This window comes from Rhinolophus ferrumequinum, chromosome 19 (assembly GCF_004115265.2).
Source record: "Rhinolophus ferrumequinum isolate MPI-CBG mRhiFer1 chromosome 19, mRhiFer1_v1.p, whole genome shotgun sequence".
Classification (NCBI taxonomy): domain Eukaryota; kingdom Metazoa; phylum Chordata; class Mammalia; order Chiroptera; family Rhinolophidae; genus Rhinolophus; species Rhinolophus ferrumequinum.
Genome location: NC_046302.1, coordinates 47,834,784 through 48,123,141, shown reverse-complemented (window position 1 = coordinate 48,123,141; position 288,358 = coordinate 47,834,784). Strand labels below are relative to the sequence as shown.

The 288,358-nt window shown below is 43.0% G+C and overlaps 1 protein-coding gene across 1 annotated transcript; it reads left to right on the top strand.

Annotated features, from left to right (window-relative positions):
* Positions 1 to 73,064: 73,064 nt before the first annotated feature.
* CCBE1 (collagen and calcium binding EGF domains 1) lies at positions 73,065 to 268,702 on the top strand. The gene is made up of 11 exons (XM_033135576.1): positions 73,065 to 73,560; positions 73,998 to 74,078; positions 235,176 to 235,228; positions 239,632 to 239,766; positions 242,259 to 242,411; positions 253,009 to 253,112; positions 259,154 to 259,274; positions 262,198 to 262,337; positions 262,436 to 262,471; positions 263,179 to 263,214; positions 264,616 to 268,702. The coding sequence occupies exons 1-11, from the start codon at positions 73,430 to 73,432 to the stop codon at positions 264,847 to 264,849; spliced, it is 1,224 nt and encodes a 407-aa protein (XP_032991467.1). The 5' UTR covers positions 73,065 to 73,429; the 3' UTR covers positions 264,850 to 268,702.
* Positions 268,703 to 288,358: the final 19,656 nt, after the last annotated feature.

Below are 288,358 nucleotides of genomic sequence, written 5' to 3'. Positions count from 1 at the left end.
CAGTCAAGTGGTCCATCTGAGTAACAGGATTTGGGTCTAAACCTTGTTTGGATTCATGGGATGGATTTTCTTGCGTGGTTTAGGGGTGGGGGGGGCAATTCTGAAAGCAACCCCTGAGGAGTTTCATACATGTTCTAAGCAAAGCAAAGGTCATAGGCAAGAAGTATAGCTTTCCAAAGCGGCTGGTTAGAAATCACAATGCATTTTAAAATAAATTAGTGTGAATTTATAGTCATGGCACACACACACACACACACACACACACACACACACACTTTTTTAAAATTTATTTTTCAATCATAGGTGACATAACAATATTATATTAGGTTCAGGAAACACTTTTCTGAAGGTGAAAATGCTTTAGGGTAAGATAAAGAAAACTTTAAAATTTTTACTTTTACACTACATGCATAGGGACAAAATAATTCCACTGCCTTCCCCACCTCACCCAGGACAATGAGATGAAAACTCGCTCGTGGCCTCCCATGCTGCTGTTTTGCAGAGAGACACAGAGCGAGCAGGACAGAAATAGGGAGAAAAACAGGTCTGTAGGGAGTAGGCAGCGTGGCGACCCAGTTCATGCTTCTGGAACCAGGTTTTTCCCCTTCATCATTTACGCCTGCAAAAGCAATCAAGTTAACAACCCGCCACAGCCAGCACTTACAAATGTGACGTCACGAACAGTCCAGACACCAAATCCCACTCCGAATGGTTTGTATTTATATGTCGCTTGATGTTGTTGGTAGGACTTTCTTGCATGAGCCTCCCGAGAGGTGGGCAGAACAGGGGGCTTCTTCCTATTAAAGGTGGGCTCTTGAAGCACAGAGGACTTTGCGCGTAATTGCTGGACTAGTGAGCAGCTGGACTAGTGAGCAGCTGCTCCAGATTGCCGATTCCGGATGTAACTCACGCCTAAAACAGGGTTCTTCCCTGGCAATATGCTTGCGCGGGTGAACTGAAACCAGGACAGCAGTATGCCTTCCAAAGCTTGCACTCAAGTAATGTGTGAGCTCTACTTAAAACATGGTTTATTGTGAAGTGTTTTAGGCAAACCAATAACCTAGGCATTGGCGCAATGGAGAGTGCAAAGCGTCGTCCAGCCGAACGATTACACGGTTTCCACTAGAATGTAATACTCCTTCCCCCTCCTCCCCAGCGTCCTCCCTTCTCCTTCCCCAGGAGCAGCCACTCGGCTGGTAGAGGCGGAAACGTTTGCGGTGCACTCGCTGCTTAAAGATAACTCTCCTGGGCCTTGGCGGAATGGTCTCCAGGTGTAACGGGCCTTCTCTGACTCTTTAACTCTTCCCCACCCTCCTCCTTGGGAAGTGACTGGGTCTGCGGGCTGGCGGGGACAGAGCTGCGGCTCGAGCTCGAACACAGAGCATCCCCCAACCAGGGCGCCAGGAGCTAAGTTAGCGGGTCTCAGAGCTGCTCAGGTTAGAGGGCACAGGGAAGAGGGGAAATTCTGCCTTCCCTTGTATTAAAATTGGGGTCTCCCCGCCCCCCTTCCAAGTACTTCCATTCCTTCCCAAAAGGCACCTGGAATAGTCAGGTAGGTGTACTGGGGAAGGGGGGCCCTTCTCACTTTTCCCTTCTTATTCCCTTGTCTTGGGGCTCCCCTCCTACTCTGGTGTCACTGCTCCACCTCGGATCCCAGATGCGTCACAGGGAGCCCGAGCACCCCAGCTGCTTGATCCCTGCAAGCCTGTGAGGCTCCATCCCCAGGAACCATCCCGCTCGGGCTTTCAGTTTCCTGCGTCCACGTGACGCATTACCGGCCCAGACTCTTTCCTGCTGTGTCTTTCAAAGTGTTAATTTTGTAAACTAAGCAGTGGGGAAGGGAAAGGATTAAGGAGACACCGTAAACGGGATGTTTGTGCATTTGAACGGTCGTTCAATGCTTTGGGAGGGAATTTCCCAGCCCCCAGTGGAGCCGAGCTCGCGGGGCTGGGTGTGGGGGGCTGGGGGAGGCCTTTGTACACAGTGACTCAGGATCTAGGTCTGCGCTGGCAGGGCGTGTGGCTCAGGCTTCACTCTCATCCCGAGAGCCTCAAGTTTGGATCCTTGATGTTTTCCCTAAAGAACCATCCCCCCCATAATCTCATGCTGTGGATGAAAAAAGGGGTCCTGTGGAAAGTATTCTCACTGAGTGATCTGATCATTAATTCCTAACTGGACAGGTCACGGTGGGAAGTCACTCCCCACGCCCCAGGCATATAATTTATTTTCTTTTTTTTTTTTAAGTAAATACTGAAATCTTTGCCTTAAGCCAGCCCTGTCCATTGTTTCTATTCATCTAGGTTAACAAGACTTTGAAATAAGGCATAACCACCCTCAAGAGAGCACATAGCTATAACCATCCTGTACTCCAACTCCCCCTTGCTTTCTCCCACCTCCATGTAAGCTTCCTTAAATTCCCTCCTTAATTTCAAATGCTTAAGAGAAGCAGCAAAATTGTTCCTTTCCGGAGCATTTGAGATCTTGCTCCTCAGCGTATGTTGTCAGTTTGGCTCAAATAAACTCATAAACATTTTCTACAGGTTTGGATATTTCTTACATTGGCAATGGTAATAAAAGATGGTTTTCTTATAACTTTAAACCTGTGTCTGTTAGCAGACCACAGAGCCTTTGGGGCACCATGGACCAACTGTTTGTATGGATTTTGTAATTACTGTTTGATTCTGAAATCCTAATTTAGCATAATTACGTTCTATTGCGTTTTCCTTTAAAAAGCAGTCCTTTGTTAAATGTGTGCATTCAAAATACTTTGTTTTTGAAATGTATTTTTCCCAACTTTTTATTTTGAAAAATTGAGATTCTTCAGAAGAGTTGAAAGATAATACAATGAATGCATCCTTCACCAAATTCAGTGACTGTTATTGTTTTGCCAATTTTCTTTATTTCTGTTCCTATTTCTATATACAAGTATATATGGAAGCACACGTACACATACTGCACACACACACACACACACACACACATACATATATTCTTTTTCTTGCTAAATTATAAATTAACTTGCAGAACTCATGGCACGTCAGTATGTGTCTCCTGAGGATAAGAACATTTTCCTAATAATGACAATGCTATTATCACAGATTATTATCACATCACATCAAAGGTACATACTATCAGCAAATGGGAGTTATGATCCATCAATAAAGCACTTCCAGCCACTTCAGGTTTAGTGCTGCCTGATTCAAACTGATATTAACTGAAATAAACTCTTAAAGTTTTTGCTCAGTTCCTCTTTTAACAGTTCTCCATCACTTATTCATATCAGTGTGGACTCACAGATATGTATGTTATACTCCAGGTTACAATCTGATACTGTTTTATTAATTTTATTGCTCAAATTATTCCAGCTTGGGCCATTGAAGGGAACTCTTTCGGTTGTCTCCTGTGTCCCTATGATACACTTCCATCATTGTCGATGTTTTGGTTAGGTTTTGTTTGCAGCACTTTCTTACTTTCTGGCTCACCTGGTATATTTTCTGCCTCGGTCCTAGAGCCAGACATTTCTCCAAGGAGTCCTGCTTCCTTCTATTGGAGAATGAGATGAGAAACGAAGATCTGGGTGCTAGGTAGGCCTGTTGCTACTGGGGTGTCATTACTTCTAAACCCTCTCAGCTGACAGAGCATGACACCTATGTTTGTATACCAACCTGTGCATACCATGTTTCCCTGAAAATAAGACCGGGTCTTATATTAATTTTTGCTCCAAAAGACACATTAGGGCTTATGTTCAGGGGCTGTCCTCCTGAAAGATCAAGCTAGGGCTTGTTTTCCGGTCTTATTCTTGGGGTATTCACCTATCTCCAAATATTTCTATGTGAGATCATCTGTGTCTGCATTACGCTAAATGTTGAGTTAATGCTGTTTAGAGTCTCCAGCTCTATTCCATTACCACATGCTAGCCTCCGCCCCTTGCGTATCTGTAACTTCCTGTTCCAATAGTGAGAAACCTGGCTTCTGCCATCTGCATTTACTTACTTAATTGTTCATTCACTTAAAAAAAAATTCTAAGTGTTAGTATTCTTTACGTCTGCCATTATTCTTATTAATACTCTAGTTGTCCCAAATGTGGCCAGTGGGTTCCCTTCCATGCTGGGTCCTTTCACACATCTTCACCTCATTGCTTTTAGTACAAGAAGATATTCTAGACTCACCTGTGCTTTGTTTCAGATATAAAATCAACCAGATCTTCAAGGATCCCTAATTCCATTTAATAGGGAAGTTGTATTTGGAGAACAAGATCAGGATGCCTAGTTTGCTAATTACTACTGGGTTTTTATTGCTTCACAGCACAACACTTTCGGTGAACAGAACTTATAGCTACATAATGAATTTTTAGTGATACCTCCAATTCAAATCCAAATCCAACACTATAGGATTTTTCTTTATTTTCCATTATTATATATTTCTATATTCCTTCTCCCACAGCAAGAGCCCTAGTTCCCAGCAATTTCGGAATATTTCCTCATTTGCTCTATCCTACAGCACACAAATATTCTCAAAGTGTCCTCATTTTTTAATATACCTAAACCTCAAAAAAATGGAAGTGACCTAAGTTCCTGTCAGTGTCCCAGAGGCCCTTGAGACCCCTCTCATATCAGACAGGGAAGGCCAACCCAATTTCATCTCTGTGAGGGCGGGTCCCAAACCACCAGGGCAAAAGAAAATAAAGGGGAAACCAGCAAATGTCAGAGAAACCATCCTCCCTCAATTCTGAAGTCTTTTGATACTATTATGTCCTATTTATTCATGACACATTTATTTTCTTCAATTCGTTTACATTCCAACTTGAAGGGAGAAGGACAGCCGCTACTTTGGCAGCGAATTCAAATTGTGCCACTTATTTCCGCTCTCTCTGGAGACCGGACTGAGAACTGGGGAGACCTCTGAGTCAAAGCAGCCTCATGCAGTGAGAGGGTGGCACTGGCTGATCCTTAAGAGCCTCAGAGCTGCAAACATTTAACGACTAGGATGCCCCTGAGAAACTGAAAACCATGGACCACTGAGGCACACTGGAGAACTTACTGGAAACAGTTTAGCATAGGGGGATGAGCAGGATTATGAAGGGTTTGGGAAAGTCATAGAGAAAGCATGAAAACGATTTCATGGGATTGAAAAGTAGGCGTCAGAATACGTTTTGTTTCTGGTTTTTCTGTCCTTTCCTTCCCTCCTTCTCGCCCTCCCTCCCTCCCGTCCTGGATGCCAAGTACAGACTTGAGTTAATCATACTCCTCATTCACCGAGTGTCATCCGCCTGAGTTATACCACACAATTTCTGGTTATTTGTCTCCTCCATACCACACAACCGCCCGGTGCTCTTTCATAACATAAGTTAGATCATGCCGCTTCCTCACTCTCAACCCTCCCGTGACTTCCCATCACACATGCCATAAAATGCAAAATTCCTGCCATGGCCGGTGAAGCCCTGCGAAGCCTTCCCCCTGGTCTCTTCAACATGGGCCTCCCCTCTCTCTTTGCTCGCCCGCCACTCTGGTCTTCTCGTTCTTCCACTTGCCAGGGAGGTTCCAACCTCAAGGCCTTGGCCCTTGCTGTTCCTTCTGCCTAGAACAGGGGTGTCCAAACTGCGGCCTGTGGGCCAACTGCGGCCCGCGATCCGTTTGTTATTGGCCCGCAGCAAATTCCAAAAATATGTTTAGTTTACTTAAATAGACCAGGTGAGGCAATACGTACTTCACCTCGAGTGAGTGGCCCGGCTGTTTGTGTCTTTTACTGCATGTGGCCCTTGGTGAAAACCGTTGAAAAGGGTTTGGACACCCCTGCTCTAAAATGTGCTTCCTTATAGCTTCACAGAGCACACTCCCTCTCTTCCTTCAGATCCGGCTCACATCTGCCTGACCCTCCCCACCCCTCTCTCTCTGCTCCGGTGTTTGATTCGACCCCCCTGTGTGGTCGCTCCCTAAGGGTACATTAGTTAACTCTTTATTGTCTGTGTTCCACACTGGTCTGTAAGCAACGTGAGGGCAAAAGCCAGGATGAACTTCCCACTGGATTCCCAGCTCCTAGAACAGTGCCTGGCACACAACTGGCTCCATCACTATTTATGAAGCAAATCCCCACTTTTTACTCTCCTTTCCCCCGTTTTAGGCCCCTTCTAATGCGGTTGCCATATGTTCTCACAAATAAGCTTGTAGAATGCTCCGTACTGTATTGATTACCCCTATGTGGCTTTCTTCAGGAGGATACTGGCGAGTTTGGGAAAACCTCATCTCTGCCTACTTGTGGACAGAATGGCACTCCCCAGCAGGTGAAGGGTGGGGATTGGGCTCCACCAAGGTTGGCTAATTCACTGAGAAGTTGGTTTCATGGGGAAAGAGGAAAAGAGTGTGAACAGAAGTGTTGGAGAGTTTGGAGGGGGCCTCACTGGCAGTCCAAAGTTCTGGGAGAAAAGCCAGAAAAGACACTTATTCAGAGCCTATTGGGAGGAGGTGTGAATACAGGGTAGATGCGTAACAGAAGCAACAGATGTTGACTCAGGCAGAGAGGAGACATCTTCATGGAGAAAGATGCCACTTACCGCTGCTCTACTGATGCGGCAGCTTCATGACCTCAGTATTCCAAGTAATATAGGAATTAAGGCCCCAGCTACTGGTTAAAAAGCCCCAACTCCATACACATTTTTAAAATTTTATTTATTTTTAAATGTGTTTTTCCAGGACCCACCAGCTCCAAGTCAAGTAGTTGTTTTGGTCTAGTTGTGGAGGGTGCAGCTCACACTGGTTCATGCGCTGGGATCAAACCGGCAACCCTGGTGTTACCAGCATCACTCTCTAACCATTGGGCTAACCGGCCGCCCTCGTTTTCTCATCATAGGGGTAGTAGAGTTTCTTTCATATTGAGTTTCTGTCTCTTAGGTTGCATATCTGGGGTGTTTAAAATGTTAACTTAGACTTGATGTAGGAATAATATGTTATATACAGTATACCTAATGAAATGAAATTTAAAAACACGGTTTTGAAAAATTTTTTGAGGTTATTAGAGCAACTCTAAACATAACGCAGGTATCATAAATCTAGACATAGTTATCACTGGTTGTTATTCTAAATGACATTTCAAAGCAAGACAACTGTACTGGGCTAATTATGTCGGGGGATTCGCACGGCCTTCCTGGATGAGGCCTGTTGTCCCCGCCTAAGTGTTAGCAGTGCCTCCTTGCCGCTCTCGGTTGTGGCCCAGTTTAAGATTATGTTTCTGCAGCGTCTTCGCCCTCTAGTGGCAAAATAGTGCTAGTGGGAAAGTGGAGAAAAATAGGCCTCAGGATCCATTAGAGTGTACAATTACAGCTCCAAAAACAGGTATAGTCTCCTAATCATCTCATAGAAATGATTAGATTATTCAGTCAACAGTACCAAACAAGATGGAAACCTTACAAGTGGCGAGGGCTCTTGTTTGTTATTTTTACTCACTGGCACATTTTAAAATACGTATTGCAAAAACCCAAGAAATCCATGAAAAATGAACATGTGAGCACCACTGCTGGGAGTATAAATGGTTTAACCTTTCAGGGAGGCCCTTTGGTGATAGGTTTCAAAAATCAGTGTGTTAATATTGTTTGACCTGGGGAGTTTATGAAGGATATACTTACACAGGAGCCCAAAAGTGTATCTAGGAGAATATTCATAGTTTAAGAGTAAAAATTTGAAAACCACAAATGTTCCCAAATAAATAATCAATTAAATAAATATGGTTCATACATGCAATGGAATATTGCAGATCTGCACTTGACAATAAATTGCTGAGTGAAAATAAAAGATTATGGGACAGAATAAATATTAGAATTCCATTTATTATAAAATGTGTGTCTGGGTATGCTTGTGTGTGTACACACACACACAGGAAGGTGCCTGAAAGGATGAATACTAGAACTTTCACGGTGGCTATCTCTAGATGTTTGAATTGCAGGGTATTTTTACCATCTTCTTTGTATTTTTTATATCTTTTGAATAAATAAACAAATGAGTATCCTTTCATTAAAAAAATAATGTTCTATTCAAAATCAAGCCAAATAAATAAAATTGGTTGCTTAAACTGTAAAATAAACAAAAGCACAGTTTTTATCCTTAAACAAAAGCCATGTTGAAATACTACTCAGCAATAAACTCCTAGTTCATGGAACAATTTCCTGAGTCTCAAAAATAGGTTGTGTGAAATAAGCCATTTATGTGACCTTAAAAAAGAGGTGAAGCCAACCTATATGGATAGTAAGCAGATCAGTGGTCCCCGGGAGCCCAGGGTTGGGGATTAACTTCCAAGGAATATGTGGGAATTATTTTGGAGTGATGGAAATGAGCTCTATCTTGAGGAGGGTGGCCGCACAGGTGTATATGTTTTTACAGTCATGCTTTACAGTGTATACTGGAGGTGGATCAATTTAATGACATCCTAAAGCCGAGCTGCCCACCTATGTGTAAAGTCGAGGTGGCCATTTGGGGCGAGGCAGGCCCTAGACACACTTGCAAAATCAGCAAGATTTGCTCTTCCGTCTCCCTGGAATCAAATCAGTCCCCCTCACCTCATTCCATCGTGCCCTTAGGCAAGCAACACTACATTTCACCCTTCCTAATAAAAAATGCCTTCAGGGCTCTTATTCAGGGAAATTTGAAGATTATTATAACGAGCTTAATGGTTTATACTGCCCGGGAGTGTTTCTATTTTAATTACAATCTAAATCTGAGGCTCGTGAAGGGGAACCCAATGAAAGACAGTAAGGAGAGGTATCTGTGTGCTAAGGTCTCAGGAAAACCAACTTGAGGCCCACCACCTGTCACGGTTTCCATCTTTCGATCTTTAGAGCTGCCAAGGGCTTTACAAGTCATTGGTATATTCATTCACTCGTTTGTAACATTAGTCACTGAATGCCTTCTGAGTTCCCCTGTACCGAGTACTTACGGGTACTGAAGGGAACTAAGCAAACAGGTCCCCATCCACATGGAACTGCCTGTCACCTGGGAGGTGCCAAGATGGCAAGTGAGTATGGGATGTCAGCACCTAAATTCTCCAGGCCCTTGAGGCCAGGGTCACTGGGAGGCATGGGTGAGAGATTATCCGTCTTCCCTCAATACAATGATTCAGGCAGCACTACCAGCTATTGGGGTTGCACAAATAAGGTTAGTGTCGTCCGCCCTACATTTTATAGCTAAAAAACCTGAAAACAGAAAAGATAAGTAATTGTCTTATTATTTTAGAGCTAGGCCACTCTCAGGAATTTGTTCAGAGATGTGCTAGATAAAGTAAATTGTTCTAAGAAACCATCATGTTTTCAGACAGTGAAGATCCCTCTTAACCTCTTCTTTTGGATTCATGATACAGCAGTTTTTAAAATAAAGAAGAAAATGTTCATTTCATAATGATTCCATACTGAATTCAAGTTTGTATCACCTGAAATAGTATTTCCTGGAAGAGAATTGGGAGACAAAATAGAAGAGAGGTAAATAAAACATTAAAGAAAACCCTTAACACCCTTGTAGGAGGTAGCAAAATATTACTTTAACTGGCGGGATGTGGGCATGTGAAATAACAAGTGCTATATTTTCCTTTTAATTGTAAATTGGGTTTAAAATATACACTTAATAAAGTTCGCTCTTTTTATGTGTACAGTACTATGACTTTGGACAAATGAATATGGTCAGATGGGCGCCACCAGAAACAAGGTTATCAAATACTTCCTCGCACCCTTTTTAAGTCCCCAAGATACAACATATTGGAGGTGAACTAAAATTCCATTTGCGGTATCCCAGTTGGAAAGCTTTATTTTTTGTCTGGGAAGATGCCATATGCAAAAATAAAAATCAAGTGTGCACCAAGCAACTAGCTTGTTTTTGTTGATTCTGCCCCTCTCAATTCCCTGCTGTTTTTCTCAAGTGTCTGATTGGGCTAAAGGATTTTAGCTGGATGCCACTGTCCTTTTTGCTTTGCAAATTCACTTCGGATTTGAATAAGAATTACATTGAGTTACAATGAGCACAAAAAACCCCCACCTTGTTGTCTTGTTTAATCAAGAGTCTAAAACAACACAACATTATTATTATTATTTTTTGAATGGTAGGGAGTGGCCAGATGGCTCAGGTGGTTACAGCGCGAGCTCTTTTTTTTCCAACACAACATTATTGATCAAGGAAGAGAAAAATTAAGATGGATGGGTAACTAACTTGCAGTCAGGCTGCTAGAGTTTGCTTAAGTCTTGCTACCAGAGGCCAGTCACCACCAGCCCCCCAGAAATCCCCAGACACAACATATTGGATCACACAGAACGAGGGAGAATGTAAATGTATTGTTACAAATACTATCACCTGGAGTAACATTTCCACCCCAGTCATGTTGGTGAGGGTGCAAATTCTCCTGGAATTTTCATTGCTTTAAAGAGTGTTCATTTTAGAATAGTGTCAACAATCACTAGTAGTTGCTAGGGTGTTTTGTAACACTAAATACAATACTCTTTTACTTTTGTGAAAAAGGCTAGTTTGATCTTCCATTTGGGGATGTGTGAAGTTCGGAGGTGTGGTGAGATAGCTAGTCAAAACAGTCCCTCAGTTTTTCACATTCTGTTGTCTCTAGAGGCGTAATTGGCACAGACGCTGGGGAAGGGGGGCGCTGCCTGTCTAGACCACCTGGGTCTTTTTTTTTCAATTAGCAGGATGCCCGGAAGTGGTTCATCCTGTGTGATCAGTGAAAATCAAGGTGAAGAAAGGCAGTTAACATTACCAAGTTCTTACAGGGACTTTTGCAAAATGGTTTTGTACCAGAGTGGTTCGATAGCAAGCATCAGAACACCCAACTGAAAATGGTGTAAACTCTGGGGGTTTATTATCTCCCATGATAAGAGCCCCATGGGTAGTGGAGCCCAGGATTGCTTCACACAGCAGCTTCGTGATGTCTTCCAGGACACGGGGTCTTTCATCTTTTTACTCTGCCTTTGTCAGCATTAGGGGAACCCCTGAGGATTTTAAGAGGGCCGCCACACTTCCACACACCCAAGGGGCCAGGGGCAGAAAAGCAGTATCCCCACCTCCAACCCCAGTTTCTCCTTTCTTTGATTGGAAACTTTTCAATTGTAGCATCTGCATGGAAAGTAGGCTGTGTTATAAGAAAGAAGGGGAGGGGAATGGCTCTTGGACAGACATACAAGGGTATCTGCCACAACTTGACACCAATTTTTCACTGACATATTCACCAGAGCCTGATCGGATGCCATCAATGCCCTCTTTCACAGTTTGGACACAGGTGCTCTGAGGGTCTCGGTCACATGCTCCAGACAAGATTGGAGTTGAGACTTGAACTCAGGTCTGTCTGGCTCTGCATTCCAGACATGCGTCCACTATACTACAAGTGAAGTGGTGATGTCCACACCAATTAGAAGACAATATCATAAATTGAACTTCTAATAAGTTGATGCCCAAGGTGAGATCGAACAGGTAGCTTTCATGCCTAGAAAGGCCTGGGACACCTCTGCAAGAATTAGTCTTTGAATTAGGACTTGTCTCTGAGACACCACTGGGAAAAATGCAAATATATGATCTATTTGCATACACCAACATATCGGCTGTAATTCAGATACCGGGGCATCAAAAAAATGTACACATTCTAAGAGATGTTATCTATTACTTTTCAAAGTTGAATTGAATTACGGTAGCATGACGTGCGCGCAAAAGATGGCGTTAATCAAATGAATGCTAGCTTCGTTCATTGTATTGCAATTTTAATACAGTTTTTTCCTTTCTTAAAGTGTGTATACATTTTTTGGCACGCTCTGTATGTGTCTGATATTCTGGTAAAGAATACAGAATAGGTAAATTCAGACAAGTGAAGGGAGAGGAAATTGGAGGTCAAGTTGGTATTAGGGATGGGTAGTGGCTGTGGTAGAACAGGGAGAGAGAGAGGTGGAGATGCCCAGAGACCAGGGAGGAAAGCTCCCTGGAAGGGAACCCTGAGGGAGGGGGTCCAAGGCCTGGGCACATCTGCCCGCCCACTTCTTCATCTCATCTCTCCTCTCGCCTGCCTTCTGCACCCCTCCTGTGCATTAAACGCCACCCCCAGGATCTGTGGTTCCCTGAAGTTCAAGTTGCTTGAATTATTCCACTGACATCCCTCCTTATCCAGAGGAGAGTGAAATCAAACTCTCAGATTCGAGCAGGTAATGCCAAGTTATCTTTAGGAATTTTTGAAACCTTATGTCTTATTTCAAAAGCGAGTGTGATTTTTGCATTTCTACTGCAAACTATAGCTCTGTCATGTACTTTTGGGCGTAATGCAACCAATTGGCCCCAGGTGTCACCAGACACAGAGAGCTGAAGTCGTATTTGCAGAAATGATCAGAGTTCAGACTGCCAACCACCCCCCGCCCCGCCCCCCATCTGCTGTCCCATCTTTTCCAGGGCTTTATTGCCCTATGTTATTCTGGGAAAACCCTGGGATGCTACGTGAGTACCCTAATGCTCTAGTCTCACAAGCTCACAACCTCTGGCAGTTTGTTCCTAAGTTCACTGAATCAATGGCCCCGCCCAGGGGAGGGTTCCAGACAGCATGACTTTCTCTAGTGTTTCTTCAGGAGCCAGGAAGGAGCAGAGGGTCTCCCTTAGATTATATCGATGTCTGGCAGCTCTGTAAACCCTGTGTTCTGCCATCTCCGGTCACTCTACTAGGCTTGGGCCCCTTTCTGCCTCGCTGACCATTCTGTTTTGGAGCCTTGGGGAAAAAGGCCTTCCCTTTGTTGTGTCCCTGTGTCACAGGACAGCCGTCCTAGGAGCACATAACTTTCACATCTTTCCTTAATCTCCCAGTCCTCATTTTAGAGCAAGCAGGCTCTCCTGGGCTCCTGAGGGAGCACAGCCCCACACTATCTGGCTTAAACACCTCCTGCTGAGTTTGGCCAGCCCAGCCAGAGCTGCTCACTGAAGAGCTTTTTTTTTTTTTTTTTTAAATCTCAGGGGCTCCACTGTCCTTCTCTATAGCCTTGCTGTCACCAGGGTCTCAGACCCTTAGATATGTTCGTAATGAACTCTGTGAACAGGGTTCAAATTCTTTCCCGTGGGGTCCCTGGGTCCCACCCAAATTTAAACCTCTGTTAACATCTCCCACACACTCAGTGGCCATTCAGAAAGTGTTGTGCAGAATACAGGGACAAAGCTGGTCGGTATTTCGGCGTGGAAGAGAGTCAGCTAACTAACAGATCTCAGCTCTGACCTAGCCAAGACCCCTTGTATTATGAAAGGTATATTTTAAATTGCTTATTAATGAGTAAAATCGCCAGTTCCAAAGATGTGCTATGTTTCTTCCTGAAATTACCCCTGGGGACACACGTGCTCCTCACTGAGAAGTGAACTGCCCTAGGGACATTTGTTCCCTCACCAGGGGCCTGGGCACCTGTCTCTCTACTTGCTCTCTCTTCCTACCTTCCTCTGGTCAAAACCTTCTCTCTTCAAGGTTGGATTGGGCACCGTCTTATCCAGAAAGCCTTCCCTGGCCATCTTTTACCCACATGTTCAGTCTCACCTTCACTCTGGACAAGCCACAGCATGACAGCCATTGTCGTCCTTTAAATCTTTTGACCCTGTTTCCAGCCCCCATGTTATCATCTGTGCCTAGTTGATGGAGCTTGTGTCTTTCATCTCTGTACTGCAAATATAGTCCCTGCAGGAAGTACTCAATAGGATTAAAAATAGAATAACAGAGTGGCTGAACGGAGAGCCTCTACATGGAAAAATAGATACATGGATAATAATAAAAAATAATTTTCACTTTTAAATCATTGTGAAGGATCATATTTGATTTCTACTATGAACTTGTTTTGGGCTAACTCCTAATTAAAGTAGCTGGTAACAATCTACTTGCCCAGAATATCCAGATTGCCATGTGGGTTGTTTTCTCTTGTGGATTGAAAAGATAAATCTATGGGGTGAAGGACATAGAATTTTTATTTTATAATTAGTGAAACAATGGCTTTCTTTCATTAAAACATCTATTATAAATGTTATGGGCTGAATTGTGACACCTCACCTCCCACCACTCACATATTGAAGTCCTAACCCCCCAGTACTTCAGAATGTGACTGTATTTAAAGATTGGGGCAGTAAAGAGATAAGCAAGGTAAATGAGGTCATTTGGGTGGGCCCTAATCTAATATGACTGGTGTCCTTGGAAGAGATTGGGATGCAGACACACGTGCAGAGGAAACACCATGTGAGAATACAGCTAGAAAGTGCTCATCTGCAAACCAAGGAGAGCGACTTCAGAAGAAAAGTGACCTTGTCGTGTGGGGATCCTGCCGACTACGCCATGTGTCGTGCGGGGCGTCCGGCGGGGTCTCTGGTCCCACTCCCCACATAAGAACGCAGGATATGGCTAGGCCAAAAAGGAACACCCACGGAGCCATAGGTAGGGGAGTCACACCACTATACTCTCACTGGCAGCTGGGTTGGAGACACAGGAACCAGGAGCAACACAATTCTCAACCCTCACTGTGCCGCTTGCAGACTCAGCCACCATCTTCTTGCTAGCTCCCCCTTTTTTTTTGCTAGCCTAGCCACGGCAGTTATATTAGTGCCCAATGGCTCACTGGTTACAGCTGACGGCCAACTAGCCACAGGTGATGGCCATTTGATCACAGTTGACAGCCATTTACTACCTGAGCCAGCACCTTTCTATGTGAGGCCGAGAGCCTGGAAACTGCTTTTTGGGGCTCTGTCCCCACAGACCTGCCAACACCAACACTTATCTTGGACTTCCAGCCTCCAGAACTGGGAGAAAATAAATTTCTGTTGTTTAAGCCAGTTAGTCTGTGGTATTTTGTTACAGCAGTTCTAGCAGACCAATACAATCAATATTAACAGGTCCTCACCTTTCTAGCCTTCTCTTGATATATAGAGTTTCTACTCATTTGGGATTCACAGGGGCCTGCTGAAACCTCAGATCTTGTTAGTTACCTACTCCCCTGGGAGCCCACACCCCACAACCCCTATTACTCTGTCTGAGTGTCCAGAGGGAAGGGAAGCAGAGAAGGAGTGAATTGTCTGTTGTTGTTGTTTTTAATTTTATTGGGGAATATTGGGGAACAGTGTGTTTCTCCAGGGCCCATCAGCTCCAGGTCGTTGTCCTTCAATCTAGTTGTGGAGGGCGCAGCTCAGCTCCAAGTCCAGTCACTGTTTTCAATCTTTAGTTGCAGGGGGCGCAGCCCACCATCCCATGTGGGAATTGAACTGGTAACCTTGTTGTTGAGAGCTTGCGCGCTAACCAACTGAGCCATCCAGCCGCCCCCTCCAGCAGCTCAGCAGCAGCTCAGTGACAGCTTGTTGTCTTCAATCTAGTTGTAGAGGGCACAGCTCACTGGACCCTGTGAGAATCAAACTAGCAGCCCTGTTGTTCAGAGCTTGCGCTCTAACCAACTGAGCCACCCGGGTGCCCCTAATTGTTGTTGTTAAGATAAAGTTTAACCCGGGATGGATGGTGAGGGATCACTTCACATATAGGAGAGCAAACAACTGAAACACGAGGGTGAGAAGACATTAAATGGCCACCACGACAAGAAATAGAATCCCCGATTTTGGGGTAATAGTAGTAATAGCGCTACTTTATAAGGTGCTCACTTACTACGTGCCAGGCACTGTTCCATGCCTTTTACCTTTATTATTTAGTCTTTGAACAACGCTCTGAGGTGGGTTCTAGTGTTAGCATCCCCATTAGACAGATGAGGGAATAAGACAGAAAACCTAAGGCACCTGTGCAAAGTCACAGACTATTCCAGGGTCTGTGCTGTCAACCTGAATGCGTTAGGGTGAAGGCCCTGGAACGAGACCTGGGCACAGTAGTGTGCCAAGCACCCTCCTCTCCAAAGCCAGGCTCTTTATATTACGGAGAGAAAACGTCAGCAGAAATAAGACCACTGTTTTCTTATGCTTACTATATCCAATTAATTCTCAATCCCTTTCTAATTCTAAAAGTGTGTTTGTGTGTGTGTGTGTGTGTGTGTGTGTGTGTGTGTGTGTGTGTGTATTAGGAGTAGTGGCTAATTGGGAAGGGATTCCTGTTTTTTAATAGAATTGTGTTCATTTATCCAGGTATAAACGTATGTCATTGGTTGATTTAGACACACACGACACCAGACCCCCAAGGGACTCAAACTCATTTTTATTTTCCTCTTTATGAAATTAAATAGTTGCTTTCTGGTCTGGTTGCTGTGCATTTATTTTTTTCTGCAGAGCATTATTTATTCCCAAATAAGCAGCAAAGGAAACAATAAACAAACATATGCTTTAGAAAAATGGGAGTTGCTTTTTTTGGGGGTAACATTACCCATTTTCTTTTCAATTTCCCTCCTGCTCACTTTATCTTTCCCAGTCTTGCTGTTTTGTTGGTCTCTGAAGTGTCAGAACAAATGTCAGAATTCTGAGACTGCTAAAGAGTCTCTGTTAAAAACCAATTTTTGTGTACTTGGTTTGTTGATATTTGGAGTTCACCCCAAAATGACCATGCTGTGCCTCAAAGTTACCTGCGTGTGCAGGAACTAAAATGACGACTTTTAAGTGATATTTTGGAACACGTCATTTTCTGAGATGTCTGGAAAGACAGCCATTAACTGGAGCAAGGCAGATACAGGTGGTGTAAGGATGAAGAACTCTAACCTCTGTGGCTTGCGGGGATCTCCTATTGGTGTCAAGATCCGAAAGTCAACCTCAGATGAGGAGGATTGCTTCTTTAAAGATTTGCTATCAGGATATCCTCTACAGGTGGCAATGGCTTTCATAGCAGGCCAAGGTAATACACATGCATTGCATTCTAGATCTCTTCCCTCTTCTGGAGTCAAGAGCATTGTTAGCTGGAGGCCGCGAGATGGCACTGTGAGCCCAGCAGAAGGAGTCGTTTGCCAGAAGACGAAGGGCCTCAAAATGCAAGGCCCGGGACTTTTCAGATTTGCTTTCTCATGGCCTTAGTAGCTTCCTCAAACCCAACATAAATGCACATGCCGGCATATATAAGACTCTTTTTCTCCTCATCCTCTACGAGGGCTCAGCTCCCAGCCGCGAAGGATATAAAAATGTAAGGGAAGACTCAGCCAATCCTGTGAGTTTCTAGTTTTGTTGACAAGGGAATCTTGCAAGGGGTTGGGAGGGCGGGAAAGGTAACTAATGAATGTTCTTTGGAAAGATGTGACTGTCATAGAGATAGCCTGGCCCAAATGACCGAGTTGGGTATGGGTGAACGAGAGAAAAACAGTTGAACCAAAGCAAAAAGCAAACAAAAGTAATTGGCATCGTAAATCACAGCTGAGCTCTTGGGATGATGTTAGTCTTTTGCTTTCATGCGATGAACACATTTGGTCCCACTTTGTCCAGTTGTTCATAGAAAGTTAAACCACTTTGACGGCAGGATCATTCCTTTTAAAACTCTTCTGACAAAATCGGCCTCCATCTTTTTCATTGTTTTCTTTTCCTCACATTATTTTTCTCGCATGTAACCTGCCATGTTAAGACCAGTATGCTCCCTTACAAAAAGAAAGAGAGAACTTTCTGAGACAGTTTATACTAGAGAGCACAGTAATTAAAAAGGAACGGAGCTAACTTCAGACCTGACATGGTGCCAACTCCTGATTAGCTCCATGGACATGTCAAACTTGGTGAATTGTGTGTGTGGAAGATGTTTACTCGAAAGAGACTTAGACAGTTAGCATATTTTAACTATTGTCCTCATTTCCACCTTCATCCTTGTGGGGACAGAGCCAGGAGTGCAGTTTCCAGGCTCTCGGCCTCACGTGGAAAGGTGCTGGCTCAGCTAGTAAATGGCCATCAACTGTGAGTGGATGGCCATCAGCTGTGACTAGTTGGCCGTCAGCTGTAACCAGTGAGCCATTGGCCACTAATATAAGTGCCATGGCTACACTAGGAGAAAGTGGGGGCTAGCAAGAAGATGGTGGCTGGCAAGCGCAGGTTGCTGTTAGCACAGTGGAGTGCGGGTTGCAGATTGCAGAGAAGTGGACGGCAGGTTGCAGACAGTGTGGCTCCTGCTTCCTGTGTCTCCAACCCAGCCTCTATCTATGGCTCTGTGGGTGTTCCTTTTAGGCCTCACCATGTCCTACGTTCTTATGTGGGGAGCGGGAGCTGAGATCCCGCAGGCCACCCCATACGACAATCCTCTTACCCAGACCAATTAGTGTGCTTATCAAAATAAACGTAATTTGAAAGATAGAGTCAAAGTGAAAAACACATTCAATAATGTATTGATATAATTTAGAGCTTGAAGGGTACTTAGCACGCCTTTGCCGGAAGGTGACAGAGTGCTACTTAAAAATAGAGATGGCTGGACCCAACTCCAAATCTACTAAATCAGAATTTCCAGGGCGAGGCCTGGCAATATGTATTTTTAATAAATCCCCCACCCCCACTTACCTCCCAGGGGATTCGTATCACGAAACTTAGGAAAAAGTGCCTAAAAAAATTCTCTAGTCCAAGAGTCAGTAAACTGCAAATAAAGGGCCAGGTAGCAAATGTTTGCGGTTTTGCGAATCATACAATCTGTGGTACACCCACTCTGTTACAGTGCAAAAGTGGTCATCGGCAACATGTAAATGATGGCATGGCTGTGTTCCAATAAAACTTTATTTATACAAACAAGCTTAGGGCTGAAATTTGCTGACTGCTGGGCTAGTCCACTTTCATTTTACAGGTGAAGACACTGAAGACCAGAGGAGTCAGGTGACTCACCGAATCTGCAGTTAGTCAGTCGTTCAGCCAAGCCCAGGCCCCTGGGCCCCCTAGCACAATGCTCCTTTTACCACCAACCACAGGCTCCCATGACCAAATCTGGATTCACTATGGCTGATTGACCGCTTTGGAATAAACTTTCTGTCATGCCACTTATGGTCAGAGACTCTCACAATGAGGACATGTTTACATCCCCCTACTGAAGACCTTGCCATCTCATTTCCCCGGTAGGCGGGTTAAAAAAAAAAAAGAAAGAAAAAGAAAGAAAATAGAAGAATAAAGCATCTACTGGTTAAGTTGAACAAAGCTAGAAATTTGGGGGTGAACGAGATTTTTCACAGTTCGAATTGCTTTAAAAAATGTTCTTTTAAACATATTTGTGACCGAGTCTTGAATCACCTGGAGAGCATAGCTAGTTCTCCTTCTGGTAATGCCCAACCCCTTTTTAACAACCTTCCAAGAAACCCATTCCTGCATTGTGGCAAACCAGTTTCCTCTCTTTCTGTTCTCGTGGCAGCGGGGAGCATCTGGTTGCCATTTTCTTTGTACATCTGAAGACCCATCATTAAATTGCCACATAGTTGCTCTTCTCCTGGCAAAGCAGCAGATTCTCTTAGAACTTCCTCACAAAATTTGTCCTCTGGGCTTTTAGTCCTGAAGTCAGTTTTATGGGGTTGGAGCCTTCTCCAAGTTGTCTACACCCTCTTCAGCTGCATGGCTTGGTACTCGGCTCAGAGTGCTGGCGAGTGTTGAGTTCTAAAGGAAGAGCTGTAGAAGAGAAAGTTGCTTTCCTCTGTTTGGCTTCCAGGATCTCCAGTTACTTAATGGTTGGTACTTTCTGGCGTGAGCCACGTTCTGAGTTTATCTTGGAGGAAACCAGAGAGCTGGGGTGCTGGTTACTTCTGGGAGGAGAGTCCTCCCTCCCTCTCACTCAACCATCAATCAGCAGCTCATGTCTTCCTTCTCTCCATGGGGCAGGGGATATTTGGTATTTTGTTGTTTTGGGTTTTGTTTTGTTTTGTTTTGTTTTGTTTTTGTACCCAGAAAATATTTGCCCAGAATGTGCAAACAGTCAGGCATTTTTGGAACTCCTGTAGAATTATTTGTCGTGCTGGAATTTAGGAAACTTTTAGGCATGGAAAACAATGTAGCAATCACTGTTTTTAAAAAAAAACACAGAGAACATTTGGCATCCAATGACTGGTCTCCTGTCCCTTTCACCATTTATGTATTCAGGATACTTTCAGCAGTTAGGGCTCTTTTTTTTCATGTAACTTTTATTTGGAAAAATTTCAAATCAGCAGTGAAGTTAAACACACATAGAGTGTCCATCCGGATTCACCAGTTGTTAATATTTCCCTGCATTTGCGTCATTGTTCACGCTCTTCACACACCCCCACAGTGACCCCCCCCACATTCTTGTTTTGGCTGAAACATTTGAAAATAAGTTAGTTGCTAACATCATAAAACTTCACCTCTAAAAACTTCAGCCTACATCTCCTGAGAATAAAAATGTCTCCTACATAAACATATGAATATCACTCCCAAGAAAATCAATATTAGTCCCATAACATCATCTAACATACATTCCATATTCAGATTTCCTCAGCTCTCTCCAAAACGTCTTTTCATGGCTATTCTATTTTCTGATCCAGGATCCGATGTGGGTTCACATTGCAGTGATTTCTGTAGTCTCCGGAGTCACTTGCTAATTAAGAGCAGTCTTCTCACTTTCTATCTTCTTTTATGACATTGACTTTTTTGAAGGATCCAGGACAATTGGTCTTATCCCACACTGTCTGATTGTTTCCTTATGATTAAGGTTTGAGTTAAACGTTTTTGCCAGGAATGCCACACTGGTGATACTGCATGCTTTCTACATCACATCAGGACGGCCACAAGGTTGACACTAATGGGATCACTTTCCTAAGGTGATGTCCACCAAATCTCTCCAAGGTAAAGATGTATTTTCCCTTATATTAAGCAGTGTGTGAGTGGTACTTTGAGCCTGTGTGGATATCATGTTCTCCAATCATATTACACCTGGGGGTCTTGTTGTCTGTTGTTGATCTTTTCCTGAATCAATAGGGCTGCAAACTGGTGCTTTTCCTATTTTATTATTCCTTCCAATTATTAGCTGGCATCATTCTGGAAAGAACAGTTTTTGCTCTTCCTCCCTTCTATTCTGTCTCTGCCTCTCTCTCTCTCTCTCCCCCGCTCCCTGTCTCCAGTTAGTGCTCTTGACTAAAAGAATTCACAACGCTTCACTGAGTTGCACCCTTGCTTCCTTTATGACAAATGAAGTGGGTGGTAGCGAAGGTGTCCCCATTCTATTGTTTCTCATAATAAAATAGATATTTGGGCACTGCTTCAAACTGAATTCAGTTTTTTCCTCCTGTTGGACTAGAGCTTCCTTGTTGACACTTACAGCAGGTCACAAATGTACGAAGCGGTGTTTGACAGAGGGGAAGGACAATGACCCCAAACTTCACCGGGCCTTGCATGCCAACCACCAGTTATACTGTCTTCCCTCGTCTACTCCCACTCTCCCCCTCCTGGTGACTACTTCACACCTTCCACTCTCTCTTCCAACCTTCACCCCACCTCAGCTATCTTCACTCTTAGCTAACAACCTTGTTTCCTAATTCTTGAATCAGAAGAAAGCAATTAGAAGAGACTCCATGTTTGCCTGGTACTGGAGGTCCCTGCTGCCAGGGTCTCCACCATGTCCTCTGCTTTTCCCTGCCGTGAGCACAGGTAAGCTCTCCGTGCTGCTCCCCCAGATCCGTCTGCTAGACCCCATCCTTCTCAGTCACTCCGGAAATGATCTTTCTCTCCTGCATCATCACGTACATTATTTTAATTCTATACTCATACATTGCCATCAGCAAACAACCATTTTTATTTCTCCCAAGTAAAGAAAACTCTCCTCTTGACACTTTTTTCCTGGCCAGCAACCAGCCGTTTCTCTGAGGCAAAACTCCTCAAAACAGTGATCTATATATGTCTCCACATTTTCTCTTCCCTTTCCCTCTTAAATTCGTTGTAATTTGGGTTTTCCTCCCTCATTCCTCTATGGAAACTGCTCTTGTAAGGTCACCAATGACCTCCCCATGTCTAAATCGAATAGTTTCAAGCCTCTCACTTGATCTGTCAGCAACCTTTGACACAGTTGACCACTCCCTTTTCCCCATTTTGCTTCTTCACTTGGTTTTCAGAACACCTCACACTCTCTCGACTAATCTTGGCTATATAAACTTTATATAACTGAACCTGAGTGCCTGATTTTCTCCCCAATCTCCTTCACCTGTTCTTTCCCTTCTCAGGTAATCGAACTTTATTTTTCAGTACAAAAACTTTGGAGTCTTCCATGACTCTTTTTCCTCTTACTTCATATCTGATCCAAAGGTAAATTGTGTCTGCCCTACCTTTAAGATATATCCAGACTCTAACTACTTCTCAGAAATTCCATTGCTACCTGGTGTAGGCCATCTTCTACATGGTTGCCTAACTGGTTTCGCTATGCCCCCTAGTCCTCCTCCTGTCTATTCTCAGGGTTTGCTGCATCCTGAATCCAATCCACCGCCTTCCCCTCTCCTGCCTTTTCCTCTCCCACCTTCATTTCTCTTTGACCACCTTCCATCATCTTGACCTTGGTGTTTCTTGAACATGTGGCATGCTCCCACCTCTGGCCTTTGTACTGTCTCGTTCATCTGTTAGAATAGTCATCTCCTCTAAATTAACTTCCTTACTTCTTTCTCATCTTTCTCATTTATCACCTTCAGTGGGACTTCTTCTGACTATTCTATTTTGAATTGCCATCCTTCCATCTCACTTGCACTCCCGATTGCCTTTACTCAGTTCTACTTTATAAAATACTACATAATGTGTCTGTGTTTTACATTAATGGTTTATTGCGTATTTCCTCCACGAGAATAGAAGCTCTACAGGAATGGGCCCTTTTTCAGTTTTGTTCACCGATGTGAGCCAGGTGACCAGAACAGCAAACTCTCCACAAATATTTGAGTTACATAACTGAATAAACGAAATTAGCCCTCCTCCTCCCCCCATTTCTCATTAAGCATTTTTGATCAATTTTAGAAGGAGTAGTGTTTAGGAAACTCGTACTTGATAAATTGGATGAAAACCAATCTCTTTAAAACAATTTATACTTTAAATGTTCCGGGAAAGCGAACTTTTCATGTAATTTATATTTTTTTAAAAATCTAAGCACATGCACAATTTTGCAAGTCAAATAGTTACATTGCTTAAAATGAAAACCAGCATACCTCTCTGCCTTTCCCCTTCCCGATGTTGACATGTCCGTCGTAAGACAAAAGAATTTTCACCTATTTTAGCTGATTGGGAGAACTATTAATAATTACTCCAGGACTACAGCATAAATTAGAACCATCCAGGGCAACCAGGATGAAAAGTCATCTTACTTATAGTAACCTATACACATTCCCAGTGGATTTCTGCTACCTGGATTGTGACATTCCTCTATTTTCTCAAGTGTCACTAATGGATAGTCACACTTCTATGACCCTTTATTCCTTAGTCATTTCATAAGGAGTACAGAAAAAGAGAAAAATGTGTTTGTCATTTAAAATATAATAGGCATTTTAAAATAAATATTTGTTGAGTGAATAATGCATAAACAAATAAAATATAATTGACAAAGTTTTTTCCTGTGGAGACAGAGATGATCTCTATTAATTTACAGAGAATGACAAAAGAAAGTAAGGAAGAAAGAAAGAGAACTATTATTACTCATTGGGAAAATGTGGCTCATTTAACTTTGTTCTAAATTTGTGTGGATCTTAGTCTTGTATCTCATAAAAAATAATGCTCAACTAGCCAAGAAGTCACCAAGAGTCTATTTCTGGATGTTTAAAGAGAAACAATCTCTAGAAAGTTATTGACCGTTAATACACTTTACAATTGGGGGAGATTTTTATTTTCTTTTTTCATTTCCTGTCTTTTACGTTCTCAAATTGAGGCCATTTCTTGGCCAGAATAACACGTTTCTGCACGATCTGCCTCCTGCCATTTGTCAAAACTTTGTCTTGACCCTTTTCAGTTAATCAAAACCAGGAGGCAAAATTTCAGAAAAGGACAGAGTTGTATTTTTCACATCAAGAGTAGTGACTCCGTGTGTGTGTGTGTGTGTGTGTGTGTGTGTGTGTGTGTGAAATAGAGGTGGTATTGGTGTTAAGACACAAAGAAAAGCATAGGCTTTGACCAGTGAGGTGAGGAGTCAAAGACTTTTAAAGAAATGCCAGTGTAGGCGTCACCTGATACTCTTGAAAGTATAATATGATGGAGTGGACTTATTCTAGGATCCTTGATAACAATAACAAAGTTGGTCAACCACAAACAATTGTTTGATTATTGAACTTTTGTTTTTCACTGAACATGAGGAGATGCACTGAAGGTTTCCATTTGTGGTTTCCAAAAAGAAAGCAATTTGGTATTGATAGTTTCCCCTAAAGGCAGATAAATCATGCTGTGACACGAACCTGGTTTCCTTCGTGTCAATAGTGATTACTGTCTGTCAGCCAGATCAGCCTGATTTATCTGCATGAGAAGTTTCATAACCAGCAGCTGTAACCATGGTAACCACTGAAATATACTGTTGCATTCTTTTGGCTTGGATTATTTGGAGAACCAATGGTCATTTTACCATGGGAAAATGGAGCACCGTCTTCCTTCTGGAGAATCTTTGAGGGGTAGGTGGAACAGAGGGAAAATGATGATAGCTAACTTTTATTGAACATGTATTTTTCTACTAAGCACCACTGCAAGAATTTTACATGCATTGTTTATTTATTTCTCATAACTGTTATTTTACAGAAGAAGAAATTAGGCTTAGAAAGATTAAATATCTTTCCCAAGGTCATATAGCTAGTAAGTAATAAATGTGGGATTCAAATTTTGGTTTGTTTGAATTTATTTATTTATTTGCCCCCCCCCATTGTTCTGCCTCCCCCCTCAACTCAACCTGAGACGTTTCCTGTGACTAATTACCCCCATAGTCTTCTTTTTCTTTTTTGGTTTCTTATTGCTATTAGAATTTGTAGATTTGAGGACACTTTCAGCCTGCAGAAACAAAACAAAGTTTTTCTTTACCAAACCTTAAATAAATGTTTTACAGAAGATTAAAAAACAAAAACAAAAACAACCCCCACAGGCTTATCAACGTGATGGCTATATAACTATTGAGGAATTCAAGTTACAGCCTCAGTTCTGTCCCCATCTTGCTACCTTCTCTCTCCTGTAGCAATTTTGGTCTAAAATCTCCTGTCTTCTTGCCCTTCTTTTGGTCACAGTTTTCCCAACATTCTTCAGAAGTTTTAACAAATTTTTGCCACACGATATAACGAAAATAAAGTCTGAGTGAATAAGAAACAAAGGAGGGGGCTGTGGACTGGGAGAGGGGAGAGGGAAAAGGAGGATGCCTCCAGTCTTTAATGGGGAGCAGGAGGAATAGAATAGGAACAATTCATTTTCTTTTTCCAGGATCCATTCATAATCCACAGCTTTGGGATTAAAAACATAACAATAAGATAAAGTACAAACCAAGTATACTCACCATCAGTTTGTGTCATATTAATTTAAACAGCTTGATTTATCTTTTGAATTTGAAAATGTTTTGGGTATCTGCATTTCAAATTTTAAGAAGTTAACAGGGAGCACTATTTAGTAATTATAAATGCAATAGGAAAATGTGAATTGCACTTTTATTCTATATTGTGGACAGTGAAAGGAGCTAGAGGACGGAGGCAGGAAGAGAGAAGTGCACACAAAGGGATGAAACAAAAGCTAAATGAGAGTCTAAGCAGGGCAAACCATTCACAGAAAGATGGTACCATGGGACTCAGACCAGCAGATTAAGAGGCACAGTGGCACAGACACAGCTCACTACTTAGCACACCTATGTGTTGACAGCATGTCTGTATGAACGGGGCTACCTTAAACAGAAGTGTACACCTCCCATTCCGCAGATTGAAAGTGGGCCAACATGGCTGCTGACACATTTTCCTCTTTTAGAACAAAACAATGAGAGACAAGAGCTTCATATGAGCAAAAGTTTATCCAATTCGCAATCAAATAAGCATGCTATGGGTCCCGAGCCAACTAATAGTGTGTGCGCCGACACTTGTCAGTGCCCTTCTTCATAAAACCAGCTGGAACGTTTTATAAGCACCATCCCTTCAATCCTTTAAAATAAAGGATTTGTCTCTTGTTGGAAAATATGTGTCTCATCATAAAAATGGAACACAGTGTCCTTGGTTTAGTTATTCTCTAGAGAAGTGGACTTTATTGCACTAGATGCCAGGACTATAGTGAAGGGCGGGGGTGGGGAGCTGATTACAGTAAATTTATTTCAGGCACGAGAGACTAGGAGACTTTTATGTAGATAGATGGATAGATTAGGAATATAAAAACTGCAGGCTCCACTCCCAGGGTACCAATATTCATGGAACAAAACCTAGGAAGGAAATCAATTACTAATTCTTATTTTTTCTTTCACGGCCAGGAATTCATGAAGACAGAAAAAGCAAGAGCAAAGGACCAACTTCAGAAGAAGCATGACAGATTCAAGGTTTTTAGAAAACAAAAGGTCAGTTATAAAGGAACTGGAATTAGTCTAGATATGAAACAACATTCCTAGAGCTTTTTCTCAAACGTACACTTTTTATTCTTTAACTATTGAAAAAAAGTAAAGATTGATACCTCTCTTGTACCACACACCTTATACTAAAGTAAATCCCAGACCAATTTGAGATTTTAATGTAAAAAGTAAAACCGTATAAAAAAATGCAGGAAAGGAAAAAAAACCACAGGTGAATATATAATCTGGAGATACAAATGGCTATTTAAAAAATAAAAACAACAGCAAAATTTATAAAGGAAATAAGAGCTAGATTTGACTTTATTCAAGTTAAAAAAACATTTATTCAGGTTAAAACTACCATGAGCAAAGGCATACCAACTTTGAAAGGATGTGTACAAAATTCTCAAGTTTTCTTTCGGTTGCACATAATCCACCCAAACTAGTTTATTACAAAAGGAAAAGAACAAAAGATAAAAATATAGGAGTATCTCACAGACTCCAAAGACAGGAGCTTAGTTGGACCACGGCAGAAATTGGGAAGCAGGGGCTGAGAAGCCGTTGGAAATGACGGAATGAGGTGGCCCCTCTCAGAGTTGTCCTGGGACCAGAGTCTCCTGTCACTCATTTCTTGGGGTACACCATTACACCATTACATCCTTCTTGTCTCTCTCAGGCTGACCGCCCCCATCTCTATGCGCCTCACTGCTCCTGACCTTGTAGGTCCTCACTTCTTCCCACATCCAGAAGTTGCCTCTTCATTGCCATCCCTTGTCCCCATAACAAAATCTTAGTGAGCCATTTTTCCAGTTGTAAACTCCTAATCCAGATGCCTGGGGCCAGGGGGCCATGGTCACATGAAACACACACAGCTGAGGGTACGTGTAGGGCTGTTAGTAGAGAAAAGGGGTCACCACGGGTGGATCAGACACCAGAAATGGTGACTCCTATGACCACATGGAGATACTATCTGCTCTTGACCTTGTATAAATTAGTTTTTAAAAAATCAGTAGAGAAATAAGAAGAATGTGAAAGACAGATCATCTTACAGAAATTTTAGACCTTACTTGCAAGCAAAACAATGACAATTAGGATTCAAAAATTCTTTTTTTAATACAAGATTTTTATATAAAATCGGTGAATATTAAAATATAATAAATTATAATAAAATAATTATTATAAGTACTGGAGTGCCAAAAAAATGTATACACATGAACTTATATTCATCTTTTGTTATCAGTATTACAGTTTTAATACAGTTTTTCCCTTTTTAAAAATGTGTATATATTTTTTGACACCCTCTGTATATGTGGTTACACTAATTATTATAATAAAATTATACTTACAATAAAACGTTTTTTAAATATTATAACAGCCAGGATCTGCAGAAATATGGAGAATTGGACATTTGCATGTGCTACACATATGACCTTTATTATGTTATGGTTCATTCCTTTTTTTTTTTGACCTTTATTATGTTATGGTTCATTCCTTTTTTTTTTTTTAATGATTTTATTGGGGAAGGGGAACAGGACTTTATTGGGGAACAGTGTGTACTTCCAGGACTTTTTTCCAAGTCAAGTTGTTGTCCTTTCAATCTTAGTTGTGGAGGGCACAGCTCAGATCCAGGTCCAGTTGCCAGTTGCTAGTTGCAGGGGGCGCAGCCCACCATCCCTGCGGAAGTCGAACCGGCAACCTTGTGGTTGAGAGCCCACTGGCCCATGTGGGAATCGAACAGGCAGCCTTTGGAGTTAGGAACACGGAGCTCCAACCGCCTGAGCCACCGGGCCGGCCCGTCATTCCTTCTATGTCTAATTTGTTGAGAGTCTCTATCATGGAAGGATGTTGTATTTTGTCAAATGCTTTTTCTACATCTATTGAGATGATCACATGATTTTCAGCTTTTGTTCTGTTCAGTACAAGCGTTATTACTAAAGCATGCAGGAATCTTTATCTGAATTCAATACTTCCAAAATGAAAAAGGGCTACATGTTAGCGACATTTATAAAACAATAGTTACAGAAGCTATTTCATTAGTACAGTTTACTATAAAATGTAGTCCTGTCTTCATGTATGTGCTGTTATGCCCAAGAAATATAACTGATATACTGTATTTTGCCAAGTATGATGCACACCCACGTTTTTGGCCCAAACTTTCAGGGGAAAAAAAATCTTTTGTTTTAATTTTTAGTACTACCCATGGATAATGTGCATCCTTGTTTTCCCCTCACAAATTTGGGCAAAGAAAGTGTGCATTATACCCGGTAAAATACGGTAGTTTTCCTACTATTCATTTTGACTTTCTAGATGCAACACTATTTCTTTAGCACAAGGAGAACTGTCCACTGCAGGGAAAATAATATTCCAAGTTAATGCATGTAATGCATTAAAATAATGCAAACTCTTATATGGTTTATGTGATTTATATAATCTGTTGTAGTGTGGCATGATAGACAGGAACACACACATTCAGTATGAGTAACACTCTCTTTAGTCAGAAAAATAAAAGAAATAAAGAACAGAATGTCTACTGACATCAGCTTTGGAATTTGAATTCTAAGAAGATTGTTCTTTACCCAATACTACTTAGACTGGTGCTCTAAAGTTTATGAGAAATCAATTCACATCTTCTTAAAGTCTTGCTGAAATTTCTTTAATTCTATTTTTAAAATTCTATTATAAGCCTAGTACAAACATTTTTGAGAAGCTAATTCTGTATCAGAGAACAGTGATTATGTTTTGGAGGTAGAGAAAAAAACTGAATATAAATCTATGTCAAATCATACATATTGCCACCATGTGTTGGCATTTTGGTAGGGGAGTGATCTGGAGTTGAAACTGGTGCTGTGACTCACTCTATTTTGAAGTCAGCCATGCTATTAGATATATTCACTCATGTATCAAACATTTTTTGAGTGCCTGCTGTTAATCTCGTGGGGAAAAAAAACACGAACAGGTGTGGGAGTGTCAGAGAGACTTAGCAAGGCTGGCACACAGGACAGAGGTCCATCCCAATTCCATCCCAAGGTGGGTGGGTGGGTGGATGGATGGAAAGGCAGGAAGGAGGATGAAGAGGAGGAGTCAGAACATATACCTGAGAAAATGTCCAACTAGTTCCTGCTCCCAGCTGGACCGGTGGGGGAGAAAGGCGTCTTGGAGAGTGTAGAAAACATTAAACTGTCTGGGGCATCCAGGAAAATGCCAGTGGAGACTCATGGGTAGTTTCTCCATCCTTCGGTCAATACGTAGAATAACAAGTGCACCAGAGGAAAGAGCACTAACCTGAGTTAATGATCCGGGCCGCCAAGGCTGTGGGCGTGTGTCACTGCCGTGTGAGTCTCTAAGTACACAGGGCCAGTGTGGCAGCCCTGACCCTCAAAGCTTGTGTTTGATGGGGTTGCCTGGATTCCAGTGCCAGGTACTTGTACAAGAGGCTTAGCGACTTTCGGTCCAGAAAGCAGTAAACACGCATTTGGGAATGATTTCACCCTTCTCCCCTCCCATGGGTTCAGATGCCTTTTGATCCACAAGTGGGAACACATGAGGACTGTTTGTTTGGAGAGATGGCTTCTCGTACGCCAGTGCAGACCCAAATGGTGTGCTGTGTTCTGGGTTTTCTGCCTTGGTTCAGAAGATCCCAGGGACAGACTGATGTGTCCCTCCTCTCCTAATCGTAGTTAGAGGGAGGGGAGACAGATTCCTCAGGACTGAACTCTGGGCAAATTTATACATCACATTTACAGGCAGGACTGGAATCTAACTGTCCCTGATATCTCTCTTCCCAGGAGAAATTAGGTTGCGAGTGCCCAGTGGTCAACTTTAAAACCGGACCTTTAAAATGCAAGCCATTTTTTTTTTTTTCCAGAGGCTGGTTTTATTCAAGCTCAGGAGAGAAGGATAGCTAGACCTTCGCAGTAATTTTGTTTACACTGTATCCTCGGTGCCTGGCGCAAAGCCCATAGAGTAAGCACTCAGTAAAAATGTGTGGAATGAAGTAATTGGAATCATTAGGAATTAGAGAGGAAAATGTCAGTGGTAAATATTTGTGTCTAATCTTTTATGTGTTTCTATATATCATTCAGACTGTTATTTCTCATACTAATGTGATTTTAATATTTTCAGCACAATCCTATTGCATTAAACTTTATTTTGGAAAAAATAAGTACAGAATCAACCAGCTAAGTAAGTTGAGCTTTCTGAGTTAAACACACCTACAGGGAATTTTCTTTCTTTTCTTTTTTTTTTTTTTAATGAAAGGGCTATATAGGAGGCTGCAACGGCCAATATGTGGCCTCACAAATTAATTGCACCCCAAGTACTTAGGAAACAATAGCAATATTCTCCAATCCCATCGTCAATGTGACAGAACAAACAATAGGCTCTCCAGAATAAAGAAAAGTTAATAAATGATGACGGGGTGAATCAATGAGTATACGTGTCTACACGGCAAAAGTCCCATGTGCTGTGTTTCTAAGGCTACGCTGCTGCAGGTGGTGGTGGTGTGGAAGTCTCCGAGACGACGGCTTTGTCTTCAATGTGCTGTTTGCTCCAGGCTTCAGAGTCCTAGGGAACAAAAGGGGCTAAGTCATCAGTTTAAATCTGTGCAGTACATGAAGAATAGCTTTCCCCTTTGGGAAATTAAATGACACGCACGTGTATTCAAGGCATGTTGAGAACCGGGGACCATACCTCTAATATCTAGTGCAGAGCAGTAGGTAATTGCAGAAATAATTGCAAAAGGCAGACGGGAAGAGAAAGAAGGAGAGGATGGGGGTGGTGGTGGTGGTGAGAAGAATGTGAAGAAGATACGAGAAGCCAACCCACATGCTCAGAGCTTTGTCATGTGAACCCCTGAGGTTGCTAACAGTGGCAACCCCCCTGGACTTTTGCTCCCCAGGAAAATTCTCACATTTCCCCAGGCCTTTCTTTACCATCAACACCTACTTGTTCTATCCATATTTTCCCAGGTCCTAGAGTTTTCCCAAGTCCTCTATTATCAAAACTTACTTGTTTTGTCCCTTATTGCTAAGGGTCCCCATAGGTGACTCACTAACTTGAGCACTTAATGAGATGAGGTGTTAATGTCCGATAATAGCAGATGTGTCATCCCTAGTAGGTCTCATTCACATTTTAATTGAGGCCCTAAATGCCTTACTCAGAAAGAAAAAAGTGGTTACTGTGAGAACCTCAGGCTCCATAGGAGGACCAGTGGGGAAAGCTACTTGGGGTGTGGGTAATGACTTTCCATTTTAGGTATTTATTTGTTATTTATTTATTCACTTACAGGTGACAGTCAATATTACTCTATATTAGTTTCAGGTGTACAGCATAATGGTTAGACATTTATATAATTTATGCACTGATCTCTCCCCCTGCCCGTTAGTCTAGTACCCACCTGGCACTATACATAGATGTTACAACGTTATTGACTATATTCTCTATACGGTACTTTACGTCCCTGTGACAATTTTGTAACTACCAATTTGTATTTCTTAATTCCTTCACCCTTTTCACCCTGCCCCTAAGCCCCCTTCCCCTCTGGAACAAACAACCATTTGTTCTCTGTATCTGTAAGTCTGTTTGTTCACATATTTGGTTCTTTAGATTCCACATATAAATGAGATCACATGGTATTTGTCTTTCTCAGTCTGACTTATTTCACTCAGTCTAATGCCCTCTAGGTCCATCCGTGCTGTCACAAATGGTAAGATTTCATTCTTTTTTCTGGCCATTTCATTGTATATATGTACCACTTCTTTATTCAATTGCCTAGTGATAGGCACGTGGGTTGTTTCCATATCTTGGTGCATATGAACATAGGGGTGCATATATCTTTTTGAATTAGTGTTTTAGATTTCTTCAGATCAATAACGAAAAGTGGAATTGCTGGGTCATAAGGTAGTTCTATCTTTAATTTTTTTGAGGAACCTCCAAACCATTTTCCATAGTGCCTGTACCAATTTGTAATCCCACAAATGGTGTAATTATGAGGGTTCCCTTTTCTCCACATCCTCGCCAGCACTTGTTGTTTGTTTATTTATTGATGGTAGCCATTGTGACAGGAGTGAGGTGATATCTCGCTGTGGTTTTAATTTGTGTTTCTCTGATGATTAGTGACGTTGAGCATCTGTTCATATGTCTGTTGGCCATCTGTATGTCCTCTTTGTAGAAATGTCTGTTCAGATCCTCTGCCCACTTTTTAATTGAATTGTTTGTTTTTTTGGTGTTGAGTTATATGAGTTCTTTATAAATTTTGGATATTAAGCCCTTATCAGGTGTATGCCTGGCAAATATTTTCTCCCAATCAGTAAGATGCCTTTTCGTTTTGTTGATAGTTTCCTTTTCTGTGAAAAAGCCTTTCAGTTTTTTTCCACATCAAAGGGTGGCTGTCATGCACTCAGGTGAGAAGCCTTCCCAAGTAGGGAGGTGGTTATATATTCTTCCGAAGGTCCTTGCTTTGGGGTTTGATTTTCCAAACTCCATAAATCCAAATGTTGAATTAAAAAAGACTTCTTTTAAAATTTGAACTTGTTTTCTCCTGTTTTTATCTCTGTGAAGATGGAGAGCAAGTGGGCTATAACTCCTCTCATTAAGCTTTCTTTTATGTCTGTGAACAAAGTAATTAAGTATCATCCTCTCTGGGCAAAATAACCTCAATTTCTCTAGACTTTTCTTAAAAACAACCCCCTTTGCACTGCTTTAGCACTATCCTAACCTTTTTCCAGACTTGCTCCATATTTTTTCCAGACTTGCTCCAATTCCTAAAATGCAAGAGTTGTACCTCATTGTGTTTCATTTGGAAAGCCAACGGCCGGTATAGCCGCATCCATGGTCAACAGAGCAGCTCCTTCCTGAGGCACTGTCAGTCAGCCGCCATGCCTCCACCACGTTCACCTTTTCAATAAAATGACTGAATCACAGCCTCTCTCTCTTGAGCTTCACCAAATCTCGCCCAAGTCCTCCAGTATGCAGATACAAAATCGGGGGTTGGGGGAGCAGATTTCATGTTTAAATTATCTGTACGTTGTTCGTAGCCCTTATCACGACATCTTGACTGTTAGGTACTCCTAAAATGCTTGGCGCTGAAGAATGGCCATTTCAGCCCAAACCATCTTTTTACTTGGTATAGTTCCCATGTCTTCCAACATTCATATTTAGCAAACAGACAAAACGTGGACTCTAAACAAAGGCAATTTATGCCCACTGATGACTCAGGGCTTAAGTTTTTTTGTCACATTTTTGAGTTGGCTTTTAAAGCACAAGGATTAAATGTTAAGGATTATGTTCTTGGATGAAAATCAGTGCTGTCAGGAATTTCAGTTCTGGACAAATCTGAGACTGTTGCCTACTTGAGCAAAGTTTTTTTTATCATATCATCAAAGAATGGCTGTCATCTACTCATGGGAAAAGCAGGCATCTTAAGTCTTCCCAAGTGGATAGCTGTGTATTCTTTGGAAGGTCTCTAGGAATATAGACACCCAGAAACTGCTTTGGGGATGGGGTAAAAAAATTAACAGAAATATAACAATGTTGTATAAAAATAAGAGTTGTGAGGATCATGATTTTAGATTTGCAGCCTTCTTACTGAGGACCTAATTTCCTTTGGGGCGTGGTTCAGTAGTCAAAGCACTGTAAACTTACATATGCTCTTACTTCTGAGGGTTCTCCACTATCTAACAGGGATTAAACCCCTAAGCCATACCACTTTACCTGTTAATGCTTTACTGTGTTTATTTTAAAAACAAGATGCTACTTTACATAATCACAGCACAGGTATCAACTTCAGGACATTTAATATTAATACCATAATTTTATCTACTCTAGAATCTATAGGCCAATATTGTTCATTGTCCCAATAAGGTCCTTCAGGAGGCAGCCCAGGATTACAGTTTGTATTTAGTCTCTTTTACTCTGGAAGTTTCCCAACGTCTCCTTGTCTTTTACGACACTGAATTTTTAAAGAATACAAGCCACTTATTTTATAGAAACTTTCTCAAGATGGGTAGGTCTGGTATTTCCTTGTCATTACATTCAAGTAGATTTTGAGGGCTCTTCCATGGAAAGTTCAAAAATCATGGGCTCTTCCAGGGGCTTCCCATCTCATTGATAATGGAATTTACACACTTGACCAAGCCCTACAAAGCTCTGCTTTCTCTGCCTTAGGCCCTTTGCACTTGCTGTGCCCACTCCCTGGTATGGTCTTCCCTAGGTCTTTTTTTCTCTTGCTCGCCCACTTCATTCAAGTACATTTAGCCACAGACTCAAGCAATAATCTCAGGTTCCAATCCATAGCATTCTTTCATTGTTTGCAGCCCTCCCTTCCCAAAATTCTGAAACCCTGCCTCCTACCCCCAGAGTATACATGTGTGTGTGTAACGCCAATGAATAGTTTGTTCTTTGCAACTAACCTGGTGTACCTTCAGTGTCAAGTCCTCCAGAGGGAGTTCATATTTAGAGCACTATTAATTTAGGTGACAGTGACATCTAGTGGACCAATAATGACAGTCTTTGAGTTAACCGCTATTAGTCCTAAAGATTTAAGGGGCAAAACAACAACAAAAATCACAAAAACCTCACCCTGCTTCCTAGTGGAAGCTGCAGAATTCAGTGAGATTCTTGTTGACGTTTGATGCGGCCATTAATGGGTTAAAGCTGTCTGAAGATTTCGGTTTCTGTGATGTGTGTTTGGGAGGGAATGCAGAGGACAGGCCTAACATGAGAGAAACAAGAGAGCCTTTGGTGTGTGAGACAGTGTAAGCTGCTATAAATACACTTTTCAAGAGGTTGATTGATTACCCAAAAGATACGAACGTGAAATTAGTGTATGCTATCACCAAGTGGTGCCGAGGATTCAAAATTAGAAGACTTTACTCATTAGGTAACACTCAGCTGAGGAAGAACTTAGCAAATTCCCCTACTTATTACACTTTAAAATGTAAATATACTAAATGCCCCAGCATTGAAGCTTTATATAAATAAATATTTTAATCATTATTTTAAGTTTGAATGATTTACATGAGCAGTGAGTAACGTACAAGAGTGCATTTTTCCTTACTTGCCCAACAAAGTGTGTTATAAGTCTTCTTGTTACTGCTAAACTGATAGGTAAGAGAAATAAAACAAAACATAACTCCTGCCATTTTTATTTTGTACATCTCTTTTCATGGGTGAGATTGAGTAAGTTTTCCTCTGATTTTCTTTCCTCTGCATTGTTTCCTTATTCTTTGCCCATTTTCCTATGGGGTTAGTGGTTTTTTCAAAATTGATTTGTAGAGACTCTTTGTATATTAGGTTCATTAGCCCTTTATCTGAGATATGAGTTGCAAATAGTTTTTCCAATGTGTTACTCTAGGTGCCTCCAAGGACACATGAATCATCTGTGGGGAAACATGGCTCTTAGGAGCTATTGGTGCCTCTCTCTTTAAGGCTTCGATAAATCGCTATTTTCCCAAGTCCTGCTAAGGGGAATCTTGGACCAAAAGGCATGATGCTATTTCCTCAACTGAACGAGAACTCCGTCAACTGAATGAGAGCCCTAAACTATTTGTGCCCCATTAAGATTAGAGAAAGACCTCTTCCAGCCAGGCTTCCCAGGGCCCCAGAGGAGCTCTGGTACGCGTAGCCTTTGACCACAAGCCCCTGTTGCTGTACGTGGCCTCAATGGAAGAAATCGTGGCAGGGCTCTCTCACTGTGAACGGGTCCCTATATGGTTTCCACTCAGCTTTGCTTGTTTGGAGCCTGCTGCTTCTTCTCGCTATCTGTCTGTCCCAAAGGAATCCTCACCTGTACTCCCCGGGACACCCACCAGCCCACACTTGCCTCCCACTTATTCTTTATCGCTAAAGCTACTTCAACCTGGCAGGGAGATGCCCTGCCCTGCTCTGGCACATCCCTACTCACTGGAGCTCTGACTCAGCAGAAGGTCTCACCATGGGAGATTCTGGGAAGACTGAAAGATAATGCTGAGTTTCCTGGGAACATCCTTCCTTCCTCACAATCCTGAGTCAGGCAGGCTCTGCTACGATTAGCAAAGCTTTGTTTTATGCATCCACATGAGGCAGACATTTTTGGCAATACCTTTGTTCTAGAGAACGCTAGGCTTAGGGCTAAGGGAGATACCATTTTGTATGTCCACAAAGTCTCTCAGTCATGAGCAAATTATTTGCTGCTCACCATGTGAAAAAATGAACTTTCTCTTTTGAAATTTTTGGGAAAATCACAGAAAAGTGAAATGAATAGATCAAAGAGAGCTCCGACAACAAACTAAACAAAGACATTTGCTTTCCAAAAGCATGTTTAAACGTTTTATCTAGAAAATCTTCCCAAAGTTTATAAATGGCGCCTAGCTATCAGTTTCAGCATCAACCTTGGAGAAGTACTTCCAGCTTTATGATGAGTTTGTGTGCCTGTGGCCAAATGGGATTGGAATGGAAACTTTTTTTCTTGTCATCTGGCTTATTGTTGTTCCTTTCTGTGGCCACAATATTTGTCTGGGGCATGGGATTACTCAAGTAATTAAATATTTATTGAGTAACCAGACAACCAATGGAAAGATGACACTTGGATCATATTGTGTCCCATACTCTCTGCCTTAAAGCCTCAGGCAGTTGAAATTACCAATGCTCATATTTTGCTTTGGAGCTTAGAAAAGAATCTACTTGGTTAGAAAAGGAGAAGACGTACATTCAGAAGCAAATACATTCTTATGGCATTCAGCAAATAAAATATTCGCATTCAGTTGCCTTATTCCAACATCTACTTATGAATGTTTCTCTCCATTTTAGCTGTTTTTCTGTAATATGTCAACCATGCTCATGACATCCACCTGAAACCGGAAGCTGTGGGAATTCCGTTTTGGTCTCCTTAGTTTACTGTAGGAGCAGGTCCCTCGAGGCGGTAAGTCCAACATAAATATTAAGTTGGTGCAAAAGCAATCGCAGGTTTTGCAATTATTTTTAACTTTTTAAACCACAGTTACTTTTGCACCAACCTAATAGCATGTGTGTTTGGGGGAGGGTATATACACACTTCTAATTTTACTAAATGTGTGTGGAGAGTCACTGCCGCTATTTACTAATATTTCTGCTTTTCCTCTTTCTGGGGACATGGAAAGATTTCACTTATCTGCCCACTTGAAGTTAGGGTTGGCCATCTGAATCGCTTCAGCCACTGAAACTATGAGCGGAAATGACATGTGCCACTTTGGGGCAGATGCACAATTTTCAGTGTTCCCTTCCATCTTCCATGGCAACTGGTAAGATGCCAGTTGGTAGAGCTTCCACCAGTCTGGGTCCAGGAGTGAGGATAATATAAAGAAGTGTCCCACACTCACCTGAAATGGACATGTAGCAGGAGAGGGAATTAATAATTTATTCTAGGCCCCTGAAGGATCAAGGTTGTTTTTTCCTGCAGCATAAACTTGCATGTAGGCTGACTAATGCAAAGATTGGTACATAGAAGAGGGCTATAGCTACCGTGTTTCCCCCAAAATAAGACCGGGTCTTATATTAAGTTTTGCTTCAAAAGACGCATTAGGACTTATGTTCAGGGGATGCCATCCTGAAAAATCATGCTAGGGCTTATTTTCTGGTTAGGTCTTATTTTTGGGGAAACACAGTATAGCAAAGACCTGAAATAAGAGATATTGATTTAAGGTCCACGTAGTGGGTGGCATGGACACTGTACCTGCAGTAATTGGGGATGTAGATTTCATTCCTGATGAGCTTATGACTCTAGGGGGAAAGATTAGGGAAAAAAACATTATTGTTAGTAGCACATATTGTTTGCTAAAGAGTGTTTTTTGGCAAGATGTTACAAGAAAATGGAGAGCTCTAAAAAGAAATTGGCTCATTTTCAAGCAGGAATGTGGAAAAAAAAAAGAGTTCAGAGACTTAAAAGATTGAAAGAAGACTCAATTCTAAATAGCAAGTGATAAAATGAAGAAAATTTGAAGTGGCAAAGATGAATTAAAACTCGACCTTGCATCAAGAGGCAAATTAAGGCTATGGTCTTCACACTCGCTGTTAAAACCTGTGAATGAATTAAAACATCTCTGAGTAAAATTCCCATTCATGGTGTGGTGTCCAAAAAAATCTTTCTACTTGTACAAACTGGCTCAGGAAAAGAGATGAAGTATGTATGTGGCTCTCTCATGGAAACCTGATGGCACCAGAGATTTGAAATTAAATTGATAAAGAGAGGTATGGGAGCAAGAAAGCAAAAAATATAGTAAATGTAACAATTGTGTCTCAAAAGGAGCCATGGCTACTGGCACATGGAACTGACTAGAAGAAAATACACAAGAAGCTGTGTTTTTCACAAAGTTGTATTGACAAAAGAAATATTAACCAGCCTGGACAAAAGACATGGTACTTATTTAAGTCTTAACATGGCTTTGGGACTTCAGTCATCTAAGAGCAGAAAGTGGGCTGAGAAAACTGCTCATCCCACAGAGAGTATATTTTCATTGCCCACTTCAAATGTGGCCACAGAGGATAATGAAAAAGAAGATGCTTTCAGAAATGGAGCCAGGATGCTTGGATAAGAGAGCTTTTCCCAGGAAGCAGGACCAGAACATAATCAAGGAACTCTCTCTACCCCACCTAAGAACCCTCCACATGTCTGCCCAGTGGGATTTAGAATTGCTACGGACTGGTCCTGCCACGTGTCTCTTATTGTCTCCATTTCTGAATGGGGGTACTTAGTGTCATTATCTTGTCCTGGTTCCACTGGTGGAGGGTGGTTCTGTGGAGGGCAGATAATTTGACTTTGTCGCTCATGGTTCCCTAAACACTCCACATTTTCTGTGAATTAGGATTACTGTCTTAATCACAGAGCTCCACTGCCTCAGTGAGAGCTGAGTGTAAAAACGGCTGTGAATCGCCCCAAATCCTGGGTTTGGAACTAAAACCCATGTTGGGATGAAAATTGCAGGCAGTCTTTCTTGGAGGAAGAGATGAGTATGTTTTGCATGCAGAAAAGAAAGTGAACTGAATATTCAGTAGCCAAAAGGGCACACTCTAGTGGTCACTGGGGCTGTTCACCAATATTTCCAGGTCTTCTCTTCCCAAGCATGAAAGGAATATAACGTCTTGCCACCTTGATGTTGAGCTGGCCATGTGATATTCTCTGGTCAATAAAATATGAATGAAAATGACATGCACCACTTTTAGGCAAAAGGCAGAAGATTTTTAGATGAAGTACTTGATTTGCCATTTCTCCTTTCCCCTGCCTTGGCAACCAATAAATTTTCAGAAGGTGGAGGCTCTGGCAGCCTAGTCCCAAGTGAGGACAACATAGAGTAGAAAGCCCTGCTCACACAAGATGGATATGTAACATCAATGAGAAATAAACCCTTGTTGTTTTAAACCTCTAGGAGATTGGGGTTGTTTGTTACTGCAGCAGAACGTAGCTAAGGCTGATTAATGTAGGTGAAAATGTTAAACTGGATATTAAAATCTTAAAAAGTTTTCTTTGTGGATACAAGGCTATGTCCCCTAAGGGACAACTTGCTTTTACTGAGCATTTCTGTTAGTTGGTTCTCATATTTTTGTTGAAATTTTAGTGAAACAAATGATCTATTGTTTTAAATCACTTCCTTACAGGGACACCATAAATTCAGTTACATACATCCTTCAGTCACATTATCAGGTAACATGTTTCTCTTAACTTCCTGACCTTTGCATTATATGAGGATTCAACAATATATTGAATTTTATTGGTTTAAAACTCACCTGTGCCAAGATAGTACCAATATTTTTAGATATATGTAAGAAGACATACAAATACACTTATCTTTATAGATTTATAGGAAAAAGAGAGCTGTCCTAAAGCATTTGGTGTGAATTAAATCACTGCTTTTGAGCATTAAATCAGCTCCTGGCATTGGGTTATGAAGTTGTCATTGCTCAATAACAGCAAGTACAGAAATTTATCCAGGGAAGAAGCCTTTTTTAGATTTCTTTAAGGATGCACAACATGGTACGCAGTGTCTACAGTGTGTGTGACTTCACAAAAGATATGAAAATATTCTTCAGATTAATGCTTTATTCCTCTTCTCTGAAGTTCAAGGACATAACATTAATCTCAATTCTATGAAAATGAATTTGTAGGGTGTGAAGATAATAGAGATCGGGTTTGTGGCTTTCTGATGATCTAATTTACTTCAGGGATTGGTTTACAGAATCTAGGGAAATGGAGAATTAACATATGCATTTCCTTCAAAGCCCTGACTTTTTTTCCCCCTAAATCAATAAAGAAATTATCTAAAAACATCTTTGAGTTTACAGTTAATAAAATGTTTATAATTATAGTGGGCATTGTAATAGCAGTATTTAATTTTGAAGTATATTTATTTGGGAGTTTACAGTGAAAAATATTTTAGGTTTATAAAAAAGAAACTAAGGGTATTATAAACTTGAACTTGACAGCATTTTTTATTAGTTGCAGGTGTACAAAATAATGTAATGATTAGACATTTACACCCCTTACAAAGTGATGACCCCACCAAGTCTACTACCCATCTGACACTGTACGTAAGTATTACAGTACCACTGACTATATTCCCTATGTTGCACTTTAAATCCCAGACATTTTATGCAATTTGGCAAGTGCTGAATTTCAGTTAATTTGTGATGGGTTCTTTGACAGACACCTGAAATGTATGCATCCTCATTGTTGTCTCTTCCTTTGTTAATATTGTCTCCAACTTGAATGTCCCCTTCTTCTCCGATCATCAAAATCCTTCTTGACTTTCCAGGTCCAGTTAAAATGCTAATCTTTCATGCAACATTTGATAGAGGCAATAATGATAATAATAGATTATGTTTTTAACTGAAAGTAAGACAGTAATATTTAGGTCCCCATGTGCCAGACATTCAGTACACACTTTGGGTGATTATCTCATTTAATTCTTTTATTTTTTTAAGTTTTTATTGAGGAATATTGGGGAACAGTGTGTTTCTCCATGGCCCATCAGCTCCAAGTCATTGTACTTCAATCAATCTAGTTGTGGAGAGCGCAGCTCTGCTCCAAGTCCAGTGGCCGTTTTCAATCTTTCGTTGTAGGGGGCGCAGCCCACCATCCCATGCAGGAATTGAACCAGCAACTTTGTTGTGAAGAGCTCACGCTCTAACCAACTGAGCCAGCCAGCCACCCCTTTGGAAACTCAGCAGCAGCTTGTCTTCAGTCTAGTTGTGGAGGGCGCAGCTCACTGGCCAATGTAGGAATCGAACTGGCAACCATGTTGTTCAGAGCTTGCGCTCTAATCAACAAAGCCACCCAGCCGCCCCTCATTTAATTCTTGTTGTAAGCTTATGTTTTAGAATGGTTACTAATCCACTGTAGGCATTCCTTGGTTCAGAATTCCATAATCATAGAAATGCCCTATCATGCATTTGCAGCAGACGTACCTGGGTTTGATTTCTAGCTCTAAACTCACTAGACAAGCTGTGTGACATTGATCAAATTATTTTAGTTTTCTAAACCTACATGCAAAGGATTCCAAGAACTAAAAAGTCATGAGCATAGATAGCTGTTGCTCTGGGATAGTGCTTTATCAACAACCCAGGACACCCTGTGCCTCCCTTTTGAGTTAAATTCCATGTCATCTTGGATCTTGGCTTACTCTTTTTTTATTTTGGTAGAACACATCTTCCAGATGCTTTCCGAGAAAGTAAACATGAGCAGAGGCTATGTTTGTGAGACCTCACATGTCTGAAATTTTATTTATTTGATTGCTTTTTTAAGAGGTGCCTGGAGCCTCCTCTTCCTGACCTCTTCTAGGGTTAGTCCATGTCCATCAGCTTGTTTCTGGGTTTTTCCTTCTGCCAACTTAGGCTCTGATTTTCTTCAGTTTGCCAAGTCAGTTACCATTTATCCATGTGCTTTTCCACCTTCTGAGATTGTGTAGCTGTCCTTTCTTCACAGTCTCATTATTTTTGTGGGTTTATTCTTCTTTTTAGATCCTTTTATCATAATGCAATTCTGTTGAGGTTTTAGTAGGAACACAAGTATAACTATTCAATCCACTATATCTAACCAGACATGAGGACTGTTGTGATTTTAGCATGAAAATGTACAAGAATTCTAGGGTTCTCTTTCCTATATAAGATCACACCTCTTTTACATAAATGTTGGACTACCGTAGGGGGAGTTAAGGTGGGGAGATAAAGATTTTCTTTTGGGATAAATGGATATTGAAGTTCCTAAGGGACATTCAAACAGAGATTTCTTGGAGACCTTTGAATAGAAGATCCCGGAGCTTACGAAATAATTCTGGGTTAGGTAAAGATTTACACTAGTTATCAGTAGGGAGGAGACAGCCAAGGAGAGCAAAGAATGGAGGACAGAATATCAGTAAGGATCAGATAGAACAGAGCATTTTATCAAGGAGACTAGACTATTTCCCAGGGTTTGGTTTGGTTTTGCTACTCTCCCAATTTCTGGGATTAAAAAAAATTTTAAAGCAAAGGCTCAAACTCTTTTCTTTTTCAAATAGACGTTATTTTGGGGTGGAGGGAGGCATTTAACATTTAGCAGAAAGTATGGAGTTCTCATATACCACCCTGCCCTCACACATACACAACCCCCCACCAGAGTGGTGCATTTGTTATAATCAGTGAACTACATTGACACATCATTATCACCCAAAGTCCATTGTGTACATTAGGGTTCACTCTCGGTGGTGTACATTCTATGGGTTTTGACCAATCTATAATGACGTGTACCTACCATTGCAGCATTATACAGAGTAGTTTCACTGCCTGAAGTATCTTCTGTGCTTAAGTCTTTTCTTTTTAGGGGAGTTCAACAATCACTTTGATCTCCAGTTCTGCTCTCTGAATCTCAGCCTACATGAAACCAGAACAGTGAGATAATGGGGATAAGAAAGCTAAAATAGGTGGAGGGTTGCTCCAAAAACTGTGGATTACCTTAAATGGTCTCAGGGATTTATAGCATGCTACCAAAAGCTGCCTTATCTCCTTAAACACCCACAGACAGGTTAGAACCGGCCTCGCCACCATAGCAATGGGTCATCCCAGCTCATGATCCAATAAATGCTTCTAGGAAGCCAAACATCCTGACGTTAGCAAGGCAGGGCCTGAGTTACTAGGCAAAGTCACACACACACTTACCACATTCAAACATAGGGTAAGTAACATCCTTTGAGGGGAAACCGGTTAATCACTTATAAAGGGAGGATTTGCCTCTGACTGTCACAGGAGTTGGGAATCATTGCCATGGCTTGTCCCCTACAGAAGGAATTAAGGATGATGATGATGATGATGAGAGTTTCTCTGGCAGGGTCGAAGTACTTCTCAAGAAAGACCTTTGAATCTGCACAGGTGTGTGGGCAGGTATTTGGTTAACAGCTTTTAACAGCTTAGGGTTCTGTGGCCTCTGTCTGGTTCCATGAGTGTGTCTTAGGGGCTTATTTCATGCAGAGATCGCTTGGGATGAGCAGAGATGGAAGGAAGGAAGGACCAGGACAGAGTGGATGCCCCACTCTTCCTTCCCTCAGAGCAACTCCAGTTTCACCTGTTTTATCTTTTGGTCTCCTGTAGGAAGACATTTTTTGAAGGAAAGTGTCCACTGCTAAGAAACAGAAAAGGAGGATTTAAATTAATGGTTTAGTCCAGTTAATCCTCTAGTGCTATATACAAGAGAAAACAAGGCTGAGGAGCTGGAAAACATATCCAAGACCTAGGCAGATGATGGCCCAGTTGAAAGTAGCCTCTCACTCTCTCTATAATTTCATAGTTATAATCATGGGCCATGTAGTAACGAAAACTTCCAGAATGATGTCAAATAACAATGCTATTGAGCATTCTTGTATTATTTCTGATTTTATTAAAAATGCCTACAGTGTTTGAGTGTTAAGCCTCTTTGTTATCTAGATGGATCTTTTTGGTGATAGTAAGAAAAAAATCTATTATAAGAAAATTCATTAGAATTAATGAGAGCATTATAAGCATCTGAAACGATCATATGATTTCTGTTATTTCAGCCATAGGTGTGAAATTTTAATAGAGTTTCAATTATCAATCCTCTTTGTATTTCCAGGTAAGTACTTCTTGGTCATAGTGGTTTATTCTTTTAATGTTCTCTTTTTGTTTTAACTTCTATTTTGAAATAATTATAGATCCACAGGAATTTGCAAAAATAGTGTAAAATGGTCCCAAGTTCAACCTCACCCAGTTTCTCCCAATGGTTACATCTTATGGTAACCATTATTCTATTTTCTGTATTGATGAATTTGCCTATTCTAGGTCTTTTAATGTATTCTTGATTTTAATTTACAGCGTTGCATGAATGTTCCTACTTGTGTAGTTTTATCATTTTGGTGCTTTACTAGCTGCTCTCTGCACAGATTGGGGAAAATGAGAAGACGTTGGTCAAAGGGTACAAACTTCTAATTATAAGACGAATGCTTTCTGGGGATCTAATGTACAGCCTGGTGATTCTATTAACAATACTGTATTGTATACGTGAAAGTTGCTAAGAGAATAGATCTTAAATGTTTTCCTCACCATCACAACAACAACAAAACAGGTAATTATGTGAGGTGATGGATGTGTTGATTAATCTTATCACAGTAATCATTTTGCAATGTATATGTGTATCAAATCATCACATTATATACCTTAAATCATGTAATGTTATATATCATTTATATTTCAATAAAGCTGGGGGAAAAAGAGCAGCATTTAAGGCCCAAACTAAGCAACTGACTTTATTCCTCCTCTCTTGGAAGATATGGACTACTCCCTTCTCATTCAGGTGGCCCAATTTCATTTATTATTATTAGACATTTCTAAAATGACTTGAAATCCAATATAACTACTTAGCTTTACAAAGGAAATGACTGTCCTTTTAGCCAGCCCTGGTAATGGTTTAAAGATGAGACATTATATTTAAATACAAACAACTAATATATAATAAAGGGTAGTTTATTTACCTGACTGCTGTCTTTATCAGGGATCATTATTACCTTGATTGTTTAGTATGTTTTATAAAATAATTTGTGCTTTTCTTTATTCTTTGCCTAAGGCAATATTCTTTCCAGCATTTTTATGTCCCCCTACCGAGGACAGTAAGTTACAACATAAGACTATCATTTTCCAAGATGTGTTCTAACAGATGGTACAGGAAAAAAAAAACAAAGGAAAAAGAAAGAAATTTTCTGTGGTTAAATATATTTGGGAAACATTAAATTAAACAGATTTTTTTAGTACAGGACTTCTTGAACACTTAATATGCTGTGTGTATTACAAAACTCCGTAAGTGGCTTACAGCATATAGTGCTTCCAAAATTGATTTTTCTGTAGAATTCCTTTTTCAGAGTCTAGCTTATAAGCAAAGAGGCTAGGTGCCAACAGAACGCACATTAATAAAATCAAAATTGGGCTTAGAACAAAACAAGCAACCCAGGCATATTATTTAATTGGTTGAACATTAATGGGCTGAAGTTGCTAAACTCCAGCTGTAACTTTTAAATCTGGCATATTAAAGAATGTGTTGATTTTCAAAATACAGTAGAAAGCTAGGGCACAGTGCCAACAGAAAGTTGGCAGTGCCGAGTGGCAGTGGTTAGTAATGAGGTAAAGAATGAGCCCACGCATTGCTCATACAGATGTAAAAGCAATTTTGAATTTGCTTAGGAATATAATAAAGCTGCATTATTACTTTGAACTCGTGAAAAGATTTAACATAAAAGAAATTGTCCTGGACCTCAATAAAAGGACTCAAGGAGCAATGTCACCAATTATTGAAGTACAAAATTTCGTATTAAGAGAATGATTGTGCGGTTATCAAAAAACATTCCTGAAAGATCACAAAAGGTGGAATAGTAACAATATTTGTCAAGGTTCTCCAGAGAAACAGAATCAATTGAGAAAGAGAAAGAGAGAGAGATTGATTTTAAGGAATCGGCTCACACAATTGTGGAGGCTGGCAAATCCAAAATCTGCAGGGCAGGCCAGCAGGCTGAAGATCCAGGGGAGGGAGGCAGAGGAAGGAGAGATGGACAGAGGCAGGGACACTCAAATCCATGCAACCAACTTTAAGACTGTTGTCTCAGGTTGATTAACCAACTGACATTTCCAGAAAGTCTTTTGGCTCAGCCCCTTTGCACCATTTCATTGGCATGGAAACGAGTAGATTCCCAGGTTGTCCTACATCAGTGTAAAACGGGGTCCCTAGCCAGATTTTCATGTTATGTCGGGAAATACAGACCAGAATTAAATCACAGGAGATTCCTTGTCTCTACTAAGGAGAATAGAGATCCAAGCGCAAGGTCTAGTTTATGACCTCGGTGAACTCATTTATCAGGTAGTCTCAGTTTTCTCATCTGGGAAACGGAAATGATAAGGGTGGGGTGACAATCTTAGTACAGTTGAAGCATCATCAGCTTTTTGCATGACACTTTAAGAGATACCTGGACAGGGGAGGCCGGTTACCTCAATTGGTTGGAGCATGGTATTAGTAGCACAAAGGTTAGTGGTTCGATCCCCGCATGGGCCACTGTGAGCTGCGCCCTCCTAAAAAAATAAAATTAAAAAAAAAGAGAGAGAGAGAGAGAGACACACCTGGACAAACTCAACTGCATTGAGTAGAGTGACCAGATGGTGAAGTGGATGTAAATCCACACATTTTTGACAAAAATGGGCTTGTTTAACCTGAATACAAAATCACTTTGGAAGATAATTGTCTTTAATTATTTTAAGAGTTATTATCTGGAAAAAAAAAAGGTATTAAGTTCTAAAATGTGAGCCAAGAGGTAGAAATGACAAGATTCATATCGAGGAAGATTTTTTTTTCAGTGGTCTGAGGTATTTTTTTAAATGCTGTGCTCTGACTGTGTGATGGCGAATTTCCTACCACTAGAGGTATCCAAATAGAGGATGGATGACCCCCTGTATTACGAGTGCATTCGGGCTTCAAAGGGGAGGTGCAATCGGAAAACATCAAGGTGGTCTTCAACTTGGAAATTCTAATTCTCTCTCCCTGTCCCGGTGATTGTATGTAAAAATGAACAACTGCGTGAGAAAAAAAAGTGGAAGAGACTTAGCTCATGGGTGTCAGGTGATGTCACAAATACGACGCCAATGTGAACAAAGCTCAAGTTCATCTGTAGAGCTGGCATGCAGTGAGAGGAGAGGCACACGAGCAAAAGTATCCCCTGTTCAACCCGAGAAATGGAGCTAAGCTTTTAACCACAAGAAGGAGATTGCTCCAACTTTTCCTTCACCCTTCATCTATCTGTATTGTAGGATTTTTGTTGGAGGAAAAAAAAGGGAGGTGAAGATGGGATACAGGAAAGGAAAGAACAATCAGCATTCGCTTAAATCAAGGACTCATATTAGAGCTGCCCTGTAGAGAGAAAGGTATTGTGGCTTTGTCCTCTCGGCCTGTGGTGAGCAGTTCTGAGACACGCATATGTGTCCCACAGAGGGTGACTGCATGATGGGGAAGAAAGCTGCAGATCACCTGTGTCCGAGGAACACTCATTCAGAGCTTCCTGCTCAGAGCCAATGAAATGGAGACCAAGAAAGCATCCTGCAGAAAGCTCAGTACATGACAATTCTTAGATTATCCTACCTTGAGTTATGCAGCCTGGCACATGTTAGTTTTCAAGTAAATAGCATGTACTTTATGCGTACGGTACAAAATGTGAACACACACTTTAGAGCTGGAAGCATTTTTTTAACAGATTTATTCCCCATTAAGTAACCTATGTGTCACCAGCATTGTCTTGCAAACAGTTCCCATTCACCACAAAATGGTGAGTACACTCAGAATTACTCAAATGGAGGCATTCTTGGAGAACTGACATCTCATTTATATTAAGTCAGGCTTTTTTTATTTAAATTTGCCAACTATCCTTCCTCAGTGGTTTGCTGGAGTACTGCACTTATTTGGTGTACCTGGAAGAGTAATCTTTCTTGGCAAGACAACAGAGTCGGTGGGGGTCTCCATTGAATCTTCAACAGCTTTTTATTCTGATGATGACTAAGAGAGTGACCTAACATCCTGTCTGACCACTTGAGTATGAGGCCAAACTGTTAACTAGGATTCCTGAGAGCTCCTTAGAGGCACCAGCTTTCAATACTTAGAGAGCAGGAAGCAAAGGAACCCCAGAGACATATCACAAATCTGTTCTCCTCAGGAGATGATGATGACAAATCCGAGAAAAAGCCTCAGGACTGAACCAGAGATGAGTGAAAAGAGTTGGTAAACAAGGCACAGGGTTAAAGCAGCTTCGTTACTATTTTTCCGGAGGAGGAAATGTGTGGTCAGGAATTGGTTCAAGACTGTTCAAGGAACCCAAAGCTAGGAAAAACCAGAGTGAGGAAATAGGGACCACTCATTTAATTAAAGTAACCCATGAAGGGGGAACTCTAACTTCCCTGCGATGTGACCACTCCTTCTCCCTAAGCGGGGACGTAAATACTACATTATCTAATAGAGAGGCAGACGAGCAAAGAAAATTTATTGTGAAGCCCTTCCCAATGGCATGGAGATACACTTTATCATCTACTTGCATGAAAATGGAGGATAAAGTGTCGTGCGGGGGGTATTGATTTTACATCATCCCTAAAGCAGTCTGCACGAGACATGGGACAGCCTTGGCAGAGGTGAGAGGGAGGCAAAAATATCAGCATATGACAAGCTTTGAGCTCCCATTTGGTCTCCCAGTGGAAAACGGCTCCCAGAGGTCACCTAAGGAGGGACTCTCTGGAAGAACTGCTTTGGTCTACAGGCCACGGTCCAGCTCTCCCCCAGGGTAGCAAGTCATCCTGTAACCCCCTGTCCTTCCTCCTCCCCAGAAGGAAGAGAAAGGCAAGCTCTTCAAGCTGAGGTTAAGACATGGTGAGTAATATAGAGATGGGTTGAGAATGCATGAGATCCCATACAATTTTTTCTCTTTCTCAAGGTTTTTCTCCTCCCATGAGCTGGCGATGTCATGACTACAGATGCACAGCATTTGATAACTCCCAAAGGGAAGCAACGGGAAAGGGGGAGCATGGAAGTCAAGAGCTCAGACAAAGCACCCAAACCTGAGAAACACGTCCTGGCTCTCCGGAACCACTTTGAAGAGCCCCTGGTTGTCAATACTGCTGACACTGTAGCAGCTCCCATACTAGAGGTCCCAGTAAATCCCCTCTGTAGACCCAGGGCCAGTCAACAGGCACTCAGAGGGCACTTGTTCCAAGTTGCTGGGCTCGGCCATACCACTGCTCAGGAGCTTACAGAATACGCAGTTATTACAAATGACCTCTCAAGGCTGTAAGTGTTAAGTGACAAAGGGATAATGCATAGGTCTGTGAGTTTTCCAGCAGGAGACGCCAATGACAGACTTGTAAGTTTCTGTCCTTGAATTTCGGGCTAAGTGGGTGCTCCAGTGACCTCTAGCTTTGGCCTTGGCCCACAGACTTCCGGTGGAGACACAAGCCCAATGTATGTTATGGAAACCAGGACCGTGCGGTCATTGCAACACCACCGATGACAAGTCTACAGTTGTAGGATGTAGGCAGTCTGACAATGGCAGTGAGTAACGGAAGAAGAGGAGACTCAGCCAAGCAAGCACATGCTATTTACTGATTCTTAAATCACCCACCTTTCCCCTCCTATGAATCTATGTTTTTAGGACCCTAGAACAAATTTAGCAGGGGAAAAGGCAATTGTAACTTATTGAACACCTCACTCTCTGCCTAAGTTCTGTGGCTAAGATAAGACGAAGGGAAATATGTGCCTTTGGGGAACTTTATAATCTAGTTTGGAATTTATGGCCTGTTTGGAACATCAGAGGAACAGACCAAATGAGCTGGTGCTCAGGGTGGGGAGGTGGGGGGTGTGATGTAGGGTTCAAGGCTAAGAAGTGAGATGGGTTAGGGAGCCAGGAGCGCCCATAGAGGAGGGTTTGGCTTAGACACACAACATTGGGTTGTATTTGGGAATCTGGCTGCCAGGCAAGAGCAAAGGCAGGGAGGTTTTGAGTGTGGAGGACGGAGAGAGCCACGTAACAAGAATAGCAGGTTGGGTATTGAGGAGTAATTGGGAAAAAGAGATGGCAAGTACTGCTGTGAGGAACATGGGTTTGAAGTCAGATTTGAATCCCAGCTCTAGTTCCTGCAGCTGTGTGACCTTGAGCAAGGCACTTAATTCAGAGTCTCAGTTTCCTCATCTGTAAAATGGAGCTGTATTCTCTATCAGTTGTGAGGATTAACAGAGACAGCCCATGTGAAGTACCTAACACAGTGCCTGGACTCATAAATGTGCAAGAAATATTAGCTCTGTTATTGTTTTAGTCTCTGTGAGGGTAGGGACTGTCTGTCTTGTCTGTGATTTCCTAACACAGAACATAGCAAACTGTCAATACATGATTTTGCATAAAAGAATGAGTGAATGAAGAGAGAAAGTGAAGGAGTAAAGAAACCCCTGTGAGCACACTTGTAATAATATTATCCGCAAGAGTACCAAGTTTCTTTAGACCCATTGCCGCATTTATTTAGATAGAGTTTCTTCCTCGGGAGTATGCCTTCCCTGGATCATGGGAAAAGCACAAGAAACTGACAAAGAACCAGATATCTCATTGATGGCATTACCGTTAGAAAGAGGACTAGCCAAAGGAATTAGGGACGGTAACATTGTCAGGTTAAAATCCATCCAACTATTTATTTGTAAAAGTTCAATGAGTGTTCAGCTTTCTCTACAGAAAAACATCAAATATCTCTGTCCATTATTAAAAAACTCTAGTTCATTTGTTCAGGCACACAATAGAGAGAGCTATGACACAATGTTAAGAGCAGTATTTTTTTTAACTGATAAATGACACCCCATACAATTGTGATGAGTTACAATAGACAAAAAAAAAAATGAATTTGATATTCAATTCAGTAGGCTAGTTAATTGTAACATAAGTTAATTGGAATTTGAAATCTGATTCTGGGCATGCACCCAGAATATTTTATGTGGTGTCTGACTGGCTAGTAGGCCAAGAGAACAATTAATAATATTACCCTGGGGCAGCCGGTTGGCTCAGTTGGTTAGAGGGTGGTGCTCTTAACAACAAGGTTGCCGGTTCGATCCCCACATGGGCCACTGTGAGCTGCGCCCTCCACAACCAAATTGAAACAACTACTTGACTTGGAGCTGATGGGTCCTGGAAAAACACACTTAAATAAAATAAAAGTTTAAAAACAACAACAACAAAACAAATAATAATAACATTACCCTCACACTGAGGGCTTCTGATGTGTCAGGCCCTTGAAAACACTTCCATCATATTCACTCATTTAATCCTTATGACAACTCTATAAGGTAGGTGATTTTGTCATCCTCATTCTACAGATGGAAAGAAATATTAAGGCACAGAGAGTTTCGGTAACTTGCCCAAGATCACCCCACTCACTCAGCTGCAGAGCTGGGTTGCAAAGCGAGGCGTTCAGACCCCTGGGTCCACGCTCAACGACTCACCAGTGCTGCCCTGACCCAGTTCTGATTCTGTGCACTGCGACCTGCTCCCCTCTCTCTGTGGAGGATTGTGGACACAAGAGGCGGGGGAGGGACCAGCGAGTAGATCCTCACCCACCTGGATATGAGGAGTGAGGGTGTTTTGGGAGAAGACAGAGCTGCTGGGGAGTGACAGTTTCAAGTCCCCTTAGGTTTGTCACCAAATCCCGGGGACTTCGTTTTAAAATACTTATTCCAGCTTTAATGAGATATACTTGACATATAAAATTGTGTACATTTAAGGTGTACAACGTGATGGTTTGATACCTGCGTATATATTGAAATGACTATCACAGCAGGTTCATTAATACACCCATCACCTCACATGGCTGCCATTTTTGTGTGTAGGTGGTAAGAACATTTAAGATTTACTCTCAGCATCTTTTAAGTATACAGTACAGCATTGTCAACTGTAGTCATAATGTTGCACATTAGATCCCCAGAATCTATACATTTTATCACTGGAAGTTTGTAACCTTTGACTAACATCTCCCCATTTCCCCCACCCCGCAGCCCCTGGCAACCATCAATCTGTCTCTGGATCTGTGAGTTTGGCTTTCTGAGATTCTACATATAAGTGAGATCACACAATATTTGTCTTTCTCTGTCTGACTTATTTTGCTGAGCATAATTCAAGGTTCATCCTGGGGACTTTTAAATGATGCCATAGAGTTTGACTCAATAGGTCGGGTAGTGGGACTGAAATCTAGAAAGTTTCCCAGGTGATGCTGACACAGATCTTGTCCCAGCCACAATTTAAGAAATTCCTTTCTGATTTGCTTTAAGTTCCTCTCTCTCTCTCTCTCTCTCTCTCTCTCTCTCTCTCTCTCTCCCCCACACACACAAACCCACACAAAGGGGTAATAAATAAATGTGTGGTTTGAAAATGTCCATGATAAAAAAGTTTTAAATAACAATGACCCTTGTTCTATGTGATACAGACAGCAGCACATGACAAAATTTTAGATCTTGTACCCAAACTTTGCGGAAAATCCTGTATGAGTCTTCTATTGCTGTGGAACAAATTGCCATGAATTTAGCAGCTAAAGACAACATCCATTTATTCTTACAGTTTCGTAGGTCAAAAGTGTGAGTGCGCTCAACTGGGCTCTTTGCTTAGGTCCCAACACCAAACTCAAGATGTTGGCAAGACTGGGCTACAATCTGGGAGCTCTGCGAAGAATCTCTTTCCAAGCTCGTTCCAGTTGCTGGCATTTAGTTCCTTGCACTTGTAGAACTAAGTCCGTTTCCCTGCTGACTATCGACTGGGTCACTATCGACTTCTATGGGCTGGTCTCTGTACCCTTGTTCACAGATCCCCTCCACCTTCGAGCCAGCAGGCAGTAGGTCTAATTCTTCTGGTGTTTCCAATCTGACCTTCCCCTCTGCCATCAGCTAGAGAAAACTCTCTGCGTTTAAAAAACTCACATGATTAGATTGGGCACATCCAGATAATCTCTGTCTTGATTAGCTCAAAGTCAACTGATTAGAAACCTTAATTGCATCTGCAAAATCTCTTTTGCCCCATAACTTAACAGGAGCATGAGTGTGCTATTTCACCATAGTCACAGTTAAGGGTCAGGGCAGGAAACCTTGGAAGACCGTTTTAGAATTGTACCTACAATAAGTCCTCCTTATTATCCACGTGTTTTATTCATTCGTATCGCCCGGAGAGCCTAGTTCAGTATCTTTCACGGAGAATCCTCTGCTAAGAGTAATTTCTCCTTGCTTGCATTGTTCAGACGATTGCTTGGCTCGATTCTTTTCTTTACTTGGCCTGGACGGACATAGCTAAAGTCTATTTAAGTCAAGGGAATCTTTAAAATATGCCCTAGACCCACTGCTAAAAGAACTGCAATCATGATTACATTTCGAATTCTTGCTATTTTATCTGATCTCATTGCTAATTACAGAATTATGCAGAATGACTCTTTCAACTTATAATGATGTAAGCTTACTTCCATCTAATGCTGCTCCAAGGGCCCAAAATATTTCAATAGATACAAATTGGAATTGGAATCGGAAAAAACTTTTGTCCAATTTGTAGCAGGTTTTCCAGAGAAGGGTTTTTTCCTGACATTGTGGAAACCAAAATAGGCTTCTCCCTCAGGATCATCAGAAGCGTCTGAAAAATATCAATCAGCCCCAACTAAACACAGTCCAAGATTTTATGTTTTCTGGTTTTTCACAATGTCAGGTTTGATTTTTATTGAGCAACAAGAAGTTTAGTTGTTTATTGGAACAAATAAGCCTCGTATAATTCTTTCCAAGTGCTGGATCTTTCCATTCACTTATATTGAAGAAAGTATCTCTGGTATGCCCATGCAGGATATGAATGTAGAGCTATAGAGCTTGCGTTAGAAAGGATCTGCAATGCCTCCCTCAGGTCATTTCCACAGGATCCGTCTCTTTGCTTTTTTTTTTTTTTTTTTTTGTACATCTTTAGCAACACAAATTGGATACAAATTCGAATTCCCTTGTGTTAGAATTGGAAGAAACTTAAAAAAAAAAAAAAGAATAAATTAGGAATGGAAATTCCATGGCTACGTCTTAATTTTAAACCAAACAAACCTAGCATTATGTCCTAGGAGCAAAGGGCTGACAAATAGTGAGCCTGGATCCTCCCATCCTGAAGAGCTGAGGCACGGCTGGGGGTGGGTGGGGTGTGGGTTGGTGGGCGCCTCTGTGGTGTGGGCCGTCAGTAGTGGATGGTGATGAGGAATCAGTGACTGACACCCAGAATGGGGGTGTCATGCAGGACAGCCTGCAGGGTCTCTGGTCCCACTCCCCACACAAGAACGCAGGATATGGCTAGGCCAAAAAGGAACACCCACGGAGCCATAAGTAGGGGAGTCACACCACTATACTCTCGCTGGCGGCTGGGTTGGAGACACAGGAACCAGGAGCAACACAATTCTCAACCCTCACTGCGCCGCTTGCAGGCTCAGCCACCATCTTCTTGCTAGCGCCCCTTTTTCTGCTAGCCTAGCCACGGCAGTTATATTAGTGGCCAATGGCTCACTGGTTACAGCTGATGGCCAACTAGCCACAGCTGATGGCCATTTGATCACAGTCGATGGCCATTTACTACCTGAGCCAGCACCTTTCTATGTGAGGCCGAGAGCCTGGAAACTGCTTTTTGGGGCTCTGTCCCCACAGGGGGCGTGAGGATAGTTGAGACTGTCAGCTTAGGCCTTTGCCTCATGCAATTGAAGGGCTCTTTTCACTCCCTTCTCTCAAGAGAACCGTTTTAAAGGCTCCCTGGGGGCTCCCTTGCTTTTAGCTGGTGAACCGCCACAGAGGAAGAGATTTTCTTCCCCTCTTTATGCTTCTGGAGGCTCCTCTCCTCCCAGCATATATTAGAACCAATAAAGAATGCCTCCGAGTAGAAATGTATTTTTTCCACCATTTTTCTGTACTACATGTTAACAAAATCCTTGCTTTAGCCTGATCACAAATATTCACTTCCAGTACATTCAATGGATGGGTTGGTAGTTTGTGAAATCAGTCCCGTCACCCACCATAATTCCCTGGGATATCTTTCTCATTTTACTTGGTGACTTAGGGCCATTCATACATGTGCAGCCCTCCTCTACTCTATCTTAAAGGGACCAGTCTTTTTTGGCATAGTTTTCTTAGCTCTGTTGAGTTTGCAGTGAGAAATCAATGAATCTTTTTCTCTCTTCTCATATTGATCTAAACTGGATCTCTCAATAGACCTCAAATGAGAATAGAAGGATTCGCTCTATTGGGTTTGAATATGTTTTGCTGCTTTGTGTAAAAATCTTCTTGGGCAAATTCCTTGAAGCATATAAGTCAACTCTTATGATAAGAAACTTCCCAGGGTGGCCGGTTAGCTCAGTTTGGTGAGAGCGCGGTGCTCTTAACAACAAGGTTGCCGGTTCGATCCCCGCATGGGCCACTGTGAGCTGTGCCCTCCACAACTAGATTAAAAACAATTACTTGACTTGGAGCTGATGGGTCCTGGAAAAACACACTTAAATAAATAAAAATAGAAAAGAAAAGAAACTCCCCAGTACCGCCCCATTCATTTGGATGATCACACTGCCAAATGAACGATTCCGTCACTCAGAGAACGTTTTAGCTGAAAAGCAGTCACAGACCCTATCGAATCCAACTGCGGCATTCCACAGACAAGGAAACCGAGATTCACAAAGCTTTAATGAATGACCCACAGTCAAATGGAGTGGAGAGTTTGAAGATCTTATACCAGCATTCCCAATGCTACGGTGTAGTTCAAACTCATCTCAGTGCCACTGAAAAGGATATAATCATGACTACAAGCTCCGTTTTCATGTTAACTTGAACCTCCTGTCCCATAGTCCGGTTTATCCTGTAACGGTTCCTTGCCCACATTCCCGCGGAAGCATATAAACTGTCAGGAAATTAAATTTTGCATCATCCTTTGTCTGATAGAAATGGAATCTCTGAGTCAGGTGATATTTGAAACTCCTCATTTGGAGTTAGAATTTCGTTATTCCCTGTTCAGTTTTATCAGCTGTTCATCTGGCCATGGTGATGTTCCCTTAAAAAACAATGCCCAGGGTATTGAGTGTCCCATCAAGCTGCCTGTTAGTGTGCGTGACAGGGACATTTTCGCCTGACTTCAGAGGAGGTGCAGAGAGGTTCAGAAAACCTACCAGTCAGGCCATTAAGACGTTTTTGGTTTCCCCCCCACTCATCAATAACAATAGACTCACGATGACCACAAGACTCAGGTTCTAAGGCTTTGGATTGTATTTAAGATCTTGCTCTATTTTTTATTACAGTCTGAATTATTATAAACCTAGACTTTAAAAGAATGGCCGGTGATGTCTCCCACTGTAAATTTGACGTCACCAAACTGAATCTCAATTTTCTCTGAAAGAGTGGTTCTCCATTAAGGTTTATTTTGCCACCCCTGAGGACATTCAGAAAGGTCTGGAGACATTTTGATTGTCACAGTTGGGGGGGCGGGGTCCGTCCTATTGTCATTTAGTGGGTAGAGACCAGGAATGCTGCTAAACATCTTCCACTGCACAGGGCAACCCTTACAACAAAAAATTATCTGGCTTAAAATGCCAATAATGCCAAGATGGAGAAAACTTGCTGTAAAATGAGGGATAATTCCAGTCTGCACACCAAAGATTAGTGTAATGGTTAATACTCTTAGAACTTGTAGAGTGTATCAGCCTATATAAGAATTTCTCATCCTGATTTTCCTCACCAAAATATATATTAAACTTTCCACATGTCATTAAATACGCTTTGCCAATGAAATATTATCAGCAGTCAAATATTCCAGCACGCAGAGGTCCTCTCTCCAATCACCTGTTTAAACTATTTTTATCTTCATCTGTCAATCCTATTAAGATAGTGCTTTCCCCACTATCTGTAAAGCACATCTTTAAAAAACAACTAAAGACAAAGGGAGCGTGTCCTAGATATTGATCGAATTCTGGTTTTATACAACATTCACTAGTAGACTTAGTGATTAAAAAAAGTCGACTATTTCTAGCAAGGCTAACCAGGATGGGAGCCACAAGTCACCAGTATCAATAAAAGTCACAGTCATTCTTTAGAAGTTTACACCTGGCTTATGTATTATCCTGGAACTAATAGTACCATCTGCTTTCCTGGTGATACTTCCTTCTAAGGACTGACAGTTTGATAAATATATTCCATGTGGTGATTAGATAACTAGACAAAGAGACATATTAAGGCTTTAAATCATAGAATTTTGACGGTTTACAATGTCAATTGCTTTTCATTATGAGGATTTCTGGGGCTGCATGTAGCGTTCTAGTGAGTCATGTGTGGCCCTCTGCTGCAACACTTAGGGTGTAGCAATATTTATTGATGAGGCTTGAAGTGTTAGCAGATGCAAGTGGTTTAAGGATTAAGCTCTGCATATTTAACCTAACTATCCCTTTATGTCCTACACATTGACATCAATTAGGTTAAAAGAAGTGTACAAACCAGGTGTATTAGTTTCCTAGCGCTGCCTGAACAAAGTATCACAAAGTGGGTGGCTTAAAACAACAGAAATGTATCGTCTCACAGTTCTGGGTGCCGGAAGTCCAAATTCAAGGTGTCAGCAGGGCCACGTTCTTTCGGAAACCTGTAGGGGAGAGTCCTCCTGGCTTCTTCTAGCTTCTGGGGCTTCCCAGCCATCTTTGGCATTCCTTGACTTGTAGAGGCATCACTACAATTTCTGCCTCTGTCACATGTCACATGACCCTCTCTCCTTGTCTGTCTTCTCTCCGCTTTATAAAGACATTAGTGATATTGCATTTAGTATTAAGGACCCATCCTATTCTAATACGACTTCAGCTCAGCCAATTCCATCTGCAAAATCCCCATTTCCAAATAAGGTCACATTCTGAGGTCCTGGGGTTAGGACTTCAACAGATCTTTTTGAAGGACACCATTCAATCCATATAACAGCAGGAAATGGAATGTTAAAACCCCAAGTAACTGAAATACCCCATATGAGTATTTGTTCCTATTGCTTAGCTGGAAAGAATGACTAAATAATAAAAGCATGTTTCTGCAATTGTGGGATGGCTTTAATAGAATAATGGAAAGTTCCCCTTTGGTAACTTACCAATCCATATTCTGTTTCAATTCCAAATCTCAAGAGTATCATGTGAGCATGGGAGCATATAGCATCTGTATGCATAATATTCACAACGTTAGTAAGGGAAACTTCTGAGTTAACTACTGTTTTCTGGGAATTCTCCAGATTTCTCTGAATTTCAACATGAGTGATATAATCCAGGGTACTAGCACTGTGTGATAAAGTACGATATGGCTGGAAAGGACAAATTTTTCTGGCTCTTCATATGATCCACGATTTGGCTAATTGAGTCCATCTCTGCTGTAGAGGAGCCAAAGGAGAAGAAGATATTTCCCAGAATGAGTCTTGATTAGAAAAGTCTGCCCCAGTCTATTCGTGCTGCAGGCCAACTGACAATATCCTGAATCACCAAAGAAAGTATTGCAATGTGGGTTTCCTTATATGCGACCTCCTCATTATTTTTGATAACTAATTGCTGGTCACTAGGATTTTTCAGAAAGCACTCATTTAAACCCCAAAGCTCATTGATTACCTGCTTGTCATGCAATAAATTAATTACACATGGACATTGTGTGTGGCCAGATTGTGCATGCTTTATTCAACCAACTGTGCTTATAGAATACCCGTGGTGGTATGAAGAATCTGCAGTGTATAAAACAAGCTCGCTGGTGGAATGCTTTAGAAAATACTCCTACAAGTTCAACAAAGATATTTACAAAGGTTAAGATAATCTCTCTTGACGTCAGAACTGATGAAGGATAGCAGAATGACATTTTGTATTGATAATATGCCTCTCAGAATTTAAAGCACCATCTACATATTATTTAATTAATTGCCCCATCCTTGAGCTAGGTACATCAGTTTATAGGAGGAAAATCTGAGACAAAGACCTAATGAAGTGATTTTCTTATGATCCTGAGTGTTGGAGAAAATTAGGATGCTTATTTATGATTGCTGTAGTCACTAAGTGCACACTCACAGAAACATGTATGCAATGTGCTTACTAAGCACATTTTATATGCCCAGTACTGTGCTCTGTGTAGGACTTTCATGTATTAGCAAACCCCATAGTAACCTATGTAATGGGAATTATCACCTCCATTTTAAGATGAGGAAACTGAGGACTAAAAAGGTTAAGTAACTTGATTATGGCCCCAAGCTAGTGAGGTACAGCACGCTTATGAACCCGTGGAGGTAATTCCAAAATCTGTCCTCTTCCTTAGCCTGGTTTGTTCCCACTCCTCTAAATAGCATCCTTAAGTTATCTCTTCTGTCTCTTCTGAAGACATCCTGTAGCTGTTTCCAGCCAGAATTTATCATCGAGCAGTAAAGTTAAGGCTCAAAAATGCAACAAATGGTGCCACGTCTGATCAGAACCAGCATCCTTGTGACTGTCATTGCCATGGAGTGCCCATGATTTCACAGCTGAAGCTCAGGCATGCAGCAAAGCATGGGCCAGGGAAGCCTGTGTCAGGGGCCATCCTCAGAAGGCCAAGACTCTTCTAAATTGGATGCAGGTTGGAGGTGTCAGGAGAGCCAAGTACCTCCCTTGCATTCCTCCCAACTCACATGAGCTGATCTTCTTGCCGTGGAAAGCAACCCCTGGATGTGTTCAGTATGAGAATGAAGATTATGTGAGATTATAAATAACACCCCACCCTCCACCCCCCATCAGGAGCATATTCCAGGAAAACATTGTGGGAGCCTGGAGGAAGATGAGTAAGTAGAAACAACCTTGGCCAGCTGTGACTATGTGCCAAAACATGCGTTTTGAGGTTAGAGCACTGCGATTTAACTCTGCAACAGTCAGCTGCTGTGAGGACCACTGTTTCTCTCTGATTTGTTTTTAAAATGTGTCATTTATGTACAGAAACACTTCCCCCAAAAGCAAAGTAAACCCAAACAAAATAACCCAACAGCTGACTCTCGTGAATGAATTACGTGAGGTGTTAGAAAACTTAGGATAGCATTCCTTGAGGGGGATGCAAGAGAGATGGGGAAGAATAGCTTACTAACACCATCACCGTTTAATTGTTTTACAAGACTTTTCCCTAATATTTCATGGAGGAAAATGACAAAGCTGTTTGCATTCAGTCTCAGTGGTTCTTCTAGCTTCTGATACTCATACAATGTTGATGTTAACTTTGATCCTTAAAAGTGAGGCCATAGACTCCTAAAGAAGTGGCGCTGCCCACGAGGGGGCGTATTCAGCGTGACGCACACAGATGTCGCCTTCCCAACCCCATTCCGTGCTGTCTGCTCACCGTTGCCTCTGGCAGACCCTTCCATGATTACGGTAATCTCCCACCAGGGGCCACCAGGCCACCTCTAACAATCACAACACCTCATTAAACCTTAACTTCCAACCTCTCCCACTCAGCCTCCTAGCAGAACTGTGCCAATAGGGACAGCTTCTGATGGAATTTTAATTCTATTTCCTTTTCCTCTCTCAGACTGTGAGGGTCTGGTGAAGTGGCTAAGCAGTGAAGAACTTCAGGGAAAACTGGAATCCAGAGGTCTAGAAACCTTCACTGTCTGTTAATTAAGTGACAAATAATTGACCGAGCCCTGAGCAACAACCCAGATTCACAGAGAGGGGAATGAAGTCCTGATCCTGGATCTCATCCTTAACACTGGCTGCAGACAGAGCCCAGGACCCTCATCTCAGGTGCCCCTTTCAGCTCCGTGCTCACCCAATGAGCCAGCTCTCAGCCCCTCTGCTGAGGTGGGTGTTCGCTTCCCATCCAGCCTACCATCCATTTCTATCCCTGAAGTTCTGCTAAGTTCTCTGTCTTAGGGCACCTACCTACGCCAGTCATACCTCTGCTACTTGTGTTAGTTTTTCCTCAGGAAAGCCAGCTAGAGCTGGAAATCCTCAGAAACTAAGTTGATGGAAAAGAACCAGAAAATCAAATAACAGAGGACCAGGCAAGGCAGCCAAGCTATCCTACAGCCTCCAGCCCAGCTGAGGGAGAGGTTAACGTGGTCACATGAGACAGGCTGATCTGGACACTGGCTACCAGCTCTCAGTTTTCACGCCCAGAGCATCATCACAACTACGATGATGACGGTAAAACTTTGCAAATGGCTTCATAACTGTCATGTGAAATGAAGATAATCTGATCTTCTTCGACTATGGTGGAATCATTTAACAAATGAGATATCCATCCTACATGAAGAATGCCATGATGCACTAAATAAATCTTTTTTTCTTCTTTATTCAACAATCCGTTGTAAGGAACATACCATACATAAAGCCTAAATAAAATATCCAAAGCTGTGTAAAGTTCCTTGTCTTAAATCCTAAACTTGGGCTTCAGGCTCTAGACAAACCCTAAGTGACCCTGAATTTTTCTTGTAAATAATGTAGTAACATGTCCTCCTTTTGTTTGCATGTACGTTTTCACCCCCATGCATGCTTGGATGTGGTAACATTTGTAGTCATCCATTTTCATTTGCGCACCATGATCCCTCTTGACTCTTTATGAATTTACAGATGGCTGCCTGGAAATACGCACACAGCCTGTGGCCGTGGAACCCAGCCGAGCTGTCTGCCTCACACAGGAACTGTTCTAAGAAACCTGGGGCTGTGAATCACCCAATCTGACCAGCTAATCGTGAATGGCAAGAACTTGCCACAGGATACTGTGTGGAATGAACTTAGAATTCACTTCCTCTTTTCTTAAGGGAACCCTAGACCTTGTCTGCAGGCAAAGCCTGGGCTACCTGGACTGGTGACTCAGGCCACTAAGGGTCTCCAAGGGCTCAATGGAGATCGGACGTGTCAGGAAACAATGCAGACAGACCAAAATGAGGTTTTGTTGGGGGTGGGGTGGGGTGGTAGCTTAGACAGTGACTCCTTACGCAAAACAGCCTTTTTGTCTGGAGCCAGAATTAGACAGGGTGGTAGCTAAGCATGTGCTGTCCCAGATCAGATAAATAAAACTTACCTGCAGGCTTGCTGTAAGGACTGGATAACATGACATCACTAAATCACCTAGAAGAGCCCTTGGGATGTAGTGAACAGTCGATGAAGAATGGCTAGAATTGTTGAGGCAAGACAGGGCACAAGCTTAACCTTGACAGGGACACCAGGAGGCCGTGTTCTCAGTACAAACACTTTAATTGCACAGAGCTGGGAAGAATGTGCATATAATCCCCAGTCTGGCACCAGCACCTCAGCCTGGCACCCGATAGTGATATCACAAACAGGGTTATGGTCCTTTCAGGGATACTCACACAGCCACAGGGAAAAGGCCCGTCCCATGGGAAAACATACGGTGATAATGCTTAGTGAAAGGACTTGCCAGGGTGTTTTGGTCTCAGATTGACCTCAGGGGAAAAAAATCTCTTCCTTAACCTAGTCTTTGCTGTACCAAAGTCCCGCCGCAGCCCTCTAGAAATGGCAGCATTTTGAAGGCTTATGCTAAATCTGTTTTCCTTCAATCCCCTAAACTGCTGCTCTAAGTTTTCTTAACCTTGACCTTATATTTCAGGGAATTCAGTCCAGAAGAAAAATAAAGCTGGCCTCAAAATAGTTACTGTTGGCTACAAGTTCCCGGAGTTTGGGAAGGCATCCTATCACTGAGCTGGAGCAATTGTCACGCTTTTCAAAACTGCCTTGATTTCCAGAGAGGACGTCTCATGTCTCCAGATGGGTAGAGTAATGACACAACTCAGCCCGCTTTGATTTACTAATTGCTCCCAGTTTGGAGAACAAGTCCGGCCTTACAAGAAGGAAACTAGTTTTTGTATGAAGGAGCTGTTAAGTGTAGGTAGTTTAAACCACTTGCCTTCTGACCCCTTTCTCTGGCACTCAATTGAACGTTGATAGTGTTTTTGCAAGGAGTGAGAACTAAATAAATACGGAGCCACGAAGCTGTTACAAGTGGCACAGGAGCTCCTTCAAGAGTCAAGGGTGTTTTATGCTTTGAGGTTAAACACAGGACTCTCCAGTTACAGTGCTGGTACCGTGTTTCTCCGAAAACAAGACCTAATCGGAAAATAAGCCCTAGCATGATTTTTCAGGATGACATCCCCTGAACGTAAATACTAATGCATCTTTTGGAGCAAAAATTAATATAAAACCCGGTCTTATTTTCGGGGAAACATGATAGAAGGGAAGGGGGAAGATGGTGGCATGCCTGAATTCTTGTGGCCATTCCACTAAGCTACATTTGTGCCCAACTGGATGGCTGCACTCCATTTATCTGTAAAAGAGGGATTTTAGATACCAGGACAGCTGGAAGGCAACTGGTGCTTGGTGGCCTCTGACTCCTCGGTCCTTGCTATGCTGTACCCTCTTCGTGAAGGGCTGCGCACCATTCCTTCGTTGACACATTCATTCGGTGTTCATTGCCTGGAAACATTTCATCAACACGCTCCGTGCTAGAGTCTTGAAAGAAAATGAGTGAGCTCTCTGGTTCTTTCCTCACATGGCCCAAAGCTGCTCCTAGATCCTGCAGAAGGCATGAAGCCTTGCAAACACCCTGATATTAGCCCAGTGAGACTGATTTTGGACCTCTGACTTCTAGAACTATCAGATAATAAATTTGTGTTGTTTTAAGCCACTAAGTTGCGGTGACTTCTTATAACAGCTATAGGGAACTAAAGCTATAGGGAACTAATTCAAGGTGCTTTTCCCTTTCTGCTCCGAGAGCCCTTACTTCTTGCCTGTACAACTCTGCCATGGCACTCAGCACCCAGTGTGTGTGTGTGTGTGTGTGTGTGTGTGTGTGTGTGTTGGGGGGTTAGTTGTCTCGCTTGTCTCCCCGTTAGAGTCGGAACTCTTGGAGACAGCTGTTCTCTTATTTAGTTACTAACACACCCAGCATTGCCTGCCATACAGCAAATAGTCATTTGATTCTTTTTTTCCAACAATGAATGAAGGTAGGGGAAGGTATTTTCTCCCGTCTCTAACAGTGGGAGAAGAGCTGGTACAGGCATGCCACGCCGATGCAAGCAGCACATAAGCATCAACACAATGAAGAAATGACAGGGGCAGCCGCTGTGGCCAGCCCCGGGGGAGGAGAAGGAAGCATGGCGGGAAGGAGCGAGAATGCTCAGAGCAGAGGGTCGGGGGCTGCGCCTTCCGGCACCAGTGACACGTGACATGCTCGAGAGACTTTGAAACCAGAAGCTTCAGGGCTGCATTGGATTTGTGAAACCTTGGAAAATAAACAGAATTCTAAGAAAAATATTTTCACAGCTCCTCCAGTCACTGCAGGACAGCTGAGAGATAAGGTAACTGGCTGACCTAAGATGTGAACAAACAGAAGAGAGTCTAGGAGGTGAGATCCCGCCAAGTAAAGGTATAAAGGACATTCAGCCCGGAGAAGGATGCCATGGCCAGCAAGACGCCTTAACAAGTAGACGGGGGATAAACTGAAGGGGAGGTTTGGGGAGGAGGGGGTTAAGCAACTGGGATTTGAAAACAGAAGATAAAAAATTAGTGGAGAGATGGATCATTGTCTGTTTAGGGCAGGATTTCTCGGCCTCGGCACGATTCACATCGTGAGCTTGACAATCGTTGTTGTGAGACGGTGGGGTGGGGGCTGCCCCGTGCGTTATGGGGGCTGGAGCAGCTTCCTGGCCTCTACCCATCAGGTGCCAGTAGCGTCACCGCCCCCCGCCCCCCCGCACCGTTGTGACAACTAAAATGTCTCTGGCCATTGCCAAATTTCTGCTGGGTGACAAACTGCTCCCCAGTTGAGAACCCATGATTCTGAGGAAGAAATGGGATTGGGGAAGGATTACACTTTCCACGTGGATGCCTGCGGAAGGATATGCTTTAAAGAAGAGCAAGAGTAGCAGAAGGAAAATGACAGAGAAGAGACAATCAAGCCAGAGGGTAGAAAGTGAAAGTTGGTGGGTGAAAGGACAGACTCTGCCACAGGAGGAGTTACAGTAAAATGATTGATGGAGGAAAGCAATGGACAACAAGGCAAGCAAAGAGCAGAAACAGGAGAGAAAAAGACCCAAAAGGAAACCGCCAAAAAGGACGGACGCATCCCGAGAGGGAATTGACTTCAAAGCAGGTCACTCGTGGGGTTTAAAGCTGGGGTTTAAAGCTGAGTTTCTGACACGAGGGTCAGGGCCCATTAATCTTCTATCAGAAGGTGAAGATTCGAGGGCCAAATACATGTCAAACTGCGTGCATATAACTTTCAGGCTCATTCTAATTACAACACAGATAAATACTGGAACTGAGGGAAGATTTGAAAGGTCCCAACTCCCTCTCCCATGAAGTAGCAGGAGGCTAGTCAGTGATCAAACTAAATAAACCACACGGAAAAGATACACTGAGGTCTAAACATCACCGATCAAGCATAAAGAAGGTAAACAGTAGCCCAGATAGGCCCTAAACAAAAAGTGAACGTAAAGCAAGGCAGCTTTTTTATCTGGCATTCCTTGGGGATTCTGCATTGTTGGTAAAGATTAGGACTGAAGAATGCAAACCCATGCTGATCTTAAACATTTCCTGCAGACTAGCCAAAAACCCCTGAGAGCTTTTTTTTTTTTTTTTTTTTTTTTTTTTTTGGTGTGGTGGGGGAGGAGGTGGTGGAGAGGGAAGGAGGAAGAGAGAGAGAGATCCAAAACTCTCTCAACCTTCTTGAGCAAATCTTGGTTGCAACTACTTACCCTCCTCTATTCTTTTTGGCTCTTTGAAGACTCAGTTTCCAATTGGAAGGATATAGCATGGTGCTATGCTGGACTCTGAAATTTTCAAAACTTTTTGCCTAGGTATTTCTTTGTAGTGACTACAAAAATGGCACCCCACCGTACCCCCAGCCCACAGCTTTCCTAATCTCCTGAGTTCTGAGTTCCACGAAGGTTCTAGGTCTGAGAAAGGCCCTTCTCAGGTGCAGGGATAGAACTGGAAAGATGGTTTGCAAATGTGCCAGGGCTCCAGGAGTTTTGAAAGCCGATCTCATTCTTCTCATGCTGCATTTCCACACCAATCAGCAGACTGTCTGGCTCCATGAGGACAGGTCCAGGGGATATAACTTGGCTTTGCTACAGAGAAAGAAGTCAGCTCATACTCCACGGTGAGAACTTATGGCCAGCTGGTTGGCATAGAGAAAGGATCATGCCTAAGCACGAGCCATTAAAGATTCTCAGGCTTACTGGTTATGGTGGTGGACCTTGGGCCTTTCCTGGTTCTCATTACATCCCTGGGCAAACTTCCTGGATGTAGTCTGTCTCTTAGGAGACCACTGCCCTGATGCTTACTTCTCCAAAGGGCAGATTAGTGTAGTGTTGAGAGCGTGGTCCCTGGGGCCCAAAATGCCCCAATTCAAACCTAGCTCAGTTACTCATAACTCTGGACCTTAGGCAAGTTAATTAAAATCTCTACCTCAGTTTCCTCATCTGTGAAACGCAGATAGTAATAGCGTCAGTGACAGAGGACCATAGTAAGGATTAAATGAAACAATACTTTGTGTTTTAGAAAATGTCTGCGTGTACCAAGTGCTCAATAAGTATTTGTTGTCATTCTTTGTGTCAACCTTGGAAAATTATCATCATCCATTAGAAGTTTACAGGATTGTCACTTTCTTGGTATTATATCACGAATAGGCCACCATTTAGGTTAAAAAAAAAACGTATCCCATGTTCTATTAGAATCTAACAACCTTTATCTTGAACGCTAAGATTTTTCTACATAATAGGGACTGCCACATTTTCTTAACATAACTGTCCTACTGGAAGATTGTGCCTCCTCAGGCAGGGGCCCTTTACACGGTTGCAAAATTTCCAGGCCTGATCCGATTAGAAAAGCTCAACAGAAAATCACACAATTTCGCCAATAGATAGCTTTGAAGAGAGTAGTAGCACCACTTTAGAACTGACCACAGCTGGGTTTTAACTAGCCAGGTCCTTAGACACATTCAAGCCATGATTTGATTTAAAATATATAAATGTCAGATAGGCATAGTACTTAGAACTTAGACATAGAACTAGTCGGAAGCATGGAAATAGTCAGAAGCATGACTATTCCCCATGGGGAAGTATGTGCATTCTAATTTCTAGCAACTGTTATAGGTTTGACTTACCCAGAGCCTTAGTCACTCCCAAACGTCTAGTTAAAGCACATGGTAGTACACCAATATCCATTCTGCTACTTAGTCTGTTCTGGGACAGGGTATCTCTGTTCTTAGTCATCCATTTCACAAAGTACCTCTTATGGAAAGCAAATTAGATGAGACAGACTGGATAGTCCAGCCTAATTGCATCCAAATTATTGAAGAAAAGCAATTAGAATTTTAGCTATCATTTATTATCTCTGATGTGACATCACGCATGTTATAATCTTATTTACTCTTTTTGACAATCCTATGAGTTGGAGATTATTGCTTCTATATTTTTTATGGATAAACCAAGTCCCAGGAAGATTAAGCAATTTGATCAGGGTCATAGAGGTGTCAGGTGGTAGAACTGGCTTTCAAACCTAGGTAATCTGATTTTTAAGTCTAATTCCTTCCCACTTCCCAGTGCTGTTTCTCTAAGTCCATTTTTTAAAAGGAGGGAGGTATGGTTAACTTCTTATCCAGAGGAGAACATTATTTTTAATTATAGTAAGTACCCATGCTAACAGAGCATGGGTAATAAAAATACAGTTATTCCACCATAAAAGATACCTTGGCTCAGATCAGAAAACTTTTCAAGTCAACGTTCTTATTATTTGTGACATTGGCTTGATACCATGTAACAAGGCTGAGTATCTCCCAGTTCCTCAGTAAATGTTAAATAAGAACTTGTACCCTCGTGGGGTGAAAGCATGTACACCGAGTTAGCGCTACCAAAATAAAGCTGAGAAGTCATGATATTGGAGTGGGTGACACTCAGAGGAGCCAGCTCATAAATCCTAGGGGAATTCTAACACCATTTTCTCTACTCAAGGCTTCCCACCATGGGCCAGTGGCCCTACTTTTAGTGCTGGCCCCTTATCTTCCCTTGTTCATGCTGTGGGGACCACAAGAGAGAGGGACATCCCAGCTACTTACATGTCCTGCAGTCTCCACTTGTGCCAGAAGGCACTGCAGAAGTGAGTGGTGTTAGAACTCCTCCCAGAAACCCTGGGTTTGGTCCTCTAGTTCTGACTGGTCAAGGAGATTGCTGACACCTACTGTCTCAATGAGCTCTTCCTTTGGGTGACACTCTAGGCAGGGAAACCCCACTCAGTGTGTGTGTATTAGAACTTTCAAGAATAGGACACTCAAAGCACATGAATAACTTTTCTTGATTTTTTTTTGAGACATTCAACCAAGTAAGAAGAAGGTTCTCTTCTTTGTATTGTTTGTACATTTTTCTTTTAACAGCCCATATGCACATAAGCCTAACAAATCTTTTAAAATTGCTTTTATTTTAAAGTTTGGCAAAAATTGTGGGATTCTGCCATACGCATAGAAATCAGATGTTTTTTCCTGTCTTGGGAGAAAATTCCAAAGACCCACAACTTCAATATACTGCAAGTTAAAAGGAAGCTAAGACTAGGTGCAAAGATAATGTGCACACCCCAAAGCCAGGGCTTTAAAACCCTTTTACTGTACTAACGTGTTTCATTCTCCTGGCCTCAAGCATTTCCTCACAATGGTTTGGAGATTGGCTCACTTTAACACTTTCCAAGGCGTAATCCTAATTCTCCAAACCGATCTGGCCATGTGTCAATCAAAAGTGAAACTGAAGGAAGGTTTCAGGGCAACTTGTTTATTTTAGAGATATTATTAATATGTGCATCACTCACAATTCAGTATGAACTCTGCCTACACTTGTTGAGTCTTGTTTCTGTGAAAAGACCTTTTTATCTGATAGTAAATGACTGTTGCAATATTTCAGGGAGACCGACAGGAAAATTCTCTGATTTTTTTTGAGCAATTTATAGGCTTTTTCCTTATGGCTACCTTCAATCTTGTAACTGATCATGTAATTATCCTGATTGACTTCTGAAAATCTGAGAACTGATTTGTGATCTGCTTTAAACATAGAACAGGACTTTCTGTTTATACAATCCTGCCAACGGACTTCATTTCAGTTTCATTTTATTATTCGATCCTGATTTTGCCTTAGTATTAGGTTGGTACAAAAGTAATTGCAGTTTTTGCGATTATTTTTAACCTTTTAAACCACAATTACTTTGCACCAACCTAATAGCTTTATCTAATCTGTACTATATATAACATATACTGTGCATAATGCATAAATATATAAAGAAATATACACTGTAAAATAGTATGTATTTTTGTCAGTCATCATAAATCATTCTTATAAGGAAAATTTTAAACAAATAGTGAAATTAATCGTGCCCCCATTTGGTGGTTTTCTTTTTTATAGTAATTTAGCTTTTTTATTGACCTCTCATTTCTAATACTATGTTGATTCCCCCAAATGAGATGTTGGAATGAGTGGACAAAATGGGTGAAGGCGATAAAAAGATACAAATGTCCAGTTATAAATAAATCAGATGTACAGTACAGCCTGGTAATGATAGTTAATGATACTGTATTGTTGCATATTTGAAGATTGCTAAAAGAATAGATCTTAAATGTTCTCATCACAAGAAAATAACCATAAGTTTGGTGATGGATGTTAACTGGACTTATTGTGGTGATCACCTCTCGATATACTTGTATATATATATTGAATTATTACATTGTACACCTGAAACTAATATGTTATAACACATTAGTACATTTTGCCTCAGTTAAAAAAATAAATAAAAGCTAAATAATAATGAGTGGAAGAGGCCATCGGTCTTATTTAGAAGGGTACTCTTTGCCCTATAGCCTAGTTTTTTCTTTTCTTTTTTCCTTTCGCTTTGCTTTTGTATGCTGGCCTCTGTATTCTCCAGCCAGTCGCCCTGCTTCCCCCTCTCAACTCCACCCCCCTCCCCACCGCACTCCCACTGCCCCCAGAAAACACTCAGCAGTCCTTAACAGTACCTGGGCCACCAGGGAGACTAACCTAGAGCACAGTTTGCATCTAAAGCCCTTAGCACAGCCCCAAAGCCCTAGGACATGGCTAACTGCATAACTATCCTCTCTCTGGTTTGTTTCAGGAAAGCTGACAGGTCTATATGGAAAACATCGCAGAGTGGTATGCTGAAAAGAAATAATCATACAGGGCCTCCCCCGAGGAGCGTTTGGGTCCATATCATTAATCTTCGTAACACTCCCGATGAAAGAGGCAGGAGGTGAGTCCTCTCATCCAGTGTTTCATAAACGCGGAATGGGCCCATCAGTGGGGGCAAGCTGGTGGAGGGAAGCTTGTGTGTGGTGGCGGAGAGAGAGGATAGGGGAGAAAACATAAGACCCTGGAGACCCCTACCCCACTCAGCCTCATTCTGACATGTCCCATGCAAGCGGCAGCCGGAGCAAATGCAGTTTTTGTCTTTTACAGGAGTGTTTCACTTCTCAGGGGACCAGTGTCCATCCAGGGCCATCCGTATCTCCTCGCGCTTGGCTCTGCTCTCTAGCTCAGCCCTTCAAGACCCACACTGAATGTCATGCTGTCAGTAGCTGCCAATTAGTTTAAGTTCCAGGCCTCCAGGCAAAGGTTTTCAAAAGGTCTCTGCTCCAGCTCACCTCTTCCATAAATGCTCTGGCCACCCACCCTCGAGAATGCCTCCCGAGGCAAACCTGGGCGGTTTGCTTGGCTCCAGCACCTTCTCTGACACCTCATTCTTATCTATGCTCAGTAGGGGGCTGAAAATCAGGAGGCAGCAAACTTGGCTCTGTCCCCAATCTTCTGCCACACAGCTGTGCTAATGGACATGTTTTTGCTTTTATCATTTTGCAGCCTGAATTACTTTCTCTGCAACGCTGCATGTCCCTATACGTGGCTTATTAACTATTTAATGAAGCTGATAACTAATCTCCAACATTCTCTATTATTTATCCAATTAACATCCATAATGCAACAGTAGGAAAAAAAAAGTGTGAGTAAAGATGAGAAAAAGATAGCAAGATATCAAAACAGAGTAATTAGTAAGAAAATAAAAAGAGAACCTGCTACAGTATGACCTCTTCCTTGCAAGATGGAGATTAAACACTTTTGTGATTCAATCTAAAGTGATACAATCTTTATAAGCTCCAGGATGAGTTTATTTTTTATGTGCTTACACAGGTATCTCTTTAAGAAGCCAAATAACTGTTGTGAAATAAACTCCTATACAGCTAGAAAGCAAAAAGCTTGAAAGTTAAAACTGAAAATTCTGTGCAATACAATAATTCATATTAAAATAATAGTTAATGTCTACTGAGCACTTAATATGCGCCTGGCACAGTGAAACTTGCTATTACATGCATATTACCTCATTTAACACTCGCCAACATTTATGAGGGAGATTCCCCATTTTGCAGATGAGAAAACTGCGTGTCAGAAAAGCTTAAGTAACTTGTCCAAGGTCACACACGTAGGAAGCCACACAGCCTGGGTTTGTATCTAGGATTTTATTTTTCTGACTCCATAATAGTCACTCAGGTTTCGAAAGCCTCTGAAGTGTTTTCTGAGTTGCCATGTGAAAACTCATTTATTTTGTGTAAGACCGTCTTTTAACATCAAGTCTGTTTTAGGGTCTTCCATGTATATGCAAGATTTGCAGGAAAAAGCCACCTCACTGAACTGGGAAGTTAGATTCCTAGTTTCAAGAGATATTGTATCAAATAAAGTCATAAATGTGAAAAATCTTTGGAAAATACAGACGCATTGTACAAGGAATGAGGATTCTATTGCTATTAACATGTCAAGGTGTATGTGATATACATGGTCATTCTCAGTTGATCAGAATATTTTGAAGGAAAACCTGCCTCCCTAACCAGTTAGCACACAAGTAACTTGTGAACGAGCTACCTTTTCACGTCATCGTCCTGGGAGCTGCAGAACCGCGTTTGTTAGAGGTTAGGCATTACAACCTCGTGCTCTTCCAACTTACTTCTGGGTCACAACCACTTGCTTGGCTCTGCGGGGCACGTTTATGTCACAAGTTTCTCTTCAACAGGCGCAGGAACTCCTAATGTGCAATAAAGTGTTAAGATGCAGACATAGACGAACGCGGCCCCCACCGAATGAGCTGATACACCGCCCCCAGCCCGGGTTTTCACCCTACCCATAAACACCACTGTGTTAACTAGCAAGGGGTAGGGGGTGATTAAGGGCCCCTTTCAGCGTCTCACCTCATCTTCCAGGAGTTTCCAGCTCTCACATGGGTGCGTGGCATTCAAACAGTATCGAAGCAGCTCAGGGCAAGAGGATTGAAACCCCCAAAAAGACTTCGCGTTATGAAGTAGCCAGCAGAGGACTTGCTTCCAGGGGATTTTAACAGAGACAGATTACGCTCTGGAAGTTGTGCTGTGTCAGGTTTGAAAGGCAGTTTGGGAGGTCCGCTGTAGCCTTACCACTTCTCCTTTCACCCCTATTCAGCTCAGAGAAAACTGGGGAGGGAGGAGCGCAGTGCAGACGCTCTAGGCGGAAAAGCAAACATTATCCTGACCCAGGTCCTTAGAAATCAACTGACAACAGGAAGGAAGCTTATTAACCCCTCTGCTCCCCCTCCTTTTTCCCGGGGTGAGAACCGGCTCCTCCTCCTCCTCTTGGGCGTGCGACCCTGGTGTAAAATGCGAGCAGCCGCCTGCTTTCCGCACCCCGTGCTCCTCTCCCAGGAAGAGGCAGGAGGGAGGACGCGGTCCAAAGCCGAGTCCAGCAAATCTGTCAACTCGGTGTGACCATCCCGGGCGAGACGACCCGGACCCCGCCACCCTCGCGCGGGGCCAGGCACCGCGTTCACCTGCCTGTCCGCGTTGTTTGCACTCTGCACCCCAACTCAGCCTGATTCCCCCAGCCCCACAACACGCCAGATCCCAGTGCCCCGCGCAGGTGGCGCAAACGCCCCTGTTCTCCGGCGCCCCCTGCCGGGGAGAGGGACCGTGGCCGCGAAGGAGCCGGGTGCAGGGCGGGGAGAGGACTCGGGCACCGGGAAGGAGCCGGGAGCGTCCCTGATGGTGCCGCCACCTCCGAGCCGGGGAGGAGCGTCGAGCGGGCAGCTGGGCAAGAGCCTGGGTCCGCTGCTGCTGCTCCTGGCGCTGGGACACACGTGGAGCTACCGAGAGAAGCCCGAGGACAGCGACAGGTAAACGCAGCCAGCCCCTGCTTGGTGCGCGCCCCGCTCTCGGGGTGCAGGCGATGTCCCTTACCTATGCAGTGACCTCCACTCCCTCGCTCCGCCAGGCACGGGCTGGGCGCCTGACTGTCCTGGGCGACATTAAATTTCTGCTCCCGGGTAACAGCCTTTGCGCCCTCAGCCCGGGCTCGCCCCACCGTGATACCCCCGCCCCGCATTCCTGCCGTCCCCCAGTGTCCTGCTTCTTCAGCTCCTCCTTCCCTCGGGGCCAGGTTCGCTCGGTTGGACCCCTCAGCCCGCTGCGCGTCCGCGCTCGGGGACCTGCGCCTGCTCGGCGCTCGAGGACGCAGATCTGAGTCCTGGCGCGCTGGGGACTCCTTAGCGCGCACTGGTCTCTGCTCCCCCGCGGAGAACCCACGATGTTATTTCTCCAACTTTTTTGGTAGAGAAGTCTGCTCAGAAAACAGAATCGCCACGACCAAGTACCCGTGTCTGAAGGCTTCGGGCGAGCTCACCACGTGTTTCAGGTAAGCCTCAGGGCTCTGCCGAGTCACCACCGAGCACCCTGGCTGGTGGGTGAGAAGGCAGCGCCAGCGCGGCAAAGAAGGGGTTTGGAGGCGCGCTCCGGCACCAGGGGATCACGGTGGTGCGGGGACATGCTGGGGGGAATTCTCCCTGGTGCAAACCTTTGTGTGTGGTTTCTGGGGCAGAGCAACGACAGGCAACCGAGAGCCTGCACCTCGTTTGTGCCCTAAGATCCTGAGGCAGTTTACTGGTCCCAGGAACACTTGCCTGGCGGAAATCGGAGAAGAGATTGAAAGTTTATAAGGAAAGTGGATTGGATTGTGGGTGTAAACAGTGAGGCATAGCAAAAACGAATGGCTGCTTTTACGTTTGCGTTTTGTTTTGAAAATACGAGGTCAACAAGTGAATACTTGGCTCTTGGCTGTCTTTTGACCTTCTGCTGGGACAGTGTAACTGTCACGGCCTCTGGGCAAAAGGACGGGGGCGGGGGTGGGGTAGGATTGTGGGCGGTTGATATGGTTGTGTCGAGTGAAAACAAAAAAAAAAAAGTGAACACATTGAACCACAAGGAAAAGAGGAGCAGTCTGTTTGAAAATAATAGTCCACAGGTCACCGGGGTGCTTGTTAAAACTAAGCCTGGATAGAGCCAGGGAATCTGTAGTTGGGAAAATGCTCCCCAGGTGGTTCTTATTCACAACAAAAGGAGAGAAATACTGTTCCCTGCTGTTTGGAGGTGAGGGTTGATATATGTGTTCACCATTGAATTCTTGGCTTCTGTTCCAGTGCTTTCAGTGCATGGAGGAGGCATGCACCCATAAACATTTATTAATTGCCTGTTTTTTAAAGGCGCTGGGATCCCACCAGACTCCCACACTCACACCAGACTCCATCTCTGTCTCTAGGAACCGTGTTTGGGTGCCAAGATAAATACTGGGTAGTACTAGGTACCACTGCAACCCCCAGAAGTGAACTTGAAAGAAAAGGAAGCTTTACTATTCACAAGGTTATAACAGGTGAATCAACCATAATGGTTTCAGTTGCAAGAAACGTTATTTCATGTGTTGAAAGGTGTCAGTGGTCCCAGGACTGGTCACTTCAGTGGTACAAATGCTCCATCAGTTACATTGCGTACCGAGCTTTTAAACTCTGTCACTGGCAATGGAATGACAATGATCATTTGGGTGAATCAGCAGCCACTCCTTGGGAAGGGCTGCCTTCTCTGGGACATGGGCTGTGAACACTGAACAAAAATACGTGAGGGTTAGAGAAAGAAGAGGGAATGTATTCAATAGGTAAAGACAGAAGAAGTTAACTGGGTAAGCAAGGTCACCCAGCTGATGAAATGACCTGGTGGTGCTGGCACCGGGATTGCATCCCCATGACCACAGTGTATCTTAGGGCGTATTGTTTTCCTATCACTGCAATATAAAGCCTCTAATTTAGCATGTAAAGTGTCCCTGAGATGGTTTGCTCACTTCTTCGGTCGCTGAAGGTCAGACTGTACGTAAATCAGTGATAGTTACAGAATGCATGTCCAGTTTTCAGGAACCATGGGAGCCTGATTCGTGTTCTAAGTTGATTTCATTTGTTATGCTGTTACTGTCGTTTTTTCTCAGATTTTTAAGACAGCAGTTTCTGTCACACCAAGCCTCAACAAGAGACACTAGTAGTGTCTTGATGTGTTTTCATTAACAGCTATTGAAAAAAAAAAAGCTTATGAGCACTGACAAAAAGATATCTTACAGAGAAGAGTAAAGAACTTTGTTCTGTGGAATGAGAAGAGTGGGAGAGGATGTTTTTAGATGGAGAAAATAAGAATGGTCCCTGTGAATATGAAGTAATTTGGTTTCAAGTTACTTCCTTTATGGGAGTCAAGAGTTCTATGTGCACTCCATTGGTTTTACACTATTTCCATAACTTAGTAGTTTCTTAGACACAGTTGTTTGGCAGTTGCTGTTCCCCCATTTTATTTTGAACCCCAAGAATGGAGGAATACTGTGTGCTCCTTGGTTTGTGAATTCTAGTTGTCCTGGCCCTGTAGATGCCGTGCTACTTCCGGTGTGGTTTGGAAATCAGCCGCACAAGCATCATCTAGGAGCTTGTTAGAGACCCGGGCCCCTCCCCAGCCCTCCTGACTCAGAACTTGGGGTTAATGAGATGCGCATTAAAGCTGGAGAAGCTCTGCTGTGGAAACCAGGGTCCTCAGCGTGGGTCACGGTGCAAACCCATTTAGACAAGTCCTCAAAGGAGCAGAGGTCTCTGCAGATGGAGTGAGTAGTTAGCCCTTCTACCAAGTTAACCTTCTGCCAAGCAGACCAAGAACCAGTCTTCCGGGAAACCCGACTCTTCAGCTTTTGCATGACCCTTACGTACGTAAGCTGTAAGTACCGCAGCAGAGCTACCGCTCAGGAAATGCTATCTGATCACTGAGAATCCCGCTCTTTACCAGATTTCTTTGAGTGAACAGCTTTAGCCCAAGAGAAAAAACTCTGGAAGTCACTTCTGAATATGTTGAAAGTTATTTTTAAAATCATAGCTATGGAAGAGAGGTTTAGTACTAAAAGGAGGATGGTAGATGTAATAAATTCGACTTGCCATTAAAACTAAAAGGACATGGAGACCTACATGATATGGAGAAGAAAAGAGGGGTTCAGAATAATTTTTGTTCTGGACCCCCCTAACCCCCACTTTTGTACGTGGCTTCACCTAAGCAGTACCTTTCCACTTTCACCTTTTATAGGATATAGTAAACGACAATTTGAGGACTTACGATGTGTTGAGCCCTTTGCCTACATTATCTCTACCTATACACTTTATCCACATTACCTCTAATCCTCAGAGTCACGCTGTAGCATTTCTATTATCTCAATTTTACGGAAGAGGGAACCCAAACTAAGAGGGGTTAAGTAAACTTACCCAGGGTCACAAAGTTAATACATGTGAGAAACAAGATTCAAAGCCCAGACCCCTTTCATCATCCCAGAGGTGTCTACAGATGAGGCTGAACTTTCTAGATCCTGGGATCTAAGGAAGAAGACTACAAATTCAGATAATGATAAATTCAATAGACAGTTTGATAGAAAACTCCCAACACCCACTGTGACCACAGTGGTTTTTCTGAAGTACCCTTGACATCTGGTATAAGATCGACCAAATTGCCCTTGAGATCCGTCTTAAACAATTGACTTTATATTATTATACCCCAAATTGGTTAATACACCAAATTGGCTCATACGTGTATCTTTTGTTCCTTGCAGGATTTCATCTTAAGCATTGTCTTTAGAGGCCTGTCTTTAGAAGCTCTACTCCAATGTGCATTGTGCCAAGTACCAAAAGTTTAATAAACACTTGTTGAATGAATGCCAATGATAGCTTAACAAGTTTACAGTGCATATTTGCTCAGCTTTATAATCTGACATAGGCCATAGTCTTCTTCCAGTGGTTAAGATTTCAGAATTGGTGTGAGATTTATCTAACTGAATTATAGCCAAACCAAGCATATCAAGTTATCGTGGCATTACTTTTCTTGTGCCAATGAAAGCTTTTCCCCACTAGTCGACTTTCATTTCCACCCTCCCCCAAAATGATGTAGTTTGAACAGAAGTTTTGTGTTTACCTTTTGAACAAAGGTTTGGTGTTTACCTTTTCTTTATTGGGTCTCATATCAATAAAAGGAGATGTTGAGGGCTTTTTAAATATAAAAATAATACACATGTATGTAGGAAATGTCAATAAAATCCAATTTTTAGTGAGGTGGGGTCTAATAAACATCCTAAATAACTTTTTTGATCTATTAAGGATTTGAGCATTTATTATTAGCTTAAAATAGTCCTGGAAAATGAGCATAGAAGGAGAAGGTACAATCCTTGGTCTCATAGTTTAGAGGCTTGATTTTTCGACCAAGGCCTTTGAAACTAATCAGTATACAATGGTTACATGTTTGAGCTCAAAGTCATGTAGTCTATACTATACTATCAATGTTGGGGAAGAGATTAGAAGCAGCTAGAAATGGCCTTGTGGGTAGAAGACTTGACGTTTTTCAACATGGCTCTTTAACATAGTGTGTTAGGTATTTAAGTTTCTTTAGCTGTGATTTTTAGCCTTGTGGTTCATGGACCTCCAAGTGGAGACCCTCAGCTGTATTTGTCCAGTTTGGTGTCTTACTAGGCACCGCTCTTGCTTAGGTCATATTCCCATGGGACATGCGGATGTAGAAACTTTCACTTTTCTTTGAGAGAATACAACAGTGTCACCAAACCCTATTAAAACTTGGAAGTTGATGTGATATTTCTGCAAATGTAATTACTTGAAATTTGGAGAACAAGAAGGTCCGTTTATAGTAGCATCACCAGACTTGGGCTAAGGCTACACTGGAGGGAAAACTTGATAATGCCCGATCTGGTAGGTCCCTAAATTCCTAAAGAAGGGTTCGATACTGTCAGAAATGCACAATGCTAGAAAGGCTGCCCGAGTTTGAATCCCAGCTCTATTTGTTTTGTGACCTTGAACACTTTCTTAATCTCGCTGCTTTCGTTTTCTCCTCTCTAAAGAAAAGATAATACTGGAGCCAGAGGGTTGCTGTGAAGATTAAATGAATTGATGTATGGAAGACGGGCTCCAGCACAACAACTGGCATCACTATTCCCTCACACTAGGTCTGGCATGGTGAGGGCGTAGAGGACGTGCTCCGTGGACATTGGAGTTTTATTTGAGACTTTTGAGTTTTACAGCAGGCTTTTGAAAGTGCAAATTCAGACCACAGCCAGACACAGAGGGTGTTTTCGCACCAATCACATATCAGCTGTTTTCAGATCCCCTTCCAAAGTAAGGTAGCCCCGATTGGGAAAAAAATTACAAAGAACATATCTTTGCTTCCTTCCTCCTCCTGACTACTCAAGGTGCCCTACTTGTGTGGCGATAAGAACAGCAGAGGCATAGCTATCCCAATTTAGAGGATCTTGGGTTGTGGAGGGATCTTACTGGCAGAGAGAAGACTAGAAATCAGATTCTTAGGTCCTTAGCCCAGTTCTGGGCTCCTTTCTGATGCCTTCCTGTCCTATGGGGAACATAGCGTAGGACAGGCACTGAGGGCAGCTCTGTGAATAATTTTTGGCTCTTATAGGGCACCTCGTCCCCCTCTCAGAAAGCGTTTGCATCTCAACCAACTACATATACCCTAACGTTAAGGAGGAAATGGTACGGGTATTGTGAGGAACAGAACAGGAATGGGTGGCTTTGAGCAGAGTTTCCTAACAACAGGCATTTGAAAGCAGCCTCTGTTTCCCTGTGTGTTAGACCTTGTCCCCGCTGGACGGTCAGCCTGGTGAGGGCCTGGCCCCTCGGTCCCCTCAGCCACAACCATTTCCCCAGAGGCTGACCCCATGCCTGGACAGTGCTGCATACATATTGTTGAATGACTGAGTGAATGAATACACTAATGGTACAAAGAAGGAATGATGAGATTTGTCTTCAATGTTTTAGGCCTTCCAGATCTTCAGTTGCTATCCAGCTATGCCTCCTATTCTAGCTGAGGCATAAGGAGGCTTTTTAGAAACCAGAGATTACCTACGTCTCCGAGAGATACAGCCATGGTTTGCATTGGTTCCCAGTGTGACCTGCTGATGTGTCACAGGACTGATTCTGGCAGATTCTAGCTAACCCCACGAACATTCTATTTTAAATAACACCTGCAGAGGATGTGGATGTCCCTGCCCGCCTGACACCTGCCCTGAAGACACGGGCTTGGATGGGGAGGATTGCAGTTTTAAAGGGGATCTCCCTCCCACGCCCTCTTACTATTTTAAGCTGAAGAACAGGTGTTAGATGAGGAGGGAAGGTGGAGGGTGGAGGCCAAGGCAAGCCTCTGGATCACTTTTCACTCCTTCTCCGAGAAACAACACAAAGTGATAGGAAACAACTGACAATTGGACTCGCCACAAAAGGCTGCGCTTTCACTAGTGTGTCCTTTGAGACGGGGTCCAGTTGCTGCCACTCATTGTCCCTGAAGTTGTTGATACCTGACTTCCTAGATTAACTGCATTTCATCTTTTCTAAGTGAAGCGGGGGTGGGTGTACCCGGAAAAAGCAAACATGCCTTCTTTATTCAAGAATACTCTCTTTTCTCAGGAGAAAGCTTGCATTTCAATCAGTAGTGTGTGTGTCAGTGCAGCTCAGCTTCCCCAAACCTACTCCCCCCGCTGCTCAGCTGGACCCTCACTGCTTTTGTGAGTTCCACGTCTGCCTACATCGGGAGCTTGCAGAATACCCGGAGAACAAAGGTCTCTATTCTGTCTCAGTTTCTTGCTTTTATTTGGGGGATGAAAAAGTAAACAGCTATAACATCTGCAGCTTCTTTTCTGCCCAGCTAGGTTCTTCCTTTTTCTGTGAAGCCATTTTTTTCTGGTGTTAAAGGTTTACCAAAAATTTTCATTTATTCAACAAATACCTTGTGAGCTTGCTATGTACCAAGCACAGTTTCTAGGCACGTAGAATACATCTGTGACTAGTGCAGATAAAAAAAAAACAAAAGAACACCACGTCTGCTCTCATGGAATTTATGGATTTTAATTCAATTTGTCTTTCAGTAAAATCATTTTGCGCCAAAGATATCCTTTGGGACATTTTTAAGACTTATTTTTGGCACACATCTAATTGTCAAATTTTGGGGACTAAGAGCTTAATATTTCCTGTGGCCCAGCTGTATCCTTTCAGTAAAAGAAACCCCACAGCTCCAAGCAGGGACATGAGAACCCAGGGATGGTGCTAGGAGAGGTTTTTTTGCAGAGCTGCTGGCAAGAATTTAGCATTTGCCACAAGTTTCTTTTAAGCATTGTTGGAATGTGGAAGCCTTACACAGGTGTGGTGAATTCTCCAGGGGCGTGCCCTTTGAGGTGGGCAGCGCATCAGAATTGGCCCACGAGGGGCAAATACCCCAGCCCAGCTCACCTCATGTTTTCCAACCATGGCTTTAAGCGGAGTGCTCCAACAGTCTTTGATTCTCTGAATAATCCATTGTAGATATATCTGTGACAACGTATCTGAAACTTGTGGACAATTTGTTTCTATCTGAAACCTCCTTCGGTGGGGGGAGTGGTGTCATGTCTACATGTTAATCCTCAGCAAAGTAGTACCTCTTTCTAGCTTGAGGTGTGGTCCATGCGAGTCCGTAGCAGGTGTAAGGGAGCTGGGGCGGGTGTACATGTCGCCTCCTTGCTCATGGTGGTAAAATGTGAATTGCATCATCTTTCCATGCCCTTGATGAGCTCAGAAACTTGGACCACATCTAGTCTCAGCCTTCATATCCATTCTCAACCTTTTCCTCTTGGCCACTCCTGTGAGGTGTTTGCTGTGTGCCCCTGCTGGGGTGAAGCCCCCATCCTTACTCCTCCAGGAATGGCAGGGGCAGCTGTCAGCCTGAGCTGGCAGGATGCCAGGAGGTCCCTCTGCTCTAGGACCTGGCTCGAGGGGTTCAGTGTAGAGAGCAGGAATCAGCAAAGTAGGGTCCATGGCATGTTTTTATACAACCCGTGATCTATGAATGCTTTTTACATTTTTAAAGGGTTGTAAAAAAAAAAAAAGTCTATGCTGCAGAGACCTTATTTGGCCCCCTAAACCTCAGATATTTACTATCTGGACCTTTGCCAGCTTCGAAAGAGCTGGCTTAATACAGAGACTGTAGGAGTGGGTTTCTCATCTATCTGTAACGGTGTCCACAGGTCTGAGTCCTCACAGAGATGATGCTGGGGTCACTGAGTCAGCTTCATCTTTGGGTCTTTGCCTCATTTTGTTGTATTTGCATCTCCTGGCCTGTGAATCTCTGGCTTGGTTTCCTGATCTCCAGGAATCAACCAGTTATTGAGCTGGATTTTGTTTTGTTTTGTTTTGTTTTTGTCACCACCCCTAAATGATACTCTAAATGAACGTAACTTGTCAGGACGTGTTTTAAGAAGCTGGATTTTATTGCAGGTAGTTAAGTACTGACTTATTGCTGTGTTTCTATGTTTCCAAGATGAGCCATCCTTGCCATTTGAGCAATCCTTGGGTTGCCTTGGCTGACCTCCATCTTCCTTAATTGCATACTTAATTCCTGACTTGCATATTGATCATCACATGCTGTTGACTGAAAGCCACCTCTCCGTAAACTTCACGTTAGTTTTGAATTTCTACAGGGGAAGACTTTTCAAGTTCAAAAATGAAATAATAGTATATATTTTATTTCAGGAGCACACATCTAGAAAAACACATTTTCAATGAAGGGTACTCTACATTAGAGTTGCAACGTTACATTTTTCCTTCTATGGCTAAAAAAGTATCATACCATCCCACAGTTGCGCTATGTATCATTAATTAAACTTTTGCACTTAGATTTGGACTGCCTTTTCACAGTGCCAACTCTTATTCCATACAGATCATAGAGACCCCTAAACAGTGATGCCTTCTCACACTGAGAACTGGGGAAAAGTGGGGGAGAAGGAAAGAGAACAATTTAAAAAGAAATATTCTGAGGGAGAGAAGCGGTCTGCTAATGGTATTTTGAAGAAAGGAAAAGAAGGAAAATGTTAGAATGTACCACTTGACATATTAGGAAGATATACTGTGTTTCCCTGAAAATAAGACCAGGTCTTATGTTAATTTTTGCTCCAAAGGACGCATTAGGGCTTATGTTCAGGGGATGTCATCCTGAAAAATCATGCTAGGGCTTATTTTCTGCTTAGGTCTTATTTTCCGGGAAACATGGTAGGTGGTATCAGCTGTAACAAAGAGGAAAAATATGGGTATAAAAATTTGATAAGAGAGCATCCTCTGGATATGAAGTTGGGTGAAAATAAAAGTTTGTCATATGGGGGCTTCTGACCTTGGTAACAGCCATTTTTTACTGATTCAGCTAAACCAAGCTTAAAAGAAAAGCAGGCTAAGCTTATAAAGATTGACAGACTTACAGTTTTTTTAACCTGCTGCACGCATGTGTTCACTATTGCTTTGGAGGTGAGAAGACGTTTAAAAGCCAGTGCAGAAACCAGGCCACAGTTTTGCCTCCAACCTACTCCTCTCTTTGCTTTCACTTAGCAACCTCTTGATAACGTGTCCATGTTTTATTTTGGAATTTTCCCACAGAGAAATGGCTCAAATTTTTGTGGTGAAAATTGCCTGGCAAAGCATAGGTTGGTTTCCTAGAAACCCACCAAGACCACAACAACTGTTCATGGGTGACAAGAGATAATTCCAAAAAGTGCCCTGGAATCTAGTTCCAGAAGGCTCTGAAAGGTCACAAGAACCTAGAACATAACATCAATGGGGACTTCAAAAAAACTTAGGTGAAGGGTTTTTTTCTTTTAATTCTGTAAAAATTGATTTTAATATTAATTTACCTGTGGTAGTATTCTGGAGATCAGTCTTGGATGTTCTGGCCTAACTGGGTGGACATAAGAAAATAAATTTTATATATGAACTCCATACTTCTGTGGAGGTCATTGCATCAGGCAATAACTTCTGTCTGGAACACAGCTGACAATGGAGGGGGAGAGAGGGACGAGAGGGAGGGAACTCTGAATACCAAAACGAATATCACAAAGAAAATGCCAGAAAATAGGTATCATAGAAGGCTTTGAGGAGCCGAAAATAGATATAAGCAATTTCATGTACTCTCCTCGGCGAAGAGTCCCCCAGGTTGCCCTGTGGGTGAAGGCTCGCTGTGTCAGGAGCCATTCTAGCTTGCCTTCACACAAGTTCTCACGCACGTCTCTGAGCAGGTGAGTGGCAGAATGGGGGTTCTAAGCCAGACACTCTGGCTCCAGAACCTGTGTTGTTCCTAACCACTGGGCTCATTGTAAAGGCCTGACAGTTGTGGTTACTTGGCTTTCCTGCCAATCACAGATTTAAGAGGCATTTAGAAGAGGGAAGGAAGACTGCTCAAAATAGGGATGGTGATTCCACTGGCAATGACTGGTGAAAACATAAGTCGGACACGTTGTCTGAAGTAGACATGAGAACGCCACCCCACCCCCCACACCCCGCCCATTAGTTTCCTCAGGCTGCCTAAGCAAACTGCCCCAGACTGGGTGGCTTAAACAACAGAAATTCATTTTCTCACAAGTCTGGAAGTCCAACATCAAGGTGTTGGCAAGACTGATCCCCTGTGAGCCCCTCTCCTTGGCTGGCGGATGGCTGTCTTCTCCCTGCCTTTGCACGGTCTTTTTTCTGTACACGACTGTGTCCTCATTTCCTGCTCTCATAAGGACACCACTTCATTAGGATTTATTGGATCAAGGCCCATTCTAACGACCTCATGTTAACCCAGTGACCTCTTTAAAGCCCCTATATCTAAATACAATCACATTCTGAGGTACTGGGGTTAGGACTTCAACATTTGAATTTTGGGAGGACACAGTTCAGCTGATAACATACCCCCCCCAATAAAAAAAACCCAGCACACACTGGGGCCATATAATACAAGGGATGCTTTTCATACACACACTATCCCCAGGATGGTGCTGTCCTGAGTTACCCAATGAAATTAAATTCAGCACTACCACTGGAGAAGGAAAAGGATTCCATTTTATCTAAAATGGCATAAACCAGGGGACAACGCCTCCTTCCTCCTGACAGCAAGAGGATGAGACCCCTGACTATGACATCACCCCCTTTCAGCAGGAAGTAGATACAGAAGAGACACATTGTCGCCTTTCCGAAAAGAGTTCAGGGTCTCAAACTCTTCGGGGGGGAATAATAGGGTAGGGAGGTAGATAGAAATGAGCAGAAGGAGAGACCTAGTCCTGGTTAGAAAGCCCCTTGCCACAGCTCCCAGTCGAGACCCCTGGCATCTGCCCCCACTGAGGGCACCAGTGTCTGACCAGCCCAGCAGGATTCCAGGCTCACACATGCCCCTGAATCAAAGGGGTGTGTTGTTAGAAGCCAGAGGAGGAAGGAAGACATCCCACTTATCAAGTCCATTTTAATGAGCTCAAATTCTGAAAAGAAAGTTGACAAACTACCTTGAGAAACAAAAGGAAGGACTGGGCATTTCAGAGAGAGAGAGAGAGGGAGAGAGGGAGAGAAGGGAGGGAGAAAAAGGAACATCTTAGAGTGTATCCACCTTGATTAATAAACTTTTTACTACCCTACACCTGCAAAAAATAAACAAAATGGCATAAACCATAATGTTGTTTGTGCCGTTCCCTTCTGTGGACCCTCTCTCTCCAAGAAGGTGCCCAATGAGGGGGTTATAACCTGTCCTAACCCCTGACAGTGAAACATCGCATTGGAAATGCCGACGGTCAGGCTCCACTCCAGCCCTGCTGAATTAGGGTCTGCATTTTCACGGGGTTCCTGGGAGCTTCCCGTGCCCTTTCAATTGAGAAGCACCGCTGAGCATCATTGCATCCTTCCAGGGCTCGCTCTCACTTGGCTGTTCTTTGCTTCCTACTTGGAAAGCTGAAGGCAGTGATTCACAGCCTGGACTGTACGCTGGAATCACCTGATGAGCTTAGGAAAAAAAATCCCAGGGTCCAGGTAGACCACCCCAGACACATCGGAAACTCTTGGAGGTGGGTGCTAGGCAGCAGGAATTTTTGAAGCTTCTTGCACAATTCCAGTATGCAGCCAAAGATGAAAACCTTGCAGGAAAAAGGCGTAAGCAGCCTGGTTCTTCCTTCCGGGTCCCTGAAGCCAGTCCTCCTTGTTTTGCAATTGCTACAGGTCCATGCCCCCCACCAGGGAAGTTTACAGCTAAAGCTTGTGTTGGTGGACCACCCTAAGCCTGGTCTGCTAGGTCCCACTCTTTTCCTCCTGCCATGTGCTTTCTATACTCAATGAGGGATGGTTGGAGGGCAGTCAGGGGAGTGACAAAGTGGGTCGAGGTGGATCAAGAAAGGCAGAGTTCTTCTGAGTTTCCAAAGCTGGTCAGTTCTAAATCCCGTGCTGTGAATTCCATCACTTTTCATTTCCTATTGCAGCTGCTCAGCTTGGTGTCCAGAGCTAGCTACTTAGTGACCTCAAGTACGTTTTTCAAAAAATATTTTGCTTTGTTGCTGCACGACATGAACCGTCTCCCAAGATATAAACATGGCTCAGCAGATTATAAATGAAAGCTTTTCAGTGTCAGGCTATGTTTTTCTTTCCTTGCAAGCATCAAGCACAAACATACTTTTTTCCACATAGTGTGATGGGAAACCTATGTGCTGGCAGAGAGTCTTTTCCCATCCATTGTTATGTTTCTCTTCAACTTTTTAGTCTTCCTCTGTGACTGAGAGAACCTCTCAGCCCCCAGCAAATGCAAGGCTTTCCGTAGGTTTGCATTAACTTTATACAACATGAAACAATGCTCTCTGTGGTTTGACTGCATAGTTATCATCCAAGCCCTATATTTACCATATGGCCTCTTGCCAGGCAGTCCCCAGATATATGTCTGCATGTAATGCGTAGTTACAAACATGTCATTGCATCTTTTGAGTGTAATAACAGCAATTATGATGATTAAATCATAGAAATAGAATTACTATAAATTAAGAAATAAAGGAAACATAATTGCATTTTGTGGATGGATGTGCTCCTGAGATTCTTACTGAGGGATTTCTTTGAATTGGAAGCTGGAAAACGTGAAGTGGTTCCTAAGTGACCTCTGAGTTTTCCATATTCTTTCAGTGTTTGACAGCATAATGAGAGTAATACCCTATTAGAGAGGATATAATAAGAATGGATATTTGAATGGATATTTGAAATATTAAGTGAAGGCATGAAAGGATCCTAACAATTTCCTCGTACCTCAGCTGGCCCCACTCTCCAGGTCCTTTCCCAGAGACCCCTAGTGTTTGGGAAGCACATTTTCAGATCATGGCACACATGAAAATTATCTGTGGAGGACACATGGAGGTCAACGACAAAGGATGCTTAAGGCTAGAGATGCCTGGCCCAGGGGGTTTTGACAGTCTAGCTGCCACCCTGCTGCCCTAGGACGGGAGGTGTTTGAGGCCTTGGTACTCCTGGGGCCATTTCTGGGCAGTTAGGGCTGTGGGGTGGGGAGGGTGTGTGTGTGCACCCATTAGGATGCTGCAGCCTGGACCCCCCCAGCCCCACAGCTCTCAGCCATCCAGCTGTTTGTCCAAGCCACACCTCCAAGTCCTCTTCAGTGAGTCCTTCCTTGGCTGTCTCTTCAAACACAATTTCCTCATCCATACTTTAAAATATGACTTGTATCATCTTAGGATGTATATTTATCCCTTCCCTTCTACACAGCTTGATTCTGTTGGATCGTCCTGACGTTGGTGTGTGCTGTGTGTATCTTGGATGTGATGCAGCTTTTGTTTTGTGGTGCCCCGATGATGCTGGGGCTGCATTGAACTCCCTATGTCCTGAACAGATGAGGGTTCCATCCACTCCTCTCATTCGACTGCTGAGGTGCTGGGCTCCCAAAGAAAACTACCACAACGATGAGGGGCAAACACCTGTTTTAGAGATGACCATAAAGGGAGAATCATGCTTTGCAGTTCCTACAGGGAAAGGGGTACAAGAAAGGAAATGTTCCATTTTTCAAACGTGACCCTTTTTTATGATGACGATGATGGTAGTAACATTTGCACTGGCACATCTTCCATCACAGCAATGTAGGACTTAGAACTGTGGGTCCTCCCTAATTGCACCCTTCCAGGATAATGACTGCCAAGGGACTGGAGTGCATTTTTCCTGACCTTTCTATACCTGTACTAACAGACATACTTGGAGTTATTACTTACAGAAGTGGGTTGGTTCTGCAATTGCTTTTTTCACGTAACAATAGGTAAGGAATACTTATTACATAGAGTGCTAATTAATTTTTATAGCATGGTGTTTCATTGTATGGATGCGTCAGAATTCCTCTCTTCACTGGAGAGCTCTTTATAAGGCAGTTAGGAAGTGCTAAGGGGGTCCTCTCCCTGATGTTTTGGCTGGGTTCAGGTTTTAAACTTCAGATGCAGATTTCAAATATATCAAGTTTTAGCTAAATGAATCAGAAGAAAATTATCTAGTGTCATCAGATAGTGCTTGGTCTGGAACCTGCGAGACACGGGCTTTAGTGCATGCACTGCCACTGCCCTCCGAGAGTGTGGGGCTGTGGGTCCCCGCCACCCTGTAGCTCTCTTTGATTCTCGGTGGTGGCGGGTGGAGGAGTTCCTTCTCGCTCTGGCAGTCTGGGGCTGTGAGCAGAGCAAAGGGAAGCAGGTGTAGTTTACAGCCCAGGGGATTTACTTGCCATGAGGAAGAGAGCATCTCCACTGGAAGATACTGTGGGACATGCTGGACACTTATCTCTAATCTGCCTTAAAAACAGGATAGCCATCCGTGAGCTGGGCAGCTGCATCTCTTGAATGCCTTTGGTAGTTTTTCTTACCCCAGTTATTTACTTAAAGAGGACAAAGAAGGTCTTTTTACTCTCCAGGTCTGTGCTTTTGAAAGCAAGCTCCTCTCTTTGCTGCCAGTGAGTGCCATGTGAGCACCGGAGCCATTATTTGATTCTGCAAAAGTGTTAAGGACACCCCACCCCCACTGCCTTGCTTTTCTTTCTGCTGCTTTCTTTCCAGATGTGCTTCCTACAGAACGGGAATGAGGGTAAAGTATCAGTTTCCTCACTTCGGGAGGAGCTGTCCTCCCATGGCGACCATCCTCTTTCTAGAAAGGAGAAATTGTTTCATTTGGGGAGACTCATGCAAATAAAGTGGGAAGAAAAGGTGACATCAGATGAGAAGGCTTTCTCCTAAAATTTTTTCCACATCTTTTATCGTAACATACTGGGCTTTATATTTGTCTCTTATATTTACAAAAATTACAAACTTACGTTTCAACACGTGTGTATCCTTTTGAATGTATTTATCTAAGGTCCCTTGTAAAGACTTCAGTCCCACTGCACTGTTACCGTCTTGCTGCCTGGTTCTGGTTCCATATTTGGCTCTGTTTAGAGATGCCAAGGGAAATGGAGACAACAAGGCAGTCAGCTACATAATTGAGACAACTGTCCTCCCCCTCACTCCCCAGTCAAATTATATATAGAAGGATGAGGCTTCTCTTGCATTGTCCAGGCAATTGTCCGATTTTTTTTTTAACATCCTTTTCCATGTTTAGGCAGTCTTAGTGTAACGAAATGGTATCCCACTTGAGTTTTGCATTAGATCAACAGGCTCCTCGTTAGTCAGAAGCATGACTTTTTTTCTGTTAACGTTCTCTGTCTGCATGTTAGTCTTCCTTGTCTGCATTTTAACCTATGTTCCTTTTGAAAGAGTTTTAACTAGCTGGGGGCCGTAATTTGTTTGAAAGTGAATCTCCACTGCAACCTTAGCTTTGCAACGTATTTTACTTGCATTATAATCATAAAGGAAACAAAAACACAAATGTAAGCCTCTTTTGAAGATGAGGAAAAACGGACCATATTTTCCCTCAGAACATATTTTTTAATTATGAAAATTTCAACTGTGCTATAGTCAGGAGAAGAAAACAAATTCCCATCTGCTCATCACCAACATTGGTAATGAGCAAGATTTTGCTCCGTGTGCTTTGTCCCTTTTTTCTTTTCTAACGTATTTTAAAGCCAATCCCAGACGTGATGTCATTTTACCACTACATAATTCAGTATTCGTTTTTAAGAAATGTAGAGTGCTCATACATTACCAAGATGTCATTGTCACACCAAACAAAACAAAACCCCAAACTGAATGTTACTTTTAAACGTTTTTTACCCCCAAATAAATGGAGGTTTGTTTTGTGGAGTTATTTTCTCTAGCATTCATTCATGGATGAATGGTACTTCTTTTTTTTTCTTTAAGATTTTATTGGGGAAGGGGAACAGGATTTTATTGGGGAACAGTGTGTACTTCCAGGATTTTTTTCAAGTCAAGTTGTTGTCCTTTCAATCTTAGTTGTGGAGGATGCAGCACAGCACCAGGTCCAGTTGCCCGTTGTTAGTTGCAGGGGGCACAGCCCTTGTGAGAGTCGAGGAATTGAACTGGCAAAACTTGTGGTTGAGAGCCCACTGGCCCATGTGGGAATCGAACCGGCAGCCTTCAGTGTTCGGAGCACAGAGCTCCAACCTGAGCCACCAGGCCGGACCCCGATAAGTGGTACTTCTGTCTCCGCTAATGAGTGATCTTACATTTTAACAGGTGTGCTTAATTCTGAGAAAGTGTCTACAGTGGGAATCCTCTACTGTCCCTTGAATGTCACACTGTAGCACTGTCTGTAACAGAGGGGAACTCTGTGTGAGGCGGTGGCCTAGGGGTAACGATTTGCTTGTTTCACAATAAGATTGGGAAATCTTAATCATAAGATTATTTCACCTCAAAGGCAGTTCCATATGTTTGACTCTCAAGATAAGATCATACTATGGACGGGGTGTGTTCTTAGAGGAAAGTTTAGTTTCAAAAGGGAAGCTAACATTTTATTTATTGTTATATTTGTATTTAGGGTCCCTGTAAACCCAAATGAACAGACCTTTCTTTTCACTATTTTTTGGTAGCAAAATTATATCCAATGACACTCAATTAATGCATTACTTTTGCCAATATCAAAAAACAAAAAAAGCAAAAGCAACTTAAATATTCTGAAGTGAAAGGTACCCATCATTGTCGTCCTTTTGTTTTTAATATTCTGATGTCGTCTCCATCTGCACTTTCAATGTTTACACATATTTAGAGTAAAATCAATGGTATAATTTACTCTCCGCATTTTTGGTTAATGTCTTACACTTTAGTTTTACATATTATCTAAATTAGTTTAGAGTCAAATAACTCACAGCTGGGAAGACAGACAGCCGGCTTTCACTGCCCCGCAACTCGTCCTGTCCCACCACAGCAGTGGTATTCTAATTTTTAAGGTTAGTCTTTTGGTTTTTACTTCTATAGCTGTAAGTAACTTGCTTATATTACAACTCAGTTTTTAAAACTTTTTGGCATTGTCTTGTGGAGAATTCAGCTGTCATCAGCCACTGTCTACATTTGCTGCCCATCTTGGCATTGTGACAGTGTTGGATAGACCAGTTTTCACTGTCTGACTTATGTGGAACTGTGGAAATGCTGTTGACATCTAAGCCCTGTTGAAAGCTGTGAGTGCTTTTCCTTTCTTTGACTGTACTTTGCCTTCCCTGTCATTCATAATTGTCTTAAATTGTTTTGCATTTAAAATATATGCAGGATCATGAATCCAACCTCAGAGTCACCCTCATTTATATAAAGTTCCTCTCAAGATATTCAAACATATTAGGTGTTCTATCATTTCAACCTTCTTGAAGAAATTCCTCCCAGAACCTTGAGACGTACCCTGATCTGGACTGGCTCCTCGCTAAGCCTGCTGGGATCTTGGGACCTCCTGTACCGTCAGCCTGAGAAATCTTTGTCTCTCTCTGGTGTTGGATTCTAGTCTCTTGGATCCCACATTTTCCCCTTTCTTGATTTACCCCACTGTTTTGCTGGAGTGTATAGTGTAGTACTTTCTTGAAAAAGGGTCTTGGGAGGGATATTTTTTGAGCTTCAGCAATTCGTATATCCACTTGCCAACTTGATCTCCATTTGGAAGTTTTTAAGACATTTCAAAGATAACACATCCAAATGGAGATCATGGTTTCCACTCCCCCACCCCCGAACATAAACCCTGCTGCCCTCACTTGTAATACCCAGTGAGTTGCCCTAGACAGAAATCCAGAAACAATTTTAGATCATCACATTTCACATGTCCTCTACATTTAACCTTTCATCAACTATACCCAAATTTGGGCTCGCGCTCTCCACTGCCACCGTCTTGGTCCAAGCTCCTGTCACCTTTGGCCTGGACTATTGTAACTGTTCTCACTGCTTCTTTTCCTGTCTCTTAAAAATCTATTGCCGTATTGCACAAAGTGAAATATTGAACCTTAAAACAGATTACATCCAACTCAGGCTTCAAATCCTTCCGTGGCTTCTCATTGCCCTTGAAACAAAATCTGTTCTCCTTACCGTAGCCTGTGGAGCCCTGAGTGATCGGAGCCCCGCCTGTCCACCTCATTGTCCGTGATCCTTCCTGAGTTTAGCTCAGTCTCCTCATTTTGAGACTTACTTGTCTCAAGCCATTGCCCCTTCTGTCCCCTCTGCCTGGATAACAGGTTTTCTTCCTCACTAAAACAAACAAACAAACAAAAACAACCCAATAAACGCTAATCCCCGCTCCCAATCCTTCAGAATTTACAGTGTTACCTCTTCAATGAGCTGTCCCCTAAACTCCCTACCACAAGTATGGTCCCCTGTCCCTATGGTTGTCCATTTTAGGTCCTTGTTTTATTTTATTACAGCACTTAAAATAATGTGTAGCTCCTTTTGTGTCTTTCCCTGACGAGATGTAGGGGCAGAAACCAGGCCTGTCTTACCCTATTTTTGTATCCCCTATGCCTATCCCAGGGCCTGGTCCATTTTCTGTGCAGGAGACACGTTTGTGAAAGGGTGAAAGAATATACATGGTTACTGTGGAGTCAGATCATCCTCTGAAACAGAGCCGTGTTTATTATTTGTGGATTTAAATTTACACGTGGATCTAGTCCAGATATATAAGGCAGTTTACAATATATAAAATAGGAGGAGGTAGCATAAATTTAAAGGACCAAAAAAAAAAAAAAAAAGAAATCCCCATACTGGAGACTTAAGAAAGAGAGCCAGGACGTGAGGGTAAGAGTGAATGCCCTAAAGATACATAGACTTGCCAGGTAGGCCATTAGGCTCTGAGCTTTCTAGCAGCCAGGGAGAAAAGATGTTCCACAAGTCCACAAGATAAAACCTGAACAATGCCCAGGAGAATTACAGCTGTTCCTAAGACCAAACAAAAACTTTACCCAAGGGTCACTGGAAAAACACACACACACACACACACAAAACAATGCATGACAGGGTAAAGATCGTCCCTGTGATGGACATTGTCGTAACTTTCCCAGGAACAGGTCTTGTAATGACCCTCAAATATAGACTGCTGCCGTCCTGCCAGGTGGTTGGTGAAGGCCTGTTTAGGGGCCTGATGATGTTCTCCAGGCACTGCATGCTGTGTGATAGTTGCTGCTGCGGCTTTGGTTTCTGCCGCTGTGTGTTTCAGGAGATTACCTACATGGGTGGGGGACAGGAGGGGTACATTTTGGCTTTTGTTGTTTGTAACTTCCCAAATACTTTTTGTCTTACCCAAATACTGCTGACTTTTATTTGCCATTGCATTGTTTGCTTATTTGGTCCCGTTAAACATCTTAGAGTTCCTGCTGCTTTTATCCCATCCCCACATCTGCGGTTTACTTCCTCCAGCAGCATCGTCCAGCTTAAACAGTGCTCGTTGCCCAGACAGTCGTTTGAGAACATCTGAACCTTCTTTCGCTTTGTAGTAGTCTCTTCACTCTGGATGGACCAACTCCTGAATGCTAAGGGGCTTTCCTTGAACTTGGTAGTGCTGGTAATATGTTCAGTCATTGAGATTCGAAAGAGACTAGAGAGAGAAGGAAGTTATTTTCCCTAGTTTTGTAGGAAGAGTAAAGTAAGTTTTTGAATGTGGGAGCTGTCCACATAGAGTGAGGCTGCTCAGAGCAAAACTGTACTCGGGGCAGTAAGCCTTTGCGATAGTTCAGTAATCGTGTGTGTGAGTGTGTGTGTGTGTGTGTGTGTGTGTGTGTGCCCGCGCAAGCGCAAATTGCTATAGATTTCAGTCATCATTGCTTGGTGTCTCCCATCAATAGCTCCAAATGAAATCAGTCATCGAACATATCAATCATTATTATGGCAGATAAGCAGAACTAACCGACGTCATTTAGCATCCTTGGTAGTATACAATACAGAAAATTTTCCTGCAGGATTAGCTTTACCGCCACAAATTGGATAAAATGCAACAGATTAGAGAACCTCGCTTCCATCACAGGCTGTCACTGTTGGTAATGAAGCTTTCCTCAGTCGGAACTAGAATTGCTCACAGCAATAGAAGTTGTTGGTGACAATTGGTTTGGGCTGTTTGGCTGACTGTCTGGCTTTGGGTTCTTCAGCATTCTTATATTCCAAGCTGTGATTTATTTTAACTTCAGTAGTTTGATTAACCCTCATTTCCATTTTATGCTTTATGAAAAGCCATGGGTGATGAAGCTAAGCATGTGTACAAAAAAATACAAAGGATAGTCTTAGTGGAGATAGAAAAAGCCCTTTTGAGCAAAACCTGGATAGGATTATATGCTAGATTTGCTCAGGGATGTTTAGGTTTTACAGCTATAAGCTATTATTTAATTCCTGCAGAAAATGACTTATTATAAATCTGAAACTTTTGAGACCCCCAAACCCTTTTTCCTTATGGGAGTAGTTATTTTTATAACACAGTTGATCATTACACAAAATTTCTTAGAAATGGAAATAATGTATAACAGCAGAAGAGATTGTGTTTATTAAATTTTTCTGGACAGTGCCAAATACACACTTACTAATTTTGGTGATGTTCAGAAATGTTCTTGTTGATCTTGTTTTTCATGGTAATAATTGTAAGTGACATGTACTGAATACTTACTGTGTTCACTGTATTGAGCAATATGTATGGTTTTCTTCAATGCTCTTGGCAGCCTTATTATGAGTAAGAAACTATTTTTAGTCCTCATTTTACAGATGAGATACATTTAGGCTTAGGCGTTGCAAGCAACTTTCTCAAAGTCACAGAACTTGTAAGTGGTGGAGCCATGGTGCAGTAGTATTTCCAAGGGTGGAAGTTTATTCTTTATTCCTTTCTTACAGAATTTTGTTCTCTTATCAGTCATCTGTTGCAGCATTGCAAACCACCCCAAGTCTTAGTGGCCTAAAACAAAGATTTTCTTGCTCACAGTTCTGTGGGTTTGCAGGCTTCGGCGGGGATGGTTTGACTCTGCTCCCTGTGGTGTGGGCTGGGGACACTCAACTAGAGCTGGGGGAACCACAATGGCCTCATTCATGTGTGCAGACCTCGGTGCTGGCTGCCAGCTGGAGCGCCTCTGTTGTCTTCCCAGCCACCTTCTCCACCTGCTGCCTCATCAGGTAGTAGTCTTGACAGGCTTCCTTCATGGCAGTAGAAGCATTTCCAAGCATACAGAGATGGAGGCAGTCAGAGGGAGAAGCTTTGAAGGCCTAAATTCTGAAGATCGGAACTCGGACAGGTCATTTCCCCTGTGTATGAGGGCTCAAGCCAGGGACAGGCTAGCCCAGATTCGAGGGAGGTGGTCTGTGCAGAGGAATGAGACTGCTGGCGGCCATGACTGCAGACAGGCTTCCCTGACAAACACCCTCTTGTGGAGCATAACTCCTCACTTGACATCTTTTCTTCTCTTGACTTCTAACCTCCTGTGGCTGCGATGATTCTTGATGCAGCCACTCCAACCACTTCTTTGCTACATCTTATATTCCCTCTTAATTTCTGTACGTAATAGCAGTTTAGAGCCTTTGGCCCCAAGTTCTAGTCCGATTATGCCCTCATTAATGCACTTATTATTCTGTGCAAATAAAGACAGTCCCCACATCCACAGCTAATGGCCTCATTACCTTCTTTTCCTGTCCTTTGTTCAAGTTTCACTCTTCTCTCTCTCTCTCTTTTTTTTTTTTCACTCTTCTCTTGAGCTCATGTCTCTAATCCCCAAACCAGCATCCTACCAACCTTCTCATTACTGCCAGTGTGGCCAACATTTTTCTGGCTCATTATACCCGCTATCTAGTGAGTTTTGATCCTTTCTTACCTTCTCTCCATCGGTTCCTCTATCTGATTTAACCCATAATCACAGCCTTTGAACGTGTCTTTCCTCTTCCCTTCACCGCTCATGTTCAGGCTTGTATCACCTCATCCCTCACTTAACACAATGTTCAAAGTGATTCCCTTCCAGCCTTACCTCCCCCTCCTCCACTCTGTTCTTCCTGCAGCCACCGCTCTTTGGAAACGCTATTAATGAACCCTACATTCTGTCACCACCCTCCTCAAGGACCCTCCCCTCCCACCCGTGTCACTCCTTATTGATGGGTGCTTGAACTGCTTTCCCAGTGGTCAGGACCTGTTAGCAGCTGCTACCTGCCTCCCCCAGACTCAGTAAGACTTACATGAGCATTCTCCCCTAGTATTACTCAGCTGCTGTCTGCAGAGCTCTGCTTGAGACCAATTTGTAGCATAACTTTGAATGTCAATCTCGGGTTTCGAGTTATTTTGAAGAGTTTCCAAAATGTTTTGTGCAATGAAGTGACAGGCTGGAACGTTATTTGGAAAGATTGACGTGGGATGGTGGAGTGCCTGCTAGCAGAATGTTTTGCTAAGGAAGACATCGGCAGATGTCCTTGGAAGTAGTGGCCCTGCAAAGGTAGTTACATGGTTGGAGTTGTGTAGACCACGTTTAGGAGTTGTATAGGATATGAGCCGTCCATCACTGTGCACACACATGCATGACGATGAGGCAAGTCTTAGTTATGAAGGAGGCTCTTACTATCTCCAGCCTCACACATTGTCCCTTAGGATAATTTTTCCATCCTAAGCCCATGCTTTCTCATCTCAGACACGTGTTGATATTTCACTTTCTTATTCCTTCCCCCACTTTGAAGAGGAAAGAATCCTTTTATATATTGCTTGAAATACATATTTATATTACCATTTATCTATTGATGGAAAATTGCAATGGACCAAGTGTTTGTGTCCCCCACCCCCAAATTCATACGTTGAAACCTAATCCCCAATGTGATGGTATTTGGAGGTGGGGCCTTTGGGAGGTGATTCAGGCATGAGGGTAGAGCCCTTGGGAATGTGATTTATGCCATGATAAGAGGCTGGAGAGAGCTCTCTTACCCTTTCTGCCATGTGAGGACAGCGAGAACCAGGAAGTGAACCAAGAAGTAGCTCTCACTAATAAGACAGTGAGTCCACCAGCATCTTGACCTTGGACTGCCCAGCCTCCAGAACGGTGAGAAGTAAGTGTGTTGTTTAAGCTAGTCAGTCTATGGCATTTTCTTATAGCAGTCTAATGGACTAAGAAATCATTCCTATGAAAATATCCATTTCCTTAGTTGTAGGACAACAAAATTAACAGCAATAATGCAGATGCTCCCCCACTTACGACGGTTATGTCCCAATCTATCCTAAGTTGAAAATACTGTAGATAGAAAATGCATTTAATGCACCTAACCTACTGAACACCTTAGTTTAGCCTCGCTTACCTTATCCCTGCTCAGAACACCTACCTTAGGCTACAGCTGAGCAAAGTCATCTAACACAAAGCCTATTTTGTAATAAAGTTAAATAGCTCGTATAATTTATTATGCATACTGCTTTTGAACCATTGTAAAGTTGAAAAATCGTTAAGTCGAACCATTTTAAGTCGGGGACTGTCTGGACTGTAATTATAATCAAAAGCATAATACTTCTGGCTCTTGCCCTTAACAAAAAAGAGAGCATATGTACCCCTCCCCACCATCCCACTTTCCTGCTGCCTGCACCACAGACATGGAGTGGGAGCTAAAACAGAAGTACATGTTGAGGAGGGAAAAGCAGGAAGCAGCCGTCCATCACATCAGCCTGTGTTCACGCACATTGTAGGAGGGAAATAAACGCCTGTCTTAACTTCAGTCACTGTTATTTGACTTCGTAGCAGCCAACTAGATATTCGAGCTAGTATAAGACATGTAATCACTGATCACAGCTGCCATTTGTTGGGTGCCTAGTCCGTGCCCCACACTGTGTGGGTGCATCTTGTGCAAGCACCTCATGCGGTTGGTCATGTCATGGCTCAGGTACTTTTCATTGTACCACACCGATTCCCACGTCCCTGCAGAAGTTTGTGGAGAGACTCGCGGACTGCCAAAGTGATACCCAGGCTGGTCCTTCCTGGCCCTTCGGGATGTCTGGGGGCAAGAGCATAAGGACATCGTGGGTCTTCCTCCTGTCTGACTTGGGGCACGTGAACCTCTGCCATTGTTGTAACTTCTATAATAGCAAAGCCTGTCCGTGTGTGATGTGGCACTTTCCACAGGCCCTGTGTGCTGTTCTTATTGAGCAATGACAGTTGCTGGCTCGTGTCGCCTGGCTGTATCCTCACGCAGAATGTCATTTACTCCCAGCTTTCACAAAAATAGAACTTGTCATAGCGGGCCATTAAAATATTGGTGCTTTTGATCCCTAAAAAGGCTATAATCTCCCTGAGGATCGTCTCCTTCATTCGCTCCCTGTTCCTCTGGCATCACCCCCAGCAGGTTCACTGCAGTGTTTTGCACATTATGTATCCTTCACATGTTGGTGAACTTGATGCATTAACTCCAGCCCCCGCAGTGCTCCTGCTCAGTTAAAGCCACGTTCCTCAGCTGGCAGCAATGGCCACAAAGCAAACAGATGTTCACTAGACCCATTTGCTCTGTCTCCTGGTGAGTAGTACGCTTTTCGGTGGGAAACACTTAACCGGGAAGAGCTTGGCCTGGAGACTATAAATGATCTCAGACCCATAAACATCGTCCCTCGTAAGTATACTGCTCCCGGAAATCGAGAGGTTAGCTTTTATTTTGCCTTCAGAAGAAAATCACACGTTTTCCTGTCGTCTACACGTAGTGAAGTGATACCCACGTATTTCCACAAGATTGAGGTATTTGCCATTGAATCTATAAAATATGGGCATAGCCAGCTAAATTGGTGGTTAAAATGATGTAGTATTCCCCTATGTTGAGAAGAATTTTCACATTAGATTGCTTCATCTGGTAAACTTAACAATGATTATCCAACACTTATTTAGAACGGGATAAAAAGAATTCCTGTGGGTTCCTTCCTCTCCCATAATTACCAGCCATCTAGTCTGGCATTTTAGTTGCTATTAAACATTGGGGTCCTTTAAGGCCAATAAACGGAGCAGAAGTCAACACATTTTCCTCACCGTAACCAATCAAATCAGGCTTGACACACTGTGATAGGGAACATCCTCTTGTAGCTAATAAGATGCAATTATTGGTTCATCAGCAAAGATCTTTGCCTGTGTCCTCAGGAGTGAGTTTCTGTCTTGGGGAGCACCCTGGTTGATGGGGGCACAGGCTGGGCCATCCAGGTTTTCAGATGGTCGCACGCTAAGAGGAGAATGCCAGCTGATGCATGTGATGGCTTTGGCCTTTGTGTGTGATTACTCCCGTGCAGAAACCATGAGAAAATTGTGGTGGAATCTCATTGGAAGTCAAGGCTGATTTTCACTCCTGGACTTTCCCAAGTAAATGCAGCCCCTAGGGGAAGAAGCCAGTGGAGGGTGTTCAAGAACGCAGACCCCGTTCCTCTTGTTTCTTGTCAGTCTTTCACTTTGCCTCCATCTCTACTCACCCCTTAAGTGTTGGTGTTTTTTCAGATCACTGGAGAGCCAGTAGTTCTCAAAGAGGAGGAGGAACTTCGTTGTGGCAGCCTTGTTTAAAGGCTGGGTGTGGGGCTGGTAGAGGGTTTATACTGAAGCCGTGTTTGCACAATGTGCCGTTCTTTTCACTTAATGTTCTATGTCTATTGGGTGTGTTTTTTGGGGGGCGGGTTAATGCTCAGGGTGCTTATAGTGGGTCTCTTCTCCTCTGTCCATGGGCCCCATCTCATCCTTCGCCATTTACTTTATCCTCAACTGCCAGGTGTGTATGATAAGGACCACGTTTGCCTTTCTTCAGAGCTCCAGTCGCCTGGTGCACTCGTCTCCCTGGAGACCCAGAGGCTCCACAGACACAGTTTGTCCAAAGCGGAGCTCATATTTCTGGCCACGCTTCCCCCTCCACCTGTGTTCTAGATCTTGGTGAGTGGCTTCCCCACCAACCTCCCAGTCTCCTCAACTGGAACCGTGGGAATCAACCCTTATTTCGTGTCTGCCTTTCAAAATTCTCCGGGTTCACTCAGCTGGTACTGAGGCCTGTCCCTTCTGCCTCACGAGAGTCTCGTGACTGCATCTGTTCTGTCCATCCCCATTGCCATTCAGCTCGTCATCGCTTGCCCTAACTAACGTCCTCTGGTTGCAGCCTCTGAACTGCCTTCCTCCTGACTCGCTCCCAGGTTGCTGAATGTCTGATTCCAATCTGAGGGTATCCAGCTCTACTTGGCTCAGCTTTACACAGACATCCTCTTAGCTTGGCCGACCCGTCCATAACTCCATCTCTTCCACCATCCCTTTCCCAAGTTCCAGCCTCATTGAACTGTGCCGTGTCACTGAAACCTTTGTCACCCAAATCAGGACACTTCTGAGAATTAAAGAGCTCTCTTACTAATTACGCCAATATAGTAGACAAACCCGGGAACTGTCCTGGACAAAGCAGGACACAGATTCATTCAATGTTACCTCTTCTTTTGGAATGCCCTCCCCACTTTTCCAGAAAATTCCATCATCATCCTAAAACTCAGATCAGATATTACCTGCCCTGTGCATCCTTCCATAACCACTCCTGAGAAAAATGCTTGTTTCCTTCTCTGTGCTTCTAAGCACAAAAAGGCTGCGATATGCCTTGCGGAGGAACTACATGTGTTAGGTAAGCTTGGTTCAGGCATGAGTTATAGTGTGGTTGGTTATGACTTCAGTGTTAATGAATCAACAATATTTATTAAATGAGGGGATCTATGAGCAGAAACACACACAAAACAAGGTTACATATTGATCAGTTGGCAAAAATGTTGTGTCCAGAGGCTCTCAGAAGCCTAACCGTGTATTTCCCATAGAAGTCATAGTCAATATTGGTTAATTCGGTGTTTGTGGTGAACTTACAGAACATAAGTACCATGAATAATGAGAATCGACTATACTAGCCTCATTTCTTTAATTGTGGAAATTACCGTGTTTCCCCAAAAATAAGACCTAACCGGAAAATAAGCCCTGGCATGATTTTTCAGGATGACATCCACTGAACATAAGCCCTAATGAGTCTTTTGGAGCAAACCTTAATATAAGACCCAGTCTTGTTTTCGGGGAAACACGGTAAAGCTCCAAGAATTTCCACGTCTTGCATCAAGGCATAGACAGCTAGTGACTACAAGCCTTGAAGCTTTTGTTTGTTCAACAAATATTTATTGAGCCCCTCCTATGAGTCAGCAGTTGTGTGCATTTGACCTCCAGATCCTGAACCCCCAAACCAAGTCAATGTGAACAAAGTGTCCTAATGTCCTCAGTCAATTACTATAAACAAACAAACAAGCTCAGTCGCACAAATCAACCAAACTCTTTTTGAGCTAAACCAAAAATATTTACTGTGTGTTTTTGGTCTTCAGTCTGCAGGTCCATAGAGACATCCGTTCGATGGCTGAGCTGTTTTTTTAAGTTGCAAAATTTTCCAGATGAATTCCACAATGGGGGTATGTTAGCAGTATGTTGTTGGAACCTCTCCAGGGAAAATAGCTTTGGTCAAGGAGGGAAAAAACGCACATAAAAAAATCTGTGATCATCAAGTAGTCTGGGTGGAAATAGTTTATAAAGATGTATCTATTTGTACAGTTCTTCTTAGTCCCAAAGTCTGCCAGGTATTGAGATGTCTGGGCAAAAAGGGGCATTTGTAAATCTGTGGTTGACCATGGAATTATGACGTTATTCCAATGAGGGAATAGTTTCAGCTGAGTACTTCCATGAATCTAATTTTCTAAGCATTTCAGGAGGAAGTTTTGGAGTACTTGACGTCATTTTTGAAAATCAAATTGGGTTGGGTTTTCACTTATTAATTACAGAGGCAGAAAAGGGGACAGAGTCTTTAACTTATATAACATTACTGTATATAAATTTCCCTGTGAGGGAAGCAGTAAAAAGAACACATATAGACATGTCAAAGCTCAAACTTGTGCAGTATTTGCATCATGTGGTTCAAATAGTTTATATTCGCCAAATGCTTTATCTTAGGCTCAAAAGGCTTTGCTCTTTGCACAAACATACCCAGAATATCACAATGGAAATATTCTGAAAAGAGCAACGGAAGTGGGTGTTTAGGAATTGGAACACAGTCACTGAGAATGAAATAGTAAAGAAACTCCTATTTTCTTTAGTAAATAAGACCAATGTATAAAATATGAAGATTTGAGCTCTATACGAAATCAGAATCTCTCTTCAAAGGGCATTTAATTTTTTTCCTCATGTGTTGGACTGAATAATCATATGCTTACTTAGGTAGTTTTATACTTTTTTGTGTGTTTATGAAAGGTTCACGTTTCCAGGTAGGGTTGCAGTTAGGATGTGAAATGCTTTGGTTTGAATTAAGAAAAGCTGTCCCTTCCTTTAGGTTGATACACAGGGGGGTGCATGTTGGATTTTGGCTTCTCTTGGCTCTCCCAGCAGGAAGCCAATGGGCAGGGCAAAGCTACACAGCTGTACACAGAGGTTCTGAGTCCTGGAGAGGCCACTGAAGTGGCCATCTGGAGAATTATCATGGGCTCAGTAAACCCAGGCATTGTTCACTACCTGGCTTAAAGACAGTTAAAGAGAAGAGGAAAATATTCCATAGGGAGGTGCTCGGGATCAAGGGACTCAGCGTCACAGACACTTAGAACTGGGAGGGCCTCTGAGCTGTTTTGTCTAGACAGTCGTTTCATTTTACAGGTGAGCAAACTGGTCTAGGCATCTTCCATGCACTTGATCATGTAGCTCCTTGATGAATGACAGTGGGAAAACTTTCTCCTTCAGTCCACACAGAACAGACCTATTTCTTCCCCATAAGTATGACAAAGCTACATGTCAGTGGACACTGGGGCTCGGCTCAGCCATGTTTCCTGGGGTCCCAGGCTCTCTAGCTTTCTCATACTGGGGTTAGGCACAGCCATGGGTGGCACAGGTCTCCTTTCTGGCTGTACACTTAATAGTCTTGAATTTTGTTTCATGTCATTTTTTTGCTTCCATTCAGGCATGCAATGAATAAAAATTGCTAAAAGTGAAACCTAATCACTTCTTGTAAACTCTTAGAAATGCTGGGAGTAGGTTTCAGCCTGCCCACCTGCCCACCTTTTGGTGCCCAAGACAAGACACCAAGCAAAATTTGAGGATTATTTGGTTGCTCGAGAGTCATGTCAGAAATTTGTGTTGTTGGATTTAACAGTGTCTATACTGGCTTCTCATATTCAAAATGGGCTCCTGTAAAAAAAAAAAAATCATGTAAACTCTTTTAACGTGTTAAGAGCATTTATGGAATGTGCTTCAACTTCAGTCTGGAAGGCCCCATTTCCTTATATAATTTCTCCAGTAACATAATCCTCAGTATTTACATGGAACATTTCTCCAAGGAGGTCAGAGGACTTGCAGTCAGTATTTCGTGACCCCCTGATCGCTCTGTAATGTGTGTGGAAGCCACGCAAAGGAACCCATGGCATGTGTGTGCTTGGGTTGCTTTTCTTCTCCATTTTTAAAGATGATTCCTTGTGGGGATATGGGCACTGACAGGGGGTGGATGGAAATACCACTTGGTTGAGCCTTTCTGGTTATATAGCCCTGAATATCACATGGAACGTGAGTACTTGACAATAAAGGGTAGATGGTCTAGGTAATGTTTATTGAGTACTATGTGTGTTTCTGTGTCTTAACTCATTGAATCTTTACAGTAGCCATATGAGGTAAGTAATATTGCTGTCCATATTTTGCAGAAGAGTGAAATGTGACACAGAAGTTAGGTACTCTGCCCAAAGTCACACAGTTTCTATGCGCCACAGTAGTTTCAAAATTGCGCCATCTGTCTTCACAGCCGACATTCTCAGGCTCTCTGATGTGTTGCTGCCTCCAACAGCGATAAGGTGGCTTTCTTACAACCAAGTGGTATAGGGCCCTTCTTGTGTTATTATTTCTTGTTTCATGAGACTTTTTTTTTAAAAAAAGCAGGTTAAGCCTAAATATTGGTGTCAAGCATCTTAATACTCAAATAACACGAAGACTCAGTGAAAGCAAGTCCTCTTTGTTAAAAGCACCCAAGGATTCTGAGGGTTGGGTCCACCTTGTATGTGCAAACTGCTGTGTAGTGCCCTGACCCATCAGGTAGGATACAGATGGAGGAGATGACGTTCGTCTTTGGGGGTCTCCGTTCCCTCTTCTTCCTTTCAGTGCTTCTCAGTTCACCAACCTTCTTGGTATCCCCTGGCTGGTCAGCATCCCTCAGCAAAGAAATGCCTCTCGGTCCAAGGTGTACCTTGAAGCCTTGTCACCTTCTGCTCACATTCAAACCTATCGCAGGTCTGTTCCCTGGATGCTTGGCTGGGTCGCTGGGCTAAATCTGAATCACTTAGTGTCGCAATGTATGTATGTGATTGGTGGCTTTTGAGAGTAATTTTTCTTTCAAAATTTAATTTTTTCTTTCGAAAGTAATTTCATTTTTATACAGGACTGCTGGAGGTAACGGGACCAAGGAAATGGAAGGCTCAAGCTAGAATTTCAGGCTCTGAAAGACAAGGGGTGGAGACATTTGGGAGCCCTGGCCTGTCCCTTCCATTGCCCCCAGGGGAAGGATCTGCGAGGCCAGTAAATCATTTGAGACCCAAGATTCATCTTCCCAGTTGGAATAGTTTTTTCTGCCTTTCGGAATCTCTGGGCTTAGCTACTGTGGTAGTCTCTAAGCGCTAAGCAGCCTGAGACATATGCTTTTGGTCTTTACACTCGAACCAAAATTTATGATCACATTCATATAAAGTAATACTGAACCTACAGTAGTTTCTTTAGTAAAGAATGCCTGTGAAATTAGCATTTGGTATATAAGGAACTTTGTTCTTTAGACAAAATAATAAGCCTTGTGTTTACAGCTCCTTCATTAAAAATGCTGATCTCTTAAAATATATGGGTTAGCCAAGCAGTTGCCTACTAGATACACATGCAAATAATTAGGCCCAGATGCCGTTTCTGACCATCAAGAACTAAAACTAATGACCCAAAATTCATGTCCTCAGAGCAACACCCTTAAATAATTCTCCCTTTAAGACCAGTTGAAAGCAGTGGCTCTCTCAAAGGTAAATTAACGTCCTTTTATATATTGCAAACCAGTAATTACCAAATACCCCAGAAAATAATTTAGTCTTCAAGTAAGTAGTCGCTCTCCTAAGATTTAATGTAACTTAAAATATTTCTTCAAATGTTATACAATGAAATGAGCCACAATCATGATTGCTTTGTAGGGTTATAAAAATCCTTCTCTACTGTTTAAAAAGTAGTACAAAATATAATTGACTTTCTTTTGCCATTAAGTATGAGACAATTTCAGTCAGCTATTGTGCCCTCCAAAATCTTACCCCTTGCCTATTGAAATGAACACTCTTTTCTTGGATTCACTTGAAATGGACCTGCTTGTTGAAAATCTAATCGTAAAATTATAGCGTACAAGTGCATCTCCTTGGGAGTGGTCATCAGTCTTTGAAAAAAGTGCCAAAGTACAAATGATGTTTAGGATACCTCATCTTGCCTGCTTTTTTCTCCCACCACCCCCTTACGTTCTGTAATCCAAGGGACCACAGTTAAAGTAGAGTCAACATTTGCAATAAATCCTCAGACCAAATTGTTTATAGGTTTGTGAAAACATCCAGACTTGCTATCAGGCTTCATAAAAAAAAAAGTGAACGTGGTATTCTTTGCTTTCTGAGTGATGGTGTGTTTATTTAGGGCATGTTCTGATGGGGCTTTAATGTCCGATGGCTGAGTGGCAGTCCTTAGGAGGCCACGCACAGTGACCTCATGTGGAGACGGGCTTTAGCCAACAGCTCTGGCCTGGGAACTCTCTGCAGCCCCACTAGCCTTTTGTGGGATGTTTTGACTCCAGCATTATCCTCTGTCTGGATTGGGAAGCAGTTCATGCACTGAATCTGGCTGCTGCCTGTTCATATAAATAAAGTTTTATTGGAACATAACCACACCCATTTCTTTACATGTTTTCTGTGGCTGCTTTCCTGCTACAATGGCAGGATTTGAGTAGTTGCGACAGAGACTGTATGCCCCATAAAGTTTATAGGATTTGCCATCTGACCTTTTACTGAAAAGTTGCCAAGAGACATGGCATTCAAGTTGTTTTTTAACAAGCTGTTGAACCTTGTCTGCCGTCACCTCATGGCACTCGCCTTCTCTCTGCTCAGTGGTTCAGTCTCATCTCCTTGATTTTCCTCACGTAGCTCCCAATGGGTGACCAGTCTCGAGAAGCAGTGCTTGTGGACTGGCTCTCTTAGTAACTGTGGCCACAGACTTTGTCCTTGGATTTCTAGGTTGAGTGGAGTCCATCAATATTCATCACAAACTAACATTATCTAAAAGTGTGAAACTGAATTTTAGAACCAGAAGAGACCATCCCCTGAGGGTCAAGCTCCCTCTTTGTTTAGATGGCAATGTCGAGACCGTAGGAGGCTGAGGGACTGCCCACGAGCTCACATCCATGTAGTGGCCGTCAGGGTCCACTCTGGGCCTCTTGGCCCTGGTTCCAATTCTCTTCCCACAAGTACCACGTTGCTGCCACCCATAAGATACATGCCAAACAAAACATGTGCTGTGTGAGCTTTTGTTTCACGTGAACATTTTCTTCATTTCTACCATATGTGACTTTACACCAGGTTGGCCCGAGAGAGATGATTTATGCTCAAAAGGAAAAGCAAACATCTTGCTAATGCTGGATATACGTAGTGTTTTCCTTCACTGTTTATTTGAACAGTACGCCGCCATCAGACAGAATAAAACGTGTTTTTGACTCTTCCGTTAGTAATTATAATGCTAACCATTTTTTTCCTGCCCAGTTTTAAGCAACGAATTATGCTTCTTTCTCTCTTTAATGGACTACAATATTTTAACTTTAGGCAAAGCCTTCTGGCTACATAGCTAACCTCTAGAATCAGCAGTTTTATGTATGAATGTTCTTTATTGAGCTGACATTTTTGCTTACGATGTATCTATTATAAGCATTTGAATTTTGTAAATAACATGGCAGTCTTTAAATAATCCACTTCTAATATGATTTCCTATTTTCTCATCCAAAGGATCAATATTAAATTGGATAGTAACTAATAGTTACACTGACATTTGATTTTGAATTATCATAATAGATTAGCCTAGTGAAAAGCAATGCTTGCTATGCCTACTTCCAAATTTTTTCACTCTTCACGGTCAGCATGGGATCTCATATTCCGTTGGGAGCATAGAGAAGCACTGACACTGAATTTGGATGACCAAGTCCATTATTGGATTACCTTGGGCAATTTTTTGAACTTGTCTGAGTTTTAGATTCCTTATCTATAAAGTGGAACTAATGGAACAAATCTCATAGCACTGTTGAGAAAACTGGCAGAGATGAGTGAAAAGCACATAGCACTGCGTTTAGCTTAGTGTGACTACTTATGTGATGTGATTTGTTAATGGTTTTCTCTTTAGATAGTGATGAGCCCTCAAATATATTGATTTTATTCAGCAGGTGTACTTAAAAAAAAAGTGACCAGATTAAGCTTACCCTTAATTGGGTATGAAGAGTTTTATGTCTCATGCCTTCCTTGAAAGAGTGACCCTCAGCTGTGTTCAGGGCGTCTGTGGAAGAAAGCTAGTGTGGTTCTCACCAGGCCCTTGGGGACAGGAAGGATGTTTGCCAGCTCTGTGGGCTCAGGGACAAGAACAGTGTTGTTCCTTGAGAGAACTAGAGGAAAGGGTGAGATGTCAGTGGGAATGTTCTTCCAGGCTGATGCCACAAAACGACATGATTCTTGTTTGGAGTATGGTGAGAGAGCGGCTGAGAAGTGAAATGGTTAGAACAGTTCGACGCTTCTTCCTTTTCAGTTTTATATGAAAGCACCTTTAGACAGGGGCTGACATCAAACTACCCTTGAACAGAGTTTCTCCTCTGCACATGGAGAAGTCTTTCTCAGTTGGTTCCGAGTCTAAGTGGGATGGTATTGGCAGCCTCTCTTTGTCCTTTTCTTCTTTACCCTATTGTCACAAATGTTATTTTTATAGATCCAAGCTTTATTAGGGGATTATAGCACTTTATTCTGGGCTATAGATTTCACATTAAAAAAAAAGTGCAAAGGGAGTTTGTTTTGTTACCTTTACTGATTATAGAAACAAAGGATGTCGAAAGAGCCTAAGCAACTCCTGCCATGATCCTTCAAGCTGAGGCTAGACCCCTACCTCCTTGACAGACAGACCCATCTGCTGATTGGCGGCATCTGTTGACAGAGTCAGTTGAGGTCCTTGTAACTTCTTCAAACCCATCAGTGAGAGCAGAGAGCTGAATTTTCCTTGAGTGTTTGATTCCAAGGCTGAGACTCCTGGAAAAGGCATCTTACTACATAAAAATGAGAGCACTGGCTTGTCACCTGGTTTCCCCAGAGCTGAAATTTGCCTGAACTACAAGATGGGGCCCTGTCTTTGTCTTGAGTCTGAAGATACACGGGATGTCACTAGCTATGCTGCATAAATCATGTACTTCCTACCTCCCCTCCTTTATCCTGAGGGTCTTGCCTAGAAAAATGCTGTGCTTAGAACTGCAGCAGATAAATCCAGCTTCCATCACTCACTCTCCATCTCAGAAAAGATCCTTGGAAAAGGGTGCTGAGCCTAAGCTAGCACATTCTTTGATTCTCAAAAATAAATAAATAAATAAATAAATAAATAAATAATCACAGTGCAGAGAAATGTCCATTTAGTTCTATGAATGACTGTCAAGCTAATCACTTAGAGAAGGAACCTAACCTCTGTCTAAAGAAAAGAACCAGCATTTAGCAAGCACTCTTGGCAAAGCCTGTTCTGAAAAGCTGTGGTAGGTTTTCACTCAGAAATGCTTGGTTTTGTTTTCTGGTAAGGCAGCCTGATTGCCTCGCAGCAAACCCCAACCTCAGTCCCTGCAACGGCTTCCCGTAGAATTGCTTCATTGTCCAAAGGAGAATTATCTAAGCAGCCTGAACATTTGCCCCAGACACACTGTAGTTGGTGGGATCCTAGGACCTTTTCTTTGTGTAGCTTGAGCTTGCCTGTTTCTGTTTGTGTCTTTGGCAAAAGGGATACAATAGGGTAAGAAGTCATCACCATTTTGGGTGAGGTTAAGAAATAATGCCCATTATCCAGATTCATTAGCTGGCAATAGCCTGAAAACAGTTCATTCTTTTGTTTTTGTTTTAATTGCCGTATAGTTGACATACAATATCCTAGTAGTTTCCGGTGTGCCTCACAGTGATTTGATATTTATATCCATTACAAAATTATCTCTATGATAAGTCTAGTTGCCATCTATCACCATGCCAAGTATTACAGTGTTACTGACTACATTCCCTATGCTGTACACTACACCCCCATGACTCACTTTATAACTAGAAGTCTGTACTTTTTAATCCCCTTCACCTATGTCGCCTGCCCCTCAACCTCTCCCCTCTGGTAACCACCAGTTTATTTCTTGTATCTCTGAGTCTGTTTTTGTTTTGTGTGTTCAGTTTCAGTTTTTAGATTCCACATGCAAGTGAAATTGTATTTGTCTTTTTCTGTCTGACTTATTTCTCTTAGCATAATAAGTCAGATACCCTCTAGGTCCATCCATGCTGTTGTGATTCTTAATAAGCTCTAAAAAAATTCACCTTGACCTTCCAGTACTGTACTTTCTCAAGCTACACTAGCCTTTTTCTTTCTCGAGGTTCTGTGGCTGCTCCCCATGCACAGGAAGAAAATCTGTTTCCTTATAATTCATCTGTTCCTGATGCTTCCCAACCACAGAGGGCTAACCCTATTTCCAACTTCAGAGTCACTTTCCCAGGTGCACTTTGGTTGGGGGAGATGGGAGTGTGCTTTCAGGTGGCACCTGCAAGGCATTGAGAGTGGAGGAACTCACAACAAAGACGATCAGCAGCCTAAGGTGTGGCTGTAATATCCAAGCAGAGAATGGTGAGAGGGTGAACTGTGGTTCTAGAATGTTTTTCCAGGGCATCAGAAATGCTTGAATATTCAAATTCCAGCTGGGATAATAACTTCAGAGGACATTGCATATAGCGAATGCTGGTGCTGAAGTTTTCTGAAATGATTATCCCTTACACTAAAAGGATTCAGCACCGTTTAACGTGTCGCAGGCTTTCGGAACCCAGTCAGGTTAGGAGGTTTCCCTTGGAATGATACATGCTGAGTGGAACAAGCGATGACATGTCATCTACATGGAGGAACCTGGGAAGAATGGGGTGCTCTGTGGAGGTTTGGAGCCTGTGTTTTGGTGGAGTGGAGAGCTTGGCCGCTGCTCTGTGGGTGCACTGGGCTTGGTCCCTCCCCGTCCCACTTAATGGTCCAGGCAGAGGCAGACCCTGGAAACAAGCCCCTACTGCTGTGCATGTCTTGTTTTTTCTAAAAACAGGTCCTCTTAGATAATTGTATGGGGATTGTTTTGGTTCTGTGGGCAGAAGCCTTTCTCTGACAAGCAGTTCCATGGATTCTGCCGTGTTTCACATCACCCCCGGGGTCCCGGAGCTGGGAAGGACTCTGGGAAGGACTCCCCAGCTGTGTAACCATGGCTCACCTCCCTCCCAAACTGGTACCAAAACAAGTGGAAAGAGCCTGCCTGAGCCCCTTTCTCATGTGCCCTCCGAACTACCTTTTTGTGGTTATTTCCTGCCGTCAGGAAATTTCCTCCAGCTCTGGGCTCCTGGATGGCAGCCTTGGTTTAGTCGCTCTTGGAGCTCCCACCCCACTACGCACATGCCCCATGAAGCCTTAGGTTTAGGAACCCCTCCACCCCCACAATTTTTCTGTTAGGAGAAAGGAATGGACGGTTTTTGTTTCATTAGAATCGAACAGTAGCTGAGGGGGTTGAACGAGTCTACTTGGCAGTTACAAGGCCAGCGGGGCCCTTTCCTGAACCTCTCAGAGGCCCAGTTGCTCCACCGGTAAAATGATGGTCATGAGGATGAAATTAGCTCATGTGTGTAAAATGCCTGTCATGTCTTATTAAAGTGCTCCATTAACGGTAGCTGCTATTTTGCATAAAGCCTTAACGTGTAAATGACTCTTTCTCACTTTGGTAAATTTGCGAGGCCCTAGGTATGGATTTTGTGTTGCATTTCAGTACGTCACCTGTTGAGCACAGACTGCACCTCAGGCTGCTGAATATGTGAGTGTATTTTCAGGGCTGGGATTTCTGACTAAGGAAGGCCCAGAAGGGACTGGAGGAGACGAGGCCAGAGACACGACCACCAGGTTCAGGAGCAGTGCACAGATCCTTTGGTGGCCACTCTTCTCCAGAAGATATAGGGATGGTTAGAAATGTCCTGAAGTTTCTAACAGTAATAGTGTGCCATACTTCATGGAATGCCTCCTGTCCGTTCTTAGAAATCACATTCAGCTTTGGAAAAACAGTCTTGATGGGCCACAATTGAATTGTCCCCTTCTCAGGCACTCTCTCTTTTCTCGTGTTGAAATTCCTGCAGTTAATTTCAAGTCTGTGTCAAGAGAGATCAGATCTAGAGATTTAAGTGGTACCAGTAAGTGACAGCAAGAGGCTCACAGCTCTAACCTGGGCGTCTTTGAGAGGCTACACTTGGTTGGAGAAGTAAAGGGAGATGAAGAGGAAGGGACGGTAGCTGGAGCCTGAGGGGTCAGGCCCGGTTCACAGCCGAGTTCTGGGCTGTGGTGGAGGCTGCCCCATCACGAGCTGAGGTGGTTTGTAGCCACCCAAAGTAGCCCAGTTCTAGCTGCTGACACCTGGGTTTATCAACCCATCAGCCAAGGGGTTCTAGAAACATCTCTGCTTGGGTAGTCTCTCACAAGGGTTCTGTGAGGCCCAGCTACCCCATTCTCTAAGCATTTATACCCCCAGGTCTTTAAGACAACAATTCTGTCTGGTTTAATTCTTCTCTCTCCTTTTCTCCATCCCTGCATTGAGGAGTATGGGAAATGTGTTTCGGCGGGGGGGGGGGGGGGGGCGGGTGGCGCACAGGAGTGGCACCAGCTGCCTCACCCTTGTTGAGCAGGCTTCTAGCTTGAGGGTTTGCCCAGTGAGCTGTTCCCAGTCAGGGCCTACGGCTCCTTTTGTTGCATGGGGAGATCTGACATAGGTCAGCCTGAGCTTTTCATTGTGTGTGCCTACATTCTTCGTTTACCTTTACCTATGCTCTGTCTGTTCCTCTTTGTCCTGTAGTTCAGTTTTGATGAGGCGATTTGCTCATATTTGCTCTTACATGGTGGCTCTCTGGGATATTCTGGAGATGGCAGTATATGCAAAATTCAAAATACTTTTCAGCCATTGGCAATAACCAGTGTATCCCTAATTTCCTCTCTCTCTTTCTCTCTCTCTCTTTCTCATTCACACACACACAATGAGAATACTTTTTAAAGTAATGTTTTATTCACTTACAACTCTTTAAGGTTGAAAGCTTTGGTTTCTTATTTATTCAGAACCAAAATTTACATTTAATTTATTCCAGGAAAACAATTGAAATGTGTGCAAATAATTGAAAACTATGACAATTATGTTCTTTCTCCTTCACGAGTACCCATTGAAAAGTGCATGTTTGAATAAATCGGAGGTTATTAGTCACAAGTGCAAGGACAGGTCGGTAATCCGATGCATGCGTTTACGTCTATGACTTTGGACTCAATTAAGCAAAGTGGCTAGAAATTTTTAAAGAGAGGACATGAACACATGTGGGAATTTTCCGCCAGTCCCGTTGGTAGTAGTAAGCCTTGCAGAGTACACTGGGGCATTACAGAATCTGACCACCAAAGCAAAATGCTCATTGTTGAAAACTTGGAAAATTCAGAAAGCTCTTAAAGTATGAAAATAATCCAACCATGAGACAGAGGTAGCATTATTAATGTTTAGTGCATTATTAATGTTTTAGTCCAGTCTTTTTTTCTGTATATATGCGTGAGTGTCCACATCTTGTTACTGCGATATGTACATATTGTTAATCTTAAGTTTTTCGTACAGTAAATATTTCCCAGGCCAGTACTTATAGAGCCATTAAAATAACATGCAATAATGGTGTTTGGGGATGACAATTTAACAAAGTGTTCATTGTGAACACTTTAAGGCTGATATGTTGTGAGTTTGTTCTGAATACATGGTGGATATTTTTAGGCAGAAATGAAACCAAATGTAAATAGGAATTACAGGAAAAAAAGTCTGGGTAATTGCTACCAAGGTGTTTTTTGGTTTTTTGTGTAAGAGTCTGGCCAGCAGCATCGACTTTATGCTTTAGTGCCTATTTCTATTATTAGATAAAATCTATGCAGCACATTCTTTCTGGAATTCATGCTCCCACCGTAGGACCACAGAATGATCAGGGCCCATTGCACTGTTTTGCTAAGGCTGGTGGTCACTGATGTTTGACTAGGGGTTAACATGGACTCAAAATGACTTTCTGGGAGGAAATGCTGCAGGGACCCGGCTCTTGTCTTAGGTTTTTCCGTCTTCAAATGGCACTGGTGGTCCCATTCACAGCTTGGCTAATGGTTACAGCATATAGGTCAGCACTTCAGCAGCAGCGGAGGCTCGGAGCACACCCGGCCCTCATTAGGAAGTACAGTTTTGAAATCATGGCTGCACAAGTTCCATCAAAAACCTGCTGAGAGATTTTATGAGGGCTCTTTGTCTTCAGGGCAGCTATTCTTAACCATCTTAGGTCCTGGAACAACTGGCTGCATACACGTGAGAGTCTGCGTTAATTTCACAGGGTTGGCGTTACCCTCCAACCCAAGCTTATTCCCAGGTTGGGAAGTCTTGCTTTAGATACTCTAAGTTCTGTCCCTATGTGACACCAGCATTCCCTGAGCAATGGCTTCTTTACATAAGCATGCAGATTCCCCTCTTAGCAGCTAGTTCTCGGCCATTCACGTCTTGGTTGGGGTCATCTCTTTCTTCTGGCGGTCCTCTTGGGTGGGGTCCGTCTCAGGCCAGTCCAGTCCTCCTCCTTCCTCCCCTAGGTCCATATCTGGCCCACAGGAAACTCCCTCCTTGGTCCCAACACACTCTGAGGATGAGCATCCATCTTGGGAGCCTGTTAGGCTTTTACTTTGTGATTCCAGCACCAGTCACTATGCCCTATAAACTCCAGTGGACATTACACTGAAGTTGTTCGGGAACCCCTCTGTCACTTGGTTTGAGGCAAAGGAAGGGTTGGACTCTATGAGCCTCCTCTGAAGACATTCTCTCTACCTCTTCTAAACTGCTATCTTGTGATACCCTTAAGGTAGGTGGTGGGCAAAGCCTGGTTGAATTGGTTCCCAAACCACTTCGTATGTCTTGTATAGGGTGTCGACTGCTTCCTTGAAAGAAGGGGGAGGGTGTTTGCCACAGATTATTTTGTCCTACTTATGGACAAGGACACAGAAAGTGTTCCATTTTAACACCTTAACCTAGACTGCTCTTTCCAGATGGTCAAGAGGAGGGAATTTAATAGGAGGGGAAAGCATTTGGGTTGGGAAGAAGTGTTATGGATACGCTTCTATGGGAATGATTTTGAAAGGAAACAGGTCATTTGTATTTTTTATTCTATTTTATTTTATTTGAGGAGGGCGTAGCTTATAGCTGCCCATGCGGGGATCGAACCGGCAACCTTGGTGTTGTTACCACCTTGCTCTAACCAACTGAGCTAACCAGCCACCCCTTGGAAACAGGTTATTTTTAAACCGCTCTTCTATTTTCTCTCACTGATGAGCAGGAGGGATTTGCCCAATATCTGCGTGACATTTTCTGTAACCTGTTGTACTGCATATGTTCAATATCCAGATGTGAAATCCCGGTTCTCAGAAGCCATATGTGGACTTGAGATATTCCTAGGATCTCTAAACCGACAGAAGACTTACATTGGGAACAAGTATAGCATTTTGCTATGACAGATAAAATTTTGCATCATTATTGTTCATATCCAGTAAAAGAAGCCGAGAGGTTTGACAGCAAGAATTTGAGATACCTGTATTTTACCCTGATTCCTTGCGGGAAGCAGGAAAGTTTTTTTCCTTTTGGGCTTTAATTCACTCTAAATGATACTCTTATTTAGGAATTGGCAAGAACATCCCTGTGTGGGCGTGGAGGGTGAGTGTGGGTGGAGAGTCTGTCCGTCTCCCCTCCCCCCGCCCCAAGCTGGGAGGTAGTGACAGTATGGAGGCTGGGAGGAGAGATCTTAGGGAGACATCTGTACCTGAAAACATTGAGGTTGAGCACATTGTACCAATTAGGGATTTATTTTCATTAACTGGCTTGGAAACGGTAAATGGTCCTTAAAAATGATTAACCACAGAGGCATTTAATTAGATAATCAAATTGTTCTCCTCCTGAGGGTGGTTGCTCTAAAGAGATATGACTAGGAAAAATCATGATTTTGGAGCATGCAGCTTTTTGAGGACAGGTTGAAATGGCTTCTGGGATAGGGCCTCAGAGGGGTGCTTTTTATAGGCAAAGAGCCTAGCATAGCAGGATTTAGACATTCAAGCAATAGAGACCCCTGAGAGATGGTTCAGGTCCGTGTATCTCCTGTGGGATGTTTCAGAGTGGGAGAGAGGAAGGGTCTTGGTCAGATATGTTTGGGAAGCACTACTCGTACCTGTGATTTGGGCATTCATACTGCACTTTAGCACGTTCAAGATCCTGAGAAGATTTGCCATTTAGAAACTTAGCTGGATTAAAGCTGTGTTTTCCTAAGTTACGTGACTAAGGAACGCCCTACACTCCAAGTATTAGGACTTGTGCTTTTGGGATATTAAGTGTTCACTCTTGGGAATGTTCTAAGCTTCCAAAGCAGCTGCTATGACTCAAGATGTGTTTCAAGCTCTGATTAAATTGCTTTGAAACCAACGGAAAATTTGCTCAAGTGGCCTCGACAGTGGTTTGTTTTCCTACCTTGAGAGTCAGTTTGAAATTAGAATCACATACTTAAGGTCTGATGAAAATGTAAACAGAATAAATAATACTAAATGGGGTAAACAACATGAAATAATTGGGTACATAAAATGCACACAAATATGTTTATTTGTGTGTATACACACACCTAGGCTTTGAATACCGTTGAAGAAAAAGAAGTTTCCGATAGAACTTTGATAATGACTCCGTGAAAATAAATAACTATTACAACAAGTGGTCTAAGTCTTCTATTTTTAACACATTAATTATTTTATACCTATGCTTTAAGTTAAGACATTTAGGTCAGAAGTCTTGCATGACTGGTGACTGGCTTCAGTGTAACTGATTTTTTTGAGAAATAGATTGGGGTTTAATAGCAAATAAAAGACATGGGAGGAAGCAGAAAGTAAAGCAATTGATGGTAAATTACCACAGTCTTGACTGATGCGACCCATCCAACCATCAGTTCATGAAATCACTAATTTTTGAAAGGATAGGTTTTTCCCCAAATTGTTTTATCTTCAATATGTCCCCTTTGGCTTGCTTTATTCCTTCAACATTATGTTTTAAAGAATCATTCTTTTTTTCCTGTGTAATTGACTCATTTTCACTGCAGCATAGTCTTCCATTGTATGAAAACATCACAATTTATCTAGTCTACTGTTGACAGATATTTGGGTTGTTCCCATGGTTTTGTTTTCACAACACTGCTTATGAACATTCTTATGGGTGTCTCCTGGTATATGTGTGTAAGAGTTTTTCTAGAGGGTGTTCCCAAGAGTGGACCTGCTAGAGCCATGGGGAAGGAGAAATATTCAGCTTTCCTAGAAAACGCCTGTTTTCCCCAGTGGTGGTATCAGTTTACACTCCCACCAGCAACGGATAAGGGCTTCCAATTAATTCACACTGTTGGCATTGTCTGACTTTGAAATTTTTATCATGTGAGTCTAAAACAATGTCTGTGTGGTTTGAATTTGCGTTTCTCAGTTCTAATGAGGTTGAGCATCTCCCCATGAATTACTGGGCCATTTGTGTTTCTTCCACAGTGAAAGGCCCTTTACCCGCTTCTCGACCAGAGTGTTCTCCCTTTACTAATTGATTCTTTATGGATTTTGAATACTCATACTTTGTCAGTTTGTGTGCTGCAGACACTTCTTATGGTGTCTTTTGATGAAAAGACTTTTGTAATTTTAATGTAACTGAACATATCAATCTTTTCCAATGATTTGTACTTTTTGTCTTAGTATCCAACTGTTTGCTTCCAAAGTTTTTCAGTCTTACCTTCTCAAACTTACCTGGGATTGATTTTTTGTATAGTGTGAGATAAGAATCCCACTGCATTTTTCCTTTATAGAAAACCAGTTCTACAAGCTTCACTTATTTAATACTTCATCTGATCTTCCATACTGTCACTCATAAATCAGTTTCATATGTGTATGGATCTGTTTTTGGAGTCTTGATTTTGTTCCATTCACCTATCTCTGTACCAATATCAAACTATTTTAATTATTATAGGCTCATATATCTTGATATCTGGTAGAAAATTACCTCTACCTTATTTTTCTTCAGAAGCATTTTGGCTCTTCTTGTCCATTTGCATTTCCTTTAAAATTTTAGAATCAGATTAAGTTCCACCAAAGAAAGTTCTACCAAAAGTAATTGAATCTAAAGACTCAAAATTTTAAAATGTTATTCCCGAATTAATGAGTTTTTCTATCCATGAACATAGTATATTTCTCCATTCCTTTAGGAATTCTTTAATATCTTTCTATAAAATTTTCTAATTTTCTGTAGAAAGCTTGTAGGCCTTTTATTAGATTCACTCCAATTATTTTTTTAATGGTTTTGCCGTGTTTGTTTAGATGTAGTCACATATACTCAGTATCATTCCATATTCCTTCTTGTATCTCTGAAGGAAAACAACTTTATCCCAGGCTTTAAGAATCCCCACAGATAAAGATTCAAGGGACAAGAGTTCAGTCAAAATTATAAAACACAAAAGAAACCCAGACAGAGTCAGGCTTATCACACTTGGAAAATAAGAATGTTAATTATTTCAAGAAATGAGAGGCCTCTTTCCAAAACACAAATAACATTTACAGAGAAGCAAACCTGAGAATATTGACCACCAACAGATTCTCACTAAGAGATTTTCCAAAAGATGCACCTTGGACAAAGAATATCAGAGAAAAATTGTGATCCCATGTGCAAGTGCCTAGACCAGAGACCACTTGAAAAGAAATTTATTGCTATGTGCTTTTCATGCAGACTGGTTTGAGGACAGGTCTGTGGTTAAAATTCACAGTTTCCCTTTTTCTCTTCCTCACATAGTGTCAACATCAAAACGAACCCCTTTATTCTAAATGTTTTTTACGTTAATGTCTATTTTGTCTAGTTTTAATATAGCTTTTTTTTTCCCATCATCTTCCACTTTTACCCTCATTTCTATGTCTTTATATTTCAGGTGTGTCTTTTCTAAGGAGCACATAGCTGGAGTTTAGTTTTTAAAGTCTAATCTGACTGTTTAAAAAGATCTACTGTGACTCCTGATGTTAAAAATTATTTCTACCATGTCATTTTGTGCTTTTTTTCCTTTTCTATGCCATGGCTGCCTTTTTATTTTCCTGTCTTCCATTTGGATTTTTAATTTAAAAATATTTCGCTCTACCATTTTTGGAAATCAAACATTATATTTCTAGTCATTTGGTGGGTTACTCTTAAATTTTTAATATGCACACTGATTTTCAAGTCTATTGTTAATAAATATCTATTTCTCCTCTTGAATAAGAATATTTTATTAGAGTATTTAAATTTTAATCATACCTTCTTAAGTTTTGATCAATATATTAGGCATTATTTTGTTCTGATCTCCAAAAGTACACTTTTATTGTACTTTTTACAATAAATAAATGTGGTTTTTACAGTTGCTGGTTTTTTTAGATTTCACCACGTTTATTCTGTTTCTTTGCTTATTTTTCCTTATGGCATCTTAGACCTCCCTTTCCAGAGAGTAATTGTTTTTTCTAATGAAATACATCCTTTGGCAGTTCCTTTGGTGATGTGCTGTTCGTAAGTAACTTTCTCCTTTTTTGTTTCCAGAAAATTCTATTTTTCTTTATTTCTTGAAAGCCAGTTTAGCTGTTCACACAATTCTAGATTGATAGTTATTTCCTAACAGTTCTTTGAAGTTATTTCACTGTCATCTGGCTTCCATTTATAGTTGTTAACGTCTGATGTCAGTCAAATTTGTCCTTGCTTTGAAGTCATCTATTTTTTCTCTGTCTGCAAACTATCTTTCTATGTTTTTATTATGCTGTATCTCCTTCCCCACTCCCCTCTTTCCTTCCCTATTTAGAATTTGTTGTGCTTTCAGAATCTGAGGTTTTGTTTTTCATCAGTTCTCGGGAATTGTCAGCTGTTATCGCTTTAAATGATGTCTGTTTTCTATTCTTTTAGAATTCTAATTAGATGTATGTTAGACCTTCTCATCCTCCATAGACCTCCTGTGTCTTCATCCCTCCCTTATTCATTTTTCAATTTCTGTGCTGTGTACTGGGATGCTTCTGCAAATAACTAACTCAATCTTCAGCTATGTCTAACCTATTTAACTCATTTCTGAGTCTTTAATATTAGTGATTATATATTTTGTATATTTATAAACTTGTTTTTTTCAAATCTCCTTGGTCCCTTAAGTCTTTTTTTTCTTGTTCATGTTTTAGTTTCACCTAGTTCATTTGTTTGTTTAAATGACATTTTACATTTGATTATTTTATATTATCACTTGAAGATTTGGATTGATATCCTAGGGTATTGTAATTTTTAATTTTGATAGTTTTGGTTTTTGCTGACTCTAGCTCAAGGAGTTTTGTTTCCTCAGTGTTTTGTAATTTTTTACTGTGAACTCATATTTAGTCATCGTACTCTGCAGGAATCCTGAAAGGCCTGGCTTGAGGGTGGGCTCCTTCAGTGAGACTTGGGTTTGTTTCTGCCGGGTACCCTGAAGTGTTTTTCAATTGGGACTGCTGTCAGTTCAGTTTTCATCTTGGAGGAATACCAGATCATGCCGTTAGGATAAATGCAAACCCTGAAGCTGTGTGAACACACATGTATGATTACAGATTCACAGGGAAAACCTTTTCTTTCTATCTGAGCTGAGGCCCAGACAAGTTTCCTTGTTATGTTTCCTTGTTGGTCAGTAGGTTTTTGTAGCTTGTCCTTTCACTGGGAATGGAGCCCTTTGAGGGTCCTGTTGCTATTTTGCAAAATGATTGTCTTTAACTTCAGTTTGAGGTTTAGCATATGGAGTTTTTCTAGATTTTACTTCCCAGTTGAGTTCAGGTCCCTAGTATGTTCAGGCTATTGAGATCCAAATTATCAAGAAGTCCTTCATTTCTTTTTCACAGATTTACGCCATTCCTACAATTTTGCAGGCACATCTGCCAGTCATATTTCCCATATGGGCTGTGTCTCCCTTGAGGTCACGGATATTCATCCACAACTTGATTAATCTTTTCCGATGTGAAGTTGAGAAATGACCCTTTGTTTTGGTGTTTGTGTATTTATAACAAACTTATTTATGTTTGAGCCCCATGTCAAGTGGAATGTTGATACTATAAAAGAAATCTAATATTTCACCATAAAAATGTATGAATAAAATAATTTTCTTAAAAAAAATCTAAATTATAGTGTGTGTGTGTGTGTGTGTGTGTGTGTGTGTGTGTGTTTAATACAGGAAGAAGCAGCCTGTCTTTGGATAGATTGGCCCATCATGCTCCTGGCTATTTAACCTCTGAACAATTTAGACAGTTCTCTCAGTGTTTTGCCTCAAGGGCCATAGCTGGCTGAGGGTCCTTCAATAACAGTATCAGGGATACAGAGCCTGGAAACCCAGTTTAATGAAATGTACAGATGATGCTAAAGGAGGGAAGTGTTCCACTCTCCCTGGGGACCGGAGCTCAATAGCAAGAGGAAAAACTAATGTTATAGGCAATAAAAAATGAAACAAGAGAATATGCCTGCATTTGGACTAGAGAAAATGAATGTATCTTCAGAAAAATGATCTGCAGGGATTCTCAGAGCAGTGACCCTTGAGAGAAAATTGGATCCAGACAGGAAATGTGAGAGCTAGGGAGGGGGAGCTACACTGTAGTTATTTTCAGCTAATTGGTCATGAGGTGAACAACAGGGAGCAAGGAAATTTTAGTCTTTCTTAATAGTAAAAAAAAAAAATGTTATCCTTGTATAACAACATAAATACTTGTAGAGTGCTTTACTGCTTTGAAACTACTGTTTACATCCATCACCGTAGGTTACTTCTGTCATAAACTAGATTTTACAATAGTCTCCCTGTGAGCTCCTGAGGTATGAATGAAGTGTGCTTAAGAAAGAAGGAGGCTGTTTGGATCATCCCCTCTTAATGATGAAGTCATTTAAGCACACAACTTAAAGCCAATTTAAAAAACAAACAACAAAACAACATAGCCTCAAGAATGAATGCATGCCCTTTCCGTTGTGATCCTTTCTTTGGTTCCATCCATTCCCTTCTACTTTGCAAAATCATTAACAATTGTCAAGTTGCAGCCCAGAGCCTATGTCTACAACCGGCCCTTCTCTGACTCCCCAGTCCTCACTTATCTCTCCTGTCAGCCTGATGTCCTTGTGCAGCCATTTTGGGCCCCTTGTTTCCTCATCAGTGAAATGAGTAGCGTGGAATGACTTCTGACAGAGGGTCCATGGAGATTCCTACTGCTCTTGTAGCCTTTGGCATAAAATTCAGTGTCTGTTCATTCTCTGGTATTGGACCTTAAAGCTTTTGCAGGCTGCTCTTGGCTTCACATTGCGATTTTTAGGTTCTTGTGGATGTCCATGTCAGATTTTATTTGAATCCATAGGACAAAATATGGCAGTCCAGTACTGAAGGCAGAGTAGGTACCAAGTAAATAGTGGCTGTCCAAGATTTCTGCTGTCTCACATTTCCTGTTGTCTTATCATTTTAAGATTCCCATCCAAACTACCAATACTTAATTTTAGAGGGTCTTAATTCTAGTCAGTTTACTCGTTAAACCCCATATTTCTGCCTCCTTGATGCAGGGGTGCCACCTAGTGGGAGAAGATGGCAACTGTGGGCCAGTCAGTGCCATGCCCTTCCCCCTCGTTTTTTCCTGTAATTAAAGAGGCTGAGAAGTAGGCACTCTGGAGTGAGTTGCAGCAATGTGTCTAGAGTCCTGATGCCCTTCACGTAATACAGTAGACTGAAGTCTGCGTCGTGTGACATAAAGGTAGACGGTCTGGACTGTATTACTCATAGGGTCCTTATCCCCGTGACTTTACATGTCTAGCATTAGAGGTTCATTTCATAAGTGCCTTTTACTTTTCGTGCTCCATCCATTTATCACTCTCATTGTTTCCTGTATGTAAGTCAGGACTCTCAGTTACAACTGAAACCCAACGCAGGCTTGTGTAAAGCTAACAAAGGGAGTTTCTTGGCTTATGTAACTGGAAAACCTAGGGGTAGGCTGGTTTCAGGTGTGTGGGAAACCATTTAATTAGGATTCAGCCTTTCTCACTCTATCTCTTGGCTTTACTTAATGGCATTTATTTTTCACTTGGTGCCACCTCCCCTCTCCCCTTACTTTATGCCTTCTCCAAATCATGCAGAAGCACTGGGATTTACTATTATTGGGCCATGTGTCAATCCTTGAACCAATTAGTATGGGGAAAAAAGTTGAATTGTGGTTAGCCAGGTCTCCATCATGTGCCCACCCCAATCACATAAACTGAAAGAGGGAAGTGGATCATCCCCCAAAGGAAAATGGAAGTACCATTTCCAAAAGGAGGAGGATTGGATACTAGACAAGTAAAAAGAGCAAATGTCCATGACATTGACGATTGTGTTTGTTAGCCCATCACAGGCAGCATGTTATTTGCTCTTATACTTCAAAGTATTTACACATTGCTAGATACCTAATGTGAGCTTAATAATTACTGGCTGACTGATTGAGAAATAGGAGGTAAGGCAGGCAGGCCAGTGAGTACCACAAGGCCACTGGGTACCTGGGGGAAAGGTAGAAAATCAAGGTTGTGTTCTATGGGTGAATTCAGAAACGACTGTGGGGTGGTTTGAAAACTTAGCCTCAAGTACTTTGAAACTCCTTCCATGGAGAAGTGGGGATCTGTGTTTCTTCCTCTTGAATCTGGGTGGATTTGCGAATGAGAGACTTCCAAGGAGAGGTCATAAAAGTCCATGCAGCCTTGCTCACCAAGACACTTGATCTTGGAGCCTACCCCACCAAATAAGAAGTTCAACATGATACCACCGTGCTGGAGAGGCCCCATGTAGATGCTGTGGTTGACAGTCCTAAGTGGGCCCAGGCTTCCAGTTGTCCCTGTTGAAGTCCTGACATGCGAGTGAAGCTGGCTCAGACCCTACAGCCTAGCCCCTCGCCAGCTGAGTGACACCATGAATACCACATGGGACAGGAGAATTCCTGACACACCCAAGTGTCAGGTATAATAAAATCGTGGTAGTAGTTTTAAGCCACGAAATGTGGGGTTAGTTTCTTATCCAGTAACAACACAAGTGGAGCGCACTGCCGTCTCTTCAACAAGCTTAATGAGAAAGTGAAGACCAGAGACATGTCACATGACTTTCACTATGATCTCAACACAAATGTGCTATAAAAAGAGCTGTTTATGAAGAAAGATTAAATGATTTTTCCCCCAAAAGGCTTTCAAATAATACCGTTGAATAAATGTCTTCCTCCTGCCAGCAGCTTGCTGGAGGGCTGCCTCCTTTTATCTCGGGGAGCCTAAGCAGCACGAGAGCAAGAGACAGAGGCCAGAGTCTCGCTTGCTGTCACGGCTTTGCGGCACATGCCAGTCGGCTTACAGGTCCCCAGAGGCGCACAGAACTTCTGTTTCCTCACGCAGATGGATCTGGGCCGGCACGTGGCATGAGTTCCATTAGAGGTATTGCAAAATAGAAAGTAGGTTCCCTTTCTGGAATTTTGATTCATTTCCGCCCCACCCGACATACAGCCTCTGCTTTCCCCAGAGCCTTGTTAATGATTGGGCAGGGAGAGAACCAGGGCGACGTTTGGGGGGGCGGGAGGGCTGAGGACTCTATGGCGTGACCCCTTCTGTCTGCATTGTCAGCCCTCCTGGCCTTCCCTCGCCTTCCATCGGCAGGCACCCCCTCAGCTCCCCTCAAGCTGTTTGGAATCACCAGGCACATGTGTATGTATGTGCTTGAAAACCCACAATTTCCTCCTTAGGAAGTAGTCCCCCAGCTGGGGCTCCCTGGGCCCACTTCCATACCCTTCTATACCTTTGTGACTTCTCACTTAGCAAAAGCAAAGGGACTTCTTGCTGGAAAGTATGTCCTGAAGGGGATACAAGCACGCCCTCTCCCCCCTGCATCCTCACCCAATCGGTAATCATGGCTCATTCTCTGTGCCAGATAGTGAGTGTTCTACACTCTGGGAATGTATATGCGAGCAAAACAGACAAAAGTTCCTATGGTTGTGGACTGCACCTTCTACAACAGGGAGAGAGACAGACAGAAAATAAGCACATAATACACACCGTATGTCAGGAAGCTGTAAGTGAAAATAACTAGAGCAGGATCAGGAATGGGTGAGGGGGTTGCAGTGATAGATGCTGTGGTCACAGGAGGTCTCATTGAGAAGATGGCATTTGAGCAAAAGAGACCAGAGACTTAGTTCCAGGATATCTGGGGGAAGATTATTCTGAGAAGAAGCAACTCTCAGTGCAAAGTGCTAAAAATTGGTATCAGTCAGTGAGGAGTCCCGCGTCTCTAGTGTCGTGAGCCGGGGGGAGTAGACGAGGTCAGGGGCCAGTGGGCCACTGTAGGGACCTCTTACTCTGAGAGACATGGGGGCCGCTGGAGAATTTTGAACAGGAATGACAGGATCTGATTTGTGTCTCAGAGATATGGCTCTGGCTGTCTAAGAATAGACTGTAAGGGTGCAGACAAGAGATCCCATGTAGGAGGCCATTATAATAACAGATGAGAGAGGGTGGTGGCTGGACCCACGGAGGTAATCATGGAAGAGGTGAGAAGTGGTGGGATTTTGCGAGCATTTAGAAGGTAGGGCCAACAGGATTTGCTAATGGGTGGGGATTTGAGGTGGGGAGACAAGGTGGGGAGTTGAGGTGGGCAGTTCTTGACCTGTAACTAGGAGGAGGGGCCAGTGAAGAAAGCAGGTTGGGGAGAAGAAGAGCAGTTCAGCTGGGGCCGTGTTGCGTTTGGCAGGGAGGGCTGTTGGCCGTTTGAATAGAGCTGGGAGGAGGCACTTGGGCACGCAGAGCTGGTGGTCAGGGCTGGGACCAGGCTTTCACGAGAAGCCCTTCCCATCAGGCTGCTGGTGGACTTGGGTTTCATTAGGTCCCCGAGCAGAAGAAGCACAGGGCTTTGTCATAGGTTGCAGCCCAGCTGGTCTTACGACTGCCACCTCTCCCACAATGTTGTGGATACTGTGGTGGTGACAGGTGGTGACAAATACAAGATGTCTCACAGCACCATCTAGGATTGTCCACGACAGCAGAGGCGTGACAGGACCTGACATGTCTCAGAGAGATGGCTCTGGCTGCTGGTTGAGAATAGACTGAAGGGCACATGGGTGTACGTAAGAGATCCCGTAGGAGGCTGGTGTAGTAATAGGGATGAGAGAGGTAGTGGGTGGGACTGTTGACACGATCAGATGGAGAGCTGTCTTCTCTGATACTGTGTGGCTTTAAGTGTGAAGAGCCTGAAGACGGATTTTTCCATCACCTCATGTCCCTTGCAAGTAGGGGAATTCAGACTAGGGAAAAATACCATTTTATTCTGAGAGAAACCAATGAATGAAAAAAACCCCACTCTGTTCTGTCTTATTTCTTCTCTTTCCAACTAAAGGGCTTCCACTTAGTTGATCCTTATATAATATTTATGAATTGAAAATATTATCCCAGAAGATGGAAGTCCAAGTCTGGTGTGTTTAGTCTACTTTCTGGTGTAGTTTCCAACATATGTACCTCTGTGTCCTAGGGCTGCTATTATAAAATACCATAAACGGGGTGGCTTAACACAATAGAAGTTTATTCTCTCACATTCTGAAGACCAGACGTCTGAAGTTACATGCGTGAGTGAGGTGTGGTAAACAGTAATGAAGCCGGGGAGGTAGAGTGACCTGGCCAATGTCACGACAGGCTGGTGGCAAAAGCCTGTCTCCGAGCTTGTCCGAGGTGTGCCTCTCTTTTGCCTTTTGCTATGTCAGAGCGTATCTCCAACATGACGCAGCTGTGGTTGTGTGCTTATATTCATGGAAAGCTGAGGACCCCTTGATCCCTGGTCATCCTGTTCTGTGGCCACCACCTCCATATCAATATTTAAAGACTTGGTTGTGCCTGCGGCTTAAGCGTCAGGAAGCCTAACTCTGTTTTGTTCCTTAGTCCCTTGGCTATATCGCGGTTGGAAAGTTGTGTTCACTGGAGGTGGGTTAGTTCCAACAATCACAGATATATTTTTACAAGTTTGAGAACATTTAAATCTCTTGTATGTTTCAGAAGTGACATCTGTATCCTTTCTCCACTCTTCCTGCCCCACCCCCACATGTCCCCTTATTTCAACTCTAAGATGCTCTTGTATTTGTAATTTAGTCCCAAATGTTCTATCATAGCCTTGGAATGGTTATATCACAGGCCAAAGAGAATTTGAGGCTGAAATGTTACGGTCTGGCCAATGAGAAGGAAACATCATAATGCTCTCTTCTAGCCCTGCAATGAGGAACAAGAGCAGCTAGAGTTGCAAAGCACTTCTTTACCAGAAGCTCCAAGAAGTGGGCAGGCAGCTACACGTCGTTTTAGATTGCCTTTCTGGTGACTTCAGCCTGGCCAGACCACCCTCCTTTTTATGGAGAAAGGTAATTCTGCTACTCAGTTCAGTCCATCACTGCCCCGCACCACCCGCCGCCCAGTCATTTGGAACGACTTACTCCTAGTGGCCTTGTGGTTTGGGTCTTTATGCACTGGGGAGCATGTTTAATGAAAACCACACCATTCATTTTGACAGCTTTGGCCCATCTTTCCCAAAGTGAGTTGCTGCTCGTGACTTACTTCTATTTTCAGTTTGCGTTGTTTTTTGATTGCAAAATCAGGCATTCCTTTGAATTCATGTGTGTCCTGAACAACAAACCAGCCGTATTTTCAATGGCACGACTCTCCCCTCTCTGTGGTTGCCAGTGGATGTCTTTATCCTGCAGAGTGGAGAGAATGGTAAATAAGAAATAGTAAACAAAGTCCCCTCCCCCCAGGGTCCTTCGGCCTAACTGCGGAGGTGTGACCCCCAAAGCGCAGCTCTCGGTCAGTGGGCTCCTAGCATGGCAGGAGGAGCTTTAGGAGACTTTGAAGGCTCACTGCTGCTATGGGGATTTCCATGTTCCGTGGGTGTGGTCTTTCAGGGTCATGACCCAGGAGGACACCCTGCTCTTGTGTACACGTTGCTCAGTAAGAAGCAGGGTGGCCAGGGCAGAGAGCATGGCTGGTGAGGTAGAAGAGAACCGGGTTTGAATATTCGCTCTGCATCTCCTAATCCTGTGTCTTGGACGTGTGCCTCGACCATGTGCTGTGCCTCAGTTTCCTTTTGCAAAACGGGAGTTTGCTTTTTGTTTTTGAATTAGAGTCATCTTTAATGTGTATAACATGCACAGTATAAGGATAGAAAAAACCCCCTCCAACCAAAGTGGTCCACAGAATCAAAATGGGATCGAACGTGAGCACTTCTGAAAACACTGACTTAGCATCGGGCCACACTCGAGAAGAGTTTGCTTTTTATTATCATTGTCTTACGATAAAAACACACTGCTGTGCTCTCAGCAACCCAAAATCAAATAGCGTCCCCAGTCGATTCAAGAGTAGGGAGACTTTTCAAAAGACCTAGCACAGGCACTCACCACATGGCAGCTGTTAACGGACAGCTGTAATCAGTGGAATCAGTCCACTAGTCTCATCCTGTAGATGGTACTTCCTTTTAAATCCCAATCGGTATTCGTTTGTCACTTTTTCATCCGATTTGGCCCTAGATAAAAGTCTGACTCTTCCCGAAAATGGAAACACATCTGAAAGCGTTGCTACTGGTGAGGTTATTCGAAAGAATGGTGGGACCATGGCTGTGCCCGACCCCGACCCCCCCTCCCCACCCCCTGCCAATACACAGGCCATCCCTTTCCTTCATCTGGGGGCTTGGGCTGTGCAAGTGACAGACAGTTGGGTAGGCTGTGGAGTCAGGGAGATAGAGTTCACTTACTAGCAGTGTGACTGGCAGGGTCCTCACCTGTCTGAGCTTCTTTACTCACCTGTAAAATGGAAATCATCCCGTAGTTCTGAGGGTTGGTTTAGGATTAGGTTACAACCTACGTAATGGGAGACGTGGAGTAGGTACTTAACAATGTAGCAATCATTATGTAGGGTTATTTATTCTCCTCCATGTGCAAAGGCGGGTGGCCCAGCAATGTCATTTGTCTGCGAGTGGTGTCACTGAGTGGTTTTGAAGACAAAACCTGTGACTCCAGTGGTCCCAGTGTAGGTTGTCTGGCAGTGGAGACATCTAGAAAGAGGGCTGTGATTGCTTGGAGGCGAGTGGCGTGACCTGTTAGTTAACTTATCCAGTGTTTGATTCATCCTGCATGATGTGAAAGTTGCACACTGACTTGATTAGTTCAGGCACAGTGCCTCGTCCTTTGCAGCGGGCAGAGGTAATGGATCCTGTGGGAGCCTGTTCAGATGTGGAGACCCCAAGGTCAACCTGGCTGCCATCTGACCTTAGTAATCCCCATGTCAGAGAAGTATTGTCTTGAAAACCCTTTCTGCTCACATAGATTCCATACAAACCTAACAATGTAAAACCTAATGGTAAAATTCTGCAGGAAAAGGTGTCGGTCTGAGTCCAAGGCCAGCCAGGGCAAAATGGTTATTGCTTCCCAACCCATCAGGGAAAATCTGAAAAAACACCCTGGGGTGGGGGGTGTTTGCTGCTGGCTTTCTTCTCACCACCTGCCCTGTGGCCAGACAAAGGCAAGCAGTCACCTCCCTGATGGAAAATTGCATTTCTGTCCTTTTAAAATAAAATCACGGTTCTCATGTTTCCTGTTCTTTATCTCAGCAACTGACCTTCGGGCTAAGGAGCATGTTTTCAGGGGATACCTTTGCCATAGTCTGGTCTTGTGGTCCTGCAGGTGCCATCTTCAAAGGTGGTTTTGCTAAACAAAGAATCTCAGACTAAAATCTATAAGCATTGAAAAAGTACCTTTGACCTCAGAGGAGGAGTAACTGAATGCCTAAAGTTTGCAAGGAATGGTGGGAAATGCAAGAGAAACCTATGATTCCTGTTTCTAAGGAGATTATAGAATAATTCTTTCAACACCCCAATCACATGATCCAGTGATTACCTTTATCATCACGGCCGTGGGCCTCGTATTTTAAATTCCAGTAGTGCAGCGGTTCGACTTTAACTGCTCATCAGAATCACCTGGGAATTTTTAGGACTACTGATGCTTGCGTTCCACCCCCAAAGATACTGACGTAATTGGTCTGAGTGGAACCTGGACAGTTGCAGCCAAGGCTGAGAATCAACGGCTTCACATCAACTCTGTGAAGCTGACCACACAGACAACCTTATTCTCAGGCAGCAGATGTGAAAGCTGAAGCCCTCAGGGCTGAACGGACTTACCCAACGTTACCCAGTTATCAGTGGCAGAGTTAGGATGAAAAACAAAGGCCTCCATCTGAGTGGACTTTCAAATGAAGTTCATTTATCACACTGTGGCCATTGTGTGAAATTCTTTGCTTATTACATTGAGAATCAGTTTCTGGGAAATGTAATGCAATTTTTAAAACCCTGGAATCCCTCCAACCTTAGTGGACACTCGCCCATGCACTAAGCTTTTGCGGGGTGGGAGAGAGATGAAGGCAACCCAGCCCTTGGAAGAGCCAGGACTGAAGCAATGGGTTTGGCACTGAGCCTCTGAGGGAGTTTCCTGAGAGATGAACTCCAGCCAAGATGGTACTACCTGCCTCGGCCCAGGTGACCTGTTTCCTCCCTGAGAAGCCGTAATCCCAAAGAAGAGAAAGAAGCAGCTCTATGTTTGTTGTGTTTTTGATATCTAGACTTGAAACCGATCCAACTTTCCAATTGTTTTGAATAACACTACTTCACCTGAAATTTCTTACCTCAGAATTTGTATTAACCATATTTGGGGTCTCCCGTAAATCATTTTTCAGGGCTGCCTCTGACTCACTTTTGTGGATTTCCCCCGCATTTTGCCAACTTTTCATTAAAACCAGTGTTCCCCAAATCTTTCATCTCTTGATCTCTGTCCCTCCCACCCAATACCACGTGCTCCCCTGCACAGGCTTCACAGCAGCCCTCACTTGTCGGGCAAGGCTGCCCACATTTTCCAGCTCTTGCAGGGTCCCTGAGAGCTCATCTCCACTGGCCCTCAAGCAGGTCCTTGGGTCGGGAGGGACGGGACACGGGGTGTGTGCTAGCCAGCAGGAGGCCAGGCTACCCGTTCTGTGCCTTGTTACTGGACCACAGCAGGTCTTGGTTGCTCTGGTTTCTGTGACTTTAGAAGCTCCTCTTGACTGTGATCTGACTATGGTAACAGGCAGGTTTTGGTTGTTGTTTGTTTATTTTTAAAGCAAGCTTTTACTACTAATAATAGTCCCCCCTTGGAAAGTGTTCCCTTTCTTCTAAAGGAACTTGCTTGTCGACTTTTGTCTTTTTTGTCCCCTTTCGCCCTCTTCTGCAAATATTGAATGCTTAGTAGGTGCACTGTTTTTGTGATGTCAGCAAACAAAACGAAGTTCCTACGTGGATCTTGCAGTCTGAGGTGGTGTCTGTGTGGGGTGGGAGAGTTCATTTATTTAGCACCTACTTTGTGCCAAGAATAGCCTCACATATGGAACAAGGCAGCAGGTTAAAGAGATACCAAGTATGGTGTTGATAATGAACAAAACAGCTCATGGCCCTATGCTCACAACCTAGTTAGGAGATAAACCTGATATTGATTATAGTTTAATATGGTCAAGGTGCATAATACATACAATGGAAACACATGTAAGAGGTGATCAGTCTTTTTTTCTGACAGTTAATCAGGAAAGGCTTGACCAAGGCAGATGACATTGGACATGACCTGGGAAGGAGGAATGGCATTGGATGAATGGACAGCAAGAAGGCTGTTCTATTCAGGAGGAATCAGATGGACAAAAGAGCAGTGTGTAGGTGAGCATGGTGTTAGGGAACAAACAAGAGCACGCGATTCTGCCTGGGAGAGAAGCTGGAAACAAAGCTTTGAACAGCCTGTGAATCCTAAGCACTGACATTGTAGATAATAGGAAACCATCCCCGTTTTAAAACTTAGTGGTTTAAAACATGTGTTCCCAAGGTCACTGTGGCTGAGTGGAGGATGTGTATGAGGGAGACTGGTTAGGATGTCGAGCTATGGGTAATCTTTTAATCAGGACACGATAAGGTTCTGTCTCCATCATAGACAGGGCGAGCCAGGAAGAGGGAAGGGTACGAAGCAAACTGGATGCCTGGTTGTCCGGCATTTGTAATTGGATGTGCGAAGCGAGTCAAGGAAGGAGTCAGAAGACCTGGGTTTCTAGTGTGGACAGCTGGATGTGCCGTTAGTAAGGACAGGAATATGGTCAGGTCGGGTGGAAGTGTGGGGTGCGGGGAGCATAATGAGTTGTGTCTGGGACACATGTTTCTTTCTCACAGGTTAAAGATTGTTCTGAAATCGACCCTGAGACATATGGAGGTAGGATAATGTCACCCCATTTTATACCAAATTAACGGATGTCAGGAAAACTGTCATCAACTCACTTTTAGAACTGTGGCCATAGGGGCCAAGAAAACCTTGAGAGAGAAGGGTTGAGAACCAGAGAAATGAAAACTGCACCTTACGACTGAAGGAAGTTAGTTACCATCCCAGTGTTCAGACTTGTCAGGATTGAGAAGTTGGAAAACCTGTGCTTAAGTGCTAGGGACAATGGCTGTGAGGCCGTTCCTTCTGGATGGCACTGAAAAATCACCCCAGCTGTTTGTTGTTCCAGACTCCGGTCAACGTGCAAACCCAGCCAGCTGAAAACTATTCTTCAAAATTAGCTTAGGAAGGCAACTCGGAAAATACTTGGGAAAGCATGATTGCTTCTTGAGTAGATTAAGTGTGTTTTAAATTGAAGTAAAAACCATGTAAAAAAAAATGACAATCAAGCGCTTACTATTTTTTGGTTAAGACTAATCTGTGTACATTTGTTATTTTAAATATTAGTGATAATTGAAATTTATAAAAAGGTTACCCATAAGACAAAAATGTTATCCTGTGCTTAAATTTAAAATAGGTAATTGAATAAGGGTTTAAACTTAAGTTTACAAGTATGGGAACATGAAAGACATTAAGAACTAAGCGCATTGACATTTCAAATTAAAATTCTAAGGGTTCAATTGTGAGACAAATGAAGTACTCTAAGCAGAATGGAGCACTAAGAATTTCTGAATGCAGTTTAAAACATTCAGAGAGTATAACTTCCCCCTTAAAAACAATTGTTAAAATGTACTTATGTACTAATGTAAGTTGGACTTTAATTCTTAAAGAAGCACTTGGATTTAACTTGAATACATTGAATATTAATTTTAAGATTAATAAAAATTCAAAAGTGACTTTTGAATGATCTTTTCTGTGTACAGAAGCCACTCTGGAGTACAAACCCACATTGACAGAAAATACACTTTCTGAGTTTGTATTTTGACACTGTAAATGGTGACAAATGGCTTCTGGGCCTTGCTGGCCACTATGTGGTTGTGTAGTTACCTCACATGGGTGTGTACACACCCACAACACCCACACACCTCCCTCCCGCCTGCCCTTACTCCAGTTATCCCCTGAACTCTTTGCCCTTTCTCACCCCATCCCCCACCGCAGGCCCCTGGTCAGGGAGCTTCCTTTGAGGTTTTTCTTGTCTGAATTCCTTGAGGGTTTAAAATCCATACCATGCAATTTAGCACCTAATTACATGCCCTCTGGTCACAGCCTCTAATTCTTTCCGTGTGTGTGTGTGTGAGTCTAGTCTTCCCCACCAGAGCAGGAATTAGCTCCTGTTCACTCCTCACATCTTAGTCCCAGCCAACTGTCTAATAGACAGGTTCAAAAAAGAAGAATGAATGAATGAAAACGCAAATACATCCAGTATCTGACCGACGGTGTCATGAGTTCTTTACCCGAAGGCCTTTTAGGTTCAAGGAAATCCCATGAGGTGTATTTTAAGAAGCCTCTGCACAGGGCAGTCGCCATGGCCCTGCACAGGGCTTAAGCTTCAGAATACCCTGCTTCCCTTCTTGGCTCCGTGACTTATTCGTGATGTGAACTTGGCTAATTTATGTAGGCTGTCCAAGCCTCAGCACCTGCAGCCGCTCAGCCCAGCGCCTGGCAAATAATAAAGCTTCATACACATTCATTGGTATTGGTAAAGCCAGCTGTCTGGAGAGTTCTAGCTGCTAGGGAAGAAGAGAACAACAGGGCCATCTCTAGCTAGAGATGCTCCTTCCCTCTGAGCAGGCCAGAGGGAAGATGGGGTCACGGGGGTGGCCCCTGTACCCCCTCTTAGAGTGCTGGAATTGCTGTGGCCTATTCTGCCCCGGAGAAGGTGTGAGGTTGGGGTCCTCCCCAGAGTACATCACATGGTTTTAAGCTGCCACCACAGCACAGGCTGGAGGGAGGGTTAGGGAGTACGAAGAACCAGCACTTCTGCCAAAGAATTAAGATTTTATGTGACACTCAGGATTTGCCCCGGTCACTCTGAACCTGTTCAAAGGTGAGCAAAGACTTGACTAAAACACCATCTTTAAGCCCACACTGCAGGTTTCCTGCTTCGCCCTGTGGATTCCGAAAACTCTTAGGGAGCTGCATTGGCTTAGGGGTGTGAGAAATCATGCAAAGCCCCACAGACTGCACATCCGAGCAGGGCTCAAAGTGTGCGGACTGAGTAGCTTTAAACCAGCAAACTAGATGGACCTCGCCCTGCTCCTAAGCCTTTCAGACATGTCTTTTCTCAGTGACTATACTTCAGTTGGAACTTGATCCTTAAACCTCAGGCTCAGTTTTGAAGCTTTTAGTTCAACATCACGAATGTCCTTTTTCTCCACTCAATAAACATGAAATGCTTTTTTGGGAAACCTCTGCTTTGCCCAAGTGTGGGCTTCTCCTAAAAAGAGTTTTGAAGTGTGGTCTTTCTGCCTTCTGAAAAATTTTGGTCGCAGTGCTTTTCTGTCTTAGCTGTGCTCAGAGGGTCATAAAGAGAGGCTACATGCAAACAGGTATCCTAGTGGTCCTTTTCTTGATTGTCACTCTCTAGTCCTGAATGGCACGCTTGCCAGCCCTCAGCCGGAAGCAAGTGCAGATGTTGAGTGTCCCAGCTCAGTGACACCTAATAAGTTACAAAGGACATGTATTGATGGCAGAGCCGCCATGTGGTGTCTGAGTCATGGTGACTACATTGTTCTCACATTGGAAGAACCAGAGCCAGCCCTGAGATCTGTTAGGTGATGTCTCAGTACCTTCCAGGGGACTCAACCTTTCAATTCTTTGAAAACAAGCACGCTGCTGCAGTTTCTTCCTTTCCTCATTTTCTTTGTCCTAAAGCATGAGGCCCACACAGTGAGCAATTCAGAGAGCCGAGTGAACTTAATTCAAAGGGCATGGGCTGGGGGGCATCTCACAAGTTGATTGTTGTGCATAAAGAGGCATCTTGGCGTGTGCCCGCATGGAACACTTGGCCGCCCACCAGTCCCCAAGGGCTTTGGTTGAGTCAGGAAGAGCTGTGTGCTGAAACTCCCTGTGCTAGCTGGCTCTGTAGAGAACGCGCCTTGTCTCCTTTGGTCTCTGAGGCTCAGCTCAGGTATCCATCTGGGGTGGGTGGGATTCTTTTCTGAGAGCGCTTTGGAGCCCTCTCAGGAAATGGCTGCAGGCGCCGGTGCTGCCTGCCCTGTTCAAAGCTAGGTCAGACAAGTGCAGTTATATAACGTGCATAAAACAAAGCCCTTCTGAAAATGAACACTCAATCTCATTAAGGTACCTTGCAACCAATTCTGGGGGATTTCAAAATCTTTTAGTGTTCGCAAGTTTTGTTTTATCAAACGTTGCTTGAGGATAAGATTTCTTCTGGCTAGAAGCTTCAGCCCTTTCTATTCTTGGTGGTATGTTGGTCTGTAATGTGATTACAGGGTGGCTTTTTTGGGAGGAAGGTGGGGTGAGGAGCAATGGCGCCTAGAACAATGTTAGATGGTTTTTGGAAAAAAAGATCTGTTCTTAGAAATTACTTTTAAACACTACATTAAACAGGACTTAATATATACAAAAAGTATGAACAAACATACAATCAATGCCCTTGTATCCAACACCCAGCTGAAGCTATGAAACATTTCAGTAAAGTTAGTTAATCCATCCCTTGGTCACCCCTTCCTGATTTCAGCCCTCTCCATTCCAGCAGGATTTAGCCACTATCCTGAACTTAATATTTGTTATTCCCACACATTTCCTTATACCTTTATTACGCATGTGTGTGTCCCCTAAGTGACTTATAGTAATATTTTTTCATGTTTTTAAGCTTCATATAAATAAAATACTTAATTGACTTTTTTTCTGCTCAGTATTAGGTTTGTGTGCTATATCTATGTTGACCCAGGTAGCTCTAGTTAACCCATTTTCACTTTTCTATGATATCCCATTGCATGAATATGCCAAAGCCAGTGAAAGAGTTTTGATTGGTGCAGAAATGTTTCATTATCATGTTTTGGTAGTAAATGGAAATCTTTCTCTTGCCCAATCCTATTGGAATCCTGTCCCTCATAACTGGATCATTGCCTACATGGGTAGATTTTCTGGTATAGCTTAAGATTTGGGAAATATGTGCTTTGATAATGTTTCTTATTCAGAGAGGATCAGATCCTCTATTGAAAATGCCTTTGTAAATTGACTTAAATAGTCAAATCTGATCACATGAAAAATGGATTTGGTGGAGGGTAAAACTGATACGAGGTAAAGATATTTTCAGAGTCAACTAGGCCAGAAGGTATGAAGTCCTTGACTACAGGTGGCAGTAGGGATTGAGAGAAGCATAAAGATTTAAGAGAGAGTGAGAGGGTAGAACCTGTAGTACTCGGTGGACCAGAAGTGGAGGAGACAAGGAGTCTAGCTTTGGTCTATGGGGTGGATAATAGAACCATTTTCTAGCATATGGAATACCTAAGAAGGAACTACTTTAATGATGATGAGGGGGGGTAATGATGATTGATTTAGATTTGGACTTGTTGAATTTGAGATACCTGTGAGAAATGAGAGAAGAGATGTGCAGTACACAAGTGCGTATATGAGTCTGGGGAAGTGGAGGGATATGTGAGTTGGAGATAGAGTTCTGAGTCACCGGCATATGAATGGTGGAGGAAGCCAAGGGACAGATGAAGCTCCAAGAAGGAGTGTGTACGATGAGAAAGGGAAGTGGTTCCGACAGAGTCCATTAGAACACTAAGAGCAATGTGGAGAGTAGAGTCTAGAAACAGGAGAAAGTGCTGTTCTGAAGACAGAGGGAGAAGTTCCAAGGAGGAGGAATTGGCCAACAGAACCAACAGATGTGACACAAAAGCCTAATCAGACAGGAACTCCATTGGATTTAGCGTCAAAGAGGATATTAGTGACCTTTGGGAGAGCTGTGTTAGTGGAAGGGTAGGGGTAGGAGCCACCTTATGACTCAGCAAAGACCAGATAATGAGAGAAAGGAGACAACGGCTCTAGATTACAGTTTCAAGAGATTTGGGTGGGTCTGAGAGCTACAGATGGCAGCAAGAGTAATAATAGGGTTGAGGAAAGTTTTGTTTTGAAGACAGAGGCATGCACATGTTTATATGCCAAAGGAAAAGATCCCATGTAGAAGAAAAACTTGAGGATGGTGATGAATAAGAGAGGAGGTAATTTGATGAATTGATGAATGGGAAGGGATGGGATCCAGAACAAAAGTGTAAGGATCAGTGTTGGCTAAGAGAAGAGACTTCTTTCCCACTAAGAAGAGGTGGCAGAAGGAAGAGACAGATGGGGGATATAGATAAATTTGTCAAGTGGGGGGCAAGGAAGTTAGGGTATTTCTGCCACAACACCTGTACAGATGCCTTTCATTCACCACCACCCATCCTGAGATACTTCTAGTGCTCTTAAGGGAGTCATTCAACATCACGTCCTCAAATGCTGCACTGATGCAGAAGCCACTGGCCACCTGTGGCTATTCAAGTTTAAATTAATTTAAATGAAACACAATTTTTCAAATGCAGTTCCTGAATACCATAGCTACATTTCAAAGATGCAGTAGCCACATAGTGGCCACCATTTTGGACATCAGAGATGTAGGTTACGTCCATCATAACAGAAAGTTCTGTGAGCCAGCTCCTCTGGAGACCACGCTGTAAACTCCCCGGCTAAACCCTCAGCCTTCCTTCTCAATTAGACATTCATCCTCTGAGCTTCCCTACAAGGATGTTTGGTGCTTATTCAGCTCAAGTGTCAACTGCTTAAAAGGCGATTTAAAAATATATAAAAACTTCATCTTGATATCCCAGTAGCCAGACTGGTGTCTGGTTCATGGGGAATGCTGAATAAATGGTCACTGAAAACTCAAACAAATGAGTAAACTGAAAAGCAAGTAAGTGAAAGAATGAATGAAAGAATGTGGGTATTGGCCTATGTCTGGGCCGTAGGCAGTGACGCTTGGGGTTCTGTAGGGATTAGATAAGTGCCCATCCATCCCCAGTAAACACCTTATTTATATTAAAGCGCTATTTGAAATGCTCATGGTCCTGTCTTCCAACTTTCCCGTCAGAACTCCTCACCTTTCTTGAGTAGCTGACAAATTTTAACTTCCAGTGAAGATTCTTCCCCAGATCATTCCATTGCTGATAGGAAAATTAAAATCTGGCCTTATTCCTATGCTTCCCCTTGAAACACATCTCAGTAAGTAAGCAGTCAAGACCAGAGTAGCTCCACTCTTCAGAAACAAAAGAGCAAAAGTACTCTTTGGTAGGAATAACACTAAATCACTTTGTCTCCCATTAACACCTTGACCCAAATTTCTTAAATAATCTCATTTAGCAAAAGCAGGAAGTAGGGCTCTGGGGATCTGGAACACAAGAAATTTCATTGTAGTGTTGACCCATAAGGAGTCAAAAAACAAACAAACAAACAAAAAACAAAAAAATCCTTTGAAAGAAATCCTATAAATAACAACAATAATAATAACTAATTCTTATTGAACACTTGTGGGTCAAACACTGTCCTGAGTAGCTTGTTCCAGGCCTTTCATTTTCCTCTTTAACATACGCCTCACCACATACATGTTTTTATTATCATCCTCATTTTGTATGTGGTAAACGAAGAACCCGAGGTTTAAAGACATTAATTGCACTGTTAGTGTCATTCTGTAAGTGGATAGAATTTGAACTTAGAACCTCAGAACCTGTGCTCAACCACGGTGCTCCCAAGCCCCAGTACTCTTCTCTGGGATGAAATCTGAGGCCATCAAGGGCAGCTGAAGGGCATGGGAGGAGGGCCGTGAAAGAAACTAAAGAAGAATGCATGTTGAAATCCAACTACGCCATCTTTCTTTTTGCTTAGGATGGTCTATGAGACTATAGCAGTGGTGCCTCGAGCTTTTATCTTTACAGGCAGTTCCCATCTAATTAGTGAGCTGTGTCCCATAGTTCATGTATGTCAGTTATCTGAAGTTTGGAATGACTCTGCAATCTGAACAATATTATAAATGATAGTTAGGTCTCCATTGTATTGCATGTGCATCCACGTAAACACTCTACCCTTTAGTTAGTTCACAGATTATCAGATTCTGGCTATTAAGAGGAAGATCTTTGTCATACACGATCTCATGAACCATCATCCACAGTACTGACTGGGAGCTGCTTATACAGATGTCAATCAAAGCCACAAAATTGGGGGACTAAGTCCACATTTGCAAAAATACTATACATTTCTAGGTGTCCTGCACAGGAGTTTTGGATTACTCTTTTGTTTTCAAGAGTAAGCACCAGTCTTTTCCTTTACTCGTCTGACTGGTACAACGAGGGTGCTTATGGGTTTTCATTTGGAGTGTGGGCGTCCACTGAAAAAGGCTTCTCTGGAGTGAGAGCTAGCATTCATATTTATAAGTGTAAAGTTAACACATTTTGGTTAAGAAAGCTGTCATGCTCAAAGTCTGAACTCTTGGATAAAAAGACTTAAGAGGAATTTCTTTTCATGGTAAAACAGCCAGAGTGACCAAAGATCCAAGATAAAATACAATCTCCAGAGATGATTCTTGATGTGTTTCTTGACACCCCTCCAAGGTTTGTTTGTCACCCTGTGGCCGGATAGAGATGCTTGATTTACAAATGCTCAGCTGGCTCCAAGATGGGGCCCCAAGATGGCAGGAATTCACATATGGACATTATCTTTGAAGACTAAGGTCATGTTTACTACTTTACTTGAAGACAGTTTGTAACGAGATGTCATAACAACCTTGTTAAGTATGTAGATAATTAAAACAAAGTGATTTATAAACAAAAACAAAAGACACATGGTCAGCATTTCATGCGTGCAGTCTGTGGACATTTTCCTTGTCACAGATGCCTTTCTATTTTTCCTGAAAGGGTCACTGTGTCCCTATCTGTCACTTCTGAGGAATTCCAAGTAGTAACTAAGTCACTGGGAAAAAAAATCAATTTGAGGGAGTTCTTATACCTTTAAGCTCTGTCATGGAGCATGCAAGTGTGAGCCCTACTTTCTGAGAGCTCCAGAAAGCTTTTTTCGGAAATAGTTAATGAGCAGTTAAAAATTCATCTTGCATTACTAAGAAAACTATACTCTTCCAACTTTAAGTTTGGGGTAAATTGGAGTTTATCCCGAAGCACAGTAGGAGCTGAGATCACCACAGTTGTTTTGGGGGATGACATCGTTCAGACAGGAAGCTATAGCTGGGAAGTTCAAGTATTTTGATTCATATCCTTGGCCGAATTCCAACCCCAGTTTCCTGGGCCTGGCCTAGGCGGTTTTTAAGCAGAGCAGGTCACTTCCACTTTTACCTTTCCCATAGAAACTTCCAGAAGGAGGGCAGGTTATCCCAAGGCTGCCTCCCTGGGCAGTTGTCCAGTTGGCTCTGGGATAGTCGAGCTTTCCTCTGACTTTTCCTCTCTAATGACAACCCAAGTACATTTTAGCCCTCAGTTTGGGGTGTCCTGAGAATGTAAGATGCTTCGTCATTCACCTGAGAACAATTCACTGGGATAAGTGAGAGGCAGGAGCGAGGATCCTGGATGCACTAGCTGAGGAGTGGTTGCTTGGAGGTAGAGGAGGCTCTGTGTCATCTTTGGGTCCCTGGTTTCCCCAGCGTGGTCTTAGCACATGAGAGACAAGCAGGAAATAGCTCCTGGCTAGTTATCCACAATGACTCGTGAACAGGGATGCTGAAGAACTAGCCACAGGATGTGCTTTCCTCTGTCTGGAGTTGCCTCCCTTTGCCATCCCCTCAGCATCTACTTGGACCACTTTTTGTCCTTCAAGGCTCAGGTCAAGCAATGCTTCCTCCATGAAGCCCTCCCATCTTTCCCCAGCAGTGAGGAGCTCCCCTTAGACTGTGCTACACCCCAGTTCTCACCCCATTCCATCCACCTGCCCAGCTGTCTTCTTTAAGTGTAGAATGTACCCTCTTCATTTTGGCATCTCGGTACCTGATGCAGTGCCTGGCTTCTGGCAAATGGAGGGGAATAATCAAGCTTTCTTGTTGTTCAGTTTTTACCTTTAACATCTTCCGGAAGGTATCTTAACAAAAAGACCCAATTCACATTACTGCCAGACTCCTCCTCCTCTTTCTCTGTTTCTACTCACTTTGTCTCACAAGAGGCAGAACCCCAGCCAGGGCAGGTCCATTCGCTCCTGTACTGCTGGCGAGGCTCCCGGAGTGGACGCTTTCTCTGGCCTTGGCAATCAAATCCAGCCAGAACACATTTTTCCCAGCTGCTTTGATGAGGGCACTGCTTTCATCCTCAGGCAGAATAAACACAGTGTAGGTGGCAGCAAGCACAGAGATGGAGCCCACATCTCCAGTTTAAGGCAGGTCTTGGACTGCCAAGATCCATGCTGGCCACCGGACAAAACGAAGGTGTTGACAGAGAGTGAATGATAAGTTCTGAAAGACTTAGAATGTATTTTAAAAATGCACGTAATGCTAAGCTGACAAAAATAGGCCATACACAGTTCCGCTTTTAAGAATCAGGAGGTCTGGTCTAGAGCATGTCACAATTACCACTGTGACTAGTAGGTCAAGTTAGCCATGGATTCAAATACTTATTGAAGCAATTATGTATTGGAAATTGTTTCTTGCCTGAATCTGCCAAATCTGCTTGTTTAGTTAACATTTTTATGTTATGAAAGAGGAAGATGCGTTAAACTTCCCTCTTAAATGCAGGTGATTGTAGCCAGGTACTTAGAATAAGCATTAGTTTATGTTGAAGCAGCAGTGAATTCAAGGTGCTGATTTTGTTTTATATCTGCCTGCGAGAGTGGACTTTGGAGACGGTCAGTTTGAGGCCCTGTTTGGCTTTTTACTGGAGAAGTATCTGTTTTGCGTGTCCTCCCACTCACCGCCAGCTGTGTAAAGAGGAGCAGCGTACCCCCGACTGGCTGGTACCATGGCTCTGTCCAGTCACTCGTTTGGCCTTGTGTGGCCCTGTAGCACTCTTTAGGGAGTGAAGCGAGACCCCATGTGGATAAATTTTCCGGTTTCTTCTGCCTACTTTTTCCATTGGATCCTTTCCCATTGGCCTGCCTGAGATGGGATCAAGTACCAGAGAGAAGTGGGAGAGGCCTTTTCCCACTTTTGATTTTTAAAAAGTACTGTATTTTGCCGTGTGTAATGCGCTCCCATGTATAATGTGCACCCACGTTTTTCGCCCAAACTTTCAGGGGAAAAAATCTTTCATTTTAATTTTTTCAAATTTTTATTTGTTTACATCTAGGTACTTGTTTTTTGTATTATAAAGGAATTCTGGCATTTATTTTTTTTAACATACTGTGGTATAAGAAATTTTTTGTAACAAATAATAACAAAACACAAGAATAGATACAAGGTACAAGGTACAAGAAATTTTACGTACCGGTAACAAATTTATGATATTTATGCATCATAGAAAGCCAGGAACTCTTCGTGGTTGCAAGTTCAGGGTAAGTTCACCAAAACCGATTATTGTATTCCAGGGTATTATTTTGCATATGGATATCGTTATTGATTTCTAGAGTTACACTTTTAACCTATAAGCATAAATAAAAGAAATAAAAGCATTTATATAGATACAGACTTATAGATGCGTACTACCCCTGTATAATGCTCATCCCTATTTTTCCCTCACAAATTTGGGCCAAAAAGTGCACATTATATATGGCAAAATACGGTAATAGATGACAATATTGATGGCTGCACGTCTCAAATGTCAGGCTTTCCCCTTCATCATCTAATTGCCCTACAAAGTCATCCCAGTTTGGAGGTGGAAACTGAGGCATAGAGAGGTTGAGCACCCTTTAGCCTGAGGAAGTCGGAATAGAAATTTCCACGTCACCTCAGCCTCTAGGTGCTATCTCAGATCCCCTTTATAATGTCGGACTTGCTTTTTGTATCTTATCTGGTGATTTATTTGCTCAGTCTCCAGGATTTTAACAAGGAAAAGAGGTTCTTTTTCTCTTAAAATGAAATTAGTGTTTTTCTTTTTAAAGGATAAGGAGAGTTTTCCGGAGTGGGAGGAAGAATGAACAACTGCTTTGTAGTAGGAGGAGGATACCAATTTCATTTTGTGTTCTTGTTGAATTTAACAACACGATAGGAATGCATAATTATGTGGTAGATAATTCTGTAATTACTTAAAGATGAGCAAGAACTTGAAAGTGACCCGGGATGTGAAGGAGAGGTTTTGAAGCAGAGAGATATGCTCCCTGGAGAAAGCCAGACTGTATTTAAATCAGATGTTTTATGGAGAGATGAGCCATCATGATCTGTAAAAGCTAAATTCTACCTCTTCATGGACAGAGGAGAAAGATTGTTTTGGAAATAATAACTTTATAGACAAAAACCTTTCAGCCAAATTGATACTAATTGATGAATCTTTGCAATACTTAGCTTCTATTCCTTCAACTTCTGAAAGAAGAGTTTCAAGCCCCAGGGACTAAATTCTGTGTCCTGCTGTTTGAGGCTGCAGGAGTCATGGCTGCTTTTCTTCCAGTGGTTATTCCAGGGTCTTCTGAGTGTACGGTTAGCATTTAGTCATGGTGCACCCATACCCTAGATTCTTAATAATAGCTAACAAATGGAATATTCTGTGCTCCTGGGAGCATGTGAGCTCAATTCTGGTGTTATCTCCCTTCCATCCCCCCAAGAACCCTGTGGGGTAGGTATTATTTCATTTCACGGTTCAAGACAATAAGACACAGAAGTTGTCCAAGGACACAGAGTCCGTAAATGTGAAGTCGGGTTTTGATCTCAAAACTGAGCTCTTCCCCATTTGGCTGCACAGTCTTTCGTTTTGTGAGGCCACGTGTTCTGATTTGGAATTGGAAATTATGACGGGCATCTGTTCTTCCTCTCCGTGGTTGTAGGGTCCTGCTGCTTTGGGGCAAGACACTTTATGTCCCACAGTTCCTGGGGCTGCTTCGGCCAATCTGTGGTCCTCTGGGATTACCCCTTGGCTCAGGCCTGGCTTCTCTCTGTGAAATCCCTCTTCATGTTCTGTTCCTCTCACTTTTCCAAGTTCTACTCATGCTTCAATGTTCCCCTGCAGCCTTTCCCGGTTATTCCAGCTTATTGTGATCACTCCTTCTTAAGATTTCTCCCTACTCAGAACTTGGAGGATTTTTCTCTTTATACAAAGCCTTGTTCACACACACTTTCTGTATTGTATGTATTTTCTGTTTTCACGGTGTGGTGTTTTTCTAGCTCAGTCTTTGTAGATGGGAAACCTTATTCATTCATTTATCCATTCAGTGGTTTTATATTGAATTTGTGCTCTGTGCATAAAAGCACTACAGATACAAATGAAACATAGGAGGTCAGTGCCTTGAATCTTGAATTCAATGCTAATAAATCTTGATGGAAGAAGGAAGAAATGAAGGAAGGATCACATGAAGATAATGCTTGTAACCTCGTGTTCTCTCTCTTGACATGGCTGTTGAAAGGCAAAATCAGAATAAGGAAAGACAGATGAAAGAAAGTCATGGAAAAAAATTAGCTCATTTTGCTATTCCAGCCTCTCTTTGCCCTCCTGTCACCCTAAAGAAGGATCCTGGTGCCACAAGCTTGTACTTTTCTTAGGTTTTTTATTAGCTTTATGGGACCCAACCTATGGCATTTATAAAGGAAAGTGAATAGAATTCACATTTTTAATAAATAATGGTTCCTGTGAATAATGAGCACTCGTAAGAATTGTGGTGAATCCCTTTTTGCTGTTTCTCATCCCAATCCTCTTGTATTATGTCGATATTTAAAAAGTTTCAAATCTGTGGGTGTTTTAACTTTCCTATATCAGCAAGCTGATAAGATGTTGAATTTACGAATTATTTAAATATGGGCAAAGTGGAAAAGAAAAGATCTTTTGGAAAAACTAATGGGACAGAGAAGGTGATGGGGAGTGGGGTGTGTGTGGAGGAAAGCAGTTTGTTCTAAAATTTCCAAGATTTTGTTTAATGAAAAGGTCTGGCTTAACAAAAGCAGGATGTCTCCTCCCCCCATTTCATAATGTTCTGGGTTACACGGGCTTCCTCAGTACAAGTCTTGCTGTTAGATGATAGCTAATGAATGCAGTGAAAAGAAAACCGAGACATAGCGAAGAAAACAGACTCCTGTTGAAAGCAAAACATAGGCCCCTGTTTCCCTCCTGCAAGCAGGGGACATGGGTTTAGTGTAGGATAATAAAGGAACATTGTTCGTTACACTCTCCTTCTGCCACCCTCACCAAGCTTGACATCTTTTAAGGAATATAAATTCCAGGGCTTGGGGGTGAGGGGCAAGGACGCTAGCTGGAGTAATCAGGAGAGGACCAAATTGCTTTATATAAGGAAAGGAAGCCAGCTGCTCAGAGGGGAGAATCTGTGTGGGGAGGGTTAGTGGTAACCAGCCGGGGGAGGGGGGATGGAGGAGTGGTTGGGGGGCAGCTGGAAAGAGGAACTTTAGGATATAGAAGGGGCTTTGCTGACCGTTGTAATCCTCTCCCCGCATACCTTTCAATGAAACCTACATGGTTCATTTAAAGAAACAAAAATGCCTGACATACAAAACACCAAAACAGCTGTGAGACGAGGGGCTCTTACTCTGGAATGACCTGTTTCATTGGGAAGCACCACAGATCTGGGGTGGGGATGGATTTTTGATCTTTAACAACGAAAATGAAATTTTTGTTCTCAAACGGTGGACTGAATTGGAATGACACCATGTCTTTTTAAAAAAACAACAGCTGGTGTCCAAAGTCATATAACATTTTTATTTCATAAACTGAAGTGACAATGTCTCCAGTAGGAATTTGATTTAGTTACCGCTAACTAGTTTCCATTTTCTAAAACTGCCTTATTCCATTTGGGAGCCGATCATGTCTCTGGACTCGATCCGTAGACTGTGCGTTGCCTACATTAATTCTTCAGGCAGGAATAACTCTCCCAGGGGTACAGGTGAAAAAGTTAAGGCGCAGAGAGTAACCTGCTCGGATCTCACAGTCCGGAAGAGGTGTAGCTGACATTTGCACGCAGATCTGACTCCAAACTTTGTGCTCTGAGCCAGCATGCCATAAGGCACGCTATCCTGGTGATACAATACTTCAGTAATGCCCAGGGATAGTACGTGACTTCTGTGAACAAACCATATTTAGCTAGCTATTGACTACACAATAGGGGTGACAATTAAGGAAATGAGCCACAGCAGAGTAGTTATTTCAGTTTAGTCTTTATGTAAATCAGGGCTGCTTCTGTTCTGAGGTTGGTAATTGTATTAGTTTTAGATGCCCACTGGATCCCAAACTACATATTTTCTCAATTGAGTACTTGTCACATATATTATCTCTTAAATTAGTTCTAAATGAGATAATGGAATTAATAGCATTCAGCGTGCTGCCTGGCACATAATATAATTTATACATGTTTATAACGTAGCTTATAAATAAATCCTTCACCCACCTGGCCTTCATCTGTCCTTCTTGCCACTTCTTTTCCTCATCTCTTTCCTTCCTGCTTCCTTTCATCCTCTTGGTAGCGCTCAGGACTCATTTGATTGCAGGTGGAAGAAATATAACTTAAACAAAAAATAGTGAAAGTAGGAAAAAAGTAGATTCCTTAACAAAGAAGGAGGAGAAGGAGAATTAGTAGAAATAGTAAAATGTCAAAAGAAGCGGGTCTAACATCAGCCATGCTGGACTCAGGGATCCAGTCAGTGTCATTGAGACTTGATGTTTCTCCATCTTTAATCTCTGCTCACTTCTGCATTGGCTTCTTTCTCAGCACACTTTGCCATGTGTTGGTTCAACAGCCTCAGGAAACATCGTGCTCACATCCTTCTCGCTTCAGATCTATCAGAAGAGGAGGTATTTTCATTCTCAGTGGATTCAGAAAGACCGTAGAATTGAGCCTCATCCCTGGTTTGAGTCATGTGCCCACCTGAGAACCAATCACTGAGGCCAGGGGAATGTAGGATTCTCATTGGCCAGGTCTGGATCACATGCCTACCCTTGGCTATAGGTGTGGGATCATGCCTCTCCCAATCACATGGGTAGACAGTGGGAGGAGTGATTGTCCAAAGAAAGCTGGGGCATGGAGGTGGTGCTGTGCATTGGTTACCTCAACAGCCTTTCCACCTGGTTTGCCCTCATACACTTCGGAAGGTGGAGAGCTAGAAAGAGCATCCCCACTTTTTTTGTACCTGGGATTATGGCTTGATTTAGGTCCCTGGCATTCAAGTGACACTCAAATTTGCAAGTGTGTGTCAGGTAGAGAAGCAGTGCATTTCACTGGCTCAGACGATCATGACGGGTGGTTCAGCAAGTTCATGATATGGCGGCTTCGTACATTGGTTGGTGGTTTTCTGTATCATGGCAGAAACAGTGTGATTCTACAAGTAGGGGACTTTTTTTTTTGACAGCTCAACCTAGAGCCTGCTATTCCAGGTGTTGTAAATCGCTTAATACCTGCTAACAAATACCTTTATGGTTAAACTAGCTAGCATGGTTTCTGCTTGTCTTCACTGATCTTGTCTTACTGGAAGATGAGGGCATGGATACTGGGCCAGCAGCACAAGCATGTCCACAAGGGTCCCTAAGCTCCAGTCCCTCTTGCCTTTCTCTTTTTCCATTTTCCTCTTTCACTTCTCTTGCTCCATTCCCTTAAAATTCAGGCTGTGAGGCTCCAAGTTGTGTTCCTCCAGAGAAGCTCCAAAATAGTCCTTCCCAACAATCTTGAAGAAGAGGATAGGTAGTTTATTACTAAGGTGATTGTAATCTCTGCAGAGATGGAAATGGAATAGCAAGTCTCTTCAAGTCCCTTCTAAGCTTATACATCTGTGCTCTTCTGGACATTTCCTAATGAAAGATGTGTTAGTGGAAATACCGTGGACTTTGAAGTCAGACTTGGGCTCATATCCCCGCTCCTCTATTTGCTAGTTGTGTGACCTTGGATAGCTGTGTTTGGTGTCTCTGAAGCTAAATTCTCTTGAGTGTAAGTGGATAGTAATAAGACCTCTTAGATTCACTGTAAGGATTAAATAGTAGACTGTACGTACATGTGTCACTCAGTGAATGCACCAGTATATAACTCTTTTCTCCTTAAGGCTTATTCTCCCCATCTGTTCCTTTTCTGACTCCACATTACATTGAATGATAGCAAATATTAATGGAATACTTATGTGCCCAGCCATATTAATTAATATGGCTTATCTCATTCAATTCTCATAACAACCTTATGAAAGAGGTACTTGGATTATCTTGAGTTTACAGATGAGGAAATGGAGGCATAAAGGGATCGTATAACTTGCACAGCTGGCAAGAGGTAGATCTGAGATTGAAACCACCAGAGCCAAAGCTCATAACTACTGGCTGTACTTTTGCTTTATTCCTAGCACTCTGGCCAGCTCAAAATATTAAATGCGTATGAATCCCTTTGATAACTGAATAAAATGTACCGCTATTCCTTTTTGAAGATGATTTCATTAACAGATCTTCAGAACTTGTGTTTCTTATCATGCTATATTGATCTGTTTGCATTAAGGCTTCTACATGCTTTTCTGTGTGGCTGTCTTTGTAATTACTAACATTTTTGAGGTTATAATGGGGATGTGTTCTGTAGGTATGGAAGAGACGTTTTGCCCATGTAATACTGGTTGACCTCCTTAAATGTCAAACTGTGGCTTTCTTTCCAGATAAGTCCTGTTCCAACCAAATGAACTGCACTGCCTTCTCGATTCAATGCATTATCAATGGTTGGCTCACACTCCAGCCATGGCTATGTGACAGAAACAGATAAAAGGCTTCTTAAAACCCTCGCTGTCTTGATGGTATAAAACAGGAGAATTGGATGTGGACACTCAGCTATCAAGTGTGAGAGCCTGGGTTTGGGAAGGGGACGCTGGGCACGGGAGTTTAGCTTCTGTTATAACACCGAACTTGTTTGCTACTTATTAGGGCTTTGCTCCCCTTGTCATAGTAAATATCATCACCAAAAACGGGTTCTTGTTGACTTAGACATAGCATGCTTCTGAAATATTCTCTTCTTTCATCTAGAACTCTTGGAAACAACCCAAATAGTGAAATGGATGTCTTTTAAGGAGGATCAATTCACATCAACATTTCCATGTATGCTTTATTTTTAGTGTTAAACAGGGTAAGAATTATTTGGCAAAATTATTTTTAAAGAGTAGACTTCTGTCATTGTGATCTCTCCTCAGGTGGCTTAGAGTCAGGGTCAGTGCACCCTGACGTTTGGACCTTCTGTCCAAGCTTCTTTCCCTCCTTCACCCCCTTATCACTGTGAAACACTGAAATATTTTGAACTATACACAATGTCGTCAAGCGTTCATCCATGTTGTCTCACATTACAGAATTTCTTTCTTTAAGGCTGAATAGTATTCCATTGTATGACTATACATTTATCCATCTTTCATGAACATTGAGGTTTGTTTCTGCACCTTGGCTATTCTGAAAAGTGCGGCAATGAACATAGGAGTGCTAGTATCTCTGAGATCCTGATTTCAGTTCTTTTGGATAAATACCCAGAAGTGGGATATTTTTTAACCGTTTTACACTCAAATTTTCCAGAAGCCATTTTAGGGTGTTCACTTGCAGAACGAGAAGAAAGACATAGGGAAGACATTGAGATAATTTCTAAGTGTCTATTTTATCCTTAAGTCGGAAGACAGGGGATGAGTCTTGGGTTTTGTTTGTGGCCACAACATAGCAGGAACCATGAAGGGAGAGAGAATTTAAATTTCATGAGGTTGCCGCGGCTTGCTGGTCTCTGCGGAAGCAGGTATTGCCTATGCCTTCATCTAGACTTCTTGGACATTGAGGGTAGACAGAGCCTGTGCAGTTCTGCCTGGGCTGATGAGGGGGCCGTGGTTCTTGAATATTCAAGGTAAGAATGATTATGATATTGCCACTGGAATGGGAAGCCCCTCCTTGTGAAATGGTGCCCAGGCAGGTACCTGTGAAGTCACATGGTTCTTATGTTTTTCTAGACCAGATGCTGCCATCTCCAGGGATCAGTTGGTTTGTCAGCCCATGGACCAGACTTAATCAGTTACAGTTTGTACAACTAACTGATAGAATTTGGACAATGTGAACAGCCTTGATTTTGCTTTTGTTTCTCCCCCCCAAATATTTTAAGTGTTCAAATGTCAGCACAAATCAAGAATCTTGGGCATACTCAAGCCAAAACTGCCTGCAGCTAAGATTATAAAGATTATAAATGTGTCCAACGAGTTCCCAAAATTTTAGGCCTTGTCTTATGTAAGCACACTAGGCCTCTTGTACCTTTTTTTTTTTTTTAATTATTAAGAAAATGAGGTTAAATTTCCATTTTATTCATTGTCTGTGCTATTGAGGGAGGGTGGCAATGCAGATAATTTAAAACAGCTGACAGAGCAAACGCAATTTAGAATTTATAGTTGGTACTGGAATTAATTACAAAAGTTATTGTTGGTAATACTTAAGAAAAGCACGAATAGGAGCCTTTAAACTGATCTGAAAATTAGAATGCATTTTCTGATCACGCAACGTTGAATAGAAGGAGCGTGTTACAGAATCGTATTGAGAGAAGAAAACATGCTAAAGGTGTAAGGATGCCTGCAGGTAAACATCACATGGACAACTGAGGAATGGCCAGGTGTTTAGTCTTTTCTCAAAAAGCTTTTTATTGCAGGATGAATATTGTACAACTATCGACTACCACTCAGAACAACTGTGCAGCTCAATAGAAGACAGATACCTTTGTAGCCACCACCCAGATCAAGAAACACAACTTTGTCAGCCACCCCAAAGTCTCTCCATGTACCATGTCCTAAAACACAGACCTTTCATCTCTCTCCAAGTCACCGCTGTCTTAATACTTCCTTGCATTTCTTTGTAGTTCTTTCACCCACATGCACATCCCTGAACCCAAGGATTTGCCCATTTTCTTGTTTGGTGCCATCAAAGATAGGCTATTTATCTAACGTTGGATCTATCTGGTCTTTGATGGTTTGGTGGAATACCTCAGTAACACCATTTTGTGAGGGATACATTTCTCTATTTCGTCGTCTTCTTTTTTTTTTTTTTAACAGGACTTTATTGGGGAACATTGTGTACTTCCAGGTCTTTTTTTTCCAAGTCAAGTTTTTGTCCTTTCAGTCTTAGTTGTGGAGGGTGCAGCTCAGCTCCAGGTCCAGTTGCCGTTGCTAGTTGCAGGGGGCACAGCCCACCATCCCTCGCGGGAGTCGAGGAATCGAACTGGCAACCTTGTGGTTGAGAGGATGCACTCCAACCAACTGAGCCATCCAGGAGCTCAGCGGCAGCTCAGCTCAAGGTGCCGTGTTCAATCTTAGTTGCAGGGGGCGCTGCCCACCATCCCTTGCGGGATTTGAGGAATCGAACTGGCAGCCTTGTGGTTGAGAGCCCACTGGCCCATGTGGGAATCGAACTGGCAGCCTTCGGAGTTAAGAACATGGGCCACCAGGCCGGCCCCCATTTCTCTATTTCTTATATGAAGTCAGTCTGTTTAATCTTTCTATCACTAGTGGGTCCGTGTTGATGAACTGTACTTGCCTAGGAAGTCAGACATTTCATACAGGTTTGTGAATTGACATGACAGGGAGTAGCTACTACTCTGAGGGCTGAGATAGAGCGCCCAGGGAAGAGAGTCCCCGCCAGCTGCAGGGCTCCTCCCAGGGTGAGACCCTGACCTTGCTGAAAAGGGCCTGGCTGTGGCCCAGTGGATGGTGGAAAGTTGCTGAGATGCTGTAGCAGTGGTGCGTGCTGGAACCCCTCCCTCTGGGGTGCTGTGGGAAGTCATCCGTGAGAGGGCACCACAGCTTGAAAATCACTGCAGTGATCCAGGGGAGTTGGGGGGAGCCATTCATGGGGTGTGTCCCTGCCAGCAGCACTCTGCTGCAAAGCCTCCTGAGGAGGTGTTAGGAAAGCATTTCTGAAGTGCCTCATAAGTGGCCTTCCCCTATGCAGCTGCAGCGGGAAGCTGATGGCTGCTGGACACTGCTGGTTGCTTAGTGTCTCAGTAGCTTGGTGCTAAGAAGCAGCTCCCTGCAGGACCAGCCGCTAGAGAAGCCACAAGTTGCCATTACTGCACCTGTCCTCGGGCTGCTGTGTGGCCATGGTGTCCCAGCAAGAGGAGCACACCAGCACCAAGCCGAGGCGTACTTCTTGCTACCTGGTAGAAACATTGCTGGTTGTTCCTCATGTTAAAAAGAGAACATACTGCAAAGTTCCCATTGTATGAGAATCAAGATTAGACTAAGCTAATCAATAGTGATAGAAGTCAGAATTGCGGTTTCCTCCTGGGGCGGGGGGTACAATTGGGAAAGGGCACGAGGGAATCTTACTGAGTGCTGGAAATGTTTACATCTTAATCTGAGTGATAGTTATGTGGGCTCGACATATGCACAAAATATTTGGGCTCTGCACTTAAATTAATGCAGATGACAGTTTGCTGTATGTACGCCATACCTCAAAAAACAAAAGCAAATCTTGGCTATGCTAGGCCCTTTGGTAGTCTTTGTAAACTTCAGAATCAGTGTCAAATGCCACCAACAAAGTCTATTAGTATTCCTGTAAATCTATAGATGAATTTGAGAACTGACCCCTTTGAGTCTTCCAATTCATTATTCTGAGCCTTTCTTTCTTGAGCCATAGACTTCTTTCTTTGTAGACTTCTTTTCAATTTCTTGCTAGTTACTTGACATTTTATTGCTAGTAAAAATGGTATCTTTAAAAGTTTTCATTTTGTTTATCTCTTTATAAAAAGTCAAAGTGATCTCAGTTTATATCTAGCAAACTTGGTAAGTTCCTTATGCTAGAAATTGACCTGAAATTTCTTTTGGATGTTTTTGTAATCTTACTGATGATTAATAAGTTTGGTTTCTTTTTCAGTCCTCACATCTTTTATTTCTTCTTCTTGCCTAACTTGGTAACTAAGACTTTGAGGAAAATACTGCATAGACGTTGTGATAATAGCCATAGGCAGACCCCACCCTGGATCTGAGTGACCTCTTGGAAGAGAGAACTACCTCGAAATGCCTATAGACTGTAAGCAGGTTTTGTGTGAGGGAGAAATGTGCTTTCATGTATTATGCTGCTGAAATTTTGGTTAGTTTCGCTAGCATGTCCTGTCCTGACTAATACAATCGACTTAAAGCAATTCTCTTCAGCTCTTAGTTTGCTGAAAGGTATTTTATAATACATGAGTGTTGAATCCTAGCAAACGCTGGGTTGGCATCCACTGTGATGATTAGATGATTTTTCTTCTTTATTTATATAGCAAGTGATATTCATCGTTTCCAATGTTCAGACAAAATTCTCTTCCTGAAATAAGTCCAAACTGGTCATAATGTATTATCCTTTTTATTCATTGCTGGGTTTGGAATGTTACTGTTTTGTTTAGGATTTTTACATCGATATTGAAGACTGAGATTAGCTTCCTTTTTCATACTCTCTTTACTGGGCTTTGTTATTAAGACTTATAAAGTGAATTGGGAAGTATGTTTTCTTTTTTCTGTTCTCTGTATGAGTTTGTAAAATTGGAATTATTCTGTCCATACTTGACAAAATTTGTCGGTGAATCTATCTTTAGTTCTTTCTCAAGTTCACCTGTTTTTATTTCTGAGGAAATGACTATTCCTTTTTATTAATTTAAAGACTTTATTTTCATGTTTGTACTTTTCATTTGGTTTTGTTTCATATCTGCCTTTTGTCTTTTCTAACCTCCAGACTCATTGGAAGTTTGCTATTCCTTCTCTGTTTAAGAATAAAGAATACTTTATTTTTTTAAGGCTTTTTCAGAATGCTTCATTATTTCTTTTACATCAGGTTTCATCAGCCAAATTCTCCCATTTCTGTCTGCCACATGTTCCTTATTGGGTTTCCTATTAAACTCTGTAATTTTTATGTGAACTTTTGTGTTTTTTGTGGTTGTCTCAGCCTATCCACTAGGGTTGCAAAGCAACAGATGTGTCTTGAACTTCTATGTAGTGTGGGATTTGTCATTCAAAAAGAGACCCATTCTGGATGTTGTGCCTGCTTCAGTGCTGGGCAAATTCTTTCACATAGCTGATGCTCTTTCTTTCTTGGTCATGGAAGAATATTACATTTGTGAACTTATCTAGGAGTTGTGGATGCATTTTAGGCCTCCTGTCGTCCTATAGTCCTAGCTTAATACTTTCCCAGGGACCTTGGTTCTGACCATGTCCCAAAGCATGCTGTGAAACATGCGGGCTGCATTACCTAAATCCACGGCAACCACTTTCCATGGACCAGAGGGTGTTAGCCACTTACCACTATGCTTTTCTGTCTAGTCACAGACATGGAGATTTTCTTATATTTTCAAGTGTGCCTATGGAAGTTCAATCCCATCCCCAATATTTATTTATATGCTATCTAGCCACCCTGTGTGTTTGAAATAAAGGGAAAGGATAATTCAGAGCTCGCTCACTCTTCTTACCAATGAGACTGTTTAAACTTTCTAGTTTTTTAATTTTTTTTTTTACTCTAAACTGTGGCAAGAAACCTCTTTTGACTGAAGTATTAATAGAACATCACTCTAATGGCAGGTTGAACATTTGCTTTTTCCATGAAATCAGTTTGTATGTGCCATACATCTAGTAAAGTAGCGTATCACATTTTAAGTCAAATTATTACCAAAAGGTCAATATTGAGGGAGAGACAGAGAGAGAAAATGAATTTCCTCCATTTTGATATCAACTTTGTAGCAAATATTTTTCAAGACCCAAATTTACTACTCTTATCTAAAAATTTTATTTCACACATTTAAAATTTACACATTTAAAATCATGGCAGTGGGTTTAGAAGTAGTAGTTGAAATATATGTGTGCAACTAAAAGATAAAATTATCGGAATAGTATACGCTGCTTTTACTAAGAGCAACTTACTTCAATTTTTAAAGACTGTTGATGCCTCCTTGTGCAGCGTAAGCTGTTTGCACACACTTAACAGAACTGTATGTGCCTGACACACACAGTGGGGAATGTGGTACTGGGTGAGGAATGAATTAAGGTGTCAGGCATTTTCAGTGTCTATTTGTAGTTTTACCTCCCCATGGGTTTATGGTAGCTAAAAAGTTGTTTTGCTGATACTTAACAAAATAAGACATTTGTCGTTTTCCCACCTCTGATTGGAGAGCCTAGAATTTGAGGTACCTGAGAACAGTTCTGTGCAAATTTTAGTGGATTTGATCCAGAGATCACGTGTCCAGCAGTTATTTTCTGAGCTTCTCTGATGGGCAGGCCCTGACCTTGGTGCTGGGGACCTAGTGGTAATAAATCCCAACCTCATCCTTCTTCTCAGCATAATCCTGGTGGCTTCCTGTTTTCAGAATTGTATAGGCAGGGGCAGACAACAATCAGATAATCACTGAATAAATGTAACATTACATGGTAGGCAGTGCTGTGAGGGAGATTACATGGGGGTGGGAGTGTTTATAAGAGAGACCTGGGTACCTTGGGAGTGGAGTGGGCCTCAGAGAGGATTTCCTGGAGGGGGTGACATTTGTGAGATACGAAGGGGGAGTGAAGGGTGCACCATGTGGAGGGAACCGCACATCGAAAGGCCATGTGCTGGAAGGAACGAGGCATGCTGGGGAAGCTGAAAGCAACCCAGAGAGTCGTGGTCCACCGTGCACAACATGTGTGCTGAGCTTCGTTCTGCGCCTGGCAGTGGTCGGAAACAAGCGACCTGCTAGTCTGAAGCAGGAGAGAGACCGAATCAGAGTTGTCTTTGAGTGGATTCTCTCAGGCTGCATGCAGAAGGCCCTGAGTTTACTGAAGGTCCAAGGGGGCTTGAGGCCCATCACACGCTTGGGACCAAAGAATTGCCCTTTGCTATGTGGGAAGATTTCTGCTTTGACTCAGTTGTCCAAGACACACAAGAAACAATGAGGAAGGGAGCAAGGCGGTTGCTTGTTTGTGGGGTGGGGACTTTTGTCTCTAACAATAAATCCCCAGGGAGACTTGTTATATGGCTCTTTAGGAAAAGGGCATTGGCTATTAGATGGATAATGAAAAACTAAAACCAAAAGATGGAGCACATTTTTATCTTGTGTTTCTTATCTGGGGACAGTTTTGCCCTCTACCATCACAGGAGACAAGTTTTGGTGAGGTATGTGGAAGAAACTTCAGGAATAGTGAGCTTTCAAATGGATAGCTAGAGACTTGCTTTGAAGTTCCCTTTCATCCATGAGAATCTGTAGTTTTATCTCTAACAAGTTGAGGAAGAGTTCTTTGTGTGTTTTATTTTATTTTTTTCATGGACTTACAGTTAAAGCTGAAAGCATACATTTCAGTGTAGTAAAGATACTTAATTGGGAGAACTCATCTGTGTGCTGGGTTCAGGGGATGATACACCTAATGCCAGGTTAAAATTTAGTCCAAAACATGGTTAGTGTGCCCGTTGGAGCTTACCTTTCTCCTTCATAAGCCATAACTACTTTATAGCCAGCAAGTTTAGTATTAGTTTTTACTTGCTTGTAAAACAGAATTCACTTTCTCTGATGAGCAGGATAGAAAGTGAGCCGGAGGGCAGTCCTAATCCAAGGCAGGGAGGTGGGGGTGTCTGGCTGCAGTGCTGTTGGCCACCCCTTGGCGGTTGGGGCTGATCCTTTGGCCCCATGACTCAGCAGGTGTCCCCTTCCTCCCTCCCCGCTCCAGGGCATGTGTGGTGCTGAGTGGAAGAGCTCCACTTCTTAAGCCAAGAGTGTTTCTTGCCTCAGTTTCTGCTGAGAGCCTCCAAGCAAACTTTCAAAGTCTGTTCCCACAAAACACAATTAAATTCCAGCTTTTCCTTATCCAATACTTGGCTTCAGCAGTGTGGTCTGGTGATTACAATAAGGCTAGTAAAGACTCACGGTTGGACAACATGAGCTCTGAGGTCTAACACCTTAAGATCCTTAATGAAAAAAATCAATGAAGCCTGCGTTGTATTGGGTTACAATGCACTTTTCCTTTCTGCCTTCACAAGAATGTAAGTTCAGCAGAAAGTATAAGGAAGTTAAAGGAAGGGGAGAGATGGCAAAAAAAGGCCTCATGGGGGAATCTGCTTTTGACTTGGGCCTTAAAAGGTGGGTAGGATTTGGCCTGTTGGAGACAAGGGAACAGAGCTTTCGAGAAGGAAAGGAAGAGGGTCATAACATGAGAAGCAGGGCAGGCCAGTTACATGGGTACAGAGGTTTTGTGAGGGGACGGAGTGGGTGGGTCAGACAGTAACCTCTGATTTTCCTCACTGTCTCACTTAATTTTCACGCTTGGCCCATGTGACAAGAAGGGTTATTAGTAGTAGTAATAAGACAAAGAGAGAAAACCCAGAACATTCAATGAACTGCAGATGGGGTTGGATAACTGTAGTGCAGTTATTCTCAACTGAGCGGTAAAGACTTTTAGCAACGTCTGCCAACATTTTTGGTCATCACAGCGGAGGGTGGGTGCTACTAGCATCTAAGGGGTAGAGGCCACGGATCCTGCTGAATGCTCTGTAATGTGCAAGACAGCCTGCACCCCAGCAAAGAAGTATCCGGCCCCAAATGTCAGCAGTCTGAGGTTGAGAATGTCCTGGTGTTTGGTGTATTTGGAGGGACCAGAAAGCCCCTTTGATTCTTCTTTTCCTGAGGCGACCAAAAATGGTAGCAACCATGGGATATTTCTAAACATAGGAAGACAGGAGCATGCTTTGTTACCCAGTGAATCTGGGCATTTCCAAGCTGGGGTCTGTTAGTTACCCTTGGGCATAACTCTCCTAGTATCCAATATCAGTTACTTTGGGGCTTTTCAAGAAAGTTGAGGAGACACGCGTACATTGAACATTTTCCACAAGAAATAGAAAGCATGTCGGGCAAGTTTATGTTTCTCCTGTCAACATATTTCTACTTGGCTCCCTCTCAGTGTTAAGTGCAGTATGAAAAGTTGTCACTTCAGTTTCAGAGGTGTTGGCAACTGTTGCTCAAATTAAAGGAAATAAATAAAACTAACCAAAGGAAATGGCACAGAGCTCTGGTGCCTTTTCTCATCCAGCCCTAAGGCAGCTTCAAATGGAAAGCATGCAGGGGTGGATGAAAATCATAGTCAGGCGCCGAGTTTGGCCAGCACATCGCAGATGCTCCATTGTTCTCTGGTCCCTAACTGATCACACAGCATCACTGCAAGGACTGGAAGTTGGAAGCAAGTAAATAGTCCAATGGGAAAAGCACAGACTGAGTCAGAGGGTCCCACCCTGATCCTGGCCCAGGGGCCAGCGAATACCTTGGACCCATCACTCCGTTTCTGGACTCCAGGGCCTAATGTTACAGATGAGAAGGTGGAACTAAATTGTTTCTGGGGTTTACTAACCCTAAGACTTTCTATAATGGTTCAATAATTGGCTTCACTCTTTTAGCCCCTCACTAAGATTCTCCTTTTGTTTAACATAGAATATAAATTCTGTTCAAGTGTGCTGTGATCTGCTCTCCTTGCATCATGGGAAATAGAAGAGCCTCAGGAAGATTCTCCCTTATGCTGTTATTTTCCTGCCCTCAGGTCCTGGAGGCAGCTTCTCGATGTGGTCAGCATCACAGATTGTTCCCCTGCAGGCATGTTCTCTTGTAATGGGAGAGTTAGGTCAGTGTGTGCTGGTGAAATAATTAGAAATTCCTGGACAGTCCCCAGGCAGATCTCACCGACAGGGGCACGGAGGTAGTAAGAGCCCAGACATTTCCTCCTGTTGCCATGCTCCAGGCAGGTGGGCGCCACACAGAACTGGGTGGATGATGAGGTTTCTCTGGATTGAAGTACTGTCGGAGGTAGAGTGGCTTTGTCATGAATGTTGACAAATGTGTAATGAAGGGTGATTCCATTCACATTGTCTTCAGTTGGAATCATAGGAATGACAGTCGTTTTTCTACCTCTGTCTCACATTAAGGAAGGAGCGTTTTTGTTTTTTTAGTGCCCATCACCCGGGTGATACATCAGAGCATTTAAATTTGCATCTCCAAATGAGGGCAAAGGGGAACAAATATATGGGGATGGAAGGAGAACTGACTCTAGTTGGTGAACACACAATGGGATTTATAGATGATGTAATACAGAATCGTACACCTGAAATCTATGTAACTTGACTAACAATTGTCACCCCAATAAACTTTAATTAAGAATAAAATTAAATAAATAAATAAATTGGCATCTCTGAGCTTGGGACCCAGGAATCTATCTGCCTGTCTCAAAGGTCCCATGGGATTCCAGTGTACAGCTGATGTTGACAAAACTGTTCTTGGGAGATGTGTCAGGTGTATGATATGTGTCCTGTTTGTGTATTTATGGAACTGTAAACTGTTGTTTATTTCATCTGCCTGCTATATTGCTTTTTGCTTTTCTAGCTAATTTTAAGGAGGCTAATGAGGACTTTTGCTGGGTATGCAGTTCTATAGCAGCTGTCAAAAGAGATTCAGAAGTTGTCAAAAAAAGATGAATCACCTGTCAGGCTTCTGTCAAGGAGATTCTGGTGTTTTGAGAGAAGTTGAGTAAGAAGTATAATTTGTCTCTGAGAGTCTGCATTCAGTCATTAAACTCAGTCAGTGAGGCTGAAATGAATCTGTAGTTAAGCCGGCAACATGACAGACGTCCATGTTTGTACTGGGATTTTCTTCATGTTCTTAATAATAAAAGCAAGTATCTTTATTTAAACCATCGCAGCTCTGTAATGGGCTCTCTGTAGGACCAATTCACTTCAGTCAAATAAATCACATCATCAATGTTTTTCTCTTTGCATCTGTTCAAAATTAATTTGACATAGTAATGTTACAGCTACTGTCTTTGTTGTGTGTTTTCCCAATAAGATACATGGTGTGTGTGTATGGGGGGGGGGTCACAGGCTTCTATTAGATAAGCCTGTGCCCACACTTATTCATAGATACCTAGAGAATTGGTTCTTTAAATTTCACAAATCTTATTAACACTTCTTCCCATATGGCAAACAAATTTGAGCCTATTTTCATGAAATGTGATCGAAGACGTTTGGGGCAGACTTTCTGATGATCTAACTTTAGAACTGGGGGAATAACAGAAGTGCTGTCAATCAGAGGCAGCTTAAACTGGTCCCTTGTGTCTTTCCAGGGGGCTTTCCTTTTATTAAATTAATATTTGAACCCCCACTGCACTGCCAGACTTGGCTTTTGTTGGAGAGTAAAACCAGCTCCCGCTGGAGCTGTTGCTCGGAGGTTTAGAGCAGCCCCCCAGATCGAGCTACCCTGTCTGGTGACCCCGTAAACTTTGTTCTCTCTAAGTGTGCATTGGCCCAAGTGTGTCATTAATGCTCACGCCTTTCCCACTCAAGCTCCACCATCCCTTTCCCATCTACTTCCAGATCCAGGATCGCTAAACACTCTCAGACACTCCTGCTTCCCCACAAACACAAGTCCGCATGAGGACCCTGCTAAGAAGGAACAAAGGTATCAGATTTCTTTTGTATTCAAGCCAGCTGGCCTTTAGATTTACTACCAGGATTTCTCTGGGTCCTGCACATAGAGGCACATCTGTGACCAGAGTCAAGTTCAGAGAGAAAATAGGGATTAAGGGAGTAGTTAGAAAAAAGACCTCTTTCAGGTAGACAAAACCCACTCTGCAGACTTGCTGGCAGCCTCACTTCAAAAGATGGCAGACATCTCAGGGGAAGAGGCAGTGTGGGTGAGACATGCAGGAACTCTTAACAAATGGATGAATTTCACCTCCCAGTACTTGGAAGTGATCATTCATTAACGACACAGAAGTCTTGGTGAGGCAGCATGGTGAGAGCAGCAGGTGGGGGGTGCATAGCCAGGGACTGACAAGCTAAGAACCACTTCCTGGCCTGACTCACAGCTCATCACTGCAGGGGAGACAGCAAGAGTGATTTAATCCCCCATTTGATCAGAAGCAAAATAGAGGCAGAAAGAAGTAGCTTTTCGTCTTCATGTAAGCCTCTGTCCATTTACAGCTTTGCTCCATTTGTTTTTTGCCTTGGTCATAAATGTCACAGTTTTGACAATCTTTTCCACTTAGCATGGATATTTCTAATGAAGACTGCTCACTGAGAAAAACATATTTACTGACTGACTTTAATGTTTTCCTGAATGTCAAGGGTAATGTAGTGCCCATGTAGTTTAAAAATAAATATACACGCTCCTTGAAAAACAACCACCTGAATGGTTCAGCCATTTTGGGAAACATTTTGACGTTTTCTTATATAGTTAAATATACATTCATCATTTGACCCAGCGATGCCACTCCTGAGTATTTACCCAGGTGGAATGAAAACCTACGTTCACAAAAACCTGTGTCCAAATGTTGATAGTGATTTTTATTTGTCATCTCCTTAAACTGGACAAGCAAGCCAAATGTTTTTCGTGTGAGGAATGTATAAATCTATGGCGTATCCATATCGTTGGCTCCTTTCTCCGCACTAAACCAGAAGGAAGTGTGATACACGCAAGAGCATGAATGGATCTCAAATGCGTCATGCTAAGTGAAAAAAGCCAAATGCAAAAAGGCTGTGACCTCCTGTATGATTCCATTTATATGACACTCTCACCAAGGAGCAGTTAGTTATAGGATCGGAAAACAGACCAATGGTTGCCTGGGTTAACTGAAGGGGCCTTGTGGGGAGGATTTGGAGGTGATGGAACTGTTCTGTGTCTTGATTGTGAGGGTAGTTACTAACTATGCACATTTACCGAAGCTTATAGATAACTATACACTTAAAAGGGAACTTTACCGTATGTAATTTATGCCTTAATGTGTACAAAGACAACAAAGGGTTGGGGGGAAGAAACCACTTATATGAGGCGGGAGGGGGCTTTCACCCAATTCTGCCCACCTGGGACATCAGAATTGTGGCTGCCACAGTGGGTTGGGTCCAGTCGTCCAAATGATCATCTCAAACTACTTAGGGTTTGACGAATGACTAACAACGCATCCGTTAAGAAAGGGTGACGACCCATGAGTGAAACGAGAACTATGCAGTTAAGAAAAGCGTAGATAACAAGACTCTGTAAGGGTAGTCTAGTCTCCATCCCATTCTTACTTTCAAGCTCTGCTATCTTTTTTTCTACATTGATCATATTGTGCTAGTCTATTTGATAGTAGAAATATCTAATATACAACATATATTAGATATTCCTAGTATCAAAATAAGGATTATAATATGTTGAACATTCTCAGTCTCTGAGGTCACTTTTATAAAAATGTATAATCATTACTACTGTAGGTTTGTTGTCCCAGATGTATTCTGTGTGATACTGGCTGCCAGTTTTATGAATAACCTGGGGAAGGTGTGCGCTCTTTCTGACCTTGCTCTGTAAACTTTTGGATTATAATCGGTGCCTTGTGTAGTCTGCCCCTTTTGTGGGTTTTGCATGAATTTGGGGGCACTGCAGGTAGAAGTGTGGATTGGTTTGGTAGGGCTGCCCTGATAAGCACCATCCACTGGGCGGCTCATAGAAGAGACGTTTATTGGTTCACAGTTCTCGAGGCTAGAAGTCTACTGATTTCAGTGTTAATCACATCTAAAAAATAACTTTACAGCAACACCTAGACCAAATATTTGGCCAAAACAACCAGTCACCATAGTCTAGACAAGTTAACAGACAAAATTGCCCCTCTCGGGGCACACATATGTTTCGTCTTCACCATCTTCAAGGTATTGCATCCTGAGGGAAGCACAATGGTCAAAGAGGTCGTAGTTCATTGTTTTGAAAACTATCCTGGGATTCAGCTTCACCTTCCTGCCGCCTGAGGGCTGCCCCAGGAACTCTGGGGCACCCTGTTTATCCATACTGACTGAAGTTTGAAAGTGAATGAAGTTAATGCATCCAGGTTTGCCCAAGCAATCTAAATTATCCTGATTGATTTACATATTTTGACATTTCATGTTAAGCAAGGGATTCCCCACCCTCCAAATAATGTGATATAAACTCGTAATAGAAGATGTTAAGGGAACAAAACTGTTATATAGTCATTTTTCTTCCTTGAAGTATTTCATTTGAAAACGTGGTCAAAATAATCCATGGCAAAGTCTGTGCAGCACCATTTCACATGGGTTTAATTATGTTACAAAAAAAAAAAAAACACCCCAAAACACTCATGATATTATTCTAGCATCTCCTGTAATAGCAGGAAATCCGGGACCTCTTTTATTTAGTCTCCCTATAACAACAATTGGTTCCAGCTTCACTGGGCAAAGAAAAAAACCCCAAATCTGTGACAGCTACAATAATACTGTCTTGGCTGAGTTACACTCAATAGCAAGCTGATCAGGGCATTGATTTGATGCCACAAGACATTTTTTAAAAAACACACATTCAATGTTACGGGCTTCATGGTTTATTTCTTTTCATGCTCAGAAACTATGAAAATGCCAAGCTGCTGCCAAGTAATGTGTTCTTTCCATTTTTGTTTTCTTCCCCAGATACCACCTCTGCCAAAACAACCACTGCAGAGACCCATTTTTGTGTCGACCTTAGATCATTCTGATAAAGATGTAGGTTGTCACTGGGCTTCTCCAGCAACTGCAGTGTGGACTGGACTCTGCAGGAGCCTAAAGTGTGAGCTCTGTCCAGTGTCTAGACAACATTGAAAACTGCCTCAGATTTTCTGATGCAGTAGGTCTGGGGTGGGGCCCAAGAATTGGCATTTCTAACAGATTCTCAGGTCCGAACCGTACTTTGAGAACCACTCCTCTATGTATACCAGAGATAAAATATATTAGGAGTTTACATCAACCTTGATGTAAGACCCAGATAGTTCTACTGAAAGTCCATTTCATCTGTCTATTCATTTTTTAGCATTTTGTGGGACTAGTTTATGGATATTTTTAAAAACAACTGTCATCAAAGACCTTACAATTTATGTAAGTAGAGAGAGACAGAGAGAGAGATACACATAAGGAAAACTCACATGAAAATGCAAAGGAGCATCTGATTATGTGCCAAATGCTTCAGTCTTTCCTCATGCCCTTAGCAAGCCGACCTCTAAAAAGGAAATAACTTAATCCTGGCTTGCTCCACGGTGGACCAGAAAAAATAAAAAGTAGCACATTCACTTTGGGGAGTTGACTATTATGATCAGAAGTGGTAGGGAGAATTTCTGATTCAAGCTCATAGATTCCAGCTCAGCGGTCCGCTTACTCTTCTGATGGAGCATGAAATTGAAGCAATATGGCCCCTCAGCTGAAGGTCCAGCTTTGTGGGATCTGGGCCCAAGGTGCTGCTGGGACCATGTGAATGACAGAGGCTCTGATGCCTTGATTTTCATCCTGGTTGGTGGGCAGCCGAGGGGCGTCCGGCTCGCTCACTCGGATTCCTTTGCCAGCAGCAGTTCCGCCCTTTGTCCTTCCTGGAACTTCCTCAAACCCCCACACAGAGCACGGTAATATTGCCTTCATGAGCCGCCCCAGGCCCCTGGGAGGTCCTGGCCCCCCAGCACGTCCCTGCGGTCAACTTCCCTTTCATTTTCTGGGAGGTCACTGACCTGGCCACGTCACACAGGACTCTTCTCCTTTGGCTGTGATCTCCAAAACCCTGCCCCAACAATTATTCTTGCTCACAGCTGTTTGGGGCTTAAGTCAAATCCAAGAGAATGTATGCAAAGCCCTGCAGAAGCCAGAGATGTCACAGCCAGCAGACCTTGGGCCAGATGCACCCTCCTTAAACACAGTTGCAGTCCCCTGATCAAAACTCTGTGGCCGTCATGTGAAGTTCTGGCTCGGATGCCTGGCTTTCAGAACCTCTCCTCAGCAAGCACACAGCCTCGGTTTCAGAAGACAGCTCTGCGTGGCCTCACTGAATGTTTTGTCTCTCCTTTGTGTGGGCTCATGTCTCCCAGCACACCCTGGTATCCCGCTCCCTCATGAGTCACGCTGGGTTGCAGAGATGGTCAGCAGCGCACAGCTTCTGCCTTCATTCTGCTCCCAGGGCTATCCTAGAGAACCTCCTCTCCCCAGCCCACTAAGTTCCTGTGGGGACAGAGCCAGGAGTGCAGTTTCCAGGCTCTCGGCCTCACGTGGAAAGGTGCTGGCTCAGGTAGTAAATGGCCATCAGCTGTGGCTAGCTGGCCGTCAGCTGTAACCAGTGAGCCATTGGCCACTAATATAACTGCTGTGGCTACGCTAGCAGAAAGTGGGGGCCAGCAAGAAGATGGTGGCTGAACTGGCAAGCGCAGGTTGCAGTTAGGATGGCGGGTTGCAGACCGTGTGGATCCAGCCTCCAGTGAGACTATAGTGCCGCCAGCAAGAATATAGTGGTATGACTCCTCTCCCTATGGCTCCGTGGGTGTTCCTTTTTGGCCTCACCATGTCCTGCGTTCTTATGTGGGGAGCGGGACCAGGGACTCCACGTGCTGCCCTGCATGACAGCTCCCAGCGGAAGTTATTACTTTTGACCCTTTGGTATGGAGTCACCTTGTCAGGGCTGGTGGCAGGTATACAGGAAGTGCTTGCTGAATGAAAGAATAGATGAATAGCAGCAGACTTTTAAAAGAAGTTGAAAATGACTTTGCCTATCATGTGTCAGAAGGAGAGGAGGGTTTTAGAATCTGACATTTTCCTGGTGGTGATGCGTGCCTACAAAAAGGGAGCTGAACTGCTAAAAAAAAAAAAAAAAAAAAAACCCACCTGTTTACAACATTCTGTAAATATGAATTTGGGCTTTCTGCCTTGTTTTGACTTTTTAGTTTACTAGCTGTGTGATTTTGATTATCTCTCTGATAGTCTATTTTCCTGCCTATAAAATACAAATTATATCTAACTTGCAGGGATTTGGCAAAAATTAGAGGAATGAGTGGATATGTACAAAAGATAAATCAAATGAGGGAGAGTGTTGGCACCTGAAATATAGTAGATACTCAGAAAACAATGCCTGCTTTTTGTTATTATTATCGGATGTAACATTTTAGAATAAAACAGTCATAAAGTGAAGCAAAGTCATAAAGTGATGCAACAAAGAGCCTGGAGGGAGTCTTGAACTTCTTGACAAGCTGATACAGGGAGGTGTTCAATACCTTTTTAATGGGGATACGGCCAGGCCAGCCCTTCCTGTTATGATGGATTCTACAATTTTCTAGACTGGGTTGCTGGAGGGAGAGCTGGACTATAAGGGGAGCCACCCAGTGAGGAGAATTACTTACAGAATCAAAGGAGCGAGGGCAGCCAAACATTGTTGAGAGACAACTGGAGATGAACCTCCTTAGCAGAGAAGAAGTTTGAAGGGGAAGCCGTCGTGAAGGCACATGGAAAGAGCCAGTGAATGGAGAAGGTCCGTGGATGAGAACCCACTCAGGTAGAGGTGGCAAGTGAGAGGGTTAGTTGGTGAGGGTGTCACTGGATCGAGAGAATTCATGCCCTGCCCCGTGTCCTATATGTCAATTGGTTTGCTATGCGACTTCTGTCTGCCCCAGAAGCAAGCACCCTGTCTACTTTTTGCAGGTGTGTAGGCACCTACCTGTGGGGTTCTCTCCCGGCTCAGTGAACTCCATCCTGAGAAACTGAGGCCTGCAGCTGGGAATAAGGCCCGTGTTCATCTAAGGGGCCTCTGCAGCCCTGACCAGGTGGGCTGGGCTGCCGACAGCGTGCACTGTCTTTGTCTGGGCTGCCTGATTTGTAAAAGACCAGCTCTTGGTCATTTCAGTTTAGCCATCTTCTTAGTTCTCCGGGTCAAGAAAGGGTTACCTTATTAGAAGCCTTACACTATTAGAGATTCTCCTGAAACACTCCTGAGAAGAAAAGCAGTCAGTTGATTTTGTTGGAGGCCAGCTGGGAAAAAGAAGCACTCGGAATACTCCTTATAGTGCTCTGTGCTAGTGTCTTGCAAGAAGTATTTTTGGAAAGAACTAACACTATTTGCCGTCGGCCACATCTGTATTGAACTTCCCACCCCTCGCTCTGGGTGCCCTGGCTCATTTGCATGGCCAATGCAATAACCATCATTGGACAGAGTAGAGGCAGGAATTTCGGATCCAATCTCTTCTTATAAACAAACTGAGTAGCTTGTGAGGAGACAGCACTGTGACTGTGACACACAACAGAATTGAACGTGATTCTGCAGAAAATCTTGGCCTCTTGCTTCTCCCTGGTAATTTAGTTGAGATGTCAGGATTGGGAGATGTTATGGATTGAATGTGTTTCCCCCACAGATTCGTATGTTGAAGACCCAACTTCCAGTGTGACTATATTTGGAACAAAGACCTTTACAGGGGTGATTGAGGTTAAATGAGGTCGTAAGGGTGAGCCCCAATCCAATAAGACTAGTGTCCTCAAAAGAAGACAGAAGAGCTCGCTTGCTCTCTCTGCACACATAAGCGTGAGGAAAGCCCATGTGAGGACACAGAGAAGGCAGCCATCTACAACCCAGAGAGAGAATTCTCACCAGACACCACCCCTGCTGGCCTTGACCTTGGACTTGAAGACCTCACAACTATGAGAAAATAAGTTTCTGTCGTTTGAGCCCCCCCAGTCTGTGGTCTTTTATTATGGCAGCCTGAGCAGACTAATCCAGGAGCATTCAGGTTTGGAAAGGGCTGGAAGGAATCCTGCAGGGACCCACTGTTTGCCCCAGAGGGATTTTCCTCATAGTGGTTCTTTCTGTGAGAATTCAGGTTTCAAAAGTTAGAAAAATAATACTGAGCTACAACAGCAATTTTTCAAAAGCCTGTGAGTAAGCAGACAATTAAAAGTTCAAAACAAAGTAAAGTATTTTTTAAATACTACCATTTAAAAAATAGCATTCGGGAAGTTATGTCTTGGATCGATGCTCTGGTGCATGAAACATGAGTCCACTGAGAAAAGCTGGAGTGAGCGGGTTCTGCTTTACGTCTGCACGTTATTGACAGTGACTTTTATCCCTTTCAGAAGCAGAATAGTGTTTTGTGTTTGTTGTTCAGCAAAATCACATTGTTGACAAGTCTTGGATGTCGTTTCAGACAATTCTACGCAGAGCATTAGGACCTAGAAGTTGACACACGGAAGGACCATCAGCTCCTGGCACAGGCAGTGGTCACTGTAGAATCACTCATGATCCCTGACCCACTGGGGTGACAGCTTAGGAGGGCCTAGGATGGAGTCAAGTGAAAAACAGGATCCTGTGTCACCTCCAACCTCCTCCCATGTTCGTTTCCCGGTTAGCTAATGAAAGAGTTTGTGTTCTCAAAACTGTACACAAGCAAGACTGTTTAATGAAATAAGATAGCGGAGGAAAGAAAATATGTCCTTTTCCATAAAGCCAGAACGTTAGAACAAGGAGCAACCTTGGAAACCAACTATCCTCTCAGCTCTTCACTTTACACATAGAGAGGAAACAATGTACAAAATGACTCGTGGTGATAACGTGGTCACCTTACGAAGATGGTCTTCAACTAAGTGGATTTTTTCTTTTTCATCTTAATCACTCATTTCACCCCGACTTTCATCTCTGTTCTTAATGTCTTGCGAGGCTTTAAAGATTTGTTGTAGCTAGACATTCCAGGAAGCAGCCATCACTTTCTTCTTGGGGGAGGAGGGGAGGTAGATGGGGGGGGGTGATATTTCTTAAGAAGCAAATGTTAGCCACAATGTCAGTGACAGTATTTCTTAACTAGAGAACGTCGGGATTTTATTAATATGTTCAGATAAGATTAGCAGCATCAGCAAATATCTCTGGCGATGTACCACAGAGCAGAACACGTCTGTTCCCTTCTCAGGACAGTCAAACCCTTCTTTCCTGCTTTGTGCTGTGGCCTTTTTCCAAACACATGCCTAAAGAGCCTGTAGTAAGAATTTAACTGGCTACTTAAAGTTCCAGTTGATTAATAACATAGCACTTCCATCCTCTTCGGTGAACTTTTTCTGCTTTTGCTTAAATTTTATGGCGTTTCTAAGACAGGCTTTATTAAGGTTCCTAGCAAATTATGCGTATAAGCCTTAAGCAGACATGTTCAATATTAACATAGCCCTTCTCTCCCCCAGAAATTTCCTCTCAAAATGGTCACGAGAGGCAAGTGATTGACTCAGGGGCCTTTTTTACAATGGAAAATGGATGTTATGAGTGCGCCTGGGAGAGGCATTATATGCTACCAAGCGGGTGGGAAAAGCTGGCTTTCTATAGCTGGAATGGTTTGCTGACTTGCTTTGCTGCCTCTGGGGCGCCTGGCAGCTCTAATTGCTGCTGCAGCGTGTGAGTCTGCTGTCAGAGTCCTCTTATAGACGCTCTGGCTTGGAGCACGGAGCCCACTGCAGGGGACTGAAAGCTGTGCCTTCTGGAGCACAGAGGTCAGGGCGAGTGACCCAGGGGTCCTTGGTGGTATGATGAGTGACAAGAGTCCTGAAGCAGCAACCTGAAAAGCTCTGCCTTAAGACTATTTTAGGCATGAGGTTGGGTTTTGCATTTGATTTTCTCTGGGGAGAAAAAAGTTTGAAAACCTAACAGAGTGCTTGAGAGTTTAACAGGCTCTTTATCTGTGCTGTAAAAACCAATTATGTAGTGTTGACAACCCATCTCCTGCTCTTAGCTGTAGGGTCTAGGTTTGTCCTTCACTTCCAGGGACGGCTCGCGTCATGGCCACAAAGCCTCTGCATTTGCACAGGAGCCCATGTTCAGAAGGACCCTGCGCGTAGTTTAATCCTCTGCTGTCACCATCTTGAGAAGTCCTCGTAATTTTTAAATAAAGGTCCCACATTTTCATCTCGCACTGGGCCTGGCAGATTATGTAGCTGGCCCTGCCTACAGTCTCCGCCTGATTTCAGGCAGAGTGAAGCACGGCTTAGGCCCTCAGAGGGCACTGATACCAGTTTCCTGCTACAGCCTGGTATGGGATCAGCTGCAGAGAGAGTTCTAGACACTGCGGCTCAGCCTGCCCGTCACCCCTCAGGGCTTGCCCAGCATGGATGACTGGGTAATAGCCGTGTTTCCCTGTGGTGGCCCTGACACTGCCCTCGACAGCCCTTCTCAGCCCTTTCACTAGAGGCTGGATCTTGCCCCTTCCCCAGGCCTGTGTCATTAGCTGGGATCCTGTCCTGAACAAAACAGACTTCCTGGAACTCTAACATAGCCCACACCTGACTAACCCCCAGCCCTAGCCCTCCTCTTTTCTATTCCCCTCCTCCTCCCATCTCCCTACATTTTGACTCTCAGAGTCAACCCACGATGGCCGCCACCTTGACAAACTCCACTAGACTTCTGCTGCCCCTCATGCCCCCCCAGTGGCTCTCCCCATCCCCCTGGCCTGGCTCCCCTTTCTCACTCTTCCCGTATAGAGGCCTGTGTTAGCCAAACCTGTCATGAATAAAGGAACTTTTCAGTTCTGTTACAGCGGTCATTGCAAGATTATCAAAGCCATCATGTTTGTGGGTTTTTGCTGTGATTCATGTGAGTGGCATTGGAGCGTACATTTTCAAGTTCCCTTGTTATTGGCCTTTAAATCACTCCTAGGTCCAGTCTTTGCTTTCTGCTTCCACCTCCACAGACCTAGCCCAGGCCTTTATCACTTTGTCCTTGAATTCTGAAACTCACAGCCCTTCTAAATGGTTTCTGATTTCTCTTCTCTCCAAGCAACCTCATACGACCTCAGTGTTCATTGCCCTTCATTCCAACGGCAGGATTTGAAGATACTCGCTGTGTAGGAAACTGCTGAGTGCTATCGAGGAAACAAAGTGGTTTCAGACAGGTTCCAAAGACTTCATAACATAATTGGTGAGATTAGTGAAATACAAGACAGCTGGAAATAGGTACCTTATGAAGGGTACAGAGGAAGTGCTGGAAGCATTGTCATATATAATGAGAAAATTAGAAATGACCCAGATACAAATCATTATAGAAATGGTTAAGTAAACCATTATCTGTCCCTAAAATGGAACACTGTGCTGTCATTTCAAACAGTAGATGGGTCTGTATGTACTAATGTCGGGAAATATAGAAGACATACTAAGTGAAAAGGACACAGAAGAGTGTATTTATATAATATCTCATTTTTGTACCTATCAATAATTACGTAGGTTAGTTTGTGTATAGGAAATATAAAGTTGGGGAAACTATAGCAGATGAATGATTACCTCTGCTGGAAAGGATTAAGGGGAATTTACCCCTTTCTCGTCATGCAGTTCTATAAAGCTCGTGTGACTTTGTATTATGTTGGTAATTAAAAATGAAACATTTTCAAAAGCCAAGTGTTCGAAGAATTCAGGAGAAATTAGGATCCGACCTGCTAATTGTTATAAAGATTGTCTCCCTTTGTTGCTCCTGGAGTCAGAACACTCGGAGGGGAAGGTCCAACCATCTCAGGATTGTCCTCATTTTGGTGTTCGCTCACCTCGGCTTACCCAACTTACTGGAACTCTCCACTTCAGCCAGCACAGGTTCTTCACTCCAGCTGGTTATCCATCTCTGTGCTGTTCATGCTCGTCTGTCTTCCTGAGAAACCTCACTTCCTCCACTTCACTCACTCAGACCTACATTCCTTGGCCAGCCTTCCAGCCAATGCTGTTCCTTCTTTAAAAACTGAGGCACCACTGATTTGGGATTACGATGGTGAACAACTTTGGTAAGAGTTGGGTTCTAATCACCTTCCATGTCCTCAGTAGCACGACAAGTCTCTTCACCCAGGCATCCCACCAGGACTTAGTGGCTGAGTTGAAACCCAGGGAGTTCAGCTTCCAAGTGTCGTGCGGGGTCTCTTCTGAGGTCTCTAGTCCTGCTCCCCATATAAGAATGCAGGACATGGTGAGGCCAAAAAGGAACACCCACGGAGCCATAGGTAGGGGAGTCATACCACTCACTATAGTCTCATTGGAGGCTGGATTCACACCACGTGCGACCTGCTGTCCGCTTTTCTGCCAATCGACCAACGACTCTGTGCTAACTGCAATCCGCGCTTGCCAGCCACCATCTTCTTGCTGGCTCCCATTTTCTGCTAGCGTAGCCACAGCAGTTATATTAGTGGCCAATGGCTCACTGGTTACAGCTGACGGCCAACTAGCCACAGCAGATGGCCATCCAATCACAGTTGATGGCCATTTACTACCCGAGTCAGCACCTTTCCACGTGAGGCCGAGAGCCTGGAAACTGCACTCCTGGCTCTGTCCCCACACCAAGCATCCATTAAAGTTGGCTCACTTGCACCAGGAGAGGCCTCACCCTGAGATCCAGTGCTGCTCAAGGTTCTGGGTCCTTGGAGCTGGTGCAAGGAGGGCCACAGCCAAAATCAAATAATGGCATTACCTTCCTAATTCACAGGGGAAAACAGTGAGACAGAACTTCTTCAAATTTTTCAAAACCCTTGTTTTTTGCTACCGATTGTTTGCTTATGAGTGTTGGATGGATGGCCAAATGAATGCATGAGTAGCAAACAAATATTATCTTTTTTTTTTAAAGATTTTTATTGGGGAAGGGGAACAGGACTTTATTGGGGGAACAATGTGTACTTCCAGGACTTTTTTCCAAGTCAAGTTGTTGTCCTTTCTATCTTAGTTGTGGAGGGTGCCGTTCTGCTTCAAGTTGTTGTCCTTTCAGTCTTAGTTGTGGAGGGCGCAGCTCAGCTGCAGGTCCAGTTGCTGTTGCTAGTTGCAGGGGGCGCAGCCCACCATCCCTTGCGGGAGTCAAACCGGCAACCTTGCGGTTGAGAGGAGGCGCTCCAACCAACTGAGCCGTTCGGGAGGCAGCTCAGCCCAAGTGCCGTGTTCAATCTTAGTTGCAGGGGGCGGAGCCCACCATCCCTTGTGGGACTCCAGGAGTTGAACTGGCAACCTTGTGGTTGAGAGCCCAGTGGCCCATGTGGGAATCGAACCGGCAGCCTTCGGAGTTAGGAGCATGGAGCTCTAACAGCCTGAGCCACTGGGCTGGCCCCCAAACAAATATTATTGAAAGAAGATCAAAAAGAGCTAATCATGTTTACTTCAGCAGACTGGTTCTCCCATCCCAACTCTCTCCCCACCTCTCAAACAAGAGAACAAGTGTGGTTGAGTTTTATATTGCAAACAAGACAAAGCCATATTTTGTGTGTTCTGGATCAGTCCGTGCTCTGTCAGGCATGCACTTCTGCAGTTGCCACCTGTGGCTCCGGTGACATACCCATCTGGTGGAGTTGAGGGGCCCTTCTCCCGTCTGCCACCCTGGCCTCCGTGGAGACAGATCCACAAGAGAATAAAATAGGTAACCATGCCTATTAGCATAACAACAGTTCCATTTTTGCTTTAAGCCTACACAGTCCATACACTCAGTCCTCAGGGAAAACCTCTTTCCTTGAACGCTGGAGCTCAGTTAAGGAAGCAGAAGAAACCTAGCCGGAACTGGGGCGATGACTTCACCGCAGACTCGGTGACGACACAAAGGACTGTACACAGATGTGTGACCACCGCACGGGAAAGGCTCCCACCCCATCTCAGGGTGAAGTAGGAACAGCTGAGTTCTCAGCGGTCGTAGGGCCAGGGCAGGTCGGCAGCTGTGGAAGGCACTCCTCATCCCCCGGGCCGAGCTGGCATGGTAACGAAACAGGAACACCAGGTTCTGGTCAGAGTCATGGGTTATAAGAAACAGATGCCCTCCAGGTACTCAGGAGGAAAGCCGTTTTATTATTGAACAGATCAGGGGACTATCTTGGAAGTGAAGTACAGGAACGACTCTGGATCACACTCCTCAGGCCCACACTGCACCCATTTCTTCGTGTCTCTGGAGCCACAGGGTCTTTTGTCCCTGCTTCTCTCTGCATCTGGTCGGATTCTTTGCCCATGGTGCAGAATGGCTGCTCTCCTCCCCAGCTCTACGAGTCACATCTTTAAATGTCTTAGTGTTCTAAAACGGTAGACTCAGATTGGTTGCTGCTTTACCAACGGATTGGTTTCCCATGGGTCAAGTGTTCATTATCAGCCAATCAGCTTGTGTGTGCAGGCACAGATCTTACATACTGGGTTTCCCGAAAATAAAACCCAGCCGGACAATCAGCTCTACTGCGTCTTTTGGAGCAAAATTAATATAAGACCCTGTATATTATATCGTATTAATTATTATATTATATTATTATATTAAAGTAAAAATATTATAGTAAAATAAGACTGGGTCTTGGATTAATTTTTGCTCCAAAAGACGCAGTAGAGCTGATTGTCCGGCTAGGTCTTATTTTCAGGGAAACATGGGAGTTTCTAGACCCAGGAATTCACAAGTTAATGTATGAAAGATCTCAGAAGAGTCTTGTCCCTGGGTTGTTTGATTTTCGGCTTTTATGCAGATCAATGACACTATGCAGAGTCCTGCTCTTCAACTTCAACTACGAAGCTGTAAATAATCAAAGCAGACTGTTGAATTGAGGGAAACTGTTTTCCCACACATTTGTAAAGTGGACTTGGATTTCTGTATAACATTAAGTATAGGGATTTCGTAAACCAGGTGATCGTGTTTCCTTCAGCTAGCGAAATGGGAATGGTGTTAAGCAAGGGGGATGTGGAATTGTCTGAGGGGTATAAAGTTTCAGTTATGCAAAATGAATGAGTTCTAGGCATCTGTACACTTTCATGCTTATAGTTAACAATCCTGTGCTGTAAAATTTAAGAGTGTAGATTTCGTGTTGTGTTCTTACCACAATAACTAAGGACTACATACACACATAAATACAGTATAAAAAATAATAAAGTTTCAAGAGAAAAATTTGAAGAAACATATATTATATGTCACTTAGAAAACCCCAAATACCACTGAGTCGCCAAATAGAAAGCAGCCTTCTGTTCCTCCTTGGGAGAGTTTTGAGGTTTTTTCTTCCCAGCGCTGTGTCTTATGTTTGACTTTCAGGAGTGGTCATCATAATGACATGGTCACCAAAAAAAAAAAAAAAAAAAAACCGAACAAACAACAAAATCTTCAATTATATCCATGTACAGTTTCATAAAGTTATGTGTATCCATTCGGGAATTACAGAAGCAGAAACAATATGATAAGGGATTTACTATAGGGATTTAACCTCACACAGTTGTGGGTGCTGGTTAAACAGTCTCTAAATCTGTTGCGTTTATGTCTGGTGCTGAACCAGAAGTCTGCAGGGCTGGCATTCGAAAGGAAAGATGGACATGAAGTGGGGAACAGCAAGGGTGAGCTGGAACCTGCAAGGACAAGCAAGAACCTATGTCTGTCTCCTGCTGCCTCCACATTTCACGAAGTGGCTGGCCTGCAGGAGACGCTGCACACGCTGGTCCAGTGTGCAGAGAGCTTGATGGACAGCGAGGTGGGAGTCAGAGGAAGTGGGGGTCCAGCTGGTGCCCTGCACTGACCTTGAGAGCAGGCGAAGCATGGCTGCTGCTGCACTTCCCTTCCAAATGGTGCACAAGTTTCCTCCGGTGACCAACTTTCAGGTCAAACTACGCAGGGCCAGGAATTCTGAGAAATGCAGTCTGTGCTTGGCTGGGCTGACATAGCATGAATGCAGCAGAGTCTGAAAATGTATAAATATTCCCATAAACAGTGCAAACAGTGTCGTCTTTGTTTTAAGCTTAAGCTATAACATGGACTTATATGGAATACGTCCTTCCTTGGATACTACCACATCAGCGAAACAACAACAAAATCCAGAAAAAAATCTCTGTGGGTTGGAGAAGTTACAAACTGATGATGATATATTGATTCCCCACATAATTATTAATTTCAAACTGATTAGATCCCCCTAAAAATGGCTGGTTCTCTGAGCAGAAAGGAGCCTTTTAATTAAATTCTGACATCCAAGGTCATTGCCCGGCCTTCTACTGGTTCCCTGCCACGGGGGCTCTGCCTCCAGCTGCCTTTAACGTTGCATAAACCTTTGTCTTCTGCAGCTGGGTCATAGTCAATAAGTAATTACAGCACATCTGATTAAGGTCACTCCCAGAGCGTCCATTAATCATCTCCAGGAAAGAATGCTGGGGAGGCGAAGGTTACTGCAGGTCACTTTCTCCTGTCCTGCTGATCCGAGGTCTCCTCACACTCTGCAGTCAACCATGGCCCCCACTGAAATTGCTTCTGGAAGACAGAACACAGCTGGACCCCGAACACCCCAGGGACTTGTCCACAGCTGGGCTGCAGCTCTGCTGAGATCTCAGAGACACTGAGGACAAGAGGCCTTGTCTGTATTCCACACATTTCCCGAAGCAGCTCACACCAAAGCCATAGCAGGTAGGTCAGCTGAGATGTCATTCAAGCCAGGAACCACACAGAAGGCTGGGTGTCAAAGGAAGGGGACACAGAGGTCAGTGGCAGGTGTGGCTCACGTGGAAGCTTGCACAGCTGAGACCTGGATGCCATTCTGCTGAGTGAACCCCGAAAGTGATGAGAATCTGAATGCCCCGAGGTGTATAGAAAGTGCCGTTTCTTATCAAGGCTGCAGGCAGCAAAGCTTTCCTCCATCACTTTTTGTGACGTCCCCAAGCTCCTGAGCTATGGTTTTGTTGCCAAGAAGGCCCTCATTTATAACAGACAGAGTTGGTTTGTTTCTGCAGGATGTCCGAGCTATGGCTGTAACACTGACTTCCCTTCATACGATATAAAGAATGACGCCAGGTCACTGGCATTTGTACACGATACAGCGGCATTTCTTTTCAACTTTTGCATGTTTTAAATGGAACTGAAGACTTCTGCTGTTCGTTAGCTTGGTAACTATTTCTTTTTAAGGTAACTGCATGCTCTGCTTTGGTCATTCTCTAAATCTTTCTGAAGTGAAAACCCAAGGAGCTGGCACAAGAGCCAGACTCTTGAATTATGACATTGGACCTGGACTTCTGGAGCAGAAGCTGAACATGACCTTTTGGCAGACATAACGGGAGAGACAGCAAGAGCCGAGGCTGTAGGCGGTGGGTACGAGCCCTGCTCTGATGGACTGTAACATAAGCAACTCAAACTTGCTGTCAAATTCAGCCCCCACCTCCTGCCAAGGATCCATATGTTCTTTGAAATTTTTAGTCTTTCATCTTTGAGTATTGGGCAATCAGTGGTTCTTCTTGTTTAAGGATTGTTAAGAATTTCAAGAAAACGTTTCAAATTCTGAAATCATTTATCACTGCATTTCTCGTTATTGGAGCAGAACGGGTAAACTTTCTCATGTGTATGCTAACATATGAAGAACACACATGCCTATATATTAAATTGGCTGGGAGAGAATACGATAAATATCAGAGCCAGAAGAATCTCAGAAATCACATCCTCCAACTGTCTCATTATACAAAGGACTTTAAACCGATGCCTGGCTTCACTAAGGTCCGTGCTGGTTACTGGCAGAGGATTAGAACTTGATGCTCTGAACTTCCACCCCAATCCCCTTTTCACTGTACCTCGAAGCTGCTTTATTCTCTCCAGACAGCGGGGCATTCAGCTGGAGACCTGTGGTCCCACATCTGTCTGAGTATCTTTCCAGGTAGTGACTGGGCCACAACCTGTACCCTCAGGATCATTTCGCCGGCATTTGCCTCCACAAGAGTGTTCTATCTAGCATGGAGGAGGCTGGTCACCCCTGCTGGACTGTGGGACATTTTGTCCTCACCTTCTCAAGTAAAATCTCTGATGTAATAGGGAGAGAAGACACTCTAGTAGCCCATGGATATCTAGCAGGTCTAACTTTTGAGTCCTTTCCCGTTGGCCATTTTGACCAGTCCTTTTACACTGGCGCTCTTCTCAGAAGTTTTCTGGCCTCCCTGTGATGGGACCAGTGCTTCTGGGGACCAGTGACCCAAAGGAAAATGGGAATGACATAAATGCTATCAATATAGTAGGCTGTTTTGGTTACTCAAACGACCTCTGGCCCACAGTGAAATCAGGAATGGTTTTGTGCTAGATAATCTGTTTTAAGCCAGATTATCATGCAGAAAGACCATATGTAACAGGGTCTACACACAGTGGTATGATTGAGTAGGATGAACTGTACTCCAGTTTTTAAAATCAGACATAAAAGACAGAAACTCATGAAAATGATGAGCCAGCTCCCCTTCCTAACTTCTTTATATCCAGGTCAAGCTTTCCATCTGGAAAGAAGTATACTCTTTTCACTAAACATTGATTAGTAATCAAAATTCTCCTCTGGATGCTAGTTGTCCTCATCAGTGCCTCATTCAAAGCCTGGAAGGGACTAGGAAGCTCCACCATCATATTCCCATCCCTTAGGACACCACAGGCATATTTTATTTACATTTCCAGAACTTTCTTCTTTGGGCCTCCACATCACCGTAGTGATGACAGGGCTGTCGCGTCGGAGGAACAGCTTGGAGTCTGGCTGATCAAGGTAGGTTACTGAAAACAGAGCGGCGACTTTTCAGTTCCACTTGTTTTCTCAGCGTGTTTGGCTCAGTAGCAGGACACTGCCTGCCGACAGTGTATGCCCACCTAAAAAGTGTGCTTTTCTCAAGTAGAAATGGGATTTGTGGCCGGTCTGGATTTGCCCCTAACTTTCTCCCTTGTCTTTTGCTATTGGAACAGGAAGGATTTTAGTGGCTGGAGTTTACGATGTTGCTGAAAGGTACCGTGCACATCTCTCCACTCATTCAGGGCCTGGCAGCCTGTCTGTTGCTTTCTACGCCGGGGCTGTCACTACGTCTGGGGGACATATGACTGGCTTGTGCAGTGGTGGTGTGTGTAACCATCTCCCTGGGCATCAGTTTCCTCATCTGTTAAATAAAAGGGTCCCCCATGACTCGAAGGTCTCTGACATTATGGGTGTGGTACTCGGATGAGACGGGGTTGCATCAGCAGAGCTGTAATACACCTTCACCCTTTCCCAAAGTAACGACTGTGATTAAATGAGCAGAGACTCTTCCCCCAGGCAGACTGTTCAGCTTCAGACGGTACCACAGAGGCCATTTAGAATTGCCTCATTAATTTGGCCAGGCTTGTGCCATTTTCTCTTATTGATCCCAGGTTTAGAATGATCAACCCTCTGATGATACACAGACTACACACGATGATACATTGGCTGCAACTGGCTTTGGCTAGCAGGGATATCTCCTGACCACAGAGGAGAGCTCCTGCAAAAGGCTGTATGAGTGTAGCTGTGTAATTACCAGAGACGATTGTTCTATCGCCACCATATGTCCCCGATGTTACTTTTTTATCTATGTGTGGCTGGACACGTGGGACAGCTATATGATCAGAGAAAGGCCAGCATTCTTAACCAAATCTAAACATTCATTTCAAGGATATAGATAGACAATGATTTTTTTCCAAAACAATTGATTACACGGGCCCTTTCACAAAAGAGGCAAGTGAAAGTACTCCAATACATTTTCCCTAGGCTTCCACTTGGCAATTATTTATTGTGATACTAAATGAAGTTGATCAGGTATTTTCCTTTTTGATCGAGATGACTTGCCAGAGTAAAGTAATCTTTCCAAACCCAGGTTCCTGATAGAAAAACGACATTGGAACTATCGCCAACTTTGACGTATACTTCTTTCAAATTACTAAGTGAGCAAATGGATAGTTAGGAAAGCTGAAGCATGGGGAGTTGTCAGATTAGTTCCAGGCACTGCTGGAATTGGGGTGCACGCTATCAGGAGGAATGTCTTTGTTAAGACAGTCTTGCCAAAAACTGGATGAAGAGTCAAGTTCTGTTGCTATGCCCCGGATAGTTCATGAACTGACGGTCTGATGAAACATTCGACATGTGTTACCTCATTCAGTAATCACAATAAACACAAAGGCATGAGTGTCCTGGGGAAAACATGGCCACAGAATTTTGCAGCTCTTTCCATCAAGCGGTGGAGTCCATTTCTCCACCCCCTGTGGCTTCCTCCGGCCATGAGCATGTGACAGAAGTGATGATGTGCAAGTTCCACAGCTAGGCCACAAGAGACTTCTGACTTTCCCCTTCTGGAATGCTCCTGCCCCCGTGTAAAGGAAGCCCAATCTTTTTAGTGCATGATGACAGGCCCATGGCGAGAGGGAGGCCCAGAGGACAGCCAGCGCCAAGGCACCAGCCACATGAATGAGGCCATCTTATGTCTTCCAGCCCCAGGTGAGCTGGCAAATGCTTATAGCCATATGCGGGAGTCAAGGCAAGACTTACCCAGCTCATAATGGAGAATGGTGCTCAAATAAGTGGTGCTCAAATAAGTTGTTTTAAGCCACTGAGTTTTGGGGAGATTTGTTACGTAGCCACAGATAACTGATATAGACCCCACGTTGCAGATGAAGAAACTGAAGATCGGGAAGGTTAAGTGACTTGCCTAACGGCCGTAGAGCCAATCCAATCATTGGTGAAGTCATGATGAGAATTAGATGTTCACAATTTCAAACTCTCCTTTGCTTGGCCACGTCAAAACTATTCCACTTCAGTGAAAAAGTCCTGAGTTGAGGGAAATGTTGTTTTTGAAAGGATTAGTCTCGGAACAGATGATAAAGACTAAAGTATGATTTTGTTTTGTTTTAGTCTTTATTTTTCTGTCTCCATTCCTTAGGAAGTGTTTTCCAAACACCTTCAGAGAGTGTGTCACCTACTCTTGAGGACCAGGATTCTTGAACTGTTCATTTCTGAGGTGGGCAGGAACAGCTCATCGGAGACCTAGGCCTTTTCTAGTCCAATCTGCTTGGAAAGAAAAAGATTTGATGAAAGAAAAGATTTACCAGGGAGTCAGCCGGCTGCAGAACGTGCTGTTCTGAAGCTTGTGAAGTTTTACAGGTGAGGGCCCTTCTGAAGAGCTAGGCCACCAATTAGACAGGGTCAGTAAACTTTTCCTGTAAAGGGCCATATGGTTTTTGTCACCACTACTCAATTCTGCCTTTGTAGCTTGAAATCAGTCACAGGCAGTATGTAAACAAATCAGCATAGATGTGTCCGCATAAAATTTTATTTACAGAAGCAGGCGGCAGGCAAGATTTGGCCTGTGGGTCATAGTATGCCCACCCCTGAGTTAGAAGAAGCCTGCCCCTCGAGAGGCCACCATGGCTGTGCTGCTGGCCTGGGGTCTACAGGGCTTGAGTGATTACAGAGCTTCCAGGGAGCTGTTGCGGAGACCAGTTTAAGCTGGGACTGGACATAGCCGATCGGATTGGATCGAGAGATGCTTTCCAAGGATTCATGGAAGTACCCTTCCCAATCCAGTCATCCTGTGGACTCGAGGAAGCCAGGTGGCAGGCAGACAGCCGCCTGGCTCAGGGGAGTTCCTCAGTTGTGTCTTTGGGCAAATTGCTTTATCTTTGAGTCTCGGCATGCTTATCTGTACAATAGAGAGGATAATGAGGAGCAGACTCTGCAAAATGGGGGGCCTCTTCATGTGACGCTCGTGCTGTCTTCACCCCACGCTCATGGAGTGGAGTCACGTTCAGTGCGATCACCGGCTAATGTGGAGAGCAGCTGGAAAGCGTTAGTCGTTGCCCGCACGTCTTGCTGGGGGGCTTTGCCCGACCCGACACTGTCACTGCCCCACTGCAGACCTTGCTGGTTCATCCAGGAGTCTGAGTTTTGGCGTCTCCCTTGTGGCATTCACTCAATTGGTAACAGAAGGCAGCAGGGCAAGTGGGGGTTCCCATGCCTGCTGTCCTCAAGGGCTGAGGCAGCTGATTGACAGAGGTCACCTTCTTGGGCCCAGGTGTGCCAGAAGGTTTATTTTAAAAATCAGCCTCAATCAGTGAGATCAAATATTACATGCTCTTAACTCAGTTTGCTTTTTCAGACTCTCGTATCCCTCCATGGGGTGCCCATGAGTCTTGCTTGCTCCTTCAAACTCCAGTTTGTTTGATTTGTTTTGCTGAAATTCTTTTGGAAATGGTAGAATAGTTTAGTTAAAATCTATGTTCACCCTCATGGATTATTTTCACCAATGTTATATTTCTAGGATGCTGCTATATTTGAATCAGATGTTGCCATTTTGAAGTGTGGGTTATTTTTATTTTAAAAACACAGGCAAAACATGGTCTGGTCTATATTTCCAAGTGAAATGAAGAGCCTCACAGTGCAAAGGATATGTTTCTCTTGGTTTGTGCTCTTAGTTTTAAGGGCTTTCTGTAAATGATTTGTTGGTCCGTGATTTGATTTGTATGGCAGCAGCTCATTTGGCCTATCTGGGGTTTATCAGGAGGGCTTTCTGGGTTTTTCCTTCTTACGCAGTTGTTCCTTGCCAGATCTGTAAGGACTTTTAGTGATTACCTAGCCAGTTATGGACTGAATGTTTGGGTCCTTCCCAAAATCCATGTGTTGAAATCCTAGCTGCTAGTGTGGTGGTATTAGGAGGTGGGGCCTTTGGGAAGAGATTAGATCACGAGGATAGAGCTGTCGTGAATGGGATTAGTGCCCTAATAAGAAGAGACAGGAAAGCTTGCTTGCCCACTCTCTTTTCACTCCATCATGGAACAATACTCCAGATCTGCTGGCACCTTGATGTTGGTCTTCCCAGCCTCTAGAACTGTTAAGCAATAAATTTGTTGTATAAGCCACTCAGTCTCTGGTAGTTTGTTATATAGCAGCCTGAACTAATATGTCATTCACTGGATTTGAGTAATGGAAACCAGAGCAGTGTGGGAGTATGCGTATCATTTGACTTTTTCATATCAGTGCTAATGTTCTCACTTGCTCTCATAGCAAGGATACCTTTCTTAAGGAAAGAACCGTGGGCTGAGAGTAAAGAGGCTTGAAGTCTTGGCCCAGATGGACCACTGACCAGCCACACAGTCTTGCCCTGTTCATAAGATGAGGAGGCCACCTGGGGTGAACTCAGAGCCTTCTCCAGCACTCGTGAACATTTGACCCCACAGATAGTTGGCCTCATGTGATGGCACAGGGATTGCTAAGACATTTTCAGTACGGGAAAGCACTCAAATCCTCTTAATGCCTATTCTTCCCCAGGGAGAATAAACATAAAGTGTGTCAAAGTAAAAGTCTTCGAAATCTCAGCCAAGACGTCCAATGCTCGTATCTTGATCAGGTTACGCTTCTCCACAGGAGCAGGAGGATCTCAGACCTCTTCTGCACTAACAGCAGCCGCCAGCCAGCCAGTGACAGTCCTCGTAATGGCCCCAATGCACTGTGTGGTGTGATTCATTGTCAGCCACCGATGTAACCGTCTACTATAGATACGACAGGCAGTTCACTGAAGAAACAGGAATGACTAATGAACATGAAAAATATACAGGGTCATTAGTAGTCAAGGCAATGCAAGTGAAAATGATGAGAGGCTATTTTCCTGAGGAAATTGACAAATAGGCAGTATCTGTTAATATCTAGTGTTGACAAGCTTATGGGAGAATCTCGTACATTTTGGTGGGAGTGTAAATTAGTGTGGCCTTTTTAAAGGGTTATTGGCAGTATCTATCGAAATATAAAATGTGTGTCACTCAGCAAATTCCACTTCTACATGTCAAAATACTCCTACAAGTTCTCCCCGGAACATGTGATGTAGGGATGTTTCTCTATCATTATTTGTAATGGCAGTCAACTAGAACATAAAAGTCAATCAGGAAGTGAATGAGTCGATTATGGTAAATCTCTGGAGATTAGTTAAACCGGTATGTACTTATGTGGAATGATATCCAGAAATGTTGTTCAATGGAAAAATATGCAGTGTGTCACCATTTTCCTGAAATCAAAACATTGAGGTATGTACACATCAACATGGAGAAAAGGGTCTACAACGAGAAGTAGAATTGGGTTGGGAGTGCATTTTTGCTGTTTGGTTTTTCTTTTTTCAATGTACTTCTGATTATTTGGAATCTTTTACAATGAGTATAATGCTCTCACGATGGGGAAGACAGGGACAAAATGGAGGATCCTTTACAACGTGTGTGTGTACATATACACACTGTATTCTCACGTGTTGGTTGTGTAGCTACAACCCTTGTACTATTCAGTCTTAGGAAACCGTGATGATGGCTAAGCTTTTTAAAGCTATGTGGCCTAACTTATCTGATAAGCATATATACAGAAGGAAACGGTTTCCTTTTCAGAAAGTAAAATAGTAGCTATAGAAAACAATTAGGTCTTTTTCTGGGTAGAAAGAAGTAAAAGGACTTTAATACTGCATCTTTCCTTTAAAACTCTTTCCCTACATAATGTTTCACGCATGGGGGCAGAGCGTTCTCGATTCTTCCGCAGGGTTTCTCCACGTGTGACCCACAGGCCCTGAGGCAGGAGAAGGTAACTTTTACAGAATCCGAGCCACACCCCAACCCCCTGTACTCTGCATTGCAAACTGCTCAACAGGTAATTTTTAATGTGTGGTGAAGCAGGAAACATTTAGGATTGAACTAGAAAAATCGAGGGCTTCCTGAGAAGGAAGCCAAAATTCTGAGGAGAATTCTAGTCATGCTTGTTGGCTTGTTCCTTTAAAAACTTTAAAATAACTTTTCAAAAAGAGGGAAGAAGTCACTTCTGGGTGGCCTGGGTTTGGCGGGAGCTTGGAGGAGTCCTTCTTCGTCCCTAGTGGGGGTTCAGGAGGGTTGCAGAGATGGGGAAAACAACCCTGGCCAAGAGAAGAGGGGCGTTGGCAGGTCAGAGCCTCGGAGGAGGTGCAGTTCCATTGAGCACTTGTACGGTGGCACTCGGGGCACAGGAGGAGAGTGAGCCAGACTTATGGCCCGAGGGGAGGAGGGCATCTGTGGCGGGTGATGCTTTGACACTATTTCAAAGCACTCGTCAGTCAATTCTGCCTTTCTTGGACTGTCTTGGCCAGACACTATTTAGCAGTGTGACTAGTTTCCCAGAAATATTACATAAATTCTTTAAAACAGTGCTTGCCTCTTTTAGTAGATTTCATTTTTCTGATGAGCACAGAGACATTAAGAACGACTTTCTCATCAGTCCTATTAAAGTGATAGTATCATTTCTCCTGATCCTTTATGGTGTTATTTTTAAATATATATATATAATATATATGTGATATATATTTTATATATATGTAGTATATATTTTATATGTATATATGTAATTTTTAAAAATCTGTTGTCTTCAGCTGTCATTTCTCATCTCTGTGGTGCTTTAGCTTTGCATTGAGAATCAATCAGAGTGCTGCCTCTGTATGGGAACTAATAACTTACCATGTTACGTGGACGACTTGTTCATATACATTCTAGAATCTCACGTTTGGAAAGGTTGTTAAATCTCCTATATTCACAAACCCCCTAAATTCTTCAAGGCTTTCAATACGAGCACATACAAGACACTGTGCAGCAATAGAGGACCCAGCCTGCCCGAGAAAGTGCAGTTCTCTTAAGGATAGCTCTAATTGTAAGAAAGATTTTTTTTTCTTAACTCCAAATCTGTCCCCTGGTGTCTGGACTAATTCAGACTTTGCTTGGTGAGAACTAGAAGAAGTCTAATGTCTTCTCCATCACACCACTTCACCTGTTTGAACAGTGAGTGTATCATCCTGTATCTTCCTTCTCCAAGCTCTTTTTCTTCAATGGTCCCTCAGCTCCATGGCTCCTGAGTCCTGCTGATCACTGTTGGATGGTAACAATTATCAGTGACAATTAAATATGGACACCTAGAACTGAATCTTGTCCGTTAGCAAGTCTGAACAACAGCGTTCAGCAGGACTGTTATCCTGTTTCTGGGTACCACACGTCTGCTGAAGTAGCCTTTATCACCCTCCCACCCCCCACCCCCCAGTTGTATTGAGATATAATTGACATATAACATTTATGTTTAAAGTATATAACATAATGATTTGATACATGTATATATTGAGAAATGATGACCACAATAAGTTTAGTTAACATCCATCACCATCCATAGTTACAAATTACTTTTTTTCTTTGTGATGAGAACTTTTAAGATCTATTCTCTTAGCAACTTTCAAATATACCATGCAGTATTGTTATCCGTAGTCGTGCTATACATTACATCCCCAGGACCTACTCATAACTGGAAGTTTGTTTGTTTGTTTTTTTAGATTTTATTGGGGAAGGGGAACAGGTCTTTATTGGGGAACAGTATGTACTTCCAGGACTTTTTTCCAAGTCAAGTTGTTGTCCTTTCAGTCTTAGTTGTGGAGGGCACAGCTCAGCTCCAGTTGCCGTTTTCTAGTTGCAGGGGGTGCAGCCCACCATCCCTTGCAGGAGTAGAACCAGGAACCTTGTGGTTAAGAGGACGCACTCCAGCCAACTGAGCCATCCAGGAGCTCAGTGGCAGCTCAGCTCAAGGTGCCGTGTTCAATCTTAGTTGCAGGGGGCGCTGCCCACCATCCCTTGTGGGACTCGAGGAATCGAACTGGCAACCTTGTGGTTGAGAGCCCACTGGCCCATGTGGGGATCGAACCAGCAGCCTTCGGAGCTCTAACCGCCTGAGCCACCAGGCAGGCCCTGGAAATTTGTATTTTTGACCACCTTCACCCAATTCCCCCATAACCTGCCCCCTGCCTCTGGCAACCACCAATCTTATCTGTTGCTATCAGTTTGGTTTTTTAGATTCTACATGTAAGTGAGATTGTGCAGTATTTGTTTGTCTTTCTAGGTCTGACTTACTCCACTTAGCATAATGCCCTAAAGATTCATTCATGTTGTCACAAATGGCAGGATTTCCTTCTTTTTTATTAATGGCTGAATAATCTTGACTCATCTCTTATAGCACTTGTACCATAGAGCAATCCACATTTAATTTGCAGTTAGCTAAGAGCTTAAACTTCAAGTTGACTGCGATTAAGCCCCTTCTTTCTCAGTCTGAAATTGGTTTTTAGAAGCCAGTATGCTGTTACCTTGTTAGATTTGGCTTATTCTTTAGTCTGTTGATCCTTTCAGGTCCTGCCTCAGCTTGTGAATAGTGGAGAGAATGTTGGAATTGTCATCAGAACAGAGGATCAAGCCACAATTCTGTCACTGATTTTGTCCAAGTCACTAATAAAGATATAGAACAATTTCTGGTGAAGGATGGATTCCAATCTATAGGTCCTCTTCGGAACAATTGATTTAATGGTGCCTTCCATCCATAATACTGTATTTTTTCCAGCTTCTCCTCAGGGAAATCATAAGAGACTATTAAATGTTTTATTGAAATCCACATATGCTCGCAACATATTGCATCCACTTCCACTAGGCTTGACCTTCTCCAAGAAAGTAATGAGGATATTTGAAAGTGCTTGTTCTAAGTAATTCCATTTTGATTCCAAATCATCTCGACATCCCTGTCTAATTATTACAAAGCTCCATGTAAATTCCTTAGTCCAGAATTTTGCCTATGATTGTCGTAAATCTCTCTGACATATGGTTATAAACTTCACCTTTTCCTCTTTGTCCGTATTTTTGGTTTCCTACCATCAGTGCGTTTATCATGATTTTTCTCCCTTTTATGACTTTTAAAGAATACTGAACAGAAATTAAGTGAATACATTCTCTAAAGATAATTCTGTGTAATTCCTCAAATTGTATAGTAGATGTCATACTATTAAACAATGAAAGAAGGATTAGTGCTTTACAAAGTTAAACCATATAAATTTTAGCATGTCATTAAGCAACCCTGAGAAATGGGTCAGATATTAATCTCACTGTGTAATGAGAAACAGTCTCAGAGAACTGCCCATGGTTCTCATGTCAGAAGGGATAAAGTAAAGATTCAAATGTGATTTTTTTGGACTCCAAATTCAGCTCTGCCTCAAGAGAAGAGATAACTAGCCTAAGTATTTAATATGTTCTTTTTCAAACAGTTCTACCTACTTGATCGTAAAGCACTAGCTGGACAGACATATCTATCTATTCCGTAGAGTTTCTATCATGATTTTTAGAACAGGAGTCAGCAAACCTTTCCTGTAAAGGATCAGATGTTACATACTTTAGACTTTATGGGCCATATGGTCTCTGTCACAGCTACTTAATTCTACCCTTGTAACATGAAAGTACCCATAGACACTATGTAAATGAAAGGTGTGTCTCGGTTCCAATAAAATTTTATTTATAAAAACAGGCAGAGGGCTATAGTTTGCTGACACCTGTTTTAGAACTTGAATTCATTCAGAAAGAAGACCTTGCAACATAGAAAGATTGAGTTCATTTCTGTGAGTGGTTAAGAAAATCAATGGGGAAAAGGATTGTGTTGGCATTTTAACCTAAACCACTACTGTTTGAAACTATAATATGTCAAAAATGACTCCTTCCTCCCCCCACCAAAAAAAAATAGGATGACAGCAGTAATGCCCTTCCCGTCCTCCCCATTACCTCCTATTTAATACCAAGGTTGGCCACAGTCCAACTATAACATGGACAAAATATGTGCTCAACTTCACTGGAACATATTTGATCCTAAATTATTCCAATATATTTGTAAGAGACCTAAATTGTACTGCCTTTCTTGATCCTGTATATAATTTTCTCAGATAATGGTTAAAAATTGAGTTGTTGGCTTCTCTGGGCTACAGCCAATATAAAGAACACACATACCCCCCACCCTCCAAAAAAGAAAGAAATACAATCCTAATGTTTAACTGCCTTCCTCTATGGAGGAAATGTTAAGGAGTGCTTATAGTCATTCCTTCATTTTCTCAAAGATAACAGCAATGGGCTAACTATACCCTAATCATTTGTAAATGCCTGCTAGTTCCCATTATTTTATTCACCATGGAAATGAGAGGTTTATACAGGAACTCAAAATTGTTTGGGCCCAAGATTATACACTGATCTTTACCAAGTGCATGAAAGAGGATTCTGGGGGGAGGGAGTGAGGCATAGCCCCAGGGAGAATGTACCAGTTAGAACCCAACATGGGACAAGGCTGTAGAATTTGAAAAAGTCTGTTTACTGTCATAAAATAATTATATATTTTAAAAACAAAAATAAAATGACTGTAGAAGTAAAGCTTAACAGAAATCTTAGTCTGGTATAACATGATTTAAAAGAGGTTGAAAATCATGGTTATTGAAAATTCTGTGGGTTTTTAAAGGTTACTTGCAATACAAATTTTGGGAGAACAAGAATTTCTCATTTTAGTTTTTGAACTGATAAATGGAAGTTTAGAGGCTTTGAGGAACCAGAAGATATGGTCAGATTCCTCCAGCCCTGGAAAATTAAGATGATGACATTGGGAATACGTGCAGCTTTATATAATACCTCGTCAGATTTTCATTATCAGTCGACAGACTTTGTGTCAGTTATCTATTGCTGTGTAACAAAATACCTGAAATTTAGCAGCTTAAAACAATCCCTGTTTGTTCTCTTGGTGTCTGTTGGTGAGTCATTCAGGCACTGCTTACTTGGGTTCTCTCCTGAGTCTCTCACAGGCTGTAGTAAGTGTCAGCTGGACTGTGGTCTAGTCAAGGTTCAATTTTGCTTCCGAGGTCAATTCATGAGCAGGATTCAGCTTCTCATGGGATGTTGGGCAAAGGGCCTCAGTCTTCACTGGCTGTTGGCCAGAGGCCATTCTCAGTTTCTTGCCAGTGGGCCTCTTCAATGGGCTTAATCAAAGCATGCCAGCCAAGGAGACTCTAGAAAGAGTCATCCAGCCAGACTGCCATCACAGTCTTTTATAACCTAATCACTGACGTGACATCCTGTCACCTTTCCTTTATCTATTGGTTAGACCCAAGTCCCTACACTCAGCTTATCCCCAAGGGGAGCAGATTACACATGTAAATACCATGACCACTAATTACTGGGATCGTTGTACAATCTGCCCACTGAAGATTCTAAGTCCTTCCCTGTCGGCCCAATCCAGTCCTTGAATAAAGAAATTGCGTGTGTCACTAGTGTTTCCACAACCTGTGACTCACTTTTGGCAGTTTTCTCTTATCCCGCCTTAGGTTGGCATTGATTTTCAGGTTGTCATGTGTAGTACCCTTTGGGCTAGTAGTTCCCATAATTAAGTATAAATATTGCAATGCCCTTAAATTGTCCTTTTGAGAATTTGTGTTATTTAACACGATAGCCAAGAAAACGTGTATGTTCTATAGAAAGAAGGCAAGAGTTTTGAGAGATGACTGCTGAAATATTTGTTTTCTTTAGCATTGTTTTGTTCCTTTTGCAAGTATCTCAATGATAGATACAAACCTGCTCATGATTATATGTAATGGAGCTGAGTTCTGAGGCATAATGACTTTATCAGAGACATTTAGGAATGGAAATTGAGAAAACAAATGTGCCTATGTATTTTGGCAACTGAAGATGGACATTTCTTTGACGTTCTTTGAGGTTTGGGATGTATTTGAAATTTACTATGCAGTTTTTGAGAATGAACTCATCCATTTCATAGCTTTTACTCTCACTATTCTCTAATATATGGAAATGTGCTCATATCATTCTTGACATCCTTGGTATGCAAGATCATAAATCTTTAGATACATTCTCTATTGGACACGTTTGATAAAAACCAAGATGTTTTGTTAAATATCACCTTGTCTTGCTGATGTAGCTTATTCGTAACCATGTTTATCTAGGATTACATATTGCATTTACTATGCTCCAGGCTCTCTTCAAAGTATTTTAAAATAATAGCTCTTTTAGTCTTCATAATACCCCTATGAAGTAAGCACTATTGTTATCTCCATTTTACAGATGGGGAAGGTGACATGGAAGAGGTTAAGTGACTTGCCAAATGGCACGTAGCTAGGAAAGGGTGGAGATGGGAATCAGATTCCTTTACGGTACACCATGCAGTTCAACTGTAAGTTTGATGGATGAGATGAAAACGACGTTGAGAAGGGTTATCCAAGTTTCTTTTGAGTAGACCCATTGAATGCTGTGTATTTTATTTGCTTGCTAAAGTAAGAAAGTTGGCAGCTGTACTCCGAGTATATGTCACCTTGATTTGGCTGGCATTGTGCCACAGAGATTATAAATATAATACAGGTCACTCCAGAATCTGAATTTGAAATTTAGGGGCAAGATTAGAAAATGGCAGTTGTGAAAATTGGTCAGAGCTAATATAAAATGAATGAGATTAACTTGTTGAAAAACTCCAGCCCAAAAGATAGTTTTTAAGTCTTAGCTGGTGAGGTCAGAGGTCTTCCAAATGCACCCAGGAGCTGTCACTAAGAATTATTTTTTTGCTTTTTCCAGTTTATAAGCTAGCAAAAGCAAGAAAAACACAAAATGTGCTTTTGTTTTCTTGATTTGTGTGTCAAGAAATGAAAAGATGCCCGTTTAATACAATTTTGCTTTATTAGTTTTGAGTCTGTCATCCTTCCCATTAGTGTTCGGCGCTATCACCACCACCAAGGTGTGAGTACTTTGGTATTCTCACCTCCATTTTTCTGGGGAAGTCAACGTGTCCTCAGCCCGAGACAACCTCCTTTTATCCATACAAATCTCCATCTTGCATTGTCTTGAGTATTGCCAAGTACAGACCAGTTTCTTGCACATGCTGCAGAATGTGAAGGCATTTAGTTGACAAGAAAGAAGAAGAGCTAGCAATGATGTTCATGATGCAGGAGAGAGAAGGAAAAAGAAAGACAGTAAGCTCAGGGAAGGGGCACAAAGATTTCCTGAGTGCGGTATGCCACGTTCTATGAAACATAGAGCATCTTCTACATGACACGTTTGTCATGGAACTCTCAAAACTCTCCCCTACCAGCTGAGAAAACCAAGGCTCTCAGAAGTTCATTTGACCAAAGTCTTGTTACTAGTAAGGGCTGGAGTTGATACTACTCTCTCTCTAGATTCAAAACATTTTTGAATATGATATTTCACACCTTTACTTATGTTAGAGAATATTGTAAAGACACTTTGCAATAGTGTCTTTATAATAGTGTCACCCGAAAAAATAAAACATTACAAACACAATTGAAGCTCTGTGTGTGTATTCTTCTCTCCATCGAAGAAGTATACACTGTCCCAAGTCTGGATTGTATTATTTCTCAGAAATGTCTTTGTGCTCATATATGTATGTATTCCTTAGCAATAAATGCTATTATTTTCAAATATTTAGACTTCAGCATAAACAGTATCACCACTGTGTCTGTCCATTCATTCACAGCTTGCTTTTTATATTTTACATGATCAAAATGTGATAGTTTTCTGTATAAGTAAACCACAGTTTATTTATCCATTCTCTTGTTGATAGATATTTGAGTTATTTCCAAAATTTTTAGCTATTAAAAGGGCTGCAGTGAACAATCTTGTATGTGTCCCCTTGCGCTCATATGCATGATTTCTCAGTGTTCCAGTCCTCAGTGTACCTAGGATTGGGGTCAAGCTGCTGGGATAATACACACATTTTCAACGTCACTAGGCATTGCATACTCCTCTCCAAAGATTATGCCAATTTTTACTTGGAGTGTATGAGAGTTCCTGTTGCTATATGTGCTTATCAACACTTGGTTATATCAAGCTTTTGGGCTTCTGACTGTCTGATGGGTGTGAAATAAATTGGAGTTTCTATAATTACTACTAAGGAAAAACTTCCTTGTTATAAAAGAGAGCTAATGATACTTGACTGCCGCCATCTTGTCAAATCTCAGCACAGTCCGCATTCACCAACTTTGACATTTATGAGCACCTTTTCAGCATCAAGATTCAGTTATGCTCTTGATTCCATTATTAGTGAAGGCAAAACTACAGCATTCTGAATTGAATGCCCGAAGATTAAAGAAATTGTACTGTTTTCCTATCTTTCTATTACATACACTTGAAGCATTTGGATCAACTGTGGTGTAGAAATTGTGGTGTGGAGAAACTATGGTGTAACCTTCTCTTCACCTCTCCAAAAATTAGAAATAAACCTTCACACCATAACTTATGACTTCTTTTCTCCTTCCCACTCACCAGTGAGTATTTGACTTTCATGTGCATAGTCAAGTTGGTGGCTTTTGAAAAAAATATATAGGCTGTGAGCTCCAGGTTATGCAGCGCTAGATTCTGGGTCAGAAGTTCTACTTGGAGGAGGCATTTCCAGGAGAGTTCAGGGACGTTTCTGGAACCAAACTGAATCTGAGTAGAGCCCCATTCTGTAGAGCTGTGGTTTTCAGGTGTCAGTGGGCAACACAGATTGCCTGGCTGCACTCCCAAGAGTTCCCAATTCAGTAGGTCTGGGATACAGGCAAAAATTTATATTTCTAACAAGTTTCCAGGTGATGCTGGGACCACACTTTGAGGATCACCCCTTTAGAGCAATTTATCCCAAAGTAGGGGAGGTATTGGACCAAGGGAACTCTGGTCAACTCTAGACATAGGATTGATATGTAATATGACCGTGCAAAGTTCTGGCTGCTAGGTGTGTAGGTTACTTCTGTTTTCTCCCTTGTGTCTTTTGGCTTATCCTTCTGATTTTAAAGTAAGCATGTGTTTTAAAATATTTAATTAAGGACAAGGCTAAGTAAAAGTAAGTGAAACCTTAGGGCCTCATAGATTAGAAATTTGGTAAATAACAGATAGTTTTTCTTTTGAATTTGAATTTTTAAAATTCTAACAAAGGTTTTAGTACATGATACAAATGTTACAGGTATGTTATTTTTAGGTCAATAGATGTTTAGGAAAGTATGGCTGGGCAATCTTACTTCTAAGAAGATAATAGTTACGCCCTTATATGAGGTCTGACAATTAAGTTCGCGAACTCATCCTAGAAAAAGTGCTACATATCTCATTGCTGAATATCACTATGGTCACCTTTGAAGAACTCCCCTTGGGAAGCTATGCACCAATGTCAGTGCCTAGTCCACCCTTCAAAGCAATTTTGGAACTCTTTTTCTGGAATGGCCATCAGAACTGTCATCGTATTACCCTTGATGTCCTGAGGTCATCAAAATGTCTTCCTTTCAGTATTTCCTTTATCTTTGGGTAAAGAAAGACGTCATTGGGGATCAGATCACATGACTCCGGAGGGTGTTCCAATACAGTTATTTGTTTACTGGCTAAAAACTCCCTTACAGACAGTGCCATGTCAGCTGGTGCATTGTGATGCAAGAGCCGTGAATTGTTGGCGAAAAGTTCAGGTCGTCTGTTTTATGCGGCCTTTTCAGCACTTCCAAATAGTAAACTCGGTTAACTGTCCCATTGGTATAAATTCATAATGAATAATCCCCCTGATATCAAGATTAGCAACGTGGTTGCAACAAGTTCGCGAACTTAGCTGTCAGATCGTATGTCATTAGCCCACACTTAACAATCCCCGTCCGTGTCCCAGGTTATGAAGGGTGAATCACACAATTTTTAAAAGGAGGAACAGAGTTGTAATGATGATTCTCCAACGTGTTTTTGTTAGTTGAGATCTTCCAGTCACCCCAGTGTATGCATGTGTGACTATAAAATGTGAACAATGTGAGCTAGAAAGAATATAAGGAAATCATTATTCTCTTCATAATCTCCCTTTCTATAAATAATTGGGCTTACACGGGAGGATTTAATTATTTTAAGTTTTCTAACAAGAAAGTTTGCTTTGGCTTCAAGTTTCAATTTTTATTTTATTTCAAAAGACAAGTATAGATTCATACTCTGAAGTAATGGGAAATCCGTATGCATCTGTACTTCTGAGAGCACCAGCGTTTCATTTTCATGTCACAATTCTAACAGTCAATTTCTTTTGGACTTACTGTGCGAAGAATAAAATGTTATTTCTAGTTGTAATCGACTTTTTGTTTCCTCGTTCTCTGAAGATTTTATTTGAACATATAGTAAAAATAATGAAATGGAAACCAAGAATAGCTTGGGGAGGGGAAAAAAAAAACAAGGATCAAAGTTTCAAAATATTATGAAAAGGAAATAATCAAATGCAACACTTCCCTTTTATGTTGATCTTCTCGTTCTGGTTCCTGACCCCCCACCTTCAGCAGCGTGTTCTGAAGCTTGTGGGCCTCGGTGGCCTGCCAGACAGAAGGTTACAATTCCCAGGCAGACCCCGCCATGCTGTGCACCTTTGAGGGGATTTGGTGAAAATGGACATGGCCTGGATAGCCTCACCAACCATTTATTTCATACAATTGTTCTCTCAGGAGGAAATCTGAAATCTCTACATTCTGAGTTCTGACATGGCTTCACGGGGTGGAAAGAACATGAACTTTGAAGTCAGACAGATATAGAAATGCACACTTCTCCCGTCCCTTTTACTCTTGGCTATGCTGCATTTAATCCAAATTAATTAACCTTTGTGAGGATACTGCTTCAGTCTGTGGAGTGGGTATCAGGATCAGCCACAGGATTTTGAGGATGACCGGAGGTGACATACGAGAAAATGAAGGCACCTTATTGATGCTTAAGAAATGTTAATTCCCATCTCTTCCTGCCCAAACCTGGTCGTCCAAGCAGGGTGCTCTGTATTAGCTTTCCCACCCAGCTCTGTAGGGTAAGCGGGCTCAGGTCCACGTCGCCTGGCCCCGGCATTGAAAGGAATGAATTTAATATGCTGCTGACCATGTTTCCTGACACAGATCCTGCTTTCTAGACATTCTCCACGTAAAAACACAATAACATAAGAACATTAGATGGTCATGAGTTATTTATTCAGTGTCCAGTCAAGGAAAATGGCATGGAAATAGGTTTTTAAAGCAAACCCAACTGGTGTGGCACATGCTCGTATTGGGGGCCAAAGTGAGAAGTGAGGCCACTTCCACTGGGTCCCTTTCAGAGGCCATACTGAGCTGGCCTGCACAGTAATGGACAGGTCTGTGTATGTCTTTTCCTGCTGAGTGTCCCCCTTAATCCTTAGAGCCCAGAACTCACTTATTCTCAGCTCTCCCCGCACCTGCCGCAGTACGTGCTGGTAGGATGAATGGATCACCTATAGCAGAGTGAACAAATTACCTATAGGTTTGCTCCAGTAAACATGTGTATGGACTTACGATATTAATAATACTCTCGGGGAGGGATTGTGCTGCTGGAGGCTGAGTGAAGGAGTGAGGGGCTCTTCTGAAGAACCATGTCTCGGGCCCTTGTGTACTGTCTTCAGTTTCTTGTTAATTCACTGAGGGTTTTGTTTATTGTTTGCATTTCAATTAGTCAGGACACCAGGACTGTCATGCAGGGACTCATGTGGAGTGTCAGGCGGGGTCTCTGGTCCTGCTCCCCACATAAGAACGCAGGACATGGTGAGGCCAAAAAAGAACACCCACGGAGCCATAGGTAGGGGAGTCACACCACTATATTCTCACTGGCGGCTGGGTTGGAGACACAGGAAGCAGGAGCCACACAATCCGCAATCCACACTCTGCCGCTTGCCAGCTCAGCCACCATCTTCTTGCTAGCCCCCATTTGCTGCTAGCGTAGCCACGGCAGTTATATTAGTGGCCAATGGCTCACTGGTTACAGCTGACGGCCAACTAGCCACAGCTGATGGCCATCCAATCACAGTTGATGGCCATTTACTACCTGAGCCAGCACCTTTCCACGTGAGGCCGCGAGCCTGGAAACTGCTCTCTGGGGCTCTGTCCCCACAAGGACTCATCCCACATCTCCGTGTCTTGTCTCTGCTGCCAATGGGCCGTGCACCCACGATGACATGGAGGGCTACCATGTCAGAGCAGTGACCGGAAAGGAATAACAGCTAACGCTCTGGTTGTGCTTGCTGCGACGTGCCGGCATGCTTTCAAGCACCGTAAGCTTTTTAGGGAATGGATTTTTCTCAGGTGTTAAGAGTAACAGTGAGACCTTGGAAAGTGTCAGACGGTATCCTGGAGTCAGTGTATTCTAGTTTTAAGGTGAAATATCAATTATCGTGAGATCTTTGTAGTGGGCTCCCAACCATTCAAGTTTATTACTCAGATCCCCAAACGGACAAGTCGTCTGCTGAATTCTGTGTCCAGTCATATATAATTGTATGAAGCAACCAAATGCTAAAATAATTATTAATATTACTACATCACAGGCAACTGACTTTTTTTTTCTGAGTGCTTATTATGTGCTAGACGTTGTGGTAAGGGTTTTACCTGCCTTGTCATACTCACGAAAACTCTTGTGAGCTAAAAGCTATTACTTGAAATTCTGTGTCAGAACTGTGGGACAAAGACTGAGTGGTCCTCTAACTCCACGTTACCTTTTTGGAGAAAACAATGGGCAGGTGGCCAGAGTGAGTTGTCCCAGCTCAGGAGGGTAAACAGTGACAGAGTTGCGGCGGGGATCCAGGTATCCTAATTGGAACCCCAGTGTTCTTTTTATTACATTACATTATTCTTAAGATGGTCGTTTAGGTTCTAGCTCCCTTTAGTTAACTTACTGTTATTTCTGAGACCCTATTTAGGACACAGTGGGATTTTAATGATGAAGAAAAATGAGTGTGCTTGTTAACTACTGGTACTACCCTACTACACTCACACACACACACACACACACACCCCTCACGTCAAAATTCCTAACTCCTGTACCCCAGGCCCTTCCGCCATCGGGACCTACCCTCCTCTCTAGATGTACCCCCGTCACTCTTCCCTGTGTATCTTCTGTCTTGCCAAATCCTGGAGAAACTTTGTCACATCTTGACTTATCCCTTTGCTCACCCACTTTTCCTCCTCTGCAGTGTCATAGATGTGGCTGACAATCACTCATTATTCAGGACCCACTTCTTCTCCCATGTCTTTGGAGAATCGTACTTGGCTACTGCCCTCAGTTATATCCCATTCTCGGAAAGCCTGCCCCTTTCTGGTCTCTGCTCCTTATTTGTTCTGACCAGATGCTAACTTGAGTGGCTCCTTTTTATTTTATGATTGTGTGCCTTGGTCCTGAATGAGTGTCCATTTGAAGGCATCACCTTCTTATACGTACTCCCTTAGATGCATGCCGTGTGTCCCTAAAAATAAGACCCAGCCGTACAATCAGCTCTAATGTGTCTTTTGGAGCAAAAATTAATGTAAGACCCAGTATTATATTATATACCTGGTCTCATATTATAGTAAAATAAGACTGGGTCTTATATTAATTTTTGCCCCAAAAGATGCATTAATGCTGATTATCCGGCTAGATCTTATTTTCGGGAAACACTGTAGTAGGTAAGCAATCATTTTTTCATTCCTGAGGGCAAAAATTTTTTTGTTCCTCTCTTACTCTTTTTTCTTTTATTCCCTCTAATAGGAAGCCTGATTTAATAGCTCATGAGAGTTTGGACAGAAGGAAAAAGATCACATGTGGTTGAAAGTAAAAGTGGTTTTATTTTTATCTTGAATGTGTCTTCTCATCTTTCACTCTGGCAGGGTCAGGGATGAGACAGTATTTCCAATGTCTGGGTCATTTCTCTGGTAATGTGCAGAGTTCTTTTGTTCAGTAATTTCAGGGCCAGCACGTTGATTATTTGAAGGATAGCAGATCATTCAGTTCACCCTGTGATCCTTTATTATTTTGAAAGAACACTGAGTTCTCGGGTGTAAAGATAGCCCTCCTTTAGCGGACGTTCCAACTGGGTTTTTGGTATTTTACTTGAACTGGTTTGACCCCATCGATTCATGGCCCTGACTTAGACATCTGCCATACTCCAAATGGAAGAGTTTGCGTATTGTGATACAGCATCTCATTAAAATGTTATGGATGATTCAAGAAATAATTAGAGCCACACTTCATGGACTGCGTAGATGCCTGACCACTGCACTGTACTCCTGAAGCTCTGAAGCTGGAGTGGAACAATATAGAATGTGAACTATAACTAAATATATATCTGTATCTCTATCTATCTATCTATCTATCTATCTATTCATTCATATTCATGGGATGTGGAGCACAGCATAGGGAATATAGTCAATGGTATAGTAACAGCTATATACGATGTCAGAGGGGCAGTCGGTAGTAGATGGGGGGGTTATTTGTGAGGGGTGTAAATGTCTAACTATTACATTGCTTTGTACACATGAAGCTCATAATAAATAAATAAATAATAAATAAATAAATCCAGCACTAGACTAAGACAATGTCAAAGTAATTTGGAAAGCTGTATCTGCAATAACAGTAACACCTAGTCCTATTGATTACTAAGGCATTTGAGAAGAAAACTATTTTAGAACAGTGGGAAAGCAGTGCTTTATGGGAATGGTGTGTGCGCGTGTGTTTACCACTCTGTTCTCATGCTTTGTTCCCCTGTTTTGTGCCATAACCCATAGCGTAAGCCGGATTTTCCAGAGAATTCCAGAAGCAGTGTCACTTTAATGAATGTCAGCTAATAAACAAAGACAGGAGAGAAATTGAAAATTGGCACCACACAATGGGATGTCCAGCCTCCAGTCAAGGCCAGCCCTGACCTTGACTCCTTTCTCTCCTGCTTCCTCTGAGGCCTTACTTACTCTGTTGGTCATCTTTTCTCAGTTATTTTCTGGCCTCTTCTCACCTAAAACTACTTCAACATTCTGCGGGCTATTCTCAGTCTCTCCTCTCCTCTTGAGTGTGGGGAGGACATTTCCTGAATATTTATTAGCAGCCCAATTTCTTGGAAGCGTAGTCTATGTATAACTCTTTCCATTGCTTCATTTTCCCCTTTTCCCCTACAGTAGCCACAGTAATAAGACTTTTGCCCTCTCTGCTCTTCTGAAAGTGTTCTGCGTGAGGTCAACAAAAGAGCCTCTTACTGTAGGCACTGTTCCCCCTAGAAGCTCTTTACTCTTTCATCTTTCATGCTCTCTGGTTCTCATCTCACTGTGACTGTTTCTCCACAGATCACTCCCTGGTGTTCCCCCGAGTCCCATCCTCAGCTCACTACCCTTCTCTCTCTGCTCCCTAGTGGCCCTTCTCTTACGAGTTCTACACTCATATCTCCTCTAGAGCGGATGACTCCCAAATTTTCCCTCCACTTCCAGCTCACTGATGGCTGAGCTCATCTACTTGATATCCCAGGTAGAGATTAATACAAGTAAGTTTCAGTGTCATCGTGATGTGGGAGTAAGGGGTGGGCTCCTGGTGTAATCATAGCACACACCCCCATAACACAGAGAGGCCTGGCGAGGGAATTGGAGGATGTAGGATAGTCACCCTGAGGGGGCTGGGCTCAGCCTCATTGGACTGGTGACCGGCAGTGGTCCCCCGCAGTGGTCCCCCAGCAGGCATTACAGCTACAGCATGGACCAGAGTTCACACCTGCGCAGTCAGCCTGCCCGGAAGAAAAGGGCAAAGGCCTCTCCCTGACCCGCTAGGGGAAGTCCAGTTTCTCACGGAGATGGGCGGAGCCTTCTGGAGTCAGGTGGCGAATGCACAAGTGTCTCACCAATGCGTCCAAAGTACATCACTAAAAATCACTCGTGCGTTTGCATTTCAAACATAGAATTTAAGCTTAATTTCCAATAAGTACACAATTATTTATAATCTACAGACTGCAAATAACTCAAGAGAAGATCTGATTACCGTGTTTCCCTGAAAATAAAATCTAGCCAGACCATCAGCTCTAATGCATCTTTCAGAGCAAAAATTAGTATAAGACCCAGTCTTGTTTTATTATAAGACCATGTATAATATAATGTAATATAATGTAATGTAATATAGTACCAGGTTTTACATTAATGTTTGCTCCAAAAGACGCATTAGAGCAGATGGTCCAGCTAGGTCTTATTTTCGGGGAAACACGGCACCAAAGTAGAAGGTCCTTTAGTAGAAGGTATTTGGTGTGAGGGCCAGGCCTACGAGCAGCCTCTCCCATTCACCTGCGGCCCCCCTGGCCTCACCCTGACTTCCCTTGGCCTTCTAAGAGAGAAAGGGGTCAGGGGAGGGACCCCAGGCCCTGATTTACCAAATCCAATGTACACAAGAAAGAAGAAAACAGAAGAGAATGCACAAATGGGACAAAAGAGCTGATCTATGGCTGTTCCTATTGCTAATTTTTCAACTCTTTCTGGAAAGGTCCACGTGTTGCTACTAGGCTCGATGGACCATGTGTCCTAGCTTGATAGCTGTCGTTCTTGGAACTTTGCACTATGAAGCTATAGAAGCCTTGTTTTTTTCCTCTTTGGGAGTGTTCAGGTAGAGGAGCCCCTCCCCGACTTGCAAAACTCAGCCCAGATTTAGTAGCTGTAAACAAAACAGGAAACTAAGATATCTGAAACCAAATGATGAACTGATTAAATCTGGTTAATTAGGTAACCAGGATGTGGTTACACTGAGCTTTTTGGGCTCAAGATTTTTCATTTTGCTTGGGTGGTATAGATGTTTTTAAGGAGGATTTCATAGCCCACCAGCCCACTGAATGCATAGCCAACTGAACCCAAAGGAGAAAAATGGACTTTTGGTTCCTTGACTCAAAAACCAGTCTAGAAGTAGGCTGACGCTAAGGACCCTGTGCTGTCTGAGACTTGAAAGGCAAAGTCTCTGTCCAGGGGCCAGAAGTTTGGTTTTCCCTCTCCTGGCTCTTATCGCAACTCATAAAGCAGATACTAAAGCCTGTCTTCAGTCATCTCCCAAACATTTCCTTTCCTAAATAGCTAGATAAGGAGAGTCCCAGGCAGGGAGCTTTAGCCCTGAACAGGGCACTTAGTACTGCTGAGCAGACAGAGCAGGGCGTCTACACACTCTTCTGTAGGTAAACAGAAGCTACAGACCGAGGTGGGATTCAGGGATTTGAGCCTTTGGACACTGTGTGCTGGGCTCCCTTCGCTGTTTGCTGAGGCAGCAGACTTTTTGCTCAGCCAGTAAAATGGCTTCCTTTATGGAAAGCAGCTCAGGACCCAGGTTTTTTTGTGGCTTTAGAGTTGGGAAGTCTGAAGGTACTTTGAAAGTTAACCGTCAAAGCACCTTGGATACATTTTCAAACTTAAACTTCACAGTCCCTGAGATAGATACTGTTACAATTCCCATTATGCAGTTGGAGAAATTGATACGTGGAAAAGCTAAGTAACTTGTCTACCGTAAGACCACCCAGCCCACCAGTAAGAGACCCAGGTTTTGAATCCAGAATGCCTGACTTCAAGGATTGTTCTCTTTATCAGCACATATGCTGCCTCCCTGCTGAGGCAGCCTGCTCAGCACTTGTCTGCGGAGCAGGGTCTCCAAGCTGGGAATGTGTGTTAATCCCTTCAACCCCCACCCACTGTTCCTGCACCAAAATGAATCTCAACACGTACCTGCTCAATGGGCAAACACTTTTTAAAACTCAGTACTCAATGCTGATGGTGGTGAGGCAGAATGGACAGTTTTACATCATGCTGACAGGAGTGTTCATTGATAGAATTTCTGGAAAGCCATTTAGCAATCAACAGCCTTTAAGTCCTGTTTAGAAATAAGTAATAAGGAAATAAGCAGGGTTCATGTAAAAAGTGTTTATTAAAGGATTATATGTCTTAGCATAGAACCTCACACTACACAAATATACAATAATTAGAGAAAACCATAATTTATCCATCTGGTAGAACATGATATGGCCAATAAATGTCATGTGTTCACAAAATGTTTAATGACAGAGAAAGTATAAGATTTTCAAATTAAAGCCAGAAATAAAATAGTATAAAGAGTACAGTCCTGACTTTAATATGTGTATATACTTTATACAATAAAATGTAACCAGTGTTTATATATGAGAAGTAGGTTTATGGAACATTTGTCATTTATTCATGCTTTACATTTTCCAAATTTATATAATCACCATATACTATTTAGAAAAAATATGCATTACTTGAACCATTTTCCTCAATAAAATGTTCACTAAGTCCAATGTACTTTTTTGAAAGTAGAACTTCTCACAAATGGTTTATTCTGCAAAGCATGCAGATTTCCTGTAGTACTTTCTCCACATTAAAAAAATAATAATAATAAAACAAAACCAGATCAAGTGGCATGATGGCTTGGCTTGGCTTGGCTTATGAGAAGAGGTCAATGGTGAGATCTGGTTCACTTTTAAAATCATTGTTTGTTTCACCTGAACCTAGAGTGAGGTAAACGCAGAAGGAAAACCTTATTTAGCAGCAGTACCCAGAGATGTAGGGTGGAAAGTTGGAATAGGCTCTGCTAAGAGCCCTTGGATCCACTGTTGATTATAAAAGCTAAGTGACATTTCCAAAATCCTCTTGGAATTCCCTGTTGATTCCTCCAAGTATTTTGGGAAATGCTGCCCTTCCCCACCCCCCCAAAGTGCCTTATTTTTCTCTGGAAGGATGCATCCCATCCAAACTCATCTGTATCCACATAACTCATAAGTACATTTCTTCACTGTAACCACAACTGAGAAACAGGGAAATCTGTATTGGAAAAAAGAAAAATTGTGTTGACATCATGAAATAAATCCAAAATCACAGTTCTGATGCATATCAAAATCAGAGCTGGGGGATTTTCATGTGTGTAATGCTTTTTAGAATTTGGCTCTTAATTTTCAACTTAGTAAAAACTCTTGTGCACTTAAAATAGTCATCTCAGCTCTTATGGAGCAATATTTGAATGTGAGTGTAACCATGAGATTAGATGTTGGCAGAGAGGGTTGAAGATCCCACTTTGGGCTGTAAAATCTGCACTTCTGGCTGAGGGCTGAAGACAGTTGGATTGAATAATGGGACAAGTTCAGCATTCAGAGAATATTGCTCCAGAAAAATAGTTTTACAGTCCTTTTGTGCCTGATGAAAATCAACAAAAATCTATTACTTTTTAAAAATCACTATTTTAACAAAGCACCCAACTGTGGCCACTGCTCTAGGTAAGAGGCATTGTGCCAAATTGGATTAATTTATATTTGTGTTTCGTTTGTCAAGGTCTTAGGCTTTGAACAGACATTTTTTTCAGAAGAGAAAATGATGGTAAATATGGTGCTCCTCTTGGCAATCAGCCAAATTTAGCTCAACTCAAAAAATCATTATGGAAACTGGATGAGTGTGGTTCTGGTAAATGAAGCTCTATCAGGAAACATGAATTCAAATAGTCTAAATCGTAGAGTCAACCTTGTTCCTTTCTGTGGGTTTTGTCAGCTACTTTGTGTGCAAAATTGCACCATGTTGCCCCTCTTTGCATGGATATTTGGACATTTATCTGAAAACTCTTCATTGCAAGAAATTACTTAGAGAAAGTTCAAACATATGTGCTGAGTTAAAAACTGCCGTTGCTTTATTGTGAAGCAGGTAAACATGGCCTGTGTTGAATTCTACTTAATCCCAAACTTGTCTTGTTAATGGACCAGCGTTTATATTTGACACTTTAATTTCGCTAATGGTATGAGTCCTACCTAATGTCAGACATATCACCTTTGAGAGAAGTAAGGTCTTTCCTGTAGCAGCATTTCTTTTGGATATTGAAGGAAAGCTATTAATTTAGGTAAAAGTTGATAGATTCAGAGGTTACTTTTAAACTGAAATGTGTAGGATAAGCTGTTTTTCTAATCAGTTGTTTCTGCTATGATAAGAGAGCCTTAAAAATACCCCAAAACTCGGAGCCAGTAATTAAGGAAATCTTAAAGATTGAAGCCAAAGGTTATAAAAAGCTCTGTTAAATATAGCACAGAACATAGAAGTAAAGTTGGTCTAAAACTCATATAGTTTTGCAGCCATCAGAAATATTAAAAATTTTGAGATGAAATGCTTATGCTGTAAAACGGAGTAAAAGAAACAACACACAATCATACATCAGTATGATCTCAACTGTTTTTTTAAAATCAAATGCATAGAATAAAGAGTGAAAAGAGATCATTGCCAAAAGTTTGATATTCTGGGTTGCAGGCTATGGGTGATTATTTTGTCGTTTGTATCTTTCTGTAGTTTCTTAAATTTGTATATTTGGATACATAGGCATACTATTTTATAATCATAAAATGGTAATAAAAATTACAAATTTCTCACACATTTTAAAAATAGGAGTAAAACTTTTAAAAATGCAAATCTTATGCACAAATGCACAAATATACCCATCCTCGCTTATACTATACATTCGTATGTATGCTGTGAGTTGAAATATTCGTCTTAAAACAGGGAGGAGCATATTCCTGCATTAACTCAAATGTTTGTCAACTTAATTTAGAAATAAGCAGGGAGAATATATTTAACCAAGTATGTATGTTTTTTTCTCTAAAACATATGACCAATTTCAGTAAACAAACACTTTTTTTATTGCACAGCAGCCATTCTCTCTTCCTAGTAATATCATCTCATTTTGTTTTGGGAAATTATTCTTTCCCACCAGAGTACATCGAGGTAAATAGACCTCCCATGTTTGTCCCAGGGTCAGAGCCTGTGGCTGAGGCATGAGCCAGTCAAAGCATTAGTCCCCACGTCACAATGATTGGGGCAGAGATAGGCTCCTGACCCAGCTCGGGCCAGTGAGAGAGAGTAAATCCTGGGACATGTGCAGCAGTGTTGTCCTAAGAAACTTAAGACCTTTGGACCTGGTATTGTAAAGACGTGTGCCTGAAGCTGCAAGGAGTCCACCTAGCGGCATCAATGCTGAGAGATGGATCCTCATGGTACTTCTTGTTCTCTGGATTAAGCCATCCCTTAAACTAAATCTTTCCAGTAGTCTGAGCCAATAAGTTTCCTTGCTGCTTAGTCACTTTGGGTTCAATTTTCTTTCAACTAAATGAACCCTACCTGGTATGGAAACCAGATGAGAAAATGAAATAACAAGTCAGATCCTGTAACATTCACTCTGATCCCATACTGTGTTGCAACATTGGATAGTCTTGGGGGCCCTGCAGCGTCAGGCACTCCTTCACCAGGAAGTGTTTAGAGAAGGTGAATATTTGAAAAGCGGTGGTGAGGAGATCACTCTAAGTGTGCCTGCATCTGTGTCATGAATTCCTGGGGCAGGGACCCTGGGAGGGCTCGTGTACCGATTTCTCTACTCCCAATTTTAAATTTTGTTATAGCACCATGGGCATTAAAGATCCAATTTTCGCCATTTCTGTTTAAACAAAAAGTTTTCCTGCCTTCTTGTTCTTCTGTCAAATCAGCTTGCACTAGCAGCTTCACCTGGAGTGCCTACTTATCACGGCAGGTCTATACCATGTTTCCCCGAAAATAAGACCTAGCCGGACCATTAGCTCTAATGTGTTTTTTGGAGCAAAAATTAATGTAAGACCCAGTCTTATTTTACTATAATATAAGACCGGGTCATTTAATATAATAAATATAATATAAGACTGGGTCTTATATTAATTTTTGCTCCAAAAGATGCATTAGAGCTGATGGTCCAGCTAGGTCTTATTTTCAGGGAAACGTGGTATTTAGTGTGACAGTCGAGTCCATAAGTGGAATTTCATCCTTGAAAACACTAATTTAGAAAGATAGACATACCCGTACGTTCATTGCAGCATTATTTAAAATAGCCAAGATATGGAAGCCACCTAGGTGTCCATCGACAGATGAATGACTAAAGAAGATGTGAGATATATATACAGTTACTCAACCATAAAAAAGAATGAAATCTTGCCATTTGCCATACTAGGATGGACCTAGATGAATAGCCTATGATTTGACTTATATGTGGAATCTGAAGGACAAAACAAACGAACATGCAAAACAAAACAGAAACAGACCCATACAGAGAACAAATTGGTGGTTGCCAGAGAAGCTGAAGGTGAGGGGATGGGTGAAAAAGGTGAAGGGGATTAAGAGGTACAAATTTCCAGTTATAAAATAAATCACAGGGATGTAATGTGCAGCATAGGGAATATAGTCAGGAATACTATAATAAATTTGTACAGTGATGGACGGTTACTATGACTTGTTATGGTGATTACTTTATAAGGTATATAGATGTCTGATCACTATGTTGTACACCTGAAATGAATATAATATTGTATGTCAACTATACTTTAATTTTTTTTTAATGGTGTTTTTTAGAGCTACCATGAGTGTATTTTCAGAAAAGTGTCAAGAACCACCAGGGGGTGAGTCCCAGGGTTCTTTTTACCTGACTGTTTTATGCCCAAACCCTCAGAACCTCATCTCCTCCTTTCTCGTGATGCCAGTCACAGGCCTAGCAATACGGGTGAAGTTCCCTCCACCCTAGCTTCCTAGAGTCGTGCCCTGTCAGGTTCAGAACCACGGACAGTGTCTTGGGAGGCACCACTCCCTGCCACCCACCAACCTTGGACATGTTGATCCCGTGACACATCTCTTTTTTAAATCTTTGAAACTTCCCCGCCCCCATGAGCATGTGTGTTGTGTGGTCAAGAAAACGTCTGTTGTTGCTTCCAAACTCAAAACGTGTGACTTTCAGTGCCTAGGGCTCTCACCTCCTGCCAGCCTAACTGTAATGGCTCAGCAGAAAAGCTGAGTGCTCTGGGAGCCCCCTTCTTGGCATGCATGCTTTTAAGGAGCATCTGGTTTTAAGTAAAACTTACAAATGACTCTAGGAAGAAAGGAACGGAATGTTTCAGATGGTTTCACCTCATCAGTGCACTCACACTCAATCTTAAAATGGGGCTTCTTTCCATGTGACCCGGGGGGCTCGGGCTCAGTGATACTTGACAGAAAATAAGATAATGGTGCACATGATAGGGGCATCAGTGACCCTTGGTTTAGGGTGTATGTAGGTTATGTGTAGTGCCTCCATGGCACTATATTCTCCTGATGTGAATAAGTGATTTTTTCCTTCCTGAAGTGGAGCCTGAATAGCCATTAGTGAAGCTTATCCTGGTGAATACATACAGAAACAAGTGAAGATTCCTCCTACCCCAGCAAAAGGGATGACGCTAGAAAGCTTCGTCAATATCTAGTTTATTTCAAGATGACTTGAGCATGAGATGGGGTAGGAAAGACAGGCACACATTGCTTTCTAAGGAAGACCACGTGAAAAAGTTGAGTGTGGACAAAGCCTCCCTCATGGCCCGTCGTGCTGGGGACAGCCATCGCAGGCACTGAGCAGTGCGTTCTCAGTGTTTGCAGCCACCTTGCAAGTTACCATCTACATCTGCCACATTTCGCTATAACGCTGCCCAAGAAGACCGAGGGCTGGCCTCCAAAGCATCTGGAGTCTCAGGAACGAGGTCACAACATGGAAACCAATTAAGTAGAAATGTGGTTAGCAAGCCGGGAAGGTCTGTGGTGAGGAGCCAAATCATCTCCTCAGAAGAGAAACTGGCCCTGAAGATGTGTCGTAACCAGAAGGTAAACAAAGATAAACCTTGGTGACCCCTCAGCTTCCTTGTCAGCACAGATCACTTGCCTCCCATCCGTGGAATGTGAATGACTCACATCCATCCACGAGGTACCATTGCAGCAACAAACACTGGCAACTACTACTGGCCCCTTAACAGGTTTGCTGGCCCTTCCCAGTTCCCCTGGCTCCTTCTTATCCCTTGGCCTTAATCAAGAGTTGTAGATGTTTGCATTCCTAGGCCAAAGAGAGAGAGAAAAAAATACAGGTCTTGCTGAAGAGGAAAATCTTTGTCCTTGTTCCCTTTCTTTGGCAATATGACTTCTATGAATAAGGGCAGTTGTGCTCTGCAAAGTTAGAAGAAAACACACAAATGTTTCTTGAGCACCAAGATAAGGCAAGCACCATAGTTAAGCACTACTGGTGTTAGCCCCTCAACCTCAGCTCATACCTATAAAGTAGGTCCTATTGTGCCCATTCTGTGGATGAGGAAACTGAGGCACAGGGAGATTAACATGTCCAAGACACAACTGGAAAGTGGCGGAGGCAGGATTTGAACTCAGTCAACACGACACCTCAACCTCTCTTTTCTCCTGCCAAGATGATTTTACAAGGATTAGAGGAGAGCAACATGGAGCCAGCACCATTTTTAAGGTAATGTTTGTTTTCCCAAAGGATCATTTTTCTTACGATTTAATTAATTTTCATCCAACTCAAAGATTGCCTTGGCCTTCTAACCTGAAATCGTGTCCAAGATGGGCTTTCAGGAGGGTCCATGTTGACAATTCCAGTGAAGTACTTACTGCCCAGAGATGGAATCAGAACACCACGGTCTGACCACGCTGGTCTCAGAAACTCAGAGACCTAAAAAGGCGTGGCGGAGGTGACTCTTAATAGCCTAGTTTTATAAATGAGACCATTTATGGGCAAATTGCAGCTCAGGGCCCTTAGGAGAAGCAGCCCATCACGTATATCAAGAAAGTGTTTCACACCATTTCTGGCACATAGTAGGCATTTCATAAGTAGCTGTTCTTTTAGTTACAAAGAGCAATTGGTCTTTAACTAAAACATAGCTGTTATTTGCATAACTACATTGCCAGCTCGAAAACTTCAGAAGCAAACATGTGGTCCATGTGGCCAAAAGTAGGTAGTTTGTAATGGCCATGCATCTTCTCCTTTGGGCCACATTCTAGTTCTGCTTTATCTTCCGACCCTTCTTTTTCTTGCACCCCTTGCTTTTTACCCTTTTCTCTTGTGTTTCATTGATCACTTTATACTACCTTATATATCATCCTTGGAGAAAGCTGTGATATGAATACATTTTAAAAGTAAAATAAATATCAGAACTTCCTGCTTTTCAGCTTTGCAAACATAAAAGTGAAACCATGAATATTTGAATGTGGCTCCCCTGGTTATTGTATTTCCAGGCGTCGTCCATAAGTACAATTGACAGTCAGGAGGATCAGAAATTGGGGTTACACTATCGAGATTTATCAACGACTGTGGAAAAAGCTAAGGCGCTGTGGCCAAAACAAGTTCAATTGTGTCTACTAACACTGATGACTTTTTCCTTATGTTTTCATGATTAAAACCAAAAGGCATTCTGTGTTGTGGCAAGGGTGCTCTGGGGTAAGGAGTAAATGTGTGTGCTTTAAAGTCAGCAGATCCCACTTAGATTAGCATTGCAGGCTTTTTGCTTTTATTTATTTATTTTTTTAAGAAAAGAAAAAAAGAAGAAAACATGCCTGAATTCCCCAAGGGAAGTCTGTACTCCATAGCAAACAAAGCCCCAGCCAGAAGCTACCCTTACACGCATGGGGCTCTGAGCCAGCTGAAAATGTCCCCCGTGGCTTTCCAAGTCAGAGTAGCCAGTCAGGTCGCTGGTCTTGGCCACACTGAAGGCTGAGCTTGAGGAAAACAAAGTTCCAGATCAAAGAGTGAGAGCCTGCTCTCACGTCCACTCACTGGGAGGGCTACGTGTCAATGGAGAAGCTGAGTAAGGGGAGTTCCCAAGAGTCCAGACATGGTAGTCAGCTGCTATTAAGTGCCTGGACTGCTACCTAGCAGCAGTCTGCTAAGTGCTGCAAACGATGCTGAAGTGGTCCTTCCCTTGAAGGGGGACAGGCAAGTGGTGTGGTAATAAATAGATAATAAAGCGATGACCTCATGCCAGGTGGTGGTCATACTCCTGTTGTTGTGATGGTTACTGGTATCCCTGAACTCCTAGCTGCAGTTGTCTGATGGAGGCCAAGTCCCTCATGTCCCCGACAGCCAGCCCACGGTGGCCTAAGCACGGTGTGCACGTTGCTCAAGAGCAGGAAGGTGTCTGCCCTCTCCCTTCTTCCTAGGAGAGACTGTGGACAACAGAAGGAGCAGGGGCTTGGGGCCAGGCCAACATGGGTCTGAATTGAATTCCCACTCAGTTTCCTTATCTCTTACTCAGAGCTCATCTTAGTTTGAGGTCAGGCTCTTCACCTAAAAGTTGCTCGGCTTCTCCCCTTTTTTTCTCTCCAAGTGTAGCCTTTGCCAATTTGCTGGGTAACCAGAAGTGTCTTCTCTGCCACCTCCCTCAATCTCTTGTCTCTCAATTGAAACTCCTGAGCAAGCTGATTGGCTCAGCCCAGCTTATGGGTGGTCCCCTTCAAGGAGGAATTCTGAGCTGTGATGCTCTGGGTACCCCATTCAGGAGCTATGAGGAGGTCAGGTTCCCCAGAACTAGCATGGAATAACATTTGCATTGTTGTGATGATGATCAAATGTCATGAATTCTAAGGTATGGTTTGTTTGGGTTTTTTTTTTGTTGTTTTTTTTTTGTTTGTTTGTTTTGCATTTTAACAGCTCTGAAATTGGGATATATCTTTCATTTGCTGTATCCAGGCAGCATTAGGATGTTTTTGTCAATGCCTGTGAGTGACAAACAGCAGACGCTGGCGTCAAAATGTGCATCAAGGATTTCAGCTGCTTGGAAAAAGTCCTGGAGACACAGTAAAGCCGTATTTAATTTACGAGTTGACTTTTAAGAACCAAAAAGTGGTGGGGAGGTGGCGAATCTGACATTTTCAGCAGCATTCCCAGAGCAAGAGTCAGAAGTAGGTTCCAGTTATTCACAGAACCAGCTCAGAGGGCAGTTCTAATGACTTTTAATTCTTTCATGGATTGCTTCTGATGGCACGACAAAGGACAGCATTTTGTGGTAAAGCCTAGGAATTGATGACTCTCCATTAAAAGTGTAATTCTGAAGAGTCGGCCTCCGTTTGTGAAGGTGTTTCAAGACCATCTTAACCAGTCTCTGTTGTTTGTTTTCCTTTATGTGTATCCACACATGCGACATACGACAATCTGTGTCTAATTAGGATGAAAAGAAGTATTTTAGTAAGTGTAAAAGAATTTCAGTGATAAAGCATTGTGCCAGAGTTTAATTGGCAACTTGAAAAATTGTTTGTGTTACATAAACTAATGGTGCATCTTACAATTGACAATGTCTTGCATTCGATGAAATACAGCGATGTCACCAACTAGAGGGTGCAGAATTCTAAACAGAAGCTTAGGGGCAGGGATCTGGTTCGGCGGGGAGGAGTGACCTGGTCTTGTCTGGAGGCCAGGTTTGCACAGCAAGCGATCTTTAGGTATAGTGCACGTGACCAGTCCATAAATATAGCAACATTCTCGAAGAATCCTTATTTTCACACTTTACATAAGAATGTCCAAATTTCAGCCATTTGTGTCTAAGAAGAAGACGGCACCAGGAGTAGATGGAGTATTGTTAGGAGAAGAAAAGGGGGACAGACGCAGGCCCAAGCAGCTGCAGCCGAGGCAACCAGGGACTTGATCACACGGACCGTCGGTCATAGCAGGGACTTTGAATGTTATCCGGTGTGCAGCAGCATACCACTGAAGGAGTATGAGCAGAGGAGCAATTGACATTTTTAGAACATCATCCTATTTTATTTACTAGGGAAGCGGCGTCCTGTAGGGAATAAGGGAAGAAAGCAGAGAGACCAGAAGTTGATAGGGCTTGGGACTTAAGACAGGCAGGATTGGAGCAGAGAAGGAGAAAATATAATTAAATCCTAATAAATAAATCACCATATGCTCTCTCTCAAAACTCACACAGAAAAATATGGCTAATTCTCTACCATTCACCCAGCAGCAAGAATGGGTGGTCACGCAGAAGAATAGATGTCACCGCAAGGCAGACGGCATTGATCCCCAGGGATCTCTGTCTTTCATGGTGAAAGAAGAGGATGTTTCCTAGGCTGAACTTCCCAGTGTTGGAAAACTTTGGATTCCATGGTGACGGTGGCTCACATTTCACAACGTGAACTCCCAGCATCACTGTGGCCTGGTGTTTAGGTTCATGGATTTTTCTGCTGGCTTTACGCCTCTGGCAGCCCAGCCTCCTTGTACAACAGTTTTCACAGACACTCCCTTCCCCAGCCGACCCCCTAGCAAATCGCCATTCCATTGCTTTGAAAATATGTTGGGTCACTTAAACCATTATTCCTTTTCTCACCCAGCTCATTAATAATGACATTGAATAAATCAGTCCTATCTATAAATACTTTCAGAGCAAAGAAACCATCTGGATTTCAGGAAGGCCATTAGAAAGCACACATGAAATTATTGTTTTCTATTCCCCGTCAGTATGAATTTGGCCTGTTTCCACTGGGCACTAAAGTTCATCTTGTGTGCTTCTGCAAACTTGAGAATTGTGCCAGATCCTAGATGGGTCCAAAATCTCAGTTTTAGTGTATGCCCGTGAGGGGTTCTGGTTAAGGACCAAATTTTTTTTTCCTTTTTATCCCTTTGTATTAATTACACTCAAAATAAAAATGTTACCATTTTCTTAGTATTTATCATGCATCTGTGAAAACACAACAGTAAGAATAAAAATAGAATTGCCAGAATTTTCCTTTATGTATTCAATGATAGTAAATAATTTATAGATAGTATCATTAAAATTCTTAATCAGAATAGATTGCTACCCCTTGCAGCTACTGCAGTATATGCATATAATTTTTCATTCACGTTTGCATCTTTCCACAAGTAATCTTTACATTAGCTTTTGATTTTGACTGTTAAGCAATACCTAGGAGGCAGCTAGCAACATTGATAAACATGGAAATAATATGATAGCCACTATCTATTGTGGTCAGTTTCTCAGAGTATCTGTGTTTTGAGGATAAGGGACAGTTTGGGCTCCACAGAAGCACTGATTCCAGGTTTGGTTGTTTGGAAAAACCATAATCTACAAACTAATTGTTTCATATTCTCCATCCCAGCATGACTAAACAAAAATGTTGGCTTTAAGATGACAAGGGGAGTCGGAAGGGGGACCATATGATGTAACCAGCAACCAACTGTCCATATCTGGGGAGCATGTGCTTAAAACCTATATTCACTGATCGGCCTTGAGTGTAAGTTATGTGACTTTGTGGTTCATGGTTTATATTATTAAGAGCCTAACATTACGCCTGCACTCTGCTAAGTGCCTTATATAAACTATCAATTCTTACCTTCACAATAGCACTATGAAGCAAGTTTCAAATTCCCGGTTAACAAGTGAGAAAACTGAGGCGCCGAGAGGACATAAACGACTTGGTATATGGATGGACTGGAATTCTAACTCAGGTCTGTCTGACTCCCAAGCCCAAGCTCTTGATCACGGTGTGAGAATGTCTTCCTTAGCCCAGAGAAACACAAACTGCCACAACACATTGCTTGTAGGTTAATCTGGACAATCCGGGTTTGGGAAAAGATGTGAAGGATTATGATCAGGTATATGTTTACTACTAACTGCAAAAGAAATGTCAACTGCGTGTAGTGTAAGACTTTTGACAGAAGCTTTCAGGGAGTCGGGTTCAGGGCAGACGCTGGAAGAGGTGAGAAAAGGACAGGCGTAAGCACAGCGTGAGGGCAGGACAGCAAAAGAGGCAGCCTGGCGCCAGCTGGGAAAGAAGGTTGGAAACGTAGCGTGGAGTTGGAATATGATCCTCAGAAGCCAGGGAGAGGGTTGTAGATCTGGCGAGGGAGGATGTGAAGCAGAAGGGGTCACAGAAGTATTGGAACATGGTCATGGCACGAGGAACGCAGTTTCGTCCTGGCCATGGCAAAACTGGAAGACGGGGGAACCTGAAGCTGTGAAAACCACCTTCGAGCTTGTTTGCCGTCATCCAGGCGTCGATGGATGTGGCTTAGACACAACTGGTGGTACTTGTAGGTATAGAGAGAAACGGTGAGCAGAAGCACAGTGTCTTTCTTAAAACTGACAGGCCTTGATATTTGGGTAAAGGGAATGAATCGGCAAGTTAAATCTCAGGTGGTTTCGAGAGAGGAGAGGAGGAATTTCAAAGGGCATGTTGGTTTTGGAAAGAAGATGATATGGTTGCTTTTCAAATGTTTTGACTTGGAACAGTTTATGAAATGTCTTGTTGAAGATTTCCTGGGGTCATTGGAAACTGGGACGCGAGCTGGAGTAAGAGGTTGGGTGGATCGTGCTGATGAGGGACTCGTGAGTTACAGTAAAAGCCATGATGAAGGCTGAGTGTAGAGATAAGGAAAGAGCAGAAGGGCCCGAGAGAGAGCCTGGGTTAGAGAAACCACAGCTAAAGACAACTGGAGAAGAGGAGAGAGACACCAACTAGGTCTTTAACATCTTTTATTTATGGGGAGAGGAATAGTCACTTTATGGGAAGGGGACACTTAGGTCGATACTTTTCAGCTTTGTCATTCCAGAAGTGATAATTGTGCGGTTTCATCTTCTGCTGGTTGTTTTTGTTCACCCTTCTAGATACACTTTCCACTCTGCGACCTGCAGCTCTCTGCCTGAGGGCTGGACCACATCGGCAGGGCTCCCACGTCCTCAGGCTTCCCGTTAGGAATAGCCAGAGAGGAGCCCCAGGTGGAAACTGGAGGTAGAAATCCTAGATATGGAGGTCCAGGTGTGTTCCTCTGGTTCCCTTCTTACAAGGTTGACTCAGACTGGCTCTGTCCCTTGACTGAAGGTCACGGCTCTGCTTACAGTGGTCTGCCTGACACGTTTTCTCCCACTGGGGTTAATTAATTTGCCGTCCTTTTATCTTTTCAAGAAATGGGGTGGTGTATTAGTTTCCTGGGGCTGCCACAACAAATTACCACAAACTGCGTGGCTTAAAACAACAGAAATTTATGGTCGTACAATTTTGGAGGTCTGAAGTCGAAACTCAAGGTTTCGTCAGGGTCAGTTCCTTCAGGCAGTTCTAAGGAATTCACTGTCCCATGGTTCTCTCTTAGTTTCTGGTGGTCGCCATGGTTTGTAAGCCCATCACTGCAGTCTCTGCCTCCATCTTTAAAAGGTCACCTTCTTTGTAGCTCTCTCTTTGTGTCCTCGTCTGTCTCTTACAAGGGCACTGTCATGGGGTTGAGGACCCATCCTGATCCAGTCTAATCTCATCTTGATCCTTATTTACATCTGCAAGACCCTGTTTCCAGATAAAGTCGTCTTCTGCGGTTCCTGGGGTGGACATGAATTTGGGGATAGGACAACGGGGGCCACTGTTCAACCCATATTGGGAGGTAACAGCTCTCTCTGTTCAGCCCTGAGTCCCTGCACTTGTCCAGTGGTTCCCCTCCACCCCTCTACTCGCATGTTTGTACTTTAGTCCCTTCGTAAACAACCCCTTCTTGGATTACCTTAATCTTCCTGTGCCTTCTGTTTCCCTTTGGGGCTCTGAGTGACGAACAGCCCTTTGGTAAATTTCTTACCTCTTGTACAAATGTATATTAGAACTAACTCATCATAGCTCCCTTTTGGGGATCAGCTGCCAGGAAAATGATCCCTAAATATGGTGCTCAACTATAGAAGCTCTCTTTCCCCTCAATTCCTGCTATAGCTATCTTTTCCATTGAATGACTCTATTAGTTGGTTCTCATTTTAACATGTCTTTATAAATTATTGTAAAAGATATGAAATTGTGTAATTTAGTAAGAAAAATGTTAGTTGTCCAAGTCTCCCTTTCTCTTGCCAAATTGCTAACAGTTTAAATCTCATCCTCAGAGGAATCATATTCAAGCATCTATTTCTCACATTTTTTGAGCGGGGGGATGTATAGTTGGCTAATCTAAAGTATTATGTCTTGAATTCACACTGGTTGGTCATGACTGAAAGGAACGTTTCCGTAGTTTTTCTTTGGGTAATTCTGAGTCTGTATAATTGCGATAACCCAGTTTTATCATGATGTGCATTTCAGGGCATAGTTCATACAACTGACTGCATCAGGCCCAATGACAGTAACCCTTACCCTGCTGGGCCGTCTCTGGATAGCATGGTAGATGCCATCGTATCCTTTGGAAAATGAAGAGGAACATAAGTGATTGTTTTCAACTCACTAGTTTAAATGTGACTCCAAGTTCTAGACTTTTGCCCTTCATCTTCTACTCTTCTACCCCCTCCAGGGAGCTTTCAAATAGTATCAAGATATCTGGCATTTTTCATAGAATTTTAAAGCTGGAGGGAAGCTTAAAGGCCATGTAACCCAACTATTTTGCAAAGAGTAGACAGAGGCCCAGAAAAGCGAAATTCACCACCCAGGGCCCCAGGGACAATGTTCTCACTGCAACAGTGTCCTTTCCTCTGTGATGTGCTACTTGTGACCTTGACAGGGTCTGAGTGGCACAGAGAGCAAGTGTTGTGAAAGCTCAGAGGAGAGGAAGTCACTTCCTGCTTGGCTCAACGAGCCAGGGACGCAGTCAAAGAGGAAGAAAAACTTGAGTAAACCTTGAAGTGGGGGCAGAGGTTAGTTAAGTTCCAGTTCGTGGGGGGAAAGCAGCGGAAGACATTGCAGACTCCCAACAGGTTATCACGAGAATATTTGCTGTGGAGTCGGCCTGGCCCCAAGGCACGAGATGTATGTGTAAGGTACGCCTAATTTAATATGCTGCTCACCTTAATCCGGGCACTAGCCCTTTATTTAAACAAGTGAGAATAGTGGTGGTCGACCAGACTCCTCAAATCTTCAAGAAAATTTAACTTGGGCTAAGAAAGAGGTAGACATTCTAGGGTCAGCTACTATTCTACCCTTTACTGGGGAAAATACTTTTGAATGGAATAAATCTAGATGTAAATGTCAAGGAAACAGATTTTTAGCTAGAATGTAAATTTTTTTTTAATTTCTTGTGGTTATTCCAGAAATAAGTAAAATCTGTAAAACTACAGCATAGCAATTAAGATTGTTCATAGTGAGATCTCATGCATATATAGAGAGTTAGTTGTGAAAAATTCAATGATCTTTGCTAATTTTTTTTCCAACTTTGAGACTGTTCATTTGGTCAGTGAGTGAGTCGGCCATGTAACATATTAGGCCTTATCTTCTGCCAGATCCTGGGAAAATGCCAAAGATGAACAAGACAAGCCTCTTGCCTCATAGGAGTTCACGGTTTGAGTAGGAAGACAAACATGTAAACAAATGAGAGCTGAAGGAGGAGACAGAAATGTTTCACAGAAGGGATCTCCTGAGCTGAACATTTGGCGTGACTAGATCATGGTGGGGAAGGACAGAAAAAAGACGTGAGATGGTGGAGGGGGCCGTTTGTGCTTCGCTAAGGATTGGACTTGACTTGCAGGCAATGGGAGCCAAGAGACATTGCATCGGGTAATAAAACAGAGACACTTTTAAATATCTGCACTTGATGGGGTGAGAGAAAGATTGGAAGCAGGAAGATGAATGCAGAGGCTATAAAAATGTGCAGGGTGAGGGACTTCAAGGTCTGAACTAAGGTAGTTGGCCACGGGGATGGAGGAGAGAGGTGGATTCCAGAAACATTTTCGAGTGTCACTCCTGGGACTAGGGAGGTTGTATAACAGTATGATTAGCAAGCCAGGCTTGGATGTCAGGAGGTTTGGGTACAGATTCCAGCCTTCTCACTTACTGGTTGTGCAACCTGGGTGCATTGCTTAACCTCTCTGGACCTCAGTTTCCTGATCTGTGAAATACAGATAATGCCTCTCCATGGTGCTATACAGTCCACAGCACTCAGAAGATGACGGGGCACTTAGTAGGCACTCATGAAATGATAGCTGTTACTACGGCTGCGGCGACTATTCTTACACCCAAGTACCCTGGTTTCTAGCTGTGTTATTATCCCCAAATTACTCTTTCACTGCAGCTGACACTTCATGGTAGGTGAAGGGGGAATGCTTGATTTCCATATGGGTAGTTCTCAGGGCTCACTCCATGGCCACCAGTTGTACCCATAATACAGCAGGCTGTGTCATATGCACATCACAGGCTGGTCCTTAGAGGAAATAGGCACAAACCCATCCCACAAACAACAGTTCACATCCCTTGCCTGGCTGACAGTGAACAAGGAGGCTTTCTTCACCTGTGAGAGACGGCTTTCCTCCACTTACCCACTTGCAGATCGCCGTTGGTTGGTCTCTGTTCCTTCTTAAGGGGATTTAGTATTCATTTGGTGATATAGAATGTTGTGCATCCTTTGATGGGAGAAACAGTGCAAACCTGGAAGGGACTCAGCAGACTGCCTCCTTGCCAGTGAGTCATGGCTGTTTGATCTCAGCAGCCTAGCAACCGAATCCCCACCAGCCACAAAGCGCGGCGTCCTCGCCGCTCTACTCTGGCATGCCTTTCATTTCTGAAATGGAATTTATGGCCTCATATCTAGTGTGCCTTGTTTTTCCTTTTTTTTTTTTTTTTTTTTTTTTAAGGGAAATTGGATCCACAAAGCCAAGTCATGTAAGCTTGAGAATTCCAAGGGCTCAGAGTTGGGCCCAAGTTCACCAGGCGAGGGTTTGATGCTGCCCTCTGGCTTACCTTTGTTTAGATAAATAATTGACAGTGTGCCATTTACAAGGCTCAGGGGCCCCCAAAGGAATCTGGCGAAAGGCTACTTAATTGAAAGCAGAAGATAATCAACAACACAGTCTGTTCCTCCCTTGGGATGTTAACATGGGGAAATTTATTTTCCTTGGAATTCGTAGTCTCGGGTTGCCCAAATCAGAGGATGACACACATACAACTTTCACCTTACAAAAAAAAGCAAACCATGCCCCGTATCCCATCGTTTAGAGTTTCGGGCAAGGATGCAGTCACTCAGCACACGCTGGATGAGTGCTGACTGTGCGCTAGGCCTGGGCTCTGTGGTAAGGGCCCCCGTTATGCAAGGCGGGGGCCTTGCCTGGAGGAGCCCCCTCCAGATGGGGAAAGAAGATATGGTCAGATTTCAGGGCATTAGAGCCCTGTTTCTCAATCCTGGCTGAGTTTTTGAAATACTGGTTTTCTGGTTCCAGCCCCAGAGATTCTTTTTTATTTATTTATTTATTTATTTATTTATTTATTTTTTCTTTTTAAATTTATTGGGGTGACAATTGTTAGTAAAATTACATAGATTTCAGGTGTACAATTCTGTATTACATCATCTATAAATCCCATTGTGTGCTCACCACCCAGAGTCAGTTCTCCTTCCATCAACATATAGTTGATCCCCCTTACCCTCATCTACCAGCCCCCACCCCCTTTTTTATTATTTTATTTCAAGTGTACAAGATAATGTAATAGACATTTACACCCCTCACAAAGTGATAACCCCTCCCCGCCCCATCAGAGATTCTGATTTAGTTATTTAGAATTGGGTCTGGGTATAAATATTTTTTCATCTTTTTCTTTTTAACAACTCTCTAGTAGATTCTAGCATGCAGGCAGGATTGAGAACCACTGTTGTTTTGTTTGTTTGTTTTCTAGATATGCTGAGACGGACACAGCTAGTGGGAGTGTGGATGTTCCGAGGAAGTGGAAATACCTTCCTAGGGGGTAGGAATTCAAAGACGGCTTCCAGGAGGAGGAGGAAGTTGAGCTGAACCTTGAAGAGTAGGTTAGGTGTGTTTAGGGTTAGGCAGGGAAGACTGTTCACACTTCAGTTCAACAAGTCAAGACTTGAAGGGTTTCCTCCACACCTCAGCAAGTTTGCTAGCAGTTCTGAAACTCTCCCTTTCAACCTGGCACTCACTCAGAATTGCGGACTGCCCACATCCTGGTCTGTATGTCTTAGGAAGGATGAAGTGGCTTCACCCACCTTTGTGTCCTAATTCAGCACCATGGGTCCAGAGCTCCCCCTGTAGAGCCAGGGGATGGAAGGACAGGTGATGCCCCCAGGGAGGAGAGAGCAGCTCAGCACACGGTCCCATCATACTGATGTGCCAGCCAAGTGGCCCTGGCATTCCTGGGTTCAGAAGCGGGCTCTGCTGATGATGGCGTGATGATATTATCCACGTCAGTGTTTTTCTGCATTCAGATCTTCTTAGCGATTGTTCTGAGCCAGACACTGCTCCACATTTTGGGGACTGAAATCCTGACTGTAACTCTTCTTCACAGTGTGACCTTGGGCAAGATTCTTTAGTTGTCTGGCATTCAGTTTCTTCACCTGTAAAATGGGAATAATCACAGACTATCTTGTTACTCCTTGTGACAATTTGATGAAACTCCATAGGAGGTGGCAGTTTCTCACCTTGTGACTCACTCTGCGACACCCCCATACAACAACCTTCCCCACTCTCTGGATTTCCACCATCATAGAGAAGAAGCCCCTGACAGCGGTCTTTAGAGGAAGCGTAGGCAGGTCCTGGGTCTGGGATTTCCCCTGGGCTTGCTGGTTTCTGCTGGAGGGCACGATGGCACGAGGCTGTGCACAGACAGAGGGCAATAAATGTTAGCATTGCTGTAGGTGTTTCCACTACCACTGCCTGCCAGGGTAAGGCCCCCCTGCCCGATCCAGGTTTTATCAGACGCTGGCTCTAGGCAGAGCCTCCTCGTTAGGAAGGTGGGATGGGGACTGCAAAGGGCATCATTGGCAGTTTGCTGGAGGAAGCCAGCACCTGCTGGGAGGCTCCTCCACAAGGATGCTAAGGAGGCCATGGCCAACTAGAGTCATGGTCTCTCTCGGCAGAAGAAAACCAACAAGCCAAAGGGGAATCGCATACCTAGGAATTGCTGGACTTTCTGAAGGTCCACGCTGCTGTCACAGCTGCCTTCTCAGGGACAGTGGGAAGGGTGTTGCTACAGTCATCTCCCAGAGTGAGTCACAAGTGAGACACTGGCACTTCAGGTGGCCTCCCAGGGCCTGTGGGAAAGTACTGTGCTTTGGGTCCAGCCAGTCAGCTTATAGCCCATCAACACAACTGGAGAGTAGGGCTGTGCTCCGGTGGGCACTGACTGGGCAGCCTTGGACCTGACGGTGGTCTGGGTTGTCCTCAGGATATTCTTGCTCCACTGTCCTGGGAGTTACCACTCGACTCAGTTCTACCTTGTAGAACTGGGCCATCTAGAAGTGGACTCTAATTCCCTAACATACACTCTCCAGTAGCCTTCTTCACAGCTGTCCAAAGCGCCCGGACCACAAGTCCCTGGGAGAATACTGGCCCCAAAGGGAGGCCCTTAGACCAACTGTGGCTCCTTGGGAAGGCCCATCTTGTCTATACCTGTGCTCCCACCACCATCGCCCCTTCTTGCCACCACACATCAACACACGTCAGGATTAGGCAGATCCCTGTCTCCCCGGTATTGAAGTGTTACCTCAAGTCCAGTGGGCCTGAGAAGTCTGTTCTACATGAGAAGCCAGCTGCTCGCCTAGTGTCCTTATTAGACTTCAGAAAGCATCTCCACTCCTTCGCTCACACACAGGTATCACTCCCACCACAACATCTGGATTCTTCACTTCATCACAGTGCCTGAAATCCCACTGAAGAGAGTTCCTCCTCCCACTTGAATGCCGTACATTGTATAGTGGATGCCCTAAAATCGTGGTATCTTCTTAGGGGGTCTAGTTCTCCTGGTGGACTCTTGTTTGACTGTCCCCTAGAATTAAATGAAAGGAATCCTTTATCACCAGACTTCCTAACAGTGCTTTGGGATGTATGAGTAAACAAAACTAAAGCCACTATGGCAAGCTTTCAAGGTTACATGTCACACTTAATCACATGGCCCCATTTGCTCTTTATCGTAAATGCCATACTTGGGGTAGGGAAGAAAAACTCTCTCCAACTTCTGAGAGCCACTTGGCCTTAGGTTACATCAGGAGATCAGACAAGAAAGCATTTCAAAGATATGGAGGAGGGGAGTCAGTTAATAATCTAACAGGAAGGACTAGTCGAGTGCATGAAACAGCAATGCATCTATTTATCAGTCCAATCACTTCCCTCTAAGGGAACCCACAGGAGGATTGCTTTGGCTGGGCGTAAGGAACCAGACGGCACCAATGCAGTGCCAGTGAATTATGCCCTCACATTGCCAGAGACAGAACTTCGTTATTTAAAGCAAACTCACGTTTATAAAACACATTTTCTTTCCTTTTTTATTAAATTTATTTGGGTGGCATTGGTTAATGACATTATATAGGTTTCAAGTGTACAATTCTCTAATACATCATCGTATATCGCATTGTGTGTTCACCACGCAGAGTCTAGTCTCCTTCCATCATCGTATGTTTGACCCCACTTTACCCGTTCATCCTCCCCCTACCCTCCCTGTGAGCTTGTTTGTTTTGCTGCTTCGTTTGTTGCTTTATGTTTTATATCGCACACATGAGTGAAGTCCTGTGGCTCTTGTCCTTTTCCATCTGACTTATTTCACTTAGCATGATACTCTCAAGATCCATCTGTGTTGTCACAAGTGGCAATAGTTCATCTTTTCTCATGGCCGAGTAATATTCCGTTGTGTATATGTACCACATCTTTATCCAGTTGTCCATCAAAGGACACTTAGGTTGTTTCCATGTCTTGGCTGTTGTGAATAATGCTGCAATGAACACAGGGGTACATATATCTTTACAAGTAAATGTTTTCAAATTTTTCAGGTAGATACCCAGAAGAGGGATTGCTGGGTCATATGGAAGCTCTATTCTTAATTTTTTGAGGAGCCTCATACAGTTTTCCGTAGTGACTGGACCAATTTACAATCCAATCAGCAGTGTATGGGGGTTCCTTTTTCTCCGTATCATCTCCAACGCTTGTTATTTTGTGTCTTACAACGCTTGTTATTTTGTGTCTTATTGATTACAGTCATGCGAGGTGGTATCTCATTGTGGTTTGGATTTGTATTTCCCTTATAGCTAGTAAAACACATTTTCCGCTCACCTTATTTTGCTCTGCCTGATACAGCTGGTTTCTTGTTTAAACTTAAGCTACAACTCTTTCTCAAGTTTCCCAGTAAGTAATCCACCAATACCAAAAATACCTGGAAATTCAACTGTTATTGACAGAATCCAGTTCTCAACGTGATAAACGCTGTGTCTCCAGGTTAATAAAAACATTTATATTTGAACCATCCATGAGTGACTTCTGTTCATGAAACAGAAATGTGTGCTTTTGGTAAAACACACAGCGATCATGGAAACCCTGTGAATAACCCCCAATCGATCAAAAGCCTTTTATACTATTATTTTTTAAAGTTGTGTCTTTTCTCTGTTACCAGGATAACTGGAAAAGCGCACCATCTTGGTTGCAAAGAACAGACATGCCACTTGAATTTCAAGGGCAAAGGGAGTTGTGGTTAGGATGCCTGGAGTTACAATGGAGGAGCTTGTCAGGAAACAGGGTGACCCTGGGAGTGCCTCCTCCCTCCTCTCCCTGACAACGTCTCTGCTTCTCTCAAGAGTGTGGCCAACACCCAGTTTCCTTTCCCCTCTTGGGGTTTCAGCTCCTTGTGGTGTCTCTAGACCTTTCTCACCTGCTGTGGCCTCAGCTGTCCTGGCATGGCTAGCTTCCTACCCACTGGGCGTTCATTAGTGCAGAGCTCTGGACAGGAGTGTGTGACTGGTCCAGCTCATGGTTTTGTCCTGGAAGACGTGGCTGGATTGGCCACCCTTGCTTCCAGTGCCCTTCCAGTCTTCTCAACCTGGAGGGTCAGGCTCACGGACTCATCGTACAAAGTAGGACCAGCCAGGCTACCCAGTCAGAAACAGCTGTGGCTGAGCGGTTTTCCTTAGGACATCTCTGGTTCAAGGATGCCTGGGAATCAGAGGTTCTAGTTAATAAGACACTGCTGTGTATTATTATCATGTAACAAAAATCGAACAGTGCTGTATTCCTAACTCCAAGATAACCAATACCTCTTCGTGCTCTTCTCTGTGTCCTATCTCTACCCTGAGAGCTCTTTCATCCTCTTCTATGTCTAGATAATCTTATCCATTCTGTGAGATCCAAATCTCACCCCACAAAGAATTCCTAGACCATGCTGGGCTGGGCCTGCTTATCCTTTGCTAATTTTTGATAGGCTGAATGCCTTTTGATATCTTGAGTCCTTTATTTTCAAAGGTCATGTTCTGGTTGAATATTTCTTACGTTCTGTGTCTTCAGTGATGGTATAAACTCTTTTTATCTTATGACTCTATTTCCCAAGGCACCTATCTGTGACTTCCCCGGGGTCAGTATGCAATTACTTGTTGATTCAATGTAAACTAACGTACTGTTGAATCTTTAGGCGTTCCAGTGTTTCACAGTGCTTCATCATAACTATTAGAAACATTCATGTCATATTTACTGTAGAAGAAGGAAAATGGGGTCAAAAAATGGTGATGGAAGGAGACTAGACTTTGGGTGGTGAGCACACAATCGCTTATACAGATGTCGTGTTATAAAGTTGTACACCTGAAATTTATGTAATGTTATTAACCAATGTTATCCCAATAAAGTTAAATATATGTATATATAATTCTACATTGAAGGAAAGCAGAAGAAGAGAATAACAACAATAATTACTACTATTATTACTATTGCTGCTGCGTCATAATTAATGTCTCTTTATCAGACATTTGCTATACAACTGGTACTATACCAAGTGCTTACCTATCTCATTTAATGTTCAAAATCGCTCTAACAAAGTAGATATCAATATTGCATTTTTCAGAGGAAACTGAAAGGTAAGATTATATATAACTCACATCAGTTCATGGTACAGGGATTGGTGGAGTCAGCTTCCTAACTCAAGTTTGCCTGACTTTAAAACAGTTGCCTGTCTCATGTACCATACAATGTCTCCACATTTTTGTACTTGTTAACAGTTTGGAATGACTTGGGCCTCCTGAACACAGAGGCCTATATGTTGTCACTCCGCAAGGATCCAAAATGAATGCCCCGGGGCAACTTCTTAGCCTGGAAATGGTGGCCGAGTTGCCAAGAAGCCCCTGGACTCTGGTTCCAGCGACACCACTGGATAGTCTTGGATAACTTGGCTGGACGGCCTGAGTCTCCAGTTCTTCATCACAAACAGTAGAATGCATATTATTTACTCCAGACAAAGTTGAATATTTTCAGCCCCTGGAGGCAGAAGATGGTAAACGCAGTTTGTCATTACTTCATGCAAGAAATATTACTGGATTACACAGTTCTTATTGTCTGGTCATTACTCCATAATTCCTTTTGTGCCTTGTAATACAGAAAAAGAGAAGGGGAGGAAGAACAAGAGCCCACAGGAGACCAGAAAAGATAAAAACAGAAGAGATAGAGAATAGAAAGCCATAACCCTTGTAAAATAGCATTTTAGGTAGGATTTTCCCAAGGAGAGCTCTGTCCAAGTTCAATTCAGCCAAAATGTGTTGAGCATCTGTGATCTTTCAGACACTGGCCTAGGTGCTCAGGATAACTAAGACTTGATTCCTGCCCTAAGGAGTCCACAGTCAACTACCAGAGACAGATTGCGGCATATACAAGGTCTGACAATAAAATTTGCGAACTTGTTGCACTGATGTTGCTAACTTTTTTTGATATCAGAGGGATGATTCATTATGAATTTGTACCAACTGGACAAGCAGTCAACCTTGTTTACTATTTGGAAGTGCTGTAAAGGCTGTGTGTAAAAGTTAGACGACCTGAACTTTTCACCAACAATTCATGGCTGTTGCATCAAAACAATGCACCAGCTCACATGCACTGTTTGTGAGGGGGTTCTTAGCCAGTAAACAAGTAACAGTATTGGAACACCCTCCCTACTCACCTGATCTGGCCCCCAATGACTTCTTTCTTTACAAGAAGATAAAGGAAATATTGAAAGGAAGACATTTTGATGACATTCAGGACATCAAGGGGAATACGATGACAGCTCTGATGGCCATTCCAGAAAAAGAGTTCCAAAACTGCTTTGAAGGGTGGACTAGGCAGTGGCATCAGTGCATAGCTTCCCAGGGGGAGGACTTCGAAGGTGACCATAGTGATATTCAGCAATGAGGTATGTAGCACTTTTTCTAGGATGAGTTCGCGGACTGAATTGTCAGAACTTATGTGATGGTAGAGCTTCCTCCTGTGACCCCTAAGATTTTCTGTAGAGCTACCTTTGTCATAGAGCCCAAAACTATATATTCTTGCCATCAGACTTATTATTCTAAGGCATTCTCTTTTAAATTTTTCAAAAGGGAAAACAATCATGATAAATGACATAAACCCCATTAGTAGACTTAATATAGAAATGCGGGCAGCCTCTCCCTTCAAATTAAATGATGTTTCAGAATCAAGGAGCTGAAGGTGTTTTAAAAATGAGTTTGCCTTACACCAGGAACATCCATTCCTGCACCTTAGAAATCCTTGTTGAGTTCAGCTACGTACTGACTGATATGTGATAAACTCCTGGGAACCACCACTTGAGCAAGTTTGTCTAGAGGTCATTACCACCTGTGTGCTGAAGGCCCCGGAAAGCCAAGGCTGCCACATTGCTCCCTGTGTCTCTTGGGCTGTCCTGAGGGACCTAGTACACATGCCATGTCTGAGATATCACCAGAGGTTCTCATTAGTTTCCCATGTGTCTGTGAAACATTGTCAAGACATCTGTTCACTTGTACCAATATCTGAAATGATCAGGGAATAATTTCTTGACACAAACAGTTTCTTCTAATTCATGTCTTTTTTTTTCCCCCCTGAGGACTGATGTCATGCCTTTGATGACCTGTATTTCTTTTTCTCTGATGGAAAAAATACTCATAAATGGAATATTTCATACTATCATTAATAGTTTTACATGAAATGGGTAACTACTTCAAGTCAAGGAACTTTTCAAATCAACTTCAATGAAATATAATTGACATCTGATAGAATGCATCAATTTTAAGTGTACAGTTCAATGAGTTTTGACAAAGTCCATGTACCCCCATGTAACTACCGCCACGATGAAGATGTAGGACATGTTTGTCACCCCAAGCACCAGGGGAAGACCACCCTAGTCCAAGGCCCTTTTTCCCTGGAGCAGGAAGCAGAGACCCAGAGTAGGACAATGATTTGCTCAAGCTCAAATAGCCAATTTGTTGACTTCCTTGACATGACTTCTCTGACTAGTCCTTCTCTTTTCTCTCTGGCTTTCTTCCTCAGCCCACCTTCTGGAAAGACATATCCTCAGCCCACGCCTCCTTGTTTTTATCTAATGCTCCTCTTCCCCTGTGCCTCTGAAGACTGGCTCTAGCATCCCTCCCTCCTTGGCTCACCCTCAGGCCTCAAACATCCTAAACAGTATGTCTGAACCCAACGTAATTAATACCTTCTGGTCATCCCAAAACCTGTGCAATTAAAATGTTTTGTATGTAGTAGCTCTTTTCCGAGTTGACCTGCACTTGTGACCTCATCCTCTCGGCAGCTACGCTCAAATAAATCTCTAGACTTGGACTTCTCTGTTTTTCTTATTCTCTACATCAAGTGTGTTACGAAATCCTATAGATTCTGCCTCCAAAATTTCTTTAAAATCTGTGCTCATTTTTCAGTTCCCACTACTCTGTTTTAGACCTGCTTAATCTCTTGCCTGAAATAGTTCAGTAGCCTTTTCTATGGCTCTGTCTGCAGTCTTCTTTCCAACCTCTCATCTGGGCCTATGTGTGGCTCTCTGAGCTACAGATTAAATGATGTTCACTAGCTTGGGAGGCCCACCCTAAATGTTGTCTGAGGATACCCTGAACCAAGGATGGGGAATTTTTCCCCAGAGGGGAGCTGAGATTGCAAGACAGAGAAACCGGATTTGGGGCCAAGCTGGAGAGTCAAGACCCGTGGGTAGTTACGGTGGGTGCCCCTTTATATGGGGCCTGATATAGTTTTCTGGGGCAGTAGCAACTCCAAGGGCCATGATTTTTGCAGCCCCTGAAATTGAGTTAATAGGCTCCCTCTGTACTGGGAGAACACATTGTACCTATGTTAGGATGCTTTCATGCCCTATATTGTGTTCTTCATAGCTGTGTATACACATTTCTTCCACATTGATTGTCTTTAAGGACCAAATGCAAATCTTAATCATTTCCATATCTCCTATAACACCCAGCTCAGGAAAGAGGTGACCTCTGGATCCTACAGCCTGGGACTAATTTGTCCAGCTCAGCTACTAATTTGAACAAGTTACTTACGTGTTCTGAGCTTCAGTTTTCCCATATGTAAAAAACGGTGGTTATGAGAATTAAATAACCTATGGAAAATGCTTGGTTTAGCATATAATAAGCTCTCAATTAAGTGTTGGGTGAATTAAGTCAAACTTGATGCTTCCAGTTCTTAACTAATCTGACTTGAAATTTTTACTTGATGCTGGATCATTGTTTATATAGTTCAGTGTCTAAAACAAATAGAAGATTCCTGCTCTTATCTGTAAATAATCCAGAGGTAGAAATCCCACTTTTGGGGTTGTATGAATTTCTCCCTCCAGTGACTTAGACCCGAGTTAGTGTCGGTTGTATTTTGTTTTCCATAAGGGTTTCATGCATCTGAGGAACGGGATCTGTCACATCATGATTCATTAACCTAAGAAAGAAAATCTCAGATTGGGTCTCCTCTGTCTTTTAGTCATTACAAGTAAAACTCTCTACTTTAAGACTTCTTCATTTAATTACCAAGTGACTGGCCTGTGGGCAAACATCTGAATCAGCAAGTTGTATTTCCGTGTTCCTGGACTGCGTCTCTCTGGAAATGTCTCATTTACCTGGTGAAGTTCAGGAAAGGGAGCTGAGGACCAACAAGAGTCTGCTCAGTCTGTGGAAAGAAGGTCCGTCGCCCTGTCAAAGCAGAGAATTCTTCAGCTTTGGATAATTTACAAAGAAGATTCCACACAGTTACATTCCAAGGGTCAATATTTTATAAGGCTCAAGGGCTCCATGCACAGTGGTTACTGGAGCAAAAGGAAAGGCCACGTCTTCTCTGGGCCCCTTTTGACTTAGTAACCTTGGATTTCAGTAGGCTTTCTGCCTTGGATTCATTTCCTTCAATTACTTTAGCTTTGGGGGTGTATTAGGCTCCTGTAGCTGAAACCAAAAATAATCGCGTGAACAAGATGGAAGTCTGTTTCTCTTACACAAGACTGTCAGGCGGGCGTCCTTAGCTCACGTGGTGTCTGGACAGCGTCATGGACTCAGCGCCTTGTATGTTGATCCACCTGTAGGCAGGGTGTTGATCTCATTGCCCGAGATGGCTCACTTCCACCTCATCCACATTCCCACTCGTGGGGAGGTGAACAGTGAGAGAGCACGTGCCCCTTCTACTTAGGGGTGACACCTGAAAGTTGTACACCTCACGGTCACTCACCTGCCATTAGCTAGCCTTATTCACGACCGTAGCTGGTGGGACGGGGGCTGGGAAATGTTTCCTTTATTCTGAGTGGTTAGGTCGTCAAATGTCATTTGGTTTTTGTTACTGTACAGAAGAGAGAAAGTAGATTTAGGAAAACAGCCAGCTATCTCCAGGGTCCTCGAAGCTGGATGCCAGAGGGGAGACCCAGCAGGAAAACCAGCACATTTCTTTCTACATTTTCTGTTGGACTGAACGTGTGCCAGCACTATGCTACTGAGGTCTATGCATCTTAGCTCACTGAACCCTCACCTGCTAAGCCTACGAGGAGGGTACAATTACTGTACATTTTACAGGTGAGGAAATCAAGGTAGAAGAACTTTAAGTCACTTGTCTGAGGTCCCACAGCTGGAGAGCAGCAGAGCCTGGATTCAAACCCGGGAGGTCACGCCCAAGGCTTGGGGCCCTAACCACCAGCTGTTCTGCCTTTTAGGTAGATGCAGCGTGAATGTTTGTTGAATGAATAAGTTATTTATCACTTGCAGGCGAGTAGGGATAAATACCTTCTGGTTGTTACCTTAGCCCCGTCTAAGAATAGCTACACACAATTTTTTATTTTTTTTCTGTGATTCACAGCTAAACCCAGATGATACCACGACCAGGGCAGCAATGGTTAGAGGAATGGTTTCAACCGTGTTCCTTCCTCATTTGATCTTTTCGTGTGTGTATAGAAAAATGTACCACCATTTTTAGGTGTATAGTTCAGTGGCATTAAGTAGGTGCACAGTGTAGTGTGACTGTCACCACTATCTCCGGAGCTTTTATCTTCCCAAACTGACACTCCACCATTAAACCATAACTCCCCATTCCCTCCTCCCGCAGCCGCTGGCAGCTGCCATTCTGCTTTCTGTCTCTGAATTGGACTATTCTGGGTACCCCATATAAGTGGAGTAATGCAACGTTTGTCCTTTTGTGTTATTTCATGTAGCGTAATGTTTTCAAGGTTTATCCATAGTGTAGCCTATGTCAGAATTTCCTTTTAAAAAAAAAAAAGCTGAATGATAGTCTATTGTATGTATATGCCAGCACATTTTGTTAATCCGGTCATCTGATGATGGACGTTTGGGTTGTCTCCACCTTTTAGCTATTGTGAAAGATGCTGCTATGAATGAATATTAATTCTAGTCTGCTTTCAATTCTGAGCATGTACTCGGAAGTGGGATTGCTGGATAATGTGGTAACTCTGTGTAATGCTTTTAGGAGCCACCACTCTGCTTCCATCATTTGATCTTGACCATTGTTAATTGTGCATATTAAAGCAAGTTATACCTAATATACTCTTTATGATTCTCTTAATATGGTCATTGATTTGGCAGTAACAAGCTTCTATGTAGGTGAATACATGGGTAGGTTTGTTTTGGTTTGTTGTAGTTTTTAGTGTTTCTGATTGCTGTAGTAAACACATCTTATTCCATTTGCCTGGAACCAAGCATGCCTCTATGGGACGTGAGCCATTGTACTGGGTTCTGTTCTCGGGCATCAGGTGTGAAAGGAATTCGCAAAGTCACGCGAAGTTCAATAAAAGTTTTGGCAAGGAAGAGGGTTAAAAGGAAGAGAGGAAATCGTTCTCACTCTAAGGAGCTTTACCAAGAAATTCAGGACCACTTTTCTAACCCCAGGCCCTCAGTAATAGCCCCGAGGAATTCATGTTCTCTGTCCTTCCTGGCCAAAGTTTCCTATGGACTCCCTTCTCAGACATGCCACAGTGGGGTTGGTTCCAATGGTGACAATAAACTAGGCAACTTGGGCTCTACATATTTTCAGTCTCATCTCTCTTCACTGGAGACTGACTAGTTGATGTGAGGAAGCGACCCTCGTTTTCCCTTTGGACGCCATCCCCAGAGGGCTTCGTTGGTTTGGAATAAAATATTAAATTGAAGGAGTTCTTTTAAAACAGGTGGAGCTCTGTGTGCCTGGACAGGGTTATCTACTTGTGGGAGGTTCTACTCAGCGCTCTGGATAACTGCTTAGGGTTGGGAGGGAACTGGAGGTTCAACTGCTAAGCAGACTTTCAGGTCATCTTCTGGTCTTCTGGCCTCCACTCTCCTCAATACCTGGCATCTCCAATTTCTAAGCCTTGCATAGGTTCTGCAGGGTGAGTTGGCTTGCTGCCCCCAATAACCTCCTCTGGAGGCACTTAGGTTTGAAGTTACTTCACTCTGCAAAATCACTTTCCGTCCTTCCGTACACTGGCCACGTTCAGAGTTAGAGAGGTCTCCTAAATCCACGGGATATGAGCTTGTATTTTTATTTTGCGTTCTCCTCATTATTTGGGCTTAACTTGTGGAAGAAGAAGAGGACAAAAATATTACTTTCCCATCATCTTGAAATCAGAAGTTTCTCTCCCTCTGCTCCCGGTCTGTTTTATTTTTGGAGAAGAGATGAAATCTGCCATTGAATAAGAAATGGAAGGAAGAGATGAGTCTTAAGATGAAACCATCAGGGATGAGCTGTTTTTGCTGTTTACTTGCTGCATTCATACAGCTGCAGCTAGAACAATTTCTAACCCTACACCAGGCCCTGTGTTAGGCATCTTTATTATCTGTCATCCCAGTGGGTTTGAGAAATGAGCCCAAGGCCACATTTTGAGCTCTTTAAATGACAGAGCCAGCATTGTAAACCAGATTTGCTTGACCTTGAAGCCTCTGCTCTGTCTACTACACATAGTTTGGCACCAAGAGCTCTAAAAGTGCAGTTTGTTCTCTCATTTAAAATATATATAAATATCTGATACATTTGGTGCACGTCTAGGCAGTTATACAAAGGAAACCCCAAGTAAATCTAAGGAAAATTTACTATTGCATTGGAGCAAGTGTTGAAGTATTTCTTGCCTCCTAACTCACTTGACCTTTCAAGGTCCCTTCTATTCCCTTTAATTCTATAGGCAGTTGCTTTTTAAAATACTTTTCTAGAATCTGATAACTAATAGTCAGCAGGCAGTCAGATGATGGTATCTCTGTTATCTTCATTTTCTTGATTTAGTTTTTCCTTCCAAAAGCTCTCACACACATTGGTCGGTGGGATATATTTCGGGCTGCACTGTCTTTATTTATGATTTTTGTGTGTGTGCCTTACTACTCAGAGGCACCCAGGGGAAACCTCCACAGACTTTCCTGATTACCAGATGTCGCCCTTTCTATGTAACAACCATCTAATCACCACTTCCCCTTGCCAAGAAATGAGAAAAGCATTTGCGTTTGGAAAACCAAGCTATGACACGTGAAGCGTATTAAGAAGGACAGCCTCCCATGAACCCACATGAGCTTTCCCCATCTTAGTTTGTTTTTCTTAAAGATAAAAACCACACAGCCGTGTTTGTACTTAAGTCTAACAAGTGCTTGCATAACGAGATTTCAATTTGGCTGTCTCAACTTCATTTTACTTGATGCTCTAAGTAATCCTTGAACCACTATAACATGTGCAGCCAGTGTTTGTTTTCTTATACTTTGGAATATTTCACTGTTTATTTTAAATGGTGACTTATGGTTGGTGGGTGTTTAACATGCAAAATAATGCTGTGTCCCCGGGAACTGGGTGGGGGGCGGGAAGGCAGGAGGGTACAGTGGACTCTCAAACCTCCTTCTCTAGATTAAAGAGACATGGTCTTAGTCATGCAATTAAGGAAACAGCCCGGGGAAGTTCACTCTTAACTGAGCAGGTATTTAAATGAAGCCTGCCCATCCTGAAGCTCACATTCGTTTCTGACAGAGCGCTGTAGCCTATTGAACACGTTTCAACTCCCTACATTATCATTTAATTTCATAGAAAGGCAAATGACAGGTTACTTTTGCCTCTACGGTGAGGACAAGCCCATGAAATGCTCAAAAAGGTCAGAATGCTCAGATTTAATGTATGGGATGTGGAAAGACAGATCGTAAGGATTGTATACGTTTGTGAGAACCTTAAAATGCCATCGAACACCTCAGAGGCTGTGCCTTAGGTGAACCATTAAATAGAAACAGCCAAATAGATCCATATGTTTAAATGTGGGGAGACTTGAGACGTGAGTATCAAAAACACATGTTTCCCCCTCCATCCAACTTCCTCATGAATCACTCAAGTTTCAGACCATCTAGTGCACTGCTCTTCCTCTTATAGTTTTCTGTCCGACAGCTTCAAGTAATACAGTAAGTAATAACCATAAAATTGTAACGAATACTCTATTAAGCCAGTTTTCTTTTGGGTTGTTAAGAACTTGGACTTTCTTAAACCATGGAAAACTAGACAGAGTTTAAGTCTTCTGGAATATAAAAGGAGATCTGCTACCTCTGTTAGAAATAGTAATTGTCCTAAATTTATGCCCCGTGGGCTTCTTTTGTCATGTAAAGTTATAATTCAGTTGGCGTTGGCGATGTTGGGAAATTATGTCTACCATGTTTCACTGAAAATAAGACCTAGCCGGACTATCAGCTCTAATGCGTCTTTTGGAGCAAAAATTAATATAAGACACGGTATTATATTATATATTATATTATACTATACTATATTATACTCGATCTTATATTATATAAGATCCGGTCTTATATTATATTAAAATAAGACTGGGTCTTATATTAATTTTTGCTCCAAAAGACACATTACAGCTGATGGTCCTGCTAGGTCTTATTTTTGGGGAAACACAGTAAGGGGAAAACTCTGGACATTGCCACACGTCATTCATATCAGTACATTTTATTTATATGTCTAAATATATATAAATATATACATTAAACACACACACACATACACGCACACACCCTTCTAACATTAAAAAATGCTGAAGAAAGATTCAAAAGTGTCTTTATCGAGTGGACAAGTACAGGTAGGCAAATGCATCCTTTTCAGAGCAGAGGGACCCTTAGCTATTTCCCTGAAGTCTGTTTCGGGAGCATCCCAAATGCCACTCACTGTGTTTTATAATGGAAGCCTGCTTGTCATGCTTTTGAAGTAAGATTATCTTCCGCAGCTGGACCACACATGAGAAGTATTTCAGGGAGGAAGGAGGTAGTGTTGCTGTACCCAGTTGGGCCTCAGAATCTTCTCCTACCAGATGTGACGTTTACATGTTGTATACATTTTTAATAAATTTTATGTAAAACTTGTAAGTGCTGGATGTAATAAAATTTTTAAATAAATTTTAGACGTTTTAGGAAGAGATTGCTGGAGTTTCTCCTTTACCTGGAAGGTGGTAATCCACCTAGCAGATCAGTCCACAAAAATGAATTTGACTTATAATAAAGTAAAAGGATGCTAATTTGCAAAAGTAGAAAATAATGCTGTTAAATTCTTTTTCACTAGACTGTGATAGAAAAAATACATTTAAGTGCATCAAATTCTCCTTAGACAGACGGCGCTGTCTAACCTGGTTGAAGGGTCTGACCATTTGACAAACGTGGGAATTTGCTTCAGTCCCCACCTTTGATTATTTATATTAATAATAATAACCCCATGTTGGTCCCTTGTTCAGAATTTCAACTCTCGTCCTCAAGCTGCCTGCTTTGATTTACTCTCCAGAACCTTCAGGTAGTTGTTTGATTCTGTTTTGTCCGGAGCTTCCAGTTGTTGTCTGCACAGGGGTTGGTCTGTGAGGAGCACACAGTTCCATATGAGAGGCAAAGGTTTTCCAGTGAATTTACATTTTGAATGAATGGCACCATCTCTCTACCTCAGGCAGAGATGTTAATTCTTGCATACTTACGTCAGTAACTAAATTGCCTGTTTGCTGTTTTTTAAACTTACATAATTTAAGTACCTTTTAGTGCCTTATGTGGTATAGGGATAAAAGAAAAAAAAGGACTCGAATGGGAGTGAGAATGCTTGGGTTCCAGTCCTAGTCTTACAATGAGCAATCATTAAGTTATAATTATCCAATTATTATACTTAGCTAGTTGTTGTTATAATTAACGAGTCTTGTGAATTCTTGTAGGATGAGGGGCCAAGTCGGCCTCAAAAGTCTTTTTCATACTTATATCCCGTAGACCTCGAATTATCTAATATAAGTACCTTGAAATTTCTGAGTCAATTCACTTCCTAGGCTTCAAAGGATTAATTTCATATATTATGTGGTGAAAAGGGTATCGACTACTGGAAGATGTGGTCACGTGGTACTGACAGTATTTTCCCTTTTTATCTCAGATTTCCTTAAAAATACTCTACCCCTACTTTCATTTATGCATCAGTTTTTCCTGAGCACAAGTTATCCCATTCAAAACCAATAACTAAAAAGAATTATATTTTTAATCTAATGTCACATTTCAAATGCATGTTTCTTTGTTTGTCTTTTAGGAAAAAGTGCTGCAAAGGGTACAAGTTTGTTCTTGGACAGTGCATCCCGGAAGGTACGTAATATAAAATGATGTCTTCTTACCTTATTCATGACTAATCATTAGATGTCTGTAAAGAGCGGATGTACCCGGAATGTATCTGTGTCATCTGTGTCTGATTATCTGTGCATGTGTGTATGTAATGTCTATTTGGGGAGGGCATTATGTTCTTCTAATGCCAATTGGCTTACCTGGAGCATGGCCTGCCTAAGTCATTACAAACTTGTATGCATACACTGAGTAATTCTCTAATCAGCATTTCATACGGAGTTAGAACACAACCACCCTCCCCAACCTCTCTACCTGCTTTTCCTGTGTTAAACTTGAAGCCCTGTCACATGACCGGCAGCCAGCGCTGTGTGCAGCCCAGCACTGAAGGGACAGAGCGATGTGAGACAGACATGGGCCTGGCCCTCCAGGCACGCACCCTCAAGCTGAGGAGACAGGATCTGGGTAGTACAGAGTCAGAGAGACCTAGATTTTAGTCATGGTTCCATGTTGCCTTAGCTCACTTGAATTTCTATAACACAAACACCAAAGATCAGGTGGCTTAAACAGCAAACCTTTATTTCTCCCAGTGCTGAAGGCTGGAAAGTCCAAGATCATGGTGTCGAAAGAATCAGTGTCTGGTGAGAGTGTCATGGTCCATAGTCAGCCATCTTCTTGCTGTGTCCTCAGATGGCAGCAGGGGTAAGAGAGCTCTCTGGGGTCTCTTTTATCAGGGCACTAATCCAGTCATTGGGGCTCCATCCACATGACCGAATCACCTCCCAAAACCCCACTTCCTAATACCGTCCCATTAGGAGTTAGGATTTCAGCATACGACTCTCAGGAGGACACAAACAGTCTATAACACACAACCTATTAGCGATCACCTTGGGCAGGTGACTTTCCAAACCTTCACTTTTGCAGGAAAGTATTAGTACTTGACTCATGGTGGTTTTAAGACTATTACCACATGTTTTAAAATACTTGGAACAGAGGCTGGCGCTTATTAAGTGCTGGGTGACTGGTGGTAACTGTTACTGCGGCTGCTGCTGTTAATAATAACTGCAAGGTGTGCAGCAAGTGTGCAGAGGGAGCACATACAGGACCAGGCTGGCCTGAGGTGGTCTCGGGAAGGAGACTTGAGCTACGTTACCCAGGAAGGCTGCCCAGGAGTTAGAGAAGTCGGAGGAAGAAAGCTGCAAAGGATTCCAGCAAGGACACAGAAAACACTAAGAAGTGTTTGAAGAGCACGAGAGTGGTTTGCTCGGGGCTGGGGAGAGGTGATTGAAATAGTTTTCGTCACCGTTGCCCAAGAAGCCCGGTCTCTCTCAAGGACCTGAGCCGAGCCAAGCTAATTCATGTGGCATCATGTCATGGACAGCAGTGTCTTTATCCATTACAAATCTGTGAATCTCTCCTGTTGGTTGCTCACTATGGTGGAAGGATGGCACACTTCATTAAATAGCTTTGAGCTCTGCGGAAGCTGCTTTAGGAAGGTTAAGATCACATGTGGTGGTTTATATGGCCTTGGGTCTCTCCAAGACTGAATTTCTCACAGGCAGCCAATTCCATTGGTTCGAGCTTGGTGGAAAAAAACCCCACAAAGGTCAAAATAATCGCATTCTTTTATAAGCCAGCTTTTCTCAGTCACCAGCTGTGCCTTTTATATTTCAATTTGGCAGATCCTAAAAGAAAATTAAGTTTAGGCCAACCAATTTAAGATCCCAGCTAAAGATTTTTATCCAACCCAATTAAAAACATATTACATGGATAACACTTATTTAGAGTTCCCTTAAATGTTAAGTATTGTGGTTTCAAAGATCTAGTCCTAAAACTGGTCTCCCTCACCCTGAAATGGGACTACAGCACCTATGATTAATGTAACCTAGAACTGAGTATTTCCAGGAAAAGTGGTCTCAAGGGCTGAAAGCTGCTTTGCCATAACTAACTTTCTCTGCTCTATTGGCTTTCATTGGAACCCTTTTAAAAATCAATTTGTTTTAATCTGTGGGAATAAGTCAATGTTTGTTTGTTTGTCTTTTACTAAAGATACCTTTAGTCATAAAGGTTTCCATTGCCCAAGAATGCAAAGTACAAATGTAGGTTCTAAGAAAAGGTAGTGTATTAGGACCCTTGAGAGAGAGATTTATTTTAAGGAATTTGTTGAAACGGTGTGGAGGCTGGTAAGTTCAAAATCTGCAGAGTACGTGGCAGACTGGCGACCCAGGACAGTGATAGTTTTGAGTCCAAAGGCCGTCTGCTGCCAGAATTCTCTCTTTAGCAGCGGAGGTCCGTCTTTTTTCTCTTAAGGCCTTCAACTGATTGGATGAGACTCACCCACATTACGGAGGATAATCTGCTTTACTCAAAGTCTACTCATTTTAAATGTTCCGTTCATCTAAAAATACCTTCACAGAAACATCTAGAACAATGTCTGACCAAATACATGGATAGTGTGGCCTAGCCAAGGTGACACATAAAATTAACCGTACAGACAGTAGAAGGAGACCAGAATTTCTAAACAAATATAAATGAATGGGTAGAAGCCGTAATTTAAGACTGTTGTTCCCTCTTATTTGTTGCTCTAAGTCAAGAGTCAGCAACCTATGCCCATGGGCCAAATCTGGCCCTCCACCTCTTTTGTAAATAAAGTTTTATTAAAACACAGCCATACCCATTTACTTAAGTACTGTGTATGGCTGCTTTTGCCTTACAACAGCAGAGGTGAGTAGTTGCAACAAAGGCCTGCAAAGCCAAAAATATTATTTGGCCAATCAGATATAGTTTGTCACCCCCTGCTGTGTTATCTTGATTTGTCAGGTGACAGGGTGATCTGATTTGTTCTAGTTCAACTATTATTCATTGAGCATAAACTGTAGGAAGAGAGTAATGCCAGTTACTCCAGGGGACACAGTCCCTGCCAGATACCCAAACAAGCATGAGAACTACCGCGTTTCCCTGAAAAATAAGACCTAACCGGAAAATACGCCCTCGCTTGATTTTTCAAGAAGACGTCCCCTGAACATAAGCCCTAATGTGTCTTTTGGAGAAAAAATTAATATAAAACCTGGTCTTATTCTTGGGGAAACATGATAGTAACAAAAGAAGCAGAAGAGCAGGTAAAGCTTTGACTCTGTCTCAGGCACTGTGCTATTTAATGCATCGTCTAGGTAATCTTCATAAAAGCACCCACGAAGTCAGTATTATTGTTACCCCTATTTTATAGCTAAGGAAACTGAGGCCCAGAGAACCCCAGATCACAGAGAGAGTGGCAGAGTTGGGAGGGTTGGCTCCGGGACCTGCATTCTTTACCTTCATGTGGCATCCTCCCAGACTAGGACCTGCCACAAAGTAGCCATTCAATAACCACACGAGAGCCTGTGAGCAGCAGAAGTATAGAGCAACAGAGCACTGACGCCTGGAGGTTATGCTCAGTTAAGGAAAAACACACACAGGCGAAGCAGGCCTGGAATCGCAAGAAGTGTTTAGCAAGGGGGCAGTTTTCTAGGTCATCATAGAATGGCATGAGCCTTGTCACCACTGGCCCGTCCCCACATCAGGGGCTGACAGCCCACCATTCCACCTTCATAAGCGGCCGAGCAAAGCCAGACCTACGCCGTGTCCAGGGATAGTGTGTCTGTCAGCACCTGGGGAAGATAGTACAGTGATTAATGAGATGCTGGATCTAGAGCTCCTGACTTAGAGCCAAAGTCCCTTCAGAGGCTCGTTAAACATGAGTTCCTCAGGACTGAGAGGAGGAGATGTTCTAAGCCTTTATGAGTAATAGACCACCCACCCCAATTTGCAGACTTAGGACTGGAACGAGATCTCTAGCCATTCGACAGTACCCAACCCCTTCTCAGCATGCAGGATCAACCCCCCACGCCACCCGAGCATGCACACCTACAACACACACACACTCCAGTAACTCACACGCGTCTCCGTTCCAAAGCCTCCCTCACACTCCTCGGAGTCAGTCCACCTTCAGCCCTGCTCCCACGTTGGGAAGCCAGTACCCATCCCCAGGGCTGGCTGTTCTGTAGTGTTCAGCTGGAAGGAATTCCCTGTGTCTACAACAGTTGGTGGGGGAAAAAACAGGCCCCAGATAACACTTCAGAGCCTGGCTATCTAGGCACCTTTGCTCTCTGCATGAATGACAAAGACCAAAGGATAAGGAGGTGACTCGGGAAAATCACAAGTGACGTTTGCTCCTAACCACTGTGACACGGAGCCCTATGTCTCCCATTGAGGTATTCTTAGAAGGGGCCCCGGGGCCTGAAGAGTGAATGCCCCTCTAAACATAGCTGACCACATTTCCCAGTTCCCCTCGAGCAGAGTGCAGCCCAGAAAGTCTAGGGTGACCAGGGCCGAATGATCCCATCTCTGCCTACGGAATGTGGTTGATGTCAGCTCACACTTCTCTTTTTCAGATTATGATGTTTGTGCCGAGGCCCCCTGTGAACAGCAGTGCACAGACAACTTCGGCCGTGTGCTATGTACTTGTTACCCGGGATACCGGTATGACCGGGAGAGACACCGGAAGCGGGAGAAGCCCTACTGCCTGGGTGTGTTGGCAAGACACGTTATTTTCCAGCTCCTGAGGATATGCCTTGTTCAGATGATTCTGTCCTCTGTTGGACATTCTTCTTCAGTGGGACCAGCTCACAGGAGCCGCTTTGATCTTTGATTCCTCCCCTTATGTCCTGATGCTTGTTGGATGGAATTGTGTCCGTATTATCCTAGGGGGTCTCTGCCCTTCACCTCGATAATTGATACAAATTATGGCCAAAGAATTCTTCAGGGAGTTGGTACCAGTCAGGTCCTAATGGGTAGTGAGATACAAGAGCAGGAGATGGGGAGGATTAGCAAATGAAAACTAGAATAATGTGAACGAGAACATAAGTGGGCAGACATATAAAAACACGGAAAGACCCACGCAAGAAGAAGCGTTCTGTCAGAAAAGGCATAAGAAGAGAGACTGGGAAAGAGCAGTGTCCATATGGCAGACAGGTTGGAAGTGAGTCAGAGGAAGCTGCAGCCAGCCACCTGGGCTGCAGCGGAGCAAATTCAGCACCATCCGTTGCCACCGGCTTATTCCCTTGCACATCACTGACTGGGCTTCCCAGCCCTACACTCTTGGAGTTTCTGAGACAGGTTTATTGTTCCCTGGAACCGTGTGTTTCAAAGTTTGGTCAGTCCAGGGCTCACCTGTCTGAGGTTCTTGCTTTAAAAAAAAAAATAAAAAAATTCCTGGCCTCCCCTCCAGACTCCGATGTTGGGTCTGGAAATCTGCATTAATATAAATGCCTCTAGTGATTCATATGCACAGTCAAGTTTGCAAAGCTGCTCGAGGATGAACTGAGGAGACTGGCAGATGGACCCAAGTGGAAAATAAAGGAACTGCGGTGAGCAGCCCCTCCTTCTCTGCTCCGGCATAGGCTCTAGAGAGCACCATTTAAGAGAAGTTCTAGATATTGGGTCTCTTAGCTGCTCCCTGGTGACACCTGGGATGGAACAACCCTACACTGGCAAAGAAGGGGATTGAGGTCACCAAGTGAATGGAGTGGGGACTCGTGGCCTCTCTCACAGAGAGCACGGGACGCCATTCTGTACCCCTGAGGCCCAGGCACAAGGGGTCTATTTCAGTTTGTGACACGGTACCCTGTTCATTTGGGGATCAGCAAAACCAGCTGTCTGCTAAGAGTTCCATCTATCTCTATCTCTCCTTTCAACCTCGTCCTCCATCCTCCAGACAGTAGAGGTAGCTTCACCCTTAGGTTTAGGGCAGGGGCAGGTGGAGAAAGGTGGTCGGCCTGGAATTGCAGCTGTGACATCTGAGTCTACAGATGACATAGTATATACTGTCCGGAGGTTCCCAAATGACCGCGCTCCCCTTGACACACTCTGGGTCTGCCAGAGGCGGGCCCTGGGCAGCTGGTTCAGGGAGTAGTTGGAACATTGTCAGAATCCTGAAGTGAGGGCTGGGCTGTCTCCGCCACCACGTGTGAGCTGTCTAGGGCTGTGTGTCACAGCTCCCACCCACAGCCACCTGGTATCTTCAGCCAATGAACAGGAAATGGATTTGGCCCTCCCTCTCTTCCCTTGGTGGGAAAGTTTTGTTTCCACCCAATTCAGTAGGAGCACAAGTCTGTGATGTGTCCGGTTCATTTGGACCCTTAGTGGTTACTTGTTTGATGGTCTCATGGCTCGTTTCCATAGCTCATGAGGAGTCTGTTTGGGTCGTTGATGAGGCCAGCATTTCCTAGGGAAAACTCTCCATTAGACCCATTATGGCTAGTTTCTTTTATCAGAAGTGCCTTTTCCCAGGTACCAAAACGTCTCTTAACTGGGAAGGGGTCGTTTCTAAGTGACCGTAGGTCGTCATGCTGTTTGGAACCTACAGCCATAAAAGGGAACATAAAACCCTCTGCACCCTGGGATCCTTGCAGAAAACGGTTTCTATGATGCTCACTTTTCAAAGTGTGTCACCATCGGATATCTCATTTTCTCTTCTAAGGAGCCCTGCAACATATTTAGGAGCGGCTTTATTATCACGTTTGATAGGTGAGAACTTTGAAGGCTAGCAATGCCTGCACCCACCACGTGACCTGGTAGTGGCAGAGCCACAGCCAGGACCCCTATTGTGATCTGTCTGTAACCATGTTGTTGTTTTTTTAATTAAAGTTTATTGGGGTGACATTTGTTAGTAAAGTTACATAGGTTTCAGGTGTACAACTCTGTAATATGTCATCTCTATATCACATTGTGTGTTCACCACCCAGAGTCAGTTCTCCTTCTGTCAGCATATATTTGATCCCCCTTACCCTCATCTACCACCCCCCTCCCCCTTACCCTCCAGTAGCCACGGTTGGACACGGCCTGAGGTGCTCCTGTCACTCAGGTTTCTAGCTCCCTCCTTTATTAGAGGCATCTCTGATAGAGGTCTGACAAAGTGTGCTTTGCAGACATCAACAGAAGGGCCAAGCCTCACGTCCCCTGTTGTGTTGGGAGTGAATTCTTGGCAACTGAGTTTCATCTGCATTTGGTTCAAACCCAGATATCGACGAGTGTACCACCAGCAACGAGACACTGTGTGCACACATCTGTGTCAACACCTTGGGCAGCTACCGCTGTGAATGCCGGGAGGGCTACATCCAGGAAGACGACGGGCGGACGTGCACCAAGGGAGACAAATACCCCAATGACACTGGTGAGTAGGGCAAGTAAAATTATCCCTCTAATTGGATGGATGGATGGATGGATGGATGGATGGATGGATGGATGGATGGATGTGCAGGCACTGGGGAGCCCAACAGGGTTCCTTGGGGAGCAGTGGGCAGGAAGGAGCATTTATACAAATGGTAGGTGGGACCTGGGTAAGAGAAGGGTAGGACATAAGGTCAAATCTCTTCTAAAGAGACCTGATGACAGTGATTGTTAGCAGCAAGGGTTGTGAGCAGATACGTATTTGAGGAAGCTGTCTCCCAAGCAGAGGTGGTGTGCTCATGGACAAATCAGTGGACCTTAGTTACACGCTTAGAGCAAACTAGGCTGAGCAGCAAAGAGGCTAGAAACACTGTGCTCACTCAAAGCCCATGGGCTGAATATAAACATGAAACATTTCTATGTAAGGTAACCGTCTACATCAGCAATACTCAAAGTATCGTCCATGGCCCTATGCCTGCCCACAAACTATGTGTTATTCGTCCATGACTGGATCAGAACAGAAGTTGAGAATGTTTAGAAATTTTTAGTCCAATGTGACAGAGAAATTTTGTCTAAATCCAAAGATGTATGCTGGTATTTTATGTTTTATTTTTCTAGTAATTGATTTTCATTATATTTTGGAAAAACAGTCCACGAAGTGGAAATAATTTTTAAAGCTGTCCTTCACAGCATTTGAGAAGCTGATTTACATTATATCAACCAGATTTAATGGAGATGTCTGATCACTCAGGGATATCATCAGCCCGCAGGTTGGGTTCCTTATTTAAGGGGAAGGAAGAAGGGAGGAAGGGAGGAAGGGAGCCCTTGTTCTCCTGCATCCAATACTTACAAGGCCAGGAAGTTGCTGTCATCTTCCAGAGCTCAGGGCTCAGCTCTTGGCTGCCACCCTTGGGAGGGAAAGTGGCAGGAATGCTTCTGTGGGACAGGCTAGCAGGGCCTGGGCCATCTATAGGTGCGGATGGGGAAATTCTCCTAGAAATGCAGGGAGAGGAAAGGCCAGAACTGTCTGGGCACAGGAGCTAGTGATGTTTGGGTGCGGCCTGAGATTTCAGAAAAGGGTGAAGGCAGTTGCCATCAGTTCAGGACAGCAAACAGCTGGGGACCAGCTGCCTCACACGGAAAAACTACAAAGCAAAACTATGAGGAACAACCAGTTGAGTCATGAGGAAGTCACCATATATTAGAAGTAGATGCAAAATAGCTATTTGGAGCCAGCTCAGAATTGGGCAATTTGGGACAATTGGAATGAATCAGAGGGCCCAGTGACAACTATTGTAAAGCCTGAAGCCTGTGTGCCCAGAGTTGCTTAAAGCAAGGGTAAACAGTCTTTTTGGCATAAGGGTCGAGTGAGGAAAAATGTTTGCAGGCGGCTTTTTTTTTTTTTAATTCAAAATGAAAATCACTTCATTTTTGTTTCATGGTGGAGAAGGTCGGGGAGGGGCAGGATGTGTAACTTACCTGTTAAATTATGTCCTTTATTGAAAGGAAGACTTTCATTGAAATAAGAGGTGCACCCTTTTAACCACTGATATATTAATGTGCAGACCAAATTGAGAGTTAGCACCAAGAAAGCAGCTTTCTAATTTTTCATTTGGAAACTGGATGCCCAGCTGTGCTCTTTAGGCAGGAAGGCTGGGGCTATGGGCTAGTCAGCCTAGCAACTCCACTGTGTCTTCCTTACCTTTCTATTCTGGTGAAATCCCGTGTACATGGGCGTGAAGGGCAATGTCCAGCAACCCGATCTACAACACAACCATCAGAAATAGCCACACACACAAATTGCTAACTGCTGTGTATCAGGGTGGGAATAGACATGAGGGATCTCCAAATAAGAAGACTTGGCCCCGCCCACGAGCAGTTAGTTCCCACCAGGTGGGGCACAGCAGTCTATGCAGAGACCCTGCCTGAACTAGCAGAGACCAGAGAAGCTGGAGGGAATTTGCAGAGACTAGGATGAGATTTCAATCTGCTGAATTTACTGGTTTTTTGGTCTCAGGTGGCCTCCACCTCTTGCAATAATTCTTAGACTCTGCAACCACATCCCCACGGCAGCAGCAGAAGCAGCCCCATACAGGTACTTGCTGTGTGGTGTCCTAGGGACGGCTTTGCGTAGGGACACGGTGGCCTTGGTGACACTCGCCTCCTACTCTGTGCTTTGGTAGTATGGACCCGGAGAGGGGCCCGGCCACAGGGTTGGGGCACAGGAGGGTCTCATTGCAGTTTTGAAATTAGCAGTCTGTGGTGCTCACTCAGTCCTGGGACTGTACACCTCTGTTTTCTTCCCTGAGAAATGAATTGTACTTCTTAAACATTTCTCAAACACACAAAAAGTTTCAGTACAAGAGACTGAGAATTTTATTTAAACCATGACCGGTTTGGCCTCTGTAGCTGAGGATGCAGTAAAAAAACCTGAGCAGTCACAATGATAAGGGATGTAGATTTGCAACTGTTTTTGCACCTTCTCTAGTATTTCTTTCATTTAAAGGTATATTTTATCTCAGCCATTTATTACAGCATTTCCCCACAGTGGGTGTGCTATAGAACTTTGGGGTCCTTTGTGAGGTGTTACTAAGACTTTCTTCCTTTAGAAGCTTCTGCATCAGGTGTTGGGGGAAGAATGCATTACTGCACCCACTTCTTAAGCTTTCATGATGCAAGTGCGTCAAAAACTCTGGGAAAAATTACCATTTAAAAAAATATTAATTTTGATTAAATCTGAATTTCCCAAAATTAGTTTATTAAGAAAATGCTTATAAACATCTCCCAGATGATGGTGTCCTGAAAAAATACAGTTTAAAAAATTCTAACTTCTTAGCATGAAAACTCTGGGCTCTGGAGCTGAACTTGGTAGGTCACCTGGCCGACTTGGAGGCAAGGGTGTTTTCAGATGAAGCACGAAGTCCCGAGGAAAGCCACTTGCTGCACGTGGCACAACTTCTGATGAAGGAAACAGGATGAGCCGCCTCCATTCTGCCGTTCAGAGACAGGATGTTCCAGTTCACAGGGACTTCCATGAGCGATGTCCGTCTGTTCCATCGGGAGGAGCTGTCTGGTGGCTCTGCCATTGAGCCCTATAGTGTTACACAAACTCGCAGACGCGCGGCTACAAACTCTCTCCCTCTTCCTCCTCCTCCTCCGCTAAATATAATGGCCGCAAGTAATTTTTTTAAATCCTGAAATGACACCACCGTCTATTGCCTCACACGCCCCCGCTGCAGCAGCATTATACAAGAATTGCTTGGGGCGGCCGCTTAGCTCCGTTGGTTAGAGCGCGGTGCTCTTAACAACAAGGTTGCCGGTTCAATCCCCACATGGGCCACTGTGAGCTGCGCCCTCCACAACTAGATTGAAACAACTACTTGACTTGGAGCTGATGGGTCCTGGAAAAACACATTTACATAAATAAATAGTTTTTAAAAAAAAAAGAATTGCTCCGTATTTCACGTTCAGAGAACTTTCCTTACATTAGCTAAATGATGAATAATTAACATCCAGATATTCAGCTCAGCAACAGGACAAGTCAAGGGCCAGACGTGCCTGTATCTGGAAAGTCAGAGGCAGCTAAGTGGTTTCATCTGTTTTGGACTAATTAGGAGGCCAAATATTTCACCACAATCTTTTTTTGATGAAGAGGTAATGATTATTGAGTATAAACATGTGTAATCTAAAACCTCCTTGCCTTCCTCCTGTTTTCCCTTGTTCCTAACTTTGCATTGTCCAATGTCTGTAACATTAGAGTCGGAGGAATTTAACATAGAATACAGCCCCGGCTCATTATTCAGAAAGCCTGCGGGGAACAGAAAGGGCTAGCCTCAGAGCCGTCTCTGACAATTGAAAGGTTGCCGTGCACACACAGACATGGTGACACGTCTAGCTAATAGGCAAGAATGGCATGTTAGTCACTTTGATTCTCTCTTTGAAAATATGTAGCTGGAGCCAGTTTAGTCACTCCAGGGAGTCTGTGTAGCCCTGATAGGGAGATAAATTAAGGACATGCTGGCTCCGTAGTAATTAGCTTACTGGTCTCTATTTTTCAACTTTTGTTTACTTTCTGATAAAGTGACCATGACCCCCAGTGGCACTTATTATAGTTCAAAGTGTCAGGGACAGCCAGGTGTTTCATATAACTTTCAAGCTCCACTAATCCACACGTAGATCAGTAGTTCTCAACCTGAGGAGGTTTAAAACATGCTGATACTGTTTCCTTGCGGTGACTCTCAGATGGGTGGTGTGCAACACCATAGGGAGTTTTTTTTTTATTAAAGTTTATTGGGGTGACAATGGTGAGTAAAGTTACATAGATTTCAGGTGTACAATTCTGTAATACATCATCTATATCTCACGTGTTCACCACCCAGAGTCAGTTCTCCTTCCATCACCATATGTTAGATCCCGTTTACCCTCTTCTAGAGACCCCCCTCCCCCCTTAGCCTCTGGTAACCCCTAAACTATTGTCTGTGTCTATGAGTTTTTGTTTCTTCATTTATTTTTCTTGTTCCTTTGTTGTTTTCAGTTTTATATCCCACATATCAGTGAAATGTTTCTCTACTTTTTCTGTCTGACTTACTTCGCTTAGCATTATAATCTCAAGATCCATCCATATTGTCGCAAATGGTACTATTTCATCTTTTCTTATGGCTGAATAGTATTCCATGGTGTATATATACCACAACTTCTTTATCCATGCATCTATCGAAGGACACTTTGGTTGTTTCCATGTCTTGGCCACCATAAATAAAGCAGCAATGAACACTGGAGCACATATGTCTTTATGGATAAATGTTTTCATATTTTTTGGGTAGATACCCAGGAGAGGGATTGCTGGGTCATATGGTAATTCTGTTCTTAATTTTTGAGGAACCTCCACAGTGCCTTCCATAGTGGCTGCACCAATCTGCATTCCCACCAACAGTGTATGACGGTTCCTTTTTCTCCACAGCCTCTCCAACACTTGTTATTATTTGTCTTGTTGATGATAGACATTCTAACTTGGGTGAGGTAATGTCTCATTGTGGTTTTTATTTGCATTTCTCTGATGATTAGTAATGTTGAGAATTTTTTCATGTCTATTTGCCATTTGTATCAATTGGATTATTTGTTTTATTGTTGTTGATTTGTATGAGTTCCTTATGTATTTTGGATATTAGCCCCTTGTCAGAGGCATTGTTTGCAGAAATCTTCTCCCATTTGGTCGGTTGCCTCTTTATATTCTCGATGGTTTCTTTTGCTTTGCAGAAGCTTTTAAGTTTCATATAGTCCCATTCATTTATTTTAGCTTTTACTTCCCTTGCCTTTGGAGTCAAGTTCATAAAATGCTCTTTGAACCCAAGGTCCATAACTTTAGTACCTATATTTTCTTCTATGCAGTTTATTGTCTCAGGTCTCATGTTTAGGTCTTTGATACATTTTGAATTAATTTTGGTACATGGTGACAGATAGCAGTCTAGTTTCATTCTTTCGCACGTGGCTTTCCAATTCTTCCAGCACTATTTATTGAAGAGGCTGTCTTTTCTCCATTGTACCCATAGGGATTTTTAAAAACCCTCCCGTCCCCCGAAGTGGTTGTAATGTGCCACCAGGGTTGAGATTACTGCCAGGGTACAAATCTGCACTATCAAGTTTAAAAACACAAACTTTCTTTGTTCGTTTGTGACACTGCTCATATGAAATATGTTGGGAACATTCTTTAGTTTTTCAGTTTATTAAATATTAGTGATATGGTATTTAAGGAATTCTAATGCTTAGGATGTGTAAAAATTAGACATCAGTCAAAAAATTAGAGCTATCTGCCCCCGTGTGGCTAGTCCATAATATTGCACCTTTAAAATCCCTACAGGTTCCAGCAAAGTGTTGTTACACCTTACTTCACATCGTCATGGTCACTGCCAGAGATAGTCAATGACTACAATATTAATTGAGAGGACTGAAAACATGCAAAGTCAGAGATGTCTAATATGTCTACCCACATTTCTAAATGAATTATTAATGTAGCATACATAGGATTATTTTAGCTCCACATTCTACATCATAGTAGGCAAATTGCAGGATAGACGAGCCCCAACTCAGAACAGACTGCATGTTCCATATCCATACACAACAATTATTTATCTTTGAACCCTCTGAGAGCTCTTCCCAAAGGATGATATGACGTGCCCTACCCCACATCTGTAATTTTGTAGGTAATTTAATGTAAAGGAGATAACAATAACAATAATATTAACATTTATGGAGCACTTGCCATGTATGAGGCACTGTTCTGGAAACTGACAGGTGTTATTCCATTGACGCAATCCCAGGCGATAAGTGCCATTGTCATTTTTACTGTTCAAGGAACGGATGCTCACAGAAGCTGTGACTTCCAACCTAAAAGACCTAGAGTGGCAGCATCAGGATTCAAGTCCTAATCGTCCGACTCTTCCAGAACCTACACTCCCTGCTGCGATGTGACTCTTGGTCTGTGGAAGCTTCGAAAGTCTTTGGGACAAAGTTCATCTGGATCTCTGTGTGCTGATAACTTCACAAACGGGACAGAAAACAGGCTAGGCATCTTCAGGCCAAAGGTCACTCAGCACAGCTGCTTTCCTGGAACAGTGCACGTGCTTCAGAGTCACGTGGGGCTTTGACAGAACTGTGCACTCGTCCCACTCCCAGAATTCCGGATTTCTGAGAACAGGTACCCATGTGGCGCTGCTTGTGCTGGTCTGGTGATCACACTTGACATCCCCTGCCCTGGAGCCAGCCAGGCAGGTTGCTCTCAGGTGTTCTGAACAGAAGTCCCAGTGGCAGGGTCGCCACGCCTCAGCGATACCTGATTTGGAGTCTAAAAGTGCCCAGCCTCTGCACACAGCGCTCTGGGAGACCTAAAGCAAGTTACTTTCCTTCTCTGGATCTTATGTTCCTTATCTGTAGAGGAGATTGGACTCAAGATATATCAGTTCTAACACTGCATGATCTCAATGAAATAGAGTCTAGAAACCGGTAAAGAGGTTTATTCTTATCATGAAAACATCAGATTGTCTTACTCGTGCCAACACTTGGAAAATTCAACCGAGTATATAAACGTAGAAATGGAAAGATGGACTTTTAACTCTTGCTCATGATGTGCTGGCTCTGCCAAAAGGACTCGTTCCGTAAAAGGAAGGTCAATCACAAATCGTTGGACAAGTGTCCTCATTTACTTGGCATTCTCAATGCCTCACACAGGGCCCGGTGAGTAGCAGAACCTCCAGAGATAGAGAAGAGAGAGAGGGGGATGGATAGGTGAATAGACGGATGAACGGACAGATAAATGAGAGAGAGAGAGAGACATGGGTGGAAAGATGGGATGGATGAGATAGGTAGATGGGTGATGGGAGGGGATTGTGTCAGTTGAGCAGGAGATGGGTGGAATGAATGAATGCCAGGTTGGGAGAGATGAATGTCATCTCGCTGTCCTAGAGTATTAACAAACCTAAGAAACCTGGCATCAGGGTCATCTATTTATGGCGGAGTCCACCATTCTCTGCCATGAGCACAACCAAAGTTGGTTAAGAGTTTAGTATTTTACCACTAAGTATACTCTCGCATAGAAATTCCTTTGTGTCATCGGTTATGTTGGAGACTGATATAAATAACTCTAGTTCTCCTCAGTTGAGTTCCAGCTCCATAGGCAAGTAGGATTATAAATTGGTACATTAAACAGGGGTAAAGAGCCCAAAGGAAGTTGCCTGATTTATTTTTTAAAAAGGCATTGGACTCAGATTCAGGAAACCTCAATTGTAAGTCCACATTGGTTGTTAATTTGCTAGATGATTTTCAGGAAGTCACCAAATCTCTGTTTTCTCTCATTGTGTTGTTTGTGTTAATACGGTCATTAAAGGATTCCGGGATTATCGAGCAAAGGGAATGCAAAGGGTTTGATGGATCTGAAAACGAGCCAGGACCCTCCCATTTACCAGCAGCAGGCATTGTGCCAAGGAGTTGACATGCATTTCGTCATTTAATGACACACTAGCCCTGTGTGGTAGGAATTATGATTCCAATGTTATTGTTGAAGAAATTGAGGCTTATCGAGTTCGGATAACTTGGCCACGGTCCCTGAGCTAGTCAGTGACAGAGTTTGGATATGCACCCTGGATAATATGACTCTGGAAGCTGTGCCCTTAACCGTTCCTCTTCACCGTCTCCAAGTACACTACTCCAACAGGATTAGTCCTGTTCCTATTCTTCCTCATAAATCAAATTCTTATTACGTAGCTGCAGTGTGAGTTAATCATTTCCCAAATGCACCGGTGGTACACGGGGGTGGGGCCTGCAATGGAAAGTTCCCGGTAGGACAGAATGCGCTAGAAAAGTGGGAATTACCAACGTGGCCCTGTTGTATTGCACACACATAGATGGATTTAAAAAGAGACGGCCACTTTCCCAGACATCCAAGTGTTTCCCCAATCACACACTCAGAACCTAAGCTATAGGTTGACCCTGTATTTTCAAGAATCACAGTGTTGCTTTATGGCAACGCAAATAGAGCACTGCCTCACCCACTTCATCCTGCTGGCTTGAGAAATGTGTTCCTAGCACGTGTGCTCCAAGCCTTGGGCCTCCTGTAAGGTGAGGGGATGTGGCAGGTGAGCTCTGAACTGCCCACCACTTCCCTGTAGAGTCAGAGGTCTCAGCTGCCAAGCTGCCCCTGGGCCCCCTCACCTTCCAAAGAGCAGAAACACCATGTAGATCCCCAGGTGGGGGACTGACATTGGTGGAGAGATCAGCTGGACTGCATGAGGAAAATTCACCCGAATGTGGGGCTCTCCTGATGCCCGGCCCGTCCATCCATCCATGTATCAGTTTCCTAGGGCTCCCATAACAAAGTGCCACCAAGTGGGTGGCTTAAAGGACAGAAATGCATTGTCTCAGTTCTGAAGGATAAAAGTCTAAGATCAAGGTATTGGCAGGGTTGGCTCCTCCTGAGGGTTATGAAGGAGAACCTGTTCCATGCCTGTCCCCTAGATCCTGGTCGTTTGCTGGCCATCTTTGGCTTCTGTTACATCATGGGATCCCTGCCTTCATCTTCACATGGCATTCTCTCTAAGTGCATCTGTGTCCAAATTTCTCATTTTTATAAGGACACCAGTCATATTGGATGAGGGCTCTGCCTACTCCAGTAGGACCTCATCTTAACTAATGACATCTGTAATGACCTTATTTCCAAATAAGTCACACTCTGAGGCACGGGGGGGTTAGGAACTCAAGATGAATTTGGAGGAGAGACAGTTCAACCTCTAACATTCCATTTCACAGACATTTTTTGAGCATCCACTGTGTGAGCTACCAAGAAGCGTGGTGGCTTACACTCGGGCACGAGTAGTCCCTCTACAGGGAAGCCAGGGACACCTGCCATTTACCTACACGTGATAAATGACACCTTATCTCAGAGGACTGCAGCATCTCTATAGACAGAGAGGGTGGGCTACGTGGAACACTTGAATGTGGTCCTGCTGGTTGCTAGGATTCCACAAGTAGAGGCAGCAAAGAGGGCTTCCCAGAAGAGAGGACTAGTGCGAAGAAAAGCACATGGGCCAAGAAGCACAAGAAGCAACTAAGGGGAGATGTTATTTGACTGTCCCCGGGCTACATTCCAAATCACAGTGTTGTTGTCTGTCACACAATCAATCAGCACACCGGGCCCAGCATCAAAACCCTCCTCAGTTAGGAGGGTTAACACTACCCCGGGTGACAAACTGTCTTGCCGCGCCCCAACAAAACACATACCCTCTCACCCCACTCTTGGCCCACACCACTGCCACCTTTTGCACAGGTCTTGGTAGTCTGCACCTACTCATCGGTAGCAAGGTGACCTCAGTTGTCTAGTCTCCAAGCACGCAGGTGTCTGTAGCCCTTTTCAGTGCCAGTAGGGTGAGAGATGTTTGAATTCCTGGCCATGTCACCACTTGCCTCACCCATTCTTTGTTTACTAAAAGCCCTTGGAGCTCCCAGAGCTCTACAAGATGCCACTGGGACCCTCCCCAGTGGACAGCCGGCCTGTCTTCCCGGGTCCTATCCCTTATGGCCCCAGGTGGGCGTGTCCAGAGTGCCTGGCACGTTTTCCATCCCAGCTTCACATCTCCAAGGTCAGTGCCCAGCCCCGATCTGTGACCCCACCTGGCCTGGCCATGCTCCCTGTGAACAGCTGGATTATCAGAGGTCATAAAGACCAGCTTTATGAGCCCTGCACCCCGAGTCCCAATGCCTGAGCTTGGGGGAAAATTTACGATGTGTGAATATTGGCACTTGGAGGGGAGTATAAATCATGTCCCATTGATGCAGCCTGCCTCCTGCAGGGCACTGATAAATGGGCCAGGGTTCATACTGAAAGAGGAAGAGTCTGGGATGCCTAAATGGGAACAGCTGAGCCCAAGATGTAGCGGGGACCCTCTCCCTCTTTCCCCTGACCTGAGCGTACTGTCAGTGACCTGAGAACCATAAAATTGCCAGCCTCTATCCCCCACCCATTCTACTCCAGGTCTGCCTTTCATGGTGCTGTCTCTAGGGGGCTGGATATCCTCCGGCCTCCAAGACGGACCCAAATCCATCTCCTCTCTCAGGGCACGATGAGAAGTCCGAGAACACGGTGAGAGAGGGAGCTTGCTGTGCCACGTGCAAGGAGTTCCACCAGATGAAGCAGACAGTGCTCCAGCTGAAGCAAAAGGTACGTGCCTGGTACGTTAGAAGCAATCACGTACAATGAAAGGAAGACTTGGCAGAGAGAAAGGGGAAGAATGTTTAGAAACTATAATAAACCCACCACCTCGTTGAGCCTTCACTGAGGTTGGTGCCAGGTCCGCTTTGACTGAGATGCTTTGCCCACCCGCCCTCAGAGCTAACCATCTAAAGAGCAACAGAACCCAACGAAGGCAGGGAATCAATTAGGTGATTGTTACAATAGACCACTGCGTCAGGGAGACATGGCGAAGCTGTGGAGGATGAACTAGACTGTTGTGACATTTTGTAAAATGAACATCCAGACACATGGTCTTGGGGCAGACTTAGGCAGTCCTGTTTTATCTCATATCTTGTCTATATTTTACCAATGGAGAACATCCTCTCTATATACCGACGATGAATTTCTGTAGCGGCTTTATTTTTCAGGTTTATAAAGTATAGCTTCTGTTTTGCCTGGGCTCCATGCACCTTGGAAAGCAGCAGTTTGGGTACCTCATGTCACCTAGGGTGAGGACTGACTCTATAAAAGGCTCCCACCATGCCCGATGGAATCTCAGATGTCTAATAACGTTGGTATGCTGTGAGTAACGCCCCCATGTTGGCGCTGGTGACCTGATTTCTTGAACAACTGTCCTCCCCCAGACTAATGGTATTTTTTATGCCTACGGTCAGTTAACTCACCAGTTTGTCAGCAACTCAGAAATCAGGCTTGTGCTGATAAAACATAAACTTACTGGTTTGTTTACTTAATTGCTCCCACTCACGGCTCTTAGTACACCAAAGATGTGTATATATTATAATCTGTTTAACTTTGGCATCTAGTTATTCTAAAGAGCAAAGGGGTAAGCATAAGACAACATCGCTTTTCTGTGTTCAACAAACATGCAGGCGGCCCCCACAATGAGAAACGGCTGCCAGCAAGACAAGCAGGTCCATAGGCTGAGAAGAGAAATGGTTTTGCAGGTGCTGCTTGCGTTGTTTCTGAAGATGTATCAGCTTTCACATGAAGCATATAGGATACATGTGTGCGTATGTGTATATATGACATGAACTCATGATTCTACTATTAAATAGTTTGTGATCCAAATGAGAGACCAGGCAGAGAACCTTGGAAGTGGATCAGTGTAAACACATGGATAGAAATACATCCCACACGGATATCGTCAGGTTGAACTTGGATTGATATTAGTATTTATTGGGCAAATCAAAAAAAAAAGATTCACGGAAGAAGCAAGTTTGCTTTTCATAGGCCAGAGGATTCGGGCTGCAAGAGGCAGGTGATCAATTTCTCAAGGCCTAAAGTTACCCTCTAGTTCCTCTCCTGTGTGGTTAATAATCCAAGAGCTATGGGGGAGTTCTTTCTAGATCTTTAGGGTCAGTGCTGCTAAACCTCACAAGTGGTTCAGAAATTCAGTTGCTAAATCAGCATCTGGCTTTCCCCTAATCTCCCAGCAGTGTTTACGTTCTAAGCAAGAAGAAATATGAAGAGGTTGAAAATTTTGTGTCACGACACATGTCACCCTGCTGTAGAGCTCCCTACAAATCCAATTACAGGTACTTCTTAGTACTCCAGTAATTCTCGTGCATTTGGGTTGGACCGGCATTGGTCTGCCTTCTACTGAATTCTACAAAAGCACTTGGCAAATCTCAGCTAACGCTGGCGTTCAAGGAACATTGTGAGAAGCGAATCGTTCCTGTCAGAATGTGTTGCCTTCTGCAGTTTAGGAAGGCATTTTGTACACAGGACCTCATTTACTTCTCACCAGGACCGTGTGAGAAAGATGCTGATATTCTCAGAGAGGTGGACCACGCGGCAGGCCACATCTGAACCCTAGGTCTCCCCAATTCCGCTCCTGTGCCAGTGTTAGGATTGCCAGGTGGTTTTTTAACGTCATCTCTCTCTTTCTGATGCCAACTGTTCTGTTCAAAAGAGAGTGTCGGCCATCTGCCCATATAAACACTGGCTAAGAAGTAGGTGTCCTGGACCCTGGCCAACCCCACAGGGTAAAATGGTACACAAACCTGGTAACCACGAGGGTACGGTCAGCAAGACTCCAGTTGTGGGAATGTCCCAGGGCAGTTGGGTCCTTCAATGGGTGAATTGTAAGGAAATGAAAGAGGTGGGCCTGCAGATTAAAAGAAACTTAACTCACGTAGTTTGTTTTTTTTTTGTTTTTTTTGTTTTTTTTTGTTTTTTTTAATGGGCAAGACTAAACCCTAGTGTCTAGGCATGCACAGTTGGGTGATAGATTGTTTTTTTAAAACACAGGAAGTGATTAAAATCGGGATAGTGGTTGTTTTGGGAGAAGGAGACCGATTGGATCAGGGCACATGCAGAGGCTTCTGGCTGCTGGCAAAGGATTGTTTTTTGACGTAGGTGTTCAGTAAAAGAGTACTTGCCTTATAATAATTTGCTAAGATACAGATTTGTTTTATGGAGTTTCCAGTGTCTGTGCTTCTACTTTCCAATAAAAAAAGTTTTTAAAAATGGTGTGTCAGCCCCAGTGCCTCCACCTCCACAATTTCTTCTGTGGGTTGAGGAAAGAAAAAGATAGGTGATTTGGCTAAAAAGGGAGGTTTGGGGATAGATAAGATACCCATCATTAACTTGTAGAGAGGGGTCTCAGGCCCATCAGAGCAAAGAGGAACTATTAGAACCAAGGAGCCAGTCTTTTAAGGTCACGTGTGTCCCGGCTGCAAGGACTGTTTGTTTTGAGGGTGGTGCTGTGGGACAGTCAGTTGAAGGAAGCATGAATAATTGTTCAGGAAGTGTCTGTGGAACACCTACTGTGTCCTACAGTGGGCCGGGAGATGAGGAAATCCAAAACAGTATGGAATAAAGTCCTGCCTTAAATAAACTTGCTGTCTTATATGGGAAGCCAAGCCAGTAGCGTAAGTCAACCAACAATTGCCAAACTGAGTGTGGCCGGCGGTCAAAGCCTCAGAAGTTAAGAGGTCAGTCAGGTTTCAGAAGTGTGAGCAGATTTGCAGCCTAGTGGCTGCACTCGCCCACTAGAGTGCTGTCTCTATGCCAGGCCGCTCCGTGGCTTCCCAGTAGTTTCTGACTTCCTCCGCTACTGTGATCTAGTTGCTCTGTGAAATGGGTCTTCTCAGGATTGTTGGGAAGCCTGATCCATATTAAAGTGACTGTAGAAGGCTTTGCCAAGTGTCACTAATAATATTAAGAGAAGCAGCTTGGTATAGTGGTTAGGAACACAGATTCTAGAAGCAGTTTGGCTAAGTTTAAATCCAAGCCTCACCACTTTCTGGCTGTGTGACCCTAGGTAAGTTACTTAACCTCTCTGTACCTCAGTTTTATAAAAAGGGAATAACAGTAATACCTACTACATGGGGTTTTCGTGATGGTCAAAGAAGTTAATGTTTATAAAGGACTTAGTACAGCACCTGCCACCTGGTAAGCACCCTGTAAATGTTTACCAAGTAATTAACATTAATTATGTGTCCTCCCAACAGCTCTCGAAGCAGATGCTTTATTACGAAGCTCGTACGAGATAATGATATTCATAATTCCATTCATTGGAATCCAGGAGACGCAGGCTCTTCTGACATCACTACGACTTTCTTCCCAAATGCCTGCATCTCACAATCCCGTCCTCTGCTGTGTTTGTGCAGCAAGCCAGGCCAGGGATTCTGGCCAGCTGCCTCCAAAGTGCCAGTGCCTTTGCTTCCCACCCCTGCTGACACACAGACGAGCTGCAGAGAGCCAGAGTGTAATCACCTAGCGGGGGTCGGCCAGGAAACAGCTCAGCACGTACTGGATCACCTCATGACTTTTCCAAGGAAGCAAACATCAGAGAGCCGGAAAGGGCATGCAGGAGCATCTCTAAAGTCCCTCCCCAGTCATGTCTCATCCTCCAGCATTGCTTACAAAATTTTAAATCCAAAGAGAGGGTCATCTGGTCCAAACCTTTCGCTTTGTAGACGTGAAGCTGAGAACCTAGAAGGGTGAAGGCACTCACCCAAAGTCACACAACTGCCTAGAAACAGCGCCAAGAGCCTTCCCCTGGCAGGGCATTTCCACTGTGTGCACGGTACTGGCTACTAGCAGTTACGAGGCTGGGAACTGGCACAGGTGCGTTAAACACAACTTCACGTTCACCCTCCCAGCAGTGCTTTTAGGGGGATACTATGATCCTCACTTTATAGGTGAGAAAATCCTGGTTATGCAGTTTACCCAAGATCCCACAGGTAGAAAGTGGCCAAGCTGAGACTTAACCCTTAGTCTGCCTAGTGCCAAAGCCCACAGGTGGGACCCACATTACAGTTTTTCTATTGGAAGCAGATGATAAAGTTGGACCAGCCTTCAGGTGCCAGTGTTGACTCTCTGTCCTGTAGTTAGAGTGGCTTTACTTGTAGATTTCCCTCCCTCACTGGTTCACTCCCGTTCTGGTTCTCCCCAGGACCACAGGCACGCATTTGCAGGTTGGAGCAGTCGCTTGCTATGACTGCACAGGGATGTCAGCACCATTGTAAATAAACTCCTGTAACACAGCCAGGTCTTGGTGGAGACTGACCCATGAACCCCGACCTGAAATTGTGCATAGCTGACTTTCAGGTTGCACATGATTTTATTCTGATGGTCACACCTACTGGGTTCTGAGTAGTGATCACAGGGGCATTGAGTGCCATTCCTGGCATGTCTCAGGGAACGCTAGGTCTTCTCACAGCATGGAGGGAGACATTGAGTGGCAGGAATCTCCTAGCTCATGGGCCTGCAAGGCTGTCCTTACCCAAGGGTTTTAATACTAGCTAAAGGGCCCCTAAGCTTCCTAGCAGTGAGTGTGCAGGAGTGCTGAGGGCACTGAGGGGACCCTTTGGAAGACAGTGTTAATGCTTCTTTGAGCTTCCTGCCCTCTGATCATCCTCGCACCCCAAGCTCAATGGATTTCAGTAAGATCTCCAAAGGAAGGGATAGGGAGGGGAAGGGAGGGGAGGGAAGGAAAGGAAAAAACCCTCTGGAGGAAGTTCCAGGATGGGGAGCATCTCAGGATCCAGAGTAACTCCTGGGGGGCAGCTCTGACCCTCAGAAACGTGCCCTTCCCTGGATTTTGCATCCCTGAATTAGCTTCTTGGAAGCAAGAGACTAGAATACCATTTATCAAGCATTTAGTATGTCCAGGTCCTGTGCTAGCCACCTAATATGCATTTCCTCCTTTAATCCTCACAGCCCTAAAGGTGGGTGTTATTGTTCCCTTTTATCAGTGAAGAAACGGAGGTTTATAGCATTAAGTTCTTACATAAGGTCTCACAGATTCCCAGCTTACCTCCCCTCAGGCATGCAAAGGTCATTCATTTGTGTGATCCCGCTGGCTTCCCCTAGAATGAGCTCCTAAAATCCAAGAGAGAGGAAAGGGGAAGCCACAATACCTTTTATGACCTAGTCTCAGAAGTTACACTCCGTCAGTTCTGTCATTTCCTGTTCATTAGAAGCAAGTCTCCGTGACTAGCTCACACTCTGAGGGTGGGAAATTAGCCTCCGTTTTTTGAAGGTAGGAGTGTCAAAAATTTGTGGACATATTTTTAAACAATCACAGTCACTGTTTCCCACTAGTTCCCAAACACCTGAGCGTTCAGGTGACCTGTAAGCCACATTCTTGGTCCCAGCTCCAAGGTCTTGGAGAGCAGAGATCGTGTCTTGGTCATTGTTGTCACCTTAGAAACAAGCACAGGGCCTGGCACATAGTAGGTACTCAAGAAATGTTTGAGATATAAAGTCATAATCAAATTGAAAGCAGCAGGTAGACTGTATTAATTATGTAATAATGAGTCTAATGGTGATGTCTAGGCGATCTGAAGGTTTGTCCACTAATGAGCTGAGTGATCTTTTTTTACAAGACGGCCTCTGGGTCTAGGAGGAGGATCTCTACAGTCCCTTTGAGCCCTGTCTCTGATAAAGGGAAATTATCATAAAAAGGCTTTGCAGGCTCTGCAACCAACACAAGTGCAAAGAATCTCCTTGGTCTTGGCGCTCTCGCTCCCTGACCGAGGTTCCTCTTCTCTCTACAGGTTGCCCTGCTCCCAAACAGTGCTGCTGACCTGGACAAGTACATCACTGGGGACAAAGTGCTGGCCTCAAACGCCTACCTTCCAGGACCTCCTGGGCTGCCTGGGGGCCAGGGCCCTCCCGGTGAGTGTGGAGAAAGGCATCAGAGGGTGATAGTCACCAGCAAGGCCTGCTAAGAGCTCATACTTAGTGGGGATTGGACAGAGTTCTTCAACTTTCATAGATGAGAGCAAAAGCAGGAGTCCAGGGAGCTCCCACATCTGTGGGATGAGAAGTCCTAGAGAAATGGGGTCTTCAAGCCTGAGAAACGCCCCATAACCAGCCGTAATTTGGGAGGAAAAGGTCATCATTCTGGGCTTGAATAAGATTCTTAGAGATTATTTTAAGTTACAGAGAAACAAAATGAAAACTATTGTTTAACATTAACATATACAAAAATGGAATGGTGTAGTGAACTCATGGGCTCATCACCCAGCTCTAACAACGGATGGCCAGCCTCACATCCACTACTCCCCTGTCCTATTTCCTCCTTCCCCTATTGTTTGTGAACACCCCTGCATCTATTTTATTTTTAAACATCTATCTACATCTTTTTCTTTATACATCAACCTCATTGGGATACAATTCTATACAATAAAATGTATCTATGTAAATTACAGTTCAACAAGTTTTGACACCTGTATCCATCCTATATCAAGCACTTTCTAACCCTTGCACTGTGTCTATATTTACATCAAAATATAGAACATTTCCATCCCCCCCAAAAAGTCCCCTAGCACCCATTTGCAATCTACTCCCCCATCCCCAACTCGAGGCAACCACTGACCTCTTGGTGTCACTACAGTTTGTCTGTCCTAGAACTTCATAGCAATGAGTCTCGTCGCATGTGTTCTTATCTGGCTTCTCTCATTCAGCATACTATTTTGGAGATTCACCCTTATTACTTTGAAGACAATCCCAAATGTCCTGCCATTCCATCAGGAAATATGCAATGAGAACTTTAAAAAGAATAGATAATTTTGATATTTCATTACGAGTCCCTCCATAGGTAGGTCAATAGATCGTTTTTCCCACCACGAAAGGAAATGAGGTTAGTGTTAGCAAGTAATGCTAACACATGAAGTGTCCTATGTCTGGTTATCATTGCTTAGCAGTGTTGCGAATGACCTGACTGACAGTCTCATTGGAAAGACAAGACACACAGAGGGCAAGCAAATAGAATAAAACCGTGTCTGTATGGCCCTCATAAGTACACAGTGCTTCCTGCTGTGGGAGCTTAAAGAAAGGTGAGGCCGCTGTCACCTGCCGTCATGGGGGATGTGGGTTTGAGCTGGACACCAGGGCCTGGTACCATCTGTCCAGACAGGAAGGACACAGGCCAATTTGAGGTTGGGAAGTCAGCAGGAACAAAAGCTCAACATTTTCCCCAAGCTATGTATGTGTTTTCTTCTCCACTTGTATCTTAATCTCCTGGTTTCCACCCAACCCCGGGTGGCCTGGCTCTCAGTCCATACAGAGAACAAGAACTGGTCCAGGACTTCGGTTTAGCCTCTTGTGCCTTCATTCCCTTGGCCTGAGGTCCTCTGGGTCCTGGTGAAGTAGCCACCAGCAGGTGCTTCACAAAGGCAGCTTCTTGCTGCTCCTAAGTAGACTTTGGCCTCTCTCTCCCTACAAATCCATTCCTAACACAGTGTCCTCTCCCTTCTCTAAAAGCAGCCTTCCTTGTAGGCAGTTCCTCTCCAGGCCGGTCTACATATCACTCGTACAAGGACAAACCAGGACCAGGAGAGCCGTGAACTGTCTGTCTTCTTAACAAATGACTTGCTGGCTTTCCTTTCCAGTTCTGCCATTTGGTTTCTAACAGGCTTTGAGCTGTCCAGGGTCCTTTACGGAGCAGAAGGGGGTTGGGGACTCTCGTCAGCAATGGACTGGGTGCCCTTACGTTCTCCTCCAATCCTGTTTCTTGCTGCCTCTGTATTTCCAGCATCAGTTGGTGGTGCCCTTCACTGCGAGATGTGATAGGACACTAGAGAAAGAAGAAGGTTTATCTTACCCTTAACCAAAATTCCAGTCCTGAGGCTATGAGTCACTGAGGCTCCAACACAAACTACACTGGATTGGAATCCTTTGGCTTTGGTGGCCAGGGGGTGGCTGTTGCTCTCTGCCCCCACCATTATGTTTAAAGTGGTGCCATTTGCACATCGAAGCCCCACATTTTAAAGGCATTTGACCTATAGTGATCTCTAAAGGTCACTGATTATGTAAATGAAGGTATGATATTATCTTTGGCATGTCCTCCTGCTATTAGACGGAAAGCATTTAGTTAGAGGGGTGATCTGGTCCCCTTGCCAGGTAAGTTCTTTCAGGCTTTACCTGGAACCAGCATAGAGAGTGGGGGTGTGAAACAGGTTTGAACAAACATTGACTGCCTTTAACTATGGCTTAATTATTCAAGGAAAGCCTAACAGATTTTTTTTTTTAGTGCTTCCGTGTGTGAGGTTCTATGCCGCATGATGCATCTAAAATCTCATTTAATAATGTGGCCAACTCTGTAAAGTAGACTTTTACTAGCCCAGCTCTACAGATGAGGAACTAAGGATAAAAGAAGTCAACACAGTTTGTCCCAGATTCAGACCTAGGTCTCTCTGATGCTGAAACGTATCCTCTTAACCACTGTCCAGCTGTGGTAACCACCACCCTGCTGTGATCGTGGGGATACCGAGGGCAGTCAGTTATAAGAGAGAGACGTGAATGAGGTAAGATGTAGAGGAGCTGGATACAGAGGCTGTGGAAATAGGGACATTTACAGGAAGACTTAAGTTTCTGGCTCGAGTGGATAGCTGACTGGTGGTTCATGAAAAGAGAGGAAGATGTCAGTTTTGATGGCGTTAAGTTTAAAATGCCTATGGGACATCTCAGTGGAGGTGTCAGAAGGCAAAAGGCAGAGTGCAAAGAGAAACAGTGGAAAGCGCTTGCAGCCTCGAGTCGCCAGAGCCCTTGTCCTCCTTGAGGGATGTGGAGCTAATGAGCTGTTCTTTGCTTACAGGCTCGCCAGGACCAAAAGGCAGCCCCGGCTTCCCGGGTGTGCCAGGCCCTCCTGGGCAGCCCGGCCCACGTGGCTCAATGGGACCCATGGGACCATCTCCTGATCTGTCCCACATTAAGCAAGGCCGGAGGGGCCCGGTGGTCAGTATTGTATCAAAGATCCACTTACTGTTGTTGAGGAAATTGTGTCCTGTCGCCTGCTTTCTCCTTCTGTTAACATAGATCCCTTGGTTTTATAGGGTCCACCAGGTGCTCCAGGAAGAGATGGTTCTAAGGTAAGTCTTGTGAGGTCCTTAAAGGCCTAAGGTTTCTCAGTTTCAATAAAGCTCAAGCACTGCTTCCTGTCCGCATTTTGCAACTGTGGCAAAATTGAGAGACAGATATACTTGTCCCAACAAAGCTGGGAAGAACGTTTAAACACCGATTTCCTTAAAATATGAAACAACCATAATAACAGAAACAACCACTGAAACCTCTCCTAAGAGAGATGACCCCTATAAATCTTAAACGAGCTCCTGTGTTATCACAGTAGCACGCGTTTTTCTCTTTAGCCAGTGTCCTTTCAAAGGGCTATTACGGGTGTGCCTCACTTCTTTGACATGTTTAAGTCAAGGACAGAAGTTCCATTCTGCGCAAGCGGCTGTTGTCACTTGGAGAGCTGCCTGCTACTTGCCTCATCGTGTCAGCGTGAGAAAGCTTTTACTGTAGGAAGCTCTTAAGTTATTCCACATGCTGCCTGGAAATACAAGCATTTCTCTTGTCAGCTCTGGTGTGAAAGTATGTGACCTCGGGGGGAAGTCAGAATGAGAGACACTTGACCCAAGCAGTTCCGTTCAAGTAAGTGGTCCCATAAGTCCAGCTTCAAGCTTACATTTGTTTCTGGTAGAAAAATATTTGTTGTTTTGTGCAGGGAGATGGTTATGGAGACTGGTGGTGGCATCCACCGGGTCCAGAAAGCTAACTGTGATCGTTCTGCTTCTAGGGAGAGAGGGGAGCACCTGGACCCAGAGGGTCTCCGGTAAGTAGCACCATCTGTCTTGCTTCCCCGGTGGGAATGTCCTCAGGGGTCTTTATAGCAGAAGCCAGCCCCTTCCAGCCATCACTCGGCCTGACTGAACAAAGTGGTTAGAAGGAGAGTCACAGAGGCCTTCAGCAGCTGGTTGGGATTGATTTTTAAAATTTGTTTTCTGTGGCTTTTTCTTTTATCACGGCTAATCTTTGTTTGGAATGTCTTAAGATTCAAAACCCCACTGTGCCATGCGTCTGTTTTCAGGTATGACATAAAACATCTGAAGACACAGGAAAAGAAATGTGTGGGGCTCAGTCGTAACTCTGAACGCTTAAGAATTTAGCCACTGCTGCGGCCCTGGCAGGTCAAATGAACATCCCCTCCAGAAAGTACAGACATGCAGGGCTGCCTGGGACCAATGAGGAGAAATTAGCTGGATATATGTGTCTAGGGGACGGAAAGTGAGAATCAGCAGTATCCAAAAGCAGAGAAAGTGCAAGCAACTCCAATGCTTTTGAAGAGATCACTGTCATTTCTAAAGAAAGACAGCGTAGGCCTTAAATGTAGGAAGTCTGGGTTTCCATCTCAACTCTTCTCCCTATCAGCTCTCTGGAGGATTGTGGCATGTCACTTAGCATCCCTGGGTGTCCATTTGCTCACCTGTGCAATGCCCGTGGAATCTAACCTGCCACGCCTCAGTGAGAGTAAGATGATGTCAAAATCCTATACATCGCGAAGTATTTGCAGATGTAAGCTGCTGTTTTTAAGACGGGAGGACAGCGGCAGAACCACTCTCAACTTCATTTAGGTAGCCGTTATAATCAAGCATCCTCGTAAACGTTTCAATAATTTCATGTTTTAAAAGATAACATTTTTGAGCATTCGTCATGCTCTCAGCCCTTTACATGTATCAAGTCATTTAACTGTTCACTTGGAACCCTGTGAAACCCAATGAAGTTGGCACTGTTACTATCCCCATTTTGTGGTCGCGGAGATGGGAACCCAAAGAAACTAAGTTGCTTGCCCCACACCAGCTAGTAAGTGGCAGAGCTGAAATTCAAGTCCAAACGAACCCCAACCTCTTAACCACTACTCTGTGCTTCATGGTGTCTTCCAGATTTCTTTGGAAAGGAACCGAGGAGGGTCATTCTCATATTTCATTCTACAAGACTTGATAGAGCCTAGAATTAGGAGGGAAGACAGGTGACTGTGTCATATGGGAGATGAGGGAATTAGAAGGTAATATTAAGAATCCCCCAGGCTACTATAACAGTCCGTATGTTTATGCCATTTGGGACACAAAGAGTTATTGACTCAATAGTTGCCAACAAGCAGTGGGACTAGCAAATGGTGGACTTTGCAAAGGGTGGAGTCTGTGGTGTTCTGGCTTTGATTCCTCTCTGTGTACAGGGCCCCCCTGGTTCTTTCGACTTCCTGCTACTTATGCTGGCCGACATCCGCAATGACATCGCTGAGCTACAGGAAAAGGTGTTCGGGCAGCGGACTCACTCGTCAGCAGAGGAGTTCCCTTTACCTCAGGAATTTTCCAGCCATCCGGAAACCATGGACTTTGGTTCTGGAGACGACTACCCGAAAAGAGCCGAGACGACAGACTTGGTAGCCCCCAGAGACTTTTATCCTTAGTGCATCCCAATATCTTCATGCCAAAGGAGGAGAAGAGGTTTTACACCTGCAGTCAAATCATCTAAAGGAAAAAAAAAAAAACACCACTGGAGACCTAAAAAAGATACAGTTTTATTTTTTTCTATTCTTTTCTTACCTTCTGCCTACTCTTCCAAATACAATTTTCAGAGCCTCTCCCCCCACCCCCCAGCTGTACTAGAGACATGGGGGAGTCAATGATTGATGTACACATTTCCTTCTGACAGCAATCGGGGTGGTCTGCATTGGAGCTGCTCTTTTTCTGTTTTTTCCAGGAACTTCTGGATATCTGAGTTAAGTACTATGACAGAATCTTACATTTAACCAAATAAAAGGGCATAGTGGCAAGGTGAGCTCAAAGAAATGTAAGGTCACTTACAAAAAAAAATAGGTATGTGTCCAAAGGAGACTGTTACGCCTCAGTATTAGGCCTCTTCTATTAGAGACAACAATGTATGTATTCACTTTGGTGGATAATTCTTTCTCCTTGTTGATGTAATAGATTTTAAATATTCTAGGCTCCTGTCCAACCTTGTTCCTCAATTTTGATAAAAGAAAGAGAATTAAGAAGGAGCAGAGATGAGGAAAGACAGAGAAAAATTACAGTCATATATTTACTCTCGTATAGGTTGCCACGTTCTAAATTCAAATATGACTATTCAGGGTTCACGCCACACTTAATAAGTATCCTACTCAGAAAAGAAAGTGACTCTAGCTGTAGGAATAACTCCTCTTTTCAAAACAAAGTAAGTGAATGAAGAAGTGACATGACTCACGTTAGAACAATGGGCCCCGGGTTTGCCAGAACACTTTAAGGCCATTTGATCGAATGAAAGCGCTTGCTCAGTAAATCACGGGTTGCTTATTAAATAAGGTGGCTGGCCCTTCGAGCTGTGGTATTCCCAGACGCTGACCGGGTGCCCAGAGGTGCCAGCAGGCCGTGGTCCAGGTTGAATCAATGCTCAGTGGGGCTGGAGGCTGGCAGCAGGTGGCTGGCGTGGGTTGTTGGTGAGGGGGAAGGGGACTCGCAGGCAGGGACCCCACTGATCAGGAGAGACAGGTACATTTGCTCTCCTCGGGAATTACAGGTCCCGTCTGGGGCCAGCCAAGCTTGCCGACATAGATAATGACACGCTATTGAAAGTTCTCTTAGCTGTGGAGTGGACAGATACAACCGTTTTCCTTGTTTGGCAGACATTTCCTTCCTACTAGTCCCATTTTTTTCTTAATTTTCCATAAGTTAGTCCACGTTCCAATTCTTACAGGCTTTCTCCCTGATTTCCCTTCCCCGGTAAATGTGGGACACAGTTGGGAAAGGGGTATATTCCCAAACCTCCCACTCCGTCAGTGTTTGCTCATACACCTCGGGGTCCCACAGGGAAGCAGATTCCAGCAAAGGCTTTCTCTGGATCCACAGAGACAGGAGCAAGAGTAAGTGCTCAAGAGACCAGCAGGAGCGTCTCCTCCTGTGTAAGATTGTTGGGGAACCTCTTGGTTTTGATGGGCAGCTTACCGGTTCTTCAAGTCCATGTTCTCATTTGACACACGAATGGCTTGTCATCCACCTGTTCAGGGGACCTTCACCCTCACATTGAGCCTTACCAATGAGCAATGCCACACGCCTGCTTGATGGCGTTGGGCTTCCCGTCTCCTGGCCTGTGATTTCCCTCTATTCCCCTGGAGCTTGGTGTTTAGTTTTCTTTTTCCATCGCTTGACTCTCTTCCCGGGAAAGCTTGTTTAAAGAGAACCACTATGGGTGTCTGCATGCCATGTTTCTTTCTTCAGAACGTCAGGAAGGGCTTCCGTTTGCGAATCTCAAGTGGCAACAGCCTACCTTCCTTCCTTGGTTAGAAGCACAGGACTCCGGTCAGTCAGCCGGTGGCTGAGTTTTTCACACTTTATTCCACTGTATCGTCCTCATGCAAGGTCCCCAAAATGTTACGGCTGAAAGCAAGCACACTCTCAGTGCCCCTTTTCTGGCATCTTCTCTTCCCTTCTCAGTCTCTCCAGAATCCAATCTTCACAACGCAAGTCCTCACCAACCACAGGTTTATGAAGAGATGAGCTGAGCAGCGGTTGGGTTCCATCTAGAATATATTTAATGTTTGCCTGCCGGTGGAACACAGCATTTAAAGGGTATGGATGGATGAATGCTAAAGAAAATTATGCACAGGCCCTATGCGAAATGATTGGGTCCATCTTTGATTTTTTTTTCAATGAGGGATTTTATGACCTTTTCTTTTTCTTAATGGTGAACTCTGTTTAGAAATGTAATCTTTATTGTGAAGGGCTCATAAACTGCAACCAAACTGCATGTTTGACGTGCAGAAGCTAGGATACATATATTAAAAGAATGAACTGCAGGTAATGGTAGCTGAGATTCATGAGACTATTCTAGATGATATTCTCCAGCAAAACACACAATAATCTGTATTTTATCTTCTCATTCTGCTGGATCAGGGCAATGTATAAAATAATTATTCATCGTCAGTTTTCCAAAACTCGGAGTAGGACCCCGGGACTAAATATGTACTCTGGTGTGCCCAAATTATATTTTTCATGGATAAGACATAAGAAGGCACTGTTACTTCTAATGTATCTTTTAGTTATGGATAGCTTCACTGTCTAAACAGGCTGTCTGCTCAAAACCGAATGGAAAAGCCATTTGGCGGGGGTCGGGGGGCGTAAAATTTGTTCCAGTTTTGCTAAGCCACTTCATGTTTCAGAGGAAAAAAGGTCTTTGTATACTTCTTCCATCCTTTGGAAGAAATGTTGACTTCAGTTTTTTTGCACCTTAAACTTGGGCTTGTGAATAAGACTTAACAGATTGCTTCAGTTATCGGAAAGCAATGGGAATACAAATCTGGTATTGAAAATAGGTAATATCCCCCTCCATTCCCAGTCCCAGAAGAAGAAATTACTATGCCAAAGGATATGGAGGTACAAAGGGAATGCTTTCTTCTGTCTCTTTCTGTGTTAATTCCAAAACCTGCCACAGAATGGATGGAGCAACGGAAGTCGTTTCTACTGTATAAACTCAAACAGGTGTGTCCATAGTTAAACAGGTCAATAAAAAATGCACATTGGCATGAGGGGAGGAGTATTACCCCACCACCAGGTGACGGGCACCCTGCTGCTGGTCATAATTCTTTTCTAGGGTTCATACCTGCTTGGCCTTGTGAACCCTGATTCCAAGCACGCAGGGGAAGATATTCCCCGTGAGTAGGTGCTAGGCAACTCCTTGGGTTGACAGCAACTCCCTCATCATACTTTGGGTGTCGCTGCCCCTCCTGCTCCCTCCCCACTCCAGGCTGTCACAGACAGAGACGGCAGCCTCATTGTGCAAACATAACACTTTTCATTCAGATAATCTTCTTGAAAAGGACATTTGTTTGCAGGAGTCCAGGCCAAACTACTAGTAGAATAGAGCCATCGAAAGTTATTAGTAATGAATTCAGGGAAATAGATGAAATTTCTCCTGACGTAATCAGCATGTACGTTTCACAACAAGTCAAAAAAATAATTTTCCATTTGAGGAAAAAAAACAAACCATGGTTTGTTTAACCATTGTTAAAGCACAAAATCTTGGACTTCACATGCTCCTTCAACAGATAGTACTGCTTTAGGGAAATCATAGAAAAAACAACCCTTTTATACCTCCCCAGGGACCTCAGCATTCTTTCTCAGATCCCCAAAAACGAGTGCTCTGGGGAGTTCCATGTGTGTCGTCATGCTGTGTTTACTTGCCAGTGACTAGTCACATTCTTCAGTTGCCATGTTGTTCATTATTTATAACAGGTCCATATAGGAGTTGAGCTAGTATTCAAATAGTTATGGATGTGATACTATGAAGTACGTTTCATAAGATTGTATATGCTTAATAACAAAGTTATTTTTCTTATGTGGTTGCACTGTGTTTTGTCCCGATACCCAGTCCCATAGGATGCAGTCCTGTGGAGCGTGTTGTCTTTGTGTTGTCTTTTCACAGGATGAATACAAACAGATGGAGAGACAGTTCTCTTCAGTGCTGGAACCTGCATTCTGGGTGGGCCACCTCCTGGGGGTTGAGTGTGGTCCCAACAGTTGAGTCTGAGTCAAAGCCTGAAGGCGTAGGTTTCAGTGAATTTTCGAGTCTCACAGGCCCATGTTCACCAGTTGGGACAATCCTCTGGCTCCCCTGGGGTGGGGATTTCAAACCAGGGGAACTCTCTGGGGATCATTGGAGCTCACAAATGGAGGACCTGTTAGGATTCCACCCCATTTCTCCCACTGCACCCCAATCAACACAATTTTCAGTTGGTGTTGGATTAGAATTCCACATAAGGTTTCCTTTGGAGGGTGAAAAAATGTTGACTACCCCCTCCCAGAAAAAGAATAAATAGAGTTGGAGGGCGGAAGCCCCATGAGTTGGTAGCTGAAGTCCCCTATGTGAAGATCAGAGAAGTGGAATTTTCATCACTTGAGCCACACAGGAAGTAGTGATTCAACAAAAAGGGAAGTTCTCAGGGCTTTTAAGCACTCCTTAGCAGGGTGCCTTCAGCATCCTGAGACTAACCTGTATTTATACATCTCCCTTTCCTTTAGCAAACATTTATCAAATGCTTGTTGAAAGCCGTGTACTGGGCTATGCACTGCAGACACAGCGGGGAGCAAAAATGTCATAATCTCCATCCTCCTGGGGATTTTTGGCGCAACAGGCATGGCTCCTTCCAGGCAAAAGAAATTAATCACGTAAATGCACAATTACCAACTGATAAGTGCTAGGAAGGGCAGTGTTACAAGAGCCAACAACAGCTCGCACCAGTAGGGACCGCACTTGGCTCCTTGTGCATCTTCCGCAGTCACACACAAAGCACCCAACAGCGTCCACCCAACAGACGGCCACACAAGACCTCAGCCCTCACCCCTCACAGAGAACAGCTTCCCGAATCGTCGGGCTGACACATTCCAAGGAAATCTGGGAGGACACATCATATATAATTTTCCCAGTCTTCTTCATTTAAGGAACAGCTTGAAGAAGCAAATGCTGGGTGAAGGCTTCTCCTCACCGCCCCTGCACACCCCATTTGTGTGCGTGGCTGGTAACCTCACGTGCTCAGGTCTGGATTCCCAGCAGAGTTTGATGATGTTTTCTTAGTAAGCGGGACACTAAAGTTTTGAAAAAGTTTGCTGTGCTTTAGAAACACCCCCAGCTCTGTGCCGGTTTTCACCACCTGCTGAGGTCTAGATACAAGGTTCCTGAAGTGGCCAAGTGGGAACCTGCACTCAGCTACTGGGGGGCGTGGCGGGGAGGGGTCGCATACGGCCACCTGTGAAGGTTATGTGGGAGCGACTGCAGGGTTCTGGGGGACTGGTAGAGATGTGAGGAGGAGGCGTGTATTCGTTTCCTCGGGCTGCCATAGCCACGTACCACAACTGGGGAGCTTAAACAACAGAAATGTATTTTCTTACAGTTCTGGAGGCTGCAAGTCCAAGAAGTGTCAGCAGGGTCCACGCCTTCTGGAGGCTCTGAGGGAGAAGCCATCCCGTGCCTCCCTCCAGCTTTTGGGGATTGCCCCAATTCTTGGCTTCGCTTGCCTCTGACGTCACATGCCTTCATGTCTCTCTGTGTCTTCACATGGTGTTCTCCTTGCTGTGGGTTCTGTGTCTATGCTTTCTTAGAAAGACAGTAGTTATCAGATGAGAACCCACCCTAATCCAGTTTGACCTCATCTCAATTTAATTATATCTGCAAAGACCCTGTTTCCAAACAAGGTCACATCCTGAAGTTCCAGGTAGCCATGAATTTGGGGGGGAAGGAAGGGGGTCACTATTCAACCCAGTACAAGGAGGACATTTTCTCCCTAGACATTGACTCTTACCACTCTACTTATTTCCATTAATAGGATTCTTCCAATCTGAAATTCTTGTCCACGTCATTCAATAAAAATGTACTGAAGGGCAAGGATAGAGTAGTGATAATACAACGTCCCTGCTCTCATGTCTTCTGGTCCAGGAAGGCGAACGGAAATATGTGTATGAGTGTGCTCCGGAGGAACGCAACCAATAGAATGTATATATATATGTGGTAGGTAGATAGATAGATGTGTGTGCATTTGTTTATGCAGAGGGAGAGGGGGGGAGGTATTTAAGGAATTGGCTCACGTGACTGTAGAGGCTGGTTCCCAGACATGGGAGGGCAGAAATGGAGTCCCTGGAACCCGTCAACACCGTTGAACTTGATTCGCCTTCTGTTCCTGCGTAGTGAGGTGTCTTCACCAGCATCCCCAGGCAATTCAGAGACTCGATTCTCATCCATTTCTGGCGAGGCGACAACTTATGTTTGAAATGCTCACTTCTTCTCCAGTCTGTTTTCTGTGGCTTTTTATCCTCTTCCATCTCTAACATCGCTGCCAACCACACTGGGAATGGGAGCTGTGGGGAAATGATTAAACCAGAAGGAAAGTCGTATCTATGGAGTCATACTTTGCTTTATAAATAGTTTTTATGATATATGAGGGTGGAACTGTTTCCAACGCCAAGTTTCGTTGTTTGGGGGGTTTTTCTAACTGTAATCCATGGACATTCTTGGCTCTCTCTGCCTTGCCTCTTTCCCCCCAACAGAAACACAGTAATGAGCTGGATCTGCCCTGCGTCAGCTCGGGAACGGCTGTCAACCTTTTTACCCCCAGCATTCTGGAAATAATGCACAGACTGCCATCACGCCATGTAATTGAAAGCCCATGGAACGTGGAATACTTCTCCCCTATCCCAACAGGGTCATTGATTTACAATTCCGTAAAAGTCTCAGCCAAAACCAGCGGAACGTATAGATGATTGCAGACAGCCATATGCCAGTAATTTGCCTTCTGCAAAAAATGGAAAAGAGAAAGGTGCCACACATTGAATCAGGCTCAGATTAGTCAGAAAGGAAATAACAGCTGGAAAACATTTCAAAAAGAGGTCTCTTCAAAACAGGCTTCCAGGGACAGCTGCCAAGGCCATTTTTCTTTCCAGGCTTATTCTATGGCGATGTTGGCGGCTGAGATCCAGGGCCACCCGCCAGATTGACACACACTTTATGTATAAATAGTCACATGCGGTGGGATGAAAGCCTCTGGATTGAAATGATTTGGTTTGGAGGTTCCAAAAAAAAGAAAACCCAGCAATTGGCTTTCCCAGCTACACGGGCATCTTTCTACCAAGGCTAAAATCCAGGATCGTGGAAGAAGGTAATGAATGGAAGCAAAATTTTATGTTTAACTTCCAGAACGTGTCCTTATAGAAAGGGGACATGCTCTTTTCTCCTTCCCGCTGGCTGGAACTTAGATGTAATGTTGAGAACTTAGCAGCCGTTTTATACCATGAATTGGACCATTAAGGATGGTAAAGCAGAAAGAAAATGGCGCCAGGGTCCTTGCCGTCATAGAGCCATTACACTAGTCCTTGGCTGCCTATGTCTGGCCTTGTATATGACAGAAAATGAATTTCCATCTCTTTTCACCACTGGAATTACTGAATTTTGTGTGTTTCTTCCTCATGTTGTCAATGCCTTTCTTCTTAAATCATAGTAAATGTATTTATGTATCTAAAGTTTCCATATTTGTGTTCTTTGCTTTCCTCTTTCATCACTTCATTGTTTCCATCAACCCTCACTCATGTTTCTTTGTGTGTTTAATGATTTTTGACCAGGGGTTCACATTTCTTGGAATGTTATCTGTGGGATTTTGTTTGAGGTCTGGGTTGAAAGTATGTTCATCCAGAAGGATTTGTGATTGTTTCTGCCAGGTGCCTGCGAACACCGTTAACCTGGGATCACGTTAAACAAAATTTGCATCTCAGAGTATTTCACATCCCGGAGGCAGTTTGATCAGGGAGATTTGGAAAAGAAACCATCAAGACTTCTATAAATAAAAGCGCTATATTTTTTTAAAAAAATGGATGGTTTAAACAATAGAGAAGAGAGAGCAGAATTGATGGACTGGAAGAGAGATCCGAAGAAGTTGTGCAGACAAAGACATGGAAAATATGAAGAAAGAGACATCTGGAGCAGTAGGAGAAGAACTAAACTACAACTAATGGGAATCGTAGATGGAAGTAGAAAGTGACAGGGCAATAGTTGAAGAGAAAATGGCTGGGAAGTTTTCCTAAGTTGTTGAAAGATAGCATTTCTCAGATTCAGGAAGCCAAACAAACTGCGATTAAATGTAAAATCCACCTGTAAATAGAAAAAAATAAAGCGCTCCAGGAGATCCAAAGATACAAATACAGGAAAGACTATCCAAATTTTCCGTTATTTGCCGAATCCATAACAATCTATTCAGAAAACCCAAGAGATTGGAACAAACAAGACTAATAAGAGGTTTCAATAAAGTGAGCAGATACAAGATCAAAATACAAGAATCAAAGGCTTTGCCATATGCTAGCCATGAGCAATGAGAACATTTTTAAAAGAATCTGTTCACCATAGCAACAAACATGATAAAGGATCCAGGAATAAAACAAGAAAGGTATGTGACCTTTATGTAGAAACTATAAAACTTTCTTAACAAACATTTAAAAGCAAACTGGACAAATAGTGATAAATACCCTGTCTTAGATAGGAAGACCCAATATTGTAAGGTTTTCTATTTTCCCAAAATTAATATGTAAGTTCAAAATATTTCAACAGGATTTTCTTCAAACTTGACAAGCTCATCCTAAAATTCCCAAAAGAAAGTAAAAACACAAAATTAGCCATGCCAATTTTGAAAACAAAACAGAAAGAGATTTGCCCAATCAAATATTAAAACATGTTATAAAGCCACGATAATTAAAAGGGCATGGTATTTTTTATACCAATACATAAATAAATAGAAAAATCAATCAAGGATAGAATAGGTATCAGAAACAGACGTGTATATATTGAAATTCAGTACATAATGAAATTTGCATGCCAAATCATTGGATAGATCATTAATAAGTGTTGTTAGAATGTAGCCTTTCTACTTGGAAAAACTAAGTTTGGTTCTAACTTCAAACCACTAACACAAGTTAAATCCAATTAGATTAAATATAAACATTAAAAAACTCAAAAGTGTTTTTAAAAAATGTTATATATGGACCTATATCTAATGACCTTACATATGTGAAACCTTTTTAATTAACCCATAAAAAACTAAAAGTCATAAAGGAAAAGGTTTAATTTTGACTATATTCAAATGTAATACTTTAAATGAAAAAAATCTATATAACGATAAGAAAGAAAAACAATTTTATGGAAAGAAAAGCATAATGGGCAATTCAGGACTGGATTGACTGAGAAACATGAGATGCTCAGACTCACTAAGAATCAGAGAAATGTGGGGCAGCCAGATTGCTCAGCTGGTTAGAGCATGAGCTCTGAACAACAGGGTTGCCGGTTCGATTCCCACATGGGCCAGTGAGCTGCGCCCTCCACAACTAGATTGAAGACAACAAGCTGCTACTGAGCTTCCACGGGGCAGCCAAATGGCTCAGTTGGTTAGAGTGCGAGCTCTCAACAACACGATTGCTGGTTCAATTCCCTATGGGATAGTGGGCTGCACCCCCTGCAACTAAGGATTGAAAAGGGCAACTAGACTTGGAGCTGAGCTGTGCCCTCCACAACTAGATTGAAGGACAACAACTTGGAGCTGATGGGCCCTGGAGAAACACACTGTTCCCCAATATTCCCCAATAAAAAAATTTTTAAAAAAGTCAGAGAAATGCAGTTTCTTTTAAACATTGAGATAATCTCACCCACAAGAATAACAAAATTTTTAAGTGATAACAAGAGTTGGCAAAGATAATGGGAAAGGCAGATGTTGCTGGTAAGTATATATTTTGAAAGGGCAATTTTGCTCTGTTAATATTTTTAAGATGCATTCCTTACTACCTAGCAATCCCATGTCCTAGTATTTATCCTGAAGAACCTTACACGTGTGCACTAAGTGCATGCATGCAAGGATTTTCAATGCAGCAAAGTTTATAACAGGAAAAACAACCTGGAAACAAACTAAATGTCCACTAGTAGGGAAACAATTGTGTAAACTGTGATATACCCATTCTATCTGTGATATACCCATAATATAGAATACTTCAGAAAAATAATGAGGCTGATCTTTATGCTCTGACACGGAGAGAGCTCTAAATCATACTGTTAAGTTGGGGCAGAAGGGGAGAAAGCAATTTGAAGACTTTGCAGTGTTTATGTAGAGATACACATAACACAATTACATATTTTCAATTTAGGAAGCAAATACACAGAAAAAGTTCTCAGATACGGTGTTTCCCCAAAAATAAGACCTAGCCGGACAATCAGTTCTAATGCATCTTTTGGAGCAAAAATTAATATAAGACCCCATCTTATTTTACTATAATATAAGACTGGGTCTTATATAATATAACATAAGACCAGGTAATAATATAATATAATATAATATAATATAATATAATACCCGGTAATATAACATAGTATAATATAATATAATACCGGGTCTTATATTAATTTTTGCTCCAAAGGACGCATTAGAGCTGATTGTCCAGCTAGGTCTTATTTTCGGGGAAACAGGGTACACACCACTTCCCTCTGGGGAGTGTACTTGGATAGTGTGGATGGGATGTTGGGGATGTGAGCTGGTGACTTTATCTGTAATTTTTTCATCTGTATAAGGAAAACATACTCATGAATTAGTGTGAAATTTATCTTTTTTGATTGAAAGCTAATGCAAAGTATGAAAACCCATTTTTTGCAAAAAGCTAAATTACAGATTTACTCTTCTCTGCAACAAAACTTTGCAATGGAATTATTTCAGTCATGAGCTGCCTTTCCAACGCATTCAATTTACCAAGAGTCTGTTTACACACATTTTCTCTCCTCCATCTGTGCTATACAAAGCAAAGTATATCTCCTCATTGGAAAGTGGTGAGAGTGGCAGCAAACCCAGAATTAATATAGGGGTGTGGTCCTTATGTACAGATGTGATATTATTCTGTCTCTATTTGTTCACCTTCAACTCTTTATAGATGAGGACTAAGCTTTGGAACCAGGCAGAATTCTGCCATTTATTTCATGACTTTGGGACCTCCGATTAGTTACCTAATGTCTAAGTTTCAGGTTCCACTTTTCTCAACATCAGAATAACACCTACTTCAAAGTAAACAAGATGTTAAAAGTGAAATTATTTAACATAATGCCTGATTGTACCGAGTAAGTGGAGGACCTTGAAAAGTCAAGCATGCCACTTAATGATGTAAACTTGAGCAAAGTAATTCGACCTCCCTGGATCTCAGATTCCTCATCTGTGAAATGGGTATAACAGTATTTTCCTTAGACATATGAGGGTTTCTCTGTATCATAAATGTAATGAATAATTCCATATGTGGACCATAACAGTTATCATGCCAGGCTTTGTTTCCCTTCCTTCCCATGTTCCTCTCCCTTCTCAGGCAGCTTTTGCATTTCCTAGCTGACTCGGCAGATGGAGCAGTTGACTTGCACAGTAAGCCTCGGCCCAGCTGGCCTGAGGCCTGTCCCCACAATGCAGCTGTCCTATGCTGCTTTCACTGGAGACAAACCTGCATTCCTTCCTGAAAGTTCGTCAGCCCAGGCAAACAGCCTTGGCAGAAGGCAGCAACAGCAGTGTCGAAATACAGTCTGAGGTTTCACGTAAACACCCAGCCACCTGGAAGCCCCACAGGACCAAAGTCAGTTTTCCATGCCTGCGACAGTTAAGCCAAATATCTATTGCTTTTCTGCAGGCTTTGGGCAAGTTTCAGGGGGTACTTCTTTAGGGACCAGCTTCTTATCAATTAATAGTCTGTCTGTAAGGAAGACTTTGTTAATGACCCGGCTCTCATGAAAACTTTTTTGGCTTTTGGAATCAAGGAGACTATGCTGGCTCCCCATGTTTTGGTCTACTTGGGTGAAGGGAAGTGGGTGTTCTCGGTTGCAAATCCTATAGGATAGGATACCAGAGGCGACTTCTTAGACGGGGCCATCTTTCCCACACCAGTCCTCAGAAGTTTATGAGCTTGAATCCAACATCCAGCTTTCTAGGATCCAACAAACATCGCCTGGCCTGCTGCTCCAAGAATCGGGGTAAGCGCTGGACCCACACGGGGACCAGGGGATTGAGGTCAGGACACCTGTGTTACAGCAACAGGATGTCCAGCACATGTCACAACAGCGTGCCAGGGCAGAACCCCAGCAGTTAAATCCCAGAGCACAGTTTTCATATTATTCCAGCACAGCAGACTTGCTGGGGGCTGAAAGTTCAATTTGAACAGCACTTTGCAACCCTATCAGACCCAGTGCCCTGCTGTATAAGAAATATCGTGGAAATCTCCGCTATAGTATCCTTACATGAAATGCAGATACAACTTATCTACTCAGGTAATAGTTTCATCAATCTAATGTCCTAAAGGTAATATAAAGAACAGATAAAAGCAAAGTCATAATAAATTAATATGTATTTTTAAAAAGAAGTGAGCCTTTATTTCCTTGTTTCACAAATAAAGCTGGCTGTGCTTTACGTACGTCAATATGAAATACACATTTCAATATGACAATGCTGAGACACAACTATAGGTAGAAGACATAAGGAAGCCCCATGCTTGTGCCCGCTCCAGACTCACTCAAGTACGGTAGCCACGAACACAGAGAAGTGTTGGTGACCCGATACCACAAGCTGCATTGCACTGGCGAATAACTTTCTGTTAAGTTCCAACCAACTGTAAGTATATTTCCTTAATTTACATAGAATTATTGTAGAGTCATGAAAGATAAGTTGTGTTTATACATAAAACAGAGTTAGGTTCTAGGCTCATTACTTGTGACAATTTCTCCTTCACCTACTATACACACACACACACACACACACACACGCATCATTCGTAATTTACTAAATAACCCCTAGGAGGCAGTATTGCCATTGTTGAGAACACTGGTGTGCCCCAGGGAGGCCAAAGGTGCCCCAAAGCACGGGAGTGCCATTAGCTGCCTTCTGTACCTCCTAGAAACCATCAGATTCTCCAGGTAATTCCTTAACACTTCTCCCAAGATTTTGGCACAGTTGGTGTCAGATTTGATTACAACACAGAGTGGAGACCTATCACAGGTAGCTCTGTGCTGGATTCTGTATGACGATGCTGCTAGTCTCTCAGACCTTGGACGGAGGACAGTGCAGCCCACTACAGTCAGCCTGGGAAATGCAGGTGAAAAAGAGGCACCTGGTTCATTCCCTGAGCCACCTTCCACCCTACTCCACATTGCCAGGCTACAGAGGAACGGCCTAGAAGCCAGGCCCCTAGCAGATCCCCACACAACAGGGCTGGCCCAGCTCTGCACCAGCCTCTGTGATGATTTGGGAATCCGGGGTGTCAGGGGCTCCTGGTTTGGTCTCTAGTTAGCTGAATGTTCTGGTTACTTGGCAGTTAATTCACAAGCCTGTTTGCTTCGATCCTTGTAAAACTCTTCTAAAATTTATGAACTCACCCTTCACTAAAACAAGTGTTTAGTTAGTAGGCAAAATTCCTCTTTCTTTCCTTTCTTTTCCAATTTCTCATACTAGGGTTATAATATTTCTATGTTAGTAGAAACGTATCTAGTAAACATACACGTCCAGTTTCCCGGCTTAATGAATAGTACACACCAGGGCACGGAGTTTTGTTTAACTGTAAGAATACTGCAATTCAAATACTGTAAGAATACTGGGCTTCTCTTTCTGAACAGTTCTCACCACGAAAGGTGCCTAGGCAGGCATCAAAGATTGTGTTTACTGTGGATTCTGATCTCAGGAAATCTCCTGAAAAAAGTAATCGATATTTTTTTGTTTCAGTTGTTATGTATTTTTCTACTACAATATGTTTTCTTTCCTACAATAAATGTAGTGTGTACTGTGTCAGTTGGGGGTCTCTGAGAAGCAAAGTTGGGGGTCTCTGAGATGCAAAGACGAAATTCAATGTATGAGATTCTGTTAGAGGAAAGGCCTATGGGAGAAAGTGGAGAAGGAGCCAGGATTGGCTGAGAGCAAGGAGGCCAGGATGTGTGTATAATCTCAAGTACGGGTTGGTGTAATTATGTAGCTAATGAAATGTTGACTGAATCTACGAACTCATGAGTACCATGAAAAAAGAAAACAAAATTAAACACTTTGAAAACACTTGGTAAAAACAAATACATCTTCACTAAAACGTATTTTTTGATCACGTCAGATATGGGTAAGATCGCTGTAAAAGTTTAGGGGAAATTTATTAATAGTTAGTAGAATTCTACACTTTCGTTGTGTTGCAGTGTTTCTGCAGTTTAAAGAAACTAAAACTGGAAATGATTGCCAATACATTCAGGATGTGATTTGTGCAAAACAAATGATAAAGAGCTCTAATCAATGGATCCTATGCAAAGAAAAGATGATAGGCTTACATCACAAGATTGGTGTGAGTATACATGTCTATTCTTTAAGCTGAATGAAAACGTTTGCTTTTTTAGAAGTCTGTAATTTGATGGGTGTTCTCAATTAGCCAACCAACTTCTCCTGACCGTGGGAGGTTTCTACATTTATTAACACAGTACAACTTCATTTGCCACTAATTCTTACATGTAGGATAGTAAAGAATAAAAACCAGGTGTTCCTGAGATGGAGAGAGTCTGTGAAAGTCAATTTAGGGTCACGGTTATGTTCTCTCATTCCATAAATATTTGTTAAGAATGGTTTTAGGACCTTGCCAAAATCATAGATGGCCTCCTTTGATTTCACATCTACATTTTGCAAAGCTTTATACATATTATATGGCATAAATTTCTCAACCCCCAAAGGACAGAAATCAGCCTAAGAGTGTTTCTATTGTCCATATACTCTCTACCCAAGACATACGAAGGATAATTCACCTATCACCTATATCACCCTCTGCTGAGGGAAAGATTAGTTTTAAAATTTGATTCAACAAAGAACTACCTCCATCCCCAAGCTATTTCGTGTGGTTAATTCATTCATGTGGAATTGCCTGCAAACACTTAACTGGTCCCCTCACCTCACTCGCTGGTCGTATGGGGAAAGCACATGATCCGGAAGCCACACAGGTTTAATAAAGAAGCCCGATTAATATAATGCCAAATAACCAACATTCTGTATCTGGGTTTTGGAAGAAATTTCTGAGAGGTTTGTTGTATATTCAGTGTGCCTTTCATTGGTTTCAAGCTTTATCTCCTCTGAAAATAACACGAGGACAGAAGTTGTTTCCCTTCACCTGGTCTCCATGAAACTGGACAGAGTTCAAACATCCACAGGCTCCTCTTCTGGGAAGCATGGTACCGTCTTCTGGGTTGCAGGCTGGAGGCAGGATCTTCATTTCCAAGGAGTGAGCCCTGATACCGGATAATTCTGTACAACCTCCAAGTTCAGCCAAGCTCTGAGTGTTGGGGACACACGTTGCTGTCATATCTTATTGTCTTACTACTGGCCACTGCAATTCCAAAGGCAGGGAGCAAACTGGGCAAAGATGGGGCCTGAGGGTTCCTTCCCAAGCATGCTTATTGGGGGGTTTCAAAGAGCTGGGTGGAAATCGGGCTAGACTTACAGAGTCGCCTGCTGTGAGGGGACTGCTAAGAAAGTGAAGTGTTCTGGTAGAGTCAGAGATTGGATGTTTCTGACCCTTTCAGGAGGAAAAGGATGTGGCTGATTGTGGCAGGGGGTCACGTGAATGCCCACATGCAGAGTGGACGTTTGAGAACTAAACCGTCCATAAAGCCAGGCATTATAAATGGGCTGTGAGGGTGGCAAGCATTTATTTTGGCCCACAGAGGTCTGGATTTGCCGAGCATCACAGGTGAGCCAAGGAGGTTACCAGGGGCTCCTCAGTGCCCTGGAGGGTTTTCCAGTCAGTAAAACCTACACTGGCGTGATCTGATGGCTGGCTAGGACAGAGTAATAACACACAAAGAGTCTCCAGCCTAATTCTCTTTCTAAATAAAGTTGAGTGGCTGGGGTAGGGGTGTTTCTCTTAGAAAGTTTCATGGTGCATTTGTAGTAAATTATGAATTCCACTTTGGAAGCAAGCAAAACGGTCTGAACATACCGCTCTCCGAGGCTGGACTAACGGGCCTTTGCTTACCTCCCAAGCTGAGGCACCCACCTTCTTGTGGAAGAGACTAATCTCCCCTCTGGTCTGTGCGGCCAGCCTCACCCCTTGAGAACCTCCTTTTTTCTCTCTCCTTCTGTCCTTCTTTTATGTACATTTAGTTCCCACAGGCTTCCTTTATCAATATTTCAATTGGTTGCTGCTGACCTATACTTGAATCCAAATATTTGCCCTATTCAGTGTGAATTGTGCATTCAGCCAAATGCTTGATTATGTCTGTGCTCTTTTGAGCAAACTGAATGGGCTACTTGACTAGGTAATGCCAATATAGCTTGGTCATTAGTAGTGTTTGTTAGAATTGACCAGATGCAACACGGAAGGAAGGGGAGAGAAGAAGGGGTTTGTGTTCCACTTTCCTTCCAGTGCAGCCATGGTGAAGAAAATGAAGTGTTCTTTCCAAGGCATAATTATAAACGGTCTCCATGTTCCTCCAAACGGTCCCTTAGTCTGGTACAAATCAAATGGGCCAGCAATCAAAGAGGATGGATCCCCCTGAAGGCTCACAGGTTTGTTTACTCATTTGAAAATTAAAATGAAAATGGTATTTCTTTTTTAGTGGTGGCCAGCATTCTTATTTTCTTATTGATTAATTGCCCTCAGTATCACTCCTTAGACTGTTGTACAACCATGGTATTTTTCTCTGTATACAAACTGACCTTTTCTGAACATCAAATGTTACAGGACTGCACAATAACTGTGATATGCCAAGCCGTAATTAATACAATTATGTATTGACCTACAAGGTGCCCAGGCCTGAGTTATTTTGTGGAAACACTTCATGTGGAGTAAGATTTGGAATTCTTGGCTCTAACCCAAGGGAGGAAACCAGTGCGGGTCCAGAAGGATTTGCCAGAAACAAGAAGAATGGTTTTGAAATGGACATGAATTTGGCCAGGGGCCTGGAACAGGAAATAATAAAAAGAATGCACCTAAGTGTTTGCACTTGCCCTTGAGAAAGAAGTTCATAGCTTGTTGCAGAAGGCAGACATGTAAACAATGTAGGAAAGGTAGGAACGGGAACACTTGGAGCAAGATACAAAGTGATTTGGTAATTATGGACCAAAACAAAATAGAGCAAAAGGACTCCTGCCCTCTGGGAGCTTACAGTCTGTTAGAGGAGCTCGTTCATGGACACAAAAAAATAGTATCAGAGGCAGGCTGTGCTTAAGAGGACAACAAGGAGACATGGGTACTCAGAGCTGAGAGAGGTACACTGCCTAACCTATGTTATTGTCTGAAGAGTTTACAAAATTCTTTTTTTATTGTTAAATATGTATACATAACTGCATTTTCTCTTTCCTCTTCACATTCAGAAAGCATATGCTTATGCTGGTGAAGACAAAGGATGCCCATCCAATGACTGTTTGCTCACATATGATATTGAAGGTGTAGGTTCCCCCGCTGGCTCTGTGGGTTGTTACAGCTTCATTGGAGAAGACTGGGATGACAGCTTCTTGGATACACTGGGACCTTTATTGTAGCTGATTCTGCAGGAAATGGGTGTGACTCTCTCCAAAGGTATGACATCATCCAGATATTGTTTCAGTAGAAGTTCAGATCACAGAACTCTCTAAGCATCTGCCACATAGCTCTTTGATTACAAGTGGATTTGCTGCCTGACTTCTGTGTTGCTGTTACATTGATTGCAATGCCCGGTTGTATAAAACAGGAGAGGGAAGGAAGGAAATGGATATTAAGCACTACTGTGTACCAGGTATTAAACTAGACATTTTCAACTTTGTTTCTCTCTTATTTATGGAGAAGATTTTTCACTTACTCCTTCGTTTTTGGTCTGTCAATGTTATACGAGTAAATATTTATTAATAATTTCTCCTATAATTTTTGAAATGTACATATTAGCTTCATTTTAGCAAATATGAAAGTGGCATCCTGTTAGTGAGGTCCCCTTGACATCACATGTTTCTCTACGGTCAAGAACACCACAGAGTAAAGGCAAGACACTGAAGTAGCCTGTACATATGGTATTTGAGTTGGGGGGAGGGGGTGAAAAAGGAGAGAATGTCAGAAATATTTTCTGACAAAATATTTCTCAAAAGTATTTTCTTTTTCCTCATAACTGCCTAGCAATGAGCAAACTGTTACTGCTCTGAGATGTTTGAAAAACAATTATATAAACAAAAATAAGTATTGCTCTTATAAGAGCATATTAACATGATTTATACAATTACTCACTGCATTACTAATAATCACGATGACATAAGAGTAAGCCCCATTACTTACAACAAGGTTAATAATCAAGTCTAAAAATATTTGTATCACACCTGTACTCATTTCCTAGGGCTGCCAAAACAAAGTACCACACGTTGGGTGGCTTACAAAACAGAGACTTATTCTCTCGTAATTCTGGACGCCAGAAGTCCAAAATCGAGGTGTTGGCAGGGCCGTAGTCCCTCTGAAGGCTTGGGGAGAATCTGTTCCAGGCCTCTCTCCTGGATCCTGCTTGTTTGCCTGCCATCTTTGGTGGTTATAGATGCACCACTCCAATCTTCTGTCTTCACGGGACATTCTCTGGTGTTTTCACAACAGCTGTCCTCCTAAGGGGCAGTCTTTGTGTCCAAATTTCCCCTTTTTATAAGGACACCAATCAGATTGGATTAAGGTCCACACTATTCCAGGATGACCTCATCTTATCTAATTACATCTGCAATGACCCTGTTTCCAGATAAGGTCACATTCCCAGATACTAGATGTTAGGACTTCAACACATATTTTGAGGGGAACACAAGTCACCCCATAACAGCACCTCTTTTCCAATAACTTTCAAGTAATTTGGAATCTTACGTAGACTACATTGCCAATATAATATGTTTCTAATCCTAGAACTAAGTCACACTAATGTAATAATTTCTTGGTATTAGCGATGTGACAACAGAAAGTCCCAATTAAGAGGAAGTGCACAAAAAGAGTCTTCACATAAATCTTTCTCTATCAGTATCAAAAGCCCAAGGCCATGTCTAAAAACTGCACTATTAGAATAAGGGAAAGGATCAGGGCTCCTGGATGAGACCATTGCATACTGTGCTACATTTAACGGTATATTGTTCCCACCGCTGTGTCTGATGCATCAGGAAGACAGAAAGCTTCACGATCCAAGCTAGCTGAGGTCTAACCTTTTTCCACGTCACACACACTCACACACACACACACACACACACACACATACACACACACACACACATAAATAAGGAAGAAGCAGGACACTGCTGATTTAAGTAAAAGAATTCAGCACCCAACATGGAAAAAACTTTCCCTAAGAAGTGAGTCGAGAAGATCTGTTGTTCCCCAACTATTCCAAACCTGAGTGTGTTTCATGTTATCAAGTCAAGAAAATAAGGGTCTTGATCAAGAACAATGACCAAGCCCAGTGGGTTATAACCAAAGGCCAGAAAAAATGTTGGTTCTCACATCGGCATGATGGATTATTTGCTAAAACAACAACTATTAATTAAGGGAGATATTTTGCTTTGCTGATGAAAAAAAATATACAAGTAATATGCTTGGCTGTGACAACAATAAATAAGGTTAAATATGTGCAAATGATCTACTGAATTTATATAGACTTGATGCAGAAAAATACATTTTCCCCCATTTCTGGTATTTTCTACAAGACCAGAATTACTTGTATTTGATGTTTTTGCCTAAATATTTCATACGCAACAGAAATGTATAAAGTAGTATAATGTCATGCTTAATATCTGGTGGTTTTAAAATATCTTAGAAACCATAAATATTAAATATGTGAATTAATGCAAAAATCTATGAATTGATGTATCAAAGTATGGAAGGCATTCAGCTTGGTTCAATAAAAGGTTATTATTAATGCCGCCCTTTCATTATAAAGGCATTCAGAATAAGCCTCTGTGGCATACAAACTATTTGGAGTTGAAAGCACCCAAATTTCTAAAACCCCTTGTCTGCCTAAAAGCAGAGTCTCCTAAAAAGAATTTAATTGTCATAAACCCTCTCCCCTGAGCAACTCTAATATCTTCTTGGAGAGAAGTCTATATCACACTGTGGGGAAGGGCCAGGAGTGCAGTTTCCAGGCTCTCGGCCTCGCGTGGAAAGGTGTTGGCTCAGGTGGTAAATGGTCATCAACTGTGATTGGACGGCCATCAGCTGTGGCCAGTTGGCCGTCAGCTATAACCAGTGAGTCATTGGCCACTAATATAACTACCGTGGCTACCCTAACAGAAAATGGGGCTAGCAAGAAGATGGTGCCTGAGCTAGCAAGCGCGGATTGCAGCTAGCAAGTGAGGTTGGTTGGCAGAGAAGTGGACGGCAGGTTGCAGATCGTGTGGATCCTGCCTCCTGTGTCTCCAACCCAGCCTCCAGCGAGACTATAGTGGTGTGACTCCCCTATCTGTGGCTCCTTGGGAGTTCCTGTTTAGCCTTACCATATCCTGCGTTCTTGTGCGGGGAGCGGGACCAGAGACCCCCATGACACCCCACATGACACACACCCAACAGACATTGCCACAAAATTATCATATCTTCCATCTATTGTCCTAAGGGCTCTTTTATCTTTCCCAAAAGCCTTTTTCTTTTTTAAGTGCCTTTTCTCCCTCACCCGCCATCCTGTTTCTAAGAAGTCATTGGTTCTACTGGAAGGATTCCCAGTCCTCTATTAAAATGGTATATAAGCCCCAGATTTCTCCGAGTCACACTTTTCTGTGAATAAAAATAGGTCTTTTCTCTTGGTAATCTATCTTTTGTCAGTTTTATCTGCAGACACCAAGCACAGAACCTAAGAGGATAGAGGAAAAGTTTTCCCTCCCCAACACCACTTACTCTCTGAAACTTGCAAGGCACGGTTTATATGTTTACTCTTCTCAGGTGTTATCTCATCTCACAAATGGGTTTTATTATCCCTGTTGAACAAATGAGGTAACTCAGACTGAGAAAATGGAAGTCACCTGTTCATGGTAGAAGGGGGATTTTTAAAGCAGATCTAGCTGAACCCAAATTCCATATTCTTTCCATCGAGCCTCTATATTGTTTGATGGTTGTGTTACCTAGTTTCAGGTCTTCAAAGAATAAGGTACATGGTCTTATTTGGGCCTCTCTCTTTCCTTCTCTCTATCCCTCTCTCTATTCTTCTCCCCACCCCCTCTCTCTTTCTCCCTCTTCCTCTTTGTAGAGTTGCTTGCACTTAATGATTGAACACCACTTTGCATCCAGAAAGAACTATTCCATCTATTTATGATTCACTGACATGTAATAAACCATGTGTTATATGATTTTATATATATATTCTAGCCTGATGATATAGACTCTTTTTTATATACAAATTGAGATTGAGCCAATGCTAACACGTAATGCTCTGGATATTACAGAAAACCAGCTCTGTCCTCAAAATCAGAGTATTGTGTGTTACCCCAGGCCTGCAGTATAGTGGCTTCTGGTCCTGCGTTTGCCACTCACCGTGATTTTTATGGAAATCCCTCAGGCTCCTTGAACCTCTGCTTTTTCACCAGGCACTTAATATCTAAGTCTTACTTCATAGGATTGTTCTCTCGAATGAGAAAATGTTGAGGAAAGAGTTTCTAAAGGTGAAACGCCCAAAGGGCTAGAACTTTAAAAATTATTATGAAACATGTTACTAGAGGCCACATATCCGGCGCAGCCCTTGCTGAGGTGTCAGGTCAACCACTCATTGGCTCAGTCGGTGCGCTTAAGAGTTTATTTTCCTCTAGAAACAGGGGCCTACATGGCACCCTTTAAAACTCATGTTAGAAAGCCCGGATAATAAATTATGAAGAGAACAAAGGCTGAGCTCATCGAAAAGCGATTGCTCTGTGGGTAAATACAACCCCACCATGTATTAAACAAAAATTAAACCCCATTTTCTTTTTCATAGTTAAGTTGCCATCCATTCAAATAGAACAAGGCACTGGACACAGTTAATAGACTGCAGGCCGGCCAGGCCCGGCTTTGAAAGCAGTTAAGCTTCCCTGAAGTGCTGCTTGTGCCCAATTATAACTCACTACTTACCATCTTCATAATTTAAATCTGTCCGCCCCTGAGGGGGGGAAATTTTTTGCTAATCAAAGCCATGAATGCACCTTTTTCCTTTTGACAGCATTAAATTAAAGCTAAATGGTTGGTTTTGAATGAGTTACTGTGAAGAATAAAGGCATTAATGAGGTAATTTCATTACGGAGACTCATCCAGGCCTATGTGAAAACGAGGGAAGTAAGTGGAGGGGAAAGCTGCGGAGGAAATTAGGGTTCCTTCCACCCTAATTAATGTTTGGGGGCATTTAGGACAGGCACCAAATTAACTGCTCCAAAGAACTCTCATTGAAAAAAAAAATACATTGTGGCCGTCCCGTGTAATTAGAAGACAGTGCAAGGAGAGCACTGTGCGTGTAAAGCCGGTCTTTAACTGAGTCGGCTGGTCAGAGAACTGGCCATTAGGGAGGCAGAGGTTTAAGGCAGCGCTAGGCAGACAATATAGGATTGTTTAGGTCCTTGGGCTCTGTGAGCTGTAAACAGGTAGCCTCTGAATAAGGAATTATGAGATTCCTGGGAGGCCTGTCTTCCCAGCAAATCAGTCTTAAATGCATCCAAAAGGAAGAAAGAAAGGGGACATGGTTAGCAGAGAGAACACTCGCTGCTGGTCTTAAGTGATTACATGAGGTTGTGCCAGCCTCTCTCATTGAGTTATCTTTACACTGCTTTTGTCTCCCCTAATTGGAGCTGATGAGGTGCTAATTGGAGGCCTTTTTTAAAAGCCCACTACTTTAATCATTGGAAAATCTGGGGAGCCTAAGGGGGTGGAGTTCATGAGACAAGGGGGAAAAAAGACAAAGAGAAAAAGAAAATTTATAAAGTGTAGCTTGACAAAAAAGAAAGCTGTCATTTGTGTATGTCTAGGAGGGGTGAAAGGGAAAGGTTGGATGGGCAAGAAAGACGAGCAGCCAAGATATATTTCATTTAAAAATCTTTGCAAAGTGTCTTCACGTATCAGCTAGAATAGGAATACTCTGATTAGTCCAGCTGTTTCTTCCCTTTAAGTCTCATATTTCATTCTCATAATTCTCTGGATTCAGGCTAAAACCTTTATGTTCCAACCCTCTGGCTCCTTTTCAAAATTATAGGGAGAGAGTGTAAGGAGACAGGCATGTGTCATTGTGGGGACAGAGTCCCAGAGAGCAGTTTCCAGGCTCTCTGCCTCACATGAAAAGGTGCTGGCTCAGTTATTAGATGGTCATCAGCTGTAATCAGATGGCCATCCGCTGTGGCTGGGTGGCCATCAGCTGTTACTGGATAGCCATTAACCACTAATATAACTGGTGGGCAGAGAAGCGGAGGGTGGATTGCGGCTAGCAAGTGCAGTTAGCAAGTGTGGATG

Excerpts from the sequence above, each read along its gene's own strand:
- CCBE1 (XM_033135576.1), top strand. The coding sequence starts at position 73,430 with ATGGTGCCGCCACCTCCGAGCCGGGGAGGAGCGTCGAGCGGGCAGCTG. Across the intron at positions 73,561-73,997 it reads AAGCCCGAGGACAGCGACAG|AGAAGTCTGCTCAGAAAACA; the intron begins GTAAACGCAGCC and ends CTTTTTTGGTAG. Across the intron at positions 239,767-242,258 it reads GGAGAAGCCCTACTGCCTGG|ATATCGACGAGTGTACCACC; the intron begins GTGTGTTGGCAA and ends GTTCAAACCCAG.